Source organism: Zalophus californianus, chromosome 4, assembly GCF_009762305.2.
Source record: "Zalophus californianus isolate mZalCal1 chromosome 4, mZalCal1.pri.v2, whole genome shotgun sequence".
Lineage (NCBI taxonomy): Eukaryota > Metazoa > Chordata > Mammalia > Carnivora > Otariidae > Zalophus > Zalophus californianus.
Window position 1 is genome coordinate 24,552,208 of NC_045598.1, and position 283,471 is coordinate 24,835,678.

At 45.9% G+C, this 283,471-nt stretch overlaps 9 protein-coding genes, 1 long non-coding RNA gene and 1 pseudogene across 32 annotated transcripts in view; 6 read left to right on the forward strand and 5 right to left on the reverse strand.

The window, feature by feature from the left end:
• Positions 1–7,051: 7,051 nt before the first annotated feature.
• On the forward strand, positions 7,052–7,167 carry LOC113917797 (annotated as a pseudogene).
• Positions 7,168–14,636: 7,469 nt separating this feature from the next.
• Positions 14,637–76,903, forward strand: ZBTB8A (zinc finger and BTB domain containing 8A). Of its 2 annotated transcripts, none has more exons than XM_027626582.2 (5): positions 14,637–14,651; positions 14,912–15,012; positions 62,271–63,094; positions 66,650–66,819; positions 71,157–76,903. In XM_027626582.2, the coding sequence occupies exons 3-5, from the start codon at positions 62,272–62,274 to the stop codon at positions 71,487–71,489; spliced, it is 1,326 nt and encodes a 441-aa protein (XP_027482383.1). In that variant the 5' UTR covers positions 14,637–14,651; positions 14,912–15,012; position 62,271; the 3' UTR covers positions 71,490–76,903. The 2 variants fall into 2 exon arrangements, with proteins under 2 accessions (XP_027482383.1, XP_027482295.1); XM_027626494.2 differs by lacking the exon at positions 14,637–14,651 and adding an exon at positions 26,789–26,892 and having other exon boundaries at positions 14,664–15,012.
• A 7,921-nt stretch (positions 76,904–84,824) lies between these two features.
• On the reverse strand, positions 84,825–102,793 carry ZBTB8OS (zinc finger and BTB domain containing 8 opposite strand). 4 transcript variants are annotated; one of them, XM_027567764.2, is made up of 7 exons: positions 102,237–102,735; positions 92,597–92,621; positions 92,202–92,323; positions 91,665–91,747; positions 90,646–90,698; positions 89,110–89,146; positions 86,362–86,460 (listed from the first exon to the last, which is right to left on the reverse strand). In XM_027567764.2, the coding sequence occupies exons 1-7, from the start codon at positions 102,328–102,330 to the stop codon at positions 86,374–86,376; spliced, it is 501 nt and encodes a 166-aa protein (XP_027423565.1). In that variant the 5' UTR covers positions 102,331–102,735; the 3' UTR covers positions 86,362–86,373. The 4 variants fall into 4 exon arrangements, with proteins under 4 accessions (XP_027423808.1, XP_027423565.1, XP_027423642.1 ...); XM_027567841.2 differs by having other exon boundaries at positions 102,233–102,363; XM_027568007.2 differs by lacking the exons at positions 90,646–90,698; positions 91,665–91,747; positions 92,202–92,323 and adding an exon at positions 87,263–87,265 and having other exon boundaries at positions 84,825–86,450; positions 102,233–102,357.
• A 142-nt stretch (positions 102,794–102,935) lies between these two features.
• RBBP4 (RB binding protein 4, chromatin remodeling factor) lies at positions 102,936–125,584 on the forward strand. 2 transcript variants are annotated; one of them, XM_027567555.2, is made up of 12 exons: positions 102,936–103,135; positions 103,722–103,869; positions 108,928–109,073; positions 115,878–116,051; positions 116,398–116,513; positions 116,631–116,791; positions 116,886–117,012; positions 117,151–117,228; positions 119,865–119,941; positions 120,055–120,112; positions 120,200–120,310; positions 124,587–125,584. In XM_027567555.2, the coding sequence occupies exons 1-12, from the start codon at positions 103,120–103,122 to the stop codon at positions 124,650–124,652; spliced, it is 1,278 nt and encodes a 425-aa protein (XP_027423356.1). In that variant the 5' UTR covers positions 102,936–103,119; the 3' UTR covers positions 124,653–125,584. The 2 variants fall into 2 exon arrangements, with proteins under 2 accessions (XP_027423356.1, XP_027423434.1); XM_027567633.2 differs by lacking the exon at positions 102,936–103,135 and adding an exon at positions 103,403–103,549.
• Positions 125,422–142,757, reverse strand: SYNC (syncoilin, intermediate filament protein). The gene is given in 14 exon segments (XM_035727044.1): positions 125,422–126,648; positions 128,260–128,384; positions 136,099–136,443; positions 136,445–136,471; positions 136,473–136,700; positions 136,702–136,731; positions 136,733–136,873; positions 136,875–136,928; positions 136,930–137,034; positions 137,036–137,126; positions 137,128–137,192; positions 137,194–137,256; positions 142,381–142,405; positions 142,613–142,757. Coding segments are annotated over 14 exon segments (1,425 nt in total). The 5' UTR covers positions 142,666–142,757; the 3' UTR covers positions 125,422–126,575.
• A 26,622-nt stretch (positions 142,758–169,379) lies between these two features.
• Positions 169,380–197,061, forward strand: KIAA1522 (KIAA1522 ortholog). The gene is given in 10 exon segments (XM_027618463.2): positions 169,380–169,611; positions 169,613–169,694; positions 190,343–190,513; positions 190,594–190,649; positions 190,943–191,066; positions 191,663–191,779; positions 191,880–192,670; positions 192,672–194,445; positions 194,863–195,867; positions 196,178–197,061. Coding segments are annotated over 9 exon segments (3,291 nt in total). The 5' UTR covers positions 169,380–169,458; the 3' UTR covers positions 194,886–195,867; positions 196,178–197,061.
• On the reverse strand, positions 176,020–178,773 carry LOC113935879. Its single transcript, XR_003524143.1, has 3 exons — positions 178,603–178,773; positions 177,282–177,375; positions 176,020–176,865 (listed from the first exon to the last, which is right to left on the reverse strand). It is a non-coding gene; the product is annotated as an uncharacterized LOC113935879 (long non-coding RNA).
• A 474-nt stretch (positions 197,062–197,535) lies between the features above and the next one.
• On the reverse strand, positions 197,536–223,304 carry YARS1 (tyrosyl-tRNA synthetase 1). 2 transcript variants are annotated; one of them, XM_027596036.2, is made up of 13 exons: positions 223,097–223,304; positions 220,003–220,149; positions 219,686–219,861; positions 214,336–214,465; positions 210,409–210,489; positions 208,147–208,239; positions 206,170–206,305; positions 205,400–205,485; positions 202,344–202,479; positions 201,372–201,469; positions 200,314–200,507; positions 199,678–199,819; positions 197,536–198,427 (listed from the first exon to the last, which is right to left on the reverse strand). In XM_027596036.2, the coding sequence occupies exons 1-13, from the start codon at positions 223,259–223,261 to the stop codon at positions 198,317–198,319; spliced, it is 1,695 nt and encodes a 564-aa protein (XP_027451837.1). In that variant the 5' UTR covers positions 223,262–223,304; the 3' UTR covers positions 197,536–198,316. The 2 variants fall into 2 exon arrangements, with proteins under 2 accessions (XP_027451837.1, XP_027451847.1); XM_027596046.2 differs by having other exon boundaries at positions 220,003–220,209; positions 223,097–223,234.
• On the forward strand, positions 211,384–258,655 carry LOC113923401 (S100P binding protein). Of its 11 annotated transcripts, XR_003520324.2 has the most exons (9): positions 223,476–223,603; positions 229,642–229,754; positions 230,452–231,266; positions 231,896–231,984; positions 233,653–233,756; positions 237,160–237,187; positions 249,495–249,545; positions 253,927–254,014; positions 256,036–256,080. XR_003520324.2 is itself a non-coding variant. In XM_027596062.2 (7 exons), exons 3-7 carry the CDS (start codon positions 230,454–230,456, stop codon positions 256,178–256,180), a joined length of 1,239 nt encoding a protein of 412 aa, XP_027451863.2. In that variant the 5' UTR covers positions 223,476–223,603; positions 229,642–229,754; positions 230,452–230,453; the 3' UTR covers positions 256,181–258,655. The 11 variants fall into 11 exon arrangements, 8 of the variants coding, with proteins under 8 accessions (XP_027451919.2, XP_027451863.2, XP_027451928.2 ...); XR_003520322.2 differs by lacking the exon at positions 237,160–237,187; XR_003520325.2 differs by lacking the exon at positions 249,495–249,545 and having other exon boundaries at positions 256,036–256,068.
• Positions 258,656–261,769: 3,114 nt separating this feature from the next.
• Positions 261,770–269,123, reverse strand: FNDC5 (fibronectin type III domain containing 5). 5 transcript variants are annotated; one of them, XR_003517653.2, is made up of 7 exons: positions 268,975–269,123; positions 267,243–267,358; positions 266,601–266,799; positions 266,171–266,260; positions 264,231–264,364; positions 263,237–263,327; positions 261,770–263,154 (listed from the first exon to the last, which is right to left on the reverse strand). XR_003517653.2 is itself a non-coding variant. In XM_027581331.2 (6 exons), the coding sequence occupies exons 1-6, from the start codon at positions 269,045–269,047 to the stop codon at positions 263,137–263,139; spliced, it is 630 nt and encodes a 209-aa protein (XP_027437132.1). In that variant the 5' UTR covers positions 269,048–269,123; the 3' UTR covers positions 261,770–263,136. The 5 variants fall into 5 exon arrangements, 3 of the variants coding, with proteins under 3 accessions (XP_027437132.1, XP_027437119.1, XP_027437143.1); XR_003517656.2 differs by having other exon boundaries at positions 263,237–263,897; XM_027581331.2 differs by lacking the exon at positions 263,237–263,327.
• A 12,447-nt stretch (positions 269,124–281,570) lies between these two features.
• The window catches only part of HPCA (hippocalcin), an 8,890-nt gene continuing 6,989 nt past the window's right edge, over positions 281,571–283,471 (forward strand). The window contains exon 1 of one of the 3 annotated variants that reach the window (XM_027581398.1): positions 281,571–281,802. The gene's annotated coding sequence lies outside the window, so the exon portion shown is untranslated. Of the gene's footprint in view, positions 281,803–282,085; positions 282,236–282,316; positions 282,558–283,471 lie in introns of those variants that run through there. The other 2 variants (XM_027581380.2, XM_027581389.2) reach the window with 2 other exon arrangements.

Here is a 283,471-nt window from a genome sequence, read left to right on the forward strand (position 1 = left end):
TTTCCCTCAGTAGTTGAAAGAAATGGACAAAGGAAAAGTTATGAAAACATTTCATAAGAACTATAATGGAGGGGTGCCTGGGTGGCTCAGTCGGTTAAGCGTCTGCCTTTAGCTCAGGTCAGGGTCCCAGGGTCCTGGGATCAAGCCCTGCATCGGGCTCCCTGCTCAGCTGGGAACCTGCTTCTCCCTCTCCTTCTCCCGCTCCCCCTACCTGGGTTGTCTCATTCTGTCAAATAAATAAATAAAATCTTAAAAAAAAAAAAAAAGAACTATGATGGACATGTTTGTTTAGGGCCACGCAAAAGCAGAGAAGAAGGAACACCTACCTCATGGGATGTTATAAGGCTTCATGGAAGGAGTGATGTCTGAACTGAACCTTGAAGGAACATGGTTTTCCAGGCAAATGAAGGTGGAGAGTAGTATAATCCAGATGGAGGGGAGAAAGTATGTCCAGAGGCAAGAGGAAGCACATCACGTACTGGGGAGTGTAAGTGTGGTAGCTCCCTGAGGCTGGGGCAGAGGAGGCAGGAGAGAATGGTAGGAACGTGAAGAGTATCGTGAGTCACTTTAAGTAGTTTGCATTTACGGCTCCAGGCCAGAGATTCTCAACCTAGCTCCCCGACCAAGACACCCACCACAGATGGTATTCATATTCATAACAGTTCCATACCTGTGCCAGGTTTTTGCTGAAACACCCCTCCCCTAATTCGAGGGTGTAACGAAGCATCTGTAATTTATAGTTGCTGCAGCCAGAAATGGAACATTGGTAATGGTTGCTCATTACCGTCTATAGCCTAGAGCAGATAGGCTGTGTGTTGCACAAAATTCCTAGCTCTAATCCTAGCTCTTTCTCTTCCATTTAAGAGAATGCCGATGCTCCCCTCGGCCTTCTGCAACTGCTCTGATCCATTCACTAAGTATTCCAAAGGATGGACAACTTTGAGGAGGGCCCAGAAAAATAAAAATCTTTTCAACACATTCAGGCTGCAGTGCGGAGAGCAAAAGCCGGACTGACAGACTAATGTGGGGACAGTGCCAAGTCCTGCTGGGGAATTACAAATGGTGGTGAACTGACTATAGCACGTAGGCATTCTCGTGGCCAACCTCTCCTGCAAATACTCAAGGCGAAGGAATAACAAGCTAAGAGACTACCTCATCCCAGTGCTGCTTCTCGAGGGTTGAAAGGTGAACACTCAGAAAGGCTGCTGGTCCACAGGGACAGCAAATGGGATGATCCAGAGTAGTTTTGTGGTGCCTGGCACTCCCTTCTCTGGGGCTCCTCCCCTCTCTCTCCTTAAGCTCATTCTGACTACATTAGTCATTTTTGCTGAGGTAACAACCAACCTCAAAATCTCTCGACCTTACAACAGAGCTGGAGAACTTTTTCCGCAAAGGGCCAGATAGTAAATATTTTGGGCTTTGTGGGACATCCGGTGTCTGTTACAGATGCTCAGCTCTGTCCTTAGAGCAAGAAAGCCGTAGACAATATGTAAATGAATGAGTGTGGCCATGTTCTGACAAAACTTTATGAATACTAAAACTTGAACTTCATATAGTTTTTAAATCCTGTTCTTCTTTTGATTATGTTTTCATTGAAATATACTTGACATATAACATAGTATTATATCAGTTTCAGGTGTACCACATAATGATTTGATATTTGTATATTGCAAAATGATCACCACAGTAAGTCTAGTTAATACCTGTCACCTCACAGTTACAAATTTTTTTCCTTGTGCTGAGAACTTTTATTTATTTATTTTTAAAGATTTTATTTATTTGACAGAGAGAAGGAGAGCACAAGGAGGGGGAGCAGCAGAGGGAGAGGGAGAAGCAGGCTCCCCACCAAGCAGGGAGCCTGACATGGGGATCGATCCCAGGACCCCAGGATCACGATCTGAGCCGAGGGCAGATGCTTAACCGACTGAGCCACCCGGGTGCCCCCGAGAACTTTTAAGATCTATTCTCGTAGCAACTTTCAAATACACAATACATATTAACTATAGTCACCACACATACACTACATCCCCCATGACTTACTTATTTTGTAACTGGAAGTTTGTAACCTTTGACCTCCTTCACCCATTTGGGCTCACCCCCCCCACCTCTGGCAACCAATTTGTTCTCTGTATCTATGGATTTGTTTTGTTTTGTTTAGATTCCACATATAGATGAGGTCATATAGTATTTGTCTTTCTCTGACTTATTTCATTTAACATTATGTCCTCGGGTGCCTGGGTGGCTCAGTTGGTTAAGCGACTGCCTTCGGCTCGGGTCATGATCCCGGAGTCCCGGGATTGAGTCCCACGTCGGGCTCCCTGCTCAGCAGGGAGTCTGCTTCTCCCTCTGACTCTACCCCCTCTTGGGCTCTCTCTCACTCTCAAATAAATAAATAAAATCTTAAAAAAAAGGAAAACAAAGAAAAAACAAACAAAAAAACATTATGTCCTCAGCGTCCATCCATATTGTTGCAAATGGCAAAACTTCCTTTTTTATGGCTGAATAATATTCCTGTGTGTGTGTGTGTGTGTGTGTGTGTGTGTGTGTGTGTGTGTGTGTGTGTGTGTGTGTACATACCACATTTTCTTTATCCATTCATCCATGAATGGACACTTAGGTTGCTTCTGTGTCTTGACTACTGTAGATAATGCTGGAGTGAACATGGGGGTTTTTACAACTCTTCAAGTTAGTGTTTTTATTTTCTTTGGATGAATACCCTAACGTAAAATTGCTGGATCATATGGTATGTCTATGTTTAATTTTTTGAGGAAAATTCTACTGTTTTCCAGAGTGGCTGCACCAGTTTGCTTTCGCAGCAACTCTGCACAAACTTTCCCTGTCCTCCACATCCTCACCAGCATGTCTTCTTATCTAATAACCACCACTCTAACAGGTGTGAGGTGATATCTCATTGTGGTTTTGATTTGCATTTTCCTGATGATGAGTGATGTTGAGCACCTTTTCATGTACTTGGCCACCTATATGTCTTTTTTGGAAAAATGTAGATTCAGGTCCTCTTCTCATTTTTTAATCAGATTGTTTTATTTTGCTATTGGCTTGTATGAATTCTTTACATATTTTGGATATTAATCCCTTACCAGATATATGATTTGCAAATATTTTCTCCTATTCAGTAGGTTGCCTTTATTTATTTGTTTTTATTTTTTATTTACTTATTTTTTAAAAAGATTTTATTTATTTATTTGAGAGAGAGAGAATGAGAGATAGAGAGCACGAGAGGGAAGAGGGTCAGAGGGAGAAGCAGACTCCCTGCTGAGCAGGGAGCCCGATGTGGGACTCGATCCTGGGACTCCAGGCTCATGACCTGAGCCGAAGGCAGTCGCTTAACCAACTGAGCCACCCAGGCGCCCTATTTGTTTATTTTTAAAGATTTAATTAATTTATTTGACAAAGAGCACAAGCAGGGGGAGCGGCAAAGGGAGAAAGAGAAGCAGTGTCCCCGCTGAGCAGGGAGTCCAATGCGAGGCTGGATCCCATGACTATGGGATCATGACCTGAGCCGTAGGCAGAAGCTTAACTGACTGAGCCACCCAGGTGTCCCAAGGTTGCCTTTATTTTTGTGAGCATGTTCTTTGCTGTGCAGAAGCTTTTTGGTTTGTTGTTGTCTCACTTGTTTATTTTTGCTTTTGATACCTTTACTTTTGGTGTCAAATCCAAAAAAGACATTGCCAAGTGCCATGTCAGGGAGCTTATAGCCTATATTTTCATCTAGGAGTTTTATGGTTTCAAGTCTTACAGTCAAGTCTTTAATCCATTTTGAGTTAATGTTTGTGTATGGTATAAGATAATGGTCCAGTTTCATTCTTTTGCATGTGGCTGTCTAGTTCTGCCAGCATCATTTATTGAAGACACTGCCCTTTCCCTTGTATACTCTTGGCTCCTTTGGTGTAAGTTAACTGACCCTCTATGTGTGTTTTGATTACTTTCCAACCTTTCAAAAATGAAAAAGAAATTCTTAGCTTAATGGGTCTTACAGAAACAGCCACTGGTTTGGGTTTGGCCCATGGACTGTAGTTTGCCAACCCTTCGTTTACAACAACCAACATCTGTTTCTTGCTGTCTTTACATGTTGGTGATTACAGGTCAGATTCTGTGGCTCAAAGCACCTCACTTTGGGACCTACATTGGGCTATAGGAGCGGCCCCTATTTGAGTCACACTATTCATGCAGCAGAGAGGAAGAACGAGAGTTGGAAACACAGGAGGTAAACACATGATGCCTCCTAAGCTCCTGCTCAGAACTGGCCTGCTCTCACCGCTCATATTCTGTTGGTCCAAGCAGGTCACAAAACCCAACCAGACAGTGGAGCAGGGAACTGTGCTGTCTCCAAAGAGGCATTGAAAATCACACAGCAATGGGTGGTGACATATAATCCTCTCAGAGGGAAAGAAGGGACTAGTTGGAAAGGCTTATACAACATACCATCCTGCACCAGGACCCATTCCCAGTATGCATTAGGATAGTACGTCAAAGTGTGGCTCAAGGACTGATGTCCCTGGTCTATAATAAGTGTAGAAAGTGAAAGTAAGTAAAAACTTAAGAAGTTTTATATAATAAATATGCCTGCAACAGATTGGGAACAAAAACAATCTAGTTGTTCACCCCAGTCTGAGAAGCACTTTCATCAGTAGACAGAGTAGCCAATACTTTCAGGGGACAGGAGTTCACCGGCCAATATACAACCATTATGAGAAAAACAACAAACGGGATCACAGAGACACACATGCACACACAATCACATATATATAATCTAAGAATTAGTGAAATAAAAAAATCAGAAATTTAAAATAAGGTTTATAAAAATACTTAGAGATTATATTTGATTATACATCTGAGGTAATGAGAAATCATAAAAAAGAACCAAGAAGGAATGCTAGGATTGAAAATGGAAAGAACACAAGAGATAGAATAAATAGGGGCGCCCAGGTGGCTCAGTCAGTTAAGCATCTGCCTTCGGCTCAGGTCATGGTCCCAGGGTCCTGGGTTCGAGCCCTGCGTTGGGCTCCCTGCTCAGCGGGAGGCCTGCTTCTCCCTCTCCCACTCCCCCTGCTTGTGTTCCCTCTCTCGCTGTGTCTCTCTCTGTCAAATAAATAAATAAAATCTTGAAAAAATAGAGATAGAATAAATAGAAGAATAGATATGGCTAAAGAAAAATTAGTAAATTTCAAGATCATATTGAGGAGATTTCCCATAAAAAAGCAAGAAAGGACAAAAAGATAAAGGATACAAAAAGAAGTAGAGAGACATGGAGGACAGGAATAAAAATGCCAACATCTGGAAAATTAGGGGTTCCAGAAGGCAGGTGAAAACACACGGAGTGGAATAAATTATATTTTGAATAGTGAAGGTAACCTTCCCAGAATTAAAGAAGGATGAAAGGTCTTAGATTAAAAGGACCCATCAAATGCCAAATAGAGCATTAAGAAAAAATCTACACTGAGACACATTATAACAAAATGTAAGATTGTCAGTGTAAAATGTAAGAATATCAAAGACAAAGAGAAAATTGTAAGGGAATTCTATGGGAAGAGAAAGGGCAAATCGGTATCATTCTACTCAACAGGAACACTGGATGCAAGGTAAGGATAGAACAATATGTTTTAAAGTATCAAAGGAAGAGAACTTTGATTCTAGAATTTTTTATATCCCATCAAATTCTCATTCAAATGCTAGAGCATAATACAAATATTCTCCAGCACACAAAGCCTTGGAAGCTTTGCCACACAAACACTGAGAACAATCTTGAAGAAAGTAATCAAGATGAGACACAAATCAAGGAGATGCTCCAAGAGACTGGAGAAATAACAGTGTTCAAATGCTTTGGGACACCTGCCTGGCCCAGTTGGTAGAGCCTGTGACTCTGGATCCTGGGGTCCTGAGTTCACACCCCATATTGGGTATAGAGCTTACTTAAAAAAAAAAAAGAGTGTTCAAATACTTTGGTAAAGTTTATCTTTGTCTTTAAAGAAAAGGGGTTGTATCAAATAAGATGAAAAGAGAATACACATCTATAACAAATAATATCAATACTGGATGGTGGTGGAGAAAAAGAGACATGAGCGTATGTTTAAGTACTTTCTTATTAAGGGGAAGAAATAGATATTGATACATTTAATTGTTCATAAGAGTAAAAAACCATGAATATAAGTAATAAATTAAGAACAACCACAATGTAGGGCACCTGGGTGGCTCGGATGGTTAAACGTCTGCTTTCAGCTCAGGTCATGATCTCCAGGTCCTGGGATCAAGCCCCATGTTGGGCTCCTGGCTCAGCAGGGAGTCTGCTTCTCCCTCTCCCTGCCTCACCCCCTGCTTGTACTCTAACTGTCTCTCTCTCTCTCAAATGAATAAATAAAACCTTAAACAAAAAACCCACAACATGAATAAAATACAAATATATAGCTTTTATTTTATTTTTTTAATTTAAAAAATTTTTATTTATTCTATTTATTTATTTAGGGAGCCAAGGGGGAGGGAGAGAGAAAGAATCTCAAGCAGACTCTGTGCTGAGCATGGAGCCCGACATGGGGCTCGATCCCACCACCCTGAGATCATGACCTGAGCTAAAACCAAGAGTCAGAAGCTTAATCGACTGAGCCACCCTGGCACCCCCAAATATATAACTTTTCAATCAGCCAAAGAAAACTCAATCTAGGATGTCTGGGTGGCTCAGTCGGTTAAGCGTCTGCCTTTTCATGATCCCAGGGGCCTAGGATTGAGTCCTGAGTCGGGCTCCCTGCTCTGCAGGGAGTCTGCTTCTCCCTCTGCTCCTCCCCCAACTTGTTCTCTCTCTCTTGCTCTCTCTCTCTCAAATAAGTAAATAAAATATTAAAAAAACAGAAAACTCAATCTAGCCAACAGACTAAAGAGAACAGTGACAATAGTATAAAAGGAATAAAATATGAAGCAAATGTAAAATAACATGACAGAAGTAAATCCTAATTTAACTGTAAATACAATAATGTATTGAATTAAATTCAAAAGTAAAAGGCGAAGATTCTCAGACTACTTTTTAAAAATCCAACAATACATCGCTTCTCGGCCTTTTGGCTAAGATCAAGTGTAGTATCTGTTCTTATCAGTTTAAAAATCCAACAATACAATTTATCAAAGCGTATATTTAAAACCAAAAGAAATGGAAAATTTGAAAATAGGAAAGAAAAAGCTATGCCAGGCATATATGAATCAAAAGAATCCAGAAGGTAGCAATCCTAATATGTAAAAAAATAGGATTTAAAGTAAAAAAAAGTCATAAAAGACAAAAGATATTATGGAACTTAACATAGGAAGTAGAGGAAGGAAATTATAAATGCCAGCTATTGTCTGTGACCAGTGTTAGAAACAAGGACTGTATTAGCTATGCACATTTTCTTTCTTGATTACAGAATATCATATTATGACTTATAATTGATAAGACATGACTATTTCTCTGAGTGATGTTGTTCTTCATGAGTCATTGGGTAGTCTCTTTCATAGAGAGAGAATTTTTTTCTATGATAGTTGAATTATATGAGATGGGAACATTTTGTTACTTTTGTTTTTTGAAATTTAACTATGGGAAGTTTGTATGGATAACTAGTACACACAATGATGGACTGTGGCCTATACTGTGTATTGGCTCATTTAACACAGTGTCCAATCCCCATATTGTATGTCTTCCTATACTGTATAGGCTGGAAAGCTAAAAACTACATTTCCCAGACTCCCCTAGAGGTATTTTTCAAATAGATGCATCCACATAAGACTGGAATGAAGGAAATGAGAATTGTGAGACAAAAGTCATGCCTATCGATACATCAGCTTTTCTTGCAAGCATAGTTTGAAGGCACTGGTTTTTCTGGGGCAGCTTGGCAGAGATTTCAATGTCTATTCCTAATGTCACAGTATTAGACGGTGGCAGCATTTGAGGGTCTACAATAATAGCCATGTGGTGTGGTTGGGAATTTCTCATGGCTGCTATTGTCCCGAACTTTCAGCATCTAAGCATGATTCTCTGGCCCACCTGGATACTCATAAGCCATCTACTGTTGTCTAATAAAGCCCTTTCTGTTTAAACTACCCAGAGTGGATGCTATTCTCTACAAGTAACAATACTGACTCTAGAAGACTGTTAGCTCTACCTCAACATCTTTTCTCTCTTTCTTCCTTAGTAAGAGAATTTTTACTATACATATTATTACCCCATACAAAGACTGTATTTCCCAGATTCTCTTGCAGCTAGATGTGACCATGTGACTAAGTTCTGAGCAATGGGATGTAAATAAAATTGTGATGTGGTAGATTCCAGGAATCTTCCTTAAGAGATAATAAGGACATGCCCTTTACCCATTCTTCCCCCTTTCTCTATCCTTCTGCTTTGAACGTAGAGTTGGTGGTCCATTTTAGAACAGGAGCATGAGGGCTGCATGCTAGGTATGGTGGAACAGAAAGTTGGCAACAGGCCTGTTTCCTTGAGGACTTCATAGAATGGAGCTTCTATACTAGCCTTGAATCATCTACCTCCAGGTTTTTTATGTAGGGGAAAAATAAACTGATAACTTGTTGAAGCCATTGTTATGTTAGGTTTTCTGTCACTCTCAGCCAAGTCTAATTCAATGAATCAATGACCAATAAACCATTCAGAATATACACCCTTCCTTTCTGACCATTAATCTCTGGTTTGTATTTCGGGATTAAAATTCCATATTATTCCATCTCTGATCATGCTAATGCACAACTTACAATAACTCCCAAGGTTGTAGTTCCTTAAATACAGCTCCTCGAAGACAGTTCCTCTTGATCTGAAGACCCATGAACTAAGGAGACAAGTTATCTGCTTTATATTTACCCAAAAGGCAATGGTGCTACATATAGGATAATCACCATAGACATCCCTGTTCAAAAAGGATGGAGATGGGGGCGCCTGGGTGGCTCAGTCATTAAGCATCTGCCTTCGGCTCAGGTCACGGTCCCAGGGTCCTGGGATCGAGCCCCACATCGGGCTCCCTGCTCAGCGGGAAGCCTGCTTCTCCCTCTCCCACTCCCCCTGTATGTGGTCCCTCTCTCGCTGTGTCTCTCTCTCTGTCAAATGAAAAATAAAAAAAAAGGATAGAGATGCTGGCACAAATGAATCACTGGTCCATAGCAATTCTGAAGTCCATCTGGACAAATGTTGGAAATTCCTTGATTAGGACTCAAGGACTGGAGATAATCATCCATGGCTCTTGGTTCTACCTTCTGGGCTCTTGGTTCTGCCCTCTGAGTCATCCTCCAAATTTGCAACTGTGTAGTTTTCACAGATTGCATTTTACTAGTAGAATTTGGAGGGTCAGAAGATATCTTTTCACTTTGTAATGCCTCTGATCCTTTCAGTCCAACTGGGCAGTGTTCCCCCAAACACATTTTAAAAACATGGGACTCTTCTGAATCTTCTTGAGGTTCACTCCATTAGACAAAAGATATCCTCACAAAGCTCTTCAAGACAAACCCTTCTACAACCTTGAGCTTCTGTTGAGGGACAATAAATTGCCCTTAAGCTTCTTTCTTTCTCTGAAATTTTATTTTTTGAGAAAGAGAGAGAGAGCACGAGCAGGGGGAGGGGCAGAGGGAGAAGCGGACTCCCCGCTAAGCAGGGAGCCTGACGTGGGGCTTGATCCCAGGACCCTGAGATCACTACCTGAGCCAAAGGCAGTCATTTAACCCACTGAGCCACCCAGGAGCCCCTGCCCTTAAGCTTCTTAGAATCCTACTGTTTGAATGAGGATTCATGGCATATCCTTAAATCTTTAGAGGACTTTTTATCTAAATGAACAGTACTCTGAGGTAACTAACACCTTCCCTCTTTCTTAGGTCTTGACAAAGGATTTTACAGCTATTCCCTTCACTTCACCTTTGGACTGTGTTTTCCTGGCATTGTCCTGCATTTAATCTTTGCTCAGAAGCCATTTCTTAATTTTAGCATCATTTGCCACCTGGACAGGCTGGAGATTTTCAAAACCAGAAAGTTCTGGCTTCCTTTTGTCTAATAGTCCTTCCTTTACCTTATCTTTCTCTCTCTTCTTCTTCTTCTTTTTTTTTTTTTTTTGGTAGATTTTATTTATTTATTTGACAGAGAGAGAGAGAGAGCCCAAGTAGGCAGAGAGGCAGGCAAAGGGAGAGGGAGAAGCAGGCTCTCCACTGAGCAGGGAGCCCGATGTGGGGCTCCAGCCCAGGACCCTGGGATCATGACCCGAGCTGAAGGCAGCCGCTTAAGAGACTGAGCCACCCAGACGCCCCTACCTTCTCTCTCTCTTTTCTGATTTTACTACAAGTGGCAAACAGAGACCAGGCAGCCCCTTCCACATTCTGCATGGAGATCTCCTTAGCTAGATCACCCGATTCATTAGGTATATTTTCCATTTTTCACCTTACTGCAGGCAATAGTGTTGCTAAATTTCTGCCAATACATAACAAGGACCCCTTTCTTTCAGTGTCCAGTAAGATTTTTATGATTTTCTTTTTTTTTTAAGATTTTATTTATTTATTTGAGAGAGAGAATGAGAGAGAGAGAAAGCACATGGGGGGGGGGGAGAGTCAGAGGGAGAAGCAGACTCCCTGCCGAGCAGGGAGCCCAATGTGGGACTCGATCCAGGGACTCCAGGATCATGACCTGAGCCGAAGGCAGTCGCTTAACCAACTGAGCCACCCAGGCGCCCGATTTTTATGATTTTCCTTTAGGCCCTCCCTTGCAGCTTCGTCAAAGGCCATCAAGACTCTACTATTTTTTGAAAGGCTCAAGTTTCACTAACACTCCCTCAGAGTCCTTCCACCTTCCACGGCTCAGTTCCAAAGTCATGTTTTTAGGTTTTTTGTTATGGTAGCACTTTCAGGTACCACAACTTGTATAAGTTATCTGTTGCTGCATAACAAGTTGCCCCCACAACTTAATGGCTTAAAAGAACACATATTAATTACTTCACAAGATTTCTGAGGGTCAGGAATCTGGAAGCAGCTTCATTGGTTGGTTCTGTGTCTGGTCTCTCATGAGGTTTCACTCAAGCTGTGAGCTGGGACTGCAGTCAGCTGAAAGCTTGTCTGGGGCTGGAGGACCCATTCCAAGGTGGCACACTCTCATGGCTGTTGGCAGAAAGCTTCAGTTCATCTCCACATGGTGCCTGAGGATACTGGCTTCTCCCAGAACAGCAGACCCAAGACAGAGAAAGAACAAGCAGGAAGCTGTGTTGTCTCTTATCACCAACACTCTGAAATCACACACTATCATTTCTGCTTTATTCCATTCTTTAGAAGCGCTCACTAAGTCCAGCTCACACTCATGCAAAGGCGAATTGGGACCACCCTCTTGAAGGGAGCAGTGTCAAAGAATATGTAGGCATGTAAAAACCACCACTACCCATGTTCTTCTCCTTGCCCTCTACTCCAAAGAGGAGAGTGGAGTTTTCACTTTTCCTGTCTAGGCACTGTTCCTCTGTTTGAGATTTTGATCTCCTTCTCACTCAATTGCAGAAATTCAGCCACTTAATTATTCCTCCTATATATTTAATCTTTCCCTTTTATCTTCATGCTTTCCTTCAGCATTTATTTTAAGTCTTTTTCTTTTAAAAGATTTTATTTATTTATTTGAGAGAGAGTGAAAGTGAGAGAGATCACAGAGCTCTGGAGAGGGAGAAGCAGACTCACCGCTGAACGGACAGCCAGATGTGGGGCTCGATCCCAGGACCCTGAGCTGGAGGCAGTCACTTAACTGACTGAGCCACCCAGGCACCCCTATTTTTAAGTCTTTACCCATATCCCCTTCTAGCTAATACCCTCTTTCTTTGCCTGTAGTAGTTTTAAGACATGTCCCCAAATTCTCTGACATTCTTCCCATTAAGAGATAGCAGCTATGTCCCCTTCTGCTTGAATCTTGGTAGGTTGTGACTACTTTTCCCAATGGGATATGGCAAGTGAGGCACCGTGTAAGTTCTGTTGATAGGTATAAAAGATCACACAGCTCCTTCCTAGTTCTCTTGGATACCCCCTTGGTATGCTCTCTTGTGAGGACCCTCCCTCTCAGAACCCAGCCACCATGCTGCAAGTGGCCCAAGGCACACCGAGAGGCTACGCGTAGGTGCTCCAGGTAACAGTCACAGCTGAGTCAGTTTTCAAGGGATCCCAGTCTTGGTGCCAGACCTGTGAGTGAAGAAACCTCCAGATGATTCCAGTTCCCAGGAGTTCAAGTCACTCCGAGCCATCTGGGTCTTCCCAGCTGAAACTCCAGACATTGTGAAACAGAGACAAGCCATCCCTGCTGTGACTTGTTCAGTTCTTGATCCATGGAATCCCTTAACATAATAATATAGCTTCGTTTTATGCCATTAAGTTTGGGTTGGAACTGGAACATCCCCTTTATACCCAAATCTCTCTAAAGAGTTGTTTCTTCTCGGGGTGCCTGGATGGCTTAGTTGGTTAGGCATCTGCCTTTGGCTCAGGTCATGATCTCAGGGTCCTGGCCATGAGTCAGGCTCCCGGCTCAGAAGGGAGTCCGCTTCTCTCTCTCCCTCTGCCCTTTGTGCTTGCTCTCTCTCTCTCAAATGAATGAGTTAAATCTTAAAAAAAAAAAAAAAAGTTGTTTCTTCTCATTACCTCTGTTTCTTTATCCCCTACTTATTCCTCTAATCTGGATTTTGCTCCTTTCTTTCAAGGTTAAGTCTTCTGAAGTCAATGATCTCCGAGTTGTTAAATCTAATAGACACTTTCTCTTAGCCTGTCAAGAGAAGTATTTAACACTATTGTCCAATTCTTCCTTTTAGAGTCACTCTTCTCCTACTTTCTCTGACACCACCGTAGGTGGCATCCCAGGCCACTTCCTTCCTCTCTAGTTGCTTCTCGGTGTCATTGGCAATTTCACCTTCCTCCAACCAGACACTGGGTGATGAAGTGGCAGCAGCTCGGTTCTAAGCCTTCTCTTCTCACTTTGTATTCTCTATCCATACCCATGGTTCTAATTCCCCTCCATAGGACATCAGTGATAACATTTTATCTCTAACAATTCTATCTGTTAAGCTCCACACCATATGTCCAGATGCCCTCTTAACATTTTGTACTGGTCAGGGTTCTCAGCTGCACACAGACTGGCCATGGCTGATTTAAGCAGAAATAGATGGATGAAAAGTTCACAGAATCCCAGAAAGAGGAGAGCACAGGGGTTGGAGCCTCTGCTAAGCAGGCAGAGACAACAGCCAAGTCAGAGCACAGAGCTGGCCTGGTGAGGATACCGACAGGGCTCCCAGCAGAGATGTGGTAGCTGCCACCACTGATAGCCCTAGCCGTGGACAGTGGATGCTGCTACCACGAACAGCCCTCCCACGATGGTGCCTGGAGATACGATCTTGCTGTGGCTGTCACCACTGCAAGAAAAGTTTCTTTGAGGTTCCTCCTTCTTGGTCTCATAGCTCCCTTTTCAAAGTCCCTGGTGTGTGCATCTGATTATCAAAGTGTGGAGCATGGGCACTGTCCTAGCTGTGGGGATTCTGGGAAAGCAAGTCACTGGCATTTCCAGATTCTGTTAGAAGGCAGATTCTACCTGCCACCGATTAATCACAAGGTTAGGCATTCTCCAAATATGTAAGTGAGTTTCAGAAGCTAGGAGGGGGAAGGTGAGGAGGAAAAACTCCTATTACTTCTTCCTTGCAACAAGGTGTTTATCACCAATCTGATATGCTCTCCTGAGGAACAAGTTTGTAGAACTCTTTTGCATGTTTTAATTAACTAAGGCTGAAATAAAACCTTGTGCTATAAAATGCCCAGGTCTTTCTGGGAGAATTCTCAATGGGGATGCTTGCAGAGTAGCTTGAATACATCCAACCCTCCTGATAATTAGTGGTTTTCAAACATGTTTCCATTTACCTGTTCAGAATGGGAAGGAATGCAGCTAAGTAGCAGAACACCTTTACAGTAATAAGGAAGTGACATTAAGAGATCGTTGTGAATATTTTGTATCCCTCTCCTAGGACACCCGATCCTCAAAATGCATAGCTAATTGTTGATGGAACCAAAGCAATGAGCTTTGTCCAATTTGATTGAGTATGACATAGAAGAGGAAGCCATCGAAAAAATGAAAGGTTTTGACATTTTTCCCCCAGTTTTGTTACATCACAGTGCTTTTCAGTACCTGACCCAACATAAGGAACTAGAAACTAATTTATAGAATTCATGTTTCTGTAGTTGCAGGGAAAATTCAGTGATTTAAGATTTTAGAAAATATACAGCCTGTTTGCACTTTGGGTCATAAATATGTCAAAAGAAAGTCGATGTACAATGAATTTTTTTATTCGAAAACACAAAACCTGCTATTTTTACTAGTTTTATATTTTTCTCTGAACTTAAGCAAGAATTATTTTATCTCAGACTCTCTGGGTTTTCCTCTTCAAATAGAATGCTTGTGACCTGTAGAGGTTTAGAAAAGGTTATCCCCAACCAAAACAAGTGCTTCAATAAAGGGAAGAATTCTGTGAAATCGCTTACATTTGACGTTGCTAAACTTAAGTACAATAATGTCACATGTACTTATACAGTAATTGTGGGCACGCCTAAGTCCCTCCCTCTTTCCTAAACCAAATTCCCCAGATCCTAGAAATCCAGCCCTTCTGCCCTGCGGAGGCGCCTTTCCCAACGTAAAGTACAATTTTAAATTTAAGCTCCTGACTAAATAATGATTCCGTGGTCAACTGCCAGGGAACCTGGGCACCCCGGAGCCTCTGGAGGGTGCAGCGGGGTGTAGGCAAGGGCAGGGGGAGTGGGCGAAGCCGCTGGTTGGTGCCTGAAATCTGTGCGTTGCCCCTTTAATTGTGTCCCCAGCCCTCGGGCGTTTCTGTCCAACGCCCACGTCAGCAAATACCTTTTGTTTCTCTCACGTTGGGGCTACTTGTTTTAGGGCGCAAAGGAGCGGCTTCGAAAGTGGGTATTTCCCCTGCCGAGGACCAGGAATCCTCCCCGAGCCCGCGCGCGCGACCCGCCGGTGCGCCGCGGCCCGCGGTAAGTGGCTGCGCGCGGCGCGGGCGGAGGGCGGGCGGGGCGTCGGGGCTGCCGGGACGGGCCGCGAGCCTCGCTGCGGGCGGAGGGCTGGCGGCGGGCGGCGGCGGCGGCGGGATGCGGCCCGGACGCGGCGCCCCCAGACGTCCCCCGGGCCGGGAAAGCGGCGGGAGGCGCGGAGGCGGCCGGGCGCCATTTGCAGCCCCGGGCGCAGAGGCGGCGGCGGCGCGCCGGCTCCGAGGGGCTGGGGACGGTCACAAAGGCGGCGCGGGCGGCGGGCGACTGGCGGCGGGGTCCCGGCCTCGGGGCGGCGGCCCGCGGGGAAAGGCGGGCGGCGCCGGGGCGCACAGGATCGGGACCCCGCGGCCGGCCCTCCCCGCGGCCGCCCGGCCGCCCCGCCCGGCCAGCCCCTCCTGCGCGCCCGGGAGGGGCTGCGGGACAATGGCCGCGCCGTCGCCGCCCGCGCCCGCCTCGCCGCCCGCCCGGCCCGGCCCGGCCCGATCGCGGCGCGGGGAAAGGCGGGAAGGCGCGCGGAGCCTCCTGGCGGCGGCGGTGGCGGCGGTGGCGGCGGCGGTGGCGGCGGGAAGGCTGCGCGGGGACGGTGCCCGGCGTGTGTGGAGCCGTCGGGCGCCGCGGACTGCCGGAGGGTCGGCGGCCGGCCGGGCTCGGGCTGCGCGGCGAGTGACGGGCGGCCCGCCCAATGGGGCGGCGGGGGGGGCGGGCGGGCCGGGGTCCCGGCGCTGCTCCCCGGCGCCCCGGGCGCTTCCTCGGCAAGGTGGCTCCCTGGGCAGTAGTCCGACTTTCTCCTCCATCCTCCATCCTTTGGTTTTATATCGTGATGCAACAGATCCGAGCTTAGAATCGAAGGCTGACTTGCTACACCTACCACATATTGAGCCATAATTTTTGCTTTATGACGGAACCGCACAAACGCACCTTCTATCCGTGTAGACTGCCTCTTTTCTAAGTTAGTTAGCGGTTTGGCCCCTTCCCCTTCCAATGCGCTTATTTCGCATTGATTGTGCCAGTGGCCAGACTCCACATCTTTCCAAGACGTGTTAGGTTTTCTTTCCTTCTCTCTCTCTCTCTCTTTTTTTAAAGATATAATTGATATAAAACATTGTGTTAGTTTTCGTTTAAGATGTCTTTGGAAGCAATAGATTCCCACCTAGTGGGCTTTTAACTACGCACGTCAGTATTCTATTCTCAATAAACGTTTCTGTTTGCGGAAGTTTATTTAGTAAATGGAGTGCCTTCAGCTATATGAATTATTTCACTTAATTTCACATAAAACAGCCACCCAGTCAGGTCGATGGTTATTCTACTTTCCAGATGAGGAAATGCATTAAGTGCAGAATGTAAGCGTTAAACCAGAAGGTGAACGATGGCAGTCTTCCAACGCCCTTGCCTCCTGTTCTTATTCTTCATTCTCTCCTAGAGGCACCTCCAGAGTCTTCTGGAAAGCAAGTCGGTCACTTTGCTTTCCTGCTCTAAAAACCTTAATTGATCTTTATCGGAAAAAGAGTCCGAAATCCTCAACAGGAGAGCTAAGGCTCAAACTTCGTCTCTAGTCCCACCTTCCCCAAGCCTCAAGTGTGGGTGGGTTTGTGGGACCCCTGGAGCAAGAGCTCTTGGCTGATAACCAGGGATCAGAGATTTTTATTCCTGGGAACCTCCCAGGCCACAGCACTGGTAAACGCGAAGTGAGAATCTAACCTGCAACCCTTGGCCAAATGGGCACGTGTGGGTTAGACTACAAGATGTCAGCAGGAAGCCTCTGGAGTACCTGGGCTCCTTCCAGACCATGTAAATTTCTGAACCCGTGATACTTGATTCATCCTCTATAATTTTTTTTTTGGTAAATTTCTGACCCGGTGATACTTGATTCATCCTCTGTAATTTAAGTCTTACTTTCTATTTGAAACTGGGTTTCTGTTAAATGGGCTTAACCCTTTCAGTGACATAGTTACGTGTTTATAATATTTAAAGGATTTGATGTAAGTTTCTTTGATCCCTTCGAGGGAAGTTTTTGTCACTTTTTTGCTCAAAAATGGTCAGTGCCTCCTCATTTTCAGTGGTTCCCGTCTTACTCATTTTAAAAGCCAAGGCCTTATAAAAGCTGGTCCTACGATGTCCTACCTCCTGCATGGTCTGCCCTCTTTGATGCTCCTCCAGGCCTCCTAGCCTGCTCTACCTTAGAGCCTTTACCATTCCATCTGCCTGGAACACTCTTCCCCTAGATACCACATGACTATCTCACTTCCTTTGGACTTTACTTAAATGCCAACTTCTCAATGAGACTTGTCCCAGCTATGGTTTCAATTGTCTTAAACATTGTTATACTTAATTCTAAATCTTTCCAGGGTTAAAAAATGTTCATCCAAAAAGGAATACAATTACCATGCTAGTTAGCTCTAGTTCTTTATGACTCAGGGATTTTTGCTAAGGAAGCTAATGGGATGGTTTTGGTGACCCTGATGGGACATACTAAATTCTAATTTAATGACTACAATCTTAAAAGAGATGACATTGGAGCCCACGGTCTTTTTTTTTTTTTTTAGATTTTATTTATTTATTTGACAGAGACACACAGAGAGAGGGAACACAACAGGGGGAGTGGGAGAGGGAGAAGCAGGCTTCCTGTGGAGCAGGGAGCCCGATGCGGGGCTGGATCCCAGGAGCCTGGGATCGTGACCTGAGCCGAAGGCAGACGCTTAACGACTGAGCCACCCAGGCGCCCCCCACAGTCTTTTTTTAAATTTATTTTTTAGTTTTTAGTTTTAGAAAGGGTAGGGAGGGAGAGAGAGAAAAAGAATCCCAAGCAGGCTCCACGTCCGGCATGGAGCCTACCCAGGCTTGATCTCACAACTCTGAGATCATGACCTGAGCTGAAATCAAGAGTCATACGCTCAACCTACTGAGCCATCCAGGCGCCTCAACTTAAACCTTTCTTAATGACTTGAGTACTATTGTGAATGCAGGTTATGTTAATGTCCTGTGGGTGTAAATATTACCATGTTGTAAATGAACCCAACTTACAGGACAGTTCCTATTTTTTTGTAGAAGTTCCTGTTTTTGCTCCTTCCTACAGCTCTACTGCTTGTCTTAGTTCAGCGCCTCACCATTTCTTGCTTTGACAATTACATTAAGCTTTAAATTGGTCTCTCTGGCCCTCCCTGCCCACCCGTTTCTCTCTCTCCATGCTGCTCAAGTTTTTGTCTGGGTATGCAGATTGGATCATCGTTAACAATAATACCTAATATTTATTGAGCTCTAGCTGCATGCCAGGCACTGTGCACACGCTATGATCAGAAGAGTGCAAGACTCAGGGGTGCCGGTTTGGGGTCAGTCAGCCAGAATTCCAGTCTCTGTTCTCTTGCTCCTGTGCAATTTTGGAAAATTTTTGAAAAATTTCCCTGTGGCTCAGTTTCTTCATATGGTGTGGATTGCAGCAGCTCTCCCTTCGTGAGGCTGTTGTGAGGACCACAATAAGATGAGTGTACAGTGTTTAGCACAGCACCAGGTGAACATTCAAATATTAGCTATTTTCACTGAGATAGAACTCATGTGTCATAAAATTCACCCTTTTAAAGTAAATTCAGAGGGCGCCTGGGTGGCTCAGTCAGTTAAATGTCTGACTCTTGGTTTTGGCTCAGGTCATAATTTCAGGGTCGTGGGATTGAGCCCTGCTTGGGGCTCTGTACTCAGCATGGAGTCTGCTTGAGATTCTCTCCTTCTCCGTCCCCCTCTGCCTCTACCTCCCCTCCCCAGAGTCTTGCGCACTTGCTCTCTCTCTCTCTCAAATAAATTAATAAATAAAATCTTAAAAAATAAAGTGTAGGGACGCCTGGTGGCTCAGTCGTTAAGCATCTGCCTTCGGCTCAGGTCATGACCCCAGGGTCCTGGGATCAAGTCCCTCATCGGGCTCCTTGCTCGGCGGGGAGCCTGCTTCTCCCTCTGCCCACTGCTCCCCCTGCCTGTGCTCTCTCTCTTTCTCTGACAAATAAATAAATAAAATCTTGAAAAAAAAAGATTCTTCCATGTCTTTAAAAAAATAAAGTGTACAATTCAGTGTTTTTTTAGTGTATTCGTAGAGTTGCACGACCATCACCACCCTCTAATTCCAGAACATTTTCACCATAGTATAAAGAAACCTTATACCCATTAGCAGTCATTCCCCATTCCTGCATCTCCCTATACTCGTGACAACCACTAACCTACTCTGTCTCTATCATCTGCCCATGGTGGACATTTCATTTAAATACTATCATAAAATCTATGGTCTTCTGTAACTAGCTCCTTTCATGTAGCTGGAGGTTTTTAATGTTCACCCATGTTCTAGCAAGTATCAGTCCTTCGTTCCTGCTCATGGCTGAATAATGTTCAGTTGTATGGATGTGTCACATTTTGCTTACTATTCACCAACTGACAGACATTTGAGTTGTTTCTATGTTTGGGCTATTGTGAATAATGCCTCTGTGAACACCTGTGTACAAATTTTTTTGGAGACGTGTTTGCATTGATCTTGCGTATATATCTAGGAGTGGAATCACTGGATTATATAACTGTTTTTTAAGAGCTTTATTGAAATACAATTCGTATACCATACAATTCACCTATTTAAAGTGTAAAATTCAGTGGTTTTTAGTCTATTCGTAGATTCGTACAACTGTCACCCCAGTCAATTTTAGAGCATTTTCATCACCTCAAAAGGAAACACTGTACCCTTTAGCTATCAGGCCTCTCATCTCAGCCCCCTCCCCACAGCCCCTCCTCCCAGCCCCAGGCAACCAAGGATCTACTCTATCTCTATAGATTTTCCTATTCTGGACTTTCATGTGAATTGAGTCATATAGTATGTGGTGTTTTGTGATTGGCTTCTTTCACTTAGCAGAATGGTTTCAGAGTTCATCCATGTTGTAGCACGTACCAGTACTTTAGTCCTTTTCAAGGCTGAATGACATCCTATCATATGGATATTCCATTTTCCCGTTGATGGACATTTGGGTTGTTTCCATCTTTTAGCTATTACAAGTAATGCTGCTACAAATGTTTGTATACAGATTTCTGTGGGGACGTATATTTTCATTTCTTTTTTTTTTTTAAAGATTTTATTTATTTGACAGAGAGAGACACAGCGAAAGAGGGAACACAAGCAGAGGCAGTGGGAGAGGGAGAAGCAGGCTTCCTGCGGAGCAGGGAGCCCTATGCGGGGCTCGATCCCAGGACCCTGGGATCATGACCTGAGCTGAAGGCAGACGCTTAACGACTGAGCCACCCAGGCGCCCCGTATATTTTCATTTCTCTTGGATATATATACCTAGGCGTGGAATTGCAGGGTCCCCTGGTAACTATGTTTAATCATTTGAGGAACTGCCAGACTGTTTTCCAAAATGGTTGCATCATTTCACATTCCCACCAGCAGTGTATGAAGGTTCTGATTTGTCCAGATCCTGGCCAACACTTGTTACCTGTTTGTGTGTGTGTTTATCCTAGAGATCCTAGTGAATGTGAAGTGGTATCTTACTGTGATTTTGATTTGCATTTCCCTAATGACCAGTGATGTTAAACATCTCTTTATGTGCTTATTGCTATTTGTCTTAATTTATTTCTTACTGCTAGTAATCTTATTTATTTTAGCTATTATCTTATTTAATTCTCTTAACAGACTTCCTTAGAGCCTCTTAACAGTCAATATCCTCATTTTACAAAGAAGAAACTGATGCGCAGAATTAAGTAACTTGACTAAGTCACACAGTCACCAGTAGATCTATAATGATGTCACTCTTCTTAAAATCCTGCAAAAGTGCCCCAAACCCGCTTAGTGGAGGGGCTTCGGGATCTGGTGCCTATGCACTTTTTTCTCCTTTTATCTTCCACTATCCCTCCCCAGGCCCCACGTCTCTAGCCACAGCAAAAAAAAATTTTTTATAAAGATTTTTATTTATTTATTGAGAGAGAGAGAGAATGGTAGAGAGAGAGCATGAGAGGGAAGAAGGTCAGAGAGAGAAGCAGACTCCCTGCTGAGCAGGGAGCCTGATGCAGGACTCGATCCTGGGACTCCAGGATCATGACCTGAGCCAAAGGCAGTCACTTAACCGACTGAGCCACCCAGGCGCCCACCACAGCAAACTTTGTATCATCCCTGAAGAAGGCATGCTGTCTGATACCTACCTGTGCCTTTGCCTCGGTGCTGTATCTAGAATGCCCTTTGTCCTCTGTTTCCTGAATGAACTTTTACTCATGCTTCAAGATCCATTCAACTGTTACTGCCTTTGGGAACTTCTGGACACCTCTAGACACAGTCATTTGCTTCCTTGGTTTCAGAGTTCCCCTATGCTAGGAGTATTTTCTTCATTGTAGTGTAACTTGGTTTAAAAGCTTCTTTCTTCCTCTCCATCTCTTTCTCTGACTCTCTCTCCTTACAGACACTGAGGTGTTCCAGAGCACTGACTCTTCCCAGAGCCAGAGAGAGCCTGGCACAGAGTTGGTGCTCGATAATTACGTATTAAATGAACACATTTCTCCTTTTTTTGAATATCTGCCCTTCTCATAAAAATAGAATAAAAGATTTTTGCTTTAAAAGATAGGAAAAGGCAACATATATAGCTATATGGCGTTCAGAACAGTGTAAAAGTAATCATTGAATCAAAGGTTGAAGTTGCTCTCTTTCCATTGTTTTTCTTTTCTTTTTTTTTTTAAAGATTTTATTTATTTATTTGACAGAGAGCGAGAGACAGCCAGAGAGGGAACACAAGCAGGGGCAGTGGGAGAGGGAGAAGCAGGCTTCCCGCTGAGCAGGGAGCCCGATGTGGGGCTTGATCCCAGGACCCTGGGATCATGACCTGAGCCGAAGGCGGGCAGACGCTTAACGACTGAGCCACCCCGGTGCCCCGCCCCCCCATTGTTTTTCTAACCCTTCAGAAAGCCTCCACTGCTGTTGAGTGCTTGGCTCTCAGCATCTGAGCCATCGAGGGTACGACAAACACCTTTGTATCCGCTTCAGTTCCCTCTGTCCCACTGGTTCTGTTGGATAAGGTACAATATAAGGTTCTTACGGTTTCAGAATGTTTCGGGGAAGCTTTATTTCAAAATCTACAATGTATTTTCCATCATCAGAAGATACCCGCAAACCAAACAAAGCCATAATTTTATCTAAGACCTTCTTAATATCTACATTAGAATAGTTATCCTAAGCCTAAACACTAAAATTTTAACTTTTTTTTAAAGATTTTATTTATTTTTTGACAGAGAGAAACACAGTGAGAGAGGGAACACGAGCAGGGGGAGTGGGAGAGGGTGAAGCAGGCTTCCCGCGGAGCAGGGAGCCCGATGCGGGGCTCCATCCCAGGACCCTGGGATCGTGACCCGAGCCGAAGGCAGACGCTTAACGACTGAGCCACCCAGGCGCCCCTGAAATTTTAACTTTCAGATTGCAAATCTTATGGAGTACAGATCCTGTTCTCATGAAATCTCCTCTGTGATAACATTTTATTTTTTTTAAAGATTTATTTATTTATTTGAGAGAGAGCTCATACACGAGTAGGAAGGGCAGAGGGAGAGAGAGAGAGAGAGAGAATCCCAAGCCGACTCCCTGCTGAGCACAGAGCCCAACATGGGGATCCATCTCAGGACCCTGAGATCACGACCTGAGCTGAAACCAAGAGTCAGAAGCTTAACCAACTGAGCCACCCAGGCTCAGTTGAAAAAAATCTGAGTAGGGGCGCCTGGGTGGCTCAGTCGTTAAGCGTCTGCCTTCAGCTCAGGTCATGATCCTGGTGTCCTGGGATCGAGTCCCGCATCAGGCTCCCTGCTCCGCGGGGAGCCTGCTTCTCCCTCTCCCACTCCCCCTGCTTGTGTTCCTGCTCTTGCTATCTCTCTCTCTGTCAAATAAATAAATAAAATCTTTAAAAAAAAAAAATCTGAGTAACAGAACAGCCTATGTGTCTGTTGAGGGATGGATGGGTAAAGATGTGAGAGAGATGTAGATGAAAAAGAAAGAAATCCTGTCATTTGCAACAACATAGATGGACCCTGAGGGCATGCTAAGTCAAATAAGCCAGATAGAGAGAGACAGATAGATAATACATGTTATCACTTATATGTGGAATCTCAAAAACAAAGTGAAACTCATAGAAACCAACTAGAAAAGTGGTTGTGAGGGGCTGGAGGGTGGAGGAAATAGGGAGAGGTTGGTAAAAGGGCACGAACTTTCAGCTATAAAGTGAATAAAGTCGAGGATCTAATGTATAACACGGTGACCATAGTTGATAACACTGTGTTATATACTTGAAATTTGCTAAGAGAGTAGAACTTAAATGTTCTTACAAAAACAAACAACAAAAAACCACACCAAACCCAAAAACCAACCATAGATATGTGAGTGAGGTGACAGATGTGTTAATTAATTAGATGGAGGGACTCGTTTCACAGTATATATGTATATCAGATAATCATGATGTACACTTTAAATACCTTACTGTTTTGTCAGTTATATCTTAATGAAGCTGAAAAAAAAATCTGAATAGCAAACACCCTGGTTCCTAGAGCATAATTAATGAGGTAGTGTTTGAAAGGGGAATATGGCAACAGTTTTTTCTACAGAAAAACTCTTCCTTAGGGTGAGATCTACAACAGCTAGTTAGAGTAACCTTAACTAGTTGGCCAACTAGAATGGAGCTTTGCAATCTTCACGTACACTGTGGTTTTGAAAAGACCAGTCTCTCTCAGCACACGAATACGATGGACCCGGTCACATTTTCTTCTGCGTCCACCTTTGTATAAGTTAGCATTTTACAGCCTACAAGAATATGTGTGGCAGTAAAATTGTAAAATGTTTAAGTTTTCTACTCAGCTAAAGAAGTGTTTTAAAGCGGTCTGTGTAATTAATAATAGTGATTACCATAATAATAACTAACATCTATCAAGAGCTTGTTTAAGCCAGGCACTGTTGTAAGCACTTTACTTAAATGATTTTCTCCTTTACCCTGTCCTGTAGTTCTAGAAGGTATTTCTTTTACTTCATTTTACAGATGGAGAAACTGAGGCTCTAGGTTAACTTCCCATGTTACCTAGTTAGTGTGTGGCAGAGGCACAATTTGCACCAGGACAGTGTGATTCCAGAGCCTTTACCCCTCCCCCACTACACACTGACCAGTCCTGTTGCTCACAGACAGACTACTCACCCGTCTTCTTAAATTTTGAGGCAGCTGATGTATTAATATGTCATCTGGGCCTAGTTGCAGGAAGAAGACACCACTCTAGTGTTTTCATTCATTTACTAAAGGGAATTGAGTGCTTACAAAATCACCGGAAAGGCCAGGAGGAATGGGCTCCAGGCTGGACCTGCAGAAATCATTCCCAGAACCAGACTGCCAAACAGGGCCCCCAGGGGAGGGAATCAGGAGGCCACCGCTGGCACTGCTGTGTTCCAGATGACATCGCTAGTACAGTTCAAGGGTCAAGAAATTGCTTCTCCAAAACTGCCCCTCAACACCCACCAACTGGGGATGGTTGTCTCCACCAAACTTGTCTCTGAACAGCCATGAAGCTCTGGACCCTGAAAGGCTGCTACAGGAAAATCCAGTGTTTCCATAAATGTGATGGCCAGCATTAATGCCTAAGCAGCAGAAAGATGGTCCCCGCCTCATTTCGGTCTTCCAAATCTCACAGAAGAACATCTGATGGATGGACCCTATTTCACATGGGGAAATTTAACCGTAAAGGAGTCTGGGAAATGTATTTTTAAATTTTCCAAAAGAAATTTAGAAAGGATGCTGAAGGTTAATACACCAACTACCATCTGCTAGGGTAGGGGCGCCTGGCTGGCTCAGTCAGTACAGCGAGCACGCGACTCTTGATCTCAGGGTGGCGAGTTCAAGCCCCATGTTGGGTGCGGAACCTACTTAAAAAAATTTGTTTTTTAAAAATATCTGCTAGGGTAGAAGGTGGTGGTTATCCCTAAAAATGACATGTCAACAGTATGTAAAAACTACTTGGGGCACAGACTATGGTCAGAAATCAGTTTTCTTAAAAAGCCACAGAACGTTTGCCTGCCACTATACAGACCCCAGTACTAGTTAGTGTGCTGCTAAGTACCATTGTTGAAATAGTAAAGCTAAAGCTCTCACAGTAAGTATCCTTTCCTGAGTGCCCTCCTAGTTCACTGGGGCTAGGTGATAGATGAGCTTTTAGTGTCACGAGGAGTTGTTCTCAAAAATTATTAATTTTGGGGACGCCTGGGTGGCTCAGTTGTTAAGCGTCTGCCTTCAGCTCAGGTCATGATCCCAGGGTCCTGGGATTGAGTCCCACATCGGGCTCCCGGCTCAGCGAGGAGCCTGCTTCTCCCTCTGCCTACTCTCCCCCTGCTTGTGCTTTCTCGCTGAGACAAATAAAAATTTCAAAAATTATTAATTTTAGGGGCGCCTGGGTGGCTCAGATGGTTAAGCATCTGCCTTCGGCTCAGGTCATGACCCTGGAGTCCTGGGATTGAGCCCCGCAACGGGCTCCCTGCTCAGCGAGGAGCCTGCTCCTCCCTCTCCCTCTGCCTCTCCCCCTGCTCATGCTTTCTCTCTCTCTCTCTCTCTCTCTCTCTGTATTTCTGTGTCTCAAATGAATAAATAAAATCTTAAAAAAATTATTAATTTTATTTCCCCAACTACAGTTTTCTGCTCAAAAATTTTTGTAAGCCTCTAGGCAGCAATGTTTTGAATAGTTGAAGTTGCCGGAATCCAGACCTCCTCACGAGTGGATAGTCGATGCAGTCATTTTACTAGTTTAAATATATTTGAACAGCTCTCCTTTCTCTGGTGGTTTCAGGACACTCATTTAAAAATTATTTCAGTTTGTTTTCTTCTTTCTCCTTGCCTGTATTTTCTAAATTTTCTGTAAGTATATAATACTTTCATAATCAGAAAAAAAATACATATTATCTTAAAAAGTGATTCCATTACGTCAGTCAAGAAATTTTTGGTGAGACTTCTTAGCTTAATTGGTTAGTTTAAAAGGCCTCAAATTCATTTCTCGCTGCCTATGGACATAAAGCCTCCCACTCTCTTTGATTAACAAAACTTCATGGTCAACGAAGAAAATAGTCAAACAGATTTTTTTTTTTTTTGGCAATTAAAAAGGTTTGGAATAGAATAAAAACTGAAAAATTGTTAATGAGTTGTTACAGCTGATATTACAAATTGTGGCACACTCTGGTACAATCTGGCAAATTGAATAAGTTATAAAAGATCTGGGTGACTACAGTAGGGCTTTCTGAACATATGCGGTAGGATTTTTTTTTTCCCACTTCCTGCAACCATGCAGTTTTTAAGAAATGTTGAATTTTTCAAGTTGAATCTTTCAAGTTCTTCTGTTTGGTTTTCTTGCAAATCATATTAATGCCACTTGCAAGAAAAGGGTGATAAGACATGTGTTGCTGTTGTGGTACCTCATCTGCTGGTCTGCCTTTGAATAGCTGTTGTCTTAAGAAGTTTATTTTATTGTCAAAGTTAAAAAGTATGTCTGCTTGCAATTTGCTGTAATTCATTTTAACACCAGAAATCACTTCTTGCAGATTTTCATATTAAGGTTTCAGTTAAAAATAAGCAAATCTATTTATTTCTGTTAATTCATCATCTGTGCCAATTATCTATTTTTACCTGCTAAAAAATGATACCTGATTAGTGCTGCCATGTGGTTTATTTAAATAAGTAGCTATTAAGTACCTTAGCAGATGTTTCTGTCTCTCATACAAAAGTACATTATAAATAGCTATTTGCTCTCTCTACAGGACAATCCTTCATATACAGAGTGTGTTTGACTTGGAATCTTCCCTTTTTTACTCCACTCAATTGACTTAGCAGGGTTTCAAGAGCAGCGTTCGTAAATTTTCAGGTATGAGCCATTTTAATTCTTGATATTATATCTAACTTAAATATATAGATAGAAAGTAGAGTTTTGCAATTATAGATTTTATATATCAGAGTATGGATTTATTGCTTGAACAGTTACTGTATAAAATATTCAGCATTCTGATTTTCTTGGCCAGGTCTCCCTGTTCACTTATTGCTAAATTTTTAATTCATTGCCTCTCTTGTGTATCTCTTCCATTCTACCTTAATCAAAGATTCATATGACGTAAGAGCTAGAGATGATCTAGACCAGTCCCCTCAATTTGCAGAGAAGGAAATGAAGCCTAGAAAGGTAAAGGTAAAGTCCGTGGACATAGAGCTAACTGAATGGTAGAGCTAGTGTCAGATGTCCCAGCGCGTCCCCTGACAGTTGCGTAGGAGGATAGCTCAGCAATTACGTCCTGCAGCTTAGGAGTCGCTGTCTCGGTTAATACCCTTTTCTGTCCAATGGGGAGAATAGTACCACCTACCCGATAGGTTGTGGTGTGTGAAGATTAAAGAAGACAATATATATTGCTACTATTATTATTGTTCCTGGCCCTTTTTCTCATTGGGTTGGTCCCTTCACTGCTTCTTGAAACTCCCCAGCTTGGCTAATGGTCACCATGCTCTCCTGATTCTCCCTCTAAGTCTCTATAGCACTGGCTTCTCTTCCCCATCTTGCTCCACGGTTGAGGGAAGTCCTCTAGGTTCTCATCTCAGCCCGTGCTTCTGGTGAGCCCCTCCATCTCTCTTGGCAGATATCTTCCACTTCCCTGTCTTCAGGTCTGACTTACCCTCTGAACTTCAGATCAGCATTTCCAGTGGCCCTGTGGCCATTGCTACCTGATTTCCCACTCACCTCACACATGATGTACTTAAAACCAAAGCCCTTCCTTTCCCCCAAACCAGTTTCTCCTCCTGACTTCCTAATTTCTGTTAGTGATACCACCAAAGGCCTAAGCTTTACAAATCATCGTGTTCTCTCTTTTTTATTTTTTTTATTTTTTAAAGATTTTATTTATTTGACAGAGAGAGCACAAGCAGAGGGAGAGAGAGGGAGAAGCAGGCTCCCTGCTGAGCAAGGAGCCTGATGTGGGATTCGATCCCAGGACCCGGGGATCATGACCTGAGCCAAAGGCAGACGCTTAACCGACGGAGCCTCCCAGCCGTCCCCATCATGTCTTTTTATAGCTCTCCAGCCTTCCACAGTCAATGACAAATTGTGGTACCCTGTAGTACAGTCTGGCAAATTAAATAAGTTACAAAATATCTGAGTGACTGCAGTGAGGCTTTCTGGACATATGTAGTAGGGTTTTTCAATCAGCCATCAAGACCCATGGATCTATTTCCCATTCAGGTATGGGAATGTTGGTTTGCATCTTTTCCTTCCTTCCCATTCCTGCCATCCTCATGGCATTCAGGCCATTAACCAGACCGACAGTTGCAAATGGAGTAGCTGTTCATTTGCGTGGAAGTGGCTGGGTTCCTTTTCTCTCTTTCTCTCCCCCAAGAAATACAGCCTCTTGACTTTGCATAATGGAATGTTAACTTGTTGCTTGTTCATTTAGCACATGAATCTTGACTTAAGTAAAGACACAGAATATCATTATTCTGGCAGCTTCCAAAATATCTTAATTACAACCTAGGTCTGGCTAACTGTGAGACTCATTAATATTGTACCCACTTGTTTGACAAACTTTAAAAATTTTTATATTTGAATACATTTTTATTATTTGGAACTCAACATATTTAAAAGTATACCATGCGAAGTCCCCATCCCGTTCTTGTTTCCTGCCTCCCAGAGCCCGTCTCACTTCCGGCTCACAGCCACCGTTCTGTTTCTTGTTATCTGGTTCAGAGTTTCCGCTTATCTTTTCCCCCTATATAGATATATCTATATATGCACTCTCTTCCTTGCTTTTTTTAAAAAAAAACTTAACTATGTATCATAGTTATCTTTCCATGTAACTCTCCCCTCTTCATGGACATTTTTCTGATCCTTCACTATCACAAACAGTTCTTTAGCGAATAACCACGTACGTATATCATTCTGATCATGTACAGGTGAAGCTGTAGGATAAACTCCCAGAAGTGAAATTGCTTGGTTAGAAAATATATGCATCCGTAATTTTGAGCACTGTTGCCAGTTTGACCTCCGTGGGGTCATACTAGTTTATATTTCTACCAGTAATGATTGAGGGTACCTGTTTTCCCACATTCTTTTTTAAGATTTTATTTATTTATTTATTTTAGAGAAAGAGAGAGAGAGAGAGCACATGGGTGGGGGGAGGGGCAGAGGGAGAGGGAGAATCCTAAGCAGACTCCCCACTGAGTGCGAAGTCCCACGCGGGGCTCGATCTCACAACCCAGGAGATTGTGACCTGAGTGGAAATCACGAGTCAGATGCTCAACCAACTGAGCCACCCAGGCACCCCTGTTTTCCCACGTTCTTACCGATATTGTCACATTTTTGGATTTTTTGATGCCTTGGGAGGGGAAAAATGACACATCTATGTGGTTTTAATGTGCATTTATACTTTTATGACCAAGGTTAAACGTACTTTTCATGTGATAAGGGACGTTTGTGTTTCTTTTCCTGGGAACTGTCTCTTGTCTCATTTTGTCTTAGGGTTATTGTTATTTGACTTGCCAATTTCTTAGAAGCTCGGTGGAGTGACCCTTTTCTCTGGTAGACTTTTATGCCACGTTGTGATATGTCTTTTGCCTTTGCTTATGGTATGTTTTGGCCATGCAGGATTATGTTTCATCTTTCTGTAATCAAATGTATCAGCCTTTTATTTTATGGCTTCTGCATTTTGAGCCCCAGGCCCTTCCCACTCTGAGTTTATAGAGTCTCCCATATTTTCTCTTAGAACTTCTATGGCTTTGAGTTCACACTTCAATCTTTGATCCATATGGAATTTATCCTGGTATGAGATGGGAAGTATAAATCCAGCTTAACTTTTTTTTTCTGGAAAGCTAAAATTGCCTCAGTGCCCCTTGTTAAACTGCTCATTTTTTTCACCACAGGTTCATCATATATTAAATTCCCACCAATACTGGAGCATATGTTTGGATTTTCAAATATATTCCACTGGCCATTTTCTTTATCACCAGCATCACGGTTTTAATTACTGAGGAAGTATAATTAAATAGATGTTGGTGCTAATTCCTTCTCTTTGTTCTTCTTTTTCATAATTCAACTAGCTATTCTTGTTTATTTTTCCATAAAACTTTAGCAGCAACTTGTATTGATCTTAAAATAACCTGCTGGTGTTTTTATTATGGTCATGTTATTATAACATATTTTAGGAAGAACTGACACCCAATATGTTGAATTTTCTAATTCAAAAGTCTTGGCTTTCCATAGTCTCCTCTTATGTCTCTTAGTTTTCTTCATATGAGTCTTATGTGCTTCTTGTTAAATTTATTCCCAGGTATTTTATAATTTTGGTGCTATTGTAAATGGGAGTCTTTTATTCCATTATATCTCTTACCTAATGTGGGCTTTTTTGTATATATGAAAGTTACTGATTTCTAATACTCATTTTATAACCTCTTTCCCCAGCTTCTTGTTTGTGGTCATTTTGCAGTCGAATCTCTTGCATTTCTCAGGTATACAATCATATTAGCTGCAAATGATGATAATTTTACCTCCTATTTTCCAGCGGTTCTTTTTCTAGTTTCTTTCTCAAATTAATTGCCTTGGCTAATGCCTCTAGAACAGTGTTAAGTAATCGTGGTATTAGTGGTCACTCTTGTTCTGTTGTTGACTTTACTGGAATGTTCTATTCAGATGCTAGGTTTTAGACTGAAATAGACATATTTTATCACCAACAAGCTTTTATTGAGAGCCAATTATAGACCAGACTCTGTATCATAAAATAGAGATTAAAAAAAGAAAATGAGTGACTCTACCTGGCTTTAAAGAGTTTACAGGAAAAGACAGATACACAAATTAGTGTTATAGACGTCACAGTAAAGTTATGTGGAGTATAGTGGAGGCATGAGAAAGGTTGATAGCTGATCAGCTTGAGCCCCATGTCAAGATCAAATTCCAAAGAACAAGATACTAAAGCCTATTATTAGTTCGCGTTGGAATGCTTTCATTAAATTCATTATAGGATGTCCTTGACTTGGAGCCAACATATAGGGAAAGTCATGTAAAGAACCTTTGTTTGTTCAGTAAGGACACTGGTGAGAATATTGATCGAGTGCCTCCGACATACCAAACATTAAACTAAGGCCAGGCTTACACATAGACGTAGTCTCTACTCGTATGGATATTGCAGTGTCACAGGGAAACATGTTAAAATAGACAGATGCAGTCCAGCAATTGCCACGAAGTACATGTATATAGTACTGTATGTAGGAAATCGAAGTTAACATTAGCCCAGGGAAGTCAAGGAAAGTTTCCCAAGGCAGGTGCTGTTTAAGCTGATTCTGAAGGAGAAGCAAGAGCTTCTCAGATTGAGAAGGATGGTTTTACTACAGCACAGGCACAACATGGACAAAAGGTTGGCAGCATGAAGGGTATCATGTGCCCAGGAATTGGCATTGTACCTAAGGACAGGAGGCGAGGTAGGTGGTAGAAGATGAGCATTGCAGAGATTGGCAGAAGCAGGGTCCCAGAGAGTATTCGATCCAGTCATACAAATAGGGACTTTATCCAGTAGGCAGGAAGGAGCTATTAAAGAATTTTAAGCAGCAGAATCCAGAAAGATAACATACTTCAGGGTGGATTGAAGGGAGAAAGATAAAAGGCCAGGAGACCAATTAGGAAGTTTATTGTATTAGTTCAAATATTCTCTCTGATGACATTTAGCATCCTCATATAAGGATTCATGTGACAAATTCCTCCTAGAAGTTAGTGCCAGAAAAATGCTCATTTTTACTGGGGAAATTATGTGAGCACTATATAAATCATTCGTTTCCCTGTTTTTTGTTTTTGCCTTGGATTCCAGGACAAATGGTGTTAAATGTAAATGTACAGAAATCATCTCACCTCCATTTTAAATTTCTAATTTCTATTTTTAAAAACATTGCATATGTATTTTATTTAAAACTACTTGAAATTGCTTTTAAAAAGAGAGATAATCACCTTGGAAAAGGTGGATGAATATAAAGAAAAAATAGAAATTCCTGAAATCATGCAGTCCCACCTCACCCCAAGTGCATTCATCCTAAATCACTGACATTCCGCCTCTGCTACAACAGAAGTATAGGACTCGTTACTTTGCAAAGGGGCAAATTCTGTTGTTGAACTGCTGAACCCGGTACTTCTCAATTTGTTTTACCAAGGCCCGTGGTAAGAAATGTATTTTACATCATGACCCAGTACACACATATTTGTGATTCTGCATGTTAATCTATCTGAAACAAAAAAATTCATGAAAGAATTCTTACTACTTGCAGTAAGCTCTAACATTTTAAATTCCATTTGTGTTCTTTAAATCCTAGTTGTCACCCACTAAATTGATTTCAAAACCCAGTAATGGATTGAGACAAGCAGAATGATAACTACTGACTTAATGCTTAGCAAAGCTCAGTTTGCTTGCATGTAGATATGAAGGCACTAGATCGGGACACCTGAGCTCAAAAAAGCCCATTAAGTTCTCATTTCTAAAAAGCTGTTCTTTAGATTGAGCTAAAATCTGGCTCCTGAAATCCCATCCATTTGTCCGCTTTGCTTTTCAGAACCACCCTGAATGTTCATTTAATAAATACTGATTGAGCACCATGTGCCAGACATTCTGCTCTGTGGTAGGGATGCAGAGGTGAACAAAACAGAGTCCTTGCCCTTTGGGGGCTTACAAGCTAGCAATTGGTCCAGAGGATTTGTCTATTGGAGCGACTGAAAGAAGAAGTCTGCTTCTTCTACCTAACTGCCCTTCAGTATGGGAAGACAACTCTCATGTTTCCTTTGAATCCTCTCCCCCAGTTTCTAGACCATGCCTCGTAGGACGTAGTTTCTCTGACACTAGCCAGGGAGCCATAATGAGCTGTGGTCACGCTGCAGACGGGCTTGTCAAGATAACCTCCGATGACGTGACACTGAAAGCAAAGACTTGGATAAAGTGGGAGGAAAGGAGATCTTCCAACCTTTCTAGACCAGGGTAAAGATTTCAGATTCCTTTCCAAGTGGTGGTTTTGAGTAGAGGAATGCTATGCTCTGACTTGGGTTTGAGTAGATCCCTCTGGAAAAAGCAGAGACCAGCCAGGAAGCTAATACAGTAATCTCTCTATTCAGGTGTTCTTTTATGATCCTCAGTAGGGTTTTGCTATTTTTGTCATAAACTTCCTGCATGCTTCTTATTAAAATATTTCATTTCAACTATTTTTGTGGAAGGGGTCTTCCACTGTATCTGCTAACTACCTATTTATTTTTGTGTATTAATTTTATAAGTGACTATCTTACCAGATTCTTTTGTTTCTAGAAGTTTTTATTTAATTGAGTTTATTAAGGTATAATTTACATTCAATAAAATGCACCCATTTGAAGTGTACAATTCAATGGGTTTTGACATATATTCGTGTGTAACAGTCACCGTAAGTGAGATATAGAACATTTCCATCACCCAAAATTTCCCTCCTTTTTTTTCCCCCTTTATGCCTTTCTGTAGCTAAACCCCCCTATCTGTCTCACTCACAGTCCCAGGCAACTATTAATCTCCTAATTCTGTCACTCTGGATTAGTTTCGCCTGTTCTAGAATTTCTTTTAAAGGGGATCTCCCAGTATGTACTCTTTTGTGTCGGGCTTCTTTTGTTGAGGCTGACACTTTTGAGATTCATTCAGGTCATTGTGTGTATCCGAGGTTTGTTCCTTTCTGTTGCTCAGTACTATTACATGGTACGGATGTACCACAGTGTAGCTATTCACCAGCTGATGGATGTTTTCTTTCCAGTTTGGGGCTAGTATGAATGAAGCAGCTATGAAAATTCTTGTGCAGGTCTCTTAGTGGACGTATGTGTTCATTTCTCTTGGGTAAATACTTAGGAATGAAATCATTGGCTCAAAAGCTGATATAACTTTATTAGAACTGCTGAACAGTTTTCCAGAGTGACTGATTGTCTCATTTCATATTCCCGCCAGCAGTGGTGAGATCCGGTTTCTCCACGTTCTTGACTACACTTGATACTGTCCATCTTTTTAGTTTTAGCCAGGATAGTATGTGTGTAATGACTTTTTTTTAAAAGATTTTATTCATTTATTTATTTGACAGAGAGAGGGAGAGGAGAGAGGGGCAAGCAGACTCCACGCTGAGTGCAGAGCCCAAGGTGGGGCTCAATCCCACGACCCTGAGCTGAAATCGAGGGTCAGAGGCTTAACCAACTGAGCCACCCAGGCACCCCTGTGTATAATGACATTTAATTGTGGCTTTAATTTTCATCTCCTGTATGAAGTGTATGAAGAATGATGTTAGGGACACCTGGGTGGCTCAATTGGTTAAACATGGGACTCTTAATTTGGGCTCAGGTCATGATCTCAGGGTCATGCAATCGAGCCCCTGATCAGGGTCTGCACGGGGCATGGAGCCTGCTAAAGATTCTCTGTCTGCCTCTCTTCTCTCCGTGCCGGTGCCCACGCGAGCTCTCTCTCTCTCTCTCAAAAAAAAAAAAAAAAACAAAGGAATGACGTCAAACATCTTTTCATGTGCTAATTTGTATATCTTCTTTTTGGAAATATCTGTTCAAATCATTTGCCAATGTCATATAGTTTGTCCTATTATTGAGTTGTTTGATGTCTTTATATATTCCGGGTACGAGTCTTTTGTCAGATATATGTATTGCAAATACTGTATTCTAATTCATGGCTTGGCTTCTCATTTCCTTAATAGTATTGTTCAAAGTGCAGAATTTGTCAAATTTTTTTTATGATCCATGCTTTTTGTGTGCTAAGAAATCTTTGTCTAGGGCGCCTGGGTGGCTCAGTTGGTTAAGCGTCTGCCTTTGGCTCAAGTCCATGATCCTGGGGTCCTGGGATTGAGCCCCACATCGGGGTCCTTGCTCAGCGGAGAGCCTGCTTGTCCCTCTCCCTCTGCCGGCTGCTCTCCCTGCTTGTGCTCTCTCTCTGTGTCTTATAGATAAGTAAATAAAATCTTAAAAAAAAAAAAAAAAAGAAAAATCTTTGTCTATGGCTGCCTGGCTGGCTTGGTTGGAAGAGTGTGTCTCTCTTGATCTTGGGGTCATGGGTTCAAGCCCCACGTTGGATGTAAAGATTACTAAAATAAATAAACTTTAAAATAAAAAAAGAGGGTGCCTGTGTGGCGCAGTCTGTTAAGCTTCAGACTCCTGGTTCGGCTCAGGATGTGATCTCAAGGTCGTGAGATTGAGCCCTACCTCCGGCTCTGTGCTGAGTGTGGAATCTGCCTGGGACTGTCTCTCCCTCTCTGCCACCACCCCCCCGCCTGCTCTCTCTCAAATAAATAAATAAATCTTTAAAAAAACAATGAGGGATGCCTGGGTAGTTCAGTTGGTTAAGCAACCAACTCTTGATTTCGGCTCAGGTCATGATCTCAGGGTTGTGAGATTGAGCCCCATGTCAGGCTCTGCACTGAGTGTGGATCCTGCTTGAGATTCTCTCTCCCTCTGCCACTGCCCCTCCCCCTACTCACGCGTTCTCTCTCTCTCAAAAAAAAAGGAAAGAAATCTTTGCCTACCCCAAAGTCCTGAAGATTTTCTCCCATATTTTCTTCTAGAAATTTGACTTTTACATTTAGTTTTGTGATCCATTTTGAGCTTAAAATTTGTGTGTGGTGTAAAGTAAGGGTCAAGGTTCATTTTTTTCTCCTGTAATGGATACCGAGTTCTGGCACCATTTATTTGAAAATATTAGTATTTCTACATTGAGTTATTGTGGCACCTTTTTAAAAATTTGATAAAATTGATAATATATTTGTGCGTATATTTCTGGGCTCTCTTCTATTCCATTGATCTATGTGCCTATCCTAATGTTAATCCTACACTGTCAGGGAGCCTGGGGGGCTCAGTCAGTTGAGGATCCTACCCTTGATTTCACCTCAGGTCATGATCGCAAGGTTGTAGGATCAAGCCCCAAGTAGGGCTCTGTGCTTAGCATGGAGTCTGCTTGTCCCTCTCCCTCTGCTCCTTCCCCTGTCCCATCTCTAAAATAAATAAATAATCTTTAAAAAAATACTACACTGTCTCGGTCACTGTAGTTATATTAAATTTTAAAACCTTGTAAGGCAAGTCCCTTTTATTCTTTTCAACATTGTTTTGGCTATTCTAGGTCCATTGCATATCCTATAAATTTTAGAATCAGCTTGGTAATTTCTACAAAAAGAAGCTTTTTGGATTTTGATTGAGATTACATGATTCCATAGGTTAATTTGAGTAGAATTGACATATTAACTGTTTTGGTCTTCTGATTTGTGTATATAGCCTGTCTCTCCATTTATTTAGATCTTTGACATTTCTCAGCCATTTTGTAGTTTTCAGTATACAGAGTTTGCATATATTTTATTAACTTGATCCCTAAGTGTTTCATGTTTTTTAATGTTTTAATGAATGCATTTTTTAAAATTTCATTTTCTAATTGTTCATTATTAACTTATACAAGTAGAATTAATTTTTATATGTTGACTGACCTTATATCCCATGACCTTGTTAAATTCCGTTATTAGTTCTAGAAGAGTCTCTGTAGATCTCTGGGGGTTTTCTATGTACATGATTTCTCTTGGGATTTACTTATTTGTACAGTGAGTAAACAAAACTTTTTTTCCTTTTCACTGTCTTTTATTTCTTTTTCATTTCTTATTACATTGACCAAGACACAGGTCAATGTTGAAGAGAAGTGGTGAGAGCACAAATCTTTGCCCTGCTCCCTGTCTTAGAGGGGAAAGCATTCAATCTTTTGCTTTTTGTAGATATTCTTTACCAGGCTGGGGAAGTTCCCTTCTGTTCCTGTTTTGCTAGAGTTTTTATCATGAATGCGTGTTTTTTTTTATGAATGCATGTTTAATTTTTCAAATGCTTTTTCTGCATCTATTGATTTATTGATCTATTTATTCATTTGAGAGAGAGGGAGAGAGAGAGCACGCCTGCATATGGGCAGGGAAGAGGCAGAGGGAGAGGGAGAAGCAGACCCCCCAGTGAGCAGGGAGCCGCTCGTGGGGCTTGATCCCAGGACCCTAAGATCATGACCTGAGCTAAAGGCAGCCACTTAACCGACTGACCCAGCCAGGCACCCCTCTGCATCTTTTGATAATCATTTTTTTTCTTAATTTATTCTGTTAACATTGTGAATTGCGTGGATTGATTTTCAACTGTTAAACTATCTTGCATTCCTGGAGTAAAACAGTTGTTGTTGTCTTTTTATATATTTGATTTGCTAATATAATGTTATGCATTTTTTCTGTCTGTGTTTACAAAGGATATTATTCTGTAGTTTCTTTTCTTACAGTGTCTTTGGTTTAGGTACCAGTATACCAGCCTCATAAAAAGAGTTGGGAAGTTTTCCTCCTTCCTTATTTCCTGAGTGTTTGTATGGGTTGTGTATTATGTCTTCCTTAAATGTCTAATAGAATTTAACATTGAAGTCATTTGGGCAGAGTCTTTTTTGTGGGCAGATTTTAAAATTACATTTTTAATTTCTTTAATAGTATATGTTCAGTTTCTTCGATTGATATATGGCTGTTCAGACTTTTTATTTTTTCTTGTATCAGTTTTGACCATTTATATCTCTTAAGAAATGTGTTCATTTCAGGGTTGCTATGTGGCTCAGTCAGTTAAGTGTCCAACTTTTGATTTTGACTCAGGTCATGATCTCAGGCTTGTGACATTGAGTCCTATGTTGGGCTCTGTGCTGGGTGTGGAACCTGCTTAAGATTCTCTCTCTCTCCCTCAGTCCTCCCCTCCCTCTCTCAAAAAAAAAAAAGTGTTCATTTCATCTAAATTGTTGAACTGTTGACAAAGAGTTGTTCATAATATATATATATTTTTAATGTCTATAGGATCTGTAATGATGTTTCCCTCTTTTATTCCTGATATTGGTAATTTTGCATTTTTTATTTTTTTTGTTAATTGGTCAAGCTAGAGATTGATAAATTTCATTGATATTCATACCAGTTTTATTACTATTGATCAATTTATTGATATTGATATAGAGAACTAGCTTTTGGTTTCATTGATTTTCTTTCATTTGCTCAGTTTCTATTTCATTTATTTCTGATCTTGTCTTTAATTATTTTCTTCCTTTTCCTTATATTGGGTATAATTTGATCTCCTTTTTCTAGCTTCTTATGTAGAAACTTAACTCACTGAGTCTTAGAACTTTTTTCTTTTTTAATATAAGCATTTGAAGCTATACATTTTCCCCTAAACATTGCTTTAACTGAAAATAACAAATTTTGATATATTGTTTCACGCACTTCAAAAAGTTTGAATTTGAAAATTCTAGAAACTTTCTAGAATTGCTAGTGATTTGTTTTATACATAGGTTATTTAGAAGTTTAACCTTCAATTTCCAAATTTGGGGGGATTTTCATTTGCTATTGATGTCTAATTTAATTCCATATGGTCAGAGAATATACTTTATATGATTGCAATCCTTTAAATATATTAAAAGTTGTTTTATGGCTAAGCCTATAGTCTGTCTTGGTAAATGTTTGAAATGCACTTAAAAAGAATGTATATTTTGCTGCTGTTGTGTAGAGTGTTCTATAAATATCAATTTGGTCAAATTGGTTGATAGTGTTGGCCAAGTGTTTTATACACTTATCGATTTTTTTATCTATTCCTTCTATCAATTACTGAGGAGTGTTGAAATATACAACAATAAATATGAATTTCAGTATTTCTCTTCACTTCTGCCAGTTTTTGCCTTCTGTATTTTGAACCTCTGTTATTAGGTACATAGATACTTTTGGTTATATTTTCTCAGTGAATTAATATTTTTATAATTATAAAATCTTTTTAGCTCTAGTATTGTCTTGAGCCTACTTTGTCTGATATTAATATAATCATCCATCTCTCTTACAGTTAGCGTTTTCATGGTATCCTTTTTACATTTATTTACTCTTAACATCTGTATCTATATTTAAAGTGAATTTCTTGTAGATAGCATATATTTGGTCATTTTTCATCCAGTCTGATAATCTTTTTAAGTGGAGTTCTGAATATTTGGATTTAATGTAATTATCAATATAGTTGGATTTAAATATACCATCTTCCTGTTTGTTCTTTATTTATATCATCTGATTTTGTTTCTTTCCTGCTCTTTTCTGCCTTTTCCTTATCCTGCCTCGATAAAGACTATTGAGTAATTTTTGTATTCTCCACTTTATCTCCATTTTATCTCCACTGTTGGCTTATTAGCTTACACTCTTTGTTTTATGTTTAATGGTTGCTCTAAGGGTTACAACACGCATTTCCCTCATCACAGTATGCATTTATCACTCATCACATATCACACCACTTCACATATACCAGGGGTTGGCAAACTACAGTCTTCAGGTCAAGTCCAGATCCCTATCTGCTTTCATAAGTAAAACCACAGCCATTCATTTATGTGTTGTTTATGGTATATTTTGTGCTACAGTGGCAGAGTTGAGTTGTTGCAACAGAGACCATTGGCCTGTAAAACCTAAAATATTTACTATCTTGCCTTTTACAGCAAAAGTTTGCAAACCTCTGATATATAATGTATTTCTCTTTCTCATCTTTTCTTCCAATAGTTTTTCTGCTTCCGTCTTTTCCAGAACCCCAGTTACAAACATATTAGACCATTTAATATTGTTCCACATGTCACTAAGGCTCTGTTCATTTTTTATCATTCTTTTTTTTTACATCAAATAATCCATCGCTATGTCTTCACATTCATGGATTATTCTTCTGCAGTTCATAACCTGCTATTATTAAGCCCATCTAGTGAATTTTTAATTTCAGATATTGTATTCTTTGTTTCTAGGAATTTTACTTGATTGTTTTTAATATCTTCTTTTTCTCTATATTGATGTTTTTCTTTAAATTTTGAATATATATATAATAACTTTTTACATCTTTGCTAAGTCCAGCATTCATTTCTGAATCTATTGACTAATTTTTCTTCTGATTCTAGCATGACTTCTTTTTTCACATGTCTAGTACTTTTTGATGGGATGATGGACAAAGTAAACGTGTTTTTGAGTGTCTGAATTTCGTATCTTTAAAGACTTTGAATTTTTGGTTTACTTGTTTGTTAAGTTGCTAAGGGATCAGCTTGATGATTTAAGGCCTGTTTTTGAGTTTAGGGGACAGTTCTAGAATGATCTTTACTGTTGAGTTAGGTTATTCCTTCTACTAAGGTGTTACTGTTCTGCATTCTCTATTTAATTCCCTCGGTGTTCAGTGAAGAATTCTTACTCTGGCTGGTCAAAACTTAATTGTCTTTTAACTCTCCATGAGCTCCGGGAATTTTTCTGCTTAGGCTTCTTCTTCTCTTTACTAGACTCTTGAAGTTTCACACTACACGTACAGATTAATGTTTAGCACAGACTTAGAATATTCCTATACAGATTTATTGACCCTATTGCCTGTGTGGTTGTCTCCTCTGGTACTTTACCCTACAACTTCCAGGTACCTCAGCCCCCACCCCCCACCTCTGCATTTTTTTTTTTAAATAGGCTCCACACCCAACATGGGGCTTGAACTCACAACCCTGAGATTAAGAGTGACATTCTCCATGGACTGAGCCAGCCTGACACCCCTGTTCAGTCCCTTTTGATTTCCCCTTCCTGTATCACGGTCCAGAAAGCCAAAGTGATTGACTTACCTCATTTGATTCTCAGGGATCATAGTCTCACTTTTCCTGTTTTCATTGTCTAAAAACATTTTTTCATGTGTTTTATTCAGTTTTCTAATTGTTTATAGCAGAATGCCAAGTCTAGTACCAGTTATTCCAACATGGGAAAAGCCCAAGTATTTTACTTTAGAAAATAGTTTTCTAATTTTACTTTTGCATATTTTTTTTAAGTAGTCTTTGTGCCCAGCGTGGAGCCCAATGTGGGGCTTGAACTCATGACACTGAGATCAAGACCTGAGCTGTGGCCAAGAGTCAGACACCCAACTGACTGAGCCACCCAGCTGCCCCGACTTTTGCATTTTAAAAATACATAATATCACCTGCAATAACAATAACTCTTTCATCCTTTCCAATATTCATATTTTATATTTAATTATCTTGCCTAATTCATTGGCTAGTACATCCAGGACAGTGTTAAATAATAGTATTGATATTTTCCTGGTATTTTTCCCTAAGGGTAGATAGGAAAGCACTTTAAAAAGAGATAACATTGGGGGGCGCCTGGGTGGCTCAGATGGTTGAGCGTCTGCCTTCGGCTCGGGTCATGATCCCGGGGTCCTGGGATCGAGCCCCGCATTGGGCTCCTGGCTCAGCGGGGAGCCTGCTTCTCCCTCTGCCTCTGCCTCTCCCCCTGCTCATGCTCTCTCTCTATCTCTGTGTCTCAAATGAATAAATGAAATCTTTAAAAAATAAATAAATAAATAAATAAAAAGAGATAACATTGGGAGTTAATGAAAGTATTGGAGGAAAAGACTCTCTGTTGGTGAAGATACAAACTGATATAATGTTTTGGAAAGGTAATCTGCACCCACTCAGCAACTCCACTTCTAGGAATCAGGTAATTTCACAAGTGCTCAAGGATCTGTGTGCAAACGTGTTCGTTGCTGTATCATTTATAATAGCAAAAAATTGTAAAGTCATAACCCATGACCATGATTCAAAGGAGAATAGAGGAATTATTAGATTTTAACTGACAGGATGTGATAGTAAAAAATTGGATATTGATTTGATGTTTCTCTAGCAATATTCCCGGATGTCTTGTTTTGGCAGGTGTATGGCATAGCCCTGAGTATGTTCTCCTTCTGTTAGCATAGTGTCCTTGTTTGTCTGTGCTCTGGAGGCATACAAGAACTCAGAAAAGGCTGGGTCTTTGGGCATAGAATGAGAATACAAAGGCCCCAATCTCTAACCATCTGATTCAGTCTTTTTTATATAATAATTTCTGGATTTTGAAGTGGGATTTTGAAGCCTACTATTAGCCAGAATCTGGATTACATTAAACATGGAAGAAACTTCATTATAGACATAGCTCCTTGAGCATTCATTTATTAGAATGCTCTTCACCTCTAAATATGTTCATATTTATACATTTGATACACTACTGCATTGTTGTTAATGCGTTTTTAAAAGAACTGCCCAGCCAGTTCAATACAGTTAGCACTGATGAGAACTGATTTCGCAGATTGTATGTTCCTGAGTTTGAGAGGCCTCACTAATCTGTTTGTGTTCCTAGGCCATGATCTCCCCTTCTGTCATTATTACATGTTCTGCTAAATGGTTTTGGCCCATAATGACTTATCACAGGTATGCAAGTGTTAAGGCTAAAGTTATATTACTTCAGATTTTAAAATGGATATTTTAGGGACACCTGGGGGGCTCAGGTTGGTTAAGCGTCTGCCTTCGGCTCAGGTCATGATCCCAGGGTCCTGGAATCGAGCCCCACATCGGGCTCCCTGCTCAGTGGTGAGTCTGCTTCTCCCTCTGCCTGCCACTCTCCCTACTTGTGCTCGCTCTCTTTCACAAATAAATAAATAAAATCTTTAAAAACAAAATAAAATGGATATTTTACAGTAGCTTGAGCCAGGAGAACACCTTCAAAAAGCTTGTCAGCTGTTAATTAGAGATTGGTGGAAGACTTTTTTTTTTTTTTTTTGAAGATTTTATTTATTTATTTGACAGAGAGACAGCGAGAGAGGGAACACAAGCAGGGGGAGTGGGAGAGGGAGAAGCAGACTCCCCGCCGAGCAGGGAGCCCAATGCGGGGCTCGATCCCAGGACCCTGAGATCATGACTTGAGCCGAAGGCAGTCACTTAACCAACTGAGCCACCCAGGCGCCCCTGGTGGAAGACTTCTGACATCATGGAAAGTACCATAAAGTTATTGTAGCCTGCAAAGGAATGATTCACAACTATGTACATGAACGAAACTGAAGGAAATTTTTGCCCGCAGGCATGCTAGGACTTCAGGGGATATGAAGGAAAAAACAACTGCAACATAGCCACACCAGAGACTATGCTTTAGTGATATGATAACCTGAATTGCACTGAGTACATTAATGTTCCCATTTATGAAAATGTGTTCTCTCTGCTAAATAGAGTACTCTTGAATGGGCTGCAGTTGCAGCCTTGGAGAGTGTCACAAATTAGGAATAAATGACTCTTGGTCACACATTATAGAAATTCAAGTTTCAACAGAAAAGGAAATGTATTGGCTCTTATAATTACAAATCTAGAAGGAGCATTGGCTTTAGGCATTGCTAGATCCAGGAGTTAGGATAGTGTCTTCAGAACTCTCTAGAACAGTTTTGTCTGGCTTTCCACTGTGTTAACATCACTTTTAGGTCGGTTAATCACTTGTTGAAGGTACCTTTTTATAGTTCTAGGCTTTTATGATTCTTAAGGCCCATGTTCTCATGTAGCGAGAGCTTCCATGATACGCCCTAAAGGAGGACTCAGACTGACCAGTCTGGTCATGTGTCTCCATGGGCTCAGCGAGGCTAAGATATGAGCAGCACCACCAAGTTGTGGAAGGCAGCTCCCAAAAGAAAAATAGGAATCCTATGCTGAGGAAGAGAAAGGGATGCTGTGCCCATGAAGATGACAGAGGTCCAAGTATAATAACAGAAATGGAAGGAGGATCATGTAGAAGTGCTCCTGAAAGGTTATGAGTGACGTGACTTAATGCCTGTGATCTGATTTTTAAATATTCTGGGGAAAAAAAGTGGAGGCTGAGACAAGATGGAAAATCAGCAAAACTGATCAGTGTTAAAGCTGGGTAGTAAATACGCAAGCATTCCGTATGTTACCTACTCTGCTTTGGTGAGTGTTTAAAATTCTGCTTAAAGAAGTTAAGGACAAAAATAAGTGCAGTTTCCAGTTGGCGACGATAGTTTCTAATAAAGAAAAGGTAAGAGAGACGCTGAGAGTGGGGCGCCTGGGTGGCTCAGTCGTTAAGCGTCTGCCTTCGGCTCAGGTCATGGTCCCAGGGTCCTGGGATCGAGCCCCGCATCGGGCTCCCTGCTCCGCGGGAAGCCTGCTTCTCCCTCTGCCACTCCCCCTGCTTGTGTTCCCTTTCTCGCTGTGTCTCTCCCTATCAAATAAATAAAATCTTAAAAAAAAAAAAAAGAGAGAGAGATGCTGAGAGGAAAGATTACATGTCATTTGCCCAGAAGGGCAAGTCTCAGGATAGATCCTTTTCTTAGACAGCTGATTTATCTATTTTTGGTCCTAGAAATGTTATCAGTCAGGGTCTACTCAGGAAAACAGAAACCACTCTGGGTATTTCAAAGAGAGGGAATTGAATATATGAAATCGGTGCTGAAGGTCTAAGAAGGGCTAGAACAGCAAAATGGAAAAGTGGGGAGTGAGAAGGATTCTAACCATACATCAGAAGCTGCGGTGCCCCTGACCTGGAGCCCGTAAGTCTGTGCTGGCTGCTGGGCAGTTGAGCTGCCGTCACGATCAGCTCTGGGTCTGCCAAAGAGCTGCCACTTCTATCAGAGATGGAAAGTCCAAAGGGTAGAGAGGCTGTGGAGTCCAGCATCACCCAGCCCTATGCCACTACACCCAACAACCAGCAGCCACTAGCAACTGCTGCATTTCTACTGCCCCAAACAGGAAACTTCTTTTCCTTTGACTGACTTCCTATCAGTGCTTCCTATTGATAGAATCGAACAGGAAGCCAGCTGCAAGGAAGGAAGCCTGGGAAATGCCATCTGTAGAATTCCAGTTCCATCAGTAGAGAGTAGAGCACGGCAGGTGTTGAGTGGAGAGACAACATGTAAATGACCAGCAGAGACCACCCTCTGGGCAACCTGTCATCTGTATATACCACTCTTCCCATATTTAAGATTCTTTTTTTTTTTTAAGACTTACTTATTTTGAGAGAGAGAGTGTGTGTGCATATGAGCGGGAGGGGCAAAGGGAGAGGGAGAGAGAATCTCAAGCAGACTCCTCGCTGAGCATGGAGTCCAACATGGGGCTCGATCTCACGACCCTGAGACTACCACCCAAGCAGAAACCAAGAGTTAGCGGCCCAACTGACTGTACCATCCAGATGCCCCCCCCATATTTAAAATTCTAAGCAAATTCATGAGTCTGCTTTACATTATGTAACTATCCTTAGTACAAAAAAAGATGCCCTCACCCTCTCCCAAAATGGGAGATGTTAATTCCTCTTTTAGGTCAGTCATAATCAAATCTAATGGAATCGGGACACCTCGGTGGCTGTCAGTTAAGTGTCCAACTCTTGATTTCTGTTCAGGTCATGATCTCAGGGTTGTGAAATGGAGCTCCATGTCGGGCTCACACTGGGCATGGAGCTTGCTTAAGATTCTCTCTTTCTCTCCGTCTGCCCCTACCCCCCTTAAAAAAAATTTTTTTAATGGAATCATGTGATGTTTCCCTGCTGGAAATGTTCCTATCTTGGGAGCCAAGACCTTGGCAGGGAGAGAAAGCAAAGATTCTGTAAGTGAGTTATTAGAGGTAAAAGTGAAAACACTTCCATCCCTTGATTTCTAGAATTAAATATTCTAGCTATGGAAAAAATAGCATTATATATTGGTCAGTGGTTAAAAGCATATACCACATCCATTTGGATAGCACCATTATTTCTCAGAGTATCATCTCTCAGATGGGGTCATAATGGAATATTCAGTTGGTTATTCTACCATTTTATCAGGTGAGCTGCTTCTGGGTGGCAGAGTACATGGCAAGTTTCATGGCAGCCAGAGAAGGAGGCTGGCTGACAGCCACAGGTCATCTTGTCCACTTGATTTCTGAAAGGCTCCTCTGTAGTGGGTCCCCTTTATTAAACATTGACACGAGCACTAAAACTTTATACTCTGTGCCCACTCCAAGAGGTCTATCCACCTGTCTTTCCCCCACATGCCTCTTCCTCACATGGCCACCAGTCCTTCTATTCATTTCTTTCTAAATCCTTAATTGTTTGGCCAACTTGTTAGCCATTGTCCATGATCAAGGTAAAATCTGTGCCCTGTGTCTATGTCTTTGTCCATGCTAAGTGGACAGTCAGATGCTCACGGGAGATTTCCTTTACTAGTGTCTTTCAGGGACACTCCTGATTGGAGTTGGGATGTTTCTGCCATCCACTTCCAGCTGCTGCCAGCATATTGTGCAGAACCATCTGTAAATCAGGCTTTAACTGTTTCTTCCTCAGTCAGCTAGTTTAGGGAACTCAACAACCATATGTGTGAGTGGAGGAAAGGCAGCAATGCACCAGAAGTAGGAGCTGTGGCATGTGCCCCCTGCTCATGAACTTATTTGTGGATTCAGGACCTGTTCAGTCCAATCTTGTACATAACATTTCATCTTGGTGATGGGGTGCTACTGCACAGGGCCAGGTGTATAATTTGGTGCATCAGTAACACCCATGATAGGCAACTCAGGCATAGCCACTTGATGTCTGTGATCAGGCATCAAGCTCTAATACAAGGGTCTGGTGGCATCCCAAAAGCTCTTTTTCAAAAGGGGAATAGTTACCTGCTGGAGAGGTGCGATGGTTAATTTTATGTGTCAATTTAACTGGTCTACAGTATACCCAGTACTTTGGTCAAACATTCTGAGTGTTTCTGTGAGAATGATTTTGAATGCATTTAACATTTAAATTGATAGTAAAGCAGATTGCCCACCCTAATATGAGTGGGCCTCATCCAATCAGTTGAAGGCCTGAATAGAACAAAAAGCTGATCCTCCCCTAAGGAAGAGAGTATTTCCTCCTGCCTGACTACCTTGAGCTGGGACATTGTTTTTTCCCTCCTTTGGACTCAGACTGAAACATTGGCTCTCCTGGGGTCTCAAGCCTTCCAGCCTTCAAACTGGAACTCGCCCACATTGGCTCTCCTGGTTCTCAGGGCTTCAGTCTTGGACTGGAACCACACTGTCAGCTCCCCCGGGCCTCCTGCTTGCCAACTGCAGATTTTTGGACTTATTACCCTCCAGAATCATTTGAGCCAATTCCTTGTAATAAATCATATATGCATTCTTTGGTTCTGTTTCTCTGGAGGACACTAACTAATACAAGAAGTATTGAATTTTCTCTCAAATTCTAAGGGCTATGATTCCCCTACTGGGGCTGGTTGTAGGCTCCATACAGCATCCCCTGTTTCCCAGAAACCTCTAACACCACTGGAGTTGCTGGGTCATTAGACCTATGAAGCAGAGCAACCTCCGCTGTAGCCTAGACCTTGTGCAGAATCTTTTCTTGCTCTGGGCCACAGTTAAAACTCGCTATCTTGGGGCGCCTGGGTGGCTCAGTCAGCTAAGCGTCTGCCTTTAGCTCAGGTCGTGATCCCGGGTCCTGGGATCGAGCCCCACGTTGGGCTCTCTGCTCAGCAGGGAGCCTGCTTCTCCTTCTCCCTCTGCCTGCCTCTCTGCCTACTTGTGCTCTCTCTCTTTGTCAAATAAATAAATAAAATCTTTAAAACAAAACAAACCTCGCCATCTTATGAGTTACTCAGTATATAGGTTGGAATAGCACCTAGATGCAGTATAGTGTTGCTCCCAAACCAAAAGATTCCTACAAATTGTTTTTTATGGTGGGGGGCATAAGGTACAACAGTTTGTCTTTCACTTTATTGTGGGCTTGTCCCAACTTGTCCCAGATCGTGGGACCCCTAAAAATGTCAACAAGGAGGCAGGACCCTCAATCTTCATGGTCTTTGTCTCCTACCTTCTGGCATGCATTTGTCTTACTAAGGTATCAAGGATAGTGGCTGTGTTCTGCTCATTGTGTCCAGTCAGCATGGAATCATCAAGTGTGATGTCCCTGACAGGTGAAAGCAAACTGCTACTCATGCTTCTTGCTAATCCATACAGGGACAAAAACATCTCTCCAAGTCAGTGGCTGTCTTCCAGGTGCCAGCTACTATGTTGATTTGTTAACAGTGGAAAGCGTCTGGAAAACAGCTACAATTAGAATTACTCATTGATTAAGGACACTGTAATCTACAGTCTCCAGGACCCATCCACCTTCTACAGAGGCCAAATGGTGAATTAAATGCAGAAGCGATAGGAATCACCACCCTAACATCTTTGAAGCCTTTGCTGCTGGCACTAGTCTCTGCATGTCCCCTAGAGATGCAGTATTGGTTTTAGTTTATCCTCGTAGGGAGAGGAAGTTTGTTCCTTCTTACCGTAATAGCCCTCACACCATGATCGGGGAGCAAATGTGGGGCTTCTGCCAGTTGCTAAGTAGGACTTTTTGGAACTATACTTCAGAAACTGGGGAAATTGCCATAGGGTGAGATCAATTCAGGCCAGAACCTCATTTATCACTTGACCTCAATAAGCCCCTCCTTTGACTGGTGGGTCACAATGGTGTTCTGGGTACCCAGGGATTAACACCAATTCAGAACCAATATCTGGCAATCCCTGGAAGGTCCAGATAGTTCTCTTCCCCAGTCTTCAGTCACCTTACTGCGTGGTTTCATTTACATTCATTTAGTAATGACTTACTAGGACATTATTTCAGGTCTCTTTGAGGAAGACGTGAAGGAAATGTTCTAGTATGTACTTGTGGTAGTATAGTACTACTTAGATCAAAGGTTCAATAAACCCAGTTCTGTAATTGATTTAGGTCTGAAGTGTATATGACAGGCTGTCATGCTCCAGTATGGCAAACCAGGTCAGAGTCATGCTCAAGGGACCTAGAGTTTCCGGTTGTTTTTGCTTTTGTTTGTTGGTTGGATTTTTTTGGTTATATAGATCAATTTAATACTTTAGTAAGCTGTTCATCTAGATAATTCCTAGAGACAACATGATCAACTAGCCATCACCAAAGATCCACCCCTGTTGTATATATATGGTAATTGCGTACACATTGTCTCTGGCATTTAACCACTATCACTTGGCCTTTGCCACCCTGGGACCTCATCATCCCCATTTCAGTGAAGACATCTCCCTTTGTGCCATTTCCATCCTATAGATGACAGCCACAATATCTTAGTGAAGGAAGTATCCTCTGGACATCCAGGTTTCTCCCTCCACATTATCCCAGAGCTTCTGGCATCTCAACTTCACTGAATATAGTCCATCCTTGAGTTCCAGTTGTGGTCTGCCCATGAAACAAATTTTTAGAGCCATTCCCAAGTGTTTGAACTAACACATAAAATCCACAATCTCTGGTTAAGTGCACCCCCAGCAGTAAATCCAGCCTGTAGCAACATTGTTATCCCTCAGAATCCATTACTAAACATATTCCCATGTTTGTGCCAAGGTGAATTAGGAAAGTCTTGCAATATTTTATGTATAAATTATCTCCTCCCACGTGATACTTTTTCATTATCCCTTTGGGAAATGCTGATTCTGGTTATGGTCTGGTGGCAATGAGGGGTGATGAGGTGTGTCAGGAGGAAAATTGGCATCCCCTTGCAAGGTCATTGCCTCCGGTGTGTTATTACAGAGTCTTCAAGCAAGGGAAGGCTAGTCTCCTCAGACAAAGGAGAGGCTGCTCCCTGGCAAGGGGGAGACTCATGGGAATGTAGAGACTCAAGGTTCTCAGATCGTTGGAATCTATTCAGATGTTCCCATTCCAAGTCTCAAGGTCTCCTTCACCATCAATACCCATCACATAAGAGACTTGGTCAGATGTAAGATCAACTTATGTTGTAATTTTACAACCTGCACAATTACATTTAGTGTCTAAGTTTTAGCTCTGTCCATCCTGTGGCTTCATAGAGGTTCCTTTCTGTAAGTGCCCCAGTACAGTCAGAAGCAGCTCACTTGATGAGGATGAGTCCTTGTAGTCATCATTATAAACATCATGGTCAAATACGGCAGCCCCTCGGTCACCCAAAGTGTTGCCTTCAATAGGACTTCACCCTAAGCAAAGGTTGAGAAGTAATCATAATGCCACTACATGACACGGATTACCAGCATTTCCATTCTTCAGCGGCCATCATTCTGTTCAAGCTCAAAATAGTCAGCAAACCAATCCCCAAACCCTACTTTGGAGAGTCTATTTCCTGGGACCTTTTCTGTTACCAAGATTATATAGTAAGAGTCCTATCCAGACAGCAGAAGCCATTCTAGATATTTCAGACAAAGATAATTTAAGACTGGAAGTTATACAAGTATGGGAAGGTGTGGAAGAGCACAGATGAGGATGGGGGCTGGAGGAACAAAAAGAAAGAAGGGAATGAGACCCAGGATCACAAGCTGCTAATGGCCCTTGAAACTGGAGCACACGAGCACGTACCTCCTGCTGCACTTTTGGAGACACAGCCAGTCCTGGATCCGCTGAAGAGGTACCACTTTGATCAGAGCTGGAACCACCCGAAAGATTCTGCATCTGCCTGAGCTGCTATAGTCCACAGTCATGCCGGCCTGCTGCTATCCGGCAACCACCAGCAAGGGGGAGAGGTAGAGCGGGAAGTTTCCCTCTTCCTCTGGTTCTCTGAGTCCCATTTTCCGTATCCTGCAGGAAGCCAGCTGGTGAGAGGTCCTGGGCCATGTAGTTTGCAGCCTCTCAGCCCCATCAGAACAGAGCAGAATATAAAAAGGCAGTTTGGGGGCTTAAAAACAATAGGTAAATAACTGATACAGAAAACAAAATCAGTTGTCTTGGTTATGAGGGCGCTGCTTCCTTACAAGGGCCAAGAAAAACTCCTCAGCCATAGATGGGTAGGTTAAAGAAAAATGGCAGCTTCTCCTGCCTGTCAATTGCTATAGTCTACCAATGAAGCAGTTTCCCCATTACAAATCCCTTAAATATTTACTACCACTATAGTTGTAAGCTGAGCTCATGCTATTATACTTTAATCTTGTGATTTAAGTGGCAAGTATAAATCAGAATAGATTAAAAATCAGATACACTTAAAAAAAAGATTTATTTATTTATTTTGGATAGAGAGCACAAGGGCGAGGGGCAGAGGGTGAGAATCCCAAGCCGACTCCCTGCTGAGTGTGGACCCAACTTGGGGCTTGATCTCATGCCTTGAGATCACGATCTGAGCCGAAATCAAGAGTCAGATGCTTAACCGACTGAGCTACCCCGGCGCCCCATCAGATACACATTTTATATTTACTGTAATTCTATCGTATTTCCCATATCATCATTTTCACTAATAATGCTGTTTTATTAGAGATCTAAGGCATCTGAAATGAACTCTGCTATCATCTCCCTAGAGATCAGTACACTTCTTCATTCTCTCTTCCTGTTGCAAAAAAGAAGGTACCCTCTCCTCCTACCCCTCACTAATCCTTTCCAATGATGACCATTTTAGTGTGTTCTCAATCTCATTCCTCCCTGCTTTATCTGGAAATTTATTTCTTTAGGTACTTTTTCTTTCCAAAATATTCAAATTCCTCTTCAGTGTTGACCACACCTCCCCTTACTATCACCATCTCCCTTATTCTTCCCTTCACGGCAAAATTCCCTGAAAAGAGTTGTGGGTACTTGTTCCTCTCATCCCATTCTCCCTGAAGCCCACCCTAACACAGACACGCACACGCACACAGATAACAGGTGCACACATGCACCACCCCACGCACACACACAGAGACACAGACACACCACACACATGCACACAGACACACACGCACGTGTGCACACACACACACGGACACACACACCACTGATACATTCAGTGGTTGACTCTTAGTCCCTGTCTTACCAAAGCAAACACAGCTGATCGCCTCTTCTCCTTGAAACACTTTCTTCACTTCCAGGATGTCTTCCTGGCTTTTTGGTTTTCCTCGGGTATCTGTCAGAGGGCCAGGGGCTCACCTCTGTTCCACATGGCCTGCCTCCTTTGGTAGTCACATCTAGTCTCTTGACTTTAAATACCACCCAAATGCTGATTCCCAGTCTCACATCCCCAGCCTGGATCCATTTCCTCAACTCTACTCATATATCCAACTGCCCACCCTTTATCTCTTGTTGGATGGATAACAGGACACATGAACCTTGTCCAAACTTGAGCTGCAGAGACCAGTCCCCACAGGTTCCTCCTAGTCCTTCCCATTTCAGCAGACAAGACCTCTGCTCCGCCAGTACTCACACTGTACACCCTGGGGTCACCCTTGTTTGTTCTCTGGCTCTCCCTGCCATATGTGTGTTACCTGGTCGTGGTCCTGCGTGTGTGTCCACTCGAGTGTGAATTGCCTTTTCCCTCTTATCTCTCGGAGTTTTTTCATTAAGCTCTTAAACTTATTCTTAATCCTGTCTTGGAATTATAGCCTCCTTTTCAGGGCTGGAGTATCTGGCACTGGGAGTTCAGCTGCCAGTGGGTATTTCACTTTAGGGAATAGTCCTGTGACTGCCCTTTGACACGGTCTGCTGCTGGTCATTGCCCTAGGCCTCAGCCTTCTCCTTCAGAGCTCCTCTTTTCCTCCTTCTGCTTGTCAAAGGCAGTGCTCAGGTCCCTCCAGTCAGGAGACAATTTCCCACTTGGCTTTCACTATTAAACATCCTCCCACTCCCTATCGACTCTCAGGAGCCTGTTTAAATTTGCACACAGTAAAAAAAAAAAAAAAAAAAAAAAAAAAAAATTTGCACACAGTGACTACTCTTTGTAACACTTAACAATACTGATGCTCACTTAGAACGTCTATAAGTTGCCTGGAAAGCGAATTCTTACTGAAACTTAAACTAAAAAAAAAAAAAAAAAGCTCCAGGGCACCTGGGTGGCTCAGATGGTTAAGTGTCTGCCTTCAACTCAGGTCATGATCCCAGGGTCCTGGGATCGAGTCCCACATCAGGCTCCCTGCTCCGCGGGGAACCTGCTTCTCCCTCCGCTTCTCTCTCTCTCTCATGAATAAATAAATAAAAGCTTTTAAAAAAAAGTTCCATTTTTCCACCAAGGAATTAACTTTTCACTAAAACTTTTAAGAATAGAGTTAGCATGTTTATAACACTTTCACATCTGAAGAAGAATGGGCAATGTCTTGGACATCAATTAATCATTTCTCTATGAAACCAACCTTGATTCCTTTCAGAGTTAGGAGATTTTAAAGAAAAGTTGCACTAATAATTAGATGAAAGTTATCAAAGAATTCAGAATCTTTAGAAATAACTTCTAAATTGGGATTCTCTGGTTACAAACAAAAGGAAAGGCAACTCATACTGGCTTAAGAAGAATGACATCTATTGGGTCAGGTAACTGAAAAGTCCAAGGATAGATATAGCCAAAGGCATGGCTGGGACTAGGGCTGGGGTTGGCAAAAGGCGACCTGTGGCTATTTTTGTAAATAAAGCTTTATTGGAACACTGCCATACGCATTGCTTCTCCTATTGTCTGTGGCTGCTTTCGTGCTACAGTGGCAGAATTGAGTAATATAGTGGTGAAGCTGAGGAGTTGTGAGAGGGACCTCTGGCCCACTATGATGTGTGGGTTTTTCCTACAAATGAAGCAATTCTTCAACACTAATTTAACTCAGTTCTGACACTTGTCTACGTGGAGATGGCGTCAGATTCACAGGTTAAGGGCTCAGTCTCACAAGCCTGCCTCCACTTAGGTGCCCATCACTAGTCTAGGTTGTCACCACCTGTGCTTCTGACCTACGCCATAATCAGAGGACCCCCTCCTTGGGTTCGATTAGTTTGCTAGAGTGGCTCACAGAACTAAGGAAACCCGTTTACTCACTAGATGACCAGTTCATTACAAAAGATATTACAGGATACAGATGAACAGCCAGATGAAGAGGTACATAGGGCCAGGTCCCAAATGCAGGAACATCTGTCCCATGGAGTTTGGAGCCAGCAGGTGGATGCGTTCTGGTTCACCAACCCGGAAGCTCTCAGAACCCTGTCCTTTTGGGGGTTTATGGAGGCTTCATTACATAGGTGTGATCGATTAAATCATTGGCTGTTGGTGACTGATTCAACCTCCAGCTCATCTCCTTTCTCCAGAGGTCATAGGGAGGGACTGAAAGTTCCAACCCTCTAGTCTAATAAATCTTATCTAATGGTTGGTTTCCCTGGCACACCCCGCCCCCACCCCTGCATCTTAGGGGACTTCTAAGAGTTACCCCATTAACATAAACTCAGCTGTGGTTGAATGGAACTTATGGTAAATAGCAAGACACCTATAGTAACTTTATGGCTCTGAAATGACTTCAGAAACTGAGGATGAAAGATCAAATATTAAAACAAAAGATGCTCTTATTGCTTAGGAAATTACAAGGGTTAGGGGAGCTCTGGGCCAGGAACCATAAGCAAAGTCCAAAATATATATTTATTATAGATAATAATCTCATACCTACAAGCCCTAAAATATTTTCTGTCTGGCCTTTTACAGGAAAAAAAAAATGACCAACCTAGGGAACAAAATGATGTCAATTGGATCTGGTCTTCCTCTGTTTCTCCTCTCTGCTTTCCTCAGGGTTGGTCCTTTCTCATGTAGGCTCTGTCATGGTGGTAGTGCATCCATAATAGATAGGTCCAGGCTTACATCCTCAAAGGAGTCCTCTTCTTTTCCAGTTGCTCCAATAAAAGTGCTAGGTTCACTTTAATTGAACCTCCTTTGCTTGCCTTGTTTGGTGTGTCCATCCCCAAGCCAGTAACTGGCCATGGGAATGCAGTGCTCTGATTTGTCAAGTCTGGTCACAGCTTGGCGTCTGGAGTGATGAGTTGAATCAGTATCTCCCAAACCTAAGAACTGAAAGAGGTGATGGAGTGATCCTCTTAAGAAAAATTGGGAAGTAATTACCAGAAAAAGGTATTGAATGAGAAGAGGGAGGAGTCAGAATAATGAGTAAACAAAAGGGAAATTGTGTAACAGGCTGATAAACAAAAACCTCCCCTGAAAGAATTAAAATAACAGCTTTTAAATAGCTACAGCTTCTTCTGTTAATACAGAAATAAATACTTTTCCCTTTCACCAGTTCATTTTAAATCGAGATTTTAGGTCAACTATATGAAATTACTATTTCTATTGGTCAAAACAGTTGAATATTGGCAATTTCATGCAGTTTGTATTAGTTTCCTAGGGCTGCTACAACAAAGTACCTTAAACTGGGTTGCTTAAAACAACTGGAATTTATTCCCTCAGTTCTGGAGGCCAGAAGTCAAAGTGTTGGTAGGGCCATGTTCCCTTTGAAGGCTCTAGAGGAGAATCCTTCCAGCTTCTGGGGGCTCCACGTGTTTCTTGACTAGTAGTTGCATGACTCCAGTCTCCAGCTGTTATTTCACAAGGTTTTTGTAATTCTGTGTACTCTCCTCTTCTAATAAGGACACCAGTCATTGGCTACAGGGCCCACCCTAGTCCAATGACCTCATCTTAACTGATTATTTCTGCAAAGACCCTGATTCCAAAAAGGTTACATTCTGAGGTTGCAGGTAACATGAATTTTGAGGGGACAGTATTCAATCCACTATTAGTTCAACCTCACATTATTAGAGAAGTGAAAAAGCAGAACATTTGTCTTTTCAGTCTCTAGAAAAACAAAGATAAAGACTGGATTAGAGTATTCTAGGAATGCAAAGATCATTCAGCACCCCAAAAAATGTAAGTACCATTTTAACGGATTGTTGTGGGTTGAATTGTGTTCCCCCCAAAAGATATGTTGAAGTACTAACCTGCAGTACCTTACTTGGAAATAGGTTGTTGCAGATGTAGTTAGTGAAGAGGAGGTCATATTGGAGTAGGGTGGGCCCTTGATCCAAAATGACCAGTGTCCTGGGGTGCCTGGCTGGCTCAGTTGGTAGAGCATGTGACTCTTGGTCTCGGGGTAATGAATTCAAGCAACACGTTAGGCCTAGAGCTTCCTTTAAAGAAAAAGAAAATGGCTGTACAAAATGACTAGTGTCCTCATAAGAAGACATTGTGAAGATACAAGGAGAGAGCTCCTTGTGAAGACACAGACACACAGGGAGAAGGCAGCCATGTGAAGATGGAGACAAAGATTGGGGTTTTGCTGCCACAAACCAAAGAACGTCTGGGGACACTAGACGCTAGGAAGAAGCAAAGAAGGATTCCTCTCTCACAGGTTTCAGGGGGAGCATGGCCCTGCTGACAGCCTGATTTCAGACATCTGTCATCCAGACTGTGAGACAATAAATTTCTGTTGTGTTAAGTCACCCAATTTATGGTACTTTAGTCCAGTAGTCCCAGGAAATGAATATATAGGTTAAGAGGAAAAAAAACCATGAATACCAAATAAGCATTTAATAAAATTTAGCACTCATTTATGATAAGCATTTTTAGAAAATTGGAAACAAAAGGATACCCATCAAACAAACCTGTGCTAGACGTTGTTCTTAATGGTGAAATTTCAGGAGCATTTCCATTCAGCCAATAAGCAATAGAAATAAATCTAACAAAAATATGCAAGATCTTAATAAAGAAAATAAGGAAACATTACTTAGAAGAAACATTACTTAGAAGGCCTAAATAAGTGGAGAACTATACTATGTTCATGGATGGTAAGACCCAATATCATAAAAGATGTGAGTTTTCCCATAAATTAATCTATAAAATCAATTCCAAAATAAATGCCTATAGGATATATTTTTTTCTCTTTTTAGTGAAACTTGATAAGCTTATCCTAATATTTATATGGAAGAAGCAAGAGACAATCAGAATTTTTTTTTAATGTTATTTGAAGAACTAGGTGGGGGAATTCATTTTAAAGTTTGGTAACTAAGGGGCACCTGGGTGGCTCAGTCAGTTAAGTGTCTGCCTTTGGCTCAGATCATGATCCCGGGGTCCTGGGATCGAGCCCTGCATCGGGCTCCCTGCTCAGCGGGAAGCCTGCTTCTCCCTCTCCCACTACCCCTGCTTGTTTCTGCTCTTGCTAACTCTCTCTCTCTCTGTCAAATAAATAAGTGAAATCTTAAAAAAGTAAATAAATAAATAAAATTTGGTAACTAATGCTGTGAAGTATTGATGCAGATAGACAAATAGACCAACTGAACTGAACAGAGAGCTCAGAAATAGATTCATGAATTTATGTAAACTAGATGTATTACAGAGATAGTATTACTGATTAGTGGGGAAAGGATAGACTGTTCAGTAATAGTGCCAGAAAAATTGGGTATCTGCATGAAAAAAATTAGAATACCATATGCAAAAAAATAGTGGGTTAAAACACTAAAAGTGAGAAACAGAACTTTAAAAAATATCTTTATGTCCTTGAGACGGGAATTTCTTAAACAAGTTATGGAAAGCATTAATAGATTGATAAATTGGACTATATTAAAACTAAAAGCTTCTTTTTAATGAGAACCACCCTAAATGAAGTTAAAAAATCAAACCACAGACTGAGAGAAGATATTTGCAAAGTATGTACCTGATGAAGGATAGTGTGTTGGACATTTAAAGGATACCTATAAATAAATAAGAAAAAGACAAACAATCCAACTTAAAATAAGAAAGGATACTGTGTAGATAGCATAATTGTCCCCATTAATCACCCCCTGCCAATATTCACACCTTTGTTGTGTGACTTCACAGTTCTTCTCACTAACAGGGCAGGTGTTTCTTCTTCCTTTGACTTTACTTTTGGCCATGTGATTTGCTTGAGACTATTACAGTAGGGTTGATGTGACAGTGTGCCAGTTGCAGACCTAAGCCTTAAGAGGTTTCATATATTTCCACTTGGTCTTTTGTACTTTTGGCATTGTCATGAGAAGAAATTGGCCAAGCCAGCCAACTGGTCCCAGGAGGAAGATAGGAGACCATGTAATAACACAACCACCCCAGAATCAACTGACTCCTAGGTAGGTGAGTGGGCCCAGGCAAGATCAGCAGAGCTGTCCTAACAAGCCCTGCCTAAATCAGCCAACACACGGGTTTGTGAGCTAAATAAATACTTATTGTATAACATTATTTTTTGTAGTTAATTGTTATACATTGTTAGTTAACAACGTTGTAATGAGCAAGTAATTCACTGAATCATAGTCAATAAACATTAATTGTTCAGTCCACACAAATAAAAGCAAAGACATACCATTGCATTTTTGTAAGATTGGCAAAATTAAAAAGTCTGATAATATTAAGTACTGACAAAAATGAGAAGTAGTAATTGATATATACTGTTAATGGGAGTTACACTTAAATACCAGGTGACATGGTTCTGGCTATTGAGTTGCAAGTGTAAGTTCCCTAGGTGAGGCATCCAGGAAAGCTTTTTTTCCCTCTGATAAAAAAAAGAAGACAGGCTGGGTTGGTAATTGTCTTTTGTCTTTTCCTCTTCTTCCTGCCAGGAATGTGGACATCAGGCTGGAGATGGGGCAACCATCTTGCAACATGAGGTGTTTTAATTTCATTAATTGTATTTTTCATATATTAAATCCATTTGGCTCCTCCTCAAACCTACCTCCTCTTCCCCCCGCCCCCACCCCGGTTTCTTTTCTTATGGATACTAATAAAGCAAAAGGAGAATAGCTAACATTTATGAAGTCCTTATTACATGTACGTTTGAGTGCTATGTGTACATCAGCTCATTCAATCCTCACAATAATCCTTTGAAATAAGAGCTATTTTTTGTTGCATTTTACAGATAAGGAAATGGATACAGAGGTTAAATAAATTGCCCAGGGTCACGCAGCTATTAAGTGGTAGAGCCAGAATTCCAAATCCAGCTACCTGGCTCTAGCGTCTATGCTCAAAACTATATGCTACCCTTGGGGCACCTGGGTGGCTCAGTCGTTAAGCGTCTACTTTAGGCTCAGGTCATGATCTCATGCTCCTGGGATCGAGACCCCGCATCGGGCTCCCTGCTCAGCAGGGAACCTGCTTCTCCCTCTCCCTCTGCTCCTCCCCACCACTTGTGCTCACTCTCTCTCTCAAATAAATAAAAGTAAAATATTAAAAAAAAAACTATATGCTACTCTTTATATATTTTATCTCTTTGCCCATCTTAAGCATACTTATTTTTTTTAAAGATTTTATTTATTTATTTGTCAGAGAGAGAGAGAGCGCACGCACAAGCAGAGGGAGTGGCAGGCAGAGGGAGAAGCAGGCTCTCTGAGCAAGGAGCCCAATGGGGCTCAATCCCAGGACCCTGGGATCATGACCTGAGCCAAAGTCAGACGCTTAACTGACTGAGCCACCCAGGCATCCCTTAAACATACTTATTTTAGAGTCTGTTAGATTTTTATTCTATTTTCTAAAATTGTTGGTGTTCTGATTCTCCTGTTTGTTCTCCTGCTGATTCTTCTTTATAAAGAACGATTTCCTTGTATGTTTTAACGTGTTTGATGCACATTCAGCAACACTGATTGAGCATGTATCGTGTGTTCAAGGAGCTGGGGATACATAAGTAAAGCAGGCAAAGTCTCTGCTCTCTTACCTTAAATTCTAATAGGAGAAAACAGACAGCAAACAAATAAGGGGATAGAGAATGGGAAGGGGTGATTATATATAGGATGGCAAAGGAAAGCTGTCTGATAAGGTGACATTCCAACAGAGACCTGAAAATATGAGAATGTGAGCTATGTGTTTATCTGGGAGAATTCCCAAGTAGAAGGAAGAGCAAGGACAAAGGCTGCATGGCAGGAATAGGCCTTGAATGTTCAGGAATGAGCAGAGGTCTTTGTAGCTGGAATGCAGTGTAGGAGGGTGGAGCAGAGGAGATGAGAGCAGAGAGATACCTGGACAGGGCGGATGAACATCAGGTAGGGCCTTTGAGGGCGTGAGAACTTTGAGGTTGGATGGGCAGCCTCTGGAGGCTTTTTTATGGGTCATAAATTCAAAGATGGTATTTAAAACTATGAGACTAGATGGGCTCACCTAGGGAATGGTGTTAAGTAGAGAAGAGGTCTGAGCCCTGAGGCTTGGGGCATTCCAGCGGTAGGGGAGGAAAATTTTTCCTTGACCTTCTTCCTGGCTGGGTCTGGAAATTAAACTGACAAAGACAAATTAACATGAGAAATGCATACCAATTTACCCAATAGTTTTACATGACATGGACCCCTTTATAAGGAAATGAAGACCCGGAGAATCGTTAGACCTGAGCATATTTTTATGCTAGGTTCCATGAAGAGTGGACAGTCGTGGAGGAATATGGTAGATTAAGGAGTATGAGATGAATTTAGTAACTGGAGAAGCCCGGCAAAGCCTGTTTGTGCAGATTCTTTTTAGCGTCCCTTTGTCTTCTGAGATAAGGATGCTCTTTCTCTGGGTATAAGGAGGGCGCCTCTCATCTGAGGGTTATTTTAGTTGCAGGGGAGAAGGGAGGAGGGATCAGAGTGCTCTTTCTGCTTCTGCTGTTTTCTCAAACTCCTTCAAAATATTCAGTACGCCAAGGTGCCATATTTTGGGGTAGCATGTCCTGAATCCCCTAGCACTTGGAGGCTAGGAAAATGAAGAACCAGCAAAGGAGACTGAGAAGGAGTGGCCAGCCTATGGGAGAAGAACACGGAGCAGTGGTGTCCTGGCATCAAGTAAAGAAAGTGTTTTAGGATGAAGAGAATCACCTCCTGCCTCAGTAAAATGAGGACAAAGAAATGACCATTGGATTTGACATGCAAGTTACTAATGATGTTTTTAAAAAATCATTGGGGGCACCTGGGTGGCTCAGTCGTTAAGCGTCTGCCTTCAGCCCAGGTTATGATCCCAGAGTCCTGGGATCGAGCCCCGCATCAGGCTCCTTGCTCGGCGGGAAGCCTGTTTCACCCTCTCCCACTCCCCCTGCTTGTGTTCCCTCTCTCCCTATGTCTCTATCTGTCAAGTAAATAAAATCTTTAAAAAAATGATTATAATGGATGGGGATGAAACCTGGTCGAAAGAGAACGAAAGAGAAGTGAAGACAGCAAATGAAAAGAGCAAACCAAAAGACGATTTCTGGGCACCAGTTGGTTTAGCGTCCAACTCTTGATTTTGGCTCAGGGTCGTGGGATCAAGCCCTACGTCAGGCTCCGCGCTCAGCGTGGAGTAGGCTTGAGGTTCTCTCTCTCTCCCTCTCCCTCTGCCCCTCCCTCCTCAAATAAAGAAATCAATAAAATATTAAAAAAAAAAACCTCTTTCAATGAGTTGTGTGTGAAGGAAGCAGAGAAATGAGTAGTAACCTGGGGCACCTGCTGGCTCAGTCGGTGGAGCATGTGACTTTTGATCACAGGGTCTTTGAGTTCGAGCCCCACATGTGGTGTAGAGTTTACTTAGAATAAAATAAAAAATATATATATATAAAAGAAATGAGTTGTAGCCAGAGATGGATGGGAAAGCAAGGGAGGTTTTGTTTGCTTGTTTGTAAGATAGGAGATAATAGACATCATGATGGTACAATATTAGAAATGATGCACTTTGGGGTGCCTGGGTGGCTCAGTCGGTTAAGCGTCTGCCTTCGGCTCAGGTCATGATCCCAGGGTCCTGGGATCGAGCCCCACATCGGGCTCCCTGCTCAGCGGAGAGCCTGCTTCTCCCTCTCCCTCTGCCTGCCTCTCTGCCTACCTGTACTCTATCTCTCTGTCAAATAAATAAATAAAATCTTTAAAAAAAAAAGAAATGATGCACTTTATATAAAGAGGGGAATGATTTTGAGTTCAGCGTGAGATTATTTCCCACCTGGCTTGGGTCCTGAGAACACCCCTCCTAAGCAGTTTCGCATTTGTTTCTGCCGCGTGCCCCATGGGCCCCACCAGCCCCACCAGCCCAGGACTAATTTCCTTGTTAAATTTTCACCTTGAGGTTTCTCACACCAAACAGGTAAAATAAATTTGGATTCCAGAACCTCAAAAAGCACAACCTTGGGTTTGATATCTCACCTAGGTACTTTTTTTTCTTTCCCCAACGAAAGCCCCGCAAAGACAAACTTTGTTTTTTCCCGGGATTTATGGGCAAAGTTTACTAGTCTTTCTTCATTAAGGTCGTGGTCCTTAGAGGCTTCCAGCTTGTTACAGATAAAAACCTGAAGCCATATTACCGCTCCGCCTCTGCTCCTTCTCCACTGCCGGCATCTAGGGATTTCTCATTTTCTTGCAAGCCCAGCCATACATTTAAAACGTTTGGTTATATTTTAAGGGGGAAAAGAAAAAAAGGAGAGAGGGAGACAAGCCATAAGAGACTGTTAACGATAGAGAACAAACAGGGTTGCCGGAGGGAGGTGGGTGAGGGATGTCTAGATGGGTGATGGGTATCAAGGAGGGCACGTAGCAGAAGACCTGATTCATAGAAGATGCTCAGTAAAGGTTGGTGACTGAACAAATAATTGTCCAAAAATCACATAACTAATAGTATAGTACTAAGTGATTCTCTGTGTCTTGGAGTCTTATATTCTCTAAGAAGAAAGTGGTGTCAGTGGAAATAAGGGCGGTTTCTGATGGTTATTTCGGTTGACTCTGCTTGGAAAAGGCGTGTCACTTCGGTTTGGTAACCACGTGTCTTTTCCTCTCCAGAATGGAGATCTCCTCTCATCAGTCCCACCTCCTGCAGCAACTGAATGAGCAGCGCAGGCAAGATGTCTTTTGTGATTGCAGCATTCTGGTTGAAGGGAAGGTCTTCAAAGCGCATCGAAATGTATTATTTGCTAGCAGCGGCTACTTCAAAATGCTCCTTTCTCAGAATTCAAAGGAGACAAGTCAGCCAACCACAGCTACTTTTCAGGCCTTCTCCCCTGACACTTTTACGGTTATCCTGGACTTCGTCTATTCCGGCAAACTCTCTCTCACTGGTCAGAACGTCATAGAAGTGATGTCAGCCGCTAGCTTCCTTCAGATGACTGATGTCATTAGCGTATGTAAGACCTTTATTAAATCTTCGCTAGACATTAGTGAGAAAGAAAAAGATCGCTATTTCAGTCTCTCCGATAAAGACGCCAATTCTAACGGTATAGAACGTTCCTCCTTTTATAGCAGTGGCTGGCAAGAAGAAAGCAGTTCTCCGCATTCTCACCTAAGCTCAGATCAAGGAACAGGTGTAATAAGTGGAAAATCTTGGAGTAAGTATAATTACCATCCAGCCTCCCAAAGGAATACTCAACAGCCTTTGACCAAGCATGAACAAAGGAAAGATTCCATTAAAAAGTCCAAACATTTGAGGTTGTCACAGCCTTCTGAAGTTGCTCCTTATAAGTCAAGCAAACGAGAAGCACGAACATCAGATTCTTCCAGCCACATTTCCCAATCTGAAGAACAAGCACAAATTGATGCTGACATGGACTCTACTCCTGTTAGCTATCCGTATGGTCCAGGATCTGATGTCACATCCAGAAGCTTTCCAGGTATCCAAAAAAAAAAAAAAAAAAAATCAGTCCCCTTATTGAGGTTCTAAGGCTCCTATACAAATCAATCCTATTTCAACATGCCCTTACTTTGAAGTGTTATGGGCAGTTGAACCAAGTGATTTTTTTTTAAGTCATACCCCTCTAATGAAATTTATTTCATAAAACATAAATTTAAATTTCTAATTAAAAATAATATTGGATAGGGGCACCTGGCTGGCTCAGTTGGTAGAGCACGCAACTCTTGAATATAGGTTCATGAGTTCAAGCTCCACATTGGGCATGGAGTCTACTTAAAAAAGAAAAAAAAAGGATAAACTGAATAACGTCAAAACAATAGAGTTCTGGGACGCCTGGGTGGCTCAGTTGGTTAAGCATCTGCCTTCGGCTCAGGTCATAATTCCAGGGTCCTGAGATCAAGTCCCACATCAGGCTCCTTGCTCAGCAAGGTGCCTGCTTCTCCCTCTGCCTGCCTCTCTCTCTCTCTTTCTGATAAATAAATAAAATCTTAAAAAACAAAACAAAAAAACAATAGAGTTCTGAGTTTCAAAGCCCAAGATTTTCCCAACCTGTGTCAGCAGATGATTAGATTACTGTTAAGCCTTTATAGCTCTTTTCTAAATGGTTCAATCCCTAAGATGCGTATTTTTACTTTAAATTGTATATTTTTTTCTGAGTATTCACTCAGGAGGAGTATTATTTTTTTTAGGAGGAGTATTTTTATACAGAAAAGTTAAACAGAACAACGATGCATATTTACAAAAGTTCACAGACCCAAGACTTAAAGAAATTGGACTACATCTGATTTTACTGAGCTATAAAGACATAATTTAAAAACCACACACAACCCATAACATTTACACTGTAATCCTGTGTGTGCAACAACAGCTGGAGACATCTCATTTTTATGATAGTAGTAAAATGCAGAAAGATTATTTAGATTGTTGGTTTCAGTAATCCACCCCTCACCACCATAAGACTGTAGTAGAGAACAGGAATTAGAATTGCATGTCATACAGGAGTGCCTGGGTGGCTCAGTCCGTTAAGCAGCCAACTCAGTTTTGGCTCAGGTAGTGGGATCCACAGTTGTGGGATCGGGCCCTACGTCAACTCCGAGCTCTGTATGGAGGCTGCTTGAGATTCTCTCTCCCTCTGCCCCTCCCCCTGCTCACGCTCTCTCTCTCTCTCTCTCTCCAAGTAAACAAATTTTTAAAAATCTTAAAAAAAAAAAGAAATGCATGTCATATAGTTCTGCCCCAATTAATCAGGTAGCAAACTTGCTTAATAGTTTACATGTGATTTTAAAGGAAAATTGTAAGATGAAACTCTTACAGATTATAAGATTCAGATTATATATTTAAAATTGTTTTTATTTTAGGAAAATTTCAAACATACACAAAAGGAAAGAGAATAGTATAATTCACCTCCATGTACCCCTTACCCAGTTTGGACAACTTCCTACTCACTTCCAATATTGTTTCATCTGTATCGTTAACTCCTCACCCCTCCCTTTATTATTTTTAAGCAAATAGCAGACATCATAATTTTTCATCTGTAAATATTTCAGAATGTGTCCCTAAAATGTAGTCTTAAAAAGGGGGGGAGGCTCAGCCAGTTAAGCATCCGACTCTTGATTTCAGCCCAGGTCATGATCTCAGGGTTGTGAGATTGAACCCCACCTCCGACTCCATGCTAGGCATGGAGCCTGCTTAAGATTCTCTCCCTCTGTCTCCCTCTGCCCCTCCACACCCCTAAGAAAATACCAAAACAAAACCAGGACATGCGACTCTTGATCTCAGGGTTGTGAGTTCAAGCCCAATGTTGGGCATGTAGCCTACTTAAAAAAATAAAAATAAAGTTGTCTTTAAAAAAAAAACGAAACCACTACAATATCATAATTGTACCTAAACAAAATTAACAGTTCCTTTTTTTTGTTTTTTAAAGATTTTATTTATTTATTTATTTGACAGAGAGAGAGAGAGAGAGCAAAGAGAGGGAACACAGGCAGGGGGAGTGGTAGAGGGAGAAGCAGGTTTCCCACTGAGCAGGGAGCCCAATGTGGGGCTTGATCCCAGGATCCTGGGATCATGACCTGAGCCGAAGGGAGATGCTTAATGACTGAGCCAGCCAGGCACCCCGTCACATAAATTTTTAAAAATAATTTGGTTGTAGATAACATACTTTAAAATAAGAAGCAACCAGCTGGATCTTTACTAACTGCATTTTCCTGTAGTACTAACCTGAAAATACATGAAATTGTATCCTATTACAGAGCTTACTGAAAGTCCTGCTGAGCTCTGACCACTGACCAAGACATACAGAAACAACAGAGCAAAAATGAGAAATCTTTGTTGCATTTTAAAACTGGAAAAGAGTGATCTTTTCTCTCTTTGGGCTCTGTACTTTGATAATCTAGGTTATGCAAACCTAACTTCAATAATGAACAGCTGAGTTTAATGGCTATTGAATTGATGACGTTTGCCTCCAGTCATAACTAACATTTTGAGTACATGAGTTTTATTTTATTTATTTTTTATTTTATTTTTTTAAAAGATTTTTTGTTTATTTATTTGACAGAGAGATAGAAGCACTAGTAGGCAGAGAGGCAGGCAGAGGGAGAAGCAGGCTCCCTGCTGAGCAGGGAGCCAGATGCAGGACTTGATCCCAGGACTCTGGGATCAGGACCTGAGGAGAAGGCAGACGCCTAACCGATTGAGCCACCCAGGCACCCTGTATTTTATTTTTTAAAGTTTATATATTTTTTTACTAATCTCTACACCCAACGTATGGCTCAAATCTACAACCCAGAGATCAAGAGTCACGTGCTCTAATGACTGAGCCAGCCAGGCTCCCCTTGAATACATGAGTTTTAAAATAAAAAATTAAATGTCCTTGACATTTTTTTACCTTTAAAAGTATTATGAGTGTACGAAAAGTAGAGGGAAGGGGATAAAAATATGTAAATAAGGGGTGCCTGCGTGGCTTAGTTGTTAAGCATCTGCCTTCAGCTCAGGTCATGATCCCAGGGTCCTGGGTTCCAGCCCCGTTTCGGGCTCCCTGCTCGGCAGGAGGCCTGCTTCTCCCTCTCCCACTCCCCCTGCTTGTGTTCCCTCTCTGGCTGTCTCTCTCTCTGTCAAATAAATAAATAAAATCTTTAAAAAAATATGTGAATAAAACACATTACTAAAAGCTGTAATATGAAATACTTTTGGGTTGTACCTCCAATTCTTTTGTTTTTGTCTTTTTTTTTTGTATCTCCAGTTTTAAAAATCCAGCACTACCTTTTTACATTTCAAATCCAGTGACTCTACAACACTGAATGAGAAGATAATTGCGAGAGTGTAAATTTACCCCAACTTTATAAATCTCCCAAGTGCCGCTGTTACAGTTCTGGACTCAGGATTGCATGGACAATTGAGTCTTAATAATATTTCTTCCTTCTCCTTTTCTCCTGCCTTTCTAAGATTGGACTCACCAACTCCTTTGGGATTCTTCATGTTATTAGAATTGTTGTGATGAACTTTCCAGTGATTTAATCAAACTGTCTCCTGACAGATGATCTGCCCCGGATGCGGTTCAAGTGCCCATACTGCACACACGTGGTGAAGCGGAAGGCGGACCTGAAGCGTCACCTTCGCTGCCACACGGGAGAAAGACCCTATCCCTGTCAAGCCTGTGGGAAGAGATTTAGCAGGCTGGACCACCTCAGTAGCCACTTCCGAACAGTACGTACATGATTTTTCATCATTTTCCTTCTTAGGAAATGTGTGGGTTTATCTGCTGCCAGATAATCTACTTTACCGAGGGAAATCTTTTCATACAACTCTGCTATATTAGAAATTTTTCCGACATGCTTGTACTTTGCACATAATGCATAATTTAATATAGATATATTTTTATTCACCCTTGAGACCTTTAAGTAGGAGATACTCTTTTGAATATCCATTTTATTTTTTAAATTATTTTTTTATTTTTGGAATATGCATTTTAGTTCATTTAAAATCGAATACGTTTTTATATACTGGTCTTTTCAAGAGCCAAAGACAAGGTAAACTAAAGATATCTGAATCTCCAGGTCAGAATCACCACTGCAGATGCTCTGCATCTACTAGTGGTTCTTGAATGCTTCTCTGGTAGGATCTCGGTCTGGTTTCTGCTGTCCGTCCTCTGGCCACTGTACCCCCTTTCTAGTCTCCTCAAGGAAGGGAGCAAGATGGGCAGTAGAGCCACTTCCATCAGGGACGGGATCGTCAGCAGTCAGGAAGATCTCAGGGAATTTGCTATTCAGGGCTCTGGCGGGCGGCTGAGGTAGGGACGTTCGGATTACTCTGCTGTTCGTCTTGGGGCAAGAATGTTTTACAAAATCTGTGTTCTATTGCTTATACTTCTATTCCATTTATATCAGCCCCTTTTAAGTTTAAAGGGCAGTGGCTCACTGAAGGTGATTTCTTCATGCATTGCTCTATAGTTAGTTAGCAAATACATACTGAGCACCTATGTGCCCGCCCCTTTTCTCAGTGCTAGGTATCCTGCAGGTGTTCTCAGTGCCAGGAATCTCTGCCTTCATTAACCTTATGAAGCTAGGTTTTTGTATTTTTTTAATTAAAAGGAACCTTTTATTATTACAAAAGCAATGACTATGCATTATAAAAGGTAAAAATAAGAAAATAAAAATACTTTATTTTCACCACCCAGATACTACCATTCTTTTTTTTTTTTTTAAGATTTTATTTATTTATTTGTCAGAAAGAGAGAGAAAGAGCACAAGCAGGGGGAGCGGCAGGCAGAGGGAGAAGCAGGCTCCCTGCTGAGCAAGGAGCCTGATGTGGGACTCAATCCCAGGACCCTGGGATCATGACCCGAGCGAAGGCAGACACTTAACCAACTGAGCCACCCAGGTGTTCTCAGATACTACCATTCTTAAGACTTTATCACACGCATATGTATGGGTTTTTTTTTTAACCAAATTAGATCATACTGTTTGTGCCTGCTATCATTAGTGAACAATCTCTACCTTTCCATCTCAATAAAATTTTATATAACATCCAGTTCAGTTTCAAATTTCCCTGTAATCCCCCAATACCTTTTATAGCTTGTTTGTCCAAACCAGTATCCAATGCAGGATCCTGTATTACATCTCCTTAAGTCTCTTAAATATGTTTTTAAGAGAGCATAGTCCTCCCTGCCCCCCTTTTCATTTCTGTAACACTGACTTACTGAAGATACCAAGATAATTATTTTACAAAATAACCTACCTCTCGATTTCTCTGCTTGCTTTCACTGGTGTCATTTAGCTTGTTCCTCTGTCCCCCTGCATTTTCTATAAACTAGATGTTTTATCTAAAGGGTTAATGGAAGGGCGCCTGGGTGGCTCAGTCGGTTAAGTGTCTGCCTTCAGCTCAGGTCATGATCTCAGGGTCCTGCTGGGATCAAGCCCTGCGTCAAGCCCCTCGATGGGCTCCCTGCTCAGTGGGGAGTCCGCTTCTCCCTCTCCTTTTGCCCATCCCCCTGCTCACACACACTCTCTTTCTCTCTCAAATAAATAAATAAAATCTTTAAAAATAAATAAATAAAGGCTTAATGGATTCGAGGTAAATACTTTCAGCTAGAATACATCAAGGATGAAATTATTTATCTCATAATGTTTCACATTAGGAGACACATAATATCTGTTGGACCCATCATTCATATTGTTAAGATTGGTCACTAAGTTAGGGTAATGATACTGTGATCCCGCCATTGTTCAGTTAAAGGTGCCACCTTGTGATTAGAAAGGAATCTGTGTGGAGCTATGTTGGCATTACGCTACTATCCATTTCCCCATCAACCATGCATTTAATGGTATTAATATCAGTTGATAAACTCTGTCCAGATGATTAATTTTACTTGGGTTGTAGAATGACTTACTAATTTTATCATTTCTTTCACATTATTAGCTAGAATTCTATAAAGTAAAACTTTCCTCCATCACCTGGGACAATTCAGTTACTTTGAAATACAGTTACTACAGGAGAAACAGGATAAATATTTAATTCTTTCCCTTTAATTATCAATTTTCAAAGTAAAGAGTTGATTTAATAGCAGTTTCAAATGGTAATATGAATTTTTTCTGGCTTTGTTTTTTTTTTAAATAGCATATAGTCTCATAAATTTTCATTGGTTCATTGTTTGGATCTACAACAATTATTATTCTTTTTGATACTCAAATTTTCAGTTTTGTCCAGTGAGGACAACTTGAAGCTGGTTCTTGTGTCCCTTTGTCATAACTCCATTACATATTCAAGGTGGCTTCATTCTCTGGCCCTCAGATTTCCCTAGGCTCACCTTGTATTTCCCTGTCACAAACCTGGAACCAGCCACTTCTTAAAGGACATTTGGTTCCTTTTAATGGGGAGTAAAATTAGAAACCAAACTTTGGATACCTGGGGTGCTCCCTTTTACTAGGGGGTCATTCCTCTTCCATTATTTCAGTGGACAGAGCTAGAAGATATGTGTTTTTTGAATAATGAGTTTGTGATGATATTTTCAATTTTAACATTATAGTGTTTCACTTAATTTCTTTGACTTAGTAACTGTATTGGAATCGAGGGGCTGGAGGATAAACACAAATCTGTGCCAGAACTTTCTAACAAAAACAATACCACATATGATACCCATAACATTACTATCTCGGCAGCAATACGGGTACACTAAAATTGTGTACTTTCAATATTTACTGATTAATGTATCAACCATTCAGCAGAAAATAAGAACTATACTAAGTCGTAGTCCCATACATTTTCTTAGATATTTTACCAGACCGCATTAGTTTCCTTGATTGTTTTTTTTTTTAATTTTTTTGCTATTTGTGTTTGGTGGCCTACTTCCATATTGTTCTGATTTTATCTAAATGAATATGCCATAAATATTAATTCGACATTATAAAATTGTAATGGTTTTTAGAGTAGAACCCATAATCTGCTCTGACAGCTGTTAAAGTTGTTTATTAGTAACTATAATTATGTAATTATTTATCAGTTACAATTTTTTCCTAAAGCACTTCACACATACTAACTCATTTAGTCCTCACAACCTGAATTTTATTCTCATTAGTAAGATGGAAGCAGGTAGAGATAATTATAGGCTGATATATAGCAGAACCACCAGGGTCATTGTCAGGACCAATGTTCATTTTGACTGTCAGGCTTCCATTCTGTTTGGGTGGTGCCCATACCTTACGAGTTGTTAAATACTTTGCCTGTCACCCTGGAAGCAGGTTTATATTGTTTTCAATTACTTGTTTCAAGGTACATGGCTAGTAAATGACAAAACAGGGCTAGAACCCAGGCCTTCCTGTTCCTAATCTAGTCCTCTTTCTACAGGATCTTTCATTAATAGAAGTGGCAAATAATCCTTCTATCCAAAAGTATGTTTTGATAAATTTAAATTTGAGACAATATATTTTTCTCTAGCTGATAATAGTAAATTAACACATGAAATGAGGTTTCTCCCTTGCCAGAATTAAGGTATAAAAAGTCCTTAGAGGGGCGCCTGGGTGGCTCAGTTGGTTAAGCGACTGCCTTCGGCTCAGGTCATGGTCCTGGAGTCCCGGGATCGAGTCCCACATCGGGCTCCCTGCTCAGCGGGGAGTCTGCTTCTCCCTCTGACCCTCTCCCCTCTCATGCTCTCTATCTCTCATTCTCTCTCAAATAAATAAATAAAATCTTTAAAAAAAAAAAGCCCTTAGAATAGTGATATATTTAGTGTTTGCAATGATTATTATTCTGGGAAGGTGTCCCTTGTTACCTCAGATATCAAAATACTGTTGGATTAAGGGATGTGTGAAATTATTAAGCATGTTTCATTAATCATAAAAACGGTATAGCCATCATTTAGAGAAAGGTGGTGTTTATTTGTGATGTCACTTTATCACCAAAACCTGTGATCTTTTTCTACTAATTAGATGTTTATTTAATATTAGCACTTGGCTTTGGACATCTTAAGTTTATGAACTGGTACCTAGATATCCAACTGTGCTGCTTTTGAAAAATCCTTTTTTATCACTATTTCAATCTCTATACAGATTCACCAGGCATGCAAACTAATCTGCAGAAAATGCAAACGCCACGTGACTGATCTAACAGGGCAAGTGGTCCAGGAAGGAACCAGGCGCTACAGACTCTGTAATGAGTGCCTCGCTGAAGTGGGCATAGACAGCCTCCCCATTGATTTGGAAGCTGAACAGCATCTTATGTCCCCATCAGATGGAGATAAGGATTCCAGATGGCACTTGAGTGAAGATGAGAATAGATCATACGTGGAGATTGTAGAGGATGGATCTGCTGATCTGGTCATACAACAGGTTGATGATAGTGAAGAGGAAGAAGAGAAGGAGATAAAGCCTAACATTAGGTAGCTAACGTGGGAACCAACAGAGCTGGCATGTCTGCAACTTACGCTGACTTCCTGTATCTCTCTCTTTTCGTGGTCAGAGTCTGGCTCACAAAGGTATCAGACTGACTTAAAAGTGATGACCTAATATAACTTGCATGCTTTCCGAACAGGTCATGGTATCCATTCTGAACTTTGTTGCCCTAAAATACGTTGCTGCACTGGAAAGAAAGACCTAGCTTGAGTTGGCATGATGGATGAACAATTAATGCTCTTCCTTTTATTACAGAGATACCTTTTTTCTTTTAATATTGAAAGATCTACTTAGCAAACTTTTCTCAAAGAAAATATTTTAAATAAATTTACCACAACCAGACTTTATAGTAAGATAATTTCAAGGTGTTTCAAAAACACAAACTACCAATATTGAATCTTCACAAGGAACCAGGTAAGAGCACATTTAAGGGTCTGGCACCCTGACCTGACTGAATTATAAGTCTTTCTATTAATTTCAGATCTAATTTAATTTCAGATCTAAAACAACCTTTCAGTATCCCAATATTGTAGATATTGTTTTAGGATTATGGCAGACAAATCTAAAATGTGTGAAACTGTTCATATTTGAATTTTTTGTCATTAAGGTAAATATGACTCTTATGTAGTCAGTATTGTTTAAAACAAAACAAAACCTAAAATAGAGGCAGACCAGAGATTACATACAGACATCATCTTCTAAAGCAGGAAACAAATACTGCCTAAAAGTCAAGGTAGTTTGTGAAGATCTGTCAATACAATTCTCTTCCTCTCTAAAGGAAAACAAACAGAAAACCAAAAATGATGAACAAGAAAATTGGAGGTTACCAGTTCTTAAGAGTAATTTCTAACATTTATTGTTCTGCTATATTATTTCTAAAGTGCTCTCTCATGCATTTTCTCACTTAATCAGCAAGCTAGATATTATTGTCTCTAATTTACAAGTGAGGAAATTAATCAGAAAGCTTAAGTGGCTGGACCGGTGATGGACAGGTCTTGATTTTAAACAGCCCTCTTTCAATTGTCCCTGTATTGTCTCCTGAAATGGCAAAGAATTGAAGTCAAACCTCACCAATCTGCAGTAATTAGAAAAAAAAGCCTATTCGAATTAGAAAGTATAAAAGAAGAAATTAATAAGCTTCAACAACACATAATAACTTGGACTAGAGTTACCCAAGAGTGCTCAGAGATGTCCCTCCAGTGTCTACTGACTGTTTTTAATGTCAGGTTATTTATATGTAAATGTTATGTATAACACTCTTTGAAGAAGTTATCTCTTACATGCTTTAAGCATTTTTCTTATCTTGTTTATATCATTTTTCAAAACAAACTTTTCTCCTAGGATATAAAGATATGTTTAAACTCCTCCCCTGTAAGGGGTGCCTGGCTGTGACTCTTGATCTTGGGGGTTGTAAGTTTGAGCCCAAGTTGGTTGTAGAGATTACTTAAAAAAAAATTTTTTTATATAAAATAAACTCCTTCCCTATATGAATTATGAAACATTCTAAAAGTAAAGTTCAATCAGAGAAGCATTATTTTAGTTCTGAAGATAAAATCTGAATCCCGGAAGAACCAACCTTACTGAAGGTTGCTTCAAATTATTACAGTTAAGCTTGATATAATTTAATTTTGATAGGGCTCCATGTATTATACTGTATTTCTAAATGTCATTACATCCCTCAAGATGATACTTTTCATTTTCTTTTTTCTCTTATTCTTTAATTACTGATTGTCCTTGATACCGATTGGAGGGCTAAAATGGTTCATTTCTAAAACATTTTTTACAAATAGAATGAATAACCATTTGTTTTTGTTTTATGGTACTTAATGCTGAGACCTTTCCAAGATTCCCCTGATGGTAAATTTCCAGTTGATTCAAGACTGGATGGCATGCACTGAGTTCACTATCTCCCAGCATGACTGTTCCTGAATCAGGAGTCTTAACAATTAAGTTGTATCCAAATGAGGGAACACTTGTCATTCTTTAGTCTCACCAGATGGTAACATCTTTTTTAAAATTATTATCTGATTTTTAGTCCTTGGAGCCAATAGGAAAAATGAGTGATTGGAGCTTTACTCATGAGAATGAAGTAGTGCATGTGTATGCTATAACACACTTTCGTCTGTGATCTAACTGTTCTCTTAACGCTTCTGCATGCAAACATCAGCATGAACGTCAGCAAAGTCCACGGAACACACTGCCACCAGCACCTGGACAGCCTTATCTGAAATAATGCTTTCTCATTGTTTATAACAAGCATCAAGTTCTCCCCACAAAACAGCCATCAAGTTCATCAAACTAGACAGTGTATCTGTTTTACCATTTTAGTATCATGAAAGAACATTTGTGACATTTGTAAGTTGTAAATAATAACTCCAGTTATCATATCATATGTATCTAAGACTAGAGACCGATTCTTTCCTAGAGTGAGACTGTCAAATTAATGGTTTCTGAGAAAACAAAATTCTTTGGCTTTTAAATGTGGGAAAATGTTATGTAGGGGTATAATCTGTTAATATAAGCTTTATTTATGCCAAGGATTTTTTTTTAATATTAGCAAAATAGTGGGAGTTGGTTAGAACAAAATTTGCTCTTACAGTAATGCTGTTGATCAGCTTCTGAACGTCCTTCTAACTCTGGTCCTCAAGAGTGTGTGGTGATGGGAAGAAGTCTTGCAAAATAAAGCAACATTGCAGTCATGCCTAGTGGCTGGAGGAAGCAAAATGGACTAGATCAGTGGTTTAAGAGATTTTTTTTTTACCCAAGAAACCCTTTCTTCAAACCCTTTCATAGAGAACCTCACCATTTAAGGGAGAAACTGTAAAATCAGAGCTGCTTTTGTTATAGCCTCCTACTAGCTTTCACCAGACACCTCTGCAGAACTCGGGAGGGCAGCACTGAAAACCTTGGAACAGGAGAGCTTTTTGAATTCCCTTTGAGCATTGGGGTCTCACTTCATTACCCCTATTACTCACTGTGCTTACAAGCTGGTAATCAGAGGGTCTTCTAGAGCAGCAGATCACATCCTTAGTCTATAGAATGTTCCGTATATAGTTATGAGGTCTCAAGACTTTTGAAAAGCATACTTTTCAACAGTGTATTTTTGAGTAATAGAATCAAAACAAACATAGTAACTGCTCTTAATGCTATGAAGTTACTGCTTAATGGATGAAGAAAGTTTGGTGTGTCAGTTACTTAAGAGCTCAGAACTGAATTCATTATTTTGCAAAGTCATGTTAAGATACATTGAAATTTCCACTCATATTGGATATATATGTGTGTGTATACATATATATATATCCTAAATTAATACTATGGAAATTTAATACTATGGAAAATCACTAAAAGCAATATAGTGTAAGAGGTATTTAACTGGGAGGGGTGATGATAGGTACTGGAGGACCAAACTTTAGATTATAAATGTTATTTTATATTAGAGTGGATCAGTATTACTATTTATCATTTATATAGCATTTTATATTTGCAAAGTATTTAATAATTTTTATGTTATTCTTTACATATCTATGAAATAGGACAGTTATCTCACATGAAAGGTAAAGAAATTGAGGCACAGAACAGTAAAGCAACCTCCCTAAGGCAACCCAGTGAAACAATGGCAAAAATAGGAATTAGAATGATCAGATTTTGGGACGCCTGGGTGGCTCAGTTGGTTAAGCGGCTGCCTTCGGCCTGGGTCATGATCCCAGGGTCCTGGGATCGAGTCCCACATCGGGCTCCTTGCTCAGCAGGAAGCCTGCTTCTCCCTCTCTCTCCCTCTGCTTGTGCTCTCTCTGTCAAATAAATAAAATCTTAAAAAAAAAAAAGAATGATCAGATTTTCTGAACCCTAGAATATCAGCTTAATTCACTGAGGTGTGTTGTGTATTACCCTATTTTATAAGATGCCTTTATACAAATAATAGTCAATTGTCTTAAAGTTGACATCATTGTATGTGGATAAATCCTATACAGAATAAATATTATGTAAAGGATGTGACTTTAGTTATAGGAGTTTTAATGATAAAATTCAGGTTATCACAGAAACAGCACCATTTAGCCAGTGGCTTTATATATTGTGAAGTATAATTAATGTTTTATTTTGATATAGGAGTTTAACTATTCATGCTAATGGAGCCATGAATAGACCAGAAAAATGAAATCCACAGAGGACCTATAAACTTCATCTTCGAACATGTTAGTCTTTTCCCTACAGAATTTGTATTCATGACAACAATAGGTCGAATATGTTAATAAACAATAAACCACACACCAGAGAAGCCAAGGGCCTCTTAACTTTTCAAGGCTTTTCAATACTGAAATAGCATGATAAACACCTTTCTCCATCTTTTTTTGGCTGTTTTATTTTCACACCCGTTTCAAAAGCCATTGGAAACTTAACACCTTTAGATTGGAAACCAGTGACCAACGTAATGCCAGTCACTTCTACCTTTGGTCTTGATTAGATTATTTACAAACATTATTAAATGGAATACAACTTATAAAATACATCTAAGAATTTATTATACTTTGCTTTGCTCTTTCAGATTTCTAGATACGTGAATTCCTTTGTTGGAATATAGTTTCTTGATTTTCCCATTGGGAAAATCTTTTAATTCCTTGTCGATATTATTTACAACTGTTTAGTTTCTTTATTAAAGAGTAACTTATTTTTATTCAGAGGAAAATGGAACATTTCTGCCTAGACCATAGTTCTTGGCCTTGGCTGCACATTAGAATCACTTGTGAAGCTTTTAAAAATACAGATGCCTTGGGGCGCCTGGGTGGCTCAGTTGGTTGGGCAGCTAGGTCCTGGCACGAGCCCCTTGTCGGCAGACTCCCTTCTCCGCTTCACCTTCTCCCCCTGCCCCTCCCCCCTCCTCGTGCCATGCTCTCTCTCTCTCAAATCAATAAAATCTTTAAGAAATAGAAAATAAAAATACAGATGCCTAAGCAAATCACAATCTTTGGCAGATGGGGCTTGGATGAAGTATTTTTAAAAACCTTCCCAGTGTCTTTTGTGCAAAACAGGTCCCCTCTTCAAGGTTTCCCTCTGTCCTCATACAGATGCTATGAGGGGCATTCAGACCATTTGACCTTCCAGTTTACTGGTTCTCAACCTTAGGAACATAGTAATTTTTGTGAAATGTCAAGATACTGTATATGTTCCCTTATTTAAATTTTTTATTAGGATAAATAATAACACTAAATTATTGGGTAGTCTTAAACTAGTCCATTTTTACTTTGGGATGAACTGATTATGGGTATTGCATCCTGGGAATTCACACAGAACTTCAGATTGATAAGACCTGCATTAGGAATAGGTGGCTGAAATACTATATCCTGAAATTTTACAAGCTTTAATGTTCTCTCTCTCTCTTTTTTTAAGGATTTTATTTATTTGACAGAGAGAGAGAGTGAGCAGGAACACAAGCAGGGGGAATGGGAGAGGGAGAAGCAGGCTTCCCGCTGAGCAGGGAGCCCAATGCGGGGCTCGATCCCAGGACCCTGGGATCATGACCTGAGCTGAAGGCAGGCGCTTAACGACTGAACCACCCAGGCACCCCTGTTCTCTTTGTTTTTGAAGAAGGAACCAGGACACTCTCTAAGCACTATAGAACTTAATTGCTACACATTAGAATTCCATCAATGAATTGAATTAAATCATTTTTTATTCAAGTTAAATGTCATACTGGAGAGGTAGGACTCCATACTAAGATGTGTTATTTAAAGAAGGCTGAGGACAAATTTGGAAACAAAAGTAAATTTCTTCCTTCAAGTATTGCCATTAAAAAAATTTTTTTTTCTAGATCAACTTTTGAGTAGAGTACCATCCTCATGCCCACCTCTAAGGTTGTGCTTGCAATTCAAATAGGATAGGTATATCCCTTCGTCAGTCTTGTATACACAGACACTCTCTGGCTTAGTTTCCTACAAAAACAAGTTTTCATCCAATAGCGACGTGGCACTTTTTTTTTTTGCAAATTTCCAAAAAGATTAAATGCTGAAATAAAAATAGATACTGTGCTTTTGTTGGGTATTTGAGTGGACTTAAAACTTTTTTTATCCCTGGGGCGCCTGGGTGGCTCAGTTGGTTAAGCGACTGCCTTCGGCTCAGGTCATGATCCTGGAGTCCCGGGATCGAGTCCCGCATCAGGCTCCCTGCTCAGCGGGGAGTCTGCTTCTCCCTCTGACCCTCCTCCCTCTCGTGCTCTCTATCTCTCATTCTCTCTCTCTCAAATAAATAAAATAAAAAATCTTTAAAAAAAAAAACTTTTTTTATCCCTGGAGGAAAAAAATCCATGAGGAACAAAACAGTGGAAAGCGGCGCCTATACGTATTGGCACTAGAAGCTCCAGTATTATACCCCCTATAACCATCCGCGACATTTATTTGAGCTCAGGTGGGTGACCCGCGTGGCTTTCTATCTTCTTTTCTACAAGGGAAGACTACAGCAGTGAGTAATAGGAACCTCCCTTTTCCTTTTCAGTCCTGTTTTCTCCCACAACTACTTTTCCTGGAAAGTAGACCACAGCTCGACCCCGAGAGAGGCCCGCGACCTACCAGACACCCCAAGGCTAGATTCGGGGGGGGGACAGAAAAGTCTGTCCTGCAAAGTGGGTGCCCAATTAAAAGAGCCCACATTTGCTGAGTGTCTACTGGATCCCAGTCCTCTGAGGCAGGCATTCACGCCGGCCCCATTTTCAACTGGAAGTGATGCCTGCATTCTGGTGAGGACCCACAGGGGGTCCTGGGGGAACCAGCCAAGTGGGTCCCTGGCTGCGCGCCATCTAGAAACCAAACTCGAGCCAGCAGGAGGTGAGTTTATTGAAGCTATAGAGAGAGTGCTGGTACAGAGTGCCTGGGAGACTCAGGAGAGGAGAGAGCCCTTTGCTTGGGGTCTGGGTTTTTTTTTTATTGAGGACTGTGGTCTGATGTCGGGTCCTCCCAGGCATCTGGGCACCCTGGAACAAAGACGAGGGTCCAGGTGTTATTCCTTAGAGCCAGGGCTCTTGGCCCGGAGCTGGGCAGCGCCAGGGGTCTGCAATGCGCATCTGATAGCCTCTGCGGGTCATTCTCCCCTGCTCCTTCCTTAGATGTTATCTATTCCAAAGAAATCATTAATTCCTGCCCCTTACAAGGAGGACGTACGCTATTTGCATGATGAGGCATGTGTAAAGTGGGGGTGTAGGCAGGAAAAGGAACAAAAAGCAGATTTTATGGAGTGCTTCAGTTTCCCCGTCACAGAAGGAGGAAACAGGCTTGGGAAGTTGAATGACTGACCCCAGAGCCACCCTGACAGACGGCCGGGCAGGGATTTGAGCCCAGGCGATGGGACACCCACAGGTGCCTAAAATCGTGGCCAGGCCAGGGACAGCTAGTCTATTTTATCCCGACTTCCGGCTACCATACTGCCGTGTCTGCGACACAGCGCTTCACTGCGTCCGAGTCCCCGACCCTCACACCCCAACAGCGGACACCCAGACACCACAGAGCCCGCGGCGCCGGGCCAGCCAGGCGGCTTGGAGAAGCGGGCCCCGGCGGCCAATGAGAGCCTTAGGCGCTCCGGGCGTCCGAACTCAAGCCAATAGGAGCCGGGCAAAGACACCTGGGGCGGAGCCAGGACCCGCTGTTGGCCAGAACTCCTGCCACTCCGGAACTTCCTGCGGGTCAGACTCAGCCAGGACCTCGCTGCGGTGCTCAAGTTTATCTAGCGTGAATGCCCTTTCTCTTGTTTTCTTTGCCCCTCTTCTCTCCCCCTGCCCCATTTTCGGGGGGTCATAACTCTTTAAGCGAAACACTGGGCAACAAACGTTTTAACATGCCAGCAGTGTGAGGTAGGTGCTATTATGGCAGATGAAGAAATACCCTTAGAATGAAAAGACTTGGCCAAGACCAGAATTGGGTTAAGTTTCCAGAAGGAAACTGGAAGCATAGCCCCGGCTCCTACATTTACGTACATATGGAAAGATTAGGCATTTCAAATGACTTGGGGAACCCCTGTCACGTGCACGGTGTAGGAATGAAATGAAATGAGCGGAAGAATTTTACATTTCGGGTGGGGAGACGGGCAAACGGCTAAAAATGATGTGAGTGAGGTAGAAAGTACCAAGTGCCGGAAGCATATTCATTTGTTCATCCAACAGCTATCTTAACATCTACCATTTGTAGCCTCCTCCAAGCACACAGATCTCTAGATGGAATTCAGACAAATTTGGGTGGGGAGAGTGTCACATTTATTTTGTTTTTACACAAAAACGAATATAGATAACAAAAATCGTCATTCATCCCAACATACAGATAACATCTGCTGATTTAAAAAGAAAGAGAAAAGATGATTTTGAGCTATGCCTCGAATGGAAAGGACATCCAATTAAGAGACACAAAGAAGGGAAAAGGGGGTTGGTTGATCAATATAACTAAGGAATGAGTGCAGGGAATGAAAGTCTAAGAGGAATCCAAGACAGCTGCAGTCTGGGGAGTGGGAGGCCAAGGGCGCTATAGATAGAAATAAGGAATATGGAATTTGGATATGAAAACATGACATTAAGGATCTCTTCTTAAGGAGCATGTTGCCAGGAGCTTTGGAATCCAGGAAGACCTGGGTTAAGTGTCACTGAAACACACCACTAAAGATAGAAGGTTCAAATAAGGTATATATCATAACCAGAAGTCAGTTCCCTTGCTTCAGGAACAACTTAAAAGAGGAGTTGTGACTTCATATAATGACTTAAGGAGCTTTGTGCAGCAATGTATCCAAATATTTAGAACATCATCTAAGTATTTCTTTGGACTTGAGGGAACCCAGTAAAGCTGGGATCAAAAGCAGGTGGGATGAATCCAAATAGCTTCTGAAAGGTGAATTTCCAGTGATTTTGAAAAGGAACAGGGTTGGCAGGTAAGAATCTGGGCAACAGAATAGACTGATCTAAAGAACAGAAAGTAGATTAGTGATTGCCTAGGGCTGGGGGGCGGGGTGAGGGCGTAAAAATGGTAGTGGGTTTCTTCTGGGGGTGAAAATGTTCTAAAATTGATTGTGATGATGGTTGCACAACTGTGAAGACATACTAAAAACCATTGAATTGTACATTTTCAGTGGGTGAATTGTATGGTATGTGAGTTATATCTCACTGAAGCTGTTATAAAAACAATCAGGGTAAAAAGTCAAAGGTAGGAACTGGTGTTATGTGAACTTAGCTGGTGGGTGATGGGGGGCTCCACTGGTCCCGAGAGGGCTCTGAAGGGGCCAGGGGAACAAAGATAAAGGCAGAAACAAAGCTGCCCGATAACTTGTTCATCTTTCTTTTCATTACACCCTTGAATGTGAGCTACAAGGGGATCAGGAAGGGACAAATGGGAGGGAGCTCCTTAGAAGGGAAACTGGTTTGGCATCAAGAGATGGGCGCAGCTTTTGAAGATGGATGCTCAACTCACATATGGAAGAAAGGAAACTAGATTAATTAAACAGGAAAAACATGGAGCAGAACAGCAGGAAAGGAAAAGAAGTCTAAAGAGAAAACAGAAGAGGGAAGAAGCAGAAAGAAGTGGCTTTTTTGCCCTTCTTCATAAACACAGACCTTAGCAGAATAGCACCGGCCGCCAGGGTTGTCTCTAGGCTGGCCACAGCCCCTAACTGAATGAACACTGTGGACTTTTTTTTTTTTTTTTAAATAAGGAGAAAGAGTAAGGGAGCTGTTAGCATTTATGCTTGTCAAAGTAATACTAGCCCTTACTTATAGAGGATTTACTATGTGTCAGGTGCCGTCCTAAGAGCTTTATGTGTATACATTTATTTAATTCTCTCAACAACCCTACAAGTACTATCATCATCACTTAAAATGAAGAAACTAAGGCACAGAGTGGCAAAGCAACGTGTCCAAAGTGGACAGTTAGTAAATGGCAGAACCAGGACTTGACCCCCAGTGATCTGGTTCCAGTTTGTGCTATCAACCACTATACACCCCAAGTCCTCCAAATAATGTTAGCACAGTCGTTTAAATGCCACAGCTCCAAGTATAATTCCAAAATGACTCCTTTTTCTTCGCTTACAAAATGAGGTTCTTCACTACCCTAGCAATACCGGAGCATCACACAGCAACCTGGTCTGACAGTAGTCATCCTACCCATTTCAGAGTTGAGGAGACTAAGCCTCAGAGAGGTTGAGGAAATTTCCTAAAGTCATACATTTCACGAATGACAGAGTCAGCATTGGAATTCGACTCTAACATCCTTAACGTTTATACTTGGAACGCACACATTGGGATGCCTGGGTGGCTCAGTCGTTAAGTGTCTGCCTTCGGCCCAGCTCATGATCCCAGGGTCCTGGGATCGAGCCCCGCATCGGGCTCCCTGCTAAGTGGGGAGCCTGCTTCTCCCTCTCCTACTCCCCCTGCTTGTGTTCCCTATCTCGCTGTGTCTCTGTCAAATAAATAAAATCTTAAAACAAAAACAAAAAAACCCCACACACATTGGGGCACCTGGGTGGCCTCAGTCAGTTAAGCATCCGACTCTTGATCTCAGCTCAGGTCTTGATCTCAGGGTTGTGAGTTCAAGCCCTGCACTGGGCTCCACGCCCAGCATGGAGTCTACTTACAAACAAACCACACACACAGTTGTATATTTATTTGGCAGTGGGAAGAAACAATAGAAATCTATTCTTCTTTACTGTCTTGTCCTATGAAACTGTTTCTACAGTTCAAATGTTTTTGGGGCGCCTGGGTGGCTCAGTCGGTTAGGCATCCGACTCTTGGTTTCAGCTCAGGTCACGATCTCAGGCTCATCAGATCGAGCCCCGTGTCAGGCTCCACGCTCAGTGCAGTCTGCTGGTCCCTTTCCCTACTCCTCTGCCCCTCCCCCCTCAAATAAATAAATCTTAAAAAAAAAAAGTTTCTGCTAAATAACATTAGCTTTTGAACTTTTAGAGTAAGTGTCAAATAAAATGGCAGTCTGTCAGTCGTCTCCTTTTGGGTTGTATCTCACAAATATCACCCAAACATGAAGTGTTTCCTTATATACAAAACGTAACAGCTGCTATACTAACCTCACAGGATTATTACATGGATCAAAAGAACAGAACGTAGGTGTGATTTGTTATACATTAAAGGATGTTGTATGAAGACAATAAACAAAGTCCCAAATCTTCCCCTTAACAGCCGGGTAGTTTTAGGTGTTACGAATTTCCATCTTTGTAAAATGCAAGATAAATGCACCACATATAGAAATACTGGAGGGACAAATGGACAACATACTGAAAGCACTTGGGAAAGTAGTTTGTTCAGATGAATCCTGGATACACGTTTATGACAAAAATAAGTATGTGGGCCTTTTTTCTAAGAGTACTTTCTTCTTTGTCCAGAATTTGACCTTGTTCATTTCGTAGGTAACAAAGTAAGAGCTATTCATAGTACATTAGATGGGAAACATTGATAAAATACTATAGTCACTAAATTCTGTGGATGTTTGCTCTGGAAGGAGCTTTTGGAGGACATCCTTTCCAATTTTCTGGTTTCTTAGATGAAGAAACAAAATTCTCAATCTGGAAATCCTCAAGCCTTCTGCTCAGATTTCAGAAGTGGGGAGGGGGCCAGAACTCTAGTTCACTGGGTGCACATGCCCCACTTTGAGGGTATAAATTGTTCTTTTCTCACCCTTTTTGAACATTTTCTTCCAAAGCCCAAGTGGTAATAGCAAGGTGGAAAGAGAATTGGCAACAGTGGCCGTAGGGACACAAAACCACTTATACCGCTTGGAAGGAGAGGCACCAGGGAGAAAAGGTCATGTCACAATGACTTCCCTGAAAAGCCACTGCCATACTCATGACAAAGGCCATCTAATCGGAGTGAAGGAGAAGATGCTCATGGTGTGATATGGACCTTTTAGGCTAAGTAACCAAAAACTGTCTCAGGAACAGAAACCTTCCTGTTCTCAGCTGTTTAAAATACAGTAATACAGGATCACAGAAACTTAGAACTGGAAAGGAATTAAGGAATCACTAGCACTACTAATACATAGATGAGGAAGTAGGTCCACGGTCAGACAGCAGACTGAGGGCTAGAGATTGAGACTTGTGACTTGCGATCCTCCAGTCTTGTAGATCTGCTCAAGGAGCTCACCTGCAGGCTCTGCCTGAGTTTGATGTAACTCCAAGATGCTTACTTAGCCCAGGAACTGTTAGGTAGTGACTGACCATCTATTATTATATGCCACCTGGAACCGCTCCTTCTATTCAGAGGGACAAGGTTGCAAACACTGAACAAGTATAAAATTAAGGCTGCAAAGGTTTAAAATTAACTAAGGAGGCATAGTTTATTTTATAAAGATATTTTTTAAATGTATTTATTTGACAGAGAGAGAGAAAGAGCACAAGCAGGTGGAATAGCAGGCAGAGAGAGAGGGAGAAGCAGGCTCCCCGCCAAGCCAGGAGCCCGATGTGGGGCTCGATCCCAGGACCCCAGGATCACGACCTGAGCCAAAGGCAGTCGCCTCACCAACTGAGCCACCTAGGTGCCCCATAAGGAGGCATAGTTTAAAGACCACTGAAGGCTGGAAGGGTTAGGGAAGCTTTGAGAAAATGTGACTTGAGCTGTGCTTTCAAGCAGAGCTTTCTGACCAGCAACCTGTGGACAAGATTCAGCCCACCCACAATTTGTTTGTATTCCACTGTGATGACCCATAGTGGGTTGTTGTTGTTGTTTTTCCCCCCCAAACTCGGGAGCTTTCATATGAAAATCCCTATTTTGGAGTATCATGAAAACTGCAACACTAGGCCTATATTCACTTTAGCAATAAGGGCAAGAGCTGAGAGGCATAAATCCTCAGCTAAACACCCACAGTTCATTCTCATTACGCCCCTGACTCCCTGGGCGGTGAATGTGCTATTCATGTTTTGGGAAATGGGAAAGACAGCCCAGATAGGAGAATAAGACACAAAAGTGAAGATGAGTGGGTATGTTATAGGGTGGGGGAGCTGCCTTCCAAAGGGGAAAGACGTGTTTCCTAGGCCAAGACACATACCTGACTCTAGTATGAGATTCTGGTGAGAGCCTGGTGCAACCATCTCAGTAAATGAACAAAAATAAAGTGTGTGCTGCTCGTAAGTCAAGAATGCCAACTTCACATACAAAGGGCAACATACTCATTCTCCTTCTATTCAGTATCTTCATTTTGGCATATTTAAAAATACAAACTTTTTTTTTTTTTAAGATTTTATTTATTTGTCAGAGAGAGAGAGAGCTCCCACAAGCAGGGGGAGCAGCAGGCAGAGGGAGAAGCTGGCTCCCACTGAGCAAGGAGCCCTATGCGGGACTCAATCCTAGGGTCCTGGGATCATGACCTGAGATGAAGGCAGATGCTTAACCAACTGAGCCACCCAGGCAACCCAAAACACAAACATTTTAAAATTCACACAAAATTGTAACAAATTATAAATTTACTATAAATGAAAAGAAACATAATTTGTATCACATAATTACAACTGACTTGCTTTTACTGAACCCCATTATATAGCACTGGTGGTAAGAGGTGTAGTTACTCTGTTTCTCCTACTCAAGTCTGTACCCTACTTGGCTTAATATATCCCAAGAGCTCTTCCTATTCTGGATTCAGCTTTTCCATTAGACTCACAGTATTCCAGTGCACATTTTCACAATCAATGCCCCAAACAGCGCATGATATTCAAAGGCGTCCATGGGAAAAAAAAAAAAAAAAAAGAGCCCTATGTCTGCCTGGAAATTCATCCTAACAAAAGGTAAAGAGATTCTTATAGACAGTTTTTGCTCGGAGGACCACAATTCAAATTTACAAAATGTGCCTAACAATAAAAAAGGCTAAGAAGCACCACCCCAACTATGCTGCTATGTATTCATTTGAAGAGCTACTATTCAAACCATGGTTCTTGGCCTAGTCTCCATTACCTCTACTTTCTGTTAAATACCCAAAGAAAAATATTAGTGCTTAGAATACTTAGGAAGCTCACAGACAATCTCTTCCTTTTAGGTCAAGTTTAGCATGCTATAATGATATCTGGCACCACCCAGTGGCAATCTTTTCTCATCTATGTGTGAATAAATAGCAACTTTGCAAACTCTTGTCATGGCAACAAAGAATACCTCAATCAATGAATAGACAGTAGAATAACGCTGCAAATCAAACAAAAAAAGTTTCATTTTTTTTTTAAAGTTACCTCCTTTGAAAAGTTCAGATCATTTTAACATGGTTTTCCCACAACGAAGATCTTCGGTAATTTAAAAAAAAATGTTAAAACAATTATTTTCTTCTCTAAATGTATAAATATACTGGCTTTAATATAAAATTACATGTTAGAAGGAAGGGCCCATTTGTAAGGGTATTTAATTTTTCTTATGGGAAAACAGTAAAGTGTCCATACATTAGTGCTTTAAAATGTGAGAGAGAGAAACTCAGAGCTCTTTCTAGAGAAGTCTCCCAATTGTTAAACTATAATTATTTCTTCTAAGAAAATCAAGTGGAATACAGGATGGCTCTGTCCCACAGGAATCTAAAGCACAACCTCTCCTAATGTATATATAGAAAATTGGGGCGCCTGGGTGGCTCAGTCGTTAAGCAGCTGCCTTCGGCTCAGGTCATGATCCCAGGGTCCTGGGATCGAGCCCTACATTGGGCTCCCTGCTCAGGGGGGAGCCTGCTTCTCCCTCTCTCTCTGCTGCTCCCCACTTGTGCTCTCTCGCTCTCTCTGTCGAATAAATGAATAAAATCTTAAAAAAGAAGCTCTGTTCTGCAAATCTCCATATTATCAACAGATACTGTAGAATTTATATCACGGGATCTTCTGAGAAGAGGAAAAAACAGTTCTTCATAGGAGGGACTTTTAGGAGGGGATTTTTGTTTTGTTTTTTGGTATCTCAAATGTCAATGATCACAAAAACTTCTGGCTTCTCTTCATTATAGACCTGCATTGCTGAGTAGGTTATTGCCTTGACTTCAGTTCCCTAAAGCAGGGGTTAGAGAAAAAACAAGAAAGAAAAAGTGAACATCGAAATCAGAATTATTAATTCTAGCAACAACTGGCAGAAAGGCCAAATTTTACTATTATTCTGAAAAACTAAAAAGCCACATGAAACAAGCAGCTACTTGTATAGCATTCTCCACTCATCCAGCAACAATGCAACGTGTGCACAGGGAAAGTGAGCCGGCTGGGCGGTTAAGAGCTGCAGCTCGAGGCCTGGCTTTGTTCCCACCTGGCTACGGAGGGTGTCTGACCTCTCCAGCATCTGCTTTCCCATTTATCAAATGGCTTGAATGGAGGAGCCCAAAGCTCTCCTACTGCCTGGCTCAGGGCTCCTCAAGACCTCCTGCTTGCAGTGTGACCCGGGCCCGAGGAACACAGACTCTTCTCTCCTCCTCCGCTGCCCACTCACTTTATCATGGGGTTCTCTCCATGTCTTTGATAACCTGGCCCCGGTTTAGAACCCCAGGATTAGACATCCTCTTAGTTCCTTCCTGTTCTAGAAAAGAATCTACAAGAATTCCGTGTAGTGCAAAATGTCTCAGGCAATAGGTGACTGGCATTTGCTAGCTCCGTGGCATAAAAGAAATCTGACGATTTTGCAGACAGATTTGAAAGGCACCCACTTTTGCTTTTTTTCCCTCTGCCCTAATCACCTGGTGAAACCACAACCTAAATCCAGTTCAACTTTCTGCTACAGCAGCACGCACCATGCTAAACTGGTATCACCTGAAATCATGTCCACAGTCTCAGAAGGGTCCTCAACCTACTTGAGACCTTCTCACCCTCTGAAAGCATGACTTTCCATCTTCACCACCAGCATCCCTCCCTCATTCTCACCCTCAGGCTGTGCCTCCTAGAGAACACAGGAGCGATCAGGAAGAACTGGCTCATCTTCTCCCATCAAATCTACCATCTCCGGCATCTCGACTCACATGAGCTTTGCCTCCTGTTACAACGAACAGCCCGGCCCTGCTCCTATCAGAAGGCTGACCCCTGACCCTGGACACTCTGTCCCCTACCCCCCTTACCAACTTAAGGTCTTTGCTCTGAAATTATTCTCTCCCTCTCCAGCATGATCCATTTGCCCTGAGTTCCTAGATCACTTCCACGTAGACTACACTACTCCTCGCTGCTACAAACCTCTTTGCCAAAACAAGACAAAACAACTTTTCCCTTCCCCACCACATTCCCCTCTGGCTATTACTGGTCTATCCAATATGTTCCCTTTTTCTGCAAACTCTTTGAAAGAATCGTCTCAATATGCTGCCCCCACTTCCCTCTCTCTCATTCATTCGCTCTCTGACCCACACATCTTTCCACTGATTAGTAAATCCAAGGTCAACTGTCAATCCTCATCTCACTCTGAGCAGACTCAAGGGCATGTGATATCTGGCTTTAGGGCACCCTTCTTTTGCTCCCTCTCATGAGGCTCTCCTTCTCCTTTCCGTTCTGGCTCTGTCCCTTCCAAAGTTGGGGGCCCACAGCTCAGTCTTCTCCATACTCTCTCGTATCTGTAGCTCCCTCCTTGGTAATCTTATCTAGTCCTATGGCTATAAATACCGTCCATTCAGTGATGGCTTCCAGACTGAGATCTCCAGATCCACCTATCTCCCAAACAAGTCATCCTACAGACAAGTGCCTATTATGCGACATCTCCGTTTAGATATCTAATATACACCTCAAACATAGTATGTTCAAAAGAAAGTTCCACTGTGTCTTTTGTATTATAGTTCACATGGCCCCCTCTCCTGGTTTCTCTTCTTTACTGCTTCTCTCCCAAGGTTTCCTCACCAGGCTTCACTTCATCATGTTGTGCTTGAAGAAATGATACCGCAACTCCTAGAAGCAACCAGGAGTCCTCAGTCACCCTGAACTAATTTAGGTCTCCTTGGCCTAAACAGGGGTCAGCAAACTGCAAATCACGGGCCAAATCCAGCCGGCTACCTGGTTTTGTACAGCCCCCCCCCCACTAAGAATGGCTTTTACTTTTCTAAATGGTTGGGGGAAAAAAAAAACCCACAAAAGAATATCTCATGACATTTGAAAATGATATGAAATTCAGATTTCAGTGGCCATGATGTTTTACTGGAATACAGCCACAGTCGTTCATCTCTGTGCTGTCTGTGGTAGCCGCAGTGGTCAACAGAGGAGCTGAATATTGCTCTTCTATCACTCTTGTTCCACGAAGCTTCAAACATGATCTAGCTCTTTACAGAAAGCATGTGCCTGCCCCTATTCCTCCATACAGATCTGACTGGTATAGAGTAAAGCCATACAGGGTGGCAAATACAGAATCTGGAGATGCACAGAAAGTAGAAGGTGCTTTAGAGAACATTCAGTCCAACACCTTCATTAAAGGGAGAGACACAGAAGCTTGAAAAGGCAAAGGGACTTTTAAGTCTTACAAAAATCTGTAACAAGCCTGACCCTAGAACCCAAGTACTGACTCCTAATCCACCAAGTCAGATGAGTGATGTCCCAGTGTTTAGACATAACAGGGTCAGAGAAGTCTGAGGAAACCTTACGACTTTACACCAATTTATTAGAACTCACTGAGGTTTACCATCATATACGGACTTTATGGTAAGGAAGTATAAAATGTTTTTAATGGCTGGATTTAAAAACATACCTGAGGGTGCTTGGACAATGAAAATTCTTCTCCCCACCTTGAGAAGGAAAATTAAAACATGATTAAGACTTCCAAGATTTAATATTTATTTATCCTTTACATATTTTAAAATAAACCTTATCAATGTGGTTAAGATATGAGAAACCAAAAGAGATGGGGGGGTAAGGCAGCTATTAATTTCAGTTTGACTGCCAGTAAATACAGCTGTTGAGGGACTTATGTGCTATAGCTATTTCAACAAGGTTGATGGTTGCCGTAAAAAAAAAAGTGCCCTTGTATAGTGTGCATGTGGTGGATTCTCAATACACATTGTTTAATGACTATTGTTTTATAATACAGTAGCATGTTCAAAATTTTCACTGTACTCAAAGCTACAGAACTAATTAATTACTATCTCCTATTGCAGAAAGCAGGTCTGAGTACTGCAGAGGCAAAATACTACATGCTGTAATATTATTATCTTAAATCGGTTTGCATTTTATAACTTTTCAGAAAATGTCCATGGTCTGTATATAGAAGGCCCTAAAAAGGTACTCTCCTAGAACCTGGGATAAGTATCTCCTCTCCCTTTTAACACGAATGTGACTAGAGATCACAGGAGGAGAAGCAGTAGTGGTAGCAGAAAGAACAAAGCTTTGTGGGGTTTTTTAATGATTTATTTATTCGAGAGAAGAGGAAGAGAGCAGGGCTCAGGTGGGTGCAGAGGGAGAGGGAGAGCGAGAGAGAATCCCAAGCAGACTCTGCCAAGTGTGGAGCCCAACATTGGGCTTGGTCCCATCTCGAGATTATGACCTGAGCCAAAACCAAGAGTCCGACGCTCAAGTGACTGTGCCACCCAGACACCCCAAAAGAACAAAGCTTTAAAATTCTGTTCAACTATGTATTAGCTAAGTACCCTTGGAGAAGCCGGATTCCTTACCCATTTAAAAAAAAAAAGAAAGAAAAAAGAAAAGGAGGGGAAATAATAAAAGACCTCATTTTACAAAAAGAAACAAATCAAATTCAACATAAAGTGGAAGAAATGGACTTTATATAGAAATAACCTAAAAGATATCCTTAAGTGATTGAAGAGATTCGGGAAACACCAAGTCCAATCAAAGAGATCTAATCAAGTGTTTGAAACTCTAGCAGGAAAAGTATAATTTGTTAACAGAAGGGACCAGTTTGAACAGAGTCCAGGTGTGAGGATCTACAAAAAGGATGCATCAGTGCTTCCTGTCACCCAGCCAGGCTTCATGCAAAAAAATTTTACACTAAAAATCAATAAATTGGGAATCAGGTTCAAGAACCAGTATCAATTTCATTCTGACAAATTTCTGGTCCTCCAAAGCTGAGAACCAAAACCCTTGCTTCCAGGGCTCATAAAGCTTAACCTGCAGAGCTCCACTGGGATGCGACTGGACCTCTGACTTCATATTTTTGTCTTCTGGCATCCTAGGTTCAGTGCAGAATTTTAACAACCTTCATGACTTGCTACTTAAAAGATTTTCATATATGTGCTGCCAAAGCGAGCACAAAAAGATTTTCAAAACATACCCAATTGACCGTAATTTGAAATTTCTTTGATCAATCTGAAGTACTTTCACTTCCTAAAGAGGAAAAAAAAATTTAATTTTAAAAAGTGTTTGTAACAGACCATCTACTAAAACATGTCTAATAATTGTCAAAACACCATGTTGTATACCTGAAACTAATATTTTATATCAACTATACTTTAAATTTGCAAAAACATGCCTAGGTTATCCCCTTTCCTAGAAATCAATAGCATACTACTTCTCTGAAGCAAAGAAAATTAAAATGTTAACTAAAGTAGAACAAATGAAATATATTTCAAGGAAATAAGGCTTTCTCTTACATATTTAAGGGAAATATTCTTGAAAAATGTACAATCTAAAAACATGAGTCAAGAAATTTCTCTGTAAAACAGAATAGGATGATACAGGATTTCAATCATTCTCAGCCCATTTGTAAATAACACTGTAGGCTCTTGACCTCTGTAAGACAAGTGACCAGTTAGAAGAGTGTACGTAGTGGGGCTGGGAAGGGAGAGAATGGAGGGGTGTGGAAGCAAGGAGGGCCCTGTGTCTTAGGTTAACAATGATGTTGGAGAGGGGTTCCCTTCTCAAGGTTGATGGCAACAAGCAATATCCATTTCGCTTTTCCTTTTTCATGTTAAGGAAAGCTGAGAACAATTTTTAAATTTAGGCCAACATGGCAGAACTACTAAATTTTGCATGGGACAAGGGAACACATGGATGGACATAAATATAGTTCAAACTTGGGAGACATAAAAAAGTGTGGGTGAAGACAGCAGGTGCATTCTTATCACACAATCCTGATTAGTGACAAGTATATGGTAAGAGATCTAAATATTACAAAATGCATATACATAGGGCAAGTCAGGTTAACCAAGAAGTCCCTATTTTCTTCAAATCAGTATCATCTTATGTATCCATATGGCTTCGTTTTGCATGTGTTCTATTCTCAATCACTTTTTCTTTTAAAATCTGAACTAAGAACCCACTGCTCAGTAAAAAAGAAAAACCCTTGCTTACCCGGGGTATAAAGAATTCATCAGCACTGAACTTATAAAGCCACTCATCCAAAAAGTGAAACAGCAGAGACTGTAAGTCATCTCCTACATAGGATCAAGAAGAATCACGATAATATGAGGTTTAATAATTCTTGTCTCTAAAAACTTGTTTGAATTTAAAAGTGCAAGGAATGGGGCGCCTGGGTGGCTCAGTCACTAAGCGTCTGCCTTCGGCTCAGGTCATGATCCCACGGTCCTGGAATCGAGCCCTGCATCGGGCTCCCTGTTCCACAGGAAGCCTGCTTCTCCCTCTCCCGCTCCCCCTGCTTGTGTTCCCTCTCTCGCTGTGTCTCTCTCTGTCAAATAAATAAAATCTTAAAACAAAAAAACAAATAGTTTAAAAAAATAATAAAATAAAAGAGCAAATTCTTAGGCTAGCCAAAAGAGGAAGAACAGGCTCATAATTAATTTTGTCGTTCTTATTGTGAAAATGTACTTAAGTTATGCAGAACACTGTACATTTGCATGACAATTTCTTCCCTGTGAATAAATTGGTTACCTTGGGTTTCTACTTCTACTGTTTGCAGGGGCTCCACAGTCCCAGTATCTGTCATGTAACCAAACATGGCCATTGCACATTGTTCAAATGCTTCCTCCAGAGTATCTCCCCACGCATGTAACCTAAGGAAATACATTTATGCCCTGTGTAATAAAATCTACAGCAAGAGAGAAAACTTACAGCAAGGTCAAAATAAAATCAGCATGATAAATACAAATCCAAAGGCCTCAATCAATCTAATGGCATGGAAACCAGGTTCTTTTAAATCATCATTTTCATGTTGTAAAGGAACCAAAATAGGAAGAGAGAATTAAAACTAGGGACAGCAAGATTAAAACATCAGACTTCCTATTTAAGAACATGATTTCAAAGGCATAAATTGCAGGTGTACTCACTGGACATCTGCTGTATGATCCAAATCTGAGGGAAAGAGGGAAAAATACACTATGTCATTAAACTTGACTAGCAAATCACAAGAAACTCTAGTTCATTATTAAGAACATTATCCTTTGGGGCGCCTGGGTGGCTCAGTTGGTTGCTTTCAGCTCAAGTCATAATCCCAGGGTCCTAGGATGGAGCCACCGCATTGGGCGCCAAACTTAGCGGGGAGCCTGCTTCTCCCTCTCCTTCTGCCCCTCCCCCGGCCCTGCTCATTTTCTCTCCCTTTCAAATACATAAATAAAATCCTAAAAAAAAAAAAAAAAATTATCCTTCAAAAACAAGAAAATGTGGGGCAAACCTCACCTTTTGCTATCATTTACATAAGAAAGTTAATTGGTTTCTTAAAGGTTACTTCTTAAAAGGTCAAGATTTGTATTTAAATAACAATTTCTAGGAGGCAGCAGGGCCAGGAGCTTCAAGGTGATCTAAAGTGTCTAATACATTGTAGTATCTCAATAATGCCATTTCCTGCCATTTGTTACTTTTCCTCAACAAATCAGTATCTTTTCTAAATATCTGCTGTGTGAATGGTCAAAATTCTAGGAACCACTTCATCAAAGATATAAAATTTCAGATTTCTCTGTCTTACCTTTTCATGAACAGCTAACCAAATCCTATACAAAACAGGTTTGTCTTTTTAAAATAAGAGCCAAGTTTTTTATTTGTTGATTTCTTTCATTTGAAGTCTCCTCAATGATACCCTTGGCTAATAAAGTGGTTTTAGAAAGTAAACTCTGCAATATGTTTGTGAGCTTTTTCCTGATATCCCCACCTAAAATTAACAACCGCTCCTATCACAAACTCCTACTGGATCTGTATCTCAACGTTTCACAGTCTGTTCTTCACTGGTATCATGACTTCTATCAGTTCTTCCCACTTGGGATCATAGAATAGTCAGGCTAGAAGGAAGCCGTGTAGCTCATTTATTATAATTCCCTCACTTACAAGAAGAAACCTGGGGTGCCTGGCTGGCTTGGTCTGTACAGTATGCAACACTTGGTCAGGATCATGAGTTCAAGCCCCATGTTGGGTGTAGAAAATCATTTAAAAAAATTTTTTTTTCAAAAAGGAAAAAACCTGAAATCCAAAGAGATCGTGTGACTTGTTAAAGACTACTGTTGATTAGAGGCAAAGGTGGGCATAGAATTGAGAAGTCCCAAGCACCAGGCTAGTAGACTTTGCACCATAACATATAGTCTTCTGGTGGCACTCAAGGTTCAAATCCGTCTTTAATTCATTCAAAAATATTCCTGTGGACTTAATACGTTTGAGGCACTAGGAGATGACCAGGAGAGAAGATAAACAAGTTAAACGAAAAGGTGAGGTATTAACCCTAGAGAAATGAACGCCTCTGTCCAGAATGCTCACAGCAATTTATTCCTCCAAATTAAAAACTGAGTATCTGGGCGCCTGGGTGGCTCACTTGGTTAAGCGACTGCCTTCGGCTCAGGTCATGATCCTGGAGTTTCAGGATCGAGTCCCACATCGGGCTCTCTGCTCAGCGGGGAGTCTGCTTCTCCCTCTGACCTTCCCCCCTCTCCTGCTCTCTTTCTTTCTCAAATAAATAAATAAAATCTCTAAAAAATAAAAAAAATAAATAAATAAAAACTGAGTAAAACAAAGACACAAGGCGGTACTGCTCAGTGATAAAACAGTGCGACCTACGGACTCATGCATTAACATGAATCTCAAAAACGTTAAATGAAAACTGCAGAACTCTCAGCACCTAACACCCGTATCCAAAACTCCTGTGCCAAGAGTGATCAAACTTTAGCACAGATGGGCTTCTAACAGCATAAGCCTTGCTCCTAGAATCACCCCAGCCCGAGCGCATTAGACTACCTGCTGGAGAAAGTGCTACACAGCCAGAATTTACTGTTTGTTCCAGCCCAAACCTGACAATAGGCCCTTAACCTCCCTTTCTTACAGCATTTACTAAAAAGGGCTTACAACAGTGAATATTTATCTCTTACAACTCAGCAGGGTCCTTCTCAAGGACTCCACAGCCATTCCTCTGAAATGTAATCATCTGGAAGGACTCCCAGTCCCTGTGGGAAGATAGAATCTGAACTTCGAACTTCGGTAACTGCCTGCTACCATACTGTAGGCCTAATTGAATTTACAGACTAACCATTAGTGATTTTTCACTTCTCTGACTCTACTGAGCTCCCACTCTCCCTTCTTCTGCATTTGCCCTTTAAAAGGTCCCATCACCTCTGTGCAATTCGGAATGGAGCTCAGCTCTTTCTCCTACTGTAGTTACTGAATAAAATCCCATTCACCACTTTAACGTCCAGCTGCATTTATTTTTGATACTGAGTGAAGAAGTCAGGCATAAAAGAATCTATACCGTGTGGATCCACTTGTGTGAAACTCTTAGAACAGGCAAAATTAAGCTCTGGTGATAGAAATCCAAACTGCCTCAAAGTAAAGATGTGGGGCCTTGCAGGAAAAAAGCAAAAGGGAACTTTCCAGGGTAATGGAAATGTTCTATAGCCTGATTGAAGTTTGGTTACAATCCAATGTATAACACACTCCAATGATAAATACATGTATGTATCAGTTTACCGAACTTTTTTAAAAAACATTTTTAAGTAATCTCTACACCCACTGTGGGGTTCGAACTCACAACCCTGAGATAAAGAGTGGCATGCTCTGCCGACGGAGCCAGCCAGGTGCCACCAATCTCATCAAAAATATCTTTAATTACTGGGAAACTGTCAAGCTCATGATGGTATATACAAGTTTTCCAAAATTTGAATTTCACTCAAAACCTTGAATTTTATCATTGCCAACAAATATCGTGTTATTTTCCTTGATGTGACAGCACTTTATTTAAAGAAATTATCTGCCAAATACCCATCTGAATAACAAAAACAAAACAAAAACAGTTCACAGCTCGATTACACAGGTTCTTTTCCTCAAGGTAATCAATACTTTGACAACCAGCAGAAATACTTTATGCATAATTTCCATGTTGTTTCACAGAACATTAAAAAGACATGTACTCAGTGGTCAAGATTTAATAAAACTGACAGTCCTTATTGATTCATCAAGGACATCTTTAAGTAAAAATCTTCTTTTAATTTTAACTACAAGGCAGTAAGGAATAAAGTGACTCCCAGCAGAGTTTGGTGCCACTGCCTCAATCTGTGCTAAAGGGACAGCAGTTTTACTCCTCCAATGCCTCTGCACTATCAGCACAACTATCAACAGAGTAAAAGAGCAAATAGCTCAGCATTATTATGGAAGTAGTTTTGACATCACAGATCCTCTGAAAGGGTCTGGGAAACCCGAGGGTCCAAGGACCACACTTTGAGAACTGAAAACTATGGAAGAATAGGAAATAAATTTAACTTGGACTGAGGGGTTAAGAATTCCCAAAGGAAACAAGACTTAACACTGTAAGAGCCAAGAGACTAAGGGTGATCTGAATCTGTTTGCTCATTCTCTTATTCCCAATTTCTGCTCAGTGCCCGATACATAACAGGTGTGCAACCATATTGCTGAACGAATAAACGAGATGGTAACTATGCTGAGTCTAAACGGAAAAACAGAGCTACATACAGGATAAGCTTGGGAGGAGGTCTGGGGGTCATCTGTGGAAAGAAATGAAACTAGGAGAAAATACAGACCAATCTCACATTACATCAAAGACTGTACAAAATGTTGGCAAGTAGAATCCAGTATGATCAAGTGGGATTTATTCCAGAACGCCAAGATTCAATTATTAGGAAACAGATTAATGTAACTCATATATGATCCGCTCCATAGATATAATCATGAAATGTATCATAAAAATATTAACAGGATTTTTGAGCAAAAGGATTTTTTCTGTACAACAAATTGAAAAAAGTTAAACTCTTTCCTTCTCTCATTCTTAATTGCTATATTTACTGAATGTTTTTGTGGTATAATAAAAATATATAATTGGTCTTTGTCCCTGGTTTCTGGCAAAGCTCCTAAAACGCTTGGATTTTCCTAAATGATAGGAGTGTCTTGTTGTTATTCATTAATTATCCCCTTCTGTCCACACCTGAGTCTATGCTTTTAAGGTTACTCAGGGTAGGGCTCCTAGATAACCTTAGAATGGGACGGTCACGAGGATGATCAAACACATGATTAAAGAGTGGGAACTTTCACCCACACCCCCTCACCACCAATGAGTGTGTGTCTGGCCTGTGGAGGGTGGAACAAGAGACTAAGCTATAGACTCGTAAAGAGATTTAGAGAACATCCCACTGATGAACTCATCAAGGTGCTAGGAGGATGACGAGCCCAGAGCGGGTATGGAAGCTCCAAGCCCCTCTCCCCCTATCTTGCCCAATGCATGGCCTCCATTAGACTGTTGCTTAGTTGTACCCCCTATAATAAAATTGGTAAACCCAAGTAAAGCATTTACCTGAGTTCATGAATTGTTCTAGCAAATTACTGAACTTGAGCCGAAGGGGGGCTGGAAGGGATACGTGGGACCACCAGAAATTGCAATTGGCTAGGCAGAAGTGTAGGTAGCCTGGGTGCCCCATTTGGGGCTGGTCTGAAGTGGGAGCCGTCCTGTGGAACTGAGCCCTTAACCAGTGGGATCTGTGCTAATTCTGGGGAGTTAGTGTCAGAATTGAATTGAATTGATGGACACCTAGTTGGTGTCAGAGAACTGGAAAACTGCTTGATGTGGAGAAACCGTACATTTCATGTCAGGAGTGGTGTTAGCAGGGGGTGCCTGGGTGGCTCAGTTGGTTAAGCGTCCAGGTCTTGATTTCAGCTCAGGTCATGATCTCAGGGTCGTGGGACCGAACTCCGAGTCGGCTTCTGGGCTCAGCGAAGAATCTGTTCTAGATTCTCTCTCCCTTTCCCTCTGCCCCTCCCCCCCAGCTCTCTCTCAAATTAGTAAAATCTTAAAAAGAGTGGTGTCAGAGGAAAGAAAACAGATGTTTTATAATGCATATATTATGATAATGCAGTAAAGCATACAAAATTCAAAGTGTGCAACGAAAAAAAATTGGAGATGATGGCCCAAGAGTATCAACTGAAAGTTATACTAACTGTAAGAGAATTCCATAAAAAGGCAGTGTAAAAAATTATACAACTCAATAGCTTTCACAATTTTAATCAATTAACAGGATAGACAGAGATGATAGCATGAAGAAAGGATCATTTACATTTACATCAGAAACAAAAAGATGTGGAGTGCCTGGTTGGCTCTGTTGGTAGAGCATGCAACTCTTTTTTTTTTTTTTTTTTTTTAGAGCATGCAACTGTTGATCTCAGGGTCATGAGTTTGAGTTCCACGTTGGACACAGACATTACCCAAAAAAAAACAAAAAAGACGAAATACCTAAAAATAACCTTCTCAGGATACACAAAATAAGATTTGAATACCCTATTCCTGGAGAAAAAAAACTAATATAAATATTAAAGCTTTAATTCTCCCTAAATTCATAATTAATATGAATGAAAAATACCAATAGTAATTTTTCAATCTGTGGGTTTTTTTTAAGTTTTTATTTAAGTAATCTCTACACCCAATGTGGGGCGCAGCACAGAGCCTACTTAAAAAAAATAAAAATAATAATAGGAGAGGTGAAAAGGTAGCCAAATAAATGCCACTCTGGCATAAAGATCATTTTGAGCTGAAGACTGAGAGAAGATACAAGAAAAACTCTCTGCCTTCCCCACTATATGCCTAAAACAGAATTTTGTAAAGGTGCTCCCCACTGCCTATCAGCAAGGAAATTAATCATCAGAGAAAACTCTAGACCCCTATCCACCCAGAGTCAGCACCAGAGGAATCAACATAATAAAGTTTCCTAACTAGCCCTCATCTTCCATTAGTTCCCCCATATATTTATCTTCCCACAATTGGCTGCCCCACAAGTACAAAGTGCTTTTCCATTGTCTTGTCATTTCTCTACAAAATTACTGCTCCTGTCAAGATGCTATGTAAGCTCAAGTTCTTCATTGCTGAAGCTGAGTGATGTATACGTGGAAGTCATCATACTATCCCCTTAGTTTTGTCTACATTTATATATAGCTGGTGTTTATCCTTATACAGGAAAAAAAAAGCAAGAATGGCAAGAAAGGGGGAGCACCTGGGTGGTTCAGTTGGTTAAGCATCCCTGTCTTAATTTTGGCTCAGGTCATGATCTCAGGTTGTGAGATCGAGCCCCACGTTGGGCTCTGCACGGGGTGTGGAGGCTGCTTAAGAGCTGAAGATTCTCTTCTTCTGCCCCCCCAAAATAAAAAAGAATGGCAGGAAAGGGGCAAATAGTGAGGGGAGAGTGTCCTACAAGATATTAATAGAATAAAGCCTCAATAATTAAAACTACAGCACTGGCACATAAAAAGAGACAGAAGGAAGGAACAGAATAGTTAAGTCCAGCTACAGACCTAAATATAGGTAGGGGAATTCTGTATATGAGAAAGATGTCCCATTTCAATCACAGGAGAAAAGACAGACTGCTGAAGAAATGAAGTCAGAACATCTGGTAAGTCACCTGGAAAATAATTAAATCAGATACTTAATTTCTACCTTACTCTAATTCTGATGTTTTGAAGATTAAAATGTTAAAAAAAAAAAAAAAAAACTAGGGCGCCTGGGTGGCTCAGTTGGTTAAGTGACTGCCTTCGGCTCAGGTCATGATCCTGGAGTCCCGGGATCAAGTCCCACATCGGGCTCCCTGCTCAGCAGGGAGTCTGCTTCTCCCTCTGACCCTCTTCCCTCTCGTGCTCTCTCTCATTCTCTCTCAAATAAATAAAAATAAAATCTTTAAAAAAAAAAACTAGAAACAAGAACAATCTATAACTATTAGCAAAAATATGGTTCTCACAAATACAAGCAAGAAAAAGCCAAACACTAAAGGAAGACATACTGGGCATGCCTGGCTGGCTCAGTCAGTAGAGCATGTGATGCTTGACCTCTGAGTTGTGAGTTTGAGCCCCACGCTCGGTATGGAGCCTACTTAAAATAAAAAAAAGTTAGAAAGAAAAAAGGCATACTATATAATTCCATTTATATAATGTACAAAAACAGGCAAAGCTAATCTATGATGTTAAAAGTCAGGCCAATATGGGGGGGGGGGTCCTGGCTGGCTTAGCTGGTGGAGCGTGAGAGGCTTAATCTGGGGGCTATGAGTTCAAGCCCCACGTTGGGTGTAGAAATTACTTAAAAATAAAATCTTTAAAAAAAAAAGGCTAATGGGAGTAGGGAGAATGGTGGTGACTGGAAAGGAGCATGAGATGAGCTGCAGGGAAGCTGTAATATTGTTTATCCATCTGGTCAGTTATATAGGTGTATTCAGTTTGTGAACATTCACTTATGATATATGCACTCTTCGGTACGTGTATTATACTTCAATAAAAGTTTTTATTTCCAAGCACACCTGCCTGGCTCAGTTCATAGAGCATGCAACTCTTGATCTCAAGGTGGTAAGTTCAAGCCCCACATTGGGTGTAGAGCTTACTTACAAAAAAAAAAAAGTTTTCATTTCCAAATGTACTAGAAGAAAACACAGGAGAGTTATTTTACTATCTCAGAGTGGGCAAAGCCTTCCTAAGTATGACTTCCCAGAAGCCATAAAAAGTTAATAAATTTCACTACATAAAAATAAATTTCTATAGTAAAACAAACAAAAACCACCCAACAGAAAAATGGGTAAGAATATGAATGTACACATCGCAGAAAGGGACATAACAAATAGCTCCACACATACAGAAATATGTTCAACTTCACTTATAATAAGAAAAAATGCAACTAATATGACAAGACATTTAAATTAGAAAAGACCAAAAAGTATGGTTATGCAATAAATGGGTAGAAGTGTGAGGAAAGAGGCACGCTCACACAATGCTAATGAGAGTATAAACTGGCATAACCTCACTGGAGATCAATTTAGCAATAAGTGTTAAAAATAAAAATGTACATATCCTTTGACAGAGCAGCATAACTTCTGGAAATTCACAGATATACTTGCACATGTGCAAAACAATAGATGCACAAGTATATTCACTGCTGCATTGTTTCTAATAACAAAAGACTAGAAATAACACAAATGTCTATCAGCTGGAAATTGGTTAAATAAAGTAAATGTTAGAGAACATCTTTGCATGTATACGTAAGAAAATGGTAAGGGCTGTTGATGTTGACCTGGCGAGTAAGACTAGATGGTCGGGAATCAGGGCTAAGAGAGACTTTCACACAGTATACCTCTCGTACTTTTTGAACCAGATACAAGACTTACTCTTTTTTAAAGATTTTATTTGACACGGAGAGAGAGAGATAGTGAGAGAGAGAGCAAAAGCAGAGGGAGTGGCAGGGAGGCAGAGGGAGAGGGAGAAGCAGGCTCCCCGCAGAGCAAGGATCCCGATGCGGGGCTGATTCCAGGACTCTAGAATCATGACCTGAGCTGAGCTGAAGGCAGCCGCTTAACCAACTGAGCTACCCAGGCGTCCCCAGATACAAGACTTATTAAAAACTGTTTTTAAGGGGCGCCTGGGTGGCTCAGTCAGTTGAGTGGCTGCCTCTGGCTCAGGTCATGATCTTGGGGTCCTCGGATGGAGCCGAAGTAGGGATCCCTGCTCAGTGGGAAGTCCGATTCTCCCTCTCCCTCTCTCCCTCCTCCCGCTCGTGATCCCGCGATCTATCACTCTCAAACAACTAAAATATTTAAAAAAACTGTTTTTAAGAGAAAAATGAGCAAGGGAGATATGTGGGTTCAGAACCCAGTATGCCATGGTAAATAAACTCTACAGAGGACAAAAGAAAATTAATGAGATTTTATTTTTTTAAAGATTTTATTTATTTATTTGACAGAGAGAGAGACACAGCGAAAGAGGGAACACAAGCCGGGGGAGAGGGAGAAGCAGGCTTCCCGCCGAGCAGGGAGCGAGCGGGATGCGGGGCTCAATCCCAGGACCCTGGGATCATGACCTGAGCCGAAGGCAGACGCTTAACGACTGAGCCACTCAGGTGTCCCAAATTAATGAGATTTTAAAGTAGAAAAATAAAAGTCAGATTTGTGCTCCCCAAACCATAGCAACCTTTAGGGAGGATAACTAAACGTTTATATAGAAGATCAGAATCTGCACTATACTTTCAGGTGTATTATCTGATTTACTCCTTAGATGAAGGAATTAAGGTGCAAAGAGAGGTTATCTGATTTGCCTTAAGTTAACAAAGCTGTTCATGGCAAAACCAAGTCTTTTTACTAAAAACACGATCCAGGTAAATCACCAAGTTAGCAGTTCCCTACTCGGCTTTCTATAAGTCCTCTAACGTAACCACACTCTAACCACCCCACTTTTGGAGATACATACGGGCGACAACCGGGCAAACGCTTGAAAATATGCTTATCTTTAGAATGAATACACTGGTAAAATTCGCACAAGGTAATGTGACTAGGTAAATGTAGAAAGAGTTCAAGAGACTGTAAATGTGTCAGCCCAGTTTCCCGACTCTCAGACCAGGTGGCTTTTTCCTTCAGCATCCCCCAGACAGGGACCTACAATACAGGGCGAAACGGGATCAAGCCTGAAGGCTAGGTCGGAAGACCTGTGCAAGGAGAGAGAGAACATGAGAGAAGCGAGCCACCTACTCACACTCGTACTTCCGAATGACTGGAGGATACTTGGCCTTGATCGCCTTCTGCTCTTCAGTCAAATTGTAATCTCGAACATCTTCCTCCTGCGCCATAATTGCAGCACTCTACACTCTACTTCCGCCCTTCGTTAGCCGGACTTCGGCTCTGAATTACAACTTCCGTTCTAGACTCCGCCCCCCCTTGGCACGCCCCCTTAAAGAACCAGGACTCCATTCTCGCCTATGTACTTTATACCCTAAGATTTCTATCCTAGGGCCTGCTGCTGGGAGCACATCTTTAATAGGCTTAGGCCCTATTTTCTGCGTTTACTTCATCCGTTCTAAGAAATAAGGAAAAAGAAATTGGAGGACCTAGGAGTAGGGAGACACTTGAACTAGACACCCCTATGTCTGAGTGGTTGGAAGCCTTTTCTTTCCGCCTCACTTCCAGAGTTGTTAACTAGACCCGAAAGCATCCTACATTTCTCATCTGAGTATTTTGACAGTATCGGGAGCTAAACGGCCTTTAAGAAAATGGCTGCCCCCTGGAGAGTGCGGACTAAACCTCTCACGTGACCCGGCGGTCGCACTCCCACCGGCTCCGCGCGCGCGCAATCGAAGGAAGTCGGCTCCGGGCCGTATGGGGGCAGGGGAGGGGCGCGCGCCTCGGACCCGCAGAAAGCGACTCTGCGTGTCTGGATAGGCTGCGAACGCGGCGTCCCCGCCCACCCTACCATTTGGGGCGCTCCGATTGGCCAGTGTTGGCGCGAAGGTGCGCGAGTCGGACCTCACGCAGGGGCCACAGGAAACAATAGAGGCCGCGCGCGCAGAGCGAGCGCCCGTAGCCTCCCCGCCCCTCCCGCAACGTTCGACCCCGGGATCCCCCCAGCTTGCCTGCCCGCCATGGCCGACAAGGAAGGTGAGGGTGCTGGGGCCGCCCGAGGAGGACGGGGGGTGCCGGGCTGGGCCGCGGCCTCGACAGGGCCTAGCAGTGAAGACAAGCCCGACTCTTGAGTGCTGTCCCCACCATCGAAGGCGTGAGGAGAGATCGCCCCGCGGGGCGGGCTAACGGCGCGCCAGTTCCTCCGGCGCGGAGGCCTGTCGCCGCGGCGTGGAGCTGGTGGGGGGGCCCCGGCCGCTATTTGGTCCCTCCCCGCGTCCCTGTCGGTCTGCCCGCCTCTCCCGGTTCTGCCTGCGCCGTTCCCCACCCCAGGGGCCGGTGTGCGGGCGTCCGCGGGGCTTCTGTAGACTCAGCGCGAACGGGAGCGTGCTCGTGGGGCCCGGCGCCGTCGCCCGAACGGCTAACGGAGTGACTGGCCTGGCTAGCCCGAGAGTAATTGCGGGCTCGCGCGGGTGGAGAGGGGTGTTGGTACCTCCGCGGCGGGGGAGATTTACACCTATCTCTTCCATTTCAGAATCTGGACTGGAGCAGGGCCGGTAGCTTTGGAAGTGTTGACTCAGTTTCCATTTGTGTTCGCTAACTTAATTTGTTTTTAACTTTTTAGCAGCCTTTGATGACGCAGTAGAAGAACGTGTAATCAACGAAGAGTACAAAATATGGAAAAAGAACACCCCTTTTCTTTACGATTTGGTGATGACCCATGCTCTGGAGTGGCCTAGCCTAACTGCACAGTGGCTTCCAGATGTAACCAGGTGATGTGAATCTTTTGAACGTTATCTTGTTGTGTCCTCCTCAGTGTAGATTTCTCACGTTGATTTTCTCCAGTCACCCAAAGCGAGCACGTGATCAAAACCTATTGGTGACGTTTTTTTCTGGGCCAAAAAATAAGACAAAATGTAAAAATAGTTTCGCAATGTACCTGATAAGAGAAAACTTTTCCTGATAACGAATTGAATAGTCTGTTGTAACTACAGTTGACCAAATAATGTAAAATGTGTCAGCTTTCAAAAAAATGCTGTGATGAGTTCAGTTTTTTCAGCAAAACATTGGAATCTAGAGGTGGTAGCTGGTTAGTACGAACATTTATGTGACATGGTACTTGCCTTCAAGGAGCACGCGTATAGTTGAAGAGGCTGATGTAAACTAATACTTACATGTGCTAAGAGCAGTTTTACAGAGATGCTTAGGATGTTTAGAACTAACCTGAAGGTGGAATGATATTTATATAAGGGAATTGTGCATAGTGAGAGATTAATCACTTGCAGGGTAGGTCTTACACCTGAGAAGCTTACCTCTAAGAAGATAAAATCATACTTAAGTTTACCTTCCATTTATTTAGGGTCTGGTAGTTACCACATAACCATGGTGTGTGAGTTTAGATAGACACCCCCCCAGCCTTGACTTGTGTATATATAGTATGGTACATATCCCCACCCCCCCCTTATTTGTAGGGAATATGGCTGAGAATCCCCAGTGGATGCCTGAAACCATGGATAGTACTGAACTCTATATCATGTTTTTTCCTATACATAACTGCGGTAAAGCTTAATTTGTAAATTAGACACGTAAGAGGCTAATAATTAATACAGTGATTATAATAATATACCATAATAAAAGCTATCTGATTGTGGTCTCTTGCTGTCAAAATCTCTCACTGTACTCACCCTTCTTGTGATGTCGTTGAGAAAATGTCTATGTGATGAAATAAAATGAGATGAATGACATGGGCATTGTGATGAAGTATTAGGCTACTATTGACCTCATGTTAAGTCAGAAGGAAGATCATCTACTTCCGGAGGGGATTGTGGTTGACCGCGGGTAACTAAAACCACGGATGGGGGGGCTACTGTGTTACAGTAAAAAATAATTTTAAGAGTGGCACAGATAAAATGATCACGGCAAGGAAAAATCACCTCAACCTAGGGTATCGTGAAAGGCTTCCAGGAGGAAGTGACAGTGCAAAGATGAAGGTGAATTTAAATACAAGATTTTATCAAGACCAATACGCCTGTTGGGATAATGGGTATTTTATAAAATTGCTTCACCATTCAGAATAGCATTTAAAAATTATATTATGTGCTGAATAACTAATTTCTTCAAAATTCATGTCTTCAGAATTCAAGATCTTGCAGAATGTGGTTTTTAGGCTATGTTTCAGCTCAAGTAATGGAAATTTGATACAAATTTTACTAATAACTTAAAGAGGTTGCTACCTTCACAGTCTCATTAAAAAATGAAGAAGTCTGCCCTAATGATGTTTACCAAACTCCTAATAATTAATACCTAGAAATTTAGAGTCGGAAGCTTCATCATGACCAGGAGTTCCCATGTTCAACTAATTGATGATCAGAATTTTTTAAGTTCAGTGTGCCTGGGTGGCATAGTTGGTTAATTGCCCAATTCTTGGTTTCTGCTCAGGTTGTGATCTCAGGGTTGTGAGATCGAGCCCCACATCGGGCTCTGCATGGGTGTCTCCTTAAGCTTCTCTTTCCCTCTGCACCTCCCCCCACACTCTTTCTAAAAATAAATAATAAATTTTTTTTAAAAAAAGAATTCTTTGAGTTCAGGTTAAGTGGAGTCATTTCTCTGAGGAGTTCTCAGTAATAATCAAACCATTTAGGAACTGGTGGCAGAATACTTGATGAAAAATAGTTGAATGGTGGTTCCACAGTCATGAGCTGTATCATATTCGATCAGTGGATCAACATTGGCCACCCCACACCTACTAAATCATTCTGGAGCCATATTTTTAAAAACTTTCCCATATAATGCAGTAATTAGCTCAACTTAGAAAGCAATGAATTAGACTAAATTCCCCAAGGTTGAAATCCGTGTTATCTTAGTAACTTTCTACTTTAGCAGAACTAGGTAAATAAACCTTTTCGTAGTGTTTGACGTTGGTCCAAATACCCAGCCTCTACCTTCCTTTTTTTGGATTCCACACATATAACAATGCTAATTTTTTTTTAGATTTTATTTATTTATTTTGAGTGAGAGTGGGAGGAGGCAAAATCTTCAAGCAGCCTCCTGCTGAGCTCAGAGCCCCACACAGGGCTCAATCCCACGACCCATGAGATCATGACCTGAGCTGAAATCATGAGTTGGACTCTTAACCGGCTGAGCCACCCAGGTGCCCCAGCAGTACTAATTTACTTTTTAAGATGAGGATTACTTAGAAGCAAGCATACCTAATACCAAGTGTTTAATTTTTTGTGTCTGTTGGTGTCTTTTTTTCATTCTTTTTTTTGTGTGTGTGGTGGTAGTGGTGGTATTTATTCATATCTTTTTTTTTTAATACAATTGTAGTTCTGTAATACTTTTCTTCCCTCACTTCCTGTGGTTCTTTGTTTATCCTAAATGCAGGCATTCCCAGTTTTGTGTTGACAGCTCTCTTTCTTTCCTTTACTTTTTCCTTTCTTTTTTTTTAAGATGTTATTTGACAGAGAGAGACACAGCGAGGGAGGGAACACAAGCAGGGGGAGTGGGAGAGGGAGAAGCAGGCTTCCCGCTGAGCAGGGAGTCGATCCCAGGACCCTGGGATCATGACCTAAGCCGAAGGCAGATGCTTAACGACTGAGCCACCCAGGTGCCTTCTACTTTTTCTATGTAGGATATAGATATCTATTGCCTCTGTGCAGAGGAATTCCTATTGGTTATCTCTAGACCCAACTTCTGAGCTTTTCCTGAATTTTCAGCTGCCTGCTGGTGTCTTCTCTGGAGTATCTTAGAGTCTTCCCCAACATCACATGTTCCAGACTGAGTATATACTTTCCATAGAGTCCCACTCCAGCTTTCTCCTATTGTTCCTATTTCTCTTTATCATAGTTGACTTTGGCTTGACATTTCCTAGGTTTTTCTCTTTTTTTTACTTGACAGTTCATTTACAAGCTCCAGTGGATTCTATTATATCTTTTCTAGACCAGAGGTTCTCAGACTTGAACATGTATCATAATCAGCTGGAGGGATTCTAGGATAGGCCATTGTGCCCAACATCCCAGGTTCCTAATTTAGTAGGTCTGGAGTGGATCTGAGAATTTAATTTGCCTTTCTAGCTGAAGTTCCTGGGTAATGCTGATGCTGTTGGTCCTGATACCACACTTGAAGAACCTCTGCTTTACACTGTTAGATTAATCCTTCTGTGGTAATTCAGATGGTGTTAGGTTCCTTAGAAATTTTCCATGGTCCCTTGTTCCCCCTGCAGTCTAGAGTCGTGAAGGCCTTAAGGTGGCATTCAGCACCCTAGAATCTGTTTTTTAGCCTTCTCTCTTTGACTGCATTTTCCCACATCCAAAGTCAATTTGGGATATCAGTCCTAGTAGTTGTATGATCTTAAGCAAGTTTGCCTACTTTTCCTAAACCTCAGGTATCTTCATCTTTAAGTGATACATGGTTTGTAAACAGCTTAGGTGTCTGGGATTTTGTGGACTTGCCCTATGCTCAGTTCCCTTTCCTTGGAATACTGTTTACCAGAGCCCTTGTCGCTTCTGGGTTTTAGCTCTCATTTTGACGTCTGCTGAAGTACCACCTCTTTAACGGACACTTCCTTAATTCCAGAAGTAATCTTTCTCATATAAACTCCCATCTTCTTGTGTGCCTTTCATGTAATATTGGTTGACTTTTTTTTTTCTCCTTAGCTAATTGATTTTTTTAAATTTTATTTTATTATGTTAATCACCATACATTACATCATTACATTTTGTTGTAGTGTTCCTTGATTCATTGTTTGCATATAACACCCAGTGCTCCATTCAGTACGTGCCCTCTTTAATACTCATCACCAGTCTAACCCATCCCCCCACCCCCCTCCCCTCTAGAACCCTCAGTTTGTTTCTCAGAGTCCATAGTCTTTCATGGTTCATCTCCCCCTCCAACTTATATTTTAATTATTTATGTACGTGGCTATCTAATTGCCTCTAGCTTTTCGAGTGCACGAATCATGTCTTAATCATTTTTGTACTTCATTGTATTTGGCACAATTTGTCTACTGATTAGGTACTTGGTAAATATTTGAACAATTAGTTTACCTAATGTTATTTTCTTTCCTTTACCTTTTAATGAAGTAACCTAAAGTGTTAGTGTATCCAGCAATTGTTTTCTTTACCCCCAACCTATTGTAAAGGGTGAGTAATTAATTCACATTTTATTCCGTTCGAATTTTTCCCCAAAGGAATTGTAAATTTTTGGCCAACTTAAGAAATATTTACAAAACTAAGTGCTGTGTGATCCTCCTTATACTCCTCTATGGAAGATACAATAAAAGTCAGAAATATGGGGATGCCTGGGTGGCTTAGTCAGTTAAGCATCTCTCTACGGCTCAAGTCATGATCCCAGAGTCTTGGGATCAAGTCCCACATCAGCCTCCTTGCGCAGCGGGGAGCCTGCTTCTCCCTCTGCCTGCCATTCCCCCTGCTTGTGCGCGCTCTCTCTCTCTCTCTCTCTCTCTCTCTCTCTGACAAATAAAATCTTAAAAAGTCAGAAATGTGGCTTTTTTGTTTGTTTGTTTTTAAAGATTTATTTATTTATTTGACAGCACAAGCAGGGGAGCGGCAGGGAGAGGGAGAAGCAGGCTCCCTGTGGAGCAGGGACCCCGATTCGGGCTCGATCCCTGGATGCCGGGATCATGACCTGAGCCGAAGACAGACGCTTAACCGACTGAGCCACCCAGGCATCCCAGAAATGTGGCTCTTGTTAAGTTTTTCTTCCCAAAACCTAGTTGTAATAGTGCCTTTTGCATACCATGTATATCACTGACTTCATTGTCTCTCTTAGCGTTAACTAATTTGAATAGTGACCATGTATTGCTATTACAGACCGGAAGGGAAAGACTTCAGCATTCATCGACTTGTCCTGGGAACACACACGTCAGATGAACAAAACCATCTTGTGATAGCCAGTGTGCAGCTCCCTAACGATGATGCTCAGTTTGATGCCTCACACTACGACAGTGAGAAAGGAGGTAGGAATCTCAGACTGAAAGAAGGAATGATGTGTGGGTTATATCTTTCATACCTTTGAATTATCATGACAAGGGTGTAAAGTTTGATTAAGTAGCCTGTCAAATTAGTAATAAGATTTTGAGCTTTGGAAACCCTGCGTTTGCAATACAGATATTAGATATCAGAAGACATACTTAATGCATACTTGGTTCTGTGTCTTTTCTAGAAACCTTCCTCTACTAGATGGAGGGGGTCTAGAATTGAAAGAAGCTAAAATCCACCATTCATTCATTCTTTTTTTTTTTTTTTTAAGTTATATTTATGTAATCTCTACACTCAGTGTGGGGCTCGAACTCAACCCTGAGACCCTGAGATCAAGAGTTGTATGCTCTTCTGACTGAGCCAGCCAGGTGCCCCTTTACTGGGGGGAAGGGGGGGCTTTTTTTTTTTCCAGCTTTATTGAGATGTGATTGACATATAACATTATGTAAGTTTAAGTTGTACAAGGTATTGATTTGATACACTCACATATTGCAAATTATTACCATCATAGGTTTTTTTGTTTCTTTAAGATTTTACTTTTAAGTAATCTCTATACTCAACTCACAACCCCGAGATCAAGAGTCACATTCTCTACCAACTAAGCCAGCCAGGTGCCTCCAGAGTCCACCGTTTATTACTGCTGTGCATGCATGCATTTGTGCATTCTCAGCATGGGAGATAATTGCCCCAAAGGGATGAAAATTGGTTCTTGGAAAGGGGGATGTGTGAAAATAATCTTAATTCTTTTTTTTAGATTTTATTTATTTATTTGACAGACACAGCAAGAGAGGGAACACAACGGGGCGCCTGGGTGGCTCAGTCGTTAAGCGTCTGCCTTCGGCTCAGGTCATGATCCCAGGGTCCTGGGATCGAGCCCCGTGTGGGCTCCCTGCTCCACACGGAGCCTGCTTCTACCTCTCCCACTCTCCCTGCTTGTGTTTCCTCTTTTTTTTTTTTTTTTTAAGATTTTATTTATTTATTTGATAGAGACACAGTGAGAGAGGGAACACAAGCAGGGGGAGTGGGAGAGGGAGAAGCAGGCTTCCCGCGGAGCAGGGAGCCCGATGCGGGGCTCAATCCCAGGACCCTGGGATCATGACCTGAGCCGAAGGCAGGTGCCTAACGACTGAGCCACCCAGGCTCCCCAACAATCTTTATTCTTTAAACGTATAAAGCACAGATATACATGGTATACATAAATACACAGGATATCTGTGGTATTAAAATTTCATCAGGAGTGACAGAAAAGATGTCTTACAAGGTTTTTTGGGGGGGGGAAGATTGAGAAACAATGACTTAAATTACCCTTTCCATTTTGAAGTGGTACAAATGACAGTCATGACACTTGATATGTATATAAAAATTAAATGAGCCATTTAATTCTATATTAGGAGATAATCTAAGGGTTTAGCTGTTCATGAAATACTTAACTCTTCCTTTTAATAGAGGTAGAAATGGATGAGTTACCTTTGTTGTTATCCCTAAACTCAAATTAATACCAAGAGAGAAAAGATACGCTCTCATTAAGATGTGTGATCTAAAAAATGGATGTTTACTGTTTCTTAAATTTCTCCTGATTAGTAGAATCCATTCTTAGATTATCTAAGTTCTTTTGGGCTCCAGTTACTTGCCACGATTCTTGTGTGCAGTTAATCTTTTGATCGCTCCATATTTCCTTAGGGTGATACAGAATGCAAAGTAGTAAGTTCTTAAGATAAAGGTCCACAAATACAATTCTGTGTCACTGACCCAACTATGCGTGATACAATTATTGGGAAGTTATTCTCTGGGTAGACATTAGTGTTGGGGTGGGGGTGGGGATGGACACTGAACTTAAGAGGTCTTGGGCTTGAGATCCTGTTATGCCACTCACTAGCTGTGTGGTTTTGGATAAATCATTTAGCTTCTCTTAAGTATCAGCTTCCTTTCTATTAAATGAAGATAAATTATTTTTAAATAGGATTTTTGGTTATTTAGTGACAAAACAAATACTCTGGTAACGTAATAAGTTTTTTTTTTAGAAATCAAAGCAAATAGAGAACTATGGACCCTGCCACTGCCATAAACCTATCTTCTACATGTAGATCACTGTTAAATTGTTTTTTGAATGATTTATCTATCCCATTTATTGGCTCACTCATTCAACATATATGCTGAGTACTTATTGTACGCCAGGCTTTTTTCTTGGTACTAAGGATGCAGCATAGAATATGCTTTTCTGATCTGATGTATCTTGGACATCTTTTTGTGTAAGATGTATCTCCTTTTGATGGTTGTATACTGTGTCATAATTAACCATCCCTTATTTGACATTTAAGTGGTTTCCAGTTTTCTGGCTTGAAAAACAGTTCTTGTACCATATGTCTTGCATAGTTTTGCTATAAAATAATTTTCTTTTTTTTTTTTTTAAAGATTTTATTTATTTGAGAGAGAAAGAGAATGAGAGATAGAAAGCACGAGAGGGAAGAGGGTCAGAGGGAGAAGCAGACTCCCTGCTGAGCAGGAAGCCCGATGTGGGACTCGATCCCGGGACTCCAGGATCATGACCTGAGCCGAAGGCAGTCGCTTAACCAACTGAGCCACCCAGGCGCCCATAAAATAATTTTCTAAGTGGAATGCTGATCAAAGGGCAAGAACGTTTTCAAGTAAAATTAATAACTGCTGTTGCCCTCCAAAAAAGATCCACAGTCCCACCAATAGCGATGTATTTATGTGTATTTCTCCATGTCCTTGCCAACATTGGATTTACTTGTCCCAACTTTCGTCTGATAATCCTTCAGATTTTGTGTCATTCTTGGAAACGCTTTTATCATTCCAAGATTTTAAAATATTTACCTGTTATTTTCTGGTACTGCTTTATGTTTTGGCCATTAAAACTGTAATCTTTCTGGAATTTGTTTTGGCATTGGGTACAGAGTAAGAATCCAAGCATTTTTCTAAGTGGTTAGCAATTTTTTATTTATTTTATTTATTTATTTATTTATTTTAAAGATTTTATTTATTCATTTGAGAGAGAGAATGAAAGAGAGAGAGAGAGCACATGGGGGGGGGAGGGTCAGAGGGAGAAGCAGACTCCCTGCTGAGCAGGGAGCCTGATGCGGGACTCGATCCCGGGACTCCAGGATCATGACCTGAGCCGAAGGCAGTCTGTTAAGCTTAATTCCGACTCTTGATCAGCTCAGGTCTTGATATCAGTGTGGTGAGTTCAAGCCCTGCATTGGGCTCCATGCTAGGCGTGGAGGCTACTTTAAAAAAAAAAATTCTGGGGCACCTGGGTGGCTCAGTTATTACGCATCTCCCTTCGGCTCTCAGGTCATGATCCCAGGGTCCTGGGATCGAGCCCCACATCGGGCTCCCTGCTCAGCGGGAAGTCTGCTTCTCCCTCTCCTGCTCCCCCTGCTTGTGTTCCTGCTCTCGCTCTCTCTCTCTCTGTCAAATAAATAAAATCTTTAAAAAAAAAATTCCATTTGCTGGCAAATTGTTTTCACTGGTTGTTGAGGTGGCATTTTTTTTTAACATAATGTATTCATCTTTTTCTGGTAACTGAGTTTTTTGAATAACATCAAACCAACTTTTGCTTTATCCCTCTTAATGCTTAATTACAGAGGAACAATTAAAAAAATACTTTAATAATGCGTGATATATTTGTACAACTATATAAATCACCCTATTTAATTCTCATAGGGAAACTGATACTCAATAGTTGTTTTGTAACTTGCCCTAAAGTTACAGAGCTTATCTCACTTTCTCTCTCTTCTCTTCCTTTTACTCCTCCCCCCCCCCCCAGTTTCAGATCACTGGATAGGCTTGGTGCTTTAAAGAGAGGTGGTGCTCTCTTCTGTATGGTCTTAACAATGGTGGAGGTAGATAATATCCTAATGTCTCTTGGGTGGTTATTAGGTTATTAGGTATCTTGAGGAACACTCACATTCCATTCCTAGCTTACTATCAGTCTTGCTCTCAGATGAAATATCCTGGGCTCTCAGATTGAACTATTGTAATTAGTTACCATCCACTTGACCCCATTTGGTTTTAGGTAGTGGATGGCAGACAGCTTCAAAAGATCATTGAACTTTCAAAGTGAAAACTGAAAACTGGCTTTGTCCTGTTTTGACAGTAAAAAGAATTTGTGTGTTTATATTAGGGTCAGCCTGGCTATAGTCACATTTTAAGCCCTTGTCAAATAGATTAGGTGTAAAATTTTACTTATGACACTGTTAGCAAGATCTTTCAGTATCAACAAGTTTATTTTTAGCAATTTATTTGGAGAATTTTTTTTAGGATATCTTTAGTCTTTTTTCTGAATTGTATAAAATAAACTTATTAAATCATGGTGAGATAATTGAATATTTGTTGTTAGAGTTTACTCTTTTTTGATAAAAAGGTGTTTAGGGACTCAAAGAGTGGCTTACAGGTAGAAATCACTGCTGGTTACCTGTTTGTGGGGGAGGGTGGATATTTGTTGGGAGGGACATGATAGTACTTTCTGGGAAGCTGGAGATGTTCTATATTTTGATCTGGGTGCTGGTTTTCTTGGTGTATACATTTGTAAAAATTTGTCAAGCTAGGCACTTTTGGTACATTATAGCTCAAGTTCCCCCCCCAAGTTTTGTGGGTTTTTTTTTTTTTTAAGATTTTATTTATTTATTTGACAGAGAGACAGCAAGAGAGGGAACACAAGCAGAGGGAGTGGGAGAGGGAGAAGCAGGCCTCCCGCCAAGCAGTGAGCCCGACGTGGGGCTTGATCCCAGGACCCTGGGATCATGACCTGAGCCGAAGGCAGACGCTGAACAACTGAGCCACCGAGGCACCCCCCCAAGTTTTTTTAATAGTGTTTTATATGGAGAGAAGCAAACAAAATAGGAATACAACTGGACCTTGATAGTCATTTATTGTACATTGATACCTCAGTCTTTGTTTCCTGCTTCAGATTTGGCCTTTCGTCTGTCAGCTTCTGCTTGGGAACTCCTAATTATTTTTTAAATAGATGAGTCCTCATCTTTGTAAAAACTCCATTGTGAATCGTTTAAGCTGACTTACTACTGTATTTTAACAGCAGTTAGGGAGACACCCTCTGTTTAGTATGTCTCCAATACCAAAATACCCCACATTATATAGTCTGTGCCCTTGCTCTGCGGGCTCGGCTGCAGCTGTTCCCTTCCCTTGTCATCGGGATCGCTTTTTTGGCAGTTAGGCTTTTTTGGCAGTTAGGCTTTTTTGTCATAGTCATCTGTAGTTCTGTTTTCTCTCTCTGTGTTTAGACTGAAAGTTTCTTGCAATCCCCTATCTTATGCTTTCTTTTTTACATTGTAGATACTCAAGGTCTAGAGTTCTGGGGGAAAATTCGTTTAATGTGGGATTGTTTTCTCCTTTAGAGTCTATTCTGAGTTTTTAACTTTAGATTTTTAGTCTTTATGAAACATTTGCATTTCAACTGTAAAAAGTTATTTGGAAATTGAAAGTTATCTAATCTGCCAACCATATTACCCATCTTATGTCCTTGCTTTTTGAAAAGATTTTTGTCCTTCAAAGTGTGACACTTGTATAACAGTGCTGTTGACAGGGTTTTAATTTATAAGTTACTCTCACAACTTTTCTTTATGGAGAAGATATTTGAGACTCAGAAATTGAAGGCCTTCCCCAAATCACCAAGCTTTGGCAGTCAGGCCAAGGTCCGACTCTTAAGTATCTTATCATGCTGCTTTTTGTAATTCTTCGACTAATCATTAACTACCTTTGTTTATATGTTGTTTTGCCAGGATTTACATAATCACAAATTATATTGTTATACCTTTTATAATGGCACTTGGGAGAACTAAGTGCGTACAGTAGTCAAATGTGAATGAAAATGTTTTTATCTAGTCCTTGCCTGCCTGGTTTATTTCAGCTAATGATTGTGGTTGGCATGTATAAGTGGGGGTTAAGGAAAATGCAACTAGCTATTGTGGCTCTGTTTTTCTTCGCTGGACTAAGAGAAATGGTACAGGGAAAAGATAACAGTGTGATGGTATTTCAGGAAGGTCATTCCAAACTACAGCTTCAAATAGATGGTGTAAAGGGGACTCTTTAGTATCTGGCACACTGTGTACTTTAATATTCATTAAAATAGTAACTTAAGGGGCATATGGCTGGAGTAGATAGTTGAGCATCTTGAGTCTCGGGTCGTGGTCTTGGGATTGGGCCCCACGTCTGGCTCTGCACTCAGTGCAGAGTCTGCTTGGGATTCTCTCTCCCTCCGCCCCTCCTGCTCATGCTCACATGCACGTACTCTATCGCTGGCTGTCTCTCAAATCTTAAAAAAATAAAATAGTAACTTGGGTTTTATTTATTCAGCACTTTTTGTTACTTTAGATGAGATTTGAAAATTGCTTACTGAGAATCTACTTTCGAAGTGGAAATGGTAGTGTTCCTTACTTTTAGATAGTTAATACTATCTAGAATTGGTGTAGGTACAGCTGAAAGAGTATTAGGCTAGGAATCAGGAAAATGGGAATTCACATTAGGTTCAGCCATAGTCCTGTTACTAAGAACAGATTAGTGTAGGTACTCCAAATTTGTTTTTCTTGGTAAAATTTTGGGGGATATTAACCGTTTTCCTTACTGTGTAGGGCTGCAGTAAGAATCAAATGAAATAAGAGGTATAAAAACACTTTATACTATTAACAAATGTCTAGATTATTTCTAGAATTATACCAGTTTGCTGATAAAAAGCTTGCCTGTGTCATAATTTGAGTGACAGAGTAGTTCTTGCTTTGTCCTCATTTGCAATTTCTTATTTACAGAATTTGGAGGTTTTGGCTCAGTTAGTGGAAAAATTGAAATAGAAATCAAGATCAACCATGAAGGAGAAGTAAACCGGGCACGTTATATGCCCCAGAACCCTTGCATCATTGCAACAAAGACTCCATCCAGTGATGTTCTTGTTTTTGACTATACAAAACATCCTTCCAAACCAGGTACCTGCCCTCTTCAGTTCAAATACAGATAATGAGTCACTATGGGAGTACACTGTTCCACTCAATCTGGGTTTAATTGCTTGTTATTTGTATATTTTAACATCCTGTGATGTATACTGGTATATGTGGATATTCTTCCTTTGTTCTTACCTAGGTGAAAAAAAAAATGTTTTTTTACACAGAACAAATGATGGTGCATTTTAACTGTTAAAAATTTGATCATAATGGGTCTGTTTTGCTATAAATATGAAGAGCTTTAGACCTCTTCATCAAAATTCCATTATGCTTTGTAGACCCAAAGAGGCAGTAGACTCTGGATAGTCTTGATATGTCTGTTAATTTGCAGACCCTTCTGGAGAGTGCAACCCAGACTTGCGTCTGCGTGGACATCAGAAGGAAGGCTATGGACTTTCTTGGAACCCAAATCTCAGTGGGCACTTACTTAGTGCTTCAGACGACCATGTACGTATCCTTCTCATTTTGATGCAAATCTGGGCTGGTTATCAGTTGGTTTCTTTTCTGAGGTATGTGGGCAAGTGAGAATCTTCCATTTATATAATAGTTAATTTTACATTTAAGACCATCTGCCTCTGGGACATCAGTGCTGTTCCAAAGGAAGGAAAAGTGGTGGATGCGAAGACCATCTTTACAGGACATACAGCGGTAGTAGAAGATGTTTCCTGGCATTTGCTCCATGAGTCTCTGTTTGGGTCAGTTGCTGATGATCAGAAACTTATGATGTGAGTAGAATCCATGTTTTAGTTTTTTCCTTGTTCTCTAGGTTTTATATTACCCCTTTCAAGCTTTTTTCTTGTTTTTCCTTTTTTATTAAAGCTGGGATACTCGTTCAAACAATACTTCCAAACCAAGCCACTCAGTTGATGCTCACACTGCTGAAGTGAACTGCCTATCTTTCAATCCTTATAGTGAGTTCATTCTGGCCACAGGATCAGCCGACAAGGTCAGTTTGGTTTATTTTAAGAAAAAAACATTGGGTAAATTTCTTTTGCTTCCTTTGAATGCACAGAGCTCTTTCAATTGCAGGTTTTTTTCTCATAAAAAAATTATTGATTGCACTTGCTTTTCTTTTTGTACATAGACTGTTGCCTTGTGGGATCTGAGAAATCTGAAACTTAAGTTGCATTCCTTTGAATCACATAAGGATGAAATATTCCAGGTAAGAGAAACTAATGCTGCATTTGTGTGTTTGTTTAAGGAAAACCTGGATGTGTGAGTAGGCACACTTGTGCTTTATCCCCTTACTATCAATAATAGAAATCTTCTACGTATCTATGATAATCTCTGTAGGAATTGGGATTGTTATTTCTATACTTCCTCAAACTGGTCATTGGCCACTCTTGAGGTATTAAGAAAATCGGTGCCCGATAACTGTATTCATGTTCCTGACATTTGTCTCTTCCCTTATTTCCAGAACTTGCCATGTCTGTTGATTTTGCAGTTGAAGCCAAAAGTACTAGCTCCATGTTTTCTGCCTCATCAGTTTAAGCTCCTTTCTTAACATGCAAAAAGCTCTCTGACTCAATTCAAGAAATGTGGCACTATGTTCAGTGCTTATTGCCAGGACACTGTGAGGAATATGTTATATATAGTCTTTGCTATCAAAGAGCTTACAGGGGCACCTGGGTGGCTCAGTCATTAAGTGTCTACCTTCGGCTCAGCTCATGATCCCAGGGTCCTGGGATCGAGCCCCGCATCGGGCTCCCTGCTCCGCGGGAAGCCTGCTTCTCCCTCTCCCACTCCCCCTGCTTGTGTTCCTTCTCTTGCTCTCTCTCAGTCAAATAAATAAATCTTTAAAAAAGAGCTTACAGGGGTGCCTGGGTGGCTCAGATGGTTAAGCATCTGCCTTCGGCTCAGGTCATGATCCCAGGGTCCTGGGATCGAGTCCCGCATCGGGCTCCCTGCTCCTTGGGAGCCTGCCTCTCCCCCTGCTTCTCTCTCTCTCCCTCTGTCTCTCCCTCTGTCTCTCATGAATAAATAAATAAAATCTTTAAAAAAAACAAAAGCTTACAGTTTTATAGCCTGGAAAGGCCCATTTAGATTCACCTAACAGAAGATTGTTAAGTGTTAAGAACTAAAGGGTGGGGGCGCTTTCGGGTGGGTGGCTCAGTCAGTTAAGGGTCTGCCTTTGGCTCAGGTCATGATTCCGAGGTCCTGGGATTGAGCCCCCCATTGGGCTCCTTATTCAGCGAGGAGTCTGCTTCTCCCCTCTGCCCCTCCCCCCATCTTGTGTGTGCGTGCTCTCTCTCTCTCGTAAATAAAATCTAAAAAATGGGAGGAGGGGGCACCTGGGTGGCTTAGTCTGTTAAGTGGCTGCCTTTGGCTCAGATCATGGTCCCAAGGTCCTGGGATCAAATCCCGCTTCTCCCTCTGCCTGCCGCTCCCCCTACTTGTGCGCTATACTCTCTCTCTCTGTCAAATAAATAAATATATCTTAAGAAAAAAAAAGAACTTAAGGGTGGCCAAAGTTAATTTTGGTGTGTGAAAGTGGCCTCTGAATTAGGCTCTAGGTGAGCCATACTCCTGTGCACTTGGTCTCACTTAACCTTACTTTCTACTCTTAGGCTGCTCCAGTGAACATTATATCTTTATCCTGTCTCTTTGTCCTTGCCTGTAATGGTGCTCTTGCCTGGACAGTATCTAAATTCTTCCCTAAGTGTTGGTCACTGTGCCCTTTTGTCTGTACATGAAGCTAGGACTTCTTATCGAACAGTGCAACAGTGTGTGACTGTTGTACGTGTGGTAGCTAACTTTAATAAAATCATTATTGTAAGGGGTCAGGGTTTCTTTGTTTTAATTTTTTATCAGTTTTATGTGTAATACTGAATTTATAATAAGTACTTGAGAAAATAGATACTGTATGTGTGTGTTCTGTACTTTAGTTCTGAGGTCAGAATTGGATTACATTTGGTCAGAAGCCAGAATTAGTAAAACTAGATTAAGATCAGATCTTCAAAAATATAAGATGAGAGGCACCTGAGTGACTCAGTAGGTGGAACATGTGACTCTTGATCTCAGGGTCATGAGTTCCAGCCCCACATTGGGTGTAGAGTTTACCTAAAAATTAAAAATCGTGTGTGTGTGTGTAGGATGAAATAGTTTACTTAAAATTAATCTATTTTTTTAAGATTTTATTCACTTATTTGAAAGAGAGCGCCAGCAAGAGAGCAGCAGAGGGAGAGGGAGAAGCAGACTCCCCGCAGAGCAGGGAGCCCGATGTGGGGCTCCATCCCAGGACCCTGAGATCATGACCTGAGTTGAAGGCAGCCGTTTAACCAACTGAGCCACCCAGGCGCCCCTAAAAATCTTTAACACACACACACACACACACACACACAGATATAGATAGATAGATAGATAGATAGATAGATAGATAGATAGATAGATAATGAAGTAGAACAAAAGCTGACATCCTGGCTTTAGTGATAGGTTATCTTCATACAAGAAACCATCTTACCTACCTGTCATGGTGTTTTTGTGTTTTTTGGGGTTTGGGGGGTTTTTTTCATGGGGGGAAGGTTTGGGTTTTTTTGTTTTTTTCTGTTTGTTTATTTTTTAAGTAATCCCTACACCCAAACTGGGGCTGAAACTTAGAACCCTGAGATCAAGAGTTGCATGATCCAACCAACTGAGCCATCCAGACACCCCCTCCAGCTGTCAATTTTAATTATAATGTCTAAAATACTTTGATTTCTTTTTTATTTATGAAATTTTTTAACTGTTAAATATAATTTAGGTATTTTCCCCTTAATTTTCTAAGTAACAGCTTTTCTGTTTACTTCATTCTTACTGTAGGTTCAGTGGTCGCCTCACAATGAGACTATTTTGGCTTCCAGTGGTACTGATCGCAGACTGAATGTCTGGGATTTAAGGTAAGTCTTGCATTGGTTACTCTTTGTGGAGTTATTTTCTTTATTTATAGTTTTCCAAATTAGTTACTTGGGATAAATCTGTTTTAACTTTTTTAAAAATCTTTTTGTGCTAGTAAAATTGGAGAGGAACAATCCCCAGAAGATGCAGAAGATGGGCCACCAGAATTGTTGGTATGTTCTGCACACTGAGTAGTGTTAATATAGTCCGTTGTTTATTGCCTTCTGCTTTTCATATCTTTGTTTTCCTCCCTCTTCCAGTTTATTCATGGTGGTCACACTGCCAAGATATCTGACTTCTCCTGGAATCCCAATGAACCTTGGGTGATTTGTTCTGTATCAGAAGACAATATCATGCAAGTGTGGCAAATGGTAAGTGTTGTCATTTATTCGGACATTAGGTAATAAGATGTAGTATCACTTCATACTTACAGACTTTATGAATACAACTGGTATCTCTGGTTAGTTTACTCCCAAGTATGACTTTAGCACTTGCTGCACATTATCATTTTCAGGTGCGTGCTCGTTACCTTTATCTGCTTATCCCACTGGTATCTCAAACTTCTTTCTCCCTTCTCCTTATTCCCGTTTTCTCCTGATTTTCCTGTTTCCTATATGGCTCCAGTGTCATCACACCGCTCCCCCCCCCCCCAGCTCAACCAACTTGAAAACTCAAGAGTTCTTCATTATCTGTTCACCTCTAGGTCTGGTTTACTTACCAGATTTTACGTTGTCTATCTGCACTGTTCTCATACCTGTACTAATCTTATAGAGAGCACACTACGTACCCAGCTTTCCTGTTTCTACTCCACACCCTGGTTATTTGGTCAGCTTCTCATTACTACTTGCTGGGCTGTTGCAGTAGCCTCTTTGCTGGCCTCTTGCTTTCCCTGCTTTGCTAGCAGTTGAGTCTTTGGGAATGGTCATTCCTTTGAAGTGGCTTGGAGCTGAACATGCCTAGCACAGTTTCTACCACAGTGGCACAGCATCAGCTACTGCCATTTCTCCATGAAATATTACTAGGCTCCAAAAACAGCCCTGTTCTTAATATCCCAGTTGGGAAGTGATCACCATTTTTCGAACTTCCAGAGTGCTTGGAATTTATAATAAAGGTACCTGTAATGTCTAATGTATAGCAATATAAGAAACACTTGCCTTTTGGAGATGGATGGTGGTGACAGGTGCACACAAGGTGAATGGACTTAATGCCACTGAACTCTGTATACTTAAAAATGGTTAAGAGGGCAATTTTATATGTATTTTACCACAAATTTTTTTTTTAATTGCATAACTTTTGAATGATGGTAGCCTGATTAATGAAAAGATTTAGAAAAAAGATTTTGTTGTTTTAGGATAGATCTAGAGGCAGGAATAAGCTCCAGGGGAAAGGTTTTGGCTCAACACGAGGAAAAATATTTTAATAACCAGAACTTTCTTGGGGTGTCTGGGTGGCTCAGTTGGTTGAGCGTCTGCCTTTGGTTCAGCAGGGAGCCTGCTCCTCCCTCTGCCTCTGCTGCTCCCCCTGCTTGTGCGTGCACTTGCTCGCTCTCTCTCAAATAGAAAATCTTTAAAACAGAACTTTCTTAAAGAATAGCACTGTTAGGGCACCTGGGTGGCTCAGTTGGTTGAGCGACTGCCTTCGGCTCAGGTCATGACCCTGGAGTCCCAGGATCGAGTCCCACATCGGGCTCCCTGCTCAGCAGGGAGTCTGCTTCTCCCTCTGACTCTCCCCCTCTCGTGCTCTCTCTCTCATTCTCTCAAATAAATAAAATCTTAAGAATAGCGCTGTTAGGGCGCCTGGGTGGCTCAGTTGGTTAAGCGACTGCCTTCGGCTCAGGTCATGATCCTGGAGTCCCGGGATCGAGTCCCACATCGGGCTCCCTGCTCAGCGGGGAGTCTGCTTCTCCCTCTGACCCTCTTCCCTCTTGTGCTCTCTATCTCTCATGCTCTCTCTCTCAAATAAATAAATAAAATCTTAAAAAAAAAAAAAAGAATAGCGCTGTTAATCTTAGTTAAATAAAATGAAAAAGAGATGAGAGGTTTCGTGGTCTATGAGATTAACAAATTATATGGTATATCCATACTTTGGAATATCATGTATCAAAAAGAAATATGCTTAGTTTTTATAAGATATTTATGCCATGAAGTAGGGAAAAAGCGGATTGTAGAACAATTATAATCCCTCGTACTAAAATTATTGTAGCTCGAGTGCCTGGGTGGCTCAGTTGGTTAAGCACTGCCTTCTGCTCAGGTCATGATCCCAGGGTCCTGGGATCAAGCCCACATTGGCCTCCCTGCTCACCGGAGAGTCTGCTTCTCCCTCCGCCCCCCTTCACCCCTGCTCATCCTTACTTGCACACTCTTCCCTCTCTCCCTCTTCCTCTCAAATGAATAAATAAATACTTTTAAAAAAGTAAAATAAAATTGTAGCTAGTCTTGAATTTAATTACATGTAACTGTTTAGACACTTGTTTGCCATAATGTGGGTGGTATATTTAGGCAGTTTTTGGATTTCTTCTTTATACATTTCAGTATTATAATTTGTAAAAATTATGTATTACATGTGTAAACAGAAGATCTACCTTACCTTTTCCTTGTAATACACCCACGTATAATATAAAAAGTTGAGAGTTCTGACAGGAAGGTGAAATGTGCTGCCTTGGATAGCCTGTCAGTTAAAGATAGTTTAGTAGTTGCCATGGGAATGTTGTAGGAGATTGAACTGTATCACCTTCAGGCCAGGTTGTTCCTTTACTCAGTTTTTTTAGAATTGTGGTAAAAGAAAAAAAAGAACTGTAAAACAAGTAAATATTTTGTCTTTGTCCAAGTTCCTAAACCCTTGGGGTTGTCTGAGTGGTAGAAGTCTCTGTTGCTGTTTATAAGGAGCCCCTTTTGGCCACACCTGAGTTTAGGCTCAGGAGGTAACTTAGGGCCCCTGGCAAGCCTCAGGATGGGGCTGGTCTCCCAAAAGACCAAATAGGTGATTGGAGAACTTTTCAGTCCCTCCCACCCACAGGCAGAGGGGATTGAGCTCTGTAAAACTGTTGAAAAGGCTCTATGTACCCTCTTGATTCGATGAGCTTCCGGGTTGTTGAATATATTGATGCTGTCCAGAGAAGACCTAGAAGCTTTGCATTCCCTTCTCACCTTGCCCAGTGCTTCACTGCCATTTGGCTTTTCCTGAGTTGTAAGCTGTATAGTAAACTGCTGATAGTAAGCAAGGCAGCATGTTCATGACTCCAGGAGTCATTCCAGCAAATTATCAAATCTAAGGTGGCGGGGTTGGTGGGGGGTGGAGGATGGCTTGTGGAAACTCCTGAGTTGATAGCCAAGTTGGACAGAAGTGCATGGGTAGTCTAGGCACTCAGGGCTTGACACTGGCCTCTGAAGTGAGGATCATAGTCTTGTGGGACTAGGCCCTTAAACCTATGGAGTCTGACGCTACTTTCAGGTGCACTTAGTGTCAGGATTGAATTGAATTGTTAGACACCCAGTTGGGTGAAAAAGACACTATATATTTGTCATCAGAAACATTACACAATTGTATATTTTCCTATTCCTGCAGTCAGATTACAGGCTCTTTAAAGAGAAGACTATCCCATCCTTTGCAGCACGTAGCCTAGTGATTTGTGCATAGTAGATGCTAAGTAAGAACAGTAAACTTTGCCCAAATGTAAGTGTTTTCTGTATTTAAGATTATGCCTTTCGGGCTCCTGGGTGCCTCCATCACTGGGCGTCTGCCTTCGGCTCAGGTCATGATCCCAGGACCCTGGGATTGAGCCCCGCATCGGGCTCCCTGCTCTGCGGGGAGCCTGCTTCTCCCTCTCCCCCTGCCCCTGCTTGTGTTCCCACTCTTGCTGTCTCTCTTTCTGTCGAATAAATAATAAAATCTTAAAAAAAAAATTATGCCTTTGGATGCAAGTTTTTCATCAAGTAATAGAAGTAGAGCTGATTTTATGCTAAAGCAGTTTTCTTTTAAAAATATTTATAAATTGAGTTTTGAAACCCATGGTTTGAGGGTGGGCTCTTAATGAAGACTTTCTAATTTATTTATTTTTACTATAATCACAGAATTATACAACCATCCTCACAGTAATTTACCCCTCAGAAAAACCCCCTACCCATTAAGCATCACTCCCCATTTTCCTCCAGTCCTCCCAGCATTAGGCAACCCCCAGTCTACTTTATGGATTTGTCTGTTCTTGACATTTAATATAAATTAAAAACGCAATATGTGAGTAGCTTTTTTTATTGCCGGATAACATTTTTATTTATTCATTGGTCATTTAATGGACATTTGTGTTGTTTTTACTTTTTGACTCTTGTGAATAATGTCCAGTAGAAGGACTCCTGAAGGTTGAGTATCAAGACAAATAGTAACCGTACTTCGGTGTTGTGGGAATGTCCTGATCTAGTTGGCCTGTGGGCCAGCTGCCTGTTTTTGTTGGGACACAGCCATTCATACCCATTCATTTTCAGATGGTCCCTGGCTGCTTGCATGCAGCAACTGCAGAGTTGAATAGTTGCTACAGAGACTGTGGCTCACGGTCTGTCTCCCTGGCCTAGTCTGTTTTTTGAAACTTTAACTTCAAGAAGTATCCTTCATGTTTACTGAATACCTTTTTCTCTGTTTCTTGTTTTTGGGCAGGCAGAGAACATTTATAATGATGAAGATCCTGAAGGAAGCGTGGATCCAGAAGGACAAGGGTCCTAGATATGTCTGCACTTCTTGTGATTTTAGACTCCCCTTTTTTTTCCTCTCAACCCTGAGATTGATTTAACACTGGTTTTGAGACACAGACTTTGTTTGGCTATCCCTCTGATAGGTACCATCAACAATGTTATTAGCCCAAACAGAGGGTGTTTTCTAAATATTAACTAGGGGACTTGATTCAGTAAAGCCACAGACTTAATATTTAAATTTTCTTTAGGAATTTTCTAGTAACACAGGTCTCAAGTAGCCACAGAAAGGGGAATATTATGTGTGGTTATTTTTCTTCTTAGGCTATATCCCCAAGTTTTTCAGACTCCTTTAAGTAAAGGCTAAAGTAAGGAAGGAGTAGAGCCAAGTAAGGTAGGTGTCTGAGCCATGAAGTATAAATACCACAAGATGTCGTTTTTATTCAGGAAATGGGGGAGATTCAAGTCATAAATTCCTATTCTAAAATTTTCCCACCTGACTTTCCAGGATGCACATTTTGCTATGTAGACCAGTCTCCTCTCAGTTTCTTCAGTTAAGTCAAAACTATGTGTTCCTCTTTCCCCCATATATTTTTGCTTGTTAGTGTATTTCTTGAGCTGTTTTCATATTTCTTTCCTTTCTGTGAAATGGTTTTTTAAAAAACTTGGGACCACCAAGTTGTAAAGATGTATGTTTTTACCTGACAGTTATACCACAGGTAGACTGTCCAGTTGAGTTGAGAAGAGTGAATTGATAGCTTGTATTTGTTTTTAAAATTAAATTAATCCTGGATAAGAGTTGCTTTTTTTTTTTTTTTTTTTTTTTTTTTTTTTTTAGGAGTTAGTCTTTGACCACTAGTTTGGTACCATCTCTATTTTGGGTGACCTGTTTCACCAGCAGGCCTGTTACTCTCCATGACTAACTGTGTAAGTGCTTATAATGGAATAAATTGCTTTTCTACGTAACCCCATGATGGGTTTTATTTGGTATACAACATTTATCAGACACCAGTCTGGCTTCTTGAAGAGTTGTTCAGAGGACAGTTACTGTGTATGGTCTTTGACTATCAAGAGCAGAATTAAATATAATAGATCCAGAGCTATAGAAGAGAGCTTTACTCCTTCCCAGGGAAAGTGCAAGACATTAAACACTGAGCCAGAGGTAACACGGATTAGTCTTTGATAACATCTTTTTGAAGTCTGTCCCTAGAGAACTATGTAGACTTTCAAGACTGTCAAAGGCAATGTGGCAGAGAGCATTTAAGGCAGACTTTAAATTTGGAAAAGGTGTTTGAACCTTTGCCCGTAGAGAGGTTGACTCTCCCCAGTATGTTTTTCACTGGAGCCTGTATTTAGAGGTTAGAAATAATAGGCTCTTGCAAGTCTTTATCACCAAGTGCCATAACCAGATAAAATGCCTGGTTCTTTGCCAGTCACTCAATTTAACGGAGTACATCACTTTGACCCAAAATCATTTTCATGAGGGACAGTCTTTGGGAAAATCTGAATATCCTTAAACCTTTAGGTTCAAATCTAGATTGGTTTCTTTTTCCAAGTTAGTAGTTCTGAGTGTAGTGAAAATTATTTTGACACAGGAGTAAACTGTATGAGTCCACACAGACTTAAACTTTGTAAAAGGATTCATTTTAAAAGTCTAACACTCATGGCACAAAAGAATTCAAATTGTAAACCCATATCATGAAAATCGGCTGCCTTTTTGACCCTACCTGTGCTCCAAAAAGTTTAGTTTTGGGTCAACACAAGGCAAGATACATTCTTCACAACACTAAAGTGTCCATATATCCGTTATTTACTCTGTGCACGTGGGAGTTGCTGTCAGAGGACAGAAGGCTCATTTAAAACAGGTCAGCCAGTATTTGTAACTTTCCCAGGGTGAACTGCTTGCCAAGTCCTTGGCACTCCCTTCTCTGGAAAAAAAAGTATGTCCAAAGGGTACTTAGTGATCCTTTACTAAAAAGTTTTTTGTTGTTTCTGGGTTACAGATTCGGCCATACGTTTCTAAACAGCCCCTGCAAGGTTGAGAAAAAAAAGAATTAAGTTCATACTTGGTGCAGCTTGAAGTAATACAGTGTAAAGTTCATCACAGCAAACTTCTGAAGTTTAGTTAGTGCTGGCTAAGTTGGGGAGAGGGCGCCTGGGTGGCTCAGTTGGTTAGGCGACTGCCTTCGGCTCAGGTCATGATCCTGGAGTCCCAGGATCAAGTCCCACATCGGGCTCCCTGCTCAGCAGGGAGTCTGCTTCTCCCTTTGACCCTCTTCCCTCTCATGGTCTCTGTCTCTCATTCTCTCTCTCTCAAATAAATAAATAAAATCTTAAAAAAAAAAATTTAAGTTGGGGAGAGATTGCTAGAGTATAATTTACATATGATTAGTGATGCATTTCTCCTCACCAAATGCCTATTTGGGTGCCTCCTATTTACAAAACAGAATGAATGGTAACCTATGTGGTGGTGATGGGAGGGGCTAGCTAGAGATTTTCTCTGCCCACGTTAACCATACATGGGTATTAGAGTAACTGGGATTCTGTAGTTTCGTTTTCTTAAGATGAGTTGTTGCCCTTTCCCTATTGTACTTTTAAATCTGATCCACACAAAGGTGTTTAACATATCATTTTCCTTATTTACAAGGTTCCTAATCTCCCAAACTATAAGCATAATCAGTCATGCCTGGATAAAACAGGGTAAAAGAAAATGCTAGTAAGTTAGGAAAAGTATCAGTTACAATTGTTATTTGTGAGTTTTTATCCAAGACACAAGATTAACCAGGAAATTAAGAATAATATTTATGGGCATCTGTCTAGTATACAACTTGACCCAAACCTTTTTTAATCCTTAGTTTCTTTATCCGAGAGAATCTAGGACTTTATACAGAATATAAGAACATTAGTATATAAAGAAATGAATGAATAGGTGTATTGCTTGTTTCATATTTTAAGCAATAATCCTGTCCCACAGGCTATAATATAACAACATCCACTTGAGCCTTTTTTATGACTCGAGATTAATTTAGCCTTTTGGCCTCCTTTGTCAGTCTGAATTAGGTAGCATAACTGTCTTCTCTGCTATTCTAAGGAAGCTATTTATGAATAGCAGATGGGGTAGGATAGGCCAAGGAAAGTAAGAATGCACAGAGCCCGGATATGTCATCCTGTTAGAGAATTCCTAGCGATAATTAGAGCATACTTTGAGTCCTGCTAGAAACAAACATTCCAAGTGACCCCTGAATGCTGAAACCAGGCAATGTGGAGGTATGTGTTACTTCTAACAGACTTGTCATTTGACACACTCTTAAGTTTTCTTAAGGCATTAGTATTGTTAAGTTAGGAGCAGCAATAATGCAAACACCACTCTTACACCCTCAAGGATCACCTTGAGACTGTGTCTCGGTTCCACCTGCCTGAGAAGTGGGAGCGTTAGCTTGTCCCAGGCTCTTGGGTAGCATAGCCCTTTAAAAAAAGAGATCCATTTTCCATCTGTCATGGATGAGCACAATTTGGAAATCATTTCCCAAGTCACTTTTTTGCTTTTCCCTGTGAAGTGAAATTTCCCCTGAGCAACATCTGCCCTCACCACCACCCCTCAGCCAGTGTTGGTAAAGATCTGAGTAGCAGCAGAAACTGACTTATAAGTGGAGAGCTCTTCAGTAAGGCTGATCCTTAGCTGCTCCATCTCTTTGTTCTTCTGTTGCTGGAGTTGTACCCCGCTCCTTAACTGCCTCTGTCGTTCTTCCATTTCTTCCAGCTGCTCCTGCAGTGAGAAGGCCAAGAACATCTCTAATGAACAGAACAGTAAAAAACGAACATTGTCCGTTACAGTTGATAAAGCACTTTCTTCCACATGGTTTAACCTTCACACCAGTATTGAGGTTGAGAAACAGGTTCAAAGAGGTGTTTGGACAAAGCGATCCTACTTTTGCCAATGGTGATCTGAAAGGAGTCCTGTCTGTACCTGCAGATGACAGTTTAATAGGATCCTGCAAAGGGTGGGTGGGTGCTCAGAGGGATTTTTGTTTGTTTTGCAGTTTTGTTTTTTAAAGATTTTATTTATTTGCCACAGAGACAGCGAGAGAGGGAACACGAGCAGGGGGAGTGGGAGAGGGTGAAGCAGGCTTCCCGTGGAGCAGGGAGCCCGATGCGGGGCTCAATCTCAGGACCCTGGGATCATGATCTGAGCCAAAGGCAGAGGCTTAACGACTGAGCCACCCAGGCACCCCTGTTTTGCAGTTTTCAGTGTGGGGAGGATTTTGGTCCTCTAGTTGGTGTACTGAGAGTTTCATGGACCTCTGGCTTGGTGCAAGTTTGTTTTTGTTAGGATAATCCGTTTTTATATATCATCCTGCAACTTAAAGGAAACCAAGTCTTGGGGTACCTGGCTGGCCAAGTCTGTGGAACATGCGACTCTTGATCACAGGGTTCTAAGTTCGAGCTCCGTGTTGGGTGTGGAGCTTAAAAAAAAAATCAATTCTTTGTAAGCAATTATTAACTGTAATTCCAGGAGAGTTCAAGTACTAGAAGTCCACTTGTTTACAGGAAAAACAGTAAATACAAGTTTTATATTTGAACCTCCTTGAAGTCCAAGATAGCTCTACCTGGTACTTAACTGTAACATCCTATGCACATAGGTGCTTTATTAGGATGTTGGCTATCACAGTTGTTAATTTCCTATATCCTGTACTCATTACACTAAAAGTGAATTCATTCCAAAGTGCTAAATTGGAAGATGAAGAAGCAATGCCCTGGAGGCCTTCAGGAGCCGTAAGATAACTGTCAGTTTCCCATTCTGCCAAAACCAGACAGGATACGTTCTGTAAACTGTCTCTGCCCAGGATTAATGCCTGAGGAGTGAGGTAAGGAAGATGTCAGCAAATCAGTCTCTGGCATAGTTGCTAGCTGGTGTGGATCCTTAGGAAGCATGAGGGAGATGGGAAGGGAAGTTGAAGTTGGAAGGCCTATTTTAAAGGGGTAATGATTTCACCTCAGATTTTGAAGAATAAGACAGGAAGCCAGTTTGGGTACATGCTGTTATTAGACGGGTCTAAATAATTGGTTCTATGAGTCATCCTTGGTATACCTGTAGCACATCAGTCTGCAGTGTTTGATACTCTGGCTGAATCTCAGCTTCCATCAACCTTATCAAAAGGCCCTTTTTTAGTGCCTTAGCCATACTTTGGCACCACACAGAGAAGCAGCCTTATTACCATCCAAGCCTGTCTTCTGAAGGGAAGCATCTGCATACCTCTGCCCCAGTTTCCCAAGCCAGCAAACCTGTATTTTGGTGAGGCATAAAAGTATCTGCTTGGGAAGGCAGTCTGTACCATCAGTGATAAACTGACAGGAACAATGTCACAGGATGAAGTAAATACTGCTAGAGCGACTGGCATTAAAGACAACCTCCAGTCTTGGGGCGCCTGGGTGGCTCAGTCGTTAAGCGTCTGCCTTCGGCTCAGGTCATGATCCTAGGGTCCTGGGATCGAGCCCCACATCAGGCTCCCTGCTCAACAGGAAGCCTGCTTCTCCCTCTCCCACTCCCCCTGCTTGTGTTCCCTCTCTCACTGTGTCTCTCTCTGTCAAATAAATAAATCTTAAAAAAAAAAAAAAAGACAACCTCCAGTCTTAACACTGTGTAGTACCAACCAGAGTAACTTTCCAAAAACTGCTTTATCATCTCAGTCTTCAAAAGCTTTCCATCTTTTTAGTCTGGCATTCAGACCCCTCTAGTTTGACCCCTACCTCTAACTAGAACCTCCATTATTCTTTCATATGAACACTTTGCTCTAGCCTGCACCATGTTGTATGGAAACTACTACAGGCCACATGTGGCTATCAGGTACATAGGGTCTGTCACCTAAACAGCATCTGCTATGTTATATCACTATCTTTTTTATTCATGTCTAACTCCCAATCAGATTGTAGGTTCCTGTCCAGCACCCTACACATAATGCTTGATGTGAAATATGTAGATAGTACGCATTCCATAGTTAAGCATAAGCGACCTACCATTTTCAGCTAAAAACTTTGACAATGTTCTCAGCAAATCCCTTGTACCACCTACTGCACCAGTCACCAAATCCTACACAAATATTTTACTTCACGTATCTTACATTATCTCTCTCTCAAAGTGGTCTTTCCAGGCTCTTTCAATTCATCCTGCACACTGCCAATTTTAAGAGCACTTACCTATGTGCCAGGCACCATTGCAAATGTTTCACAAATATTACCTCATTCCTTGCACGAGCCCTATGATGTGAATTATTACTAATCCCAGTTTACATGTGAGGGACTGTGGAGTCACAGGTTAAGTAATTTGTCCAGTTTCCCAGTTAGAAGTGGTAGAGTCAGGGGCGCCTGGCTGGCTCAATCAGAAGAGCCGCTCAAGCGGCTCTTGATCTCAGGGTCATGAGTGAGCCCCATGTTGGGTGTAGAGATTAGTTAAAAAAAAAAAAACTTAAAAAAAAAAGTGGTAGAGCCAGGATTTGCCGCTGGCTTAGAGCTCATGCTGTGCAACTGCTTCGCCGCCTTCTTATCTATCGGCTCTTCAGTGGTCCTCAGACTTGTGCTTGAAACCCCAGGAGGAGGCCATATTGAAGTGCCCTTGCCACAGTTAGAAAGTAGCTCCTCACTTTTACCATTCCATACAAGATTCTGTTTGGGGGAAATGGGTCTGTGGCTTTGGAGGAAACCTTTTTTTGAAAACCAGACTGAATACATCAAACCCTTTATAGTCCAGTCCCAGTCTACCTCTCCAGCCACATCTGTCTACTGCTTACATTCTTTATGATTCGGCCACACTGAGCTCACTTCCCTTAACAATGTCTTTTTATGTTTCTATGCTTTTGTGTAAGCTGTTCCCTCTGCCTGGAATGCCTTTCCCTTGTCTACCCAATGGATTTATTCTTCAAGGCTCAGCTCAAACACCTTGTGAAGCTGAATGTGAACTTGAGCTAGATTGCCCAGGGTCAGAATCCTCCTTCCATCACTTCCTAGCCATATAACCCTGAAGAAATGACTTAACTTTTTGTCTCATCTCTCTCCTCATTTTTCACAGTGACTAATTTGTACCTCTCTCACAGACAGGCAAGGATTAAATGGATTAATACATGTAAAGAACTAAAAATATATGCTAGCTATTGTTAATCCTCATGAAATTTCCCCTGTGCTTCCCAAGGCACTTGGGATTCACAAATCTACTTCACTGGTACAGTGCCTTATTCCTACAACTATTACAGTGTTTATTACATTGAAGAATATTAATTATTTCATTGATTCTAAGGCTTTCACATTTTGACATCTCAGGTCAGGGTGCATTTTAAAAACAAGTGTCTTAGATTTTATGAAATATATTCATTTTATCTGGTATCCTTCCTGGACTATAAACCATTTGGGGGCAGGAACTACCCCCCCCCCCGCCAGCCATTTCTCATCTCCTCTGCCAGCACCTAACTCATTGCCTGGCACATGGTAAGTAGGCACTAAGAAAGTATTGTTGAATGAACAGGTGATGGTGATGAAAGAGGCAAAGTTTACAACTGCAAGAGTGAAGTGTACCCTTGAAAAGTAGTCAGATGCCGTTAAGTGACCTTTGGCAAACAGTCTGGGAAGCCATTTCAGAAAGAAGAATTTGCTCACTTAGACCTTGATTCCCACTTTATGATATAGCAATAGGAGACATTTCATCAGGCGTGTTTTTCATAGAATGATCTTTGGAAAGCTGCAGCAACCATCAGATCTGAAACAAATCCAGTACAGTGATGAAAATTACAGGGGGGGACATTTTTTTTTCCAAGATTTTATTTATTTGACAGAGAGAGACACAGCGAGAGAGGGAACACAAGCAGGGGGAGTGGGAGAGGGAGAAGGAGGCCTCCTGCCGAGCAGGGAGCCCGATGTGGGACTCGATCCCAGGACCCCGGGATCATGACCTGAGCCAAAGGCAGACGCTTAACCAACTGAGCCGCCCAGACACCCCAAGGGAGGAAACATTCTACAACCCTCATTTTGTGTCAGAAAACTCTCCCAGAGGGGGTGCCTGGATGGCTCAGTTGGTTGGGTTGGGTGCCTGATTCTTGATTTTGGCTCAGGTCGTGAGATTGAGCCCCATGTCAGGCTCCGCGCTCAACACAAGAGTCTGTTTGTCCCTCTCCCTCTGCTCTTCCCCCTGCTCATGCTCTCTCTCAAATAAATTGAATCTTTAAAAAACAAAAAAGCTCCGCCAGAGGATTCCCTGTTGATGGAACCACTGTCCCAGTGAGCCTTGCCTGAGGTCTCAACACCCTCTGTGACTTCTCACCTCCGCCCCCTTCATTCAGGGGCCACGTTTATCCTGCATTTGTTCTCGAAGCCCTCCCCTTTCTTGTATTCCGCTACCATTTCTTCCCCTTACCTATCATAGCCTCCTAATTAGTCCCCTCGCTTCTAAGTTTCCAGCCCATTTTGCACACTGCCACCAGTACTTTTTCTAAAAGTAGAGAGGCAGTCATGTTACTCCCTTTACTGATGCCGCTGACTACTGAATGAAATCCACATTCCCTAGTCTGGATTTCAGAGTCCAATATGATCTGCCCCAACCTAGCTCTTCAGTTCAAATCACCTTTCAGTTTTTCTTTTTATTTTCTTTTATTTATTTGAGACAGAGCGAGAGAGAGCGAGCTAGCATGATTGGGGGAGGGGCAGAGGGAGAAGCAGACTCCCCACTGAGCAAGGAGCCTGATGCTGGGGAGGGGTGCTCCATCCCAGGACCCCAGGATCATGACCTGAGCCACCCTGGCACCCCACCTTTCAGTTTTTCACCTCACATATTTTGCATATGTTGTGTTAAATATATTAAAATTACCTTCACCTATTTCTTTTTACTTTTTTAACGTGACTACTAGGAAGTTTAAAATTCCGTATGTGGCTTGCATATTTCTTTTGGACAACACTGGTCTAGGTCTTGCCTAAATTTCAATACCCAGCTCAAATAATACCCATTCTTCCATGAAGTGTTCTGTGCTTTAACCGATGACTAAAATAATTTCATTATCCTATAGCACTTTTAGATGCACCTCTCTTAAATCACATGCTGCTTTCTCCCCTGGGTTACAATTATTGTCTGTTTGAGTACAAGCTATTAAGGATAGTATTTATTTAAAAAAAAAAAAAGGCTCTTTGACTACGTTGTGAACCAATAAGCAAGCAGTGGGGGAGGGGATTGAGGGTAGTACACAATACATTCACTTTTAGGACCAAAAACCCCATTGCTTTCATGATAGAAACTATAGAAAGCTTGACAAAATCTTGAGTGAAGTGAATGCAGCCATTTTCAACAGAGGACCTGTTCCTTGAAGGATGTATCAATATCTGGAAGGGCGTAAGCTTTTTAAGTTTATCCAAAGGATGTGTGTTTCAAAAGATGAAAATACTGCTCTGAAAGGCTCTCACAGTGGTCCACGGTGCTTACGTCAGCATTAAACTGATATGTCCCCTGAGCCGGAGTGGCAGAAGTAAGTAAACCATACTCCCTCTGAAAGCTCACAGTCTGTGGGACAGACAGACAAAATTGTGTTTTCACTTAGTATTTATATCCCACTCTGTCTATAAAGAGATTAGGGGGCACCTGGGTGGCTCAGTCGGTTAAGCGTCTGCCTTCAGCTCAGGTCATGATCCCAGGGTCCTGGGATCGAGTCCCGCGTCGAGCTCCCTGCTGAGCAGGGAGTCTGCTTCTCCCTCTCCCTGCCGCTCCCTTTGCTTGTGTTCTCTGTCTCTCTGACAAGTAAATAAATAAAATCTTAAAAAAAAAAAAACCAAAAAACTGGCTCACACTTAATCAGAAGTAGCTCGAATACAAGCGAAATGGTGACAATGCACTAAAACAAAATGAGGACTAGAGCTTTATAGATTTCGTCCCAGTTGTGTGTGTGTGTTTTTAAGTAATCTCTACACCCAGTGTAGGGCTCGAACTCATAACCTTGAGATCAAGAGTTGTGTGCCCTACTGAACAGAGCCAGCCAGGTGTCCCTCATCCCAATTTTAAAACTGGGAAGCTTCAGGCAGAGATGGGACAGGTGGGACTTGAGGGTGAGTGCAGGGGGAGGGAGAGAAGGAACACGCCACTTAGCCTCGCCCCTCTTGCTCTCTGTACCCAAGCACGATTCATGCAGAACTGGAAAATTGAACTGAGGGTTGCTGGAGTGGTGGGGGGGGGGGGGGGGGGGGGGGTGGCTGGGTGATGGACACTGGGGAGGGTATGTGCTATGGTGAGCGCTGTGAAATGTGCAAGACTGTTGAATCATAGATCTGTACTTCTGAAACAAATAATGCAACATATGTTAAGAAAAAAGAAAAAGAAGATAGCAGGAGGGGAAGAATGAAGGGGGATAAATCAGAGGGGGAGACGAACCATGAGAGAACCATGAGAGACGATGGACTCAGAAACAAACTGAGGGTTCTAGAGGGGAGGGGGTGGGGGGATGGGTTAGCCTGGTGATGGGTATTAAGGAGGGCACATTCTGCGTGGAGCACTGGGTGTTATGCACAAACAATGAATCACGGAACACTACATCAAGAACTAATGATGTAATGTATGGTGATTAACATAACAAAAAAATTTAAAGGGAAAGAAATGTGAAACTTGTTAAGAGGGTAGAGGTTATATTAAACATTTTTACCACATACACAAAAAGGACACAAGGAAACATTTAAAAGTGATGGGTACGTCTATTACCTTGATTGTGATGACGGTTTCTTGTGTGTATGTATGTGTCCAAACTCATCAGATTGTACACATTAAATATGTACACTTTTTTGTATATCAATTACACTTCAATAAAGCTGTTTTAAAAAAGGAAAAAAAAAAGAATTGGAAAATTGTACCGTGGAAAGTGCACTGAAATATTCAGGGTTGGTCAGACCAGGGGGCAAAAATCCCCAGCTCAGAGGCGCCTGGGTGGCTCAGTTGTTAAGCGTCTGCCTTTGGCTCAGGTCATGATCCCAGGGTCCTGGGATCGAGCCCCACATCAGGCTCCCTGCTCTGCTGGAAGCCTGCTTCTCCCTCTCCCACTCCCCCTGCTTGTGTTCCCTCTCTCTCGCTGTGTCTCTGTCAAATAAATAAAAATCTTTTTAAAAAAAAAATTAAATAAATAAAATCTTAAAAAAAAAAAAGAAAATCCCCAGCTCACTGAGCCTGCGCCCTCGTCTATGAAAGCGATAATACTTGATTCGGAGGATTAACGAGAGGACCGAGTGACAACAGTGTCGGGGTGCTGCATGCACTAGGGGTGCAGACGGTTCTCAGCCCCTAGCACAGGCCTGACTGAGTGGAATGAAGAGTGGAGTAAAGAAGTGAGTGGACGCCCCAAAGAGTAAGCCATCCTTCCTGCACAGGAGAGGATCCTTCAAAGTGCCCGGAAGACTTCCCGCTCCGGCCATGTCTTACCCCCCACCCCCAGGCTGACGGGCGGCACTGTGCGGACGCCCAGGGGGCCTACCCGGTACTGCTGCACCTCCTCATCCCGCTTTTGCCTCACAAGCCTGATCTGGTCCTCCAGGTTCCTGTGCTGCAGCTGGAGCTGCCGGGCCTCTGCTTGCAGGGGTCTCAGAGCCTCCCTCATCTCTTGGATCTCGGCCTGGGTTTTCTGTAGAGCTTTGGCCGCAGCTTCTTTCCTCTCTAGAAGGCGCAGCAGCTGAGGCTCATACTCCTCCTCCAGGCCCTGGCGGCTCTCCGCCATGAGGTTCTCAAACTGGGCAGAGAGCCTCCGGCTCTCCTGGAGAAAGTGCCCGTCGCTCTGGCTTGGAGGCGCTTCCAGCTGTTGCCGTAGCTGCTCCTTCTGCTTTCTGGTTGGCCTCCCGGAGCTGGGCCAGTTTCCTCGGAGAGCTGGGCCGCCCGGGTGGTCAGCACGTCCCGGAGCTCGGCAAACTGGGCCACGTCCTGCCGGCGGCACTCCAGCTGGTACTGGTAGGCCACACACTCCTTGGTCACCTTGAACAGCCTCTGCTTGACCAGCCGGATCTCCTCCCTTAGCCCGTCCCTCTCCAGCTCCGCTTGGGCGTGCAGCTTGTAGGCAGCCAGGATATCCTGATGGACCCGCTGCAACCTCCTGCAGGGCTGGTTCCCGGAGCAAACACCAGCTCGTGGATGAGCTGGTCCGCTCGCCCCTTCCAGCTGGGCCACAGCTTGGACACACTGCTGAAACGCTCCTCCAGCAGTTCCAGATCCTCTAAGCTCAGGCTCTCTGTGCTGGGACTAGGCCCAGCGCTGAGGCCCCTCCTCAGGGCGAGCATTCTCCTCGCTCGTGCCCGTCTCTCCCCCATGACCGGTCCTGCTCTGGGCTTGCGGTCTTTTCCTGGCTTCGCGGGCTCTTTCCACCATAGAGGAATCTCAGCTTCGCGGGCTCGTCCATGTCGCACGACCTCCCTGGCTGCGCTGGTCTCCTCGATGTGCAGTGTCTCCTCGGGCTTCTCTGTCTCGTTCCACACAGAGTGTCTCATCTTCTCATCGAGGTCACTTGTGTCCCCAGGAGAGAATGTCCTCTAAGTTCAAGGTCCCCTTCAAAGACAGAGTCACTTCTGGGTCCAAAGTCCCCCGCCTCATGGGGGGATTCAGAGTTCTCTTCTTCAAGAGGAGAACTGCCTTCTGCTCTTGTTCCCTGCAAGAGAAATGACTTAAAGTGAGAGGACAGCCACAATTCCAGGATGGTTTGGCAATGGGAGCCTTTAGGGTTATATCCGTGTCTCACATCTCAGAGGGCACTTGTCTGCCTCCCTCCCCATCCACGCACCGCTCAGGTCCCCTGACAGCATCCCCATGATATCAGTGTCTCGTCTCTGCTTACATTACATAAATACATACCCTTCAAGGCCGGGAAACTCACACCTGAGCCGCCCCAATTTGTTCCGCTGTCATAAGAAAATTCTAGTGTCTTCTGAAGTAAAACCTTCTCTGCAATTTTTTAATTTTAATTTTAATTTTTAAAGATTTTAATTAATTTATTTTGACAGAGAGAGAGAGAGAGTGAGCACAAGCAGGGGAGCAGAGGGAGAGGGAGAAGCAGGCTTCCCGACGAGCAGGTGGGGCTTGATCCCAGGACCCTGGGATCATTGAGCCGAGCCAAAGACAGATGCCCAACTGACTGAGCACCCAGATGCCCATCGGCAAATGTTTTTTAAAAGATTTATTTATTTTAGGGGCACGTGGCTGGTTCAGTTGGTTAAGCATCTACCTTTGGCTCAGGTCAGGATCCCAGGATCCTGGGACTGAGCCCCGAATTGGGCTCCCTGCTCAGTAGGGAGCCTGCTTCTCCCTCTCCCCTCTGCCTGCTGCTGCCCCTGCTTGGCTTGCTCACTCTGTCAAGTAAATGGATTGGAATATTTTTTTAAAAGATTTATTTATTTAGGGAGAGAATGAGAGAGTGAGGATGGGGGGAGGAACAGAGGGAGAAGGAGACAGAAACTTAAGCAGACTCCACACGGAACACAGAGCCCAACTCGGGGCTTGATCTCACAACCCTAAGATCACAACCTGAGCCAAAACCAAGAGTCAGACACTTATCCGACTGCGCCACCCAGGCGCTCCTTGTCTGCAATTTTTACCTAGACTTCATTCCTCTTTCTAGAATCAGACAAACCTAACTACTTCCTCATGTAAGTTCTTTAGACACCTAAAGAACAGTAACATCTTTTCAATTATTCCATGCCTGCCAAAGTGTCCAGTGCCCTCCTCATTTGGATCACTTCTTTTTGACTAGGCTCCAAATTGTCACTGTCCCTTGGGGATGGGTATTGGAAATAGTACCCAGATGTGTTCTGAGCAGTGAATCTCTGGACACTATACTCCTATTGATAAAGGCTAACATTGCCAATATAGAGCAGCTCTATCATATCGTTGACAAATACTGAGTTTGACTAAAAGCCTTAAGACTTTTTCACACCAAGTGCTTTTAAATCACATCTCTTGTTCCTGTAAAACTTTTCATCTTGTTGGGGCATCTGGGTGGCTCAATTGGTTAGGCATTTGACAAAGGGCTGTAGGATTGAGCCCCGTGTTGGGCTCTTCTCTGGGCGTGGCGCCTGCTTGAGATTCTCTCTCTCCCTTTGCCCCTTCCCTCCCCCCCTCCCGCTCCAAAACAAAACAGAACAGAACAAAACAAAACTTCATTCGTCTTGTTAGGATTGGCCCATCGTCTGGCCTATCAAAGGCTCTTGAATTCAGATTCTGTGATTCTGACAGAGAAACTCCTTAACCCAGCTGCCAGTTGCCTGCTAGCTCAACCAGTTCCTGTTAAGGAATATCCTCCTGCTTCTTTGGCCTTCAGATGGCTTTGGTCCTTCCTGTTTCCAATGCATCTTATCTGCCTTGGATCTCTGAGCAATTCTTTGAAAATATAAAGTACCATGGAAATAACAACAATAAATTACACTTATAAAGATCTTATATGTGGGGCGCCTGGGTAGCTCAGTCGTTGGGCGTCTGCCTTCGGCTCAGGTCATGGTCCCAGGGTCCTGGGCTCGAGCCCCGCATCGGGCTCCCTGCTCCGCGGGTAGCCTGCTTCTTTCTCCCTCTCCTGCTCCCCCTGCTTGTGTTCCCTCTCTCACTGTCTCTCTCTCCGTCAAATAAAAAAAAAAGAGAGAGAGAGATTAAGTAGTTTGCTCAAGGGAACTCAGATACTCCTTGGGCACCAGTTATAAGACAGTCTAAATTTGAGTATAGTTTTCAAGAAAACTACTTTAGATATAAAGTATAAATGAAAAGCCCCTGTATCAAAGAATTTATGTCTTGAAAGAGCTTACTTGTGGGGTGCCTGGGTGGCTCAGTCTGTTAAGTGTCTGCCTTTGGCTCAGATCATGATCCTGGAGTCCCAGATTCAGGCCCGCATCGGGCTCCCTGCTTAGCAGGGAGTCTGCTTCTCCCTCTGCCCCTCACCCCGCTCGTGCTCGCTCTCACTCTCTCTCAAATAAAAAAAAAAGTATATATATGTGTATATATATACACATATATATACATCTATCTTAAAAAAAAAAGACATTTAAAAAAAAGAAAGAAGAGGCCTACTTGTGTCCAGGTTTTAAGCTCTATATCTTAGCTCCAAGTTCCCACTACAGATTATTTTTATTCTAAGATTTGATTTATTTATTTTGAGAGAGAGAGACAGAGCATGCACAAGCAGTGGGAGGAACAGAGGCAGAGGGAGAGAGAGAATCTCAAGCGGACTCCATGCTGAGCACGGAGCCTAACGCGGGGCTGGATCCCACAACCATGAGATCATGACCTGAGCTGAAATCAAGAGTCAGACGCTTAACTGACTGAGCCACCCAGGTGCCCCCAGATTATTTTCCTTCTAAATCATTGTGTATTCTGTCCTCCTCTCTAACACCCCAGGAATCCCTGGCTTCCCATTCTGTGTCTCACGGTAGCCCTCGGGAAACCATAAGTGTGGCTTCACCAGACCCCGGACGTCCCTGGCCTCACACCACCCAGCACCCGCACTGAAACCTAAAGCTTGAAGACAGCCTCAACAGTCACCTAGTTTGTCCCTATCCCTCTACCAGAGAGGGTGTTGTCTAGATCTCTTCACCTGGCATCACTTGGCATCTCAAACTATCCTCATCCCTGGGCTGGCTACACCTGTATTCTCCGGCTCAGAAAAGCACAGCCCCATACAGCAGGTTGAGGAGGCAAATAATCCTTAAGCAGCTCTTTCCCTCACCCACGTAGCCAACTCTCTGAGAACCAACCGATCTCAGAAAGTCTCCAGTCTCTGGCCCCTCCTCACTCCCTTGCCGGGGCCCTACTCCAAGTCATCACCACACACCTGCACTTGCGTGAGAGCCTTCCGAAGGGCTTTCTTCCTTCTCACGCCCGTCCGTTCTCGACAGTGCCCCAGCCCTTGCCAGGATGTAGCCGTGTTGCACCACTTCACGCACAGACAGCCCGCTGCCTAGCATAGATCCAAAGCCCTTAATGATGTGGCCCCAACAGACCTTTTCAACCTCAGCTCACACTACTCCCTGCCGCCCACCCAGGGTTTGACAAGCCAGAACATGCGGTAACACTTTCACACCTCCTACTCCTAGCCCACTATGTCTAAAGGCTCCAGCTGAGAACATACAGCTCCTTGTAGGCCACCCGATTAGAGAACAGTCCTGCACTACCTGGAAAGGTAGAGCTCCTAGCGACAGGAAGGATGCACCTGCTCAGCCAGCCAGACCCCCTTCGATCCTCAGTAGAGCCCCTGCTTTCCCAGCAGACGGCCCTCACACGCTCTTGCTGAGTCCTCTCCCCTGGAATGACGTAACTGTGTTCAAGGCAGGATTCCAAGGCTTTCACATGAATAGTCAGGTATATGATGCTCATCTTTTACCCCCGTTTTGTACGTGAGGAGACCAAAGCACTGAGTAAAGAACTCACTCAAAGTTCCATGACTCGTAAGTAAGTGGTGGAGCTTGCAGAAGATGGCCTCTGGCTCCAAAGCTGGATGGAGCTCCCGCTGACCCCTCTGTTCCCAGAACAGCCATGAGTTCCAAAACAGGTGCAACAGCTACAGCAGGTCTAACGCAGCTTAGCATTCAAAATAGACTTATTTACCTACTCGTAAATGTCTGCTCATCCTTCAAGCCCTGCTGAAACTGCATCTCTCCCCCAAAGTATTTCGCAAACCCATTATTGCGTTCTCAAGGCCCTCTGTGTGCAGCTCATCATTGCACTTGGCACTCTGTATTACAGCAGTGAGTGTGTCCGTGTGTCCCCTGAGAGTCCATTTCCTAAGGACAAGTAGAGCTCTCATTCCCTGGGGACCTCAGGGTGGGGCTCTGTAGAGGGAATTCAGGCAGAAGCTGACTGGGATCCAAGGAGGATACTTGCAAGGTCAAGTGGCCCAGCTGGACGTAGAACCCTGGCCCCCTGACCCCAGGCAGCGCTGTTACCCCACACACTGTGGTTGCCGCGGTTACCGCCCCCCCCACCCCCCCACCCCCCGCGCCAGGCCTCTGCTAGATGCTGCCCTCACACAGCTGTCTCTAAGAACTGGGGAAAGTAGAGTATGGGAGGTCTAGGGGCCAGGGAGCCGGCTCAGCTGGGGGCCCTGACCTCAGGCTTCCTTGGGCTCCAAGCAGCCTGCCTCTGCCACTTGGTTCCTGGTGCTGAAGGACTCCAGCAGCTCCCTACTCTGCATCAACGCCACGGCTAGGAGTGTCTGTGACACAGTGCGGGCATGAGTTGGTGTGTATCTGACTGTGTGTACCTGTATGTGTATATAGCAGTACAGGCGATCATGCGTGCAAAACGATGCTCAGCTTTGTGCTGTGCGTGACACTGAAGGGGGATGGCGTGGGTGTACGTGCACCTCCACCTCTTCGGGGTACAGTCTGACCTGGGGCAGAAATCCTCCCTACTGGCCCCAAATCCCTGAGCCACAGGCCCTTTCCCCCTAAGCAGTGGTGAGCTGACAGTGTGGATGGTCCGGGGAGGGCCTCGGCCGGCTGCCAAGGTCCTCCTCCTGGCCTGGGACGGGCGACCCTCCCCACCCCCAGCCCCCATCCCAGACCTCAAACAGGAGAGAGCGAGCTGCCAGAACAGACTCCTAACTCCAGACTGGCAGCCGCCCAGCCTTGCACCAAGTCTCTTCCACACAGCGAATTCGGCAGCCGGAGACCTCCCTCTCCAGTTGCATTTGGGGTGAGACATGAAGGAAAGCGAGGAGCCAGCGTCCTTGGCCACTCCGGCCCAGTGGCATTTGAGGGTTGATGCCCACCAGTTCGAAAGGACTCATTCTCACCCAGCCCCGGGAAGGGGGTGGGGGGCTATAAAAAGCCACGGACAAACAGAGGTGCCGGGACCCCGGGCCTTCCCCATCCCCCTCGGCCGGTGGCTCCGCCGGGTGCCACTGCCACACCCCGGCTGGCCCACCACCCCCAGCCAGGAGAAAGGTGCTCGCGGGGGCGGGGGAGGGGAGCTCCTCCAGCGCCCCCTCCCCACCGGACGGCGACGCGGGCCCTGCACGGTCCTACCTCGCGGCCTGGGCGGCGCCGTCCCCGCCGTGCCGGGGCTCCGGGCTGGCCATGGCTGCGCGACCCCGGGCTGGGCGGCCGCGTTATTAATAGCCGGCCCCACGGGCCGCTCGCTGCGCGCCCGCGCCCGCGCCGGCCGCACTGGCAGCTGCCGCCGACACCGGATCCCGCCCGCCCCGGGCCGGGCGCGCCCACTTGGCCCCAGCTCCCGCCCGCGGGAGGAGGGAGCGGGCCGCGCGGCCGGGGGGCGGGGGTGGGGGGTGGCCGATCCGCGTCGCCCAGACCGGCCCGCCCCGAGCTCTTCCCGAACCTTCTTTCTCTTCACCCTTTCTTTCCAAGGGTCCCGGTTGCTGGGGGCCGAGGAGGAGGGTGGCTCTGCGGCCCCGGGAGAGCACCCCGGCCGGCGGGGGCAGGGGTTTGGGGGTGGGGAACTGAGAGGGACCCAGCACCCCCGCGCGCGCAGCTCGGCGCCCTGAGATCCCCACCCGCGACGGGGCGGGGTGGGGGGAGGAGAGGCCGGAGCGCCGTGTCCCGCAGCTGTCCTGAAGGGCTGGGGGAGGAGGGGTCACGGCCACACCCCGTGCGTTTGGGGACAGCCGGGAGCCTGTTGCCGGGGTTAGGGAAGGGCGGTGGGAGGATTGCGTGGAGGGGTTTAAGCCTATAAAGTCCAGTCCAGATTTAACACCGAGGTCCACCCCCACGCTGCGAGGTTTCCTGGAGTCTCTCCGCTTGCTCCACCTGTCACCCCGACCCAGCCCCGCTTTTGTCCCCTCTAAGGCATGCTCCCTCCCCCAAGGCCTTGGCCCATTAGAGTCAGGGTCAAATTTCAACACTGAAGTCTTTCTCCCTAAGCCAGAAGCTGCCGGCCCCATCCCAGACCTGGACCTCGGGCATTCTTCCTTCTGATGCCTTTTTTCCACTTAACCCCTGTCTGGGGAGGTCTTTGACTCAATCACAGAAGAATGCTTTGCACTGTAAAGAGCGAGGGGCTGGATGTGTGTTTAATCAGAGAGGCCTTGAGTACGGGCGCGGGGTGGGGGTGGGGGTGGGGTAACGGTGCCGCTGTGTTGAGCGTGTGAGGGTTGTGTGTTGCGATCAGTGTGCCCACTGCAGGCTGTGTGAACACTACATGGGTGTGTGTGTAGGGGGAGAATGTGGGATTGCGTGCCCGTGTGTGACTCTGGGACGACTGGGGGGTACATGTCTGTGTGTGGGCATGTGATTGTGTGCTTGTATAACCTGGGGGCGTAGAGAGTGGTTATTATTATGATGGGTGGTGGTGGACTGTGTATGGGCCTGCGTGTAATTGTGTGCCTGTGAGGGACTGGGGCTGATGCCTGTGAGAATGGGAGTGGGTGCTCACAAGCCGATGCATGGAGTGTCCTCTGTGCCTGGGGCCTGCAGACCCGGTCATTAATCTGTGTATTTGAGTGTGCCGTCTGTGGCTGTATATTTATATCTCTCTGTCTAATGCAAGGGGGTGGGAGATTAACACCCAGGGTAGCCAAATACACCCTTGTAAGGCATGCACGAGAAAAAGCTGGGTTTTAAGGAGGCGGCTGGTCATTTTCTGACTTACTTCTAAAATATTCCAGGGGAGGAGGTTGGCAAAGCCTCAGCTGCTGGTCATTTGACAGCTTCTGCCAGTCAGAGGGTTGCTGAGGGAGAAAGGGCAAGGCCTGCCGGCGGCACTGTTGGCTGTGGGTGCTAGGTGACAGGCGGCAAGGGTGGCATTAAGAAGGGCTACCCCTTCCCCTCCCACCCCCCAGCCCAGGAGCTGGCCCTGGGCTGTCCCCAAGACCGAATCCCTCACCCCCTTTGACCTCCCCGAAGGCCTTCTCTAGGCTGCAACTCTGAATCTCCCAGGGTCCCAGAAGCACTTCTGCCTCTGTACCTTAGTTTTTGCTGTTCCCTCTGCCTCGAACACCCTTTCCAGCGCTTCACATCCCAGTTTCTACTCTTGCTGGGTCTCCACTTACATGTCATCTCCTCAGAAAACCCTTCCCTGATGTCCCCTGCCCCCGGCATAAATGTCTATCCACATACTGTTTATTTTCGGTACAGCACTTATCACAGTCTGCGATCATATTGTTGGTTTTCCATTCCCTCCTATTCTGCTGTCCTCACTAAAATGGAAGCCCCGTGACAGCAGGGACTTGGCATGTCCTGTTCACTGCTGTGTCCCCAGCGCCCAGCACAGGGCCTGGCACGTAATAGGATCTCAAATAAATAAATAAGTAAATAAGTATTGTTGAATGAATGAGAGAAAGAAGAATGGTCCTACCTAGGCCAATTCAGGCAACATTTAATGCCCGCTACGTGCCAGGCCTGCGCTGCTCGCCACCACAGAGCCCCGGTGTACTCAGGGAAACAGGTATTCACATGTGCTCAGATTGTGTTTACCGAGACAGAGCGAGGAAGGTGGGGACACAGGACTCAGTTCCCTTGGCAAACGGTGGCACTCGGCCTGTGCTAGGGGCCCCGCGTCAGGGCGATCGGCACTATTTGGCCCCGGCTCCTGCCTGCAAAGAGCTCACAGTGTAGAGGAGGCAAGAACTGATGTCTGGGGAGATAAACCCACGCCGAGAATAATGCTCAATCGGGGAAGTGAGTGATGTGGTAGGCAGTGAGAACCGGGGAAGACAGGGATAGGAGAGATGAACTCCAGCACTGGGACACCCTCGCAGACAAAGGAACCTGGGCCTGGGAGGAGGAGAAGGGTGAGGTGTCCGGCACAAGGCATGCATAGCCACGTTGTCTCTCGGGTCCCTCCACAAAGCCACGTCCAGGAAGAACAGAGAATGCCCTCCACACGCCATGCTTCTCTGCTGGGGCTGACCCCTGCTGACAGTCTCACCTGGCCTTATAGTTTCGGGTGGAATTTGGCCAGTAGGAGACACTGACTGGAGGTCAGTTTGAAGGAGGGGAGTTAGACAGAGATATTTCTACTACCCGCCTCCCCCTGTGATTTTGGCAGTTACTATGTTCCTCCACTGAAAGCCACGGCTCTTGTGGGGATGCCTGCACCCATGGGTCCAACTCTCTCCAGGTTCATTAACAAGGTTTCCTCCCCTTGCCCGTCAGCCCCCCCCCCATGATTCCATCCCACTGTCGGAAGCCCCAGGGTACTTTGCCATTCCTGCCACACCTCTGTGAATAGTTCCTTCATTAAACCCTCTCCTGGCTGATGCTTTGCGTTCCCTTTTTCCTGCTGAGATCCCTAAGGTTAAGAACTAAACCAAGGGGGGTGCCTGGGTGGCTCAGTCGGTTAAGCGGCTGCCTTCGGCTCAGGTCATGATCCCAGGGTCCTGGGATCGAGCCCCGCATCGGGCTCCCTGCTCAGCTGGGAGCCTGCTTCTCCCTCTTCCTCTGCCTCTCTCCCTGCTTGTGAACTCTCTCTTTCTCTGTCAAATAAATAAATAAAATCTTTAAAAAAAAAAAAAGAACTAAACCAAGGGAAGGTGAGCCCTTGGCAGAGAATTCAGGAAGACCCTTTTTCCTAAATTTCTACCAAAACCAGAATTGGAAAAGTTGTGAACTGACCAAAATCCCATCCTAGGTGAACAGGGCCCTGGCCACCACTCTGGGCAGGAGCCCAACCCGAGAGGTTCCTCTTAGCTCACCTTACTCAGACTTCTGCCTGTAGTTACCCTGGCCAGGAGAACAGGGCAGGGAGGGGGCTGAGCGGGGAGGAATACGGGGCGGGGGGGGGGGGGGTGACTGGCAGAGGGACGAGCTTCAAAGTAGGGAGCCACCAAAGGGCCGCTCAGTGGGTGGAGCCTCGGGAGCAGCCTCTATCCTAACTCCAGAGCATGCCCCGTGGGACCTCGGGAAGCCAGCCTCCCTGAACCTCAGTTCCCTGTCCGTGAAATGGGCAATTAATACCCTCTTCACAGGATTGTTGTGAAAAGTAATCAAATGTGAGGTTCAGCACATGAGTGAGTGGAATGAACTTGCTCCAAAAGCTGAGGGCAGCACATTCCTCATTATTACTGGTGCAGGTAGAGGCCATTCCGCTGTGTTTCTGTGTGCCAAGAGCTCCCATCTAGAGGCGGGAAGAGGCTAGGAAGAGCCCACTACTTCAAGGGAGCCGGGGTACAAATCCAAGCCTAAAACCTGCCTCTGCAATTAGTGACAGTGTGACCTTAGGGAAGGCACTCTACCTCATGGATTGTTTTCTTCTCCGTAAAATCAGACAACACTTTTAACCTCGTAGGTTTACTGTGAGGATGAACCTAGAACACAAAAAGCATTGTCGAGTACCTGATGCATTCTAAAAGATTTTATTTATTTATTTATTTATTTATTTATTTATTTATTTATTTATTTAAGAGAGAGAGAGCACAAGCAGAGAGAGTGGCAGAGGGAGAGGGAGAAGCAGGCTCCCCGCGGAGCAGGGAGCCCGATGTGGGACTCCATCCCAAGACCCTGGGATCATGACCTAAGCTGAAGGCAGATGCTTAACCAACTGAGCCACCCAGGCGCCCCCTGATGCATTCTAAGTGCCCAAGAAACTATAACTATTATTTTAAAAACTCCCTTTTCTCCCTCTTAGCGGTCCCCAAAACTGCAACCAGGGGCTGACCTACTGCAGTATCTTCCTTCTTTCCTTCCTTTTCTTCCTTCCTACCCGACTGCCTGCCTGCCTTCTTATACTCATTCATTCATTCACTGCAACATTTATCAAGCCGGACAATGTGCCAGATCCTAGAAACATAGGGACTAGGAAGTCATTAATGCAAAACAATATATTTCTTTGTTGTTGTATCCCTAGCCCCTAGGTTTTCAATAAATAAAGGCCAAATGAGTAAATTATATTAGTTGTTTTCCTGAGCACCCATGACATGCCAGGTGTGGAGCTAAGCCTTTTATCTCTGTTACTGCAATGGATCCTCAGAGCGAGAGCCCCAAACAGAAGGCCTGTAATAAAGCTCATTTACTAATGGTAAGACTGAGGCTCAGACAGATTAGCAACTTAGTTGACTAAAGTCACACAGGCAGGAAATGGTGGCACTCCAATTCAGTATACTGCCTTGGCTAATGACTAAATCATTTTTTATCATCATGGTTGTCCCTATGTGTGACTTCCAGAGGCTTATCTTATAGTCTAGGGAGTGTCCGGTGGCCTTTTCCTCCTCAGACTTGCCCAGGAGAGGCCCAGGCCTGGTGCAGACTTGGGTTCAAATGCAGTTCTGCATGGCTGGGCTTTACTTAACCTCTCTGAACCTCAGTTTCCACTTCGGGGAAATGAGGTTGGGTGGGTGTTCCACGGGAAAATACAGAGGGAATGCCCAGCACCTTGCCCAGTATACACGAGTCGCTTGATAAAAATGTTCTCCTCTTTATTTCCTCCTCCCTCCCTGCCCGCTGTGGCCGCTGTCTGGGGGTTTGTGGCTTGCAGGGGTGCTGAGCACCCACAGAGGACCCAGGGCTCAGCGGTAGGGTTCTCGCGGCGATTCCGACCTCTGCCTCCAGGGGGCGCCACCACACAGACCCCGCGCCTTGGGGGGTGGCTGTTCCCTATGGTCGCCGCGCGGGGCCGCCTGGGCCCGGAGTTTTGGGGGAGAAAGGCACGCGGGCGGCAGGGAGGTCTGAACCCCCGCCGAACCAAAGATGTCTTCGGCATCACAGTCATAAATAATAATAAACAGTAATAATAGTAATAACACCAGATGCACCGGGAGCCAGCAGTGACCGATTCAAGAGGCGCATTCGCGTGCTGGAGGCTGTGGGACTCAAAGGAAGGAGTCAGGTTTAGACTCAGACCAGGTTCCAGTCCAGTCCAGCCCGCTCACTTTCACGCTGCGCTCTGTAACCTTGGCCGTCTCTGAACCCGCTTCCTCAGCTTTAAAAGGGAGAGTATGATAATATAGTTCTTGGGACAAATAAATGAGCTTCTGGAGAGCTCACTGAGAGCGACTTGGGAGAGTGTATTTACTGTAATCCTACCTCTACCCTGTGAAAGAACTATTGTTGCATCCCCCTTACAGACTGAGGATCCATTGGAGGCTTTACCCAGGCTCCCCCGGCCTCCCTGGTGCTCTCTCTCTCTCTCTCTCTCTTCCCCAGCACAGCCCAGAAACCTGTCTAGGAGCTCATCCCTAAACCCACCACCCTGCAGCCTCTCCTCTCCTCTCCTCCCTGAAGTTGCTCCTGAATCTTCAGACCCCCAGGCTCCTCTGGACACTGTTTTTCTGTCCCCAGGTGCAGGCTCTGGCCAGAAAATTTCCCCTGGCCATTCCCACTACACCCCACCCCACCCCTCACACTGGAGCTATGACTCACCTCTTGCTTGCCTACCTCTTCTAAAATCCATGCAGTCACCTCGTCCAAAAAAACCTGTCCTCAGCTCTCTCTCCCCAAGTTGGCAGCCTTCGCCTATGCTATTCCCTCTACCTGCACACCCTTTCCCCAGCCCTAAAGCCCGTTCCTCAGGGCACGGCTTAAATATCCCATCTTCCAGGACGCCGCCCTCCCCTATGTTCCTGCTGCCTCCTGGACTTCCTCTACGCAGGTCACAACATAAAGGAATTGCTTGTTTAAGTGCTTCATCTAGCCCCTTTACACAGTGGTGCCCTGAGAGCAGGAGCCACACCCCATCGAGGGCTCTACGGTGTCACAGGGCCCAGCCCAGTGACTGGCACAAAGTGCACGCTCCATAAGCGCATGTCCCGTGTATATGAGCGATGGACCCAGCTGGCTCAGCTCACTGAGCCTCCTCCGCAGCCTCAGCTCCGGGGCCTGTGCATGGTCACAGAAACGGAACACATACTCAGAGGCAAGTCACACACAGAGTCACATGCACACACAGTCGCAGAGACTCACCATCCATTGCGCATTTCTGCTTCTGTGTGTTTATGTACCTTTGTGTCCTAGGTATGTATTCACTCTCTTCTTTTGTGACTTGAGGTCCCTGAGCACAGTGGTATGTCTCCTTATCAGCCTGGTAGCCCCTTAGGAGAGGGCGAACTGCTCCCATCAGCCTAGGGATGCCAAGGGAAGTGTTATATCTCCCCAACTAGTTTGGGAGCCTGGGCCGGGGAGTCCCCCCCGACCAGCCTGAGAGCTCTTGGAATAGTCTGGCTCCCACATCAGACTCAGAATTCTCGGAGCAAGGCCTTTATCTCCCCCACTAACTAGCCTTGGAGACCCAAGGTCGGAATGGGTCTGACTAAGCTGGATAGTCCAGGGGCAGAGCTGAGCTGGATCTCCCTCATCAGACTGGTGGCTCCCAGGGATATGGCCGTCTCTCCCTAACCCTTCTACCCCTGCCACCTGCCCACCAGCCAGGCCCACCTCCCACCAGGGCTGGGTGGGGCTGCCAGGGCTTTGGGAGCAGCATCGAACCTAAGAGCAGCGCACACTACCCCAGAGGCTGAAGTGCAGGATCCCCCCTGAGGCAGCAGGACCAGAGAGGCTCCTGGACTGGGTGAGCGGGCTTGGGGCAGTTTGTCCTGGCAACTCATTCATAAGTCTTCCAGTCACTCCCCAAACCTGTCTGGAGTCCCCAGGCCTGACCCTGCAGCATGCTGCCTCTGTTACGTTCCTTAATTCCCTCACCAATCCAATCTTCGGAGACCATCATCCCATTTATAGCTGAGGGACCTGAGGCTCAGGACGCAAGGGACTTGCCCTAAGTAGCAAAGCTGGGAAGTAGCAAAGCTGGGCTTCACCCTGCACAGGCCACCTCCCATCCAGGTCTGAGAACACTGGGGAGATAAATGTGACAGGGAGCAGGGACTGTGTGCGTGCGCGCGCGTGTGTGCGCCACATGCCCAGGGCTCTGGCTTGCACCTCTGGTCTGTGGTGCCAGAGGATGGGAGTGCCTGCCGGGGAGACTGGGAACACTCAGTGGGGGCAGCCAGCCAGCGCAGGCGGAAGGAAGGCCTGGAGCCCCGTCTTCCCTGTCCCAGGTCCCAGCAGGAGCACCCCCTCCCCACTCGGCTCCTGGCGCTGGAGTCCTGGGTTCGAGTCCCATTCACTGTCTGACCCCTCTGTGGGCCTCACTTTCCCCATCTGGGAACAGGGGCAGAGACCTGATGAGGTCAGCGCGTGGGATTCCCGCTCCTTTAAGCCCTTCTTGGCCAGGGTGCTGCCTGCCGCAGGTGAGCTAGCAGTTGCCACATCAGCAGGGCGAGCCCCGCCCCATCCCCTCCCCCAGCTCGGGAGGGAGGCCCCAGAGGCCCCAGAGGACGGCGGGAAGTGGGTGGGGAGGGAGGGCCGAGCCTAGCTGGCGGCCGACTGGGGGAATGGCCGCAGGGCTGGGAGAGGGCGGCTGTGTGTGAGTGTACCTGACCGTACTAGCCTGTGTGTATCCGTGCGGCTGGCTGAATGTTCCCGAGTATACGGGAGTGGGTACGCAGTAAGTGCGTGCCTTTGACCGTGAGGAAGTGCTCAAGTGGACCAGCTGGTGTGCAAGAATGCGTGAACGTCTTTGTGTCTGTTTGTGTGTCTGTGTGGGTGCCGCTGGCTGGCCGGGAGTGTATATGATTGTGTCTGAGTGTGGTCCTTTTGGTGTCTGTGTGAATGCACCTGAGGGTTCAGGTGTGTGCGTCTGTGCACTTGACGTTCCGTCGGCGGATGTCGTGTACAGGCGCGTGTGTGAATGTGTCTGAATGTGTGCCTTTGTGTGTGAATATACTTGAGTGTAAAATTCATGTGGATGGGTTTGCGGACGTGTCTGAGTGTGTCTTTGGGTCTGTGGGTGACGGTGTGGATGTCCCTGAGTGTACAGGAGTGTGTGAACGTGTCTGTGTGTTTCCAGAGTGCCTTTGTGTGACCACGTGGACAAGTGTGTGTGAGACTCTGTGTCACTTGCAGAGTCTGCTCAGAATAGGTGTGAGCCTTGGAGAATCCACATCTAGCAGACCCCTTCAGCTGACCGCCTGCCCATGGAGGCAGAAAGCCTGCCCCAGCCTTCAGAACAGCCAGCTCCTGTGGTGGTCACTCACAGCCTCCCTGTGGGTGGTCAGGAAGCAGAACACCTGCCCCCCCTCTTCCTGGTGACTCACTCCCTCCTGTCTCTGTCCTGCAAGGACAGTTCTCTTCTTCCCCAGTTTGCCCTCCTCCCACCCAAAGGGAGTCTCAGTCCTTTGTTCCAGTCAGCCGGCTGTGACCAGAGAAGGGGGATCAAACACCTGCGATGCATGTTCTATGGAACCTCACTTGACAGATGAAGACAGGCTCAAAGCACTGCGGTGACCTGCTGGAGGTCACATAGTGGGCACATGTGTTTAATCCCATGACTCCTACAGCTCAGGGTAGGAGCCCTGGCCTCCTCCAGCCCCACGGATGGATGGCCTCAGCCCAGGACCCTGGACCTGGGAAGGAGAAAGAGAACTGACATTCAGGGAGCCCTCCGGCCACTTGCATGGCCCTTCCCATGCTGTCATTTTAAAGGGGTTTTTTAAATGTATGTATTTATTTGAGAGAGTGAGAGAGAGCACAAGCCGGGGGTGGGGGGCAGAGGGAGAGGTAGAGAGAATCTCAAGCTAACTCTGTGCTGAACGCAGAGCCCAACATGGGGCTTGATCTTACAACCCTGAGATCACCACCTGAGCCAAAACTAAGAGTCAGACTCCAAACTGACTGTGCCACCCAGATGCCCCTCATGCCATCATTTTATTGCTCCTGTCTTGCTCAGAGAGGTGAGGCAGCTTGTTCAGAAGTCAGGAAGCAGCTGAGCCAGGATTTGAACCCAAGTCTCTGGCTCCAGAGTGCATGTTACTAGGGACAGTGTTGAAGTGGGGGGGTTGGTGACTGGCCACTAGTCCTCAAAAGAAAGGTAGAAAGATGATGAGATATGGGTAGAAATGAGGAAAGGTGGCTTGAGTTCCCTAGCAGCATCACACCAAGAGCTGAGGTGACACAGTCTCATGTGAGCCCCAACGACAGCCTGATAGGACTTCCTGTTCTAACCAGATTCCAGCTCCCTGCCTGGGGCCCCTTCCCCTGGACTGAGGCCCTGGGTTGACAGAAAATGTGACTAAGTAGGCCCAGGCTTGAGCAGTCTCCCCACTGGCTGGTCACAAGTGTTTGAAATTCCACCACTGACCTTTGTCCCCCAGAGATTCCTCTTTTATTATTTTTTTATTTATTTAAATTTTTAAAAAAGATTTTATTTATTTATTTGACAGAGAGAGAGAGAGCCCAAGCAGGGGCAGAAGGAGAGGGAGAAACAGGCTTCCCACTGAGCAGAGAGCCTGATGCAGGGCTCGATCCCAGGACCCTGGGATCATGACCTGAGCTGAAGGCAGACGCTTAACGACTGAGCCAGCCAGGTGCCCCTGGAGGCTCCTCTTTTAGATCAGAACCCCACCCAGGCTTCTGGGAAGGTGGCTAGAACCCCCAACTCAGCCTGAGGGAGTCTGGTTGGAGCCAGGGGTCCCAGATGGATGGAAGTCCTGGGTGCCCTTCTGGAGTAGAGCTGGAAGCAGTGAAAATGGGACGAGGGGCCAGAGGCAGCGTGAAGGGTGGGCCCCAGGGGGGAGGCCGCAGCGGCCTCTTGTCCTCCACCATCTCATGTGATTCTCCCAGCAGCCTCTGGGGCAGCGGGCATCACTCCCATGGCTGAGGAGGGGCTCTAAGAGGCAGATAGGTGCTAAAAGGACTTGAATCTCATCTCTGGACTCAGGTCCAGGGCTCTTGCTACCATATGTGGCTCCCTCTAGATCCCAGGCCCGGCTCGGCTGGGAGGAGGCCAGAGAGGCAGGGATGTGAAAGACCATGTTCCTTTGGCCCCAGAGAAATGCTTATGCAAGTGCTTGAGGAGACCAGACTTGTGGTGAAGCCATGTGGGGAAGTGAGGAAGACAAGGCCAGCACCCTTCATCTCTACCCCTCACAGCCTCCCTGTGAGTGGTTAGGAAGCAGAACACCTCCCCTGACCCGGACTTCCGGTCTTTGCCCTGGCTGCAGGTGCCCAACGCTCCCACCTGTGACACTGCTGGTCACAGAGGCTCCACTGGTCTGGGCCTCCGCTGCTGCTCTTCCTGCACGTCCTCCCTGCCCCGCATCATTGCTGTGCTTCGCTCCTGATGAAATGATCCTGCTCACAGCTTTCTCTGGGTGGCTCCCTGACCGCCCCCATATCAGTGAATCTGATTCCTGGAGGGCAGTTTCAGCCAGACCACTTCAGGGGCCACTGACCAGCTGAGTGAGGGCCAGGCCTACCTCCGGTCCACTTAGTGGCACGGCATTTAGGTCACTCCGTTCAGTCTGGTGACCTAAGAAACCCTTAGAAAGGACTATGGACAAGGCAGTCCCTTGGAGCATCAACAACTCCCTTAAACCCAGCCCCTCGGTTCAGCTGCTTCCATGAAGCTGGAGACAGCGCCTTTTCATTTCTTTCCCCCTACTGTCCAACACGGGGCTGGCAGAGCCGAGTTGCTGTGACTCAGTGGATGGACAAGTGAAGGAAGTCAGCCAAGGGGCTGTGGGGCTCTGTTGAGGGCTGTGGCTGCGCAGGGGAGCCTGGGAATCCTGCATCCTTGTCCGGGGCACTTCAGGGTCATCTTTACTTCCAGAATCAATCAGTCTCCCCGCTTCTATGCCTGTGGGCTTGGGTCTCTCTCACATGGGTCTGCTCCTCTGTGTCCCTGGACGTCTAGCACACCTGGTGGTCACCCCTGCCACTCCAGACTCAGGGGTGTGAGCATACAGCCTCTCTCTGCCTGCAGGTCTGACTGTGGATCCCTGACCCTGGAACTCAAAGCCTGTCTCCCTTGCTCCTTGCTGCCTGGGTGTCCTTCTGTTTCCAGCCTCCATGGGTGGCCCTGCCTGACCCTGGCCTGGCCTGAGGGGTGGGGTGGGGGAATGGGAGGGATGTGCACAGTGCAGCTCTTGTTCAGGGGATCAGGGAGGGACCAGTGCCTGCTCTTGTGTTCCAGCCCCTGGCTTGGTCTTGGCAAGCGGGGGGAGGGGGGGGTGAGCTGCCTCTTTGCCTGCAGCATCCTCTCAACATCCCTTCCGCTGGCAGAGCAGGCCCAGAGCCACTATGGAAGCTGACCAAGAAGGCCCTTTGCAGGGCTCTCCTTACAGGCTATTACTGATCCCTTTGCCTCTAGCTCCTCCACCTCATGACCTGTGCCCCCGGCCGTGATGAAGACAGGATGTGGCCCGTATGGCAACGGCCGAGACGCAGTGGACACAACACTGGTCCCAGCGCAGCAGTTTCAAGTGTCCCATCTGAGAACTGGAGGTTTACAAACAAGGTTTAGATTAGGGAGATAGGAAATCAGCCAGCGGGTGGGGCTCAGTGAGGGGGCGGAGCTCAGTGAAGGGGCGGAGCTCAGCGGGGGGGCGGGGGCTCAGTGAGGGGGATGGGGGCTCAGTGAGGGGGATGGGGGTTTGGTGAGAGGACAGAGGTTCAGTGAGGGCTTGAAGTAAAAGAAATGGGTAAATAGGCTCTAGGGACATTAACTCAATGATCCCTTCCTAACTCAGCTCAGGTACCTGAGCCCGTCCTGGGGTCTGTAGTCAGCACGACTGGGAGGGACGTGGCCGAGCACCTTGGTGTCAAGCACTCCTCCTAACAGTTGGAGGGAAACTGGAGACCTGTGTCTGCGGGAAAGGATTCAAAAGGACTCAAAAGGACTCAGGCAACACCGCAGTCCTGCGCAGTGAGGACTTTAGGGGCTAGGAAGCCAGGGCTGGGAGGGACCCCCCCCCCACCAGAGGCTAGGTCTGGCCTGGGGCCATGGAGGTCAAGGGAGACTTTCCTGGGGTAGCTTCCTCCTATCTCTGGGGTCCTGTAGGCTGGACCTTGCTGCCTGGATGCAGCAAGGCATTTGGAATCCTGGGATGGCCCTACCCAGGCATCTGGAGGATTGCCCCTCTTTGTCCCTCAGGTTACAGCCCTTGGCAAGCTTCCAGAACTGGGAGGGGGAGAAAAGGATGGGCATTGGGATGACAGGGCAGATTCCTGAGACTTGTCTTCAGTAAATTCTCTCCCTTCCTCCTGCTTTCTCCTCATCACTGAGTCCCCACCTCTTTTACAGAACCCCCCTCCCCCATGATTGAGCCCACCCCTCTCCCTAGAGAGTCTCTAGCTCTTTCTGTGTCTCTGTTCCCTTACTGAGTTCAGGTCCCTATCACACAGCTGTCATACCAGAACTAAAGCCAGTTTTAAATCTTTCATTTGAGTGTTTTAGGCACTGTCCTTTCTCCCTAGCAAGGAGGGCTGGATTGACCCTGGGCCCATCCACTCAGGCCCTATTGTCTAAAAAACAAGAAGTGGCTGCTATTGATAATGCTTTCATTTGCAGAGGATCATTTAATATTCCAATATCCAAGCCTGGGCTGGTGAGGAATGGCTGCTGGTATGCATATATTTACATGCTTCCTTTTTAGTGAGGAAAAACTCCAACTCTCCTCCCTCTCCAGCTCCCCTGTTGGGAGTCTGACTTGAGGAGAGTCCTAGTTGGGCTTTACAGAGAAGGTACAGCAAGGCAGCATGTTCAATGGGAGCTATTTGGGTACCAGACCTCGAACGTTTACTGAGGACAGGCCTGAGGTGGGAGAAGAGACAAAGATTCTCTCCCCATTCCGCAGAGGAAGCCAGGATGTAGAACAGGGAATAGAATGAGAAGAGGAAATGTTCTTACAATGTTAAAAACTAAAGTGATTCTTAGAGATTTCTTAGACCCTATACAGTGGCTCCACAGGATCCGCATACTACCACTCCTTCTGCATCCATGCAGACAGGATTCGTTAAGCACGGCACTCTGAGCCACTTCATTTGAGGCAGCAGTTAGCATGTGAAATTATATTTGTCTTCCCTGAGTAGTTCAACCCTTCCTTTCCAGACAGGGAAACTGAGGCCCAGAGAGGACACAGGAAATGTAGATTATATCCACCCCCCCACACTCCCTGCTCATCCTGGAAGCACATGGGTCAATCTCCTGGAGGGTGAGGGATGGCAATTCTACTCTGTGGAAGAAAATCATCACAAAAAAGTCCTGGGTGGAATTACAGGTGATTTTTATTGATGACTTTGTGCTTTTCTACATTTCCCAAATTCTCTTTGAGCATGAATTCATTCTGTAATCAGAAATCCCTCAATAGGGGCTCCTGGGTGGCTCAGTCGTTAAGCGTCTGCCTTCGGCTCAGGTCATGATCCCGGGGTCCTGGGATCGAGCCCCATGTTGGGCTCCCTGCTCAGCAGGGAGTCTGCTTCTCCTTCTCCCACTCCCCCTGCTGTGTTCCCTCTCTCATTGTGTCTCTCTCTGTCAAATAAATACATGAATAAGTAAAAGAAATCCCTCAATAACAATACTAGCTTTTTTTTTTTTTTTTTGGTAAACACTATGTGGTACTTGCTTGAGGCATTATCTAAATTTCAACCCTGACATGGGGCACCTGGCTGGCTCAGTCGGTGGAGCATGTGACTTTTGATGTCAGGGTTGTGAGTTCGAGCCCCATGTTGGGTGCAGAGATTACTTACAAATAAAATCTTTAAAAAAAATAAATAAAAAGTCCTGACAACCACTCCGGGAGGGAGGTAATGTTGTTATTCCCATTTTATTTATTTTTTAATATTTTATGTATTTATTTGAGAGAGACAGAGCGAGTAGGAGCGGGGGTGGGGGAGAGAGCAGATGTAGAGGAAGAAGCAGGCTTCCCACTGAGCAGAGGGCCCAATGTCATGACCTGAGCAGAAGGCAGACACTTAAGCAACCGAGCCACCCAGGTGCCCCATGTTATTCCCATCTTTAAGAAGAAGATAAGACTTCGGGAAGTCCAAAAATTTGCCCCAAGGTCACATAGTGAGTGGCACAGCTGTGACTCTAACCACATTAAATACAATTAAATCAATTAAAAGTTAATATCAGGGATTGTCTGGGTCTGTGGAAGAATGCTGATGTGCCTGCTCTTCTGAATGATAGAAGTGGTAAGCCCATTTGGGAGGGGGGAAGTGACCTGCCCAAGGTCACACTGGACGTGCCTAAAAAAGCAGCTTGTGCCCCAAAGCAGCCTGGGACAAGAGCAGAGGCCTGGCATGATCCCCTCGCCTCTCTGCAGGACCCGGACACCTCTCTACTCAGGACAATGGGAACACTATGCCCAGGCAGAGTGCGGACTGGCCGGAGCTAAGGCTCCTGCTATTCGTCTCAGCATGGTGGAGTGAAGAGAGGATGAAAGACTCTGAGGAATGAGGTAGGGGTGCCTCAGAGCTGAGCCAACAACAGCATGGCCAGACAGAGCAGGGCACAGAGGAGAAAGGAGGGTCTTCCATTCCCTGGGACTTTGGAAAGGGGCCATTTTATTTATTTATTTTTAAGGTGTTTTTTTTTTTAAATGTTTAATTTTTTAATTTTTTTTTTTTTAGTGATCTCTACACCCAACCTGGGGCTAGAACTCACAACCCCAAGATCAAGAGTTGCCGGCTCCTCCAACTGAGCCAGCCAGGCGCCCCTAGGAAGGAGCCATTTTAGCAGGAGCGTGGGCCAAGTGCCTCCCCCAGCCTAGCTTTTTCAGTGATCACCCACTGGTGTGCTGGAGCCTCTGGGCCGCTTTTTTCCACTGTCTTGAAACACCACCGCCTTCTGTGTGCCCAGAGCATGGGATGGGGACACCGACAGACCAGTCAAATCCTGTGGCCTCGCCCACACCACTTTGTATTCGAGGTTTCTCACCTGTGAAATTGAGGTGACAAACCCTACTTTTCAGGGCTGTTCTGAGCCTAAAAGGCGGTCACGGAAGCAAAGGACCCCTGCTGGAGTGGGTGAGGCAGCCCAGCAAATTCTGGTCGTTCGTAACGCTGGGACTCTCCTTTCCCAGCCTGCCCCTCCCAGCGGGCAATGTGAGGACTGGCCAGGAGCACTTGCGAGGGAGGAGCCTCTTCCTTCCCATCCCTTCCAGCTGGGTATCAAGATCTGAGACCAGATGTGTGGCTGAGTGACTCAGCCCTTTCCTGCCTGGAAACTCCTCCCTGCCTGCCTCACCAGGCTGGGCCAGGGAGGGTGAGACAGCAGATTGGAGGTGGGGGTGGCTGGTCCTGAACAAACTCAGGGGAGCTGTGGGGGCAGAGTGGGGGAGGGGGAGGGTAGGAGGAATGAGGATAAGATGGCTTGGCCTGCAAGTTGGGGATGGGAAGAAGGAGGAGGGGGGCGCCTGGGTGGCTCAGTTGGTTAAGCGACTGCCTTCGGCTCAGGTCATGATCCTGGAGTCTCGGGATCGAGTCCCGCATCGGGCTCCCTGCTCGGCGGGGAGTCTGCTTCTCCCTCTGGCCCTCTTCCCTCTCGTGCTCTCTATCTCTCATTCTCTCTCTCTCAAATAAATAAAAACAAAGATCTTTAAAAAAAAATAAAAAAAAAAAAAAAGGAGGAGGAGGGACAATGTCCGGGCTGTGGAGGAAGAGATTGAGAGTGTCCTTGGGTTGAGTGGCTGGCTCAGCCTAAAGTGCTCACCTGCTCACCGTCCTCCTACCTGCTCGCATCCTTTCCCCAGTATTTCCAAGCCAGCCCCAACCTATTTGCCCTGCCCTCCTATGTCCTCATACCCATGGGGTGCTCCCTTCGTTCTGGGTTCTCTCTTCCTCTTCCCAGCCAACCACCTCCGTTTCCTCACCTCCCACTCAGCAGGTCCCTTTACTGACTCCTTGATGCACGTAGAAGCAGCATTCTGGAAGGTTGACTCTTAGTTGCCACATCTTGCACCCAACCCAGTTTGATCTCTCAGGGACAGTAGGCCCTGCTGACCAGGCCCTTCTTGGACCTCTTTTCTTGTCCTGAGACACCACCCTGCCGGTTTCCCTTCTATCTCGTAGACAGTTCCCTCTCTCATCTGCGCTGCCTACTCCCACCCCCGTAAACGTATGTGTTTATAAGCTCAGTCCTTTCTAGTCTACTGTATAGAGAACGGATAAGGTGCATGGACTTGGACATCATATGGACCTGGGTTCAACTCCTGGCTCTGCCCTTAATTTACTAGCTGTGTAACTTTGGATAAATTAATTTAATTCTCTGAGTTTCCACTTTCTCCTCCATCAAATGGATTAGTATTACCTATGTCTTGGGGATCAAATGGGATAATGCCTATGATGCATTCAGCACTGGATCTGGCACATAGCAAGTATTAGTTAGTGGTTGTTTGTTTGTTTGTTTGTTTTTAAAGTTTTATTTATTAAGTAATCTCCATACCCAACTCATGACCCTGAGATCAAGAGTTGCGTGCTCTTACAGACTGAGCCAGCCGGGCGCCCCTCAGTTACTGTTAATAGCCTTCCTTCCTGGCCCGTTTTCTCCCCACCCCACTTCCAGCTCCTACCTACTGGGCACCTCAGGCTCCAAATGGCCAAAAGCAAAATCTCGTCCCTTCCTTTTCCTCCCCAAACACCAAGTTCTCTTCTTCGTGCTCCTATTTCTGTTAATGCTCCACCATCTTTCCCTAGGCCCAGCCCTCCGGGATGTCGTTCCATTTATTCAGCAAGTGCTTACTGAGACAGCAAAACTAGGTGCAGTGAAGAGACTTGAAAAATCATTGTCTTTGCTCTTCAGGAGCTCACAGTCTGGTGAGGGAGACAGTCAAGCAATTAACTATGATGAGATAATTGCTCTATTAGAGGTTTGTATGAAGAAAGCCAATCCAGGAAGCCTTCCTAGAGAAGGTAGCATTTGAGTTGGCATTTGGAGGCTGAATAGGAGCTTGAAAGCTGGACAAATCAGGAAGAGCTGAGGAATCATTTCTGGGCAAGGGTGCGGCCCTGTGTGTTATGAGAGGGCAGGCCCTTAGAGCCAGAATCTCACATTTGTGATTGAGAGCTCCCTTGGGCGGCATGGAGGCCCGCTGGAAGGGGGCAGAAATGGGAGAGGCAGGGCGACCCAGCAGGAGGATTAGGGTTCAAAAGTTGCCATGCATACGGGCTGTGCAACCTTGAGAAAATCACCTGACCTCACTGAGCTTCCATCCCTCATCCGTCAAGTGGAGACAATAATAGGCACCCAAGGGGACGTTGGGGAGGGCAGAGTGAGCTAATGGAAGGGAAAGTGCCGCACAGACGCAAGCTGTTGTTATTGTAGAAAATCTGCCAGGCAGGCTATCTTCCAGCCACAGCCCCACCTCAAAAATGGCCTCCTGGAGTCTCGTCTGAGCTGGGCCCACATCCTCCCTGCTGGGGCTGGGGCTGGGGCGCAGGACCCCGGGAACACGTGCACACACCTGACTCTGGATCCTGGCTCGCTGGCTGTGTGATCTGGGACCAGGTTCTTCCCCCTTCTGAGCCTCGTCTCTCCAGCTGCAAAAGTCGGGCTGAGAACCCAAGCTGCAGGGCTGTTGGGAGAATTCTGTGCCACCTGGTAGGTGATCATTAACTGTAAATAGTTCCCTGTCCCCTGCTCTCTGGTCCCCCTTCTCCGGGGCCTGGCACCAAGCTGAGCAGAGTGGGAAACAGTAAATATTTAATAACACACTGGTTCAGAGCTCCTGACTGAAGGGATGTGTGGAGGAGGCAGAGGACACCTGCTCTCCCAGAAGGGTCTGTGCAGATGTCCCTGGGCTGCAGGGACAGCCCCTGCCAGATCCTGAGGAAACTCTTGTCTTTGGTGACTTGTTGCGGAATCCCAGTTAGCAGGGGCCCTGCCAGGGTCTCCCCGTCGTCCTCCGCTCTTCTTTCCTCTATCCTGCCCCCCCCGGGTGGACAGCAAATGGATGGGTACCCCGTTCAACAACCATTCACCCAACCTTCCCCCCTGTGCCAAGTCTGTGCACCCCCCCGAAATTCAGAGATGAACATGTTTGCCCTAATGTGATTGTATATGGCTTGATCGAGGACTGACTTCTGTTTTTTTTTTTTAAGATTTTATTTATTTATTTGACCGAGAGAGACACAGCGAGAGAGGGAACACAAGCAGGGGGAGTGGGAGAGGGAGAAGCAGGCTTCCTTCCCACGGAGCAGGGAGCCCGATGCAGGGCTGGATCCCAGGACCCTGGGATCATGACCTGAGCTGAAGGCAGATGCTTAACCAACTGAACCACCCAGGAGCCCAAGGACTGACTTTCAAGAAAATCAGACTGCAAGGCAGGGACTTAACCTCTCTGGGCCTCCATTTAACCATCTGTAAAATGGGGACAATTGTTCTTATCTCTCTACGGCTGCTGTAATGATGAGGGGAGATCATTATATAATGCACCTTCAGGGCAAGTCCTAGAAGTTAATCAGTCTATCAGTGGTGATGATTTTAAGTCTTGAGGTGGATGTCTGCTGGACAGACTCTGTGGAGTGAGAGAGTAGGGGTGGGGGTGGGGACTGGAGGCAGGGAGGGATTCTGCATGGGGGGTTGGGGAAGGTTCAACAAGAGGAGAATATGAGCTGGTCCTGAGGAGAAGTACTTTGCCAAATGGAAAAATGGGGAGAGGCAGGTTGGGGCCAGGGAGTGAAGGGCTCTATGTGTCTAAGAGGCTGGGATTCATTCTGGAGACAACAGTAAGGGATTTAAGCAGCGGAAGGACAAGGTCCAGATTTAGCCTTAGGAAAGGTTTCCCCTGGGACCTGTGGTGAAGGGATTGATGGGGAGAGAGGGGTCTGGAGACTGGCAGAAATGGGTTGTGATAGTCTGGGTGTTGGAGCTGCACGTGGATCGCTGAGTCACCTGCGTGGTGCTCACCTGGAGTCAATGATTCAAAGGTTCCAGTCCCAGGAAATACATCTGCTCCTTAACAGAAAGTAGCCAGAAGAGCCGACCAAGAGACCCAGAGCAACCAGGCAGAGAGCCTGTTGGGCCTCTCTTCCTCCCCAGCTCAGAGGTGCGGCCCCTCCCCCTGCCCCTGGGCCTGGGCCTCCCCTTTGTGAATCTGTCTGTGAACGCGTGGTTGTCTGCGGGCTGAGGCAGCAGAAAGGGCTTTTTGGAGTGAATCAGAGCTAAATCCAAATCCTGATTCTGTTGCTAAGTTAGCTCTATGATCTTGGTCAAATTTCTTAACCTCTCTGAGTTGGTTCTATGGAAAATGTTCAGACTTGTAGTATCTTTACAGGCTTGTATGTAAACGCATAGAAGTATATCCTGCCCACCAGCATGAAGAGTGTTTGGCTGGTCTGGGGAATGTGGGTGACAAGCCACTTTCACACTTTATCTTATTTCCTCCCGCATTGTCTGGGCCTTGTAGAGACTCCGTATTCTACATTATCGCATTTGTAAGGAGCCCTGATACTGCTACCAACTTCACAGATTGTCGGAAGGATTTTTAGAGGATGCTACAGATAAACCGTGCAGACTTGACCCTCACCAGGTATCAGCTCCCTTTTCTTCCTGGTGCCTGGATCTGCATGACGTATTTGCGGGTCTGCCTTTCTACTTGTAACTGTTTGTCTCTTTGTCTCTGTATTTGTGCAACAGGCCTTCTGGATATCTCTTTGGTTTATGGGTCCCTGAGTATCTGTGTTTGTTTTTGTGTTGGTGGATGTCTGTATGAGGGTCTGTGCATCGTGTGCATTTGTGTATCTATGTGTGTGTGTGAATCGGCATGTCTCTGTATATGTGTTTGTGTGTGTTGGTCATGTGCGTGTATGTGTGTGTATGCGGGCGATACATCTGTGTATGAGTTTGTGTTTCAATATGTTCTCGTATTTGTGTGTGTTTAGACGTCAGTCTGTTGTGTACCTGAGTGTTTATGGGTATCCAGGTATGTCAATGTGTCGCTGGGTTTGCGTTTTAGTATGTGTGTCCATATAACTGGGTATGCTAGGGTGAACGGGTGTGCCTGTGGGTGTGTCAGCCTGTGTTTGTATAAGCCTCTGTGTGGATTGTGGGAGCTTTCTCCGACAGTCCACATCCAAATATTTCCCTCTGATCATGGGCAGGGAGCTCTGCCCACAGATCTTGACCTCCCAGCTTCTTTGAGGCCCCAGGGGTGGGTGTTTCCCTTCTAGCCCTGCCCTTGGGCACAGGGCCCAGCTTGCTGCCTAGGACTGGTGGAGTGAGTATCTGCAAATACCTTGAGGGCCCCAGCTGGCAGCCCCCTACAGGAAGCCTTTTCAGCTGGCAGGTCAGGCTGGTCATCCCCCTGTTCTGGGGGCGAGAACTGAGAACTGAATCCTTCTCCTTGGAAAGCAGTGAGCCCTGTGGATCTTGGGTCAGGAAATCCCTGCTCTTTTGGCCTAGGTCAGTGTCCATCTGGCCCGGCTTTTTGTGTTTGTCAGAGGCAGCCAGACAGTAGGGAAACAAAGCATGTCTCCATGGCAACCCGCCTCTGCCTTCAAACTTGGGCAGTTGAGAGGTTTTGTGGACCCTCCTTCAGGCCCAGTGCTGGGACGGGGGTAGGCGGTGAGGATGAGTAATGAAGTTTCTGCTTATGTGCACTGCACCCCCATCACACACCCCAACACACTCAAATACCTCCACACACTCACTACTTTCCTAGGTGAAATCGGATGCTCAGATAGGGAAGCTGGTGCCCAGAAAGGACAAGTGTCTCACCCAAGGACACCCAGCAAGTTAGTGGCAGGATTGAGATGAGAACCGGGTTAGGCTAACTTTTGACAGGTCATTAAAGGCTGGTTGGATAACTCCTTTCAGTGCAGACCTCAGAATAAAGCTTCTCCTGACATTTCTAGAGTTGTTAAAATTCTTACCATTCGCCCTTGCTTGTCTGTGGGCGCAGTGTTTTCTAATTACCTATTAAAACAAACTGCCACTTGGGGCGCCTGGGTGGCTCAGTTGGTTGAGGGGCTGCCTTCGGCTCAGGTCATGATCCTTGGGTCCTGGGATCTAGCCCCACGTCTGGCTCCCTGCTTGGTGGAGAGCCTGCTTCTCCCTCGCCCTCTGCCTGCCATCCTGCTTACTTGTGCTCTCTCTCTATCTCTCTGTCAAATAAAGAAATAAAAAATTAAAAAAAATAATAAAACAAACTGCCACAGAAACAAATGGAAGGCCGGCTCTCAGTTAAAACCCAGACCATCACTTATAACTTGGGTTTCAAATTTTTAGTCCATCATGGTGACGTCACGGTTCCCACTGATTTACTTTGTGGTAAGTAAAGTTGATTTATAAACTAAATTTGTATGTAGAAAACATCGCTCTTATCCATTTCATCTCTCAGATAAAAGGCAGGTGGCTTTTGTTTGAGGGGGAAAAAGAAAATTCTACTGCTAAAAGAAAAAGGTTGAAAACCACTTTTCTACACTGTGGACAGCTAAGAGAGTGACAATCGGATCACAGAATAACAGTCCAACCGGGAGCCTGGAGCACAGAGCTGGTGCTCAGATGTTTGTTAAAAGAATGAAGGGAATCAGAATTTGTTCCGCCCTGGAGGTTGGGCAGTGGCCAGAGCTACCTCTCCTTTCTCTCTTGTGCCCCTGCTCCCCACTCTCCTGTGCCCTCTCCTGTCTCATTCTCTCTCCCCTTCTCTCCTCAGCCTCCTAGGAACTGGCATCAGCTCAGCGCTGGGAGCCCACCAGGCTCGGTCTCATTCTGGGTGCCCACCACAGGCCCCTTGGGTGCTTTTTCACCTCTCAACCCAGCAGGGGAAATGGGCGCAAGTAGGCTCAGAACCTGATTCTAGGAGGTGCTGGGAAGATCTAAGAAGACCTCAGCGGATGTCGTTTGACACGTTAACCTGCTTCCTCGGATGCCAGCAGCCAGGGCAGGGGACCAGGGAACGCCCACGGTGAGGATGGGACCTGCATGGCTCCTCCCACCCGCACCCCCACGTTAGGGAGGAGAGGGGAGGAGAGCATCATGCCAGGGGCCTCTTTCTATCTTATGCTCCCACTGAAAAGGATCAAAGGGTAGATTCTTAGTTCGTTCTGAAATAGGAACCCCTTTGGGAATCTGGCTAAAGCTATGGACCTTTCCCCAGAAAAATGCATGCAAGTGCATTTCAAAGTTAAGCAGAACATTCGGGAGGTCCCAGGAGAAGTACTTTCTCTTTCCAGGGTCTTCACTGTCTACCCTTGAAAGCACCTGGCATGGGGTAGGGAGGCTTGACGTAAAGCAAGTGCTCAGTTAGGAAACACATACACCCACAAACACACACGTGAACACAAGCCAGTTTTAAATTCCACCTCTGTCCAGAGGTAATTATGTGACGGGGGCAAGTCACTCCACCACTTCTTAGGCTGTCTTATCCATGGAATAGGAGTTCTATTAATCACTCCATATCTCAACTTTGCAGAACTGCTCCTCCCTGTACTATAATTTCAGCCCCCCCCCCCCCACAGTTGGTCTAAGAACTGAGGCAGTCACAGGTGCTCCTACCCTTGGCTATGTGATTTACAGGCTCTTTTCCTTCCTGGTGTTCCCTGTAAAATGTGAGAGGCTCAGCCACACCTTGGCCTGGCTGCCCAGTCTGGAGTTTGTGAGAAGACCAGGCCCAGCAGAGTACAAAGCTGGAGCTCATGGGAGGCAGGTCTCCCTGGGAGTGGGAGGTGGGGAGCCTTGGGTGGGTATCGGAGCAACATCAGGGTGGCCCTGGGGTTTCCAGAAGCAGAGGGGGCAAAGCTGGAGGGCCTGGGGGCTACTGGTCTCTCCCTGGGGCTGCAGCTTCCTGCCTGGTCAGGTGACAGCCTGGTTCCAGGATGGACTTTGGGCCCTGCTGACATGGGCTGCTGGAAAGTCTGTTTCCTTAGCTGCCCACAGGGCCAGCAAAAAAAACGGTAGCTGAGCTGAGTAGTCATGAATCTAGAAGGCAGGGTTTCAGGATAGCCCTTCCCAGGCTAGCCCTCTCTGGGTGTCTCTGAAGTATGTCTGTCCGTTAGGCCAGGGGACAGGAGGGAAAGCTGGGGCTGCTGGTCTGAGAGTAGTCCAGGTTGGAGTTGGGAGGTGAGAATGTCTAGCTGTTGGGAGTTAGAAACAGTGAAGGGAAAATAACCCTGACCTCTCCCCACTCCCCTCCTTCCCCACCTCCAAATCAGGGGATCCAATCTCTGAGCTGACTCCTGGGGATTGTGGGGATTTGTTTTCAATTTTTTAAAAAAGATTTTATTTTTAAGTAATCTCTATACCCAATGTGGGGCTCGAATGCACAACCCTGAGAATGAGAGTTGCATGTTCCACCAACTGAGCCAGCCAGGCACTCTTGTGTGTGTGTGTGGGGGGATTGTGGTTTGAAGGGAGCTTTTCTAAGGAATTATATGAACCATTGTCGGGGCCAACTTCATAGATCCTAGTCACCCCAGCCCTGAAGTCAGAAAGGCCCCAGACATGGTTGAATGCTCTGGTGTTACCTTCTTGAAAAAAGATTTTTTAAAGATTTTATTTATTGGACAGAGAGAGACACAGCGAGAGAGGGAACACAAGCAGGGGGAGTGGCAGAGGGAGAAGCAGGCCTCCCGCGGAGCAGGGAGCCCGATGTGGGGCTCGATCCCAGGACCCTGGGATCATGACCTGAGCCAAAGGCAGACGCTTAACAACTGACCCACCCAGACTCCCCTTGAAATTTTTTTTAAGTAAGCTCTAGGCCCAACTTGGGGCTCAAACTCATGACCCCAAGATCGAGTCTTATGCTCCATCCACTGAGCCAGCCAGGCGCCCTGCCTTCTTGGCAAGGCAGAATTTTAATAATCTTATTTATTATTTATTTATTTATTTATTTATTTGAGAGGCATATTGGCAGGGCAGAATTTTAATAATCTTATTTATTATTTATTTATTTATTTATTTGAGAGAGAGAGAGAGAGAGAGAGCGAGCGAGCATGAGTCGGGGAGGGAGGGGCAGAGGGAGCGGGAGAAGCAGGTTCCCCACTGAGCAGGGAGCCCTAAGGGGCCTGATCCTAGGACCCCTCACATCATGACCTGAGCTGAAAGCAGATGTTTAACCGACTGAGCCACACAGGTGCCCGAAAATTTTAGTAATTTTTGAACAAAAGTTCCTGCATTTTCATTTCGGACTAGGCCCTGCAAATGATGTAGCCAGTCCTGGCCACCAGGAAGAAGGAGATGCTGAAAGGGTTGGTGGGGGGACAAGACTGACTAATACCCCTCTCCTGATCGCCCCTTCCAAAAACCAGAGTAGATTTGCCTTCCTCTCTCCTCCCTACCCAGTGCTTCCACACTATCCAACAGGCCAAGTTCCTGCATGGCTCTTGTTCTCTGTCTCTCAGCCTTGTCTGTAACCCTTCTCCGTTGATACTTACCAAGTGAGGGAGAGGAAGGGTCCTTAAGGCTAGTTGGTGCTGCTTTAGGCAGAGAGAACATGAGGACAGGGCTCATTGTGATCCCTGTGCCTGGCCCAGTGCCTGACCCAGAAGGGGTCCTCTGGGATGTGGGCTAGACCTGAACGAATGGTGGTTAGACAGGGCAACTGAGGCCCAGCAAGGATAGTGACCTGCCTCAAACCCCCCAGGTTTGCCACAGCTGAGCCCCTAGGGACACACAGGGGGCTAAGGCAGGTTAGGGAAGCCAAACCCTGCAGTGTAATTATTTTCAACTTTATGGTGAGTGCTGTCTACACTATGCCAGGGCTGCCTGGACTGGGTACCCCAGACAAATGGGTCTCTGCCCTTGTGGAGACCAGGATCAGGAGAAAGCCATGTGTCCAGAGTCAGGTTGGGTGGATGAAGGCAAACTCTAACTGGTGGGGTGCTACGATGCCCTTCTTGGGACCCCTGAACCCACAGCTGGCCCCTGGGGCAATTTCTAGTCCTGGGGACCAGGCCAAGGCAAGATCTAGATTGCTGGTCTTGGTTCCTCTGCCGCTGACCATCTCTGTGGTCTTGGGCAATCAGTGTCCCCTCCTGGCTTCAGTTTCCCTTTTGTGCTATGGGGGTAACGCTCCCTGCACTGCTTCCCTCATGGCTTGTTGTGGGATCTGATGATTGAAAAGTGCTTGATCAGCTATGATAAAGAGCCAGAGACCTGGAGGAAATGAGCACAGCATTTTCATGATTCTTAAAGGATTTCTTCCCTACAACTATCCTTAGGCCCACTTCTTACCCAAAGAGGATCTCAAAGCCCCTTAGAAGCTGTGAGTTTACCAAGCCCAAGATCAGCCCTAATCTGTGTTGAGCATCTCGGTGGGGAATCCAGGCCCAGGCAGGGGTTGGACAGCGAAGTCCAAGGGCAAACTGAGGCACAGGCAAACTGAGGCACGACTCTCCTCATTCCCCCTCACTAAAGGGTGAAGCGAGAGCGCAGGAAGCATGGATCCCAGCTCCACATTGAGGGCTGACACTGGGGGAAGGGGCGATGAATTGGGGGTTAGGAGTGATGGGGAGACTCCCAATCGCCGGACTGGAGAGGAAAGCCCACTGCTGGTCACAGGTCTCAGGTGCATCAGCAGCCTCAGTCTCTAGAGCAAACACCTCCAGTACCGTCTGAGTCCTGGAAAGAATTTTCAGAATTCCCATATTCCAGGAGAAGAATGCTAGAACCCCCAGGTCTTCCCAGGCTGAACTCAGGATACCTAGCTGTCCCGGGGTCCAAGCCCAGCATTTCCGCCCCCCTCCCCGTACCTCCTCCCGCGGAGCGAAGTCCCTTTAGTGCCCCCGCCGGCACCGAACCTCAGGACGGCTCCTCCCGCCCCGCCCCACCCCGCGACCCCGCCCTCTGGGTCCCCCGGGCCGCCGCGCAACCCACCCGACCCCGCCTTCCCCCGGCCCCCGGAGCGGCCGGAGCCGGACAGCCGGCCAGAGGCGGCGGGGAGGGCGGCAGGCGGCGCCGCCCCCGCCCCGCGGCCGCTCCCTCCCCGGCTCCCGGCCGACCTCCGCGCCCCGCCCGCCGCCCGGCCCGCCCCTCCCGCGCCTCTCCCGCCGCCCGGCCGCTCCCCGCGGGCTCCGCTTCCGCCGCCCAAACTTTTCTCCGGCGCGTGTCCCCGCGGCGGCCAGCTGCCCGCGCGCCCGCGCCGCGCATGGGTGCCCGGCCGCAGGGGGCCTGACCCCCCCCTACCCCGCGCCGGAGGTCCGCCCGCCGCGCCATGGCGGCCCGCGCGCCCCCCGCCGCACCTGCGGCCGACGAGCCGGGGGGCCCAGGCGGCCCCCCGCGCAGGAAGAAGTCCCGCTCCGGCGCGTCCGGCCTCCGCCGCGCCTTCAGCTGGCTGCGGGGCAAGCGGCGCAAGAAGAAGGCGGCGGGGGACCGAGGGAGCCGAATCGGCCGCCCCCCGGGCCAAGAAGGCGGACGACAAGGCCAGGAGGGCCAAGGGTAAAGGCCGAGGTAAGGCGGCCGGGCACCTGGGCTGCGCGCCGGGCGGCGCCGAGGGTGCTGCCGGGGTGGCTCCGCCGGGGGTCCGCGGCGTGTTGGAAGGGTGAGCCCCTAGGCGCCGGGGCCGGGGGAGCGGAGAGCCCGGGGCTCAGCGCAAGCACCCCCCATTCTTCGCCGCCCCCGCCCCGGCATTTCCCAGACTCAGCCCGATCCCATTCTAGGGCTGGGGCAGGAATCTCCTGGCTTAAGCAGGAAGTGCCGGTAGTCTGGCTCTTGGGACGGTGAAGCAGTCCCCCTCCCCCAGGCTCACCCAGCTTCTGCCCTCTGCTGAGTCAGGGGGCCGGACACTCGGCTCTGGCCTGGGGCCCATGGGAGAGGCAGGTGGCCTTGCGTCTCTGGTGGGGATTCCTCCAGGTCCAGAAGGTCAACTGCACTCAGAAGGTGTTTCAGCCCCACAGAGGACCCAGCGTGGGGCACAGCATGCTTTGGGCTCTTAACGGTGTTAGCTCTTCCCACCTGGCCCCCCTCACCATTCCCCTGGGCCAAACGGCAAACATCCACCTCCTGGCGTGCTGAACCTCCCCCCCCCCCATGAGAACCAACCATGGCGCCCCTCCCCATCACTCCTTACCCCCAGTCCTGGTAGAAACATGCCCGTGTCAGAAGTGTGCTTACAGATGGAGGAAACTGAGGCCCACATTAATGGAGAGGCTGTACCTGAGCTGCGATGGGTACTTAAAATACAACAGCCAATTCCCTGTCTCTGGGCTCTCTCTGGCCTGATGGATGGGCAGCCTGAGGGGAGGGAAGGGGTGGCTGACTTGGCCCATCCCTGCTGGGGTCACTTTCCTTTTGGGCACTTGCTTGGTTCTTTTCTCATTTCCCCCTCTGTTTCTTTCTCCCTTTTGAGGGGTAGGGCATGAGTCTCTGCAAGAGGGTGGGGCTCCCTTGGGGCTTGCCCTGCTCCGAAGTCTACCTTTCCTCTGGCTGGAGCTGCAGGGCCAGAGGTGAGGAAATGGCGGTGTGTTCGGGCCCATCCCATACTGTGTTTACCCTCCCAGTGTCCTTTAACCACCTCCTCTGCAGGAGAATTAGAAGGAACGTTTGAGGGGTCAGGAAGAGGGTGAAAAGCCTCTTGTGTGATTGCATCTGGCCCGATCTTCCTTTTGGAAGAGGGCCTTTGGCCCAGGCACAAATAGAAGTTAGGGTGCTGGGGCGGGGATGGCTGGGCCAAGCCCTGAGGAAGGGTTTGGGTGAGGGGTGTTTCTCAGGGCTCCCAACTGATGCAGAGTCTGTCCTAATGCTGTCCCACGGGGATTCAGTGTGAAGTCATCCCCATCTCAAGAGGGCATGGGTCAGAATTGGAGCAGGATGGATTCTGGTCAGGTGGTCAGGATTGGAGATAGAAGGCTAGTGGTGTACGCCAGGGCAGTGGACCCTTTTCCCCTCTGAGACCCGCCTGGAGACGGGCTGGAAAAGCTGACCCTGTACGTCCCTGCTCCAACAGCCTGGGTTGGGATCATTGGGTCAGTGGGTAGGCCTCCCCCTGCGTGTGTTAGGTATCTGGTAGCACTGGGCTTTCTGGGCAGCATGTTGCCTGATTTGAGCCCACGTGCATAGGAACCACCTCCCTGCCCCTGGCTGTTGTATCTCCAGGTCTGGGGGTGGCTCCAGGTCCGACTAGAGGGAGTCCTACCTCCCTTTTGCTCCAGCCTCCTATTATTCCGATTGTTTACTTGTCACCTGCCTGGCCCAACTTCTTTTCTGTTTATTAAGAGAAATAAATCCGATCTCTCTAATCTCCATTGGCACTACTGGTCAGGAAGGGAAAGCCCAGAGAAGACTTAACTCTTTCTGGGGAAAATGTTCAGAATGGAGATGGGGGGAGGGGGGAGATGGGAAGGAGGAATATACAGAAAGTTCCTGAGAGGTCAGGGGCCTTTGCTCGGAAGCTCCCCCATCCCAGTCTCTGAGATGCAGGTCGTGGCTCCCCTAATCTGACTTCTCCACAGTAAGTTGGGAAGACTGAGCTTGGAGTAGAATTTTGAGCCCTTGTCTTCCAGGCCTGCCCTGCACAGACTTAGAAAGAAAAGGGAGGAAATCTGGTAGTTATTGATTATTCTGAATGTGCCAGGAGCCCTGTATCCATTAGCTCACTTGGGCCCATTTGCCGATGAAAAAATTGAGGCTTAGGGACAGTGAGTGCTTCATTGTCCAAACTGGGATTCAAACTAAAACCATCTGCCTCCAAAACCGGTACTGTTTTCATGAAGAGGACATGCGGGTGGGACACAGACCAGCGGGTAAGGCTGAAAGATCTTCTCATCCAACCCATTCTACAGATGGCAAAAGGCCCAGAGAGAAGTGAAGGAAGCTGACAAGAGTGGGAGGAGTAGGAGAGTTAGGAAAATGAGAGTTCAAATTCTGGCTCAGTCACCAGCAAGCCCTGTGACGTTGGGCAGCAACCTCCTTACTGTCTCAGGGAAGAGAGGGGACCTTTTCACAGGGGTGACCCTCTGGCTGGACATTGCATTGGTGGGTCCGTGACTCCACGATTGTCTCTGTAAGATCTCACAAGAGCGAATGTGGAAATTAGAGGACCATGAAATCACCACTGAAATGCAAGGGCTTACTCTTATTAATCACCTTCGCCTGAGCTCTAAGGACCCAGTCTGGTGGGAATGGGCTCAGAGGCTGACAGGACAACTCTGCTGGCCGTCCCAGGCTGCGTGACACTGGCAGATTGTGAGCCCCTCTAAGCCTCGGTTTCCTGATCTGTAAAATAGAATAAATCCTGGCTTTATAAGGGTGTTTCAGGGGTCAAATGAGATAACCGAGATGCAGGTGCTTTGTGAACTGTGGAGAATGGTCTAGATGGGAGCAGGTTTCTGCACTTGCGATGCTGAGGACTTGGACATTAGCTGATCCATGTTTGGAACTCGACTCTTGGTCACACCTCAGATACCCATGGTGGTGATGATGATGATGGTTTGAGGGGGAAGCCACGGAAGGTGGATTCTTAACCCTTGTCCAACAGAAGACTCAGGCATAAGGAAAGGTAAACAACTAAGAATCCATATTTTCCAGAAATATCACCTGGACTCTAGACAAGTATGTGGGGAGGAAGTGTTTCTGGGACAGATGCCAGGACTGGAGCCCAGTAGATAACCAGGGGAGGCTCTCTACAGGAGGTAAGCAGAGTGTAGAAGGAGGGCAGAGTGCTGGCTAATTTGACTGATTTATTTGAGAGAGAGAGAGAGTGGGTGGAGGGGAAGAGGGAGAGGAGAGAGAATCTCAAGCAGACTCTGTGCTGAGTGGGGAGCCATTGGCGGGGCTTGATCCCACAACCCCAAGATCATGACCCAAGCCAAATCAAGGGTCGGGTGCTCAACCGACTGAGCAACCCAGGCACCCCGTGTGCTGGCTAATTTGAAGAAGGAACATGAAGGCTGCTATGTGTCAGACCCTGGCTGGGCATTTTCATGAATGTTTTCCTTTGTCCTTAACCACAACCTGGGAGGTGGGCAGTTATTACCATTTCTAGGTGAGAAAATAGGCTCAGCGGGTGAAAAGTAAGTCGATCAAGGTCACTCAGCTTCATTCATTTGAAAAAGACATATTCTTTATTATGTCGTGTTCAGCACTGTTCAGGGTAATGTGAGTACCTGGGACGGGACAGGCAAGGTCCCCACCTGCATGGAAATGATGTTCACGGCATGGCAATGACAGAAACTCTCAGTCGGCCTCCCGAGGCCACGCTCTGGAAGCCAAACAGTATGAGGCTAGGTATGTTTCTGACTCTGGAGACGAGGAACCAGTAACCACTGTAGGAGAATGTAGCCCTCCTGAAGGCTCCTCTTGGGCAGTGGGTAGTGGCCAGGGAGGGGACGGGGTAGTCAGAGTGCGGTGGCTTCGGTACTGAAAGAACTGAGGCCCAGCAGATTGAACCTGAACAACGCTGGCCTGGCCACTCACTCAGCAGGAACTCTCCTTGGTGTGGAGTTGTGGAGAGACTCTTGAGTTTGGGTTCTACCCCACTGTGGGCCACATAAGCCCCGTCTTGACAATGATGGGGTTTCATGGCCGCTGAGAACCTCCCTGGTTCTAGAATTCTGGTGGGAGAATGGGGGGGAGCTATGCTCAGGAAAGGAGAGTCTGCCTTTTGGCCAGTCATGGACAAGACATTGGGACCCAGTGGCCTAGAGGTTATAGTAAGGTGGGCGGGGAGAATCTGTGTGAATAATGCCATCTCTCTCTGCTGAGGAAGGAGCCTGTATGGCTCTTTTTTTTTTCAATTTAGTTTTATTTTTTAAAAAGATTTTATTTATTTATTTGAGAGAGAGTGAGAGAATGAGCAGGGTGAGGGGCAGAGGGAGAAGCAGACTCCCCACTGAGCAGGGAGCCCGATGCGGGGCTCCATCCTGGGACCCCGGGATCATGACCTGAGCCGAAGGCAGTCGCTTAACCAACTGAGCCACCCAGGCGCCCCTTTGTAGCTCTTTTAAAAGCAAAGTGAGGACCCAAAGGCACTTTGGATAATGGACACTTTGCCTATCTAAGGGAAGATAGTGTCTGTTTGCCTTTCTTTCTTTCTTTTTTTTGGGGGAGGAGGGGTAGAGGGAGGAGGAGAGAGAAAATCTTAAGCAGCCTCCATGCCCCACACAGAGTCCACACAGGGCTCGATCTCACAACCCTGAGATCGGGGCCACGAGCTGAAATCAAGAGTCAGATGCTTAACTGGCTGCACCACCCAGGTGCCCCTCTGTTTGCTTTTCAATAAAAGTGTATTTCCACATTCTGTGCCATTGCAGGCACTGCTTACCCTACTTAGGGTGTGCTTCCCTTCACTTTTCCATCCACTGAACTCTTATTCATCCCTCAAGGCCCGGCGCCAGCATCATCATCTCTCTTGATAGCCCCAAGGGAAATTACTGCCTCCAGACTAGAGCGGGTGCTTAAGGGATTTGGAATTGGACAGTCTGTTTTTCTGGCCACCTTTTTGGGTAGGGCATCTCAGTGTCCTTAGCCTGGGGCCTGGACCAATGTGACTGGGGCAGGGCTCCCTCTGCTGTGGGATACATCCAGTGGGGGAGTGACTTCCATAGAGGAATCTGTGTCCACCTCCTCCAGGCCCCTGTAAAGGGATGGGCATTATCTATCTTGGGTCCAGATGGGAGAGGGAGCCTCACTAATGTATATCAAAATACTTAGTATTTAACATTAGGTAATAAGTACCTACTATGTGCCAGACATTGTCCTGGGGATGGATGAGAGACAAGGTCCCAGTCTCACGAACCTTGTAATCTGAGGGAGGAACCAGACATTGAACAGGTAATTAAGGGTCAAGAAGTGGGACAAAGGAGGGAGCATAGTGATCCCAGGGGTGACATCAGGGATGCCTTCCCGGAGGAGGTGACATGTGAACTAAAATGGAAGGATGAGTGGAAGCTGGGGGGTTGAGGGATTTGCAGGGCTGGAATCGGGCAAGGCACCTGCAAAGGGCTGGGGCCAACTGGCTGTCTGGGTTCTGTGGGTATAGGAATTGCCATCCTCGCTGTTTTGAACAGCCTGAGGGCAGGAGCTGGGTTGATGTTCCTTTCCCTCTGCCCTGCCCAGCACAGGGCCTGGCACAAAGTGGCTCTGGGTAATAGGTGGGTGATCCGATAGGGGCCCCAGAGCTTGGGCATCTGCCAATTCCAGAAACTCAGCGTCGATGGCCTGAGATGCCACAGGCTGCCCTCATGGCACATACAGACGGGCGGCTGAGGCCCAGAGGACGAAGTGTCTCGCTCAAGGTCATCCAGCCGGCCAGCACTAGAGGTGGACTAGGAGCCCTCACCCGTCAGGCTGACCTCAGCTTCCCTACTCCTTTGTTCAGACTTCAAATGGAAAATCCCGTCCCAGAGAGGTGCCCCTACCAGGAGTGGGATGAGATGAGCGCGAAGCTGAGGCCAAGAAGGCCTCCATCCCCTCCCTTACCTCCAACACCTTCAGGGGCTTGTTCCAGCTGCCTCTCCCCCTCCCTCCTGGTGGAGGCCTCAAATCCCCACCCATGGCCCACGTCCCAGAGTTCTGGAAATCCCCTTCAGGCTAGGATGGGCCCTCCCTCCACTGTTCTGTCCCTCTCCTGCCCCTGAAGCAGGGCTGCCAGCAAGGGTTGCTGAACTCGGGTGGCTAAATCCTGCGCCAGAAAAATCTCCCCTCTTGTCAGAAGAGGGAAGAGGGAGAGCCTCCCCTTACCCAGCTGTCCCCCGGAAATCCCCCTCTCCCCAGCCCTCAAAGCTGTCTCAGCTGCTCCTGGCCTGTCACATGCGGATGAAGACTAATGAGAGGAGGCATTGTATATTGTTTGGGCCATGGTGAAAGTGGTGGGGTGGGGAGAGCAGGTATCCACACCTCCACCTTCCGGCTGCACGGCTGCAGACCCAGCAGACCCCACTTGGGCCGACTTGGGGGAGAAGTAGGTGGCAGCAGCTTCCTGGGGCAGGACGGGTGAAATCGTTGTCCATCTCTCCCATTATTATACTCCACTGTCTCTCTGCTTTTATGTCTCCTGCCCTCAGGGGCCGGTTCATCAAAGGTTGTCAGCTCTACTCAGAGGGTGCCCAGGCCTGTGACTGGCACAGAGGGGAGACTGAGACAGCTCAGCTTGCAAAGCGTTTAAACCCCAAATCTTCTGGCAAAGTGCATAATTCCCCGGAGGCTGCTGCTGGGGTCTGCTCCAGGTTGGGCCTCCTGTTTGCTGAGGACACCCCTCTCCTCCAAGCCTCTAGCTAGGCGAGCTCTTCACCGTGCCCGTCCAGAGAGTCACGAGGCACTCAGGCCCAGTGTTGTGGTTTCCAAGAGTTCTGGTCTGCCCTACCAGCTCCTCCTTCCCACGGTCCTACCCCAGGCACCCTTACGCTCTTGGCTGGGGGCAACACTCTTCCTCTAGGATCCTGGAGCCAGCACAGCCTCTGTAGTGAAAGGAGGTGAGACTGGGACTCTCCTGCCCGTGCCGCTTCCCCTCTCCCAGTACGTAGGCAACATCATCACCACCTCCGTCAGCAGGCAAGCCCCACCGTCTCTGCTTCCATCAGCTCCTGTTCAACACCCACAGGACGCCTGCTGGGTGCCCATCACCATGCTGAGCTTGGGCGTACTGAGGGGAGGGAGGCGATCACTGTCTTGGGGAGCTTGTTTTCTGGTTGGAAAGGGAGATACCAAAAGGAACTGTTGTCTCGAGACAAGTGCTGGGACGGTGTTACACAGGGTGCTGGAGCCCTGGGGTGCGATCGATTCTATCAGAGGGCAGCACTAGTGCTTGTGGAAGCACAGAGGGCTGAGCTGGGGGAGGACGGGTGCAGGGAGGACTTCCTGGAGGAACAGACTGTCGGGCAGGGTACTGAGGAGAACGAGGAATCTTCCAGGCAAAGCTGGAGGAGGAAGAAGCACGTGGGAAGACCTGGAGGTGTGTAGTGGGAGGGCGGGGTGGTGGCAAGCAGCAGGGGTGTGGTGGGAGATGAGGTTGAACTGGGGGCAGGGCAGTTGCTGCCAGGCCTCTTGCAAAGGCCAAGACACCTGCTACCCTCCAGATGTCCCTTGAAGCTCTTTGCATACCTGCCGTTGCTCAACTCATGCCAAGGGATCTGGATGTTATCCTTGAGTATTCTCTCTGCTCCGCCACACCACCTTTCCCCTTTATGGGCCCCACCTGTAAATTGAGGGAACTGGGCTAGCAGATACTCTGAGGTATCCTCCAGCTTTGACACGGACTCTCTGTGCAAAGCAGGAGCCTGGTACACACAGCTTGGTATATATAGTGTATGTTTGACAAGTGTTTTCTGGATGGATGAATAAAATATAACCCCTCAGGGACTGCATTGTTGTTAACCTCAAACTCTTAGCAAGGTGTGGGCCTCAAGGAGGGTAGGGAATCAGCTCTGACTCTCCCATTTTGCCAGGAGGCACGGGGTGCCCTGGAGGCACTGGGCATAAGGGGCAGCACAGTGTAGTGGAGGGATCTGCTCAGGTGGCAGAAAGGATGAGCAATATGGGGCTTAGCACTGAGGGCTCTGGACTCCCAGCCCAGCGGTGTCTCTGCTACACCATGCTGCCCCTGGTTGGAGAGACAGGGCAGAGCAATGGTAAAGGAGAGCCACTGCTCAGGCTGCTGGGCCCTGGGCACAAGGGCACTTGTGAGGACATAGAGGTGAGGACAGCCTGGCAGCCTGGAAGGTTTCTGGAAGAGGTGAAGCCTGGCCTAGGTTTGAAAAACAAAAGACTTGTACGAGGGGGGGGTGAGTGAGGGGCACACAACCATGGGCGGCTTCACATACGTTTACCTTCACACTCCATTCCTTACACTCAGACACAACGTGACAGAGCCAGTCACAATTACATAGGCAGACACACAAAAGCATACATCCAGACATTTGAAAACAGACTCTATATGGATACAGGCACACAGTCTCACACACAGATGATTACACAGAGGCATCCAAGTGTTCAGGGTCACAGACATATACACAGGTACACAACTACACAGCCACATTGAAGCATACAATTACCAATGCCCAGTTAACATGCACAGGCACAGAGAAAGTGGAGGGGTCGTAGCATGGTCGGTGGGTATTAGAGTCAGTCTGGGTTTGAGTCCTAGTTCTGCAGCTTACTGCTGTTTGACTTTGGGCTAGTCCGCTGACTTCATGGAACCTCAGTTTCCCCATCTGTAAAACGGGGATGATAAAAGTACCTACCTTATAGAATAGTTTTGTGTCATGAAAGCAGTTATCAGAGAGAGCACCTGGCACATAGTAAAGGCTATATAAAAGGGTGCTGTTATTTTGAACACGACTACCACAGAAATACAGTCAGATCGACACATTTGTACACACAGGCACAGAGACAGGAGATACACACACAGACACGTGACACTCACGGGGTGGGGGCTGGTGGGCCCTAGCAGCAGCGGGGCTCCGGACCCCGCCTGCCTGGGGCCCTGCTCCGAGTTCTCCGGGCTCCTCTGCAATCCTCAGAGAGGCGGCCCTTGGGCCGGGAGAGCGGGCCACCAGCCTGCCCCACCTGGACACGCCGGCCTTTCGCGAGCGCTCTGGGTGGGGTGGCTCAGCTGGTCTCCCAGGTCCTGAGAAGGGCGGAGCCTACGGGACGCGCGTGAGGCCCCGCCCCTCCACTGTCCCCGCCCCCGGCCCGGCCATTGGCCGCAGAGCCCGGAGGCGTGGCTGAGCTGGGGCCGGGGGCGCCTGCGGCGGCCGCCCGCGCGTCTCTCTGCCTCCCTCCCGGGGCTGCGGGCCCGGCGGCCGGGCTGGTTGGGCTGCGCTAGGGTTTCCGCGCCGGCTCCCGCGCCCGCCATGGGCAACTCACACCACAAGAGGAAGGCCCCCAGCGGCCCCCGGGCCCGCAGCTTCTGGCGGTTCGGGCGGTCGGCGAAGCGGCCGGCAGGTAGGGGCCGGGGGTGGGGGCGGGGCAGGCGGGGAGGAGGGTCTCCTTGCCGCAGCCGCAGCCGCCGCCACCGCTGCTGCCCCCTCCCGGGGCTTGGTGGGTGTGAGCGTGGGGGGCCGGGAATCCCCCGCACAGACCCCACCCCTCACATGCGCAAAGAGGCACACGTACATACGAATACCACGGGCGGGCACACGTACATGTTCACAATTTTCACAGTCACACACAACACCCACTCAAATGTACGGACATGCAGACACACGTTCACACCCACAGCATCGCTGTAGGACGCACAGACCCCGAGACACAGGTACATAACACCTAGGTGTACGGTATATAGTGCCACGCGAATTATGCCGCACGGTCAGATTCACACAGTCGCACACACACATCAGTCATGTAGGTACAGTTGCCCAGCGGCTTAGGCACACAGATGTACACATGGGTTCAGAACTGCACAACCAGACTCCCACACTCAGGCTCAAAGACAGAGCCTAAGGCGCTTGTACACGTATACACACACACACACACACACACACACTCACACTTGTTAGCCCCAACAGGCTGAAAGTTTGCAGGAGGGAGGGGAGACAGAGGTGCAGGGGAGAAGCAGGAAACCAGGGGCTGGAGACTCGGGGCCGCCTCCGTCTGGCGTGATCGGGAGTCAGACTGGTTCTCTGGGCTCCCTCCCCGCCCCCACCTGCGTCGCCAATGCCTCTCGTCCCCCTTCCCCCCACCCGCGGTCCCCGTGGTCGCTGCCGCATGTCCCCCCTTTCAGTGCAGCCACCGAGCTGGAACGCAGCCCTTTCCTGGCGTGCTGCGGGATCTCTCCGCGGGTCACATTCCTGCCTCCAAGTGGGGGGTGGGTAGAGGGGGAGAATGGAGAAAAGGCCTCCAACCCTAGGGCTGGGAAGTGGGATTCCTGGTTTTCCCCAGCAGGTGCGACAGTTCGGGGTATCCCCCAGAGTCCCAAGGGGTGTTAGAGGAGGGGCTGTGGAGGGTGGCTAGTTCCCTTAACCTGGTGAATCTGCCCCTTCCCCTGAGGAAGATAAGGGGTCCTCAACAGAGGCAGGTGTTCCTTCTGGTCTTTGGGAGTGAAAGAATTCTGGGGAAGGTGGGGTGGGGTGGGGTTCCTTCTGCTGTGGTGAGGGAATCCACCCATGTCTTCCTAGGGTGGCCCACATTCCTAGAGGTTCTGAAATGAGCCTGATGATCTCATCCCTCCACATAGGGGGTGACAGGAAGAACCTGGGCTGGGCATTAGGGGGTCTGCGTTTTCAGTGTGGCTCTGGTATGGGCTCTGGTGACCTTGAGCAGATTGTTTCCATTTCTGTGGACCTCCTGGCTCCCACAGAGGGGCCTGTCAGTGGATTTAGGGGGGCGTAGCTTAGGTGACTTCTGGGGCCCTTATAGTTCTGTCTAGCCATTTTGTGGATAAAGAGACTGAGGTCTGGAGAAGGTGGGCTTGTGCAAGGTCATTTGCCAGTAGCGGTTTGAAGAATAATCGTCATAATCAAAATAACAGCAGGAAAGGGTTAATTAAGTTCTGGTAGGCGCTCTGCGGATTCCTCAGAAGGTGGATTGATGAGAGACTCCGGGACCTTCCAGGAGTCTCCAGGAGTCTCCGTGTCCTAGCAATCCCGAAGTCCTGGATGTGTCCACCTGTCTCTCCTCTTGGATTCCGCACCGAGGGGTGGGGCTGGGGCTCCGCCTGCTTTCCTGTGGTCACTCTAATCTGATGGTTTCCTGAGAACCAACTGTGGGTCTGGACTTGTGACCATTTGTGGTGGGGGAGAGAGAGATGAAGAAGCCTCTGTTTACAGTCTCGCCCACTAGCCCGTGTGCTCTTAAGTTCCTGCTGCAACTCAGGGACTAACCAGGCTTTAAGGTGGTCCTAAAAAACCAGAAAGCAATGTCAAGGCAACACAGAAGTAAGTGTGGAGGCTGGGGAATATTCAGAAGGCTTTTGGGTTGGGGTCAGTTTTAGAAGACTGGGGAGATGGTCTTAATTTGGTCTTTGAAGTAACTACAGGGTTGGAATGAGTCCTGAATTGTTGATTAAACGAGAGAGAGGACCAGGAATGCACTTCAGCGATGGGGCAATGGTCGTGAGCAAAGGCATAGAGTTGAACCTGAGCGTGGAGGCTGGAGAGAAATGTAGTCGAGGCTCCTTTCCTTTGCTTGGGAAGAGAAGGAGTTCCACTGTGAATGCAAACTTCCATTCCTTTGGTCTTACTTGTGCTGAGGATTCTAAGGCTTCCCCAGCACTAGGCCTCTGCTGTCACATGCCCAGGTATGGGACTGATGTTTGAGTACTTATCCATTTGATTCATCTGTGAGAAGATGAGGGAAAGAATGCAAGGCAAGCAGAGAGGGCTGGAGTCTCTTGGCCATGGGGAGCCAGTGAAGGTGTTTGAGCAAGGGAGGAGCCTGCGAAAGTGGTATGTTAGGAAGATGGCGCCACAGCAGGGGCAGGTGCAGGCAGGACAGGTTGGGGGGTGGGGTGGTGAGAGTGGAAGCTCCAGAGAGCAATCTGGAGGCTGTTGCAGTAATCCAGGGGAGAGGTGGTGAGGTGAGGGCTGGGGACAGGGTGGGGGCTGTGGGAGTGGAGAGGAGTGGCAGCTGCAGAGACACTGCGGAGGAGGTGGCAGAAGTGATAGGACCTGGGATTAATCAGATATTGGGAATAAGGGCCAGAGAGGGCTGTGAAGGCTCTGTGCTCGAGGCTGCTCGGCTGGGGGACAGTGACAGAGACAATAACTCAGAGCTAAAAATAAGGGCCTATGCTAAACCCTTTACATTGGTTAATTCATTCGTCCCCCAACAGTCTTATAAGCTAGAAGCCATTATCGTCCCCATTTAACAGATGAGGAAGCTGGAGCTTAGAGAAGTGAAGTCACTTGCCCGAGGCCACTCAGCAAGGAAGGTAGCTGAACCGAGATTCAGAACCAAGCCTGTCAAGATTCTGAAGCCTGTACCCTTAATCAGTTTAGGAATAGATGGGTTTCTTATGATTGAGGGGCCTGCAGATCCTCTGGGCAAAGAAAGCCTGAGGTCCTGGGGGTTTGGACTTTGTAGGGAGGACAAGTGAAGGAAGTGCTGTGGGAGAGGGGCAGGGGTTGAGGATGAAGCACTGAAGCCCCCCCCCACAAGGGCTCAGAGAGGGAGCAGGTGGGAAATGGAAGGAGAACTGAGATTCAAGGAACGGTTGGTCCATTGGATCAGTGCCCTTGGACAAAGGGAAGTGTGGGGGGGGGGGGATAGGGAGAGGCCTTCTCACTGCTGGAAAGATACTGTAACCTGCTGGGATTGTTTGGCCTTGGATCTCAGGAATCCAACCCCACCCTCCCCTCCCCAGACCCACTGGGCATCTGGTCCTGGGCAGTTTGGGGGATTGGTGGAAGATGTGAATTGGGAGCCCAGGGAGCATCCCCCACCATACCACCCTCTTTTTCCCAGACATTGTACTGTCAGGTTTATACACATGCTCCCGCCCACCCCCCCACCACGGCCCCCCTTGCAGATGAAGTGATTGAAGGAATGGACTGAGTCACTGGTGGAGTCAGACCACCTGGAATTCTTTTCTTCCCTCCCCCTGCCTCTGTACTTGGAGTGCCAGGGGCCTTTGGTAGGTCCCCAAACTGGGAAAAGTCCCGCTTCTCTTACCCCTCACCCCAGCGTCTCTCTGTCTCCTCCACTTTCCTGGATTGGATTCCTTATTCCCAACATCTGATTAATCCCTGGGCTTCCAGACAAGGGGCTGGCCCAGCCCTCTCTGGTCTGAGGAATCTGAGATAAGGTGAACCCCCTTGCTGCCCCAGCCCTGACCCAAAGTGGGGGACCACTACCCTCCTAGGGGCAGAGTCCTGCATGCTGAGGGATCTTTAGAGATCGGCTCGCCAACCCTCCCATCTCACAGATGAAGACACTGAGGCTCAGAAAAGGGCACATACCACTTTCGCAGCCTGGCTCAGCATCATGCTGCAGTTGAGGGGCAGGGAGAGCTCAAACCTGAGGCTCCTGACTCCCAGGGCTGTGGGGTCTCTGGTCTGGCCCTGAAATTCCCTTCCGTCCCCAACAGAAGGGTTAGGGCTAGGTCACTGATGAGCTGAGAGGGAGCTTGTTAAGTGTCCCTATCAGACCTTATCTTAATAATGGTCCTTAATGCCACTTGGGACTTGAAGAGAGCTCCGGAAGTGGGTGGGAGAGGAGGCCTCTGGTGGCATGGGAAGAACAGGATTTTACATGGGGCGCCTGGGTGGCTCAGATGGTTAGGCGTCTTCCTTTGGTTCAGGTCATGATCCTGGGGTCCTGGGATCAAGCCCCGCGTCAGGCTCCTTGCTCGGCGGGGAGCCTGCTTCTCCCTCTACCTCTGCTTCTCCTCCTGCTTGTGCTCTCTCTCTCTCTCTCTCTCTATCTCTGTGTCTTGAATGAATAAATTAAAAAAAAAAAAACTTAAAAAAAAAAGAACAGGATTTTACAGCCAGTCAGAGCTGGGCTCACACACCCTGACTCTGCCAGTCACTAGCTGTGTGACCTTGGGTTAGTCACTGACCCTGAGGGAGTGCCTCCATAGGGCGAGGGGGATTTAGTGAGACCACGTGTGTCTCTCAATTGGTTGGCACTGGATAAGTACAAGTTTATTATGGTGTTGTGAGTGGAAAGGCCTGAGAGGGACCTTTACCCATCCCTCCACCCTGGAGAGGCAGAGGCTCCCTCTGAGCCCAGCACTTTGTGTTTGCACTTGCTTGTGTGTGGCTTTGGATTTCCCAGGCACTCTGAGAGGTGGCTGTGAGTCCTACTTTACAGATGAAACTGAGGCCCAGAGAGGCTGATTCATTCGACCAAGGCCTCTCTAATCCAGACCTTCTGACTCCCAGGCCTTTCCTCTCTTGACTTCATTGTGGCTGCCTTCCGCCATCTGTAAAATAGGGAGAACCGTGCCTTGAAGGGACAAAGGAAAGGGCTCTCGGAAAGTTAGACGCGCATCCTGGCCGAAAGAGATTACTATGTTATTGTCAGGAGCAAATACTGACCCGGAAACTCGTTATGACATTTATTAATATTACTGTAGCTAATTCCTCCCTGCACTGCTGCTGGTTCCCCCCAGGCGCGTCAGGCATGGGATCCTCCTCTCCTTGTCAGGGGCACTCCCTGCCCCCCCCATATTTACCTTAGAACCGGCCTGTCAGCTCTTCAGCTCTGCTCTAGGGTGGGGCCTCCCACTGAGGGAAGGAAGGAGGGGGATTTCCCCCCTGTAGAGGTGGGGTGTAGAGCTCCCCCTCTTTGGGCAGGAACTGAGGTTGCAGCCCCCCTGATCCCGTAACTTCCTCAGACTTAGGACCATGAAAGCGTTGAGTGAGACCCAAGTTTGGCTGTGGGCTCAGCCACTTCCTGGTTGGGTGACCTTGAGCAAGTCACTTTCCCTGGAGCCTCCTTGTACTCATTTGTTAAAAGGGAAGTCATACATGGCTTTTGGGTTTTTGTTGGGTGTTCTGGGAGACAGAAGAAAAGAGAAACCTTCACCTGAAGGTTTTTGTGATGTTCATGTCCCTTTGTCTTGTCTCTAAGAGAATAAAATCTCCATGTGTTCTGGGTCTGCTCCTATTGGAAGGCCCTGGTTTGTTCACCAGGACAGAGGGCTTGAGACTCAGGACCTCTGAACACTCTGAATCCTGCCTCCTGGGCTGGCCTGGGGTCAAATGTGGTGGTGGGGGAGTGGGGTCAGGCCCAGGGCCAGGCCTGGAGGGTTCCAGCTCCTGAGCAAGGCCACCTGGGCAGCTGTGCCCTCCCCCCTTCATTCCTCTCCCCTGAGTCAGGCCTGCCTGGCTGTGGGCGTGCCACCACCCCCGCCCCATGCTCTGGAATGGGACAGGTTGAGGCCTCACCCCGTGGAGGATGTTGCCAAGACAGTGTGTACGCATGAGCACAAATGTGCACTTGGCCTTGGGGGTTGGGGGCTCCCTCCCCCCTTTCCTCCCTGTTCCCGGGCTCAGGAAAGCCCCAGAGTGGTGGGTACATGCACCTGCCTTTGTGTACACACAGCCACCTGGCTGGGCCCTGTGTGAGTGCAGTTGTGCTGGTGTGTGACAAGGAGCTGGATTAGGGTGGCCTGGGTGTGCTTTGTGGATGTGGTCCTGAGAGCACGCACCTGTCAGGGTTGGGGGGGGCGCCCAGTGGGACATTTTGGAGGTCCTTGTGCACAGAACCTCTGCTGGTGGACTAGATCTGAGCTCCCGAACTTGGCCTGTGTGCTTCCTGGTGTGCCCTTCATGTGAGGGGTGTGGCCAAGAGCAAGGTGTCTTCTCTGATCCAGGAAGCTTCCTTCCTCAGGCAGGTGGGGGAGGAGGGGAGGCAGAGGCTGGTGGTGAGCTTCAGCCCCCGGCTGCACCTGTGGACTGTACCAGGGCAGAAGGTCCAGGAACAAGGACTCTAAATGTGGCCTTGGGCGAGGTCTTCCACTCTGTCAGCCCCAGTTTCTTTGTGAGGACCCTGCCCTCCACCTGAGACTCAGGTTGCTGAGCCCCTCCCTAAGCAAGTCACAGGTGTGTGGGCCTGAGCCTTGAGTGGCTCCGAGAGACCTCAGGCTCTGGCCAAGCTGGGGGGGGGGGGGAGGGGTGTTGCTAGAGCAACCAGATGTTATCAAGTGTGAGAGCCTTGGATCCTCTGGGAATTTGCAGCTGTGGCCCTGACAGCCAGCTGGGGGCCTGGGACCTTGAGCTGCTGTTCCCCCTGCCCTTTGTGGAGCTCAGCCCCGAGTTTCCCTGGTTAGGGGGAGGCTGAGGGTGACTGTGCCCTGCGTGATTAGAGGCTTCAGTTTTGGAGCCAGCTAGAGCTTGGGAAGTCACCTAGCTCTCCGAGCCTCATAGGTCCAGGATCAGTTACAGGAGAGTATGTTCAAGAACCTGTCTCAAAGGGCTGTTTTAAGATCCCTGAGGGCAGAGACTGTTTGCCTTCCCCCAGCCCCTGGCATTAATCTCCCTGCAAGTGTGGGGCTGCTGCTCTTCGCGTCTGAGCGGGACTAATAAGGGGTGGATGGGTCTGGCCTAAGAGAGGGACAAGGGGAGGATGTGGCCAAGAAACCTCGAATTTCTGGGGATGATAGGGTCCCTCAGCCCTTTCTCAGAGGGGAGATCAGGTGTGTAGCTCGCACAGCAGACAGAGCATAGCTTTTGGGTTCAAGTTGTCCTGAGGGCAAATGCCACCTTACCCTTCCCAGCTTGCCCTTTCTGGCCTCCACTTCCTCATCTGTCAAATGGGGATAAAAGTGCCTACTTCTTAGGATTGTTGTTTAGATTTAAATGATTTGTGGATTTACGTCCTATCCAGCTGCACAAAAGTTTGTTCTCCAGAGAGTGAGGGCTCAGCCTCTGCTTGAGTGGTCTCTGAGAGGCGGGGCAGCAAATGGGGAAGGGGCAGCAGAGGGAAGCCCCTTGTTTGCCGCGTGGGAGCCACTGTGAATTCTTAGTGACTCAGGGAGAAAGGTGCTGCAAGAGAGCCGTGTCCTGAGGTGAGTTTGGGGGCAGTGCTTCACAGACTTTCTCTTCCACAGCCTCAGCTAGTCTTTCTGGAGTTGCCCGAGGGGATCTCTTAACACTGTCATTACCTAGATGAACCTTCCATGCTGACCTATGGGGCCTCACCCGACCTGGCTCCTGCCATTTTCTCCCTTGCTCACCATATTTCCCGCCCCACTGGCCTCCCGTTGTCTGTTCTGAGACACCTCCCCCAACTCCCTCATTTCCAGCCCCCACTCCTGCCTTGAGGCCTTTACACTTGCTGCTGTCCCAGCCCAGAAGGCTCTGCGCCCAGCACTTGCCCTGGCCCGCTCCTTTGCTTTCTGCGGGTCTTGGTTCCAATGGCCTTTCCTTAGAGAGACTTTCCTTCATGCCCCCTAGAGGCACCCCCTTCCCTATCATAGCTCCTCAGTCTTCACTAATCTAAAATTGTATTCTTAGTGTACCTCGTTGATGTATTTGTCAAATGTTTATTGAACTCACGGTATGACAGGCACTGATTTAGGCGCTAGGGTGAACAAGATAAAGTTCTCCTCCATTCGCTGTAGCCCCCGTACTAGCGTAATAAATACTTGCTGGTTGAATGAATGGGTACAACAATCTTGTAAGGAGGAGTTCACTGGTCTTGTTTCCATATGAAGTCATGACTTGTGTGTGACAGAGCTGAATTTGAACTTGGAGCTGTCTTCCCTCCAGTTACCTCCTACCCCTCATTTTGACTGCCCTTGCCTACGACCGGGTTTTTTTTGGCTAATTCTGTTCTCTCTGCCTGGTGATCCACTAGTCACCAAGTCACAGAGTGGGGCCATTGGGAAGGGTCCTGGGCTGGAGGAGCAGGAGGTATACGATGAAGCCTGCCTCTGCTCTGTGACCTTGGAGAGTTCACAGTGCTTCTCTGAGCTGCTTCCCACATGACCAAAGTGGGAAGAAAGTCCTTTGAAAAGCCTGGGTCTGAACATACACACGAGGAGTTGTTCCCAGCAGCCACTGTGTTTCTGCTCTGGACAACTCCCTGGCTTCCCGGTGTCCTGTGTCCTGGGCTGGCTCCCACCCCTCCAGGGGCCTTTGCCGATGGCCTTGCCATCACAGGCAGTTCTGGGCTTCTGCCAGGCTGTTGTTCCATGTTCCATTCCCTGAGTTCCTTCCCCAGGGAATGACCCTTACCAGCCAGGAGGACTTGGGGATGGGCATCATGCCAAGTGTGGTCTAGTGGCTCTTCTACCCACCATCTGGCAGCTGGGACCCCTGCCATGGCTTTGGCTCCTGACCGTTTAGAAGAGGACTTGGGGACGGGTTAGTGGTCTGCCCCCTGGGGCCTGAGCATCTTCAGCCCTGCTAGTCCCACTCTCCACCAGAGCTAAGCATCCGCAGACTCCGGGCCTCAGTTTCCCCGTCAGAATCTGGGACTGTTCCTGCCTCTGCACTCCACTTGAGGGGCGGGATCAGTGGTGCAGGTGGGAGGAGGACCTGGAGAGCAGCCCCTCCCCCTCCTCGCCTGGAGTCGGCTCTGCAGCTGGGCGGGCGACTCGCACCACTCGGTGCCGGCTTATGGTGAGGGCGGCGCCCGGCGTTCCGGAGAGGCCGGAATAGGGGACGGCCCTGGTGGCACCCGCAGTCATGGTGGTGTTCCTGGGCCGCCGCCTCCCGGTGCTCCTCGGGCTCTTTAAGAAGAAGGGTGAGTGGGTGTGGCTGGGGAGGGGGCGAGGAGGGACCCTGACACCTCCATTTGCCAGAGCCTTCTGTGAAAAGGGGGATCAAGGCTGGGGAAGGGTAGTGGGTGGGGGATGGGGAGCAGTAAGGCGGCCAGACGGCCCTGTCCTCCGCTGTGCCTTTGTCCAGCGGCTTTTCCGCTGCTTTTGTCTGGGCCCTGCTTGGTTGGGTTTGGGAGGATGGGTCCAGGTGTCTCTGACCTTGAAGCCTGCAGCCCTTGGGTGAGACTGCTTCCTCTGGAGGTACCCACACTGTACTGGGTGCATCCTAATGCTTCAGGTCTGAGAGGCAGAACACCCCCGCCGACCCCCAGGTCGGTCAGCATGTGTGGGAGGATGGGATGTGGGGAGCAGAGGGGACAGGAAAGTAGCCCCGCTGGAATTTGGGGCACGATCATCGAAATGCTGTTTAGAGGCGGAGGGCAGGACGGTGGAGAAGTTTTGGAGGGAGGGGTCTCTGCCTGCTTTCTGCTTCTAGGAACTGGGCTTTCAGGCCTGGGTTAAGACATGGGGGCCAGAGTTTATTGGACTTTTGGGGGGTGGGCAGGGGATCCTCACTTTGAGTGTGATTCAGGAGTCCCCCTCTGGGAATCTTGAACTGAGTCCTGGCACTGACTCTGATTTGCTGGATGACCTTAGGCAAGGCCTTTCCTTTTCAATCCTGTTTCCCCAACTCGTAAAATTCAGGGGTTAGGTGAGACTCCATGGGTTGGATTGTCAGGAGACCTAGGAGCTCTGACCCTGTAGGGTTCCTGCAGGTTCCCTGGGCAGGAGCTGGCTGTTGAAGAATGGGCTGAGGAGGTAGGAATGGGCAGGTGTCTGAGCTGAAGCCCCTGATTGTGGGGCGTGGCCCTTTAAAGGGCTTGTTTTGTTCCTGCCCCTCTACAAGGTGCTGCCAAGGTCACATGATCCTCCCAGTGCTTTTGCTTATGTTGTGGGTTCCATTTAAAGGGGGGCTGGGGCTGCAAAGTGCTGACACAGCCCCTCATTCCCAGGATTAGATGACCAGCTTCCCCATGGGTGGGGCCTGTAACAGGATCCTTTGTAATGGATCCCTGGCTCCTCTGCACGGGGGGCTGGGGCCTCCAGGAGAGGGGGATGCCTGGGAATGTTCTCCCAAGAGAGGTGGGGGCTGCCTTGTCTGGGGGTGGAGGGCCTCTGGGGGTGGAGGGACCCCGGGGCCGCCTTCTCCCCTCCCCGGCCCATCCTTCCACTAAGGGACAGCCACATGGGTGAGTAGGGGACACAGAGGCCATGTCCCTGGTTTGTCCCTCCTCCCAGGACTTCATGGGAATTCTGGTTAGGACCCCTGCTAGCCCACAGCCCTCCCTAGTGTCCCACGGTGTCTTCCTGGGCCTGGGCCAAAGGTGTGTGTGAAAGGGGTGGTTGGTTTTCCCTAAAGTGGAGCTTGGGGTGTGGCGACAAGAGAAATGTATCCGCTATGGGCTGTGTGTATATTGGGGTGCTTTGTGTCGGGCCCTGAGTGACGTGTGGATACACAGTTGCGTGTATATTTGGGTACTGTTTGTATATGTACAGAATGGGGACTGTGGATGTTGTGGGGGCTGGGTATGTTCTCTGGGGGCCCCTGTGTTTGATGTTGGCTTCCGATGTGTTTATACTTGGGTGCTGTTTGTGTACATCCTGAAGCCTGTGGGTGTGTGTAGAGACTGAAGCCTGTGGGTGTTGTGTGCCTCTGTGGTGGGCTTGTGTGCCCTGGGTATGGTGACCTGTATGGGGTCCTTTGTGTGGTGTGGTACTCAGATACAAGCACGCTTGGGTAGAGTTTGTACATGTACATGGGGCTATGTGTATTGAGTGTATAACACAGGACTGTGAGTTGTGCGTACAGATTGGGGAAGGTAGGCGTTGCATGTATGTCCAGGGGCTGTGTGCAGTCTTGGGACTGTGGGTGCTATTGTTGTGGGGCCTGTGCATCCCCAGGACCCAGATGCTCTCAGGCCTCACTTCTCTTCCTCCCCCATTCCACTAGGCTCTGCCAAGGCTGAGAGTGACAAACGTCTAAGTGTAGGGCCTGGCCAGGGGCCAGGGTCTGTAGTGGATGAGCACCAGGACAATGTCTTCTTCCCCAGCGGGCGGCCACCTCACCTGGAAGAGCTGCACACACAGGCCCAGGAGGGGCTCCGTTCCCTACAGCACCAAGGTAACTTTCTCCCCTCCGGGACTACTCTTGGCTTCCAAGGTCAGGGGCCTAGCCCAACACACCTTTCTGGTGTCTTCCAGAAAAACAGAAACTGAATAAGGGTGGCTGGGACCATGGAGACACCCAGAGCATTCAGGTGAGCCCTGCCCCCAGCTCACTCCTGACTCTGCTTTTCCCTCCCTGCTTAATCTCTGGCAAGTATGTCTTTGAACCCTTCTGGATCTCAGTTTCCTTCTTGTATCGCGAAGGAGTAGACTAGATGACCCCTAAGGGCTAGTCCAGCTGAGGTCTGCTCAGTGCTAGGTGAAGCCAGGGAGAATCGGAGTCCAAAGCTCCACAGGGGAGCCCTGAAGAGGCAACAGCAAGAGGCCCACGTAGGCTTCTGGGGTGGCCTGAGGCCAGGGCCTCATCTCCTTCTTCCCCCAACAGTCTTCCCGGATGGGGCCGGATGAAGATAGCATCTCCTTCTGCAGCCAGACCACATCCTACACGGCTGAGAGCTCCACAGCAGAGGATGCTCTCTCTATCCGCTCAGAGATGATCCAGCGCAAAGGTGTCTGCTCACCAGCCCGGATTCTTGGACGGGGCAGAGGGGTGGTGGGCACTATCTGGGGTCCCAGCCCCTGCAACTTTCCCCTTTCCCTCCTAATCTAGCACCTCCCGAAGCTCTGTGAGTCAGTGAATTCAGGAAACACAGTATCCTGTGTCTTCTTGGAGACTCCTGATGCACACCCAACTGCAAAGCAGGACAGTTAGGAGTCAGGAAACCTGTTTTTGAGCCTGGTGTTGCTCCTTCCCAGCTGTGTGACCTTGGGCCAACCCTCAGCCACTCCAGTCTTCCATTTGATGTTCTATAAAAATGAGGATAAGAGTACTTAACATTATCGGAATGAATGCCAAGTGTTTAGCATGCTGACTAACACATAATAATTGTTCACTAAATGGAAATTATCCTCGGCCTAGTAAAGCCTTCCAGAAGTCGTACCGAAAAGAAGTGTCTAGCTTTGTTGAACCTAGCTTTGCCCACGCCTACTTGATTATGGAAATCTTTTTGCAGAGCTCTTATTAGTTATTCTACGAAAGCAGTGCTCTGCAAAATGTGCCCCGAGACCTGCTCTAATGGTTTCTCTCCCCTGGACTGGCCCCCAGGCTCTACCTTCCGACCCCATGACTCATTTTCCAAGTCGTCTGGGAAGTCAGGGCGGCGGCGCCGCGAGAGGCGGAGCACGGTGCTGGGACTGCCGCAGCACGTGCAGAAGGAGCTCGGTGAGCCGCACAGTAGGAGGGTGGTGGGGTGGCGTGGGGCTGCGTGGGGAGCCCCGGCCGCCCCCACCGCTGACTCCCGTGTCCTCCCTGTCCCTTGCAGGCCTGCGGCACGAGCGTGAGGCACCAGGTACCCCTCGGCCCCCTGGTCCTCGGGATGCGGTGCGCATCCCCACGGTGGATGGCCGCCCAGCGGGCCCAGCCTCGGGGACCGGCGCCCGGGTGTCCCTGCAGGCGCTGGAGGCGCAGGCCGAGGCTGGTGCCGAGGCGGAGGCCATGCTGCAGCGCCACATTGACCGTATCTACCGGGATGACACCCTTGTTGGGCGGTCCACGGGGCCCCGACCCCCACCGGTGACCCGGCCCATGTCCTTAGCGGTGCCCGGCCTGACAGGAGGAGCAGGGCCTCCAGAGCCCCTGAGCCCGGCCATGTCCATCTCGCCCCAGGCCACCTACTTGTCGAAACTGATCCCGCACGCTGTGCTCCCTCCCACCGTGGACGTGGTGGCCCTGGGCCGCTGCAGCCTACGCACCCTGAGCCGCTGCAGCCTGCTCTCAGCCAGCCCAGCCTCTGTCCGCTCGCTGGGCCGCTTCTCCTCGGCCTCCAGTCCGCGGCCCCGCAGCCGCCAGCCTTCCTCCTCCAGTGACACCTGGAGCCACTCTCAGTCCTCAGAGACGATCGTGTCTGATGGCTCCACCCTCTCCTCCAAGGGTGGCTCTGAGGGTCGGCCCGAGAGCTCTGTGGCTAGCCATAGTGTGGCACCCCTTCCCCAGGGGGGCAGCGGGAGGGGCTCTCCCAGCGGGGGCAGCACGGCCGAGGCCTCGGACACCGTCAGCATTCGGAGCAGCGGGCAGTTGTCGGGCCGGAGCGTGTCCCTGCGGAAGCTGAAGCGGCCCCCCCCCGCCTCCCCGCCGGACCTACTCACTCCATCAGCGGGGCTCGGCAGCCCCTGACGGGCCCTTGGGGTTGCCGCCCAAGCCTGAGCGGAAGCAGCCGCCGCAGCTGCCCCGGCCGCCCACCACTGGTGGGTCAGAAGGGATGGGGGCAGCCCCCTGTCCCTCCAGCTCAGCAGGCACCTGGGTGCCTGGCTTGTCTCCAGGGGGCTCCCGGCGTCCCCCACGCTCCCCAGAACGGACGCTCTCACCCTCCAGTGGGTACTCGAGCCAAAGTGGTACCCCTACCCTCCCTCCCAAGGGTCTCACAGGGGCCCCTGCTTCCCCGGGCAAGGCCCAACCCCTTAAACCAGAGCGTGTCACTTCCCTTCGGTCTCCTGGGGCCTCTGTCTCCTCCTCCCTCACGTCTCTCTGCTCCTCATCCTCTGACCCAGCCCCCTCAGACCGTTCCGGTACACAGATGTCGACCACCGTGGGTGACAGGTTTGCCATACCTCCTCACCCCAAGGTGCCTGCCCCCTTCTCCCCACCCCCTTCCAAGTCCAAGAGTCCTAAGCAAGCGGCCCCTGCTCCGGTTACTCCTGCTGTGGTCCCCGGGCCCGTCTCTACCACTGATGTGAGTCCTGAGCCCCTGCCAGCTCCGCAGACATCCCTGATCCCACCGCAGGAGTCTTCCATTGCCTCCAAAGACAAGTCACCCCCACCGTCCCCACCCCCATCTTATCATCCTCCCCCGCCCCCCACTAAGAAGCCAGAGCTGGTTGAGGCCCCATCTGCCCCAGAGACTGCTGAGGAGCCCCTGCAAGACCCCAGCTGGCCCCCACCGCCGCCTCCTGCACCTGAGGAGCACGACCTGTCCATGGCTGACTTTCCCCCACCTGAGGAGGCCTTTTTCTCTGTGGCTGGCGCTGAGCCTGTGGGCCCTCCAGACGCCCCAGAGCCTGTCAGATCCCTGGCTGCTTCGTCCTTCCCGGTTACCGTCTCTTCCCAGAGCCAGCTCCTCAGTTCCCCAGAGCCGCCTCCAGCTCCACCAGCCCCACCTTCGGCTGCTGTCCCCGGGCTTCTGGCCAAGGTCCCTCGGAAGGAACCAGTGGGCTGCAGCAAAGGCAGTGCGGCCCCCAGGGAGGATGCTGGTGCACCCCTGGTCACCCCCTCGCTCCTGCAGATGGTGCGGCTGCGCTCTGTGGGCGCTCCTGCGGTAGCTGCAACCCCGGCACCCGGGCCATCCGCCCCCCAGAAGCCGCTACGGAGGGCCCTGTCAGGGCGGGCCAGCCCAGCGCCCGCCCCCTCCTCAGGGCTCCATGCTGCTGTGCGACTCAAGGCCTCCAGTCTGGCTGCCAGCAAGGACCCTGAGAGTGCCCAGCCCAATGGACCACCTGAGGCGGAGCCACGGTCTCCCCAGTCCCCTGCCTCTATGGCTAGCTTCATCTTCTCCAAGGGCACCAAGAAGCTGCAGCTGGAGCGGCCGGTGTCCCCTGAGGCCCAGGCTGACCTCCAGCGGAATCTGGTGGCTGAACTTCGGAACATCTCGGAGCAGCGGCCATCCCAAGCCCCAAAGAAGCCACCTAAAGCTCCCCCACCCGTGGCCCGCAAGCCCCCGGTGGGGGTCCCGCCATCCACCTCCCCCACCTTTCCTCGGGCCGAGTCCCTTCCTGCTCCTCCCACCGACGGGCTCCTTCGTGCTGAGGACAGGACTAAGGGGGAGCTGGTGGAGAACGGAAGCGTCGTGCAGCTGGTGGGCCCCGAGGAGCAGAAGCTGGGCCCGCCTGGCTCAGGTACAGTGGACAGTGTGTGTGTGTGTGTGTGTGTCGGGGGGGTCCCCCCATCACTGGTGGTGGGGAAGAGGTGCCTGAAGTCCCACTACTGGGCATCTGTTACCGGGTCTTTCAGATTTTTCTGGTGTCAGGCTGCCCGGGAAGGGTGAGCTGTCACCCTTGATAAGCTAGCGAAGGAGCCTTTGAAGTCAGACCTACTGAGTTCCACCTCAGCTTTGCCATTTTCTCTACTCATCCTGGCCTCCATTTCCTCGCTGTAAAGCGCAGGGCAGTGGTACTGCATTTGTGGGTGTGAAGCACCTGGCTGGTGCTGCAGGCAAGGCCAGTCAGTTGGGGAGAGGCTGTGCCGTGGGCCGTCCAGAACCAAGCTGGGAGGCCCCCTGCTGAGTGTGTCCCCCCCCCCGCCCCCCTCCACAGACCCACAGAAAGAGCTGGTCTGACCACCAGGCACCTCGCTGGCACTGCTGACCCATCCCAGGAACACAATCTCAGGGACCTGAGCAGCTCCAAGGACGAGAGGATACGGCAGACCTAGTAGAGAGGACGCCTGCAGCCTTAACCTTCACAGCCTTCGATATTTATGCAAGCCTGGTGGTGATCCTGCCCTCCCAAGTCATCCAGCTCATGCCTCTTGCCCCTGAATGGATTCCCCTGGGGCCGCTTCTCTTGGCCTTGGCCTCATGTTGAAGGCGGAGGCTGGTGGGAGCGGGTGGCTGCGCCCCCTGCTGGCCTCGAGGCCGCACAGTTGGGAGCAGAGCACCTCATTTGAGTTTCTTTGCTTCCCCCTCCACATGTCCAAATCATGCGCATACGGTCTGGAATCAACGCACTTTTGAAAAGCAGCTGCATGTCCATCCTCCAGGGCCCACGAAGCCACATTCCAAGGGCCTGTTTACATGGCGGCAGCATCAGTCCCCGTTTAGCCAGCCCATAGGTGGGACCAATCTGTCCCCTCCCTCTGATCCGGTTTGCCCATTTCTTAGTTCTTGGAGGTGGGCGAGTCACTGCATTCCCACAGGCTTCTCCAGGCTGGAGGCAGGAGTGGGGCTGTGGGATTCCAAAGCACAAAGGGTGCAGCAAGGGTTAGCTCTCCTGTGCCTCAACTTAGCACCAACCACCCTCCTTGCCTTCCAGTTCTGCCAGGTGCTCCATGCCGGGGACAAGAAGTGGGGGACCACCAGGGCCTAAATGGGGGTGGGGGTGGGGGAGAGGAACCGGAGGGGAGGTCCACAGGCCCTCCGTCTACAGAGAGTGGGAGAATGGAATAGGGAGACATCTCAGTGGGCACTTGGTGATGCCAAGCATCCGCCCCTTGTCTCACTTGGTCAGGTTGGAGTGGGCAGGCACTACACTTCTGAGGCAGGAGCCCATGGGCTGTGGCAAAGCTGTGTCCCTTTCAGGGGGGCAGGAAGTCCTGAGGAGGTGGGTGGAGGGGTCTGGCGGGGGGCGGGGGCGCTTGTTTGGGCAGTGGGCCCGAACCTGGCCCTACAGATTACATTCTGTGACCTTTCTCTTTACTCGGTGCATGTTCTTTCTGCAGCTGCCTTTCAGCACAGGTGGTTTCACGGGGTTGGGGGGGGGCGCTGGCGCTGAGTGACAAGGATGGGAACCCAAAGGTTCATTCTACTGCAGACTCTTCCTTCGTCAATGAAGGGGGGGTTCTGTGCTCCTAGGGAGTAGGCTGGGTGATTGCCCCCTAGCCGTCAGCCTCTGTTACTGATCTCTCCTCTAGGAATTCTAATGACCTATTTTCAGCCTGTGCCACTTCTCTAGGTAAGCTGGCTTCCCCACTGGCCCCGGCGCTTCCCTCCAGTCGTGTGGCTCCCACCTGGGCCACCCCTTCTGTCCTGATCCTCTTTCCTCAACAGTGACTTGGGCTTGAGCCTGGCAAGGAACCTCACTTTTAGCTGCTTCTCTGGAGAGACTGAACCCCTCCCAGAACAAGAGCTGGGAACACAGGGGATGTGGTACGAGAGCCCAGGTTCCTCTGGCCCGCCGTCACTACTGTCTTCTCCCTGTAGCTGTCAACCAAGCTTGTTCCCTTGCCCCATGGGTGAGGGCGAGCAGCTACTGGGTACCTATTGCACCTGCCCAGTGAGCTGGGGAAAGAGGATAGTCAAGTATGCACTGCTCTGCTCAGAGCTCCTGACCCAACGCCCTGGGAACCAAGACCAGGCCAAAGGCTCCATGAGACCAGGCTCTGGTGGCAACCCTAGAGCTGCTGGAGGTGGGAGGGAGCCCAGCTTCTGTGTTTCTTGCCCTCCCCTCTCAATGTTACTTGAGCTCCTTATCCTCAGCTAGAATCTTCTGAGCTTGTTTCCCCACTGGGTGGGACAGAGTACAGAGGAGAAGGGAGGATCTAGAAGAGGCAGCCCTTCTTTGTCCTCTGGGGTAAATGAGCTTGACCTAGTGCAAATGGAGAGACCAAAAGCCTCTGATTTTTAATTTCCATAAAAATGTTAGAGAGAGAAGTATATATATATTTCTTTAAATTTTTGAGTCTTTGATATGTCTATACAAACAATCCATTCCCTCTGCCCTGAAGCCTGAGTGAGACACATGAAAAAGCTCTGTGTGTGTTTCATTCAAAGGTGTTAATTAAATGATTAAAACTTGGCTGTGGTTTGCTGCTTTTTAATGGGAGAGGGACAGGGGTCTGGGACTGGGCCCACTATCAGGAGGGAAAATGTTCTTTCTGCCTGCTGTGAGCACTGGACCCCGAAGTCGGTGTCTTCTGCCCGTTTTTGCTAGAATCTTAAGCAGGCTCCGCACCCAGGGTGGAGCCCGACACGGGGCTTGATCTCACCCTGAGATCATGACCTGAGCCGAAATCAAGTCTGGCACTCAACCCCCTGAGCCACTCAGGCGCCCCGGGCCTCTTCTGCGTTTATGGCCAAAGGAAAAGCCAAAGTGTCTGTGATCCATCCAGTTCAACCCACTCCCCACCCCACCCCCCGCCCCCGGCCCATTACAGGGTCAAAAGTCCAAGATACAAGCAGCCTGGCCTGGGTGAGGGGCCCAGCAGCTGCTCCACACTTGTGTTCCTCCCTCCGGAGATGGTCTGGCTCACAGACAGGCCCCATCCAGACACTCTTGTTCAGACAGTTTATTTGAATTCGTGACAGTGACAGTGATTCTGATCAAGATGCCTTATGGAGAAGTATCCCACCCTCTCTGAAGAAAGATTCAGGCTGTGCCATCTGCCTTACTTCTGATATTAACACACAGCTGGTTTAGGGAATATCCCAACCCCGCAGGATCAAGGGAAAGAAATGGCAGGAGCCTCGGGGCTGGGCCTCAGGGTTGGCAGGCACTGGGGAAAGCTGCCCACCACTTGGTAGACCACTAGGTTCTCTGTTTTCCCCCTCCCTTTCCTTTTTGAATCCCACAATTTCCTGTTGGGGAAAGGCTGTAATTAGCTCAGTTCAGGCACCAGATCCCAGACAGAGGCACAGCTGCCGGGAGAACTCTAGGAAAACATGGGAACCAATATTTTTCCAATTAGAAGGGCTGTGGCATAAACCTTTTCTAGGAGTTATATTGAAACCAGATTTCTCCAGTCAGCTGCCAGGCAGAGAAGGTAGAGCTGGGCTCCCTGCTGCCGCCTCGCCCTCGTTACTACGGGGGGGGCGGGGGGGGGCAGCGGCTCTGTTAGTAGCCCAGCAGCCCACCCAGCAGCCCGGACAGGATGGTTCTGGATTCTGGGGGAGGCTGAGCTGCCACTTAACTGAGTTCCACTCCTAACAAAGTCCCCAACTTCCTGCTTCGGTGTCCTGGGAGATGGGTAAATGGGTGAAGGATGGAGCAAACTGAGACAGCAGATGACTGGGGCGGGGGGGGAATGGGAGGAGGGAGCAGGATGCCGGGATAGCTAGCTGATGTTCCCCCCTTTCAGCGATTTACAGGAGATGCACCCCAGTTTGGTCATGAAGTCGGTTTGCTTCCACTGTGCGATGCAGTCCTCAGAGGTTTTAAAGTCAGCCTGCACAAAATAAACAGAAGCCGTGAATGTGGCGGTGAGAGCAGCTCGAGGACAGCCCTTCCCCAAGGTCTCATGTGCCTCTCCTTCACTCCCGGCAAGCCAGTGAGCCAGCTCATCCGAGGCATTTAGTTTAGGAAAACAGTCACGAGTAAGTGCAAAGAACTATGTACCAAGACATCCACTGGAGCGTACGAATAATGAAAACCTAGAACAACTTCAATGTTTAATAAGGCTAAATAATTTTGTTACATTACAGTAATTATGATTCAACACTATACAGTCAGATCCCCCCTCTCGGTATTTAAAAAGACGGGCAAGTTTTTCTGGCATCAAGTTAAATAAAAAAAATAAACATATGGTGGGACTCAAACTGTAAATATATTACCTCCTTGCATTGAAAAAGTCCACAAAGAAAGAATCACTAATGCTATTTTCCAGGAACTCTAGGTGGCAGGACTAAGGGTATTTTTTCTTCGTGTTCCCTATACTTTGGACATTTCTACATTGGAAATTTATTTTATAGCAGGAAAAATAAGTGATTCAAAAAAGCAGCCTGGGAAAGGAGGAAAGAAGGGAGTGGGTAAAACCACCTGCCCACCACATGCAGGAGGACTCTATGCCCCCCAGACACACTCTGGCTGAGCGAGGAAATGCGGGATTAACTAGGGAAGGTCATATGTGTCCCGTTTAGCTCGGTTGCTGCTTTGTTCATGATGTAGCCCGAGCACCTAGAATGGTGGCTGACATGCATATCAGGGGCTCAGTACTTGCTGAAGGGAGGAATGCATTCAGGGGTCATGGGGACGGGCTGTATGTGAGTCCATGCCCCAGAGGGCAGACAGAATGAGTGCTCTAAGACCAGAGTGGGTTGGTGGTAGGGGAGGGGGTCCTGGCTCCATGGCTTCTGGTGACCCTGTGTGGCCTTGGCAGGTGTCCTGCCAGATAAAATATGGACAATCCTCAGATCACGGACTGAAGGTCAGAAGAGGAAATGTCTGAGTCCCTCACACAGTGCCTCAAATAGTCTGTCCACGCTCAGTATGTGCGAGGGCTCCCATGTTCTGCAGGCACCTCCTCTGGAAAGCAGTGGACTAAGGAAGGGAGGGGCTTAGAGAGGCAGGAAGGCCTGGGGGGGAGGGGGTGGATGGGTGGGGGGGGAGGGCAGTGGTGGACCCAGTAACACAGCAGTCTGGGGACCCAGTCCAGGCTGCCCAGGCAAGAGAGGGGACGGGGCATGGCCAGCTACTTACCTGCAACTTCTCAAAGACTTTCTTCTTGGGCTTGAGCTCTTCATCTGGTTGGCCCTTCTCATAGCCCTTCACGAACACTCGCTCACCGGGAGCAGAGCCTGCAGGAGGGTCCAGAGGCTCAACCGTGCGGTCTACCCCCTCTCTGAGAAGACACACAGGACGAGGAAAGAGTGAGGCTGTGGCCTGCCTGCAGCTGCCATGGAAGCCAAGGCATCAGGGCCTTTAGAGAGGGGGCCCTCAGTGCTGCACTGTTTCTGGATGTTACCAGGGTTGGGTTGACTATGGCTACCCTGAAGCCCTCTGTCGGGAGAGATACCAAACTCTGGGCTTTCAGGGGAGGAAGTAGGACGTAACAGAGACAGCAAGGCCCGAACGGCCAGTGAGAATTAGGTTTGACTCCTGGCTCCGCCTCTTACTGGTAGAGAGACTCGGGAACGTGCATACTGCTCGGAGCCTTCAATTTCTGTCTTGATAAAACTAACTTTAGGTAAAGCGCTTCCTTCACAGTACTTGCCCAACAACTCATTCCTTCACGTACCACCTTTTGGTCAGTGTCCTTAGGGTTTCCACCCGACTCGAGGGAGGGCATCCCGTGGGCCGATCTACCCCCCGGCCCCGCCCCCAGTTCTCACTCACGTAGAAGCGCACAGAAGCATGCCTTGGGACTCGACGCCTCTCATCTTCTGGGGTTTCAGATTGCACAGCACCACCACTAGCCGGTCCAGCAGCTCCTCCTTGGGCACAAACTGCACCAGGCCGCTCACCACAGTCCGCGGCTCGGCCTCCCCCACATCAACCTTCTCCACATACAGGCTGTCTGCGTCGGGGTGCTGCCGGCAAGAGAGGTTAGTCCCGGACAGGACAGGAGCACAATGCAGCGGATCACGGACGGGGCCCGGCGAGCCCTTGGACTGCGGAGCGGGCATCCCACTCCCCAGCATAGGCTCCTAGGGGGCCCTCTGGGGCAAACTCTTTCCAGGCCCCAGACAGCAGACGGAATGGGCCAGGAGGGTACATTTTACTGTCCGCCAAGAGGCAGGCTGTCGGTAAAAGGCGGGGCAAGGAGTCTCCCCCAGAGGTCAAGTGGCCCGGACCGGTCTGGGCGGCTACCATTATGGCCACGCGCCGCACCAGCCTGGACGCTGGGGGGAGGGCAGCGCTGGCCTCACCATGTCAAAGAGCACCGGCAGCTAACCTCAAAGTTGTTTCGGTAGTCACGTCTACGCAGTGAAAAACAATGCTGGGAGAGAAAAAAAGTCCACAACAATGGTCCCAGGTCACTGGCTGCATAACTTTCTGTCTCTGGGAAAAAGGAAATCCCTCTCCCTTCCCCATTTTCAGGGGTGGGTGAGTGGGATGGGACAGGGCGACACAGTGGCTGATCCGAGATAAGGCCTGCAGCTACGTCCAGCTGAGCTGGTAGAGACCAGAGGAATCTATGGGACCAGATTTAACTGATGAGCAGGCTCCCTCTGACTAATATCCTTCCCCCACCCTGAGTTCCTGGCTCTGGTTGCGTAAGGTTCAGAGGCAGCAAAAGGAAAAGCCTGACACCTGGAATTAGGCACCTGCGTTCTGACTTGCAATATGACCTCAGGGATGTTACTTCCCATCCCAGGCCAGGCTTCCTCCAGATGGAAACAGACAAACGTGACCCCTATCTGCCTCTCTGGGATGTGGTGAAAAGTGAGTACCTTGTCCACACTAATGACTTTGCCCACACGGATATCCAGCCGGGACGGGATGACCTCCTCTGGTTCTGAATTCTTGGCAGGGCCTTTGGCAACTGGCTCTGGGAATGAGAAGAACCCCAAGCGGTCAGAACTCTCCTCCTTCGCCATGATAGGTCAACTGCTGACACCACCCACTGGGGACACTAGCAGGGTTTCGTGCGGAATCCCCAGCATCTACCCCTTTAGTTATACCTCCTTTTTTCTTTTTAAAGTCATCTCTATGCCTAATATGGGACTCAAACTCATGACCCTGAGCTCAAGAGATGTAGGCTCTACTGAATGAGCCAGCCACGCGCCCCTAGTTATATCTTCTTTAAAACAGGAGCAGCAACCTTTGAGCAATGACATGCCAGGTTTTCATCTATTCTCTCCCTCAGTTATCAGCTGGCGGGGAGGAAGCAGAGGGGGAACGACAGTAGCTTTGCTACCTTTAGCTATTTCTATTCGTGCTCTCCACATACATTTGTTGAGTCGGGGAAGGTCACACAAAAGCATCCATATTAATATCTCAGCGTCATGGATAAGTGGATGGCCAACTAAGAGCCGGTCAGAAGCATATGGAAAGGAATTAGGTGAAGCTCAAGATGAGCTTCCCTAAGGAGCTGTGCAGGCTCTGCCTGAGTAGCTGTGTTACCCTCATGGTCGAACCCAACTGCTCTCTTAATTGAAGGATTTAGTCAAGGACCACAGCACATGTCTCACACCAGTAGACTTGGGACAACAGGATGTAATCACAGTATCGCCTAAACCTAAATCAGGATGACTCAAGTTCCAGTCCAGGAGTCGACGGGGTAGGATATTCTTGAGCTTCAGATCTCCTGGCTTCTCAGGCTCTCGATTTCAGACAGACCCTTTCCCGAAGCCCACCGACAGGCTCTCTGTCCTGATGATGTCATGCAGCCCATGGCCCTGCCCCTCCCTGGCTGGCCTTACTCTGCTTGGAGGGCTCTGGGTAGGCAGCGCTGGTCAGTTTCTTCAGTGCAGGAGTATTAAACTTTTCCCGGATAGGATCCAGCAACTTGTTCAGGGCGACCTCAACAGAATTCTTCAGGTCTCCAGGGTGTACAACCTGTGGAAGTGTACAAAGGCCCGGTGAAAGGAGGCACCGGAGTGGGGCACGGCAAGTCCAAGTCTACTAAAGATAACGTGTGTGTAAAGTGCAGGCTGTTGATCCTCAGAACAGCCCTGTCAAGCTGACAAAGCCAAGAGGGGGACGTGGGTTCAGAAAGATTATTTTTCTTGCCTGAGATTTAGGTCTTTTGACTCTGAATTCCATACTAACTTGAGGGATTTTTTTTTTTTTTAAGATTTTATTTATTTATTTGAGAGAGAGAGAGAACGAGAGATAGAAAGCATGAGAGGGAAGAGGGTCAGAGGGAGAAGCAGACTCCCCGCTGAGCAGGAAGCCCGATGCGGGACTCGATCCCGGGACTCCAGGATCATGACCTGAGCCGAAGGCAGTCGCTTAACCAACTGAGCCACCCAGGCACCCTAACTTGAGGGATTTTTATCTTATTAAGATTTACTTATTTATTTGAGAGAGAGAGCGCAGGGGTGGGAATCAGAGGGTGGTGGGTGGGGGTCGGGGGCAGAGGGAGAAGGAGCGAGGGAATCTTAAGCAGGCTCCATGCCCAGCGTGGAGCCCAATGCGGGGTTCCATCTCATGACCCTGAGATCATGACCTGAGCTGCAATAACTTGAGGGATTTTAGAGGCTGAAGTTGTTTGTTTTTTTTTTTTTTTTTGAGGCTGAATGCTTTTATTAATCAAATTCTTGTAGTCCCTCCATTCATGCTTCGAGTAGTGGCATGAACCAGGGTCCATTTACAGGCAGAGAAACACTCACAGAGGCAACCTGAGGAGACAGCCTGGCGGGGAACTGAGTGAGCGAGAAGAAAGAGCGAGGGCGTTGGAGTTAGACCGGGCTTAGAGTCCCAGCTATAGCTGTGTGACCCCGGACCAGGCACTTAACCCCTCTAAGTTTGGGGTGCTTTACTTAAGAACTGAAGAGAATGCCTATACCTCAGAGTCAGAATGAGGATTCAATCACATAATGTGGGTGAATATGGTGAGTGATGCCAGTACGTGGCAGGAGCTCAGCAATCCAATTTTTCTTCTTGTGTCCTGTGACTAGTACTTTTATATCCCAAATCTGGCCTGAAAGGCTCTGCTAGATGTTCTGAGGGGTTATCTCTTAGCTGTGAATACCTGTAATACAACAATGCCTCCATTTTTGTTTCCGATATTCTTTCATTTCCTTAGGAGTGTTTAGACCTGCTCTGTCCAGTATGGTAGCCGCTAGCCTCATGTGGCCATTTCAATGTAAAGTACGATCCCGCTCTTCAGTTGCACGGGGCGCATGGAGAGGCTGACCGCACACGGCCAGCAGCAGCTGTGTGAGACAGCACGTCCAGAATGTGTCCGCCATCACAGAATGTGCCGTTGGCTAGTGCTGCTCCAGGCTCTTTTTCAGATGCATTTCTTCTATCCTTCTTGTTATTCCAACAAATGGCTATTCACGGGGCTGGGGAGTGCCGTGTGGGTTTTGGGGCCTGCCTCAGACTGCAGATAGAGGGTTTCGGAGCAAAGGCAGCGAAACATCCAAAAAATGGGCCTTAAGGGCCGCAGAGCTCAGAGGTCATGGAGACTTTTCCGCTGTTTGATATTCAAACCCTCACACCATGTTGCCTGCAGTGGATTTCTGGCCTCTGCCTGAACACCTCAGTGATGGGGGCGAAAGGTCAAGTGAGGCAGCCCGGCCCGTTGCCATCCACCCAAGGTCACTGCACGGCTCTCCCTGATGTTGAACCTGAACACGTCCCACTGCGGGCCCCACCCGCAGACCTGGCTTAGCCTTCTGGGGCCACAGGAAGAAATCCAACCCCTCCCCCGCGAGAGTCTGTCATGTAGCTGAGGAGGACTGAATGCAGGCCTGATTCCCAGCCAAACATCCCCAGTTCTTTCAACTGTGCTTCTGTGACAGGGGTTTGGGTCTGTTCCTTATCACAGCCCCCTTCCTCCCCACATCAACACAACCCAGACTGTCCAATAAACCTCATAAGATTTGAGTCCAGGGCTGAATGCACAACCCCAAATGTACTCACAACAGTGTAGAACTGAATGGACTATCGGCTCCCTGGTTCCAGACTCCACATTTCTGATGCCTTATATAGCAAGACTTCATTAACATTCTGACAGCCCAATCACACTGCTGATTTAACCCAAAGTCAGAGTCAATCAAAAGCCCCCACTTCCTTCCCCATACCCACCACTATCACATCTTCGCTTTATGACCTGGCCCCGCCTAGCTTGCCCACAACACCCCGCCTCATCTTTTAGACTCATGTCAGACCAAACCCCTTGCGATTCCATACTGTGCTATTTCATCTGCCCATGTCTGTGCACAATTTATTCCCTCTGTTTGGATGTCGTCCCCTCTACAAAGCTTTGCCAGACAGCCAGGTAATGACTTCCTCCTATTTGATCTCTAGACCGTGTATACATCATCATCATATAGCCACACAGCAATGATATTTGTTTACGTGTCCGCCTCTCCTTCCGGACCACAAGCTTCATGAGGATTTAATCCTCCATAATGCCAGCCCCCACCATGGTGCCTAACTCACAGGCACCTAGTAATTCTTTTCTTAAGCTGTCTGTTGAGATCAGCAGGATCCTCTATGCTGTCCTTTCTGAGGTGTTTCTTTTTTGAACCTTGACTTTGACCCTCTCCCTGAAATGCTTCATCTTGCTGGGTTTGGTTCTTCATTCCAGGTTAAATCCTTTGCAGGGTGATTAGGACACCAATACTTTAGCTGCCATTTGCTCGCCTAACCCGTGAACCACACGAACCCTCATTAAGCCATTACCCACAATACACGGCCCTGGAGATCATCAAGCAGAAACTTGTGGCAGGTATTAGAAAGCTGGCTAGGCCAAGAAGGTCTGTCAGAAGGAATTCGGTGGGGATTACTCCTCCTTTGGGATTACCTCGTCAGCAAAGTCCTTTTCCAGCTCCAAGTAAGCGGTATAGGTTTTGTTTCCACCCCATTTCTCATCTCGAAGGATCACAAACTCTGTAAGACAAAGGATCCATGCCAACAAAGTCATTGATAATGGCAGAGTCAGCATTCCTAGCTCAAATGGTATGGATATTTGTAGTTTCTGTTATATATTTTATTTATTTATTTATTTTTAAAGATTTTATTTATTTGACAGAGAGACACAGCGAGAGAGGGAACACAAGCAGGGGGAGTGAGAGAGGGAGAAGCAGGCTTCCCCGCTGAACAGGGAGCCCGATGCGGGGCTCGATCCCAGGACTCTGGGATCATGACCTGAGCCGAAGGCAGACGCTTAATGACTGGGCCACCCAGGTGCCCCTCTCTTATATATTTTAAACTTTATTTTATGGCATTTATCTTAAATCAGATGAGCTAGGAACTCAGCTGGCATCCACACTCAAGGGGAAGGATCGTGCCTTACATTTCTTTCGCAATGCTCTGATGCTGCATGCCTGTGCCCACCCTCATTTCTTCAACACCCGCCCACCCTGACACCCTGCTTAGAACCCAACCTGGTGACAACCTCATGGGCAACGAAATGACATCCCAAGTGCAAGTGTACCCCGGTATATGAGAAGTCAGAGCACAGAACCAGGGAGGCCCATCTCTAAAGGAAGACTCCTGACCAACCACAAGAATGATCCCAGTACTAGTTTTGCTCCTTCAGCCTGGCCTCTGAGAAGCAATCGAGTATCTTACCAGACTTGAGGGGAAAGAGGACATGCTTGATGAAAGACAGAACTCCATTGTTCTCCACATTCCCTGGCTCACAGAAGGCCTTCTTTAGTTTTTTCTTCACGTCCTCCTTCCGGTCAAGGAGATCAATCTTGGACTCCTATAAGCCACGGAGGAGAAGGGACCTCTTATGGTGGGAAATGAGATATGCTCAACTAATCTATGTATTTTAATTTTTTTTTTTAAGAGAGGTTTAAACATTAACAACTTTAACAAAAGCAGAATTAATCAGAGTCAAGAACCACTCACAATATTGGCACCTGACAAAAACCACGATTTCAATTTTCCTGTGTTCTTCCCAGGCCTATAACACACAGAATCGTTACAAACTTGTATTTCAAGAACAAATGTCTACCTTTTGCTTTTTCACTTGAGACTATATCGTAGGTATTTCTGAGGGGCTATCTAGTCTTTGCTTCTAATTTGTATGCTGTATCACATTCCCAATTATTAGTGACAACATAAATTTCTGAACTGTTAGACTGTTCTAATTTTTACAAATTATATACACTATTATAATCAATATCTTTGCAGAGGTTTTTATTGTTTTTGTTTCTGCCTACTCTAGGATTATTTGCCTAAGCTACCCAAAATTGCCAGGCCGAAAACTATTTTCTGAAAAGGGCATACTCATTGTCACTGCCCGAAAAAGTGTGTGAGTGGCTTGCTACATGGCAACCCCACCAAATCAGGTACCATCTAGTATCTAGAGCCATCTTCCCTTTTTAGGTAATAGGAAGTGTTTCTTATTTTGGAGTGAGTAAGCTCATGGTTCTTTGGGTTCAGTGGTTACCAAATTCTGGTCTGTGTATGCCTATGTATGAGTCATCTGGGGTGCCTTTAAAAAATGTAAATTCCTGGGAGATGAATCTAAATCTCTTGAGGTTGGGCCAGGTATTTGCATTTTTAAAAAGTTCTCTGAGTGATTCTGATGCAGTCGTGTTCAGAAATGGCTGCTAACACTGATTTCCAGGGCTAAGATACGGTGAAAGTCACTAAATAGGGTGAGTGATATGATATTCTGTCAGAGAAATAACTGATACCTGGAGCATTTTAACACAGAGAAAAACAAATATTTTATATATTCCTTTAAAAATAGTAACAGTTTCCATGCGTATATTTACTGGTCTCTGATCAAAGACTGGAAAGTCAGATTTAAAGAACTAGATGAACACCCAAATGTGACTTCAACCAGAATCATCTAGTGGAATTTGAAAGAAAATACGGATTCCTCACAGACCTGTACCCCTGAAACAAATAATACATTATACGTTAATAAAAAAGAAAGAAAGAAAGAAAGAAAGAAGGAAAGAAAGAAAGAAGGAAAAATACAGATTCCTGATGTTCCCAGAACCACTTTATCAGAATCTCTAAGCACAGAGTCGAATCGACGCTTTTTTTCTTCTTTTTTTAATTTCCTAGGTGGTTCTGAAGCTCAGCTGTGTTTGGGAACCCAGAACTCAGCCTTTCACATCTTTGGGTCCCACTACATCCTCCATTCTGTACCCTTAGTGATCAAAACAAAAGTGCACTTTTCCTAAGCAGGACTTTTAACTGTTAAAAGATACTGTATTTATCACATTAGTTATATCAAACATCACCCTGAGAATCAAGATGCCATATGGTGAAATGCAACCCTAGCCTCATTAACCTCATGAACAAGGCTGAGTCTTATCACAGTTCTACGAATGAAGAAATTACTTTTGCTAGTGTGTTTTATCAGCCGCAGTAAAATTGTTAAGATTATGACTGGATCCCATCAGCACTGCTTCTGGGTCCTTTAATACTCAAGAACCACTGAAATTAATTGGATGACTTCAGATTCCTTGGAACTCAAATCTACAAGAATTCTAGTTAGCGAGGGGACTCTTCTTTTGAGTACTCAATCCCTTCATCTCTTGCTGAAGGTTTCGAAACTCAAGTCAGAGCTGGAAAACGTACCTCTTCTGAGGAGCTCATTTTACTGCCAGTTAATCCTGGAACCATAGGATTCATCAGATGGACCCGTTTTGAGTAGCCAAGTGCAGGGAGGTACTGAGGGGTTAGAAAGAAACACACAAAGCATGCGTTAGTATAAACTCCTCCTCAGTGCCCCAATTTCATCTAACTTGGCCAGCAACGTAACAGTTTGATATAGTTCTTCCAATCTCTTTTTTTTTTTTTTTTTTACTGAATACACAACCTTTCTTTCTTTCTTTTTTTAAAGTTTTTATTTAAACTTAGTTAAGGCGCCTGGGTGGCTCAGTTGGTTAAGCGACTGCCTTCGGCTCAGGTCATGATCCTGGAGTCCCGGGATCGAGTCCCACATCGGGCTCCCTGCTCGGCGGGGAGTCTGCTTCTCCCTCTGACCCTCTTCCCTCTTGTGCTCTCTAACTCTCATTCTATCTCTCTCAAATAAATAAATAAAATCTTTTAAAAAAAAATAAACTTAGTTAACATACACTGTAATATTAGTGTATTTGGTGCAGAATTTGGTGATTCTACATTTCCATACATCACCCGGTGCTCATAACAACAAGCACACTCCTTAATCCTCATCCCCCACCCACCTCCCCTGGGGTAGCCATCAGTTTGTTCCCTAGAGTTAAGAGTCTGTTTCTTGCTTTGCCTCTCTCTCTTTTTTTCCCCCTTTGTTTATTTGTTTTGTTTCTTAGATTCCACATGAGTGAAATCATATGGTATTTGTCTTTCTCTGACTTCTTTCTTTCTTTCTTTTTTTTTTAAAGATTTTATTTATTTGACAGAGAGAGGGCACAAGCAGGGGGGACGGCAGGCAGAAGGAGAGGGAGAAGCAGGCTCCCATACCCTACTATACCATATGATTTCATTCATATGTGGAACTTAAGAGACAAAACAAACTAGCAAAGGGAAAAAAAAAGGAAAGAGAGAAAACCAAGAAACAGGACTCAACTACAGAGAATAAACTGATGGTTCCCAGAGGGGAGGAGGGTGAGGGGATGGGGGAAATTGGGGGTAGGGATTAAGAAGGGCACTTGCGCGATGAGCACGGAGTAAGGTATAGGACTGGCGAACCGGTATGCTGCACACCTGAAACTAATATAACACTGTATGTTAACTACACTGGAAATAAAATTAAAAACTTAACAAAAAAAGACATCCAAAAACCATTTAAAGAATACTATATAATATTCCATTGTGCGGAGTTATCGTAACACATATCATAATAATCCCTTGCCATTGGATGTGAGTTTATTTCTAGATATTTTCTTTTTAAGTAATCTCTACACCCAATGTGGGGCTTGAACACACAACCCTGAGATCAAGAGTCGCATGCTCTACCGACTGAAATAGCGAGGTGGCCCTATTTCTAGATTTTACCTTTAAATTGATAATGTGATAAATATTTTCATATGTAATTGAAGTTGCACTTTTAAAATTATTTCCTTAGCACCAACTTGTATAATTATCAGGGCAAACTGCCCTCCCGGAAATTTACATTTCCACTAAGTGTTTTCTCCATACCCTTGCCAAGATGAGGTTTTGAGAAGCTTTCAAAAATAACAACCATTTCTCGGGCACCTGGGTGGCTCAGTTGGTTAAGCAACTGCCTTCGGCTCAGGTCATGATCCTGGAGTCCCGGGATCGAGTCCCGCATCGGGCTCCCTGCTCAGCAGGGAGTCTGCTTCTCCCTCTGACCCTCTTCCCTCTCGTGCTCTCTGTCTCTCATTCTCTCTCTCACAAATAAATAAATAAAATCTCTAAAAAAAAAAATAACAACCATTTCTCAATGGCCCTTTCCAACTTACTCAAGTTCTTTCCCCAAAAAGAACTACTAAGGGTTTGCTCTGATTTCCTTCTTTAAACCCTGTTAAGTCTCATCTCAGAGATGAGTGGTTTATGTAAGATCCAGAGCAATATGGACCGAATGCTCTGGGAAAGACCAGTAGTTGATTGGTGGTCCCTTTCCCTAAGAAGTGTGTTATTAGGAAAGAAGCAAATCCAACAGGTCTGGGGGTAGCTTCCTGGCTTTTGAGTCAGGTCTGAGGCTAACTGCTGCTTAGTCACTAACTGTGTGATAATAGACAACTTTCTTTCTCGACAGTCGGTTTTCTCGTCTGCAAAACAGGGAAAACAATACCCGCCATACAATATAGTTATGAGTGGTGGGACCGGCATAGTCAATAAACCTTAGCTGCATACCTAAGGCACAAAAGAAAAAAAGACAGGAAAGAGAACACTGACCTTCTCTGCGAAGGTGAAAATCTTTCTCTGATCAACACCTCCAAACTGGGCATCTACTTTCAAATACTCTTCATCCAAGGCCTGTGTGAAAAAAAACAAAACAAAACACATGAGCATTAACTCCTACTATATTTCTTCTATATGGATCTGGGAAATCAGAAACTTGAAAATCACTAGATTTTTTCAGAAAGTAGAGCCAGGAAGCAAATAAAGCAGCATCCAGCCTCCCTCTTGGCCTCAAGAGCAGCATAAACATTTGCTGAATGCCTGTGGTGGACAGAACTCCATGTGGATGTCATGGGGAAAAAGTAAGAGCCTCTGCCTTTGGGAAGCTCACAGTCCGTGGGGAAGGGAGGGAAGAAGGAGAAGACACACCAGAGTCGGGTCAAAGGTACCCACTGAATAAGGCAGCCTGTGACAAATTTCAAATAAGGGCATAAGAGAGGCGCCTGGGTGGCTCAGTCAGTTAAGTGTCTGCTTCTGCTCAGATCATGATCTCAGGGTCCTGGGATGGAGACCTGCATAGGGCTCCCTGCTCCGCGGGGTGTCTGCTTCTCCCTCTCTTGCACTCTCTTTCTCTGTCAAATAAATAAATAAAATCTTTTAAAAAAGGCATAAGAAGAACGTGCTGTGAGAGCTCAGAAACAAAAGACAAGACTAAGCTGATTTTGTCACTTACTACCTGCCAGGCCTAGTACCAGCCCTGAGGATGCAGAGCTGAATTGGACCCAGACTTGGCCTATAAGAAGCCAACTACACCCAGCTGAAAAGAGAGACATGTAAATAGATAATTTCAGTGCAGTGTTTGAAGGGCTACCCGAGATGTTCATTTAAGGAACAGTGCTAACACAAAGAAAGAAATGCTTATCTCTAGCTGGTCAGACAGGTGGCACTGAAGGCTTCCTGGAATCAGACTGTGGGCTGACCTTGGTTTTGAAGAATATATAGATGTTTTTCACCATGAAGAGGAAACAGATGTCAGAGGGCAAAGAGGTGTGAAATGTTTAGAGAAATTAGTGATTCGGTATGCAAAAGCACAAACTTCAACGGAAGTAGGAAGTGGTTAGTGATGGCACCAGAGAAGTAAGGATCCTGACCATCATGCCAGGGTGCCTAGCATCGTCCTGGCCCACACTGTAGAAAGATCACACCAGTCAGAGGGCAGGGCACAGAGTACAGCCCTTTGGACTGGAGACAAGACAGCGAGGAGGCTGCCGTGAGAGTCCAGGTAGGAAACGATGCCGAACCAGGTCAGCAGGGATGTAGAACAAGAACACATTTAAGAGATTTTAAAAGTAGAACTGGTCTGATTTCATGTTTCATTGAATGGAGGGGAGAGGAAGAGAAAGGTGAGCAAGCTGGAATAATCTAATTTTTTTTTAAAGATTTTATTCATTTGAGACACAGAGATACAGAGAGAGAAAGCATGAGCAGGGAGAGAGGCAGAGGGAGAAGGAGGTTCCTTGCTGAGCCAGGAGCCCGATGCGGGGCTCGATCCCACGACTCTGGGATCATGACCTGAGCCAAAGGCAGATGCTCAACCATCTGAGCCACCTAGGCATCCCAAGCTGGAATAATCTAGAAGAGCACTGTCCACTATAATATTCTGGAATGATGAATATGTTCTATGTCTGTGCTGTTCAATAGGTTAGCAACTAGCTACGTGTGGCTTGTGAGCACCTGAAATACAGCCAATGTGACTGAAACCTAAAAATTTTAATTTTAATTATTTTTAATAGCCACACATGACCATGACTAGAGGAGAGGCTACTATGGGGGCAGTGTAGATCTAGAACGTGTCCAGGCTTAACCCGTAGAAAGTTCTTTCGGAGGTGATGAGGTTAGACTTGATATTCTTCTACCAAACATTTTTTTTTTAAAGATTTTATTTATTTATTTGAGAGCGAGGAAGAGAGTGCATGTGAATGGGAGGAGGAGCAAAGGTACCCCTCTTATATCAAACGTTACAGACATATACGAAGAGGGGCGCCTGGGTGGCTCAGTCAGTTAAGTGTCTGATTCTTGGTTTCAGCTCAGGTCATGATCTTGGGGTCGTGAGATGGAGCCCTCATTGGGCTCCAAGCTCAGTGTGGAGTCTGCATGAGGATTCTCTCTCTCCCTCTCCGTACCCCCCACTTGCATGTGCGCTTGCTTTCTCTCAAATACATACATAAATAAATAAAAATCTAAAAATATATATATACACACAAAAAAAGTTAAGTCTATACCATTTTTGTCCTATCTTTCTGAGCTAGTTACCAACAGTAACAATTTGGTTTGAATTTTTCTTTTTTTCCTTGCTCATATAAATATACACACATGAAATATGATGTGCTTCATTTAACAGAAAATAGGATCATGCCTAAAATTTATTTATTTTACTTTGTTTTGTTTTTTAAAGATTTCTTTATGGGGCACCTGGGTGGCTCAGTTGTTAAGTGTCTGCCTTCGGCTTAGGTCATGGTCCCAGGGTCTTGGGATCAAGCCCCACATCGGGCTCCCTGCTCGGCAGGAAGCCTGCTTCTCCCTCTCCCACGCCCCCTGCTTGTGTTCCCTCTCTTGCTGTGTCTCTCTTTGTCAAATAAATCTTAAAAAAAAAAAGATTTATTTATTTTATGGGGTGCCTGGGTGGCTCAGTTAGTTAAGTGTTGGCCTTTGGCTCAGGTCATGATCCTAGGGTCCTGGGGAGCCTGCTTCTCCCTCTCCCTCTGCCTGAGGCTTCCCGTGATTGTGCTCTCTCACTCTCTCTGTCAAATAAATCTCAAAAAATAAATAAAATAAAGATTTATTTTAGAGAGAGATGGCACGCACACATGTGCGCGTGGTGGGGGAAAAGGGAGAGAGAGAATCTCAAGCAGACTCCCCACTGAGCATGAAGCCTGATGCAGGGCTTGATCTCACAACCCTGAGATCATGACCTGAATGGAAATCAAGAGCTGGCTGCTTTACTGACTGAGCCACCCAGGTGCCCGGCCTAAAATTTATTTTTACACATCACTCTAAAATTTTCTTCATTTAAGAGATCATGATCAACATAAAGAGGATATGTGACACTGCAAAGCATTCTCTGGGAGGACTGGCCTCCGTGTGTTTGGCATATTCTGCAGACATGAAAAAACAAACCCATTTACTATGTATGTGTAAAAAGCCTAGTCATCAGGCCATTTTCAGCCAATAGTCACATCCAGTGTACCTCTGCATAGAAGACTTACGATGTGGTTTGTCAGTATGATCTGTAAATAACTGATGTGAATTCCCATGTATACCTGTGTAAATAGATTTGTTAACCGAAATGCACTTTATAAGAAAACACATAAAAATTACCGATCCAGGAAAATAACTCTGTAAATTCCCCAAGCATTTAAAATAAAAAAGTATTCTTTAAATTCTTTCATGTCAAGTTCAGCTAAATAAGTAAAACACAGAGATTCTCCAAGAAAGAGAAATAATGGAATAAATAAAAAGACAAAACCTCCTATCCTCCCCCAATGATAAATGATACAATAAAGATGAAAAAAATGCATTTCCCTATTAAAAAAAAAATATATATATATATAAAATCTGGGGGCACCTGGCTGGCTCAGTCAGTGGAGGGTGCGGCTCTTAATCTCAGGGTTGTGAGTTCAAACCCCACACTGGGCATAGAGCTTACTTAAAAAAAGATAAAAAAAAAATATATACAATCTGCAAATAAACTGATGTTTAAATTAAAAAAAAAGATGTGTCAGACAAGCAGTGTTTTAAAGTGCAGACAGATAGGGGAGGACCTACAGCTGAAGAAGTCAAAGGGGAGGGAAGAGAGACAGGAAGGAAGGCCTGCAGCATAGTGAAGGAACAGGAAGTACCTGGGCTTCACTGGGGCTGAGCAACCAGTAGCTAGAACCAGAGCAGAAAAGGCCCTTGGGCAACTCCATCCCTCCCGAGTACCTGTAATCCGGGGTACAGCAGACCACTCAGCAAAGGGTGCTCCACCTGCTTTACCACCTCAGCCCCAGCTTTCTTGGCATCGTGCTGTGTGACCACGGAGGAGAGTCTGTACACATCTAGTGTGTACTCTCTGAAGAGGAAAGGAAGTGGGGACAGCTGTGAGACTGGGCCAAGGCCTCACTCTGATCCTAAAGCACATTAATTCACTCTCCCAATCTTAAGACATTCCAAAAGACCTCTGCTGCCTGGTAGCTTCTAAAATGTGACTGGTTCTTTGTCTTATACAAAATACCACTTGATTTTTATGTCTTTTTCTTTTTTTTTTTTTTAAAGATTTTATTTATTTATTTGAGAGACAGCGAGAGCACAAGCGGGGATGGGAGTGGGAGAGGGCGAAGCAGGCTCCCCGCTGAGCAGAGAGCCTAACTTGGGGCTTGATCCTAGGACCCCAGGATCATGACCTGAGCCCAAGGCAGATGCTTAACCAGCCACCCAGGCGCCCCAAAATAAAATCTTAAAAAGAAAAAATAAAATTTTCAAGGAAAACAGTTTGCAACCTAAAAACCTATGCCCACCTGAACTACCATTCAAGTGTAAGAGTAAAATATCTGAATATCTTTATCCAAAAAAAGTTATTTTCATGTTTTTATTGGTCATTTACGTATCCTCATCTGTGAAGTATCTATGCCAGTAGCCCATTTTTCTACTTTTTCTTTTTTTGGAGTTCCTTAGTATTCTGGATAGCAAATCCTTTGTCATTTATATAGCATGGGGTAGAGAATTAACCACTGACACAGAATAGAGAATTCAGAAATAGATCCTCATAAATACGGAAACTTAATTTATGACAGAGCCAGCATTGCAGATCAGCAAAGAAAGGATAAACTTTTTAAGAGAAAGTGGTACAAAGACAATTAGTTATCCATATGGGGAAAAAATGATCCCTCCATTCCAACTAGATTAAAGATTTAACTGTAAAGGCCAAACTATAAAACATTTAAAAGACTGTACATATATAAGACTATCTTACAATCTCAGGGCAATGAAAATTCAATAAAACACACCAAAAGCACAAATCACAGGAAAACATTGATGAATTCAAGTTAAAATTAAGACCTTCAGTACATCAAAAGTAAAATAAAGTAAAAAGACAAGCCACCAACTAGGAGAAAATACTGAAAACATATATAACTGGCAAGGATTAATATCCTATATTCTTTGTCAGAAACTACAGAGTCAAGGGGTGCCTGGGTGGCTCAGTTGTTAAGCATCTGCCTTCGGCAGAGGTCATGGTCCCAGGGTCCTGGGATGGAGCCCTCCATCGGGCTCCCTGCTCAGCAGGAAGCCTGCTTCTCCCTCTCCCACTTCCCCCTGCTCGTGTTCCCTCTCTCGCTGTGTCTCTTGTCAAATAAATAAATAAAATCTTTAAAAAAAAATAAAGTTTTTATTTTTGGGTAATCTCTACACCCAACATGGGGCTTGAACCTACAACCCTGAGATCAGTAGACCAAGCCAGCCAGGTGTCCCTCCTCCAGAAGTTCAAAGGCTTTGCTTCATCACCCTCTGTGTTCTTTTGAGAAATGCAAAGCTATTGTGATTCCTGAAATTTCTATGTGACTTCTTTTGTCCCTTTGGAAGTTTGTAGTATACTATTTTCCCCCCTTTTTTCTGTCCTTAGTGTTGTGAAATTTCAAGATAGTGCACTGTAGCATGGGTTTATTTTCATCCAGCATGCCAGGCACTTGATGGGCCCTTTCACTCTGGACACTCATTTACTTGTTCTATAAATTATTTCATTTATGATTTCCTTCCCTCTGACTCTTTGTTCCCTTTTCCATACCATTTATTATTCAAATATTGGACCTCCTGGCCTAATACTCCAATTTTCTTAGCTTTTTTTTTTTTCCCACTGTGCTCTGCCATTGAAACCAAAGTTCAATCCCATATAGTTCAACGAGGTCTCTTGAGGCGCTAGTAGTCTTAGTGTTCCACGAATTATATTTTACAGATTACAAAATGCATTTTTTTGCATTTTAAAAAAATATTTAATATCTTCAAAATCTAGATAAGTCTTTTAAAGACTGGCATGTTAGAGACTAATCAGCCGTATTTTTTTTTTTTTTAAGATTTTATTTATTTGACAGAGAGAGAGCAGGAACACAAGCAGGGGGAGTGGGAGAGGGAGAAGCAGGCTTCCCGCCAAGCAGGGAGCCCGATGCGGGGCTCGATCCCAGGACCCTGGGATCATGACCTGAGCCGAAGGCAGAGGCTTAACTGACTGAGCCACCCAGGTGCCCCTAATCAGCCGGATTTTTAATGACAGATTAGTTGAAATACAGTATCTTTTTTTTTTAAGATTTTTTTTCTTTTTAAGATTTTATCTTTAAGTAACTTCTACACCCAACATGGGGCTCGAACTTACAAACCCGAGATCAAAAGGTGCATGTTCTATTGAGTGAGCCAGCCAGGCACCCCTAAAATAAAGTATCTTCGTATTCCCACTTACGTTTGATTTCTGGCCACTGAGTATTCTTGACTATTTGTCAACTGACTGATCTGAAGCATTCAGGATGTTTAAAAAATATTTTACCCCGCATTTTTAGTTGTTTTCAGTAGTAAGGCTGGTCTGAGTACCCAGTGTGCCACACTGCTAGAAGCAAACGCCCTCATCCACATCTCAAACACTCCTACAGTTTTTCTGTCCATCTCTCTGGGCTGCATTCTGGGTGAATCTCAGTACTATCTCTCAAATCTCTAGTTTTCTCTTCAACTTTGTTCAGTCTAGAGTTGAAGCCTTCTATTGAAGACTGGTTTGTGGAGTTTTTTGGTTTTTGTTTTAAAGTTTATTTATTTATAATCTCTATACCCAATGTGGGGCTTGAACTCACAACTCTGAAATTAAGAGTCGTGAACTCTTCCAACTGAGCCAGTCTGGTGCCCCTGTGGGGTTTTTTGGTTTGGTTTGGTTTGGTTTAGCTTTAATGACTGATTTTTACATTTCCAAGATTTCTAAATGATTTTTATTTCTATATATATGTTTCATCTCTGCCTCTCTCTGTTTAATCATTTTCTTTTTAAAAATGGATGCTATTCCTTGGCATGTTAGAACTTATGTCTTTTAGGTAATATCATAGATATAACACTCATAAATGGTGGTCAGCTTGGTTTAATTCCTGGTATGCATACAGTCAAGTTTCCATAGGCCTGAAGCTTGACAAAAGTCCCTAAAGACCCAGGCAGGTGACTAATAGTGCCCCTACTCCTTGGCTCTACTTTCCTTGAGGGGTAGGGATGGGAACGGGAAAAGGGTAAAAGCCCTGCTTTATACTCTGGCTTTAAGCAGTAAGCCTGGTTTGTCCCCACTGTCCACTTCTTGACTGGAACCGAGCAAACCTGTAACTTCAGACCAACTCATCAATTTGCATTTCAATTCTGTTTTCTTACCACAGAGACGTTTAGCATGTCTTTGAATCTGGCTATGTCCTCCGGTTTTTTAATGTTTTTGTCTATCATTGCTGTTGTCTGGAACAGAGGGAGTACATGAAAGCATATACTTAAAAAGACATCTTCCTTTGAAGTCACTTTTGTGTATACAAAAAGAGCAAGTGACTTTGAAGCAAGGTAGCTTTATTTATGTATCCTATCTTCCCAAACCCCAAATTCTGTTCAATTCTGGGAGGAAAAAAAAACCTTCCCTGAGACATTCACTGTTATAATCCTAGGACCTAGAACAGAGTCTGACATATAGTAAGAACTCAGTAACTGTTTGCATGACTCACTCCCTCACCTTCTTCAGGTCTCAGTCTAATGTCTTCTTATTATAGGGGTCTTTTTTAGCCACCAAATTTTAATAGAAACCCCCCAATCCCCAAGAACTTTCTCTCCTGCCTGCCTGCTATGTAGCACCTATCACCATCTGACACAGTTTATATATATTACTTTTTCATTTGTTTCCTTTGACTGTATTTCCTTGCTGAAACGTAAGCCCCATTTGGATGGGGATTTTTGTTTTAGTATATTTTTGTATACTCAGGACCCAGAACAGTGCTTGCCATCTAATAAGTGCTCCATAAATATCTGTAACAAACATAAAAATAAATGAAATTGTAGGGACTCTACTGAGGCTGAGGATTCAAACATCTGTTTACATAAGAAAGTTATGTGCCTTATTTCAAACTCTAAATATCCAACAGTAAGGAATGCTAAAGAAAATTACAATCGGGGTGCCTGGGTGGCGCAGTCAGTTAAGTGTCCAACTCTTGGTATTGGCTCAGGTCTGATCTTGGGGTCATGGGATCGATCCCGCGTCGGGCTCTGCTCTCAACACAGTCTGCTTCTCCCTCCCTCTCCCTTTGCTCCTCCCCCAACTCGCACTCTCTCTCTCCCTCAAATAAAACCTTAAAAAAAAAAAAAAAGAAAGAAAAAAAATTATGATCAATGAGGTAAAAAGAGAAATGAACTTGTAAGCAAGAGATCTGGGTTCACATCCTAGCTCTTCTACTTACAGTGAGTATGAACTTGAGAAAGTTACAACTGAATCCGTTTTCCTTATCCGTGAAATAGGACACACCAATGCTTACCTTAATAAGCTGTTCTAAGGGTTCAAATGCAAAAGTGACCAGTGGAGTGATACATGGCTTAACTGAGGTTTTAAAAATAAAAAAATGTGGGGACTATGAGGCAACATGGAGGAATTACTTAGGAAATTACTCAAATTAAAAGAACTAGGACACAAAATCGTATCTATGTTAATATTACAAATATGAATAAAATTGATAAAGATATAAAGAAACAAAAATTGTTGGGGAGGGTTGCCTGGGTGGCTCAGTCCGTTGGGCATCTGCCTTTGGTTCAGGTCACGATCCCAGGATCCTGGGATAGGGGCCCACATCGGGCTCCTTGCTCAGCAGGGGGCCTGCTTCTCCCTCTCCCACTCCCCCTGCTTGGGTTCCCTCTCTCGCTGTCTGTCTCTGTCAAATAAATAAATAAAATCTTGAAAAAAAAATTGTTGGGGAGATGAGAAACAAGTGAAATATTTTTCTTTCACCTTTCTTTAATCATTATTTGCTGAGGCTAGAAGGAAAAAGGGAAGCTGAATTGTTGATCATTATTCGCCCATATGCTGTGAGCTCTGCAAGGCCAAGGACTTTGTTTTGGTTACATTCATATCTCCAGCAAAATGGACAGTACACAGGCATTAAGTACAGTTTTGATGGATGACTTAAAAGGACAAAGAGTATAAATTTTTTAATGGCTTCTAATCCAAATTTAAAGAGTGCCTGGACTCCACAGACCTCTAATTAGGTAGTAGCATGAGAGCCACAAGGAGAGTGGATGATCTAGAACTTACTTGCTAAGCTGGTAATCAGTGCCTTTGACAAACTTGAGCTTCTCCAAGGGTACACCAATGCTCTCCAGCATTGCCTTGATCACATTCTCATAGTAGCTGGTTCGGAGTTCTAGAAGTTCCCACGGAGCTTTCATGTTATCCAGGTATGCGTGAAGGTCCGCAAACAGAATCGTTACCTGGACATAAGAGATGAGGGACCAACAAAATTGAATTTCATCCAAGTACCTCCAAATCCCCCTCTCTGCCCTGCCCTTGTTAAATCTCTCTTTTGGTCATTCCCCAAGGAACTGCTTGGTTTATAAAACATTACTTCTTACCTCACATCCTGCTTTCAGGAAGTCCGCAATCTTAGACATAGGCACGAAGTAAGCCACATGTGGCTTGCCTGTGGTTGCTGTTCCCCAGTAAACTTTAAGTTCCCGCTCCTTGAGTATCTCCTTCAGCTTCTCTTCCCCCAGAACCTCCTGTTGTGGAAGCAGAAGAGCTGGTTTAATGCTGGTGCCCCACCTTGCTCATCCTTTACCCTGTGACAAGGAAAACAAAAGCACGTATCACTGGGGGTCTAAGCCCAGAGCCAGCAGGGAAGTCCAACCATACTCTCAGGGCTGAGTGAGAACCAACCTAAGTTGGTGCTGTTGCTAGTACCACTCCAGTGAAATGCCACTGATGTTAGGGAATGGGACATGTCCCTACCTGCATCCTCCCCTCCATCTACTCAAACTCACGTTCCTTCCTTTCAGAGCCAACTTCTTGAAATAGTTGTCTCTTCTTCCGGTCTTTATTCCTCATCTCCCATTCCAGTTGAATTCCATACAGCATCACCCCACTAAAAATGCTCTGGCTAAGATCACAGATGACTCCCATTGTTGCTAAATTCAATGAAAATTTTTTTAGTCCTCACTCCATCCCTGAAACACTCCCCTCTTTTGGTCCTCCACTTCTCTATTCTCTTAGTTTTCCTCCTACTTCTCTGGCTGCTGGCTCAGATTTCTTTGCAGTTGTTCTTCTTGCTAATCATTAAATATTAGCAATCCTTGCAGCCCTATCTCGCCTCTTCTTACTCTACATTTTCCCTAGCTGATCCCTTTTAAGATGCTTCAATTACTACTTATGAGCTAGTAACTACCAAATCTCCTGCTCACACCCATATATGGGACAATGTACTTGTTATCAACCCAGTTAATTCAAACTCAACATGTTCAAAATTAACCTCATGCTCTCATCTTCCCGCCTCGCTCCCCATCCATCTTTTTCACTTATAGTTTCACTCCAGTGCAGTAAATGGTACTATCATTCACCAAGTTGCCTAAGTTACCCCAAAGCTCCTAAACCCTCCTCCTTCTCTCTGCCTCCATACCACCATCCTAGTCTAGGCCACTAGGCCACACCAGATCACACCAGGACTACTGTAATAGCCTTCTAACAGGACTCCTGTATCTATTCGTGCTCCCCCTGGTCCATGTTCCAGAAGGCAGCCAGAGAAATCTCTAAAACGCAAAACTTGATTAATCAACTCATTCACCTATTTAATATTAAATGGTTTCCTTTTGCCTGAAGACAATATTAGAAAAATCCTAATAGGTCAGTATGCTGCTAATAAAAGAGATTTTAGTGTTTCTTCCAAGTGATGGTTTGGGGAAGCAGTTAGAAGCCATGAAAGACAAAAACTGTTTTGCTGGTTTTACTCATCTATCAGCAGGACTTATTAAAATCCTGTTTTAAGGTAGCTGGTGGCTGGAGCTTGCACCCTCCAAGCCTGACTATTTGGAACTTGGGAGAGTTCTTGCCACCCAAAGAAAGGTCCTACCACTTACCCTTTAAAACCTGAGTGAGTCAATGCCATTAGCTTTGTGTATCCTTTGTCCCCAACCAGCATTGTTTTGTGGAAAGAGACTAGGACAAAGAATCTGGCTAAGAGGAAGCATGCAAAAATTACTGGTTAAGACGAAGTTATGAGAGGAAAGAACCCAACTGTCCACCAACTGATGAATGGAGAAACAAAATGTGATATATCCATATAATCATGAATATTTTTCAGCCATAAGAAGGAATAAAGTTCTGATGGGTATGACAACATGGATGAACCTTGAAAACATGCTAAGTGAACGAAATGAGACATAAAAAGCCACATATCACATGATGCCATTCATATGAAATGTCCAGAATAGGCAAATTAAAGACAGCAAGAAGATTAGTGTTTCCCTAGAGCTGCGAGGAGGGGGGAAATGGGCAGTGACTGCCAATGGGTACAGGTTTTATTTTGGTGATGAAAATGTTCTGGAATGAGATAGTGGTGCTAATTATACAATCTTGTGACTATACTAAAACCCACCGAAATGTACACTTTAAAAGGATGGATTTTTTTGGTATTTGAATTGTATCTCAAAAAAAGAAAAAAAAAAAAAAACAAGCTGTGGCCCAACCAATGTATCACTGCTCTTAGAATAAACTTCACTTTTAAACACAGCATGCAAAGCCCTCATGACTTGGTCCCTGCCTACCCTTTCTCAACAAACAAGTAAAATACATAGTTTGTCAGATGGTGGTAAGTTCTATGGAGAAACAACAATGAAAAAAGGCTAGAACAAGGGATGAGACAATTCTGGTGGCAGGGGGTTTGTTATTTAAATAAAGTGGTCAGGAAAGACCTTCCCGATAATGTGACAATAGGCCTGAAGGAGGCAAGGAAATGAGCAATATATATTTATTGTTTGATCTGCACTTTGTTTACTCTACTCCAGCCAAATCAACCTTCCCTCTGAACCAGTGTTTCTTCTCCCCTCTGGGTCTGGACCTGGCTTCCTTCTACCTAAAATGCCCCCCAACCCATTCTTCTTGTGATTTACTTCTACTCCTGCAGTTCCTGGAAACAGCAGGAACAGATGTGAAGTGATTTGCATCATCAAGGCGCAGTTTAGAGGTCACTTCCTCAGCCTTCCCTGACACTCCCCCAGCCCTCTCCCCTAAATTCCTTCCAAAGCTCCACCGATAGTACTTTACAGTACTTGTTTCAAACTGTAACTAAGTTTTTGAATTATGGGTCATTCTTAACGTCTGATTCCCTCCAGACAAGCCCTGTGAGGGCAGGGCCCTGACGTATCCCCAGTGCCTAGCACCGCGCCTGACACATAACAGGGTGGGAGGGGTGGGAGTCCTGAATTCAAAGCTGGGCTCAACACAAGGTAACTGCCCACAGGAGGTGAGCCCCACTGTCATTTCTGTGCGACCCAGATAATTGCTGCTTGATTGACTGGCCGACCGACCAACCAGCAGCGAGGGCTATAGTCTCTCTGAGCTGCCTCGGCGCGGAGTCCCCGACCCCACACACTTAGGACCCAGTAGTGAGGCTCAGGGTCACTGGACCTCGAGCCCCCAGTCCCCAACAGCGCGTTTCCAAGTCTGAGGCCCGACCTGCAGGTTCCGGGTGATAAGGTGCAGCTTCTCTTCAGGGCTTGGAGCGTCCCCCATGACTCCGTCGCCCCTATCTCCCGCGCTCAGCCCGGCACCGCGCCGCTTCCTCGGTCGCCGCCGCCGCCGCGTGCCGGGAACTGTCACGCGGGCCCAGGTAGGTTGCATCAGCTGAGCTCGTCGCTCGGCTTCCTCGGCCTGAACCCTTAGCCTAAGAGCGGACAGGAAAGAGTCAGGAGCAACTGAGAGTCGAGCGGGTCGATGAGACGAGAAAGGGGCGGAGCCAGCAGGAAGGCTAGGCGGCACAGAGGGCGGGGTTGCGGCGTCTGCGCGGGGCACAACCCCCTGAGGGGCGGGGCGGTTTCCTGCCAATCACTGCCTGTTTGCCCTCCCCCCCTGCGCTGGCCCGACTGCCTGGGGGTGGGGGAGGTCGGGGAGGGGGCGATAAAATGGCGCAGGGGGCGGAGTGAGGCGCAGTCTTTCGCCCAGGCTTCGGCCCCGCTTCCGGAGGTGAAAAGCGGGAGGGACGAGGGGGTTTGCGTTCCCGCCTGGGAGGGGGATGGGGGCGCCTCTTGCTTCTCCAGGGGGCCATACATGCCCGTCCACCCCGTTGAAGGGTTGCGAGGCCTTCGCCCTGCTGGGAGAGGGCTGGTTGTCGTTCCTGAGGTGATGGCGGCGGGAGGGGGAGTGTCCCTGCGCCCCACCTCCACGTCGGCGGGCGGTAGATGCCCCTCACCCTGCTGAGGAAGAGGGAGGCCGTCGGGTCACCTGCGAGGCGGGGAGTGCTGTCAGTCTCCCTGCCCAGTGGGGGTGGGGGAGGATGGGTGTGTTAGGTAGGTTTGGGGTGCCGCTTCCCCTACCCCATTTTGGGGGGGGCTGTTGCTAGGGAGAAGATTTTCCCGCCGCGCCTTGCGGGTGGGGGAGGGAGAGGATGACCCACCCCTTGGGCTGGCGGGGCCTCCGTCCCACCGAGGTGTGGGTGTGGGTGGCCACCCTCCGGGTGAGCGGTGCATCTCGCAGGCCTGTTGAGGGGTTGGTTTGGCCCCTGCGGGGGGAGGGGCGGGGAGGCAGCCGGCGCTTCTCCCGCCTTCCGCGGGGTGGCGGGAATTCTCGATGTTTTCGGGGGAGGGAGGAGGGAAGTACGAAGGCCTGGCCCCGAGGGCGATGCCGTGCTGAGGCCGTCGCGTTTCTGGGGGAGAGCGGGGGGCAGCCCAAGCAGTATCCTACGAAGGGTGGATATGGGTCACCCTTACTCCTGGCTCTCGGGACTGGAGGTGTCACCGGTTCCTTCCTGAGAGGGAGGGAAGGCAGCTGGCACCGCAGGGTGGGCCCCGGCGAGGGGAAAGAAGTGATTGGATTGCCTACCTGCTGATCTCGTTTCTTGTGGATTTGTTAGAGGCTGCAAGCTTTAGCTATCCTGTCTAAATTAAAACATTTTCTTTTTAAAAAGAAATCTGTTGCTGTAGCTTAGTAATACTTAGTTTCTATGCCCCTGTGGAATGAGAATCCTGGAATCCATATCTAGTGAAATGTTAACCTAAAGCAGAGATGTCCAGCCCTAGGTTGTTTTTGTGTCCTACAGTATTTCCATTTACTTCAAAGGAAGTTGCAGAATTCTTACAGATAATTTCAGTTCACTTTGATTTTAAGTGTTAGGCCCATTTTACGGAGTGATAAAGCCTAGTGAGTGCCTTTTGTGCTGTGTGCAGCACATGTATTGCCTATTAGGGAAGGTTGGAAATCAAAGGCCTGTCCCTTGGAAATAATCTTTGCCCTTGGCCATACCTATCAGATCTAGCTTGGTAACGGTCTTGGTTTTAGAACCTTGAAAGAGGGATATAGGGTTGTGTCTGGTGTTGCAATTTTAGTGGCCTGAATAAAATAAAGGCTTTGTGCTGTAAGGCAATAGGTTTTCTTAGGTACGATAAAAATAGAAAGGGAACCAGTTCCTGAGGTTGCAGCTAGGTGGTTAGAGAACAGAGCGAGGGGGTGGTAAACTGAAGTGTGAAGAAGGGGGTGGACAGGTGAGAGAGACGTGGAAGGACAGAATAGGGTCACAGGAGGGATGGGGAGCAGAGGAATTAAGAGATAGACTTGGGAGATGGGAAAAATATTCTTTCCTTAAAAATAAAGAGATCCTCATTTTAGGTGGAAGTTACAAAACAAGTGCCAAGAAAGGCAGTTAATGGTAGAATGGCAGACAGGCGCTAAGGCTGTCTTGTGGAAATTCACTTTAGACCTTAACTTTATCTGAGATTTCCCCCCTTTTGCAAATTCATTAAATATCAACTTTAATTAGTATAGGGCTTTTAGGTTTAGAGTGCTTTGGTAAACATCCCCTCATTTGATCCTCATGATAATCTGTATTTGAAGTTAACGGCATATAATTGCATCCCCCATTTTTCAGATGAGTGTTCTCATCTGAATTGAGGTTCAGAGACTTTTAAGTGACTTGTGAGGTCTCTGAATTTAGCTCAGTCCCTCTTCTGTTACTTCAGTAACTATTCATTCAAAGGATTTGCCTGATATTTCAGATGTCCACACAGCCTGGTCTTTAATTAACTCAGTGGCAATATGGTTGAATGTTCGGTTAAACTAAAAGAAATTAGAGTATACTAGATAATTTCTAACAAGCAAGCACCTAGGGGAAGTTCTCAACTAGATTAACATCCTTTCCTACCATTCCTATGCTTCATTAAGACCTCTTTAGGGGTCAGGGAGGTGATGATGGTGGGATGAAATAGAAACTGTAGCCATTACTTACTGAGCTTTTCCTTTTTTTTTTTAAAGATTTTATTTATTTATTTGAGAGAGAGAGAATGAGAGATAGAGAGCACGAGAGGGAAGAGGGTCAGAGGGAGAAGCAGGCTCCCCGCTGAGCAGGGAGCCCGATGTGGGACTCGATCCCAGGACTCCAGGATCATGACCTGAGCCGAATGCAGTCGCTTAACCAACTGAGCCACCCAGGCGCCCCGCTTACTGAGCTTTTCCATTGTGCTTGTAGTACTTGAAGTGCTTTAGTTCATGGTCTCATTTAATTTTGGCAACGACACTATGAGGTAGCTACTGTGATGGTCCCTGTTGTATAGAAGAGGACATTTTAAACTACAGAATGTAATCATTGTCTTTCTCTACTGACTTCTTAATTTAAAACTATATTTTCTTAAAGATTTTATTTATTTATTTGACAGAGAGAGAGAAAGCGAGAGCAGGAACACAAGCAGGGGGAGCGGGAGAGGGAGAAGCAGGCTTCCTGCCGAGCAGGAAGAGGCTCAATCCCAGAACCCTGGGATCATGACCTGAGCCAACGGCAGACGCTTAACAACTGAGCCACCCAGGTGCCCCTAAAAATATTTTTATTATTAAATATTCTAAGCATATAAAATGGATAGAAAGTAACATAATGATACCATTATCACGCCATTCAGCTTTATTTTATCGATGTAGGCAGGCTGAATCCGAGTACTCAGAGGGGGTCTCTCAGATACCAGCCAACCAGGGTCCTTGGCTTTGTGCAGAATAGGAATGAAATGGGAGCCAGGAGGAAGTGAGAGCAGAGTTCATTGAATAGTGTGATAGAGTATAGCAGATGGAGTGTCTGGGGCACTCCGAAAATGAAAAGTAAGTCGCTCTGTCACTTGAGGTTATGGGTTTATAGTGGAAAGGAGTCCAGGGTACATGTGCCTTCAGGGACCTGAGGAAGCCTCCGATCAAAGGTGAGTGTAAGGTGAACAATAGGTGTTATTCCATAAATCACTGAAGGTAGGGGGTATTGATGCCAGTGTCAACCAAGGTTTGTTTTAAACTAATGTCTGGGAACATGTTTGGGATCTGGTTCTTCTTAGATGTTATCAGGTTTTTAAGGCCTAGGATGGAACTTAGAGACTGATTAACTTTCTTATCTCCCCTTGGAGTGGCAACATAGATTCTTTGTTTTACTCAGATGCAAAATATAGAAGATGAGTAAACGGGACTTAGCAGAAAAACAGCAGAAATGGAATCTTTCTAAAATGGTTTCCCTGTCTCATTATGTTGCCCTTTATTTTTATTAAGCCCGAACACGGGGCTTGAAGTCACAACCCTGAGACCGAGACCTGAGCTGCTATCAAGAGTCGGTTGCTTAACCAGCTGAGCCACCCAGGCACCCTGCCATATATATATTTTTAAAGTAATTTCTTTGCGCCCGATGTGGGGCTCAAACTCAACTCCAAGATCAAGAGTCATAGGCTCTTGACTGAGCCAGCCAGGTCCCTCTTACCATATTTTTTATAGGTCTTTTTTGTTCATTTTTTTAAAGAAATAAAACTTTATACATAGAATTGAAGGTACTCATGCCCCCTTGCCATTTCTCTTCCCTCTCCACTACCAGAGGTAACCACTGTCCTGAATTTTGTGCTGCTTATTCCCATGCAAGTTTTTATAATTTAACGATATGTATCCATACACTATATGGTATTGTTTCTCTTAACAGATTGCAAGGGAAAAAGAAGATGGGGAGTATATAGATTAAAATACAAAACATATCAGCCAGTTGCAGTGTGTGGACTTCTTGGATACTGATTTTTTTTAATCTTTAAAAATAATTTATAAAATAATTGGTTACCTGAACCATATATTTTATGGTAAGGAATCCTTGTTATTGGGGCACCTGGGTGGCTCAGTTGGTTAAGCGACTGCCTTCGGTTCAGGTCATGATCCTGGAGTCCTGGGATTGAGTCCCACATCGGGGCTCCCTGCTCAGCAGGGAGTCTGCTTCTCCCTCTGACCCTCTTCCCTCTCGTGCTCTCTATCTCTCATTCTCTCTCTCTCAAATAAATAAATAAAAAATCTTAGAAAAAAAAGAAAAGGAATCCTTGTTACTTACAGATGAAATGATGTGATGCCTGGGACTTGCTTCAAAATAATCCCATTAAGGGGCGCCTCGGTGGCTCAGTTAGCTAAACGGCTGCCTTGCGGCTCAGGTCATGATCCCAGGGTCCTGGGAATCCAGTGTGGGGCTCGAACTCAACAACCGTGAGATCAAGGCCTGAGCTGAGATCAAGAGTTGGACACTTAACTGACTGAACCACCCAGGTGTCCGGATTATACATTCTTTAAGGATGGAAACCATGTCTTATGAAACTACCTCAACTAAGTACATCAGTTGGTCATGGACCAACTCCTACTAAACCATTAAACAGACACTTTGCATTAGAAAAGAATCTTTTAAGAAGTCCTATAGAAACCAGTTATCTTGCTCAGTGCTGTGTGATGATATTAGCTCAGAAAATGTTTTCTGAAAGAATGTATGAGCTGAAGCTAAAATTCAGGAAGTGGAGGGAAAGCGGGGTGTGGGGAAATTCACAGAAGGCTAATAAGGAATTTTCCAAATTTTTGAGTTTAGTGGTTTTTTTTTTTAAGATTTATTTATTTTGAGAGAGTGAGAATGAGAGAGAGAGAGAGAGTACATGGGAGCGGGGAGGGTTAGAGGGAGAAGCAGGCCCCTCGCCGAGCAGGGAGCCCGATGCGGGACTCGATCCCGGGACTCCAGGATCATGACCTGAGCCGAAGGTAGTCGCTTAACCAACTGAACCACCCAGGTGCCCTGTATGGATTCTTGTGTTGTGGGATTAGGGGTTCTTTTTTTTTTTTTTTTTAAGATTTTATTTATTCATGAGAGAGAAGCAGAGGGAGAAGCAGGCTCCCAAGGAGCAGGGAGCCCGATGTGGGACTTGATCCCAGGACCCTGGGATCATGACCTGAGCCGAAGACAGTTGCTTAACCAACTGAGCCACCCAGGCGCCCTTGAGTTTAGTGTTTAAGCATTTTTTATAGCTTCTCAGATGTTGACATGATACATGAAATAGAAGTTTTTTATCACCTTTCCCATCTAGAAAATTAAATTTAGATTAGGTCCATCACTGACTGTTTAAAAGCTAGGTTTTAATTATATAAGTAATTTACAAATATTCAAGTAGAAAAGTAGAATGACACTGAAGTCTCCCCTTCATGTCTCTTTGTCCCCTCATAGGTTATAACAGTCATCAGTTTTGTGTTTATATTTTTCTGGATCTGTTCTTTGCATTTATGTATAAGTTGAAAATGAGACTTTGGCATGTGTGATCATGATTAACTTGTAGATCTTGGTGGAATCTTAGACATTGCCTCGTCCCTCTTCTCCATCCTGTCCCCATTTTTTATAAATGAGGAAACAAGTCCAAATGGTTAAGTGGCTCACCCAAATTATTACAGCTGGTTAGTGACAGAACCAGGACTACAAGCAAGGTCTCAGTACTCCCAAGCCAGTATTCTTCTTACTGGAGCAAATGATATTCTTAAGAAAGTACAAAATTGTTGGAAGGAACAAAACTAGTTCCTTAGTTGCATAATTTTTCCTCTAAAGGTTTTTCTTTGATGTTCTTGACTCAAAATCCAACTTTCTGGTATTTAAAAAAAAAATCAAGATCAAAATTAATAGGTGGAGCACCTTAAAGCATAATACAGTTGACTTTGTAATTAGCAGAGTTGAAAGTGATGAGAAGATCCTCTAATTTTCTTTGTGCCTGCAGGAAGGTGGGAGTCAATCATTTTGACAAGTCTCCTGAAAGGAACAGCTAGCAGGAGCTGAAACCTTTTTCCATTTGGTCTCGTGGCAAAGAGATCACACCAGCAGCTCCACACAGTATGGAAGACTATTCTTATATTGAAGTTTTTTTTTTTTATTTTTAAAAGTTATACATTTGTTTTTTTTAAAGTATACACCGTGAGAATCCAAACATTTTACGTAATATATATTTGTTTTATTTGTATGTTGTGGATGTTATTCCATGATAGTATATACTGATCTACCTCATTATGTTTTAAATAGTTGTAAAGTATTCCATAGTATGGATGTACCATGATTTCACTGAGCAATTCTGGTGATGGACATTTAGGTTGTCTCCAATATTTGGCGCTTTTGAATAATGCTGCTTTGAACATCCTTACAAATGTATTTGTATAGGTACTGCTGCAGGAAAAATTCACAGAATTGAAATTGTGGGATCAAATGGTATTGCATATTATTCTCCACAAAATATTGTGCTCACTTACACTCTTTTATACTGATAGTATATGAGGATGCTTGTTTCCTATATCCTTATCAACGTAGATATTATGGCATCCTAATTTTCACTATTTTGTTAGGAAGAAAATTATGTCACGGTTCTAATGTGTATTTCTATGATCCTGGTAAGGTTAAATATCTTAAAATTATTTCTCATGTTGCAAGTCACAGTGCAAAGAATTCGAAATATCAGGACACCACCACTGTAGAACTGATTGAAGTTGATATAGGGGTAATTCCTGTTCCTCAGTGAAATTGCCTCTTATTTTTCCAGATATGACGTGCTCACTCGTGCCCTCTGAACAGTCTTCTGGAACTTCTCTCTTGCCTAAAGACAATACCCCATTTTCTTGGGGTTCTTTGGATGAGGATGGATTGGATGACTCCTTGCTGGATCTGTCTGAGGGAGAAGAAGATGATGGCCATTTTAGTTTCACAGAGGAAGATATTCAGGAGCTCTTGAAGGATGATGACCTTAAAGATGATAGCAGGCATGTTGAGAAGGAAGGGAAAGGGAGTCAAATTCTATTTGACACTTCCCAAGAGGAAAATTCATTGTATAGCTTGGGACCAGTAGCTGAGACCGCTGGCCTCTTGAAACTACCTCAACTAAGTACATCAGTTGGTCATGGACCAACTCCTACTAAACCATTAAACAGACACTTTGCATTAGAAAAGAATCTTGTAAAAATAACAGTTGTTACACCATTTGATCCAACAGTTTGTGATGCTGTGCTTGATAAGGACAAGACTGATTCATCCAAAGATACTGAAAAACCCTCCTCCCTTGGGGAAGAGATGAGAAAAGATGGTCTTAGCCCAAAGGAGAGCAAACTCTGCACTGAGTCTGAAGGGATCAGTCCCAGTAATTCTGCTTGGGGTGTGCCCCCACTCTCTTCTCCTTCAGACAATGACTTTGAACAAACTGTGTCTGATAAAAACATACCTGACAGTAAGAGAACTACACCTGTGTTCTCTCAGATCTTGGACCATTCAGAGACTCCTAATACGTGGTCATCCTGGAAAAATGGATCAAATAAATCAAATTGTGAAGTGAGGTTTCCAGTTGTTTCCAGTTCATCAAACAAAGTAAGTATACTTTTTCAATGTAAAGAGAAAAATTATTTTCATTCACAAGCTGTATAGCAGAGCTTTGTATTCATCAAACAAATTGGGAGTTGAATCCTGACTACAACTGTGACCTTGGTAAAATTATTTAGCCTCTCTGTTTCCTCCTATTTCTTATCTATAAATTGTACTAAATACTTAACAGTATAGTAAGTATTAATGAAATAATGTATTTATAGTAACTGGTATATAATATTAAATTACTACTTATTGAATAATTCCTTAGATAATGATTTTACTATTATTTTTCCCTTCTTTGGGTTTCAGCTTAAGTCTCAATCTTTGGTTGCCACGCTAAATGACATATAGCACCTGATCATCCACTGAAGAGCTGAAAAATCTTGGGCAATTTACCTAACCTCTTTGAGCCTGATTCCCTGTCTATCAAATGGGCATACCGCTTAGGGTTTCTTCCTTTTCCTTAAAATTACAGTCACTATCTCATTTAAAGTATCTGTCATAGTGCCTGGTACACAGGAGGGTTCAGAAATATGCCTCTGTAGCCTTTATTAAGAATAAAAGAATATGTCCATCAATAGTGTTTTCAGCTTTTTCCTTATAATTATCTTTCCTTCTGCTCTGAACGAAAGCAGGATGTTCTTGACAAGGATTCGGGGAAGCTTAAAGTCCATGAGAGAAGACTAGGCAAAGTCATTCCTGTTCTGCAAGCCAAAAGAAGGTAATAGTATTATAATATTCTGGTTTCTATTTGTTCTCTTCAATTTCTTTCTTCCCCTCCTCAGTTACCCCTTGGTGTGGAGTAAAAGCATGTGCCAGGTGTAAACATACTTTAAGTTCTGGGACCACTAACATGTAGCTCTGTGACCTTGGGCAAGTCAAATGATCTGTGACTTCAGTTTGTCAACAAATGAGGCTAATGATGCCTTTTCTGCCTCACAAGGTTATTTTGGGAGTAAAAAAGACATATTAGTGAAAGCACTGTATAAATGTAAGATTTCTTTTCCTGTGCATCGGGAAGCCTGGTCACAGGACAGGAGGTTAGAATAATTTTAACACAAATATTAAATACAATTATGTAGAAAAATCCTTTTGTCATCTCTCCCAACTTGAATGCAACTGTCCTTGGGGAAAAATTATAGTGGAGGTTGCGGATTTGGGTCACCTTTTCAATCTCTTCTCTTGTTGCCAGGAGATGGCAGTGTCTCTACATGGGCCTTCTCAATTAGCAAAGCTATTTTTTAGGTGGAGTCAGATTGGCTTCCTTACAATGAAATTAAAAAAAATTTTTTTGATTATACAGATATTAAATTTTTTTTTAAGATTTTATTTCTTTATTTGACAGACACAGCGAGAGAGGGAACACAAGCAGGGGGTAGTGGGAGGGGGAGAAGCAGGCTTCCCACTGAGCAGGGAGCCCAATGGGGCTCGATCCCAGGACCCTGGGATCATGACCTGAGCCGAAAGCAGATGCTTAACGACTGAGCCACCCAGGCGCCCCTGCTTTAAATTTTTTATTTATTTTTATTTTTTTAAGATTTTATTTATTTATTTGACAGAGAGAGAGAGAGGAGCACACAAGCAGGGGGAGCGACAGGCAGAGGGAGAGAGAGAAGCACACACACCGCTGAGCAGGGAGCCCAACTCAGGGCTCCATCCCAGGACCCTGGGATCATAACCCAAGCCAAAGGCAGACGCACAACTGACTGAGCCACCTAGGCGCCCCACTGCTTTAAATTTTTTTAAATATATTAAAAATAAGGCTAACGTCCCCTTTGACTACTGTCCCTAACCCCAGTTTTTTGGGTTTTTTGTTTTGTTTTGTTTGCATAATTGAGGGAAACTTTGTGAATTACTTAAAGTGGAAATTATACCAAGGAGCCAAGTCAGGCTACTTGGGGCAGTTATGTACTTACTATCTCAATATTCTCGTCCACTGACTCCACAGTTATCAGTGCAGTCAGGATGAGCAAGGGCCAGACGTTGTTCTTGCCAAGGTCACCAGTATTCTAATTGCCACATCCAGCTGGTTCTTTTTGGTCTTTATCTAATTCGGTTTTTCTGTGGCTCTGTCAAGTTAGCCATGTCCTGATTAACCTTGAATTACTCAACAAGTGCTTTCTTTCTCTAGGGACTAGGTAATCTTCACTTTCTTATGCCCTGTTAACAGGAGTTTGTATCTATTTCTCATCTTCCTTTTTTTTTTTACCTTCATACTTGATTTCAGCTTTTTACTAATACTGTCTTCTGTCACTGGATTTTAAAGACTATTTTGCCTCTGAAAGTTAGTTGTTCTAACTGATCAGCAATATATGACTTCTCTCTACAAAGCATTATACTCATGGTTCTAATGAACTGTTTTTCCTCCTTCTGGTTTGCTTTGTTCAAGGACTAATGTTCCGACATTTTCACAATCAGATCTAGAAAAGCAGAAGGAAAGTTATCTCAAGGAAGTCATTGCTCATCTAGAACACCCGAAGGACACTAACCAAGGTAACATGGTAGCCAAAGAATGGCATGTAAAAGATGGGATGGGATTTTTTTTTCCAGTGTAATGCAGATTAAACTGGGAGATTATTTTGAGTTTTCTTAAATTGATGAGAGAGATAACTTTCTTAACCAAAGATTTTTACTTGAAGGGATTGCCTAACCAAATAAGATCTTAAGTGGTTTAGCTAACCAGTATTAAGAGGGTGATCCAAGGAGACTCATACCAGTACGTGAAGAGTGCCTCCCCTATGGTTGAGGGCTGAAACCAGACCTGTAGTTTTTTAGATAGGGAATTTTTTGTTTGAAAAATAGAAGTGGATGACCAGGGGCTGCTTAGTAATTGTTAGTTTTTTATTTAGAATTATTTCTTTTTCTTGTTTCCTTTAGAATTTAAATGTAAAAAGCAAGCATTTCAAATACCATTCTGCATCTTGACATTTGAATAAAAGCTCTTAAAAGGTTTTGACTACCTTCCAAATTCTTCAAGCTGAGTTCTCCTTGGTTCACTAAAAGCTCTTACAAACCAAAATGACTGGATTCTTTCTCCAGGCCTCAAGAGATTATTGTCTGTGTTATTCATCCTGGACTAGTAGCTGATTGGAAAACTCCTAAAGGGAGGGGAACTTGTGGGCTATAATGAAGGTGTCAAGATTAGAGAGGTACTGATAAAAGGATTCCTTCTCGTAAAGATTGCTCCATATTTCGTCATCTTCAGCTTCTTTGTTCATTTAGCAAACCTTTCTCAACTACTTTCAGTGGTGCTAGGTTTGAAGATTAGGGATTGGAAATGTAAAGAGGACCAAAGTAGGGTCCTGGCTCTCTAGGAATTGATAGCTCAGAGAAGGAAAAGATAATTCTACCACAATATTGATTAGAATATCTCTAATCAATAGAGATATAATTCTAATAGAATTATGTATAAAGTGCACTAGGAGCAAGGAAGAAGCACTTCTGTTTGTGTTTGGAGACAGTGGAAGTGGGGAAAGAGGATGCTCTAGGTAGGCTCCATGGGGAAGATAATTCTGTCACTCGAAGATCTGTCATAAATCACTAGGGCAGCTTTTGGCCGAAGATTCAGAGGAGACTACCCTTTATTTACAAATCTTTAATTATTTAGTAGTTTTAGAACTACATCGGCCAGAAGAATTTTTTATTCCAGGTCCTTTTATTTTTTAGTCAAAGATTTCATTAAGCATTCAAATGCTACTTGTAATGATTGCTCAGCTCTCTGCTTGTGCGCTCTCTTTGTTTGAACTATTTTAAAGGTCTGGCTGTGGAACTAGAGACATTCCTCTCCCACTGGCCTAGACCCCCTTCACCTGGGTCATTGATTGGAGGAGCAGATTAAAAGAAGTTTGTATATATTTCACCTCTGTGGAAGAGACTTGAACATTGCTTTTCCCTCTGTGAAGTGACCTTTTATGTCCTAGGCAATTCAGACTGATGATATCCAGTTATATTTTCCTTTCTCATTTGGGGCGTTTAGAAAAGAAAATTTCATAAGAAAAGCAGTGAGCAGCTGCTCATGTTTGTAGCATCTTTTCCAGTCTCTTTCCCATTCAGCAGTCCCTCTCCCACTTTACCATAGTAATCTGTATCCCATGAGGAACAACTAGAATAATGCATATAGAGGAAAGACAGCAAGCATACTTTAGTGGTTGGGAAAGTAAAGTCTAGTCTAAAGTTAACTTCTGGGTTCATACCCTAGCTCCACTGCTTACTGGCTGTGTGACCTTGAGCCAATAAAAACTCAGGTTTCTCATTTGCAAAATGGGTGTAATAATGAGGCTTAGCATATTTGAAAATTTAAGTACAACTGTAATGCATAGAACAGTACCCAGCCATAGCTGCCAACATTGATTGAATACTTGGTATTATTCGCAAGAAAGGGTATCCTTTCACACTGAAGTTTTTATAGGTAAAATAGTATGATGTCACGTGTTTGTTTTTAGATCTTGAAAAAAAAAGCCAAAACCCCGGAAAATTAGAGGAAACTAACAAAAGGTTGATGAATGAAGATGAATGATAGTTATGTGTGGGTTCAGTATGTTATTTTCTACTTTGTATTTGAAAAAATATCTGTAGTAAAAAGTTATTTTTTTTAAAAAATGCATCTTTTAGGGGATTCCTTTTTGACGTCTAAGAACTGTGAACATCACCAATTATTCTAAAAATTTCACAGGCCTCCAGTGCTTGCTTCTGCTTTCTTTCTTTCTTTCTTTTTTTTTTTAAGATTTTATTTATTTATTTAATTGACAGAGAGAGAGAGACAGCGAGAGAGGGAACACAAGCAGGGGGAGGGTCAGAGGGAGAAGCAGGCTTCCCGCGGAGCAGGGAGCCCGATGCGGGGCTCGATCCCAGGACCCTGAGATCATGACCTGAGCTGAAGGCTGTCGCTTAACCAACTGAGCCACCCAGGCGCCCCTGCTTCTGCTTTCTAGGAACCCAGTGTGATACCATGTTCTTGTGTTCCTTCCCACTGCCCACTATTCGTGCATCCAAAGTTCAAAGATTATATACTAAATTGCAGAGGAGAGTGGGGCGGTCTTATTTCATTGCTCCTCTATTTATATATGAAGTAAAGAGCAGCCAGAAGCAAACAGAGGAAGCATATAGTGCCTCCTGTCCTTTTTGGTATGTGTAGTGCTAACTCACCTTGGAAAAGTATAACTGTTCAAGTTCTTTATTAGATACAGAGAAATTAAAATGAGTAGATTTAAATGTAGTTCCTGCCAATTCGATTTGAATCCTCTCCATTGGGTTAATCATCTTTCACTTTATCAATAATGTGTATATTTTTGGTACAGAATATGATAATGTAAATCATCCTTCAACTAATAATCTCTTTTTAGTTTAATGCCACATGAGTCTCTAATAGCATTTAGAAAGAAATACCAACAACTTCTTCCTGACATTGCAGCTCATGGAAAACTTTATATGGAATTTTAAGTTCTTAGAGTAGAAAAGGATCATTAAGATCTTCTCTTTAATCTCCTAACATATAAATCAGTATATATCTCTTTGCCAAGTGACCATTCAGCCTTTGCTTAGAATTCGAATAATATAAAACTCATTAAATCATGAAGCAGGCCATTCATTGCTTAAAAAATTCTAATTCTTAGAAAAGTTATTCTTTACATTGAGCCAAACTCTGCTTCCCTGTAGTTTCCAGTGGTAGTTTCTAGTTCTGCCCTCTGTGATCACAAAAAATAGCTATTACCGTCCAAATACTTAATGTATTTTAAGGACCTTTTCATGTTAAATATCTCAAGATTTTTAATGATTACAAAGTATTACATAATTTATTATTCCATCTTGGATAATTAGGTTGTGCCCATTTTCATTAGTAATGCTGCAGTGAACATTCTGGTCAATAAATATTTATGTACAACTCTTATTTCTATAGGATGAATACCTAGAAGTGGAATTGCTGGGTAAAGTATATAAATATTTTAAAAACCTCTGTTACATGTTACCAGATTGTCCTGCCCCCCAAAATTGTATTAATTTTTATTGTCACCAATTTGATAGGTAAATTTTAACATATTTTGTTTTAATAATTAGTGAGGTTAAACATTTTTTATTTATGTTTTTTGAAATATATATTTAATTATAATTTTTAAAAATCATCTAATATCTAGTTTATATTCCAGTTTCCCCAGTTGTCCCAAAAATGTCTTCTTGTAAATTATTCAAACAGGATCTAATCAAGGTTCACATGTTTAATTATTGTCTCCTTAGTCTCTCTTAATCTAGGTCACTTATTTTGTAGATTGTCTCACATTCTGAATTGTGTCTGATTGTTTCCTTCTGGTGTTGCTTAACTTGTTCCTCTATCCCCCTGTATTTCCTGTAAGCTGGAAGTTGGATCTAGAGGAGGGATTAGATTCAGAGTAAGCATTTTTTGGCTGGTATAATTCATAGGTACTGTTGTCTATTCAGCCTGTATCAGATTAGGGGGCATCACCTAATGACAAGGTGTTCTAATAGTGATGCTAAGTTTGATTACTTTGTTAAAGTGTTAACTGCCATGGGGCGCCTGGGTGGCTCAGTCAGTTAAGCATCCATCTTTGGGTCAAGTCATGACCCTAGGGTGCTGGGATCCAGCCCTGCATCAAGCTCCCTGCTCAACTGGGAGCCTGCTTCTTCCTCTCCCTCTGCCTGCCGCTCCCACTGCTTGTGCTCTCTCCCTCTACCTGTGCTCTCTCCCTTGCTCTTTCTCTGTCAAATAACTAAAATCTTTAAAAAAAAAAGATAAAATGTTAACTGCCACATCTTTCCATTATAAGGCACATTTTCCCCTTTGTAATTAGTAAGTCATCTGTGGGGTATTGCTTCGGTATCATTTGAATATCTTGTTCCACAGCAATTGTTAATTATTTGAGCATTCATTGATGATCCTTACCTAAATCGGCTACTATACAGAGAGTTGTATAGAAAGTGTTCATTTTCTAAATATATAATTTCTTTTACAATGATTACCTATCATTCTTCTATGAAGATTTTTTTTAGTATCACTATTACCTCATAGATTTTTAAAAATTAATGTGTTATAGTTGATAATAGTCATTACTTTTTTTGATGCTCTGTTTGTCTCAGATTTGACCAATGGGCACTCCTTCCTTCAAGTGGGGTCTTGTGTCTACTGACATGACTCCATTAATCTTTTTTTTTAAATTGTGGTAGGCAAAATAACATAAAATTCACCAATTAAACCATTTTTAAGTGTGCGGTTCAGTAGTGTTAAATTTATTCACATTAACTTTTTTTATCTTGCAAATCTCAAACTCTATACATACCATTAAAAAAACGACTCGCCTTTTTCCCTTCCCTGTAGTCCCTGGTAACCACCATGCTCCTTTCTGTTTCTGTGAATTTGCCTATTTTAGATACCTCATATAAGTGGAATCAAACAGTACTTTTCTTTTTGTGACTGGCTTATTTCATTTCGCATAATGTCCTCAAGGTTCATCTGTGTTGTAGCATGTGCCGAATTTCCTTCCTTTCTGTGGCTGAATAATACCGCTTTATATGTATATACCACAGTTTATCCATTTATCCTTCAATGGACATTTGAGTTGCTTCCACCTCTTGGCTGTTGTGAATGATACTGCTTCAAACATGGGTGCGCACCTGCTAGAGATACCTATCTCCTCAAGACCCTGCTTTCAGTTCTTTTGGATATGTGCCCAGAAATATTGTTAGATCATATGGTATTTCTACTTTGAATTTTTTGAGGAAACTCCCTACTGTTTGACACAGTGGTTGTACTATTTTACAGTCCCACTGACAGTGTATAAAGGTTCCAGTTTCTCTCCATCCCCACCAATGCTTGTCATTTTCTGTTTTCTGGTAGTAGTTGCCCTAAATAGTTGTTACATCCATATCTGTCGGTGTTATAGCTATATAAATATTGCTCACTGCGAAATCAGATAGTATACTATGGTTTCATTTTCTTGAATCTGTTTTTCTGAAGTAGTTAATTACCACACTTATTTTTTTAAGTATAAATTAATTTATCCTTAATTTTTTTTTACAAATGCAATTTACATCCTTATCTATATTGTCTGTGTGTCTGTGTCGTGCCCCCTCCCCCGCAGATGCCCAGACATACCCAGTAATCTATCAATTCCTTTAAAATTGTTTTCTGGAGACCTTTCTAGAGCCTTGTGTTCTGCTCCAATCTATACTGCTTGTTCTCTAGCCTTGCTGCAGAGCTGTCATCCTGGTGTTTCCCTTTGCTGCCTTCCTGGATTGAATCCTGGACCCCCATTTCTTCCTCTTGATCTATTTTAGTGGAGCACATTCTTTGAGAATTTCTAAGAAAGTGATGGATAAATTTGGGTGGCCCTTCCCTATCTGAAAACATCCTTATCCTCATACTTGATTGGTAGTTTGGTATAGAATTCTAAATTAAAAGTCATTTTTCCTCAGAATTTTGAAGGCATACATCTAATGTTCTTGTTAAGAAGTCTGTTATTAATTTGATTTTTATTTCTTTTAATGTAACCTGTTTTTTTCTCTCTGGAAGTTCTTAGCCTGCTCTTTATTCATTATTTTATGCAAATTAGTATACTTGCTGTGACATTTTCTTATTGACTTTACTTTCATATTCACATTTATGATTTCTAAGAGTTTTTTTCCTATTCTGTTTCCTTTGCATATTACGTTCTTATTTTATGAACTAATTGCTTATCTCAAGATTTTTTCTTTCTTTCTTTCTTTTTTTTGTGTAAAGATTTTATTTATTTATTTGGGAGGGAGAGAGAGAGCATGCAAGAGCAGGAGGAGGGAGAAGCAGGCTCCCGGCTGAGCAGGGAGCCCGATGTGGGACTCAATCCCAGGACACTGGGATCATGACCTGAGCCGAAGGCAGACACTTAAAACGACTGAGCCACCCAGGTGCCCCGATTTTCTTCTTTTTTGAGTAATAATTCAAATACAGTAAAGAAATTTAATGTATACAACTTGCTGAGTTTTGACATTTCTATACACCCATGAAACACTGCAATTAAGATAAATATACCACACCACAAAGTTTCTTTGTGTCTCTTTGTAATTCCTCCTTCCTGTCTTTCCTTGCTCCCTTCAATTCCCAGCAACCACTGATTTGCTGTCACTATAGTTTGTAATTTCTAGAACTTTATGTAAATGGAATCATACAGTATATATACTAGCTTTTCTCAAAGCAAAATTATTTTGAAATTCATCATTTTGTTGATAGTTTATTCCTTTTCATTGCTGAGCAGTATTCCATTATAGAAATATACCACAATTTGTTTTTCCATTCACCTGTTGATGGGCATTTGGGTTGTTTCCAAATTTTGGCTGTTACAAGTAAAGCTGTTATGACTATTCATATACAAATCTTTGTATGGATATGCTTTCATTTTTCTTGAGTAAAAATCTAGGGGTAAGATGACTGGGCCATATGGTAGGTGTATGTTTAATTTTTTAAGAAACTACCAAACCTGGGGCACCTAGGTGGCTAAGTCGGTTAAGCATCCGACTCTTGATTTCAGCTCAGGTCACGATCTCAGGGTCATGAAATTGAGTCCGGAGTTGGTCTCTGTGCTCATCGGGGAGTGCTTGAGATTTTCTCCCTCTGCCCCTCCCCCAACTCATGCTTGCTCTCTCTCTCGCTGTCTTTCTGTCTCTCAAATAAATAAATCTTTAAAAAAAAACCCAGACCACCAAACTTTTCCAAAGTGGTTATACTATTTTATATTCTCACCAGCAGTGTATGAATTCCAGATGATCCCATCCTTACAAAGGATTGTTTGTTGCCAGTATAGAGAAATTCAGGTGATTTTTGTACATTGACCTTATATTCTGCAGCCTTGCTAATAAATTCACTTGTTAGTTTTGGTAACTTTTTTGTAGATTGCATCAGTTTCTGTATCTATGATCATCAAGAAATAAACACATTTTTACTTGTTCCTTTCCAATTTGGATGCCTTTTATTTAATTTTTTTGCCATATTGCACTGGCTAGAACTCCAGTACAGTGTTTTTTTGTTTTTTTAAAGATTTTATTTATTTATTTGACAGAGAGAGACACAGTGAGAGAAGGAACACAAGGAGGGAGAGTGGGAGAGGGAGAAGCAGGCTTCCTGCCGAGCAAGGAGCCCGATGTGGGGCCCGATCCCAGGACCCTGGGATCATGACCTGAGCCGAAGGCAGACGCTTACCGACTGAGCCACCAGGCGCCCCTCCAGTACAGTGTTTAATACAAGTAATTCAAGTAACTTGTTGCTGCTCTTAGGAGGAAAACATTTAGTCTTTCACTATTATGTTAACTATTAAGTTAGCTATATCTCCTAGATACCCTTTATCAACTTTACAATGCTCTCTACTATTTATAGCTTATTGAGAGTGTTATTAGAAGTGGATATTGGATTTTGTCAAATAGTTTATCTGCATCTGTTGAGATGATCGTAGTGTTATGTTTTTTAAAGTCCATTAATTAGAGAATTATACTATTTGATTTTCCAGTGTTAAGCCAGTCTTGCATTTCTGGTCTTAATTCATTCTGCACTTGGTTCTTAAAGTATTATCCTTGTAAAGTAATAGCATTGGGTTGATTTGCTAAAATTTTATTATGCATTTTTGCATCTGCCTTAATAAGGGATATTGGTCTATACTTGTAATTTCTTGATCTGGTCTTGGTGTCAGAGTAATGTTGGTCTCACAGAATGAATTGGGAAGTATTTCTACCTCTTCAAATTTTCTGGAAGAGTCTGTATAGAAGAATTGGTATCTCTTTTTGGGTAACCTTTGTAGTCTTTCAAGGAATTAGACCATTTCATCTAAGTTGTTAAATTTATTAGCATGAAGTTAATAACATTCCCTTCTTAGTCTTTTACTTATTTATTTATGTTTGTTTATTTTAAAAATTTTTATTTATTTATTTAGAGAGAACCAGCATGCAATTAGGGAGAGGGGGAAAGGGAGGGAGAGAATCCCAGGTAGACTTGGCTCTGAGCACAGAGCCCAACGGAGGGTAGGGGAGCTCGATCTCACGACCCCAAGATCCTGACCTGAGCAGAAATCAAAGAGTCAGACGATTAACCAACTGAGCCACCCAGGCCCCTGCCTTTTATATAGTATTCTCTAGTGATGTCATCTTTCCCGTTCTTGGTATCGGTAATTTGTGTTTTCTCTCTTCTAATCAGTCTAGCGAAAAGTTTATGAACACTATGATGTAATACTTCCTTTAAAAAGAACCCAGCTTTTGTTTTACTGACTTTTCTCTATTTTTCTACTTTCTATTCATTAATTTCCATTCTGGTATTTATTATGTCCTTTTTTCTGCTTACTTTGAGTTTCATTTGCTCTTTTTGTAGTTTCTTTGTATGGTTGCTAAGACCATTTATTTGAGACCTTCCTTTTCTAATTTAGTGAGGGAGGTTAGGAACAAGAGGAGATCTGTTCGTGCAATCTTTGTTTACGCCTTGATCTTTTTTTTAAATCAACTTTACTGAGGTATACTTTACATGCAATAAAATGTACCCATTTTAAGGGTACATTTTGCCGAGCTTTGACAAATGTATGCACCTATGAAATCATCACAACAATCAAGATTGATAGAACATTCCTACTATCCCCCAAATTTCCCTTGTGCTCCATCTCAGTCATTCTGTCCCTGCCTGGCTCCTGCACTGGGAAAGCACTGTTTTCTTTTTGGTCACTATAATTAGATTTGTCTTTTCTAGAGTTTCATATAAACTGAGTCATGAAATATGTGTCCTTTTGTGTTTGGCTTATTTTACTTGGAATAATTTTTACATATTTACCTATGTTGTGTGTATCACGAGTTCTGTAGTTTACTGCTGAATTTTTCCTTGTATTAATATACTGTAGTTTAGTCACTTGTTGAAAGACATCTGTGCTTCTAGTCTTTGGCTGTTACAAATAAAGCATCTATGAACATTCATATATGGGTTTTTGTATAGATGTATATTTTCATTTCTCCAAAGTAAATAATTAGAGTGGAATTGCTGAGTCATATAGTGTTTGTATAACTTTTCCAAAGTGATCATACTATTTATGGTGAGTTTTGTATTGCAAAGGCTTAGGTTCTTTTTTATATGTGCATATGTAGTTATTCTAGCACCATTTGTTGAAAAGATTATCCTTTCCATGGATTTCTGCATTCTGTATTCTGTTCCATTGATATACTTGTCTATTCTTATGTCAATATTATACTGTCTTGATTACTATAACTTACAGCAAGTCGAAATTATTTGGATCTCTATAATTTTTTAAAAAAATTAACTTCAACTTGTCAGTTTGTTCAAAAACACCTGTTGGGTATTTCATTGGGATTGTGTTGACTCTGTAATAGATCAGTTTGGGGAGAACTGACATCATAACAATACTGAGCCTTTCTAATCTGTGAACAGGATATATTTCTCCATTTATTTATGGCCTTGTTAATTTCTGTCAGTAACATCTTGTAGTTTTTATTGTACAAATCTTGCACATATTTGGTTAAATTCATTTATCAGTATCTCAGTGCTTTTTCATAATTTAATAAACGGTCACCAACGTAAGTGTAGTCACCATCTGTCACCATACAATGTTATTAAAATATTACAATATTCTGTATGCTGTATTTTTCATCTCCATGACTTACTTATTTTATAACTGGAAGTTTGTACCTCTTAATTTCCTTTACCTATTTCACCCGTTCCCCCACCCACCTTCCTGTTGGCAACCACCAGTTTGTTCTCTCTGTTTAAGAGTCTGTTTGAGTCTTTTTTGTTTTTTCATTTGTTTTTTTAGGTTCCACATATAAGTGAACTCATATTTGTCCTCTGTCTGACTTATTTCTCTTGGTGTTACACCACCTGGGTCCATCCATGTTGTTGCAAATGATAAGATCTCATTCTTTTTTATGGCTAATATTCTAGTTTGTGTGTGTGTGTGTGTGTGTGTGTGTTATATCTTCTTTATCCATTCATCTATTATAGACAATTAGGTTGCTTCCATATCATGGCTATTGTAAATAACGTTGCAATAAGCATAGGGGTGCATATATATTTTCAAATTAATGTTTTTGCTTTCTTTGGGTAAATACCCAGGAGTCGAATTACTGAATCATATGGTATGTCTATTTTTAATTTTTTTGAGGAACCTCCAATACTGTTTTCCATAGTGGTTGCACCAGTTTACGTTCCCAGCAATAGTCCACAAAGGTTCCCTTTTCTCCACATCCTCACCAACAGTTGTTATTTTTTGTTGTTTTGATACTAGCCATTCTGACTGGTGTGAGGTGATATCCCCTTGTGGTTTTGATACTTTTGGTAACTTTTTAATAAATTCCGTAGGGTTTTCTGTGTTAACATGATATCTCCAAATAAGGACAGTTTATTTCTTCCTTTCCAATCTATAGGCCTTTGTGGTTTTTTTTTGCCTTGCTGCACTGGCTAGGACCTCAAGTACATTAAGTATGATATTAGCTGTCGGTTTATCATTGATACCCTTTATCAGGTTTGAAGAAGTTCCCCTTCTTTTGGTAGTTGGGTGAGAGTTTTTATCATGAATAAGTGGTGAATTTTGTCAGTTGAATTTTCTGCATTTATTTAGAAGGTCATGGTATTTTGACTTATTCTGTAATGTGGTGTATTACATTTATTGATTTTTGACTCTTAGGCTAACTTGCATTCCTAGGATGCCTTACTGAATTATCCTTAATTAAGTTTGCTAATATTTTTAAGAGTTTTTATGTCTTGTTTATAAGGCATTTTGGTTTTTAGTTTTTCTTGTATTGTCCTCTAAGTATCATAGTAGTATTGGCTTCATAAAATAAGTAGGGAAGTGTTTCAGTTTATGTAGGATTTGTATTTATTCCTTTAAATGTTTGATAGAATTTATCGGTGAAGCCATCTAACCCTGGAGGTTTTTTTCAGAATTTCTTTATCTTTGAGTCCAGTTCGATAATTTGTGTCTTACAAGGAATTTGCCCATTTTATCTAAGTTTATTATTTTATTGGCATAAAATTATTCATAATGTTCCTTTATTATCCCTTTAATTACTGTAGGATCTGTAGTGATGGTTACTGTTTCATTTCTATTATTGGTAATTTGTCTTTTTTTCTTGGACAATCTAGTTAATCAGTCTTACTGATTTTTTGCCCCCAAAGCAAATTTTTAGTTTCATATTTCTGTATTGTTTTTGGCTGTTACATTTTTATTTTTTTCTCCACTTTGTTGTTGCTTTTCTTCTACTTACTTTGGGTTTAATTTGCTCTTGTCTTCTAGCTTTTTTTTTTTTTAAGATTTTATTTATTTGACAGAGAGAGACACAGTGAGACAGGGAACACAAGCAGGGGGAGTGGGAGAGGGAGAAGCAGGCCTCCCGCTGAGCAGGGAGCCGATGTGGGACTCCATCCTAGGACCCTGGGACCTCGACCCGAGGTGAAGGCAGACGCCTAATGACTGAGCCACCCAGGCGCCTCTCCTTCTAGCTTTTTAATGTGGAAGGTTAGATCACTGATCTGAGATCTTTCTATTTTCTGTAAGCATTTTTTTTTTAAGATTTTATTTTGAGAGAGAGAGAGAGAGCATGAAGGGGGAGGGGCAGAGGAAGAAGCAGACTCCCTGATGAGTGGGGACCCCCCGCACCCTCCCTCCCCCCATGCAGGGTTCAGTCCCAGGACTCTGGGATCATGACCTGAACCAAAGGCAGACACTTAAATGACTGAGCCACCCAGGCTCCCCTCCTGTAAGCATTTAAAGCCACAGGTTTTTCTTCAAGTGCTGCTTAGGTGCATCCCACAGATTTTGATATATTTGTATTTTCATTTGGCTCAGAGCAATTTCTATTTCCCTTGTGATTACTTCTTTGACTTATGGGCTATTTAGAAGTGTGTTACTTAAAGGCGCCTGAGTGGCTCAGTCGTTAAGTATCTGCCTTCGGCTCAGGTCATGATCCCAGGGTCCTGGGATCGAGCCCCACCCCACGTCCTGGGCTCCCTGCTCAGCGGGAGGGCTGCTTCTCCCTCTCCCACTCCCCCTGCTTGTGTTTCCTCTCTTGCTGTGTCTCTCTCTGTCAAATAAATAAAATCTTTAAAAAAAAAAATAGAAGTGTGTTACTTAATTTCCAAATATTTGGGAGTTTTCATCTATCTTCCTGTTACTTCTAGCTTAATTCTGTTGTGGTCAGAGAATATTTTCGGTATGAGTTCAATTCTTTTAAATATACTGAGACTTATTTTTATAGACCAGCATATGGTCTGTTTGGTGAATGTTCTATGTGCACTTGAAAGTGTATATTCTGATGTTAGTGGAGTGTTCTATACATTTCAGCGAGGTTTTGTAGGTTGCTAGTGGTGTTCAATTCTATATCCTTACAGATTTTCTGACTAAAAGAGGAGTGTTCATATCTCCACTCTAATTGTGGATTTTCCTGTTTCTCCTTTCACTTCTGTCAGTTTTTGCCTCTTGTATTTTGAAACTCTGGTATTGGAGGCATACACTTTTAGGAATATTATATCCTCTTGATAAATTGACCCCTTTTATCATTATGAACATTTTTTTTAATCTTAGTAGCATTCAGTATTAACATTCTTAGTAATATTCTGTTTAGAAGTCTACTTTGTTTCATATTTATGTAGCCATTACAGCCTCCTTTTCACTACTGTGTGCATTATACATTTTTTTTAAATCTTTTCCTTTTAATCTGTTCATATCTTTGTGTTCTAAAGTGGATGTCTTGGGGCGCCTGGGTGGCTCAGTTGGATAAATGTGAGACCTGTGATTTCAGCTGAGGTCATGATCTCAGGATTGTGAGATGGAGCCTCTCATCTCGCGCAGGTGCTGGGTTTGGAGTCTGCTTGAGATTTTCTCTCTCTCTCTCTCCCTTTGCCCCTCCCGCCTCCTTCTCTAAAAAAAAAATTAAAGTGGATGTCTTATAAGCACTATATAGTGAGTCTAGCTTTTCTTTTTTCCAGCCTTACAATTTCAGTCTTTTTTCTTTTTTAAGATTTTATTTATTTATTTGACAGAGAGAGAGAGAGACACAGCGAGAGAGGGAACACAAGCAGGGGGAGTGGGAGAGGGAGAAGCAGGCTTCCCGCCGAGCAGGGAGCCCGATGTGGGGCTCGATCCCAGGACCGCGGGGTCATGACCTGAGCCAAAGGCAGACGCTTAACGACTGAGCCACCCAGGTGCCCCCAATTTCAGTCTTTTAATTTGAGTGTTAGTCCAGTCAGTATGGCTGGTTTTAAATCTACCATCTTATTACTTGTTTTCTATTTGTTTATCTGTTCTTTGTGTCTTCTTTCATCTTTTCCTGGCCTTTTTTTAAAGTATTTTTTAGTATTCCATTTTATCTCCATGCTTGATTTATTACCTATACCTCTGTTTTATTTTTAGTGGTTGTTCTAGGGTAGTAGTTCTCAAAGCTTTTGGTCTCAGGACCCATTTACACTCCTAGAAATTCAGGACCCCAAAGTTTTGTTTGTATGGGTTACATCTATCTATACTCAATCATATTAAAAGTTAGAACTGAAAAATTATTTAAATATTTATTAATATTTTAAAAAATAAACTTATTGCACATTAACATAAATAATATGTTTTTATTAAAAATAACTTTTTTTTAAGATTTTATTTATTTATTCATGAGAGACAGAGGGAGAGAGAGAGAGAAGCAGAGGGAGAAGCAGGCTCCCAAGGAGCAGGGAGCCCGATGCGGGACTTGATCCCAGGACCCTGGGATCATGACCCGAGCTGAAGGCAGACGCCCAACCATCTGAGCCACCCAGTTTATAAAAATAACTTTTTTAAAAAAAGTAATCTCTACATGCAACATGGGGCTTGAACTCACAACCCAGAGATCAAGAGTGGCAGGCTCCACTGACTGATCCAGCCAGGCGCCACTAAAAATAACTTTTTTTTTTAGAGGAGGGGAGGAGCAGAGGGAGTGGGAGAGAGAATCCTAAGCAGGCTTCATGCCCAGTACAGAGCCCGACACAGGGCTCTGCCTCACAAACCTGAGATCATGACCTGAGCCGAGATCAAGAGTCCAACGCTTAACTGACTGAACCACCCAGCTGCCCCTAAAAATAACTTCTTTAAAACAAAATAAAAAATTTAGGGAGAAGAATGGCATTGATTTACATTTTTGCAAATCTCTTTTAATTCCTGGCTTAACAGAAGCCTGCTAGATCCTCATTTGTGGTTCTGTACTCTGTCGTCATATAGCCTCTCGAGAATTTCATGGTACACTTGAGAGAATGCAAGTGGAAAGGACAAATAACATCTTAGTGTTGTTGTGAAAATAATTTTGACCTTGTAAAGCCTCAGAAGGGTGTGGAGGGACTCCCAGGGACTCTTGAACACACCTTGAGAAGTGTGATTCTGTTGTTTACAATATGGATCTTTAACCTACCAGTCTACCTTCAAATAATACACCACTTAACATATAATATAAGGCCCTAATAACAGTACACTTCAAAATCTCCATTCTGTTTTTTTTTAAGTTTATTTATTTAATCTCTACACTCAGTGTGGGACTCGAACTCATGACCCCAAGATCAAGAGTCGAGTGCTCTTCTGACTGAGCCAGCCAGGTGCCCCTCCATTCTGTTTTTTATGCTATTATTTTTATACATTTTACATATACGTATATGTTTAACCCTTTAACACATTAAACAATTATCTTTTAAAGACTTTTTTTAAATGAGGAAAAGTCTTATATTTACTCACATATTTACCATTTTTCAGTGCCCTTGATTCTTCTCCATCTGTTATTTTCCTTTTTCCTGATGAATTTTTAATTTCTTATAGTGCAAGTCTGCTGGCAATGAAGTCTCTCTGCTTTTGTTTTATTTACAAAGTGTTTGTTTTGCCTTCATTTTAAACTTTTTATTTTGAAAAGTTATAGACTCAGAGACTCCTAAGTTTGCAGGTTCGCCTCAGTTATTTCCCTTCTCTCAGGAATCACGATTCTGAGCAGTCTGAAAACAGTTGTTTCATATATTTTGCCCAGTTTCTAGTTGCTTAGTAGAATGGGAGGTAAGCCCATTCATCATGCTTAGAAGTCTCTGCTTGTTAAAGGAGATCACAAGCAACAATGGTTATGTACATTCTGCTTCTGCATTTGGCATTACTGTTGAGGACATTTATGTGTCACTCAATAGCCCCCATCTAATACATCACTTCAAAAATGAGTTATATAATATATATATAATAATGTCTATTTCTTTCTTTTGTCTTTTGCCCTGTCTGCAAGGAAAATCAGTCAAGATTTGCACTAGATCATCGCAGTTTTGTTGACCTAGAGGTGACACATTTGCATTCTTATTTTCCACTTAATCTTTTTTCCTTTTTATTCCTATTTTATTAATGTATTTATAAAAGCAGTAGCCTGCACCCCTATAGCACGTTTTTTTCTTTCTTTCCCTCTTCATCCCCTCCCCTGTATTAGGTATTTTTTTGATTGCAAGGAATAGAGACTTTGTGATTGCCTTTAAGTAACTGAGTTTAAGGATTTACAGAAGATTAGACAACACAGCCGGTTCTTGTAGCAAAAAGAATCAGCCATAGATCCAGGCCTCATGCACCCTCAGAAATGGGTGCCTTTGTTCCCTGTTCAGGTTTCCCTGCCGAGTTAGTGATTCTCATACTTCTAATCCTTCTCTGACCAGTGCTTCTGCTGCTCTCTGTTAGCTGTCGCATGTGTGTCTGTTCTCTTCTGGAGCCCTGCCTGCGTGCTCTTCTCTCTCATTCTCATTACTAAAGCTCACAGTCACGTTCCGAAGGAGAGTATCTGATTGATTCACTTAATGTTGGTGCCAGGCCAGCTCTTAGGTCATTAGCCAGCTGAGAGATTCTCTGTTCGTGGGTCATGTGCCACACTTAATTAAACAGGGGCATGTACAAAGTATGGTGACATATAAAACTTGTCCGAAGGGCCATTGGCTAGCAGGCATTCAGCATCTTCCATTCCTCCTCCTTTTTAACAATTGATTGACCTAACTTATTAAGGACAGTTATTAGACTGGATTGTCCCCAAAACTAGTCAGCTACGTATTTATAGATTAAGGTTTAGATGAATTGCTTATCTCATTCCTGCAATGTTAAGGTTTTTTTTCTCTTTCATTCTTAGGCACAAAACAAAGGACAGTCTTCGCCACCTTTTAGCCACAACTTAAAGTATACCCATGGTACTGATTGTTGGTCCAAGAAAGCCCATCTGTTAGAGACTGTGAAGAGAAAATTCAAACATTTCCATTCTTGTTCACATCTCTAAATTTGGCAGAAGAGATAGGAGCTGTGAGCTGAAATAAGGTTTTTGGATTATTAGCTCCACCTGGGTTTGAATCCTGGCTTTCCCATTTACTAGATGCTAGATGAGTATCTTCTAAGCTTCAGTTTAATCTTGAATAAAATGGGGATCATGGTATTTGCCTCATGTGGTGGTTAGGATTAGATGATAGGGTGAATGCAAAGCAGTTAGCAAAGTGCCTGGCGCATAATTAATGCTTAATAAATGTAGCTCCCATTATCTCTAGATCATTAAGTCTTATCATAAAAGGTTACTGTAGTCCATCAGTAAGTTCTTAGTGCTAAGGAAAACTAACATTTCTTGGTGCATGAGCTGAGACCTGATTATTGAGCCCTGTTTACTCAGCACTGTGCGAGGTACCAATTGGGTATACAAGAGACATATTGTGCTATGATTCTTGCTTTCTAATCCCCACTAAGAAATGTCAGTCCCAGAAAAATTTTTAAGGAAATTCAACTTGATGGTATTATATTGTTAGAATTCAGTCTCTGTTACTAACTGTGTGACCTTGGGCAGATTGTTTCTCTGTGCCTCTGTTTCTTCATCTGTGAAATGGGGAAAATACCTCATAGGATTACTATAACAATGAACAAATGAGTTAATATATGTAAAGCTCAAAGGACAATGTCTGATAACACGGTAAGTGCTATATGTAAGTTGCTTCTGCTAGATTATGACTCCTAGCAGTTGAATACTTGAAGCCTCCTTGGGCTTAATCGACCAGTTTTTTTTTCTCCTTTGAGTTTAAAGTGAATAGGTTTCTTTGTAGTGTATCTCCAGCCTCCATCATCAGGATCTAGCTGGTGAGAGATGAGTGAGCTGAAGGACATGGTCTACAGATAATCTTGTTCCATTCTGAGATCGGATACCACAGTATCTGTGTCATGCCAGCCCTCCTTTAGTGATGCTTTGGCAGGAGAAACATATCTTGAAAGTCCTACAAAGCTGGTTTTTCCCCCTCACTAAAATGTTTTTTTGCAGGCCTAGAACGATTGGGGTGCTAGTGATGTGAATGTAGGATATGGGAAAGGCAATCTGATTTGAGACCTTTGATTTTAACTTAAGACATCCAGCAGGCAAGGGATTTTCTAATCTAAAGCTACTTCCCTTCTTAAAGGAGAAATTCTTTTCTGATTTATATTTCCTTCTCAAGAAGTGAGATTAATATGTTTTCTTCCCATATTAGTGAGATTGAACATCTTTTCATTATGTTTATTGATCATTTGTCTTACTTTTGTGAATTGCCTATTCATGTCCTTTGACCTCTTTTGTTTATGAGGAGATTACTCCTGTAGAGTGAGGACATTAAAACTTTGCCAGATATGTTTCAAATGTATTTTTCATTTTGTCAATTGTCTTCTTTTACCCTTGGTTGTACTTTTTTATTTTAACTGCACAGAAGCTTGTAATGAATCTATAAATTTTTCCTGAAGAGTATCATCTCGTTATGGTTAGAGAATTTCTGCTGAGTGTTATAAAACATGTCATAGTTTATGTGTAGACTGATCCACTTCATAAACATTTTTCCTTACAGAGAGGTGATTGATTGTCACATGATTCAAAGAGTCTTTGCAAACTAACATAGACCTATGGCTCTAACACCATAATCACAATAGCAGGCACATACTGCACAACAGCTTTGTGTCAGGCACTATGCTAAGTCTTTTATGTACTGTGTTCCTAATGTTCAGCTTCATGCTAGATAGTATTATTGTCTGTATTTCATAGATGAATCAAGTGGGCCTAGAAGAAGTGAAATGATTTGCCCAGGTCACAGAGCTAGTTAGTGGCTGGATTAGAATTTTAATTTAAGTCTGCCTAACTTCAAAGTATATACTTTCTCTACAAAGCTCAACTTCTTGAGGCTTCCAATAAATTAGATTGGTCCTAAAAGTTAAGTAAATATCTTTTACCAGAACTTGAAAAGATGGTCTGTACCCTAGTTCAACTGCTTTTGGTTTCTGAGAGCATAGTGGAGAAAATAATGGGAAGTGTGTGAGCTAGCTGAAAGAAAAGTCTCTGCGGTCTAGGGCAGTGGTTTTCAATCAAAGTGTGGTTCCCAGGCCAGCAGCATCAACATCACTTGGGCATTTATTAGATTTGCAAATTCTCAGGTACCACCGGAGACCTACAGAATCAGAAACTCTGGGGCTGGGACCCAGTAATCTGTTTTATAATACTTCCACTGATTATGATGCATGTTGAAATTTGAGAATCACTGGTCTAGGGAAATTATTTTGTTTTCTCTAATCATAATTTCTGTTTTTGCAAGCTTCAACCTAAGTCTCAGCCCTTAAGTGCAAAATTAGCATTATCAGATGGTGGCAAAAGTATGGAGTCAGACAGGAGCCAGTTTTGAGATTGAGCATTTAAGGCGAGTCCACCTCCCTGAGCCAGTTTCCCCTTTCCAAAACGATGTTAATAACAACTATCTCCATATGAGATTTTTTTTTTTTTTTTTTTAAGAATTAGGTAAGATAGGGCGCCTGGGTGGCTCAGTTGGTTGAGCGACTGCCTTCAGCTCGGGTCATGATCCTGGAGTCCCGGGATCGAGTCCCATATCGGGCTCCCTGCTCAGCGGGGAGTCTGCTTCTCCCTCTGACCCTCTTCCCTCTTGTGCTCTCTGTCTCTCATTGTCTCTCACAAAAATAAATAAAATCTTTAAAAAAAAAAAAAAAGAATTAGGTAAGATAGTATATAAAGTGCATAGCACCTTGCCAGGCTCCCAGGTGTTTGAGAAATTGCCTCCAACAATTTTTCTTGTTAGCAAAAAGCCCCCATCTGCCTTCTATTCTCAACTTCTCTTGTTTCTTGAATGTATTTTGCTGTCTTGGAACTCTGGGCCTTTATATTAGCTATTTCTCTTGGATACCCGCACCCCCACCCCTCTTTACCTCACTAACTTCTAGACATCCTTTTGATTCCTGCTTCTGGTTTACTTACCCTGGAGAGGGCTTTCTCAAACCCCCACCTTCCAGTCTCTGTGCTTACACAGCAGCCTGTGTTTCTCCTGTCACTTCACTTACCACAAGTTTTGGAATCGCCTGTCTCCTATATAAACTTAATTGAGCACAGGTACAGCGTCTTGTCTACCACCATATTCTAGAGATCACTAAAGTTCCTCACTCATTGTAGGAGCTAATAAGTGTTGAATGAATGAATGGTGGCTGTCATTATTGCTTCATCATCATCATCATCATCATCTGCGAGCAAGCTCCCCTCTCTGGCTTACAGTTTTTGTGCTGACTGCTTGTGATAATCATAGTATTAGGACCAGTGCCTGTTTTCTCTTTCCCTGAAAGCACATGCTTTGACATAGGCTGACATGGGCGAGTTCACTGAGCTGCTTCCTAACCACGATCCCTCTGTGTCACAGGTGCCTCAGGGGAACTGTATGCCCTGACGGGTCAAGTTTATCATATGCAGAACCCAAAATGGCAGCATCCTTCGGACCTCACCATGAGGTGAGTGGGTGATGAGGAGGAGGAGGAGGAGGAAAATTTGGCTGTAGGAGGAATGTTGCGGGGAGTTGGGGTATAATTGTTGTTTAATTCCAGAGGTGGGAAAAGAAACAGTAGAGTATAAGGGAATAAGAACTGAGCTGAAATTCAGGAAACAGGGCGTCCAGTACTAGCTTTGCAGTTTATAACTTAGCTATATGATTTTGATCAAGTCATGCCACTTCTCTGGTCCTCACATCGCTAAAACTAATATGTTGGACTAATTGATGTCAAAGGGCCTTTCTATTCTGGATCTTCTGGATTCTTGATGTAGTGTGGTTTTACAGATTTATTCAGTTACTTTGATCCAGTTACTGAGAAACCTTGGAGTCATCTTTGGTTCTTTTCTCACCCCATATTCAGCCCATTAGCAAATCCCATAAGCTCTACATACAAAATATATCCATAACCTGACCATTTCTCATCATTTTCACTTGGACTGTTGCAAGTCTCCTAAATGGTCTCCCTGCAGTTCTCAACTCAGCAGCCAAAGAGATTCAGATTCTCTTCTTTGCTCAGAATTTTCCAGTGGCTTCCCATCTCCACAATCCCCTATAAGGACCATGGCTTGGGCTGACATGGTTAGCTCACCGACCTCATCTATTACTCTTCCCCTTGCTCATTCTGCACTAGTCACACTGGCTCGCTATTTTTCGAATATGTCACACATGCTCCCACCTCAGGGCCTTTATACTCAGTGTTTCCCCTATAGTTGCCAAATCATAGCAGATCTCAGACAGGGCAGTATGATGGTTATTAGATGAATTCTGGAGATAGGTGTGAATTCAAATCCAGGCTCTTCTACTTAACCCCACTTTATGACCTTGGACAAGTTATTTAACTTGAGACTCAGTTTCCTTACCTCTACAAGATATTAATGAGAGTGCTTTTCTGATAGGATTGTTATTCACATTAAATGAGGTGACATATTTAAAGAATTCAGCAAGTACTTGCATATAGGGCTAGATAAATATCATAAAATGTTACAGTTATTTTCAACTCTGGCTACTGACAGTCACCTGCGGAGATAGCTAAAAATACAGATGTCCAGGTCCTGCCTCAAGGGATTCTAAGTCATTAAGTCAGGGTTTGGGGGCAAGAATCTTTACCTTTAAAAAGCTTCCCAGGTGGTTATTAGGAACAGCTGGAGTTGAGAATGAGATCAAATTATCTCAGAGGGTCTTATTCAGAACCCCAGCCTAAAGGACTGGGGGTAATTAAAGGAGAAGCTCAAGAAACTTTACTTTGAGTCCGTGCTATTAATTATTCAGTCTCTAAACTTGCAGTGTGATACTCACATGGTGACTTACCTTCTCTGGGAATTTTATTCTAATTTTAACTGCTGTGTCCTGAGCAACCTTGAGCTGTGTCAGACAGTGAGGTCCTGTTGGAGGTACAGGTCTGATGCAACCAATGAGATATAGATCCTGTTTTAAATGTTTCTTGAGGGAGAAAATATTTTTTCCTACTGAAACATTATTATACGTTATATATTAGGGTTTTCTTAACATTCGTGTATATGGCACATATCACCATAATTCCTCTTTGGCAACTGGCTTTGGAGTTGGAAGGAAATAGCGCTTACATTGTGACTTTCACATAAATAAAATAGTATAAATAATTTCTAAAATTGTGAGGATTGAAATGTAAAATTAATATCTGATATCCAAAAGTAAAGATACTTTTTTTTTAAGGATTTTTAAAAAAATTTATTTGAGAGAGCATGACAGAGAGCACAAGCAGGGGGAAGGGTAAAGGGAGAAGCAGACTCCCTGCTCAGCAGGGAGCTCGATACAGGGCTCGATCCCAGGACCCTGGGATCATGACCTGAACTGAAGGCAGACGCTTAACTGACTGAGCCACCCAGGTGCCCAAAAGTAAAGATATTCTTAAAGTAGTTGCCTAGGCCATTTTTTTGTGTACAAATAGCCATTCCAGCTGAAACCCTCATCTTTCCTGTTTTTATTTTCCTTCTCTCGTGATAGAAACTACGCTGCTCGGTTCCGACAGAAACGTCTGCAGAGATACAGTCTGACTCAGTGGGTCGACAGGAACAGGCGAAGCCACCATCGGTTCCAGCGTCTCCCAGACTTCCCATCAAGTCCATTTGTCTCATCCCATCAGCAGTGAAGGTCCCTATCCAGGGTCCTGTTCAGAGCAGAATCTCATCTTCTGCTCTTTTGTGCTTTGTAGATTTTGAATTTTATTTTTCACAAGATTTTTATTTAAAGAACTTGTCACCTTTTGGAACTTTCCATTGCTGACTTGAAATTTTTTTGTATAAGGTCCTTCTTGTTTGTCTGTGTGCATGTAAGTTTAAGCACTGTTACGTTTTAATTTTTTTTATTTAAATCGAAGGTGGCCACTTCTTGAAAGCCTGCATTAAGCCAGAATACCTAGGCTCAAGCAAAACACCCACCTCCTCACAGAGGTGAAGTCTACTTCTGGTGCCCAAAAGAGAATCATCTTTTAATCTCCTGTAAGGAAGAGATTACCAGGCTGTAAGCCAGTGTTAATTATTGCTGATGACTTATAAGTGGATATAAGTCACTTTTAACAACCCCTTGTACATTTTTATTTGAATCTCTTGAGTACTTGTCAGTATTTTAAAGTTGGTAATCCAGGACATTTGAAGTACGATGGAGCAGGACAAAAATCCTGTGGAAAGGACACATTAAAAGTGTAAATCTCTCCTTTTTGTACTTACTAGCTGCCTTTATTTATTTATTTTTTTGCCCCCCCCCTTCATTAAATATGTTTTGCACAATAGGTTTACAAATCTTACACATCTTAACTCTGACGGAAGACTGCTGACTGACGCTTGTCGATTTGTGGTCTTGTGACCAATTATCTTCTCTGCCTTTTCTCAAGGATTTTCCTTCTTTTTTCCCCAGTGACCATTATGCTCCTTAGGTTCTATTGGTGTGTTCCTGTATCCTGTTAGACCTAGATATGCCTCCTAAGAACAGCGTCCCTGCTCTCTGTACTAAAGAGCTTCCCACCCAGAGTCTTACCTCCGGGACAGGCCAGAAAGCCAGTGCTACTGAGGTGTGAGTTGGTCTTCAGTTTCATCTGCTTAACTCCAACTTCAAGTACGAGTTGATGTGTTAGTCAGTGAGCTCCATCCTATCAGAGACTTTGGAGAGGCACTTTTTTGTCTCCATTATTAGTTAACAAGAGGTGCCTTTAGCTTCCAGATGTTACCATCTCATTTGGTTAAACCTCTGATACACAGTTGGACAAAACTGCTAATGTGGGTCTAATGTAGTTGTGATTAAGCCTGTGTACAAAAGCATTACCTGATCTAAAGGTTTGGTATTCTAAATTAAGTTGACAGACTTTGTGCAGCCATCCTGAAGGATGTCTGAGGAGTTCGCTATTCTTTACAGACGGCTCTAGACAGTTGTTGGGAGGTTTTGCCATCCCGCATTCGTGCTATTCACCCTCCATGAAGGCTGGACATAGTTGCCATAGCACGGCCTGTGATACTGGGCTAACTGCCTTCGTCTGGTTTTGTGTTTTCATCAGCCCCACCTTTGTACGTGAGAAACCCATCTTAAACACCCTACCCTGCTTTAGAAACTGAAGGAAAGGTTTGGTCATTCAGGCCACCAATCAACTTAGATGGATGTCCTGAGGTGTTTACTGTTTTCATCTAGGTGAGAATTCTCTTCCTTGGACATTTGGTTTAGATTCTGGGACCAAATGCCAAGAAGTTCTGTTCAAAGGCAAGAGTCAAAATCTGTTATTTCACTTGGCATAATGGACATTTACTACATTAGTCACTTCTCCAGGTTTCCCTGAATTAGCATGATGGAGTAAGATAAGCAGACATCTACCTTTGGAACCATAGCATAATAAAAATTAATTGTAGCTGGAATAATTAGCACTGTGGCTGTCTAGTTGCCATGAACCCAAGGAGTGAAGGGACAGCATTTTGCTTAGGCTCATCTTCCCACATTCCTGGTAAAGGAGGGTTTAAGTCTGAATGTGTAATGGCAGCATGGCCTTTGCCAAATGAGTGACGGGTTAACTAGAAAATGTGACAATCACATTTCCTCTTTGCTCAAATAATTCTGTTTTTCCAAAGCGTTAGCAGCTTAATTAAATCTGTTGGACTGGGGGAGGAGAGAACTGTTCTCTAGCGGTTAACATGGTATTCTTTAAGAAGGAAAAAAACAAAGCCAAAGAAAACTCATTACCAGGCATGTTTGCCTTAAAGATGGTAGTAGGTAAAATCTGGAGTTTTAATATGTTTTTAAAGCTTCATATCTCATACTTGGTGTTCGGTTCTCAGTCTAGTATTTCGTGAGTTCTTGCTGTGTTTTATTTGAGTAAGGGTTATGTGCATTTAACTGCCTACCTAGCTTTCTTCGTTTGTGACTACGTTCTCACCACAGGGGTCTTGACAAAGAGTAAAAACGTGCTCTTTACATAGTTTACTTATAAGAGCCTGCAATAACCTATAGCTTTGCATCTCGTGCAGGCCTGATGGACTTGAGATGTCGGGATCAATTACGAAACCGAAGTTTGGTGCCTCCTCTTTATCATGTTTTTTGCCTTGTAGCAGTTGTGTTTAATGTCATTAAAGAGAAATAAAAGTTCTTGTCATGGCATATGTACTGTGGCCGTCTGTTGCAGGCTTTGAAGGAGGGTTCCTTCCTCTTTTGCGTAGGCAGGTTAGTGGGGTCTGGGCGGGGGTGGCAGTTAGTAGAGTGTGGTACTGGGGAGCCAAGGGTCCACGCTCCGTATTCTTTTGAGGGTAAATTACAGTGTTGAGAAAGGCCTTCCAGCAGGTAAGAAATGTTGAAATTGATTGGGATTTGCAGCTACATGTAGTGCATGTCAGGAGCCTGACATAGGGAAAGCCTGAAATACCACTGTGCTGCTGTTTTTGCAGAGGAGGAGCCTGCTCAGCCCGATCAGACAAGCACTGCCTTCCGTTCCTTCCCATGGCTGTGCAGGGACCTCTCTCTGCCTCTCCTGAGCTGGTGCTGATTAAAGAAGAAGCTGAGTTATCCCAGGGCATTCTCCCTTTGAAAGGGATATGGGAAACCAGAACTGATCGTACAAAACTGATGGTAGTTCTTAACCCAGCTTCTCCAAAAACTGACTGCTCCTGGAACCTGGAATCAAGGTGGAATAAGTGTGGGTAGATGTGGGGGACACGGCGTTCCTTAGAACCCTTTTGTGAACCTGAGCTTCTTAAACTTACCCAGGAGACAGGATAACGGCAATAAAAGCTTGTCACCTGTATTAGCCAAAGCTTTTAAAATCTCAAGTCATGCTGAGAAAATAAGTAGCGACATGTTTGTGGACAGGCTCTTGGGCTTGCTCTTACGTAAGTTTTGTCTAATGGATATTCTATAGTCCAGGCAAAAGCTTCAATATAGATTTGCTAAATACTCAGCTATTTGATGCTGTCTCACTCTGAGGTACTCTTGACCTATACATATCCATTTTGTTTCTGTCAGGTGTAGATCCTTGGTCCAGTAGTTGCTTATTTCCTTTTTAGCAACGCATTACTACAGACATTAAAGGTCTCAGAGACGAGGCTGCATTCTCCTGAAGTGGTGGTGTTCCTTACCTTTAGTTTTATGTTATGGAAAAGTGAGGAGGAGGAGAAATGGACCTTCTCTCAAAACAATAGGGTCATTCTCTAGCCTGTTTGGAGCTTTTACAGGAAGAAAAAAACCCCAACCACCTAAAACTAGAAAGAGTTCCCTGCTTTTCTTTGTGTTGTCCTGCTTTTCTAAGAGAAAACAATTATTCCTAAGCTGGTTCTAGGGTATGCTTGCTTTGTATGTCAGAGCACCTGTCAGGAAAAAAATTTCCACTTGTCACAGGAAGTATCAGCTGGTCAGTGGTGGAATTCCTTAATGAACAAGCTCCTGCCTTGTCAATCCTCCCCACCTGTCCTCCTCCAGTGACAACTGGAACATGCCACAGACAGAAAATCTGACCTTCCCCAACACCCGTTGAGAAGGGGGTGGAATGTAATCTTTTGGACAACCTGTAAAACACTCCATGTGGTAGTCCTCAATCATTATTATCACTAAGGAACTATTTGTATATGAGGATCTCCTTTGACTTAGCTTCAAGTGACGAGGGCTTGAGAATATTGTATAATATTTTGGGAATATTTGGCGGGGCTGGAGCCAGGGGGTGTTAACCATTTATGGAAGCAATTCGTTCTTGGAGGCCACTTAAAAGCAAAACCCAAAAACTCAAATAGGTTTAAAGAGGGTGAGAAATAACATAGCAATCTAAAACGTCACATGACTGGAGTGGTACGATACTACATATTTTTATAAAGAGCTGAATTAGAGATCTAAAAAGTGGATTCTGGAGGACGCTACCCTGAAGAGCCTGGGTTGTTAAGGATCAGAAAGAGGGAAGGACTCCTGCCCCACAGAAACACCGTCCTTCTTCCTCTTCCAGACCCTGGGGCTTCCCTCTTGTTCCTGGGAGGAAGCCCCCTGGCTCCTACTCCAGGTGTCAGGTGGGCTCTGGGACCCTGTTCGTACCCCTTTGTTCTTGACAAATAAGGAAACCACCCCCCAGAGAAGTAGCTGGTCTGAGGGGTCACTCGGTGACAAGAAAGCCTCACCTCTCCCCTGGCATTCTCCCACAGGCCCCGCGTGGCCTGCAGGTCAGGCCTCTCAGTCTCCAAGAACTTGCCTACACCCGTCCCAAGCTGTGAGGAATCTGCGGGTCTATGTGGTGAAGAGGGGACCCCGTCTCAAGTCATAGCTGTAGGGTTCTGGGCATGATGGCTGGTCCAAGAATAGCTCAGTTGTAGAACTTGCGGGTTTAGGGAGGTAACTACAGGGAATGGGGTTTACCTAAACTGGAGTGTTCATTCCTCTCCCGTCCCCCTCATACCCTCAGCGGAAGTACTACAGGCACTGCTAAATCCCTGGCCCCCACAGCCGTCTGTACGTACCTGGTGCTGACTTAGGGGCTTCTGCGCCACGTGGCACTAGACAGGCGCACAGGACACGGAGCCTGGCAAGTACCTCTGTTCAGGTGTGGTTTAGAGTTCTGGGTGCCAACAGATTTCCACGATCCCACCCAGCCTTTAAGACTTGCTCTCCTCCTCTTGGAACCGTCCATAACAGTGTGCCCTAAGTCCCCCTCACCTGACCTTTTCTCTCCAGCTCTTGCTGGCTCTGGACAGGAGTGTTCGAGGTGTCGCATTCACTGGTTTGCTCACTGGCTCATGACATCCTTACTCCACCTTTCAGCCTGCTGTTGGGATCCTAATGATGTTCCTTTAACCGCCCCAAACAGCAGGCTGGGACTACTGAGAGGCAGCAGGCAGCTTCTGCAGTTCCTCCTTCCTTCCCTCCCCACCCTGGGGAGAAGCTACGACTGCATTCCTCTGGTCAGGGAAAACACCCAGCCCCGCCCAGAGGGGAGAACCCTTCCTTCTAAAAACTGAGCACCAGCCTGCGTACCTGTGCAGCAAGGCAGCTCAAGCTTGGGTTTGGGGGCCTCAGTAATAGGAAGATGGAGGAGCTATTTTCTCCTCCTACACGTGCACCCCCATCTGTTCGAGATTTCCCTTCCAACTCCAGCTTGGCTGGCAGGCATGTCCCTAAGAAGCTGCAGGCCAAAATGGAGAGAGAGAACGGACTCCCTCCTCCACACATCCTGACTTGCTGCCAGTTGCCGGAAAAAGAGGGTAACATTTGGGCATTTACCAGAAGACAAGGATGTGCCTTTTCATTTGTCTTTTATTTTACATTTAAAAAGAGGTTATTGCTCTAACTGGATCAGAGGTAAGGACCTCTCCCCTAAGGAGCCTTGGCCTTGCAGCCCCATTCAGCAGGGATGGAAGTCACAAGACAATGAGTGGAGCCTCATGCCCTTCCATGAGGAAGCCCTTAGTATTGCTGACATCTGCCTTTTACCCTGTCTCTCCTCCCTTCCTGTGCTGCCACACCGGGCCAAGCAGAGTGGTGGCTGACCTAGCCGGGAGAGCTCTTGTAGACCGGAAGGAAGGGGCGGTCATTGGGTGATGGCTTTCAGCTCTCTGGCTGGTGGGGGGGAGGGGGGGGGCACTTGCTCTTAACGTTCAGTTCAACAGGTATTCACTGAGCGCCTACTGTGTGCCAGGCTTGTGCTAGGCGCAGTCCTCCCACATGCCCGTCATTCACCACCAACGGAAGGCGCCAAGGCCCATCTCTTCCCCTGCAGGCATTCAGCAGCCGTAACTTGTCAGTCCCAGGGAAGAGTCTGCTTTCCCTTATCAAGCACCATTTTGTTTTGTTTTGTTTTGTTTTGTTTACCAGAAAGGGGCAGTGGAGAGAGAGACCTGTTACCTCACACCACTCAGGCTCTAGGGAAGGACATGAGGACCCTGGGTAGCTTTCACAGAACCCTGGATGAGATGGTGAGATATGGAGACCCCAGAGGCCAGGGCTGCTCTGACTGTCCACAGTAATGGCTCAGGCCTGCCTTCCAGCAGCTTCCACTCCAGAGCAGGTGACTCAGCAGCCCCCAGGATGTCCCACGTGGACATACCTTTTCAGTTGTGTGAGCCAGCATTGTTCCAACTCCAAGAGACTCTTCCTAAAAAAAATGGGGCCAGCACCTCCCAGGTCTCTTTCCCACTTCGTCTTCTTAAGACGCCAGACTAACGATGTTACAGTCAGATAAGGGCCAAAGAAGATAGAGGCTGCAGGCAATCAGCTCGGGGAATTCCTCTGCCCTCTGGAGTGAAGCCCTTCAGTCGTGTTTTCCAAAGAGACAAAACAGAACATCTTACACACTCGCCGAATTGTGCATCACACAGCAAACAAGTCCTTGATAGCTGGATCCAGAAAAGGCTTGCTGGCAGCCATGCGCCTGCCCCATGGCTTCCCTGATGGCTCTAGGTCTGAAAGACACCGCTGGAGTCAGTCTAGGTGCTTGTCATCTCCCAAGAGCTTTGTGCATTTTCTCGAAGAGGAAGCCAGTCCAGGAGAGGCGAGGAGGCAGAAAGAAGGCTGTGTCTCATGCAGCTTTGCCTTTTCCAGAATGGGGCCAGGCCTTTTAGTTTTGTGGCTTGTTTATTTTTTTGCAGAATTTGGGTTTGTAGTTCAGCCTCCTTCACCAGACTAGGATGGGGAAGAGGGAGAACAGTGTAGCTAGCTGGGCCTCCCCCCCACCACGGTCCTCCCTGTCCCTGTGCCCATGGACCTGGAGACCAGCAGAGAAGAAAAATGAAATCCTTCTCCCTGCAGACAGGCAGTCATGCTTCGATGATGTTCACCGAGGGCTTGTTTGGAAACTGGGAGGAAAAAAATGAGAGAAGCAGCCAGGGCTAATCGAATAGACTTCTTGCAAGGTTGGAAACAGGGGGAGGACACGAGAAGGGAGGGCTGCCACCTAAAAGCCAGGCTCTTGTCCCACATGGAAGGAAAGGAGGAGCCCTGCCTGTGTGTCTCGTCTCTCTGCCTTCTCAAACCCAGCCTTCATCCTCACTCACTTAGCGGCCAAGACTGGGTGCCAGGCCCTGGGTCCCCCCAGCCCCCGGTCCACCCCCAGCAGAGCCATCCCGCCAGCTGGTTCTCTCCCATCCTGCAGACCTGTCTCTGAGCGCGGCCTCGGCCCCTGACACTGTCGACGTGCTTCTGGAGATGGGGGTTACTAAGAGGCTTCAGGAAAATGCGCCAGAAAGAGAGAAGCCAAGAGAGAAGACAATAAGCCAGGGGGTGTGAGGAGATGGGAGGGAAGAGGAAATGCAGAGAGGGCCAGATGTTTGTTTGTTGGATAATCATCGTCAGAACCATGAGATCCTCCCACTTCTCTACCGTCTCTTCTGAGCTGCTCAGAGCAAGCACTGACAAGGTTTTCATATCTGTTTTGCAGAAGAGGAAATGAAGGTACAAAGAGGTGAAGCACCTGCTCAAGGTCACACAACACGGCAGGGGCCGAAATGAGCCCAGAACCCCCTGTCCGTGCTGTCCCACACCAACCAAGCATTCTGCCCTCCCCACTCGCAGCATTTTCTTAACCCCACTGGCCCCTGGTACCCGGCAATAGGAGAAGGTCCAAAATCCACGTGCAGTGTCCCCTGCATCACACCGGCAGTGGCCAAGCTTGGCTCTGCCCAGCTGCAGGCGCGCCCGGCCCCGCGCTGACCCTGCTGCAGCCCAGGGGCCGCCCGCCCAGGCCCGAGACCTGCCCTCACCTTGCTGCGGAGGAGACCTCCCCCTTGGTGCTCTGGTGTGCTGGTTTCTGACGCGCTCTTGGTTTTCTCCTTGTTGTTATTGGGTTCATTGTCCTTGATAATGTCATACTGGCGGCAGAAGAGAGCAATGACGCCTGGGGGGGGGGCGGGGGAGGGCAAGGGAGAGCAGTGAGACGCCAGAGCTCCAGCCCCGCCCACCCGCTTCCTTCCCACTGGCACCTGCTGAGCAACGGCCCCTGCCTCGCCCGCCCCCCGCCAGCCACCCTCTGCCCCGCGTCCCCTGCTTCCCTTCGTCAAACCCCTGACAGCTCTCTTTTCCAGTGAAGGGAAATAGAAACAGTAACGCCCGCTGAGCCCGGCACGGCTGATGCCCCCGAGTCCTCAGAGCGCTAGGAGGGCACCTGTAGGTCGCAGTGAGGGCACCGACGTAGACAGCCTAGGAACCCACTCAAGGTCCCGCGGTGCAGGGAGCCGGGGTGTGCACTCCAGGGTCTGCGCTCGGCTAAATGCTTATTGTTAGCAAACTACTAATACGTGAACGTGATAGTTTTTGAAAGCCAGATACTATTAAGGAAGCCAACTCCAATTCTGGTAGGTGTCTTCTCCATTTTTACCTCTGCTTTATTTATAGTGCTATTTCCGGATCCACCTGCTTTAGATCCTATCTTTTGACTTTCCACCATGGTAGATACAGGCTAACATCTCCCCCCACTTCCTTTCCCATCATCCTAACAGATCACATCACAATCTTGGGTTAGTTCACCACGTTTATATTGTTACGATTATGTAAATACTATCTGTGTCATGCCTGATAATGCACCAGAAACCTCTTTGGTACAAGCCTTTGTTTTTCCTTTTTTTTTTTTTTTTTACAAGTGCCTGTTTTTCGATGTGCCTACAAAATATTTTTTCCAAATGCTTCTACAATACAGCCTGCTCTCTCAACCACCAAACTAAGACAGCTTTGGCGTGGTGTTCAAGTCCCTCAAAATGGACTCCAGCCTACTTTATAGCCTCACCTTCCTTCACTGCCCCCCTTCCTACTTTCTTTCTTGGATCATAGCTGCACTGAGCCAGATTGAACTGAATTTGTTTCTTATACATGCTGTCAACAGAACCCTGTTCCTTTTTTTGGCTGCCTGGTGAACTCCTATTCATCCCTCAAAGCTCAATTCCCATCCCATGTTTCCGCCTCTCTGTGTTTTTCCTAAGTTCTACTGCAAGCCCTAGAATTAATTCCCTCCCCTCTGCCCCCATACATGGCACCCATAACACCGAATTATAGTTATGTAGGGGTCTGGCTTCTCCTAGAGCCACTTCCTGCAAGCCCCGGGCTCTTCTTAGTCATGACTCTAGTACTATCTGGAACGGAGAGGCCATTCAGAAAATGCCGGTTGAGTTAAGTACCGAGATGAAATGTGTTCTTTATCCTCGAGTAGCTCAGACAAGTGGGAAAAGGCAGAGACATGAGCCCAACGACCTCATCTAAGAGGAGCTACAGGGAGAGACAAGCAGTGCCATATGCTCATGGACAGACTGGGGAGATTTTATGGAGGCGGACTCAGAACTGGGGCTAGAAGCAGGAGTAGGTTAAGAGGGTGTCCGAAGCCCGAAGCACCTGGAGGCCCAGCACCCCAGAGGAGGCATGGTTGCTACAGCCATGGCCAGAAGGCAAAGGGGCTTTGGGTGTGTCTGCCCCAGGAGCCCAAACTACTCCCAAGGGAGGGAAGGGCGAGGGCTCAAATAACAGGTCCTCCAAGGCAGCTAGCTCTCAATCCGCTAAGTTTCTCGTGACAGCTAAGCTAGAGAATGGGTCCCATCTGGTCCCCAGAGCAGGACTTCAAGACTACTCACATCACCTCTCAGCTGCCTCCACTTCTGGGAGGAAAGGGGCCTCCCTTCCCCAGAGGCCAAGCGAGGAGGAACCTGGAGGCACTCACCGGCCCACATGAACAGCACCACTACGATGATCAGCACCTCGCCGGTCCGCAGCTGTTGGCTCCTCCCCATCTCCTTCATGGTCACCTCATCTGCGGGGAGGGAGACACTGGGTCCAAGGTTCTTTTCGTCCCCAGCCACCCCTTTAGGGCCAGGCCCAAGATCTTAAGTGCTTATCTCTACAGGTGCCCCGACACCTAACAAAGAGATTTGAGAACATGCTGATGGCTACTTGGGGCAGCAGCCACAGGGCTTGACCCAAAGCTGAGAGTTGATATCCCCACTGTCTCGGGGACTAGGGTGACCTCCTCTCTCTCAGGTCTGGGGGTCCGGGGAGGTAGCGGGGGCCGCTGCTTTCTTCGAGCCACCCACTGCTCTGGCCCTGACTCCCCCCCTTCCCCTCCCAACCCCCCCTAACAGTGCCAGGCCTGCCTTTGTTCTTGGACGCCATCTTCTCTGCCTCACGAGGGGTCTTGAACAGCACGGGCTCGCTGGCCGGACTCTGGCCCTGAATGGAGATGGCCTGCACGTGCACAATGTACTCGGTGTCCTCCTCCAGGTCCCAGAGGGCGCACGAGCGGGTGGTGGTGTTCACCTCCTGGATGAAGCGCAGCATCCGCACGTCCTTCTTCTGCCGAGGCAAACGCCAGGCCCGCTGTTGGTAGCGCCCAGCCACGGATCCCGCTTGGCCCCTCTCTCTGGCCGTGACAAGGGCTCACCCGGCTACTGAGCTGAAGCCTTTACACACTTAAGCTTCCCACGCACCCCTCATCTCTGCAGGTGGCTAAGACTATCGCTAGCTCCATTTTACAGAGAGGGAGACAGCGTGGGTGCGGAGAGGTTAGAAAAGTCGCCCGAGACCGTCTCTCCAGTGAGAACTTGCCCCGGGTCCCGAACTCAGGTCTGTGTGAGATCAAAACCAGACTTTCGATTCCCAGTTTCCAGTCAAAGGCCCCAGAGCCCTCCTCATTGATCCATTCCCCTCTGGGGTCCCCGTTCCAAGCCATACACCCTCCTCCCCACTCCCTGCTACTATCTTGATGTGTCCTTCCCTCCCAGCCCTTCAAGGGTTACCTGCTGAGAGATGGCAAATCCGATGACGACTTCATCTTCCAGGACGTCCCAGCTCACCACCGCAGAGTTGGCCTTGAGATGCCTGACAGTGACATTCACTGGGGCCGAGGGGCTATCTGGGGGTGGGGAGGCACCTGAGCCTGAGCACCCCCTGCTGAGGCCCAGGCCCACTGTCTCCTAAGTGGGAACCTGGGGAAGGCCACACAGCGGGGGAAGGAAGAAAGCAAGGCGTCCAATGGAGTTGGCACGTGGGTCTCAGTCCATTAGCGGTTCAAGAGTGAGGCCTGAGAGGCCCAGGCTCCTCCTGTCCAGGGTGGGAGCCCCCACAAGTCACAGTGGCCCTATCAGGGTTCCAAGCTAAAATTGATGGGCCTGGGCCAGGGCCAGATCTAACGGAAGGGTGGTTAAAGGTGGGGAGCCAGGCATAGAGGAAGCAGAGGTGGCCAGGTTTGCAGGTGCTGAAAGTTAGTCTGATGAAAAGCAGTCAAAAGGACTCCCAGTCCAGTGCTCTTTCTACAATACCACACTGTTAGGTGAGTGACCTTGAGGGAAGGAGAAAGACCCAGAGGTTGAGAAGAGCCAGGCTAGGATGAGCCCTGGGCTGGGAGTGAGCATCAGGAGAGGAACCACCGTATCGCAGTGAGGCAGACAGAATGTAGCCTGGGGAGGGGTCTACGGGAGCCTCTTCACACTCTGCCAGCCCCAAGAGGCAAGTGGGGAGGTGGCAGGGGAAGAGGGGGTCACTCAGAGCAGGTTCTCTTAGGGGAGAGTCAAGAGTACAGGCTAGGCAGGGTCTTCTGCATGTGGGAAGGGGGTGAAAGGGGATCAGTCGAGAAGGGAGTGGGAGGGAGACAGGGATGGGGATCAGGGCAGGAAGAACCTCTCTCGGAAGGGGGCCCTGGAGTCACACAGTGTCTACATCTCCCACGGGGCGAGTACGGTGAGGGAAAGATCTGGCCCTGAGCAGCACCCTTCGCCCCACACAGGAGTGGACCTGAGGCCCCAGGGGCTGGGTCTGGGGCGACAAAGCCATGGGTGGAGAGAGAGACAGAGGGACACAGACAGGTGGCGGCAGACACAGAACCAGAAAACAGACAAGTGGGCTATCAGAGACAGACGGAGAGAGGAAGCAGAGAGAGAGAGAGAGAGAGAGAGAGAAAACACTGAGCCACAGAGAGATGGGTAGAGGGAGTGATGAGCGAGGCGCCAGAAGCCAAAGGGACAGATACAGAGCCCCAGGAGAGGCTGGGCTGGGGGCAGGCCAGAACATGACTGCCGAGGGCTCAGGGGTCCACCCCACCCACCCGGAGCTCTAGGGTGCCAGTCTCCATCCCCCTCACACTTGCTCAGCAAACTGGGACCCCATCCTGCTCTGACCCGCAGAGTTGTCCTGCAGGGCTTTGGGGACAGGGAGGCCCAAGGTGGGGGGACTGGTGTCCTCAACTGTTCCCCAGGCCAAAGAAGGAAGCTCAGCTCAGGCACCTGAGGCAAAGGCCTGGGGTCAGGGCCATGGGATGAGGGGGCTGGGGATCGCAAGACCCTACACCCCCAAGGCTGGGGTGGCGGGCCAGGGGTCGGGGGCTGGAGGACGGGCCTGGGAGTCAAGAGGTGGGGAAGAGGCCAGGGCCGGGTTGGGAGGGCAGGGAGCAGGAAGGGGCCCGAGGACTCCCGCCCGCCCGCCCGCCCCGCGCCGAGCCCCCCGCCCCTGCGCCCCCCGCCCGGGCCCCCTTACCCGCCTGCACGAGCGCGAGGCAGACGCAGCCCAGCCACAGGCGGAGCGCGGCGCGGGGCGGCCCGGGGCGCATGGCGGCTCCTCCGGCCGGCCGGCCCGGGGCGGCGCAGGGGGACGCGGCTCCGGAGCTCGGCGACTGCTGGCGCTCGCGCTCCGGCCCGCTGCCCGCCCGGCCCGGCCGCCCCGCGCCGCCCCGCGCCGCCTGCATGTCGGCTCCACGGACAGCGACTCCCGCGCGGCGGCGGCGGCGGCGGCGGCGGCGGCCGCGTCCACGTCGGGCGCCCGGGGGGCGGGGCGCCCCCGCTGGGGGGAGAGGCGCGGGGCGGGGTGAGGGCGGAGGGCACCCCCCACGCCCGCCCCCTCCCGGCCTGCCGGCCGCCGGGGCGCCCCCAGCTCGCCCGCGCGCCGGCCCTGTCCCCCTCCCCCCGCACCCGGCCCCGCGCCGGCCCCAGCCCTGCCCTTCCCCCAGGGAGAGGGCGGACGCGCGCCCCAGACACTTATCGGTGTTCCCCGGTCCCCACCACCCTCCCTCAGCCTGGGGGTCCTTACCCCCTACCCCACCCCACACCTGAGGCCTTGCCGGGGCCGGGACAGACGTGAGGAGAGGGGAGTGTCACAGCGTGTGTGTGGGGGGGGTGGGGGGATGTAGATTAGACTACCGAGTAAGTGCTGGGGTGTATACAGTAGGTGCTCAGTGTTTACCGCGGCCGGGAAGAGGGTGCTCAGACTCACTGGAGACCTATAGCTCTGTGAGACCGGCCAGTCCTTCCCCTTCTTCGGGCCTTCATTTTTGTCTCCATGAGAATAACAACCCGCACCTACTGGGTGCCAGACACTGTGCCAAGAGCTTGACTTGCATCGTGCCCCTTCTCACTGAACCCCTTAAGGGGCGCTCTGCGGCCCCCGTTTTGCACAGGAGACTGTAGTTCGGAGAGGTCACTTGACTTGCCCAAGGACCCATAGCAGAGCCAGGATTTGAACACAGGCTGATCTGACTCCCACGCGTGTGCTTGACTCGACTGTCTCCCCAGCCAGAGTGAACTCACGCACCCTACCATCCCTGAGATCCTAGAATTTGCCTGTACCAGATGCTCCCCAGCCAGAGAACAATCTGGAACAATCTCTTCCCAAGAGCGGGTGAGGGAAGAGTGGCTCCAGCCCCCGCCCCCACCATTCTGGCCCCGCTGAGTGCTGTGAGCAGGGAATGAGCTAATGATTCTAGAGTGCAGGGGGCTGTGGAGACTTGGCAAGTAACCCCAGTTAATAAAGGGGGGGGGATGGCTCCTTCCTCACAACCTTGGGGACACCCTTATGCCTGCTGCTGTCCCTGCCTCGGTCTCACACACTCTTCTGCCCAATCCACCCCTTGTCTGTTCTTGAAGAGGCAGAGAGCTGCCCTTGCCCTGCACTGACCACCCTCTCCCTAATGCAGAGACCTCTGCCAAGAGCCCACTGAGAGGGAAGGCCCCCACCTTGTGGCACTCTCCACCCTGAGTCCCAGTCAGAGAAACAAGGTTGAGGAGGGAGGCATGGACCAGGGCCCCAGGGCCCTCAACACGGAGAGGCCCCCACATCTCCAGATGAGCCCCCCCATCTGAAATTCCACCGTTAAGGGGCATTCCTTTGGGTCTTTTTTTTTTTCCCCTAAAGATTTTATTTATTTATTTGACAGAGAGAGAGACAGCGAGAGAGGGAACACAGCAGGGGGAGTGGGAGAGGGAGAAGCAGGCCTCCCCCCCACTCCCAGCAGGAAGCCGGATGCGGGGCTCTATCCCAGGAGCCCGACCATGACCTGAGCCGAAGGCAGACGCTTAACGACCGAGCCACCCAGGCGCCCCTCCTTTGGGTCTTAAAGGCCTTTTGGTCTTCCAGAGGCTTCAGGAAGGGTTAATCCTTTTGGAAAAGGGACACTTTGCAAAGTTATCCCATAGAATGTCTTCAAAATCTCCCTCGCCCACCATTTTAGATTGAGAAACAGGTCCAGAGATGGAAAGAGCTCCCCGAAATTCACAGTGCATCAGGAGCAGCAGTGGGGCTCTTCTCTCCCAAAGCCCGCCCCAGGACTTCTTGCACTGACCCCCAAGTTTCTATGGGTCACCTTGGAAAGGGTAGGATGCGAGGGGGCTCGAGGGTTCTTACTGAGGGCGGACCCCAACCGGCCAGCCCTTCGGTACCGCCAGGATTGCTCTGCTTGGCAGGCTGAAGCCCCCAGGCCCATTGGCTTCCCCAGCCACATACCTTGTGCTGGGGTGAGGCTCATTTGGGGACTTCCACCTGTTTGGGGCAGGAGCCAAGGAACCAAAGCACCTCTCTCTCCTCTCTCTTCTCTCTCTCTCTTCACTCGGCGGCTGCCTTGCGCCCCACCCCGCCCGGCCCCGCCCCACCAGCTGCAGCTTGGCCCTTAGGGACCCCCCAACACCAGCAGGCAGGATAAGACAACCGGGGGCCTGCAGGAGCAGCTGGAGTCTCCTTAGGCCTCATCACAGGAGCCAGCAGGAAGGAGAGGGGTCAGTTAGAGGTCACAGAGTCCACTCCTGTCCCCGCTAGGGAGAAAGAGAGAAGGGTGAGGGTCCTGGTGGGGTCTGGAGTCCTGCCTAGCGCGGGGGAAGGGGGAGTCCGGGCGCCACCTGCTGGCCTCTCCAGGTATAACCCCGGGTAGATGTAGGGCACTGGGAGGGGGGTGATGGCAGCGCCTAAGACTTTGAGAGGGAGGGGGAAAGTGGTTGGAGGAGGACGTGAAAGACAGGGAGGATTCGGAGAGTCGTGCCTGTCGGGGTGCAGCCTTCCCCGGCCCCATGATGCATGGGGTGCTTGGGCATGACCACAATTCCGGGAAAAGCCTTCTTGCCTGGAGTCTGGTAAACAGTGGAAGCTGGGTAGGAGGTGGGAAGAATTGAGAGGATTTAGAGCCCCTGGTGATCTTGGGAGTGGGCTTCAGGACCAGTTGCTGTGTGGGCACCATCTGTACACCAGTTCTTAGCACAGGGCTACAAGCAGTAGGCACTCAATAAATGTGTGTTGAATTTATGGAATGAATTTGCTCTTCTAACATATATCTACTGAGTACCTATTATGTACCAGGCTCGGTGCAACATTCTGGAAATACAGCAGTGGAAGAATGAATGAATGCATTAGTGAGGATCTAGGTGGGGATGGAACGGTGGGCCTCTGCCCTCTCAGGCTGCATTGGTTTCCATTTGGGTGACTCCACAGACATCTCCAAGGAGGCTGGCTAGTCACGAGCGCTTGGATCCTCCGGAGTGCCCAGAGCTGCACCCAGTCCTAGTACCTCACTCAGGCTGCAGGTGCCCAGGCCAGACCCTAAGCCTAGAATGGTCATGGTCCTGTCTAGAGAGTTCCCTAGATATACACACTCCAAATCACAGGAAGAATCAGGAGAAGGGCAGGAGATTGCTTTGGGTATATAGATAATCAAGCACCTACCAAGAACTTGACTTTTTGTCCCTGTTATTCTGAGTCTTAGGGGTCACGTGTTGTTGGCTCCCATTCCAGATCAGGAAGCTGGGGCTCAGAGAGGTGTGAGAACCTGCCCTGCATCACACAGCCAGTGAATTATGGAGTTTGATCCAGGCTGCCTACCCCCTCCCCTCACCTCTGAGGGATCCTTAGGGCACGGATCCTGGCCCAGGGTTCACTAAAGGATGTACAAGCAGGGGCTTGCGGCTTACAGAGGCAGTTGCTAAGCCTGGGCCCAAGACCACACCAGGGAAGGGACCTACCGCTCGCCAAATATTTTCCATGTGCTGGCACATTACATACATGAGAGATGCTTCTTTTGAATCCTCACAACGCTGAGGAGTCAAGATTGTTATACTCATTTTATAGATGAGGAAACTGAGGCTCCAAGTGAGGAAGTGGCTTGCCATGGGAGACCTTGGTCTGGCCTGCCCAATCCCCAAAGTCCCCATCACAGCAGTCATGACACCAGCCCAACTCAATGTTTCCTGAGTGCCTGGGCCAGGCCAGCCTGGGCCTGGGTGCTGAAGACAAAGTGATGAACCGGATCAGTCCTAGCCCCTGGAGAGCTCCCATGGTAGAGAGAGATGTTTAAAATAGAGAGAACACGACCCTCTGGACCATGAGGCACCAAGGATCTAAAGAGGTCAGAAGGGAGCATTAATTTAAAAGGAAAGCAGGGAGGCCTTTTGGGAGGAGGTGACGCCTAAGCTAACTAGTACTGAGAGTCAGGTGGGAATTAGTCATATGAGGGGAAAGGGGCAGAGGGAAAGAGGAATCTTTGTGGGGGGAAGCAGGGAAGACAGAGGAGGATGACAGGGAGGGCTAAGAGGGCTTGCTACAAGCTCATGGGCTGTGGTGATGGGAGCAGGAAAAACAGCCCTGGATTTGGAAGGCTGTTCCAAGCTGCAAGAGAAGTTGGGCTGGGGGAGGGGCTTTATTCATGCAACAAGTATGTATGAACACCTACAAGTACCGGGTCCTCAGCGAGGTCCTGGGGGCACAGCCGTGATCAAGCTGATAAGATTCCCTCCCTCATGGATCTCACATTCCAGTGGGAGAGGTAAAACAGTGAGCTAATGACTCAGTAAAATCCCTTCGGAGACTCTCAGGGGCTATGAAAAAGATAGAGTGCTGGGGTACAGAATGGCTGGGTGGGGTAATGTTAGCTGGTGTGCTGTAAGGGGCGAGTCGAGCCTTTCTGATCGGGCAAAAGAGACTTCCTCAAATCTCTTCAGTTCTTCAGCATCTGCAGAGGAACCAACTTCCATCTGACAGCACCCAGAGAGGTTAAGAATCTTGCCCAACCTCACACAGCCAGTCAAGGGCAGCTCCATGCCTCAAATTGCCTCAAACCCGGGGGCCCGTTTTACCCTTGGAGACAGATTCTCAGCTACAAACTATGGTTCCCCAAGATCCCTCAAGAGCAGTGGGGCCAGAGGCCCTGTTTTAGGGGCTCAGATGAGGAGGGGGCTACAATAGGAAGCGAAGGCACCTGGAGTAAAACCTCTTTCCTACCAGGGAGAGGCGGAAGGACAAGAGCCTGGGAATCAGATGGCCCTTAGACTCCAACCTCAGCTCAACCTTGACCGGCTGGGTGACCTCAGGTACCACCATCTGAAGTGAGGGTCCCAGGCTGGAGGGCGGGCCCATCTCTCTCATCCCAGGTACTAGAGGGCCTTCCTTGGCCTGAAGGAACATGGTTCTGCAGAGCCAGGAATGGCCAGCAGAGGGCGCCTCATTGGCCATAGTGAAGCCAATGTTGCCCAGAGTAGGAAAGGCTCCAGGAACCCGGAGCCCTGACTGGGGGAGGCTGCCCTGCTTTGCCCTGGAGGCCAGCTGTCAGGTGGGCAGACCAGAGACTCAGCAGCGAGGCAGAACGTAGGTCTTGCTGTCCCTGCACCGTGCACGACTTACTGACCTTTCGGAACCTCGGCTTCCTCATCTGTAAATGGGCCTAACAATAGCGCCCGTCTCTCGGGTCTCTGTGAGGAGACAGTGAAGAGCAACCACATAAGGGCTGGATATATAGGGGCTGCTATTTTTATTAGCAGTAGCGGTAGTCATATCTTCAAGTGTCTGACGCGAAGGGTACCCAATCAGGGGTGGCTATGACAAAGACAATGATGATGACAATGATGTAAGACTCAGTCACTGTTTGTTTTGAGTTTCCTAAGCAGGGAGCACCAGCACCTGCTGATCTGGGATATCTGCAGTGACAGGGAGCTCACTATCTCCTTAGCAGCCCATTTGCACTGTCAGAACATCCTCTTGCTGAAAGCTCCCTCCTGGACGATGCTCCCCCAGCCCAACACCTTGCTCAGGTTGACCTGGCTGGTCGGGCCTCTGAACTCAAGCTCCCTCACTTCCAAGGGGTCTGCCTGAAAGGCCCATGAGGTCGGGGAGCCAGGACATCAGCTGCTGGATCCCTGCCTTTGCTGGAAGGGCAGGGAGCTCACAAGTGGAACCCAGGGAGCTTCACCAGCCAAGAGATTCCTGGTGGGTCTTGCTGCTCTTCAGAGTTCCTTGTCTCCTGACTGGGAGATGTACAGGGAAGGAAAGTCCCTGCTGTCCCTTGGACCTCCCTTCACTCCCCAGTCTCCAGAATGACTGGGGCTGGAGAAGGAATCTGATGACCCAGAGCTGTAAGTCCAGGAACCCTGGCATTCTAGTTGGGAGGCCTCAGCTCCTGTCCCACCTATTGCCAGGCTTCCTTATCCGTGTTTGTGGGTCCCAGGTAAGGGACCATAGGCCAGGCACCAACAGGTCTCGGGGGGCAGGTAGGAGCCAGACAATCCTGGACTCAAACCTTGGCTTGGCCCACACCTGCTGTGGCAAATCCCCCCACCTCTCTGAGACTGTTTCCTCCCTGGGCGCCTGTCTCAGAATGGCTTTGTGCAGGGGTTATACGTGAAAAGGAAAATGCAGCACTGGGCACACAGTAAGTATCTATAAAGGTAGCAGTGAGTATTATAAAGTAGAAGTCCCTCATTTCCCTAGCCCCTCCTTGTGCCTGAGGGGGCCAGGGTGGCTCTGGGAGTGGGTGATGTCAGCTACGATCATGTCCGGATCCATTTCTCAGTTAGCGGGCACCTTGTGCATGTGTGCTCACAAGGGGGTGCGGGTGTGCACACATGTGCATTGGACGTGTGTGCACGTGCAAGTGTGTGTGTGTGTGTGTGAGTATGCGTGCGTCTGTGTGCTTGTAACTAAGGCCGTCCATCCCAGTGATTCCCAGGGCGCGTGCATACTTGCAGGTCCCCGTGCAGCATCCCTGCACTGATTCGGGAGACCCCTCTGGCCACTGTTACTATGGAAACCAAGACGCAAACCCCGGCTCCAGGGAGAGCCCAAGGTGCCAGAAAGGAGAGCTGACCCAGTCTTCCCAGCAAGGGAGACAGGTCGGGAGCACAAGGCTCCTGGGATATGGCAACCTCAGCCCCTGGGGGTTAGGTTGTGGGACTCTGGGTCCCTTGGAACCCTCTGGGAAGCCCACACTTCTCCAAGGCATCCTGGCCCACTGGAAAGAGCTCCAGAAACAGAGCTGGGTCCCATGCACAGTCTCAAGCAGGAACTCCATCTCTTTGTGCCTCCGCTTCTTCGTCTATAAAATGGGGACAAGAGCAGGTGCCTCCAGGGTGTATGAGTGTGCGCCCCTGAGCCACGCAGTGTCACAGGGCAGCCTCTTTCACGTGCACTACCCTCTGGTGTCTTGTGGGCTCCTCACAGCAGCTCTAGGAAGGAGGAAGATCCCAGCAGAACGGAAGCTCCAGGAGAACACCGCTGACCACGCTGGAATCGGGTCTGCTGCCCCCACTCCTGGGGGCCCAGCCCTGCAGCATGTGTGCAGTCCCTGAGGCCATGGAGCCATGCTGCCGAGGTGACTGGGGAATCCATCCACTCTTCTGGGTTGGGAGGGGCAGGGGGAGAGTCCTCATGAGGCCATGAGCCCTGGGCAACCTCCCAGGGTAGAGCTGGGTTGCTACAAGTCTTCTGGGAGACAGATCCCAGTTTGGGGAGGACTTTTAAAAAAATGCTTTTGGGGACTCCTGGCTGGCTCAGTCAGAAGAGCTTGTGACTCTCGATCTTGGGGTCCTGAGTTTGAGCCCCACATTGGGCGTAGAGACGACTTAAATAAAAAAAACCTAAAAAAAATGTTTGACTCTTTACATTTTGACTCAAGTCTCAGATGCGGTTGAGTGCATGCACACAGGTTGTAGACATGTACACAGAACTGTGTATACAGTTACAAGTGGACACTCAGCCTCCTACCCTTCACCCCACTTCCAAGAGTGACCGTTCCCTTTGCGGTGACCCCAGGAACTATTTTCAAACAGTCAGAGATACACCAGGAGGAGCTGCGGGAGCAAACAGAATGTGTAATGCAGTGAAAGTGTGTAAGAAAGATCCAAATGCTTATTTGCCAGAAAAGGTGTCACAAAAGGGGTCACTTCTGATTTGAGGAGGGGGCAAAAGGGTGGGCCTGGATGGGGGACCTAAGGCAAGCCATCAAGCCTGAGGCCCTTCCAGCTAAGAGTTGCTTTCACCAGCAGAGGGAAGAAGGAATACTGTGCAGACAAGGGGTGGCTGGGATGTGACCCCAGCTGCCTGCATCACTTCACCCCACCCCCACCTAGGTTAAAACCCACATGCAGGGATCTGGGGGTCAGGGAGCCCCCTTCCCCCAGCCTTGGCTCCAGATCCCTTCTTCAGCGTAGGGCAGATCCTGGCCATCTGTAGAGGAGGTGCTGGACCTCAGGGGGGTTATCAGAGGCAGGTGGAGAGTAGGAGCTGAAGTGGGAGGCAAGGGTTGGGCATGTCATGGAGAGTCTCCAATGCCCACTTACTCTGGTAGGCAGTGGGGAGCCATGGAAGGTTATTAAGCAGGGAGGAAGGGGATTAGATGTGGAGAAACCAAAAGCTGGGGAACTGTAAGAGGACCAGGCGACAATACAGGGCCACCAGAGGAGGGAGTGGGACGGGAGGTTTTGTGGGGAGAGGACAGGGTACGCCTGAGAGGCATCCTTTGGTTGAACTCTGACTTGGGAAGGAAGGAGGGGTGGCATGGAGAGGAGGGAGGGGTTCCTGGAGGGGACCCAGGCACAGGGCAGGCTGGGTGGAGGGCCATGAGTTGGATGCTGGTTGGCTTGAGTCTAAGGTGCCTCTAGGCTTCTGACAGCAAGTCCGGGAAGTGGCTGGAAAGAAGCCAGAGTGAGTGGGGTTGTTTTTGTCAACTTTCCCAAAGCTGGGAAGGAGCCAGGTCAAGATCTGAACCCAGGTCTGTTTCCCTCTGCTGTCTGTAGGTTCACAGTGAGGGACCAGCAAAGGGGTACCTTCGGGTCCTGGATTCTGAGTTTGGCTGAGAGATGAGCTGCGCTTACCCAGGAGGGAGCTGGTGCTTTTCTTGGGGGCACTGCAGCCATCCCGCTGCCACAAAGCCCAGCAACCTCAGGAGCTCTGCAGGCAGGACTTTCAAGCCCAAACTTCTGCTCTGCAGAGGGGCTGTTTCTAACCAGCTCCCGCTTTCCTGATCGCCCAGCACCAGTTCGCCACCTGGAGCTGACATTAGCTGTGTGCAGCCCAGTGTCCCAGACAGTACAGGCTTCCTCTCATCAATCCTCACAAAGCCCCTTCAGGGAGGCATTAATATTATCATTTCCATTGTATAGATGAAGGAACCGACCGAACCTTCCAGAGGTGAATGGCCTTGCCCCCCTCCACTGTGGGGGTGGGGAGTGGGTCAGGTTGGCCCAGCAGCTCTCTGGAGGGACCCCACCCCACCCTGATTTCAAGTCTGCAGTCCCAGCTCCCAGGACTTTCCCAGCACCCCCACCACCCCCATTCTGTTCTTCATGGCCCAGCTCCCTTGGGAACAGCCAGACCCGCCCCTCCCCCTCCCGGGCTGTGCTCTTGGCAGCTCTGCCGCCCTGGGCTCTGGTCCGGGGGCGGTCCCCGGGCGGTGAGAGGGGCGGGTGGGCAGAAGCTGGGATCAGTTGGGCTGAGACTGGGGCATGCAGAGATCCCCAGGGCCCCACCTCTGGGTCCATGGTGCTCCAGGCTGGGGTGGGCAGGGCCCTTTGGAAAGGGGTGGCTTGAGGTTTAATCACTTTATCAATGTTTGTTTGTGTAATTCAGCCCTGAGATGCTTTTCCTTCCATCTGTCCTCACCATCTGCTCCCATCAGGATTTTCCAAACCATTTGGGACCTAAGAGGGGAGGGTGGGGGCTGTGCCTCTGAGGGGGCTGGGGAGGGGCTGCCTCCACCTACCCCACCGAGAGCTTCCAGAGGAGAGCCTGGGCTCCTGCGTCACATGGAACTGGGTTCAAATTCTGGCATTGTTACTTTCTTGTTGTATTACCTCCAGCAGGTGACCTGACATCCCTGAGCCTCAGTCTCCACATCTGTGAACCAGCAGTAACATTATTGACTCCTCAGGATTAGTTCAGATCAAAGGAGGTGATGATACATGCAAAGTACTCTGCATATAGTAGGTGCTCAAGAGATAGGCATTCCCGGGATGCCTGGGTGGCTCTGTCAGTTAAGCGTCTGCCTTCGGCTCAGGTCATGATCCCAGGGTCCTGGGATCGAGTCCTGCATCGGGCTTCTTGCTCAGCGGGGAGCCTGTTTCTCCCTCTGCCTGTTGCTTCCCCTGCTTGTGCTCTCTCTCTCTCTCTCTGACAAATAAATAAATAAAATCTTAAAAAGAGAGAGAGAGAGATAGGCAGTCCCCTCTCCATTCATCCCCCACTTGCTTCTCTCTCTGGCATCCCTCTCTAGTGCTAGAAGGGTGTAGCCACCTCTGGTTTCTATACCCCAGTCCCATTCCTCAGATCCTGGGGACACCCCTCCCCTGGGACTTGCACTTTCTTCCAACCCCCCTGGGTCCTGCCCATTGCTCAGTTCTCTTAATGACCCCACTCAGCATCTATCCTAAGCTGTGCCTCTCCCTCCCTCCTAGATGCTTCAGTTTGGGTTGAGAGGGGGTGAGCATCATCAGCAAGGACACCCCCCACCCTCACCCCCATAATAGGCCTTCATAGAGCCTTTCAAACCTACAGGGTTCCAGAGCCACTCGGGCCTCATCTCTACTCTGCTCATGCCCAGAATTTCAGGCCTGTGAGGGGTCTGTGAGGCAGTAAATGAGGCCCGTCTTGTCAGTACTCTGGTCAGGGGTTTCGACTGGGGATATCAAGGCACCCAGATCACTTGTCTAACCTCCCTGCTCCAAAAGGGGAAGAGACTTGCTCCAGGTCACCCAGAAGTGAGGGACCCAGGCAGGCCTCCTGACAGCTGCCCCTCTGGCCCCCTATCCTGGGCTATATCTCAGGGCACTAGGTCTTGGGCCAAGGGTCTTTGGTGTGCAGTGTGGGGGAGTCTTAAGCCCTCTGCTTTGGCTCAGGGGGTTCTCCCAGTGCTTCCCAGGCCCCCAAGAGGGGAAAGGTGACTGATGGGAAGTAGTGCAGAGCTTACCCGCATCCAAACTCTGCCCCCAGATCTACCCTACTCATTCCAGGTGCAGGGAAAATCCAAGGGAGATGAGGCCTCCAGGGAGAGAAGACATGGTCCTGCCTTCAGGAGGCCCATCTCCTGGGGAGACAGGATTCAGACTGGAGGTCCTGAGGGCAGGGCAACAAAGTTACCCTCACGGGGAAGAAAAACAATGGGGATGGAAGGCTCCTGAGGGGCTAAGCCAAGAAGTCAGCCTGGAGGAGGTGAACCTGGGGTGGGGAAGTGGGAGAAAGCAGAGATAGTGGCTAAGCAGCACCCTGTGAGGGTAAACTGAGACCTCCTGAGGATGGAGAGGAGGCTCCAGACCAGGCTGGGAAGATTCTCTGGCTTCAGGCTGAGAGAGAGGAAGGAGGGAGAGTGGGAGGGGAAGCCCCAGCAGTGAATGCATCCAGCCCCAAACAGGGAAGGCTCTCCAGGCCTAGTGGGGAGGAAGGAGGGAGCTTGTCACTCCAAGGACCTGGGGTGGGGGCTGAGTGGCAAGTCTCTCCCTGCCCCCAGGTCCTCCCACCGGAGGCAGCTGGGAATCACCCACACATGTCTGGCGTCTCTCACGCCTCCACTGGGGGTCCCAACACCAGAGCCAAGGCACACAGAGGAACTGATGTTCTAGAGGGCCCAACTGCCCCCCCACCCCTCCGCCTGGCTCCCCAGCTCCTCCAGCTGAGACCTCCTCCATCCTCGAGCAGAAAGGACTAAGGCTAGACTTTGATCACCTAAACTGCTCAGTCTGGGACCTGGAGAGCCAGGGGCCTCCCAGCAGCTGCCACTGAGCTGGGAGGAGCTATCCAGTCAGAAGGCAAATGCTGTGCCTTCACCTTCCAAGTAACCAGACCCATCTCTCTCTCCCTGAAGCGGCCCCCTGCTTCTACCCTGGCCCCCACTCCCCAAAGCCTGTTCTTTACAAAATGCCTGAGTAGGCTTGACCTGAAAGTCAGATGCTCACTCTGCTCAAAGCCCCATCTCACCTGGAATAAAATCTAAAGTCCTTGGAATGGTCCTAAGCACAGCCACCATCCCAACCTCTGAACACCTGTCTCAATTTTTCCCCAAACACTTATCTAATATATCATAGGATTGACTAGTATATTTTGTCCATTATTTACTGCCCACTTCTGTAACCCCACTGCCTAGAACAATGCTGGGCACAGAAATAGTGCTTGATGAATATTTGTGCAATGAATGGATGAGGACATATGGACTCAAGTCCAAGTCTTCCACTCAACAGCTGTGAGACGCGGGAAAAATCATTTAACCCCTCTGAACCTCAGGTTGCTCACTTATGAAGAGGAGACAGTAAGGACCACCTCCTAAAGACAAAGGACAAAATTCAAGCTCAGGATGTGGGGATTGTTGCAGAAGCTGGGGGAAGGAGGATGCAGCCCCCATCCTGGCAGGAGGAGCTGCCATGGGGGTCAGTGACTCTGGAGAAGGGCTGTCCTGTCTACGTGTGAGATGCCCACGCACTTCAGAACTCCCCCCAGGCTGGAGATGCTTGCTCCTCAGTCTTCACATATGACCAGAGGCGGAGGATGGAGGGGGGTATGAGAGGAGCAATTTAGATCAATGTTGGGAGGTGGGATTCATTCTGAGAGGAGTCCTAGGATGAGATCCGGGGCGGTGGGCAGGAGATGGGGGCGGGGCTCTCTAAGGCCGAGGTAGGGTAGGGGGCGTGTCTGGCCCCGAGAAGACCTCCCGGACTGGAAGAGTGGGCGCTGCCCCCTCGCGGAAGAGCCCCCAGCTCAGTTAGTTCGCGAGCTGAGGCGCGGGGGTAGGGAGGGTGCCTATCGAACCGCCCAGGCTCCGGATTCCGCCCGCGGAGGGAAGTGCAGCTCCGCGCCCAGGTAGGAATGGGGGAGGAAGGCGGGCGGCGCGGCCGGGGTTGTCCCCGGTTCGGAAAGAGGTCTCTGGGCACTGACCCCCCGACCCCACTTGGGCTACCTGAGTCGAGATGCTGAGGAGATGGAGACCTCTGTCCTCCTCTCCCGGCGGGCGCTCCCTCGTGAGGGGGCCAGGGAAGTGAGGGCAACCCCTTCCCTCTCGCGGGCAGGGGTGGGGGCGGAGTCAAGCGCACCGCTCCCCCCGCCCCCCGCCCGGGGGCTGGAGGGAAAGGGGAGGAACGGGGACCCCTCAGGGGAGGGGCTCCGGGCGAACGCCGCGGGGCGTCTCCCTGGCAGTCCCTCCCCCCGCCCCCCGCCCGCCCCTCCGGCCGCCTCTGCCGCCGCGCGCCGCAGCAGCGCCGCCTTCCCTGCGCAGTCGGTGTCTCAGCGTCGCTGGGTGAGTGGGGGCCCCTCCGGCCGGGGCTGGGGTATGCGGGGAGGGGACAGCCCGGAGGGAGGGGACCCCGTCGAGCCTCTCCAACCCCGCCGCTCCCGCGCCTCCCGGGAAGCCTGCTTCCGAGGGCGCAGGGTGAGAAGGGGGCTGCCGGGAGGGGAAGATTGCGGCGCTCTCCAGGGTCCTGACCGCCGAGTGGGCCAGCCGGGAGGAGTCGCGTTCCGGCCGCCTCGGAGCGCCCCCTCCAGGAGGGGCCCCGCGCCCGGCGCTCTGAAGCGTGGGCTCAGGGCGAGAGCTGGGGAGAGGTTTGGAGACGGTCCCCGGGGTGAGTTTCTCAGGTCGAGCTGTGGGTCCTTCCCATTTGGGGGACGAGGGGTCTTTGCGGAGACAACAGAATCTCCTACCACCCTCGTTTCCAAGTCTCCCGATTGGGAGGGGCCGCTCTGAGGGTGGCAGGGAGGAGGGGGCACTGGAAGATCTCTCCTGCTCAGTGCATCTCTCTGCCCCCGCCCCGATGACCCAGTTCCTTGGACCTTGAGGAGGGGACTAAGGGACACACTCCTCCGCCTCAGCCCCACGCATTTCCTCAGTCCCCTCCCACACACTTGTTCACTGGGTCCTCAGTCTGGGGCAGAAGAGGCTGCTTTAGAAAGGAGGGTCACCAACTTACAAAAATATGTATGTGACACACTGCTGAGGACACACACAAGCCCCCCAAATGGCCATGCAGGCACATCACCCTCATACTGTGATGGGTGCATTCCTAGTCACATGCACATATATAGACTGAAACACACGGGAGTCAAAGGCAATGCAGAAACCAGGGGCATACGTGCATACATGAGCACAAGCACTCGCACACATGCTCATCCACATGTGCCCAGAGCTTCGTGCAAATGCACACACAAGGAACCCCCTCACCCTGTCTCACTCCCAGCGCCAAGCTGGGGGGAGGGATTCACCTGAATGCACCCCTCCATCCCTGCCTGGAACTGCCTGGCTGTCTCCTCTCCATTGCCTTCTCCTCAGCCCTCCACACCCTAACCTCCTACATGAAAAGGTAAGTATTAGGGGAGGGTTGGCTGGCCAGGGCTCTCTCTGGACGAGAGTCCCCTAGTAGGCCTGAGAAGGGCTGCAGCTCCCTCTCCTGGGACCTGGAAGCACCCCTGGGAAAAGAAAGATGGCAAAGGTGCCTGAGGGTCCCACGTGCAGCTGGCCATGTGAGAGGTGTCAGCATGG

Coding starts and splice junctions, on each gene's coding strand:
- ZBTB8OS (XM_027567764.2), bottom strand. CDS start 102,330: ATGGCGCAGGAGGAAGATGTTCGAGATTACAATTTGACTGAAGAGCAG. Junction 92,622..102,236: donor AGTCATTCGGAAGTACGAGT/GTGAGTAGGTGG, acceptor TCTTTCCCTCAG/ATTTGGATCATACAGCAGAT. Junction 92,324..92,596: donor GATCATACAGCAGATGTCCA/GTGAGTACACCT, acceptor GTATTTCCTTAG/GTTACATGCGTGGGGAGATA.
- LOC113923401 (XM_027596118.2), top strand. CDS start 230,454: ATGACGTGCTCACTCGTGCCCTCTGAACAGTCTTCTGGAACTTCTCTC. Junction 231,267..231,895: donor TTTCCAGTTCATCAAACAAA/GTAAGTATACTT, acceptor TCTGAACGAAAG/CAGGATGTTCTTGACAAGGA. Junction 231,985..233,652: donor GTTCTGCAAGCCAAAAGAAG/GTAATAGTATTA, acceptor GCTTTGTTCAAG/GACTAATGTTCCGACATTTT.
- YARS1 (XM_027596036.2), bottom strand. CDS start 223,261: ATGCAACCTACCTGGGCCCGCGTGACAGTTCCCGGCACGCGGCGGCGG. Junction 208,240..210,408: donor TTTTCACCTTCGCAGAGAAG/GTCAGTGTTCTC, acceptor CTAACCCCTCAG/TACCTCCCTGCACTTGGCTA. Junction 200,508..201,371: donor AAGTCATTAGTGTGGACAAG/GTACTCACTTTT, acceptor TCTTGCCGGCAG/CACCCCGACGCAGACAGCCT.
- RBBP4 (XM_027567555.2), top strand. Junction 116,792..116,885: donor GATGATCAGAAACTTATGAT/GTGAGTAGAATC, acceptor TTTTTATTAAAG/CTGGGATACTCGTTCAAACA. Junction 117,229..119,864: donor ATAAGGATGAAATATTCCAG/GTAAGAGAAACT, acceptor TTCTTACTGTAG/GTTCAGTGGTCGCCTCACAA.
- ZBTB8A (XM_027626582.2), top strand. CDS start 62,272: ATGGAGATCTCCTCTCATCAGTCCCACCTCCTGCAGCAACTGAATGAG. Junction 63,095..66,649: donor CACATCCAGAAGCTTTCCAG/GTATCCAAAAAA, acceptor GTCTCCTGACAG/ATGATCTGCCCCGGATGCGG. Junction 66,820..71,156: donor TCAGTAGCCACTTCCGAACA/GTACGTACATGA, acceptor ATCTCTATACAG/ATTCACCAGGCATGCAAACT.
- FNDC5 (XM_027581318.2), bottom strand. CDS start 269,047: ATGCGCCCCGGGCCGCCCCGCGCCGCGCTCCGCCTGTGGCTGGGCTGC. Junction 266,800..267,242: donor GATTTGCCATCTCTCAGCAG/GTAACCCTTGAA, acceptor TTGCCTCGGCAG/AAGAAGGACGTGCGGATGCT. Junction 264,365..266,170: donor GGTGCTGTTCATGTGGGCCG/GTGAGTGCCTCC, acceptor CCCCCCCCCCAG/GCGTCATTGCTCTCTTCTGC.